This window comes from Prionailurus bengalensis, chromosome E2 (assembly GCF_016509475.1).
Source record: "Prionailurus bengalensis isolate Pbe53 chromosome E2, Fcat_Pben_1.1_paternal_pri, whole genome shotgun sequence".
In the NCBI taxonomy this organism is placed as follows: Eukaryota; Metazoa; Chordata; class Mammalia; order Carnivora; family Felidae; genus Prionailurus; species Prionailurus bengalensis.
The window spans coordinates 51,734,966-52,023,323 of NC_057352.1; the positions used below are offsets into that span (position 1 = coordinate 51,734,966).

Consider the following 288,358-nt stretch of genomic DNA (forward strand, 5'->3'; position numbering starts at 1 on the left):
ATACTTTTGGTGGCGTAAAGACACAGGCTGTACTCGACATGGAGAAAAACCAGGATCAAGAGTGTGACTTGCAGATGAAAGAGAACACAAAGTGGTGAAATCAAATGGAATGAAGAAACACAGAGGAGGTTTGTCAACTTTTTACTTATTATATTATGTTAATGCATAAACTTAATGACACAATGCATGAACACTGTGTGCGTACACCTTTGTGAGTTGTAACAAAATGTACACATCTGTTTCACTAAGATGTAAGTCAAGAAGCAGAAAAAAACAAGTGCCCAAGCACTGATCCAAAATCATGCACTTGGTGAGTTTTGAGGGTTTGGAGGGAATTGACGGGAAGAAAGAATGGAGTGTTTGGCATGACTGGTGTGCCTGGGAATCTTACAGCGTTAGGGAGCCTGGATGGCCTGGGCGGTTTGTTGAGCCTACGGAGTAAGACGGCTCATCAGTTGGGTGAGGTGAGTGAAATGCAGGAGGCTCTTGTTTATGTGATTCTAGTCACAGTGACCAAATAGGAAGGGCAGGCCGGAGCCGGTCAAGGTCAAGTGAATGAACTCAATGTTTTCAGGCAAATATGCCCCATGGGACAGGACAGGAATTCAGGAAAGCAGCAACTCACATTAGTTTTACAATCTGTCTACAGAGTTCAATGTCCAGCAGTGTCAGGTCCCCTCTGCTCTCCGTTACTAGAGTCCACCCCGATTAGACAAGAGAAGTGAATGGGGGCATGTGAGAAAAAGAAATGGGGCTGTAGTGAAGCCACAGAGGAGAGAGATGGGGTAGTGAGGTAGAACGGAACAAGGAGAGAAGGAGTGGAGGACAGAGGTACAGAGAATAGTGATAGGATCAGAAAGGAGTGAGAGGCCAGGAAACAAGGTGAAGGAGCTCGCAACAGTGACATTCGCTGCAGGTGCAGCCCTGGGGACTGCTCATGAGATAGTTTAATCCTACCTTTAGGAAGCTTTGGTTTTGCTCAGAAAAGGACCTCCCCCCCCCCCCAGAACCCCATATGACAAATATTAAAGTTCAGTTCTCTGCTATGCAGGCAACTTTGAGGGAAAGCATGATACAACATTAGAGCCTACACAGTGTGTCCAGATACCTCCATGAAAGGACATTCCATGGTTCACAGGGATCCATCCCAGAGGCTCAGAACACCCAAGGGTAATGAATCCACAAGCCCAGTGTTCTGGGGGCAGCTCAGAAGGCAGGACGTCTGATGTGAGGGATTCCGTGTTACCAGACACACGGATGGGAAGCAACCATAGGGATTCGTGAAGGACAAAGCAATTGGCATGAGTCAACTATCCCACACGAGGATGGCTCTGCTGGGGAATCCCGCCTCATTGGTGCCCCCACACAGACTCACTGACCTGTGTGTGTTCGTGGAAGTGCGTATCGTCAGCTGACCTTGCCAACACCACCACCGCCATGACATCAGTACAGTAAGGATGAAACTCAGACACTAGAGGCTTGTAACAAGTTTCTATGAGGAACATTGCCAAAGAGAAAGGAGCTAGACCTCAGACTACCCTAGGATCGAATCCAGGAAATGTTCATCCTGATTGTGAATCCACAGAGCAGAACATTTATCACTTCCGTCCCTCGCAGCTTTCTATTTAAAACAGGAATAATTTTGACTTCCAAGATGGTTATGAGCAATTACATAATTATTAAATTATTAAAACATATAGAGGGCATGGAGCAGTGCCCAGCACATAATGCATGTGGCTCTAGTGTTATTTTTGTTCATGTACTTAAGCTAATTACTATGATTCTTATATGTGAGGAACAAAATGGCAGCAGTTGTTGACATTACATTATAAAAAAGGTTACATTTCATTCACATCTCTCAAAAACATGTAGAGTATGGCTTATCTAAACCTGTTTATAGGAGCATCTTCATGTTTGCAGAAGAACTAATAGCAATAAAAAAAAGAACTAATAGCAATTATATAGGTAAGGTAATTACAATGTCAATGAAAGCATCACATTTATGCTTATTTCAACTGGTGATGGTAGAGCACAAGATTATCGTGGTACCAACTATTGCTGTAAAGATAGCATGACGCAAATAAACAGTGAAGGATGGCATCACCACTTTGGTGAGGAAACAAGGTGCTGTCCTAACAATGACATCTCTGTCACACAGGTGTCACACAGGCCCATGCCCTGGCAGGTGATCTGTGGAGGTCACACGCAGGGCAAAGCCAATGTCCCAACCCAGCCCTCCTGTCAGGGCTGGGCAGATGCTCAGTGGATGGTCTGCCCCAGCCTGTCCCCTAACCAGTGCACATCCAGGAATAGTCATGAGATCGCACTTGGGTTAGTGATTGTGTCTCTTCACCCCACCTCTCCCCAACCCAAGGATGGCACATGGTAGCCTCACCCTTGATCAGACCATGCCTTCTTGTGGGTGAGGAATCTAGATTTAGCCTTAAAATGTTCTATTCGAGGGGGACTCTGCCTTCTTCTGAGCCATCTACCCTGCACCAGCAGCCTCCACGTCTCATCACTACACAGGAGATCAGTCTCCTCACTTCTCTCCTGCAAAAGGAAGTCACAGGCATGTCAGGGAAAAACTACCATATACCTGACACACATTTGGCCTAGCCCCACCCCTCAGTCCGTGTCCACTTAGACACACTTAGTGTCTGTTAAGTGACAGACTCTTATTATCAGCTCAGGTCATGATCTCACGATTTCGTGAACTTGAACCCCATGTTGACCTCTGCACTGGCAGCATGGAGCCTGCTTGGGATTCTCTCTCTCTCTCTCTCTCTCTCTCTCTTTCTCTCTTTCTGCCCTTCTCCCACTCACAATGTCTCTGTCTCTCCCAAAATAAATAAATAAACTTAAAAAAAAGAGCAGAGATCATGTTTTTCCTAAAATTTTTCCTGTTTAATTTTATTTATATTCTTAGCCTGATTTATAGGAAAATTAGATGCAAAATGAAGATAACTGAATCCTCTATGAGCATTTGATGTGCATGAAGGCCATTTTCAGTTCTTGTGTCCTCATCTGCTTTACGTGCCCCTGCTGACATCACCACTACCCAAGTATCAATATAATATTGACAGAACATGGAAGTATATTCAAGATCCCTCAAAAATTTTCCTTTAATCACTCTGTGGAAAACAATGTTGAAATGAATAAAACTAGCCTCAAATTACCTTAATCAAATCCAAGACATGTTTCTTCCAGGTTATGACGTCTTGGAACAGGACACTTATCTCTGATCCTGAAAATATAGAGTTAAAATTAAAACATGGAAAGCACATGGAGAAGAAGTATGTGGCACACATTAATGACTCAATATACGTTGCTGGTTTTGTTTTTGTAAATCTTCAAAATAATTATGTATTAGCTCCTCTTACCGCTGTGACAAGGCACAACAGTCTTTGCAGTTTAGCGCAACACAAATGGGGGCACCTGGGTGGCTTAGTAGGTTGAGTGTCCAACTCTTGATTTTGGCTCAGGTCATGATCCCAGGGTTGTGGGATTGAGCCCCGCGTCAAGCTCTGCGCTGAGCGCGGAACCTACTTACGATTCTCTCTCTCTCCCTCTTCCCTTCTCCCCTGCTCTCTTTACCTAAAATAAAAAATAAAATAAAACAACACGAATGTATTATCTTATAGTTTTGTAGGTCAGAAGTCCAAAACAGGTCTAACCAGGCTAACACCAAGGTATTAACGGTGTTGCTTTCCCTCTGGAGATCCTAGGGAAGAATCTGTTTCCTTGTTTTTTGAGGATTCTATAGGACACTGTCATTTCTTGGCTTTTGGATCTCTTCATCTTCAAAGCAAGGAACATAGCATCTCTCTGATGTCCTTCTTTCATTGTTAAATCTCATTTTGAGTACAGCCAGGATAGGTTCTATTTTTAGGACTCATATTTTAAGATTGGACCAATCTGTGTAGTCCAGAAAACCTCTTCCTTCTATAGATCCTCAAACGTAATCACATGTGCAAAGTCCCTTCTGCCACGTAAGATGACACTGACCGGATTCAGGAGAAAAAGTAGAAGTTGTTAGGGGTTATTGTTCTTCTTACTTTCATCACGCTGTATTAGGAATAAAATTGCAGCAGTAATTAACATTGCTTTACAAATGAAATTCTGACTCATTAAAAAAGAAAACCCTCCAAAGTATGAATTGTCTAACCCTGCTTTGCTAGAAAATCTTTATTTTAAAGCACTATGAATTTAAATTATATAAATAAAAAAGAATGAGGTGGGAAGAGCAATTGAATGAAGGTATAGATAGAATCTGTCAACATGATGAGATTTTGACATTCCTTGTAATTTACTGATATTTGAACTTCCTTGAGTTTATTGATGCATCATCCAGAGAAAGAATTGTGTACACATCTACTTATTGCAACAAACCACCTCTCATTCACTGCAGCACCCAGACCAAGAGAAAGTCATGAAGGTACTTGAAATGCTTCAGTGACTCATGGGCTGCAGGAAGGACTAAGCACTCCTTGGGAATGTCATGGTCTTAGACCTTCGGATGTGCATGAGATGGCATGATGTGGGAGAATTGGAAGATGCGTTCAGCCTTGACACCAGGAGGTGCAAGTGCTGGTCTCTTCCAGGTGTAGGGGGCACAGCAAGCCATCAGGAAGGATGGGGTGCACAGCGCCATTACATTACGATGTGAACCAAAGTCATATAAGAGCCATAACAATATGGGGAGTGAAGGAACCTCAGCAAAGTTAACCCCCAACCCTCTTTCCCTGAGTCCGACTCCTTTCGGAATAGAGAAATGGGGTGAGTCCAGCGCACAGTGGCTGGGCCAACAGCCAACAGAGAAGGAGCATTGTTCAGGTTAAGGGAGTAAGAAACATGGAGAGGAAACAGACAATAAGGAAGTCAAAACCAGCACTGGGGCCTGGCGACAGAAACTGTGGAGAGGTTACTCAAACTAGGGTTACATCCTTCGCCACCTTCTTGCACAACCTTCTGTCTGGTCTTTGTTGACCTCTCTGCGAGAAATCATATCATACCAGGTCGGGTGTAATTTATTACCACCCAAATCACCATGCAGGAACAGATGCTACAGCATACAGCAAAAGGGGTCAGTGCAGTGTGTCCAGATGTCCACTGACAGGCACACACTGTTTGGAGGTCGTAAGTGGTCAGTCCCAGAGGCTCAGACGTCCTGATTCAGGTACCAAAGGAGCCCAGGGCTGCCAGAGCTGTGAATACAGCTACCAGGGGGTGATTCAGTAGGTGAAATGCCTGCAGCGACGGGCACTGTGGTGACTTGATGCCTGCAGGGACCCAGGATGCAGGAGTCTGTTCTGTGAGATAATATGACAAGAAACCTGGCAGCGGTCAGCACACCCCCAGAGAGGAAATCTCTGTAGGAAAGCCAAACTCATTGATCTTATAATACAGAATCACTGACTTAGCTAATTTGAAGAGATAGTTTGTCCCTCGGCCCTTTTGATCATCTATGAGGAGAAAGCGTGTGGGGGAACAGAAAAGAAACTAAAGAACTTTAGTGGAGCAGGCAAAAGAGCCCTGATACTTCACCAGGACTGGTTGGGTGCCGGAGCCCCTCCTGTGTCCCTCAGCCACAGCGGTCGAGGGGGTGTGGGGGACTTAAGGATGGGAAAGTGTCCTTGGGGTTCTATTCCTCTTGTCAAACACCTGCAGGTGCGTTTTTCACCCATTCTCTGACATCAGTATTTATCTGTATACTGGCACCAGCAGAGTATCGCTGTAACATGGCCAAACATGGAATCGAGAGACTTGCAACAACTTTCTGTTTAATCATCCAGGGTAGAACAATGTAGACATGAATGGAGCCAGGCGTGAAACTACCCTATGACGAAACCTAGGCTATGTTCCTTCCTAGGTGTCTTTCCTCAGGACAGGACATTCATCCCCTCTGTCCCTCAGATTCTTTAATGCAATAGGAGAATAACTTTGTCATCCAACATCACCGGGAATACAGTGTTAAGTAACTTAAAGCACACAGAACACACAGGGCTGTGCTGGGTACATGTTAATCCCTCAGTGCCTGTTGCTATTATGATTATTGTTACGAATTGCCTCATATTATTATGTGCTAGTTTACTCTTGCTACGTATACAACATAATACCACAACCTTAGCCACACAAATAACACGGATTTAATATCGTACATTTCTGTATGTCAGAGCCTCAACCAGGCTCAAATCAACATATGAGCAATGCTGCCTTCTCTTCTGGAGGCTCTTCTGGAGTATCTGTGCTTTGTGACATTTCAGAGGCTGACAGCATTCCTTGGCTCTTGGCCTCCTGTGTTCATTTTCAAAGCCAACCGTGTAGAATCTCTTTGACTCATTCCATTTCCATAACTATTTAGGATTCAATTTGGGAAATGTTCTCCACTTTTAAGGACTCATATCATTACACTGAGCCACTGGATAACCCAGGGTAAATCTCAATTCAAATACCTTCACCTAATCATGACTGCAAAGCCCCATTTACCATGTTAGGCCATATATTCACAGATTCAAGGGATTGAGATGTGGGCACTTTTAGAGAGCCATTATTTTGAATGCTCAATGTTACTAATACTAATATTTGTTAGGAATATAATTGCAGTGATAAATAACAAGCCTTTACAAATGAGGTTCTACCCCCATTTAAGCTGAAAGAAGCAAAGAAAGAGAGAAAGAAAGAAAGAAAGAAAGAAAGAAAGAAAGAAAGAAAGAAAGAAGAAAAAAGGAAGGAAGGAAGGAAGGAAGGAAAAAGAAAAAGAAGAAAGGAGGAAAGGAAGAAAGGAAGGAAGAAGGAAAGGAAAGAAGGAAGGAGGGAAGAAGAAAGGCAGGAAGAACTGGGGTGCTTTCTGGAGGAGGAGAGCCTATGAACCCAACCAGGCCTTCCCCTCAAGGCTGGGCAGACACTCAGTGGATGGTCTTCCCCAGGCTCTCAGTGCACCTCCACAAATAGTCATGAGATCGCACACAAGTCAGTAATTGTGTCTGTTCACCCCACCTCACCCCAGCCCTGGGATGGCCACACAGCAGGCTCACCCTGGGTCAGGCCATGCTCTATTGTGGAAAAGGAGTCTGGATTTAGTCTTTAAAGGGGTACCTCTTCTGCTTCCTTCTGAGCCATCTGCCCTACACTAGCAGTCTTGTATTCCTTGTTTCAAAACAGGAGATCAACCTTTCCAACCCACGACTAGGACCAGACAGATAGGGGAATGTCACAGGCATGATGGGAAAAAATCACAATTCTTGTACCAACACTTGGCCTGCCCATGCCCTTCGGGCATGTGTATCCTCTGTGGAGACAGAGTCCTCAACCTTGGACTGGGCCCACCACAAGTCCAGAGTCCTCTTCTTGGAGCCACAGGGATTTTGACATTTGTAACCAAAACTACTATAACATTGTATGCTAACTATACTTCAGTCAAGAAAAAAGAGAGAGAGAGAGAGAGAGAGAGAGAGAGAGAGAGAGAGAGAGAGAGAGAAAAACATTAAGCAGTGTTCATGCCTTTCCTGTTGTGGTCTTAGCTCGGAGTTGTCTGTATCTCACACCCTCTTTAGGTCCACAGTCTTATTGCCCCTAGTGAGGAGAGATGGTGTGATTTCAAGCAAAAAGGAACAGACACAGGGATATGGTTCTTAGATGAAGGAGAGACTGAAGGAGGTTACAAAAAGGAATTGAGTGAAGTTACAGAGGGTGTTTCTGGACAGGTGAGGGCTTTTTTTTTTTTTTTTAAATCCAGATGTTGGTAAAGTTTAATGATATACAAACTATATTAAGAAATGTGTTTGTGCGACAGGGGTACATATGTGTGAGTTTTTTTGTTAAGTTTATATTCACTCCTATAGGACATGGTACCATCAACGGGTAGCATCTTGCTACCAGAGCAAGAGAAAGTCCATGGAGAACACCTCAAAAACAACAGTACTTGATGGTGCTAGGAAGGTGGCATGGTTTGTAAAGGATGTTGACATCCGTAGTCTGGTAGAATTGTGGGAACTAGCATGTGTGCTGGGGAGGGTTGCTTGTTTGAAGAGATTGGTGGCTCTGAGTAATTTGTCAGTTCATATTTTGGGAAAGTTTGGATACGTTGATTTAAGGAAGGCAGGAAATTGAAAGTGACTGTGGGTTTGAGGATTTTGATGGACTTGGAGATTTGGCATTGGGGACATGTGGAATTAGGGGGATGGGACAAGTATCTGGAGACTTTTGAATAAATTCGCCATTTGGGGCTTGCAAAATTTGGTGGATTGGTTCAGGGCTTCATAAACTTGAAGTTATGAGATTGGTGGTTTGGGGGAGGTAAGTAGACATGGGGATTTGAGCTTCATGGAAAATTTGGGACTTGAGGAGCTTGAAAAATTTGGAAATATTGAGGCCTTGAGGGAGGACAAAGGTTTGGAGAGTTTGATGGGTTTGAGCACGTGGGTATATTCCGGCAGTATGGTGTGTTTAGGAAGTTTGCAGGGTTGGGGAGGCTGAGTGGCATAAGGATATTGGTGGGTTTGGGGCAGTTGATGGGCATGGGGCACTGTTGAGCTTGAGGAGGTTGATGAGCATGAAACATCAGTGAATTTGGGGAATCTGAGGTTTGGTGTGTTTGGTTTTAGAGGCTAGAGTTTTTGGAAGATTGCTGATTTGTGGAAGGTGGCAGCTTCAGGGATGTGGGTAGACTCATGGATGGTGGGTTGTGTGGCATGATTAGGTGCTTTGGACATTTTCTTGGCTTGGAAGAGTGGGAGTTCTGGGAACACTGGTGGGTGTGGTGAAGGTGGGGTTTGGGAGAGGTTAACAGATTTGGGGAGGAATAGTGTTTGGGGAGGTTTTTGAAATTGGCAACATTGAATGTTTTGTGGAGGTTGATGACTTAAGGTGTGCTTAAGGGCTTGGTTAAACGAGATTTGAGTATTTCAGAAATGTGAAGAAATTGGTTGCCTTGTGCAGGATGGTAGGCTTGGGAATGGGGTTAGACCTCTGTTGGGTGAAAGAGAGTGGAGTGCAGAAGGCTATGAATTTGTGATTCCATTTACATTGATTAGTTCCAAAGGGTAGGCTAATCTTGTTCAAGTTTTGCACTTGATGGCTGCAGGACAGGGGGTGTTCAATTCAAAACTATGTATCTAGGAAAGCATCCAACCCTTTCCCCATGGAAGAGTGTGGTAAATGTAGCTAAGATCATCATACCTCTGTTCCTTATTTATATTCCCAACCCCGTTTGGAGAAAATAATAAGATCAGGGGAATCAAAGACAAGAAGAGTGGCAAGATAGAGAAAGAAGAGGCAAAGAACTGGGGGCAGGGAGAAAGGGCTGAAGAGACAGAGCAGAGAACAGCAAGACATGGCAGGGAACAAAAAGTAGGAGCAGGGAGCAGTGGTACAAATCAGAGAAGAGAGCATGGAACAAGGTGAGGGTGCATAGACAAGAGAGAAGAAGCTGGGAACAGAAGAGGGATAGGAAATAGGGAAATGAAAACCATAAATGTTCCTGCACTGCAGGTACAGCTGAGGGAGCCAATCACAGCACAGATACACTACAAGTTGCCTTGTTTTTGCACATAGTTATGTTCTTGTTCCACTCCAATTTCCACTGTATATATTCAAATTCAATTTCCCAGCACTCAGGAAGTCTAGAATCGTGGGAGAGTTATCACAATGTATCCAGAGAGGTACAGGTAGGTTCCTGGTGTGGTTTATGCATTGTCGGTTCCAGAGGCTCAAGACAACCTGGGACAAGTTTAGAAGTAGGAATGGTTGTACAGCCCTGGGAACAATGTGCTAGTGACCTCACGGAAAAAAATAAAAAAATCCTTAGAAAGGCACTCTTTCCAGGACTTGTGGGTAGAGCCCAGTACGGAAATGTTTGTGCAGAAGATGAGAGGGCACCTTGAGATTGAGTTTAAGATTGATCAACTCACCCGAAATGCAGAATTTCTCACTGGGGATGCACACTTTGGATGTAAGCACAATTATTCATTCTCCTTAGCAGCCATATAAATAAACTCAAATACCCTTCGGTTGCCTTAATCCTCTGCAATGAATTGAAAAGTTTTTGTGTGAGCCCAGGATACTTACTATGGTCTCCAAGATTCACTGGACTCCAGAACTTACCCCATCTACTCTTGCCGGAGCTGTTTTTTAATGCCTTGTATTTTGGAGGGAATCTGGGTGTGGGAAGAGTTGATCTGTTTACCTGGGGAGGTTGATTCAGCCAACATGACAAAGAGCTTAGAATTAAGCACACCACGCAGAGAGAAAGGAAGTCGCAATTCAGGGAACCCCTGTCGGGAAGGCAGGGAAGAGTTTACTCTTCAATCTCCTGAAGACAAAGTGATCAGAGATCAAGTCTATTTCTCCTATGATTCCCCAGTGTAGATGGAGATCAGGAGCTCACTCCGCGGTTCCTCAAGGGCTTTGCCCCACCGCTCCAGCCCAGGTTAAGAACAAATCCAGTCCAGGCAATCTTTCTAAACCAGGTGTACACCCTCTAGGGGGCGGGTCCCCAGAGGCGAAGGCGTTTCGCCTCCCCTAGCCCAGCCAATGGTGGCACGCAGAGGCCGGAGGGGCATTTTCCTCAACCAACCAGTGCTCCGCGGCCTTTCAAAGCCACGCCCCCATGCCCCTGCCTTAGGCGGATACTCCTAAACCTGCAGCTCAGCCCACCGTTGTTTCGGAAATGAGGTCTGCCTGACCTTTTGTGAGTCTGGGCAAGCTCTGGGCAGCCTGCATGTGGCCTTCGTAAGCTCACTCCCCCCTCGTCATGAGCACGTCCACGGTTCGCGCTTCCCTATTTCCAGAGTCCGCCGAGCCCTTTGCCCGGCTGACTGCAGACGGACCCACGAATACTTCCTACTTCTGAGAAGCCCGCCTCTCGCCTTAGCAGCCAAGTCCCATAGGTTGGCCAGGCTGCGCACAGCGCTCCGATTGGAAGGGGGGGGGGGCTGTCCGTCAATCATTTCCTCAATGCACAGACTACTCCACTCCACCTTCATCCCCTCGCTTTCTCGGGTGGATAAGGGAGCGTGAAGTTGCCTCTGTTCTGGCGGAGCACCACTATTGGTCGGGCACCAGTATCCATCATGACTGAGGCTGCCAAAGTCCTCGAATGAAGAGGGACATCGGCTTGAGCCTACGATTGGGCCCGGGGATATGTCAGTCAAGATGGGCGGGTGTAATCTCAAGCCAGTGCACAGTACTGGTAGAGATAGGCGGCCAGAATACCGGCGGAAGCGCTGAAGGAGAGCCGGTTTCTCTTGATTGGGCCATGAGGGAGGCAGTGCCGCCCTCCGACTCCGGATTGGCTGAACGTGAGCCGCGCCCCCCTCACGCCGGCAGCCTTCTGTAGGAGAAGCGGGCCCGGCTCGCCCGTGTCAGCCGGGCCAGCCAGTGCGGTTATAGGCGGCTCACCGGGTCCCTAACCGGAGAGACGTAAATCTGGGAGGGGCGCGCGTCATCTCAACGGTGCGGGGACACCAGTAGGCGGCGGGAGAGAGGGCTGCGGCGCAGCGGAGAGCGAATAAGGCGCCTCAACCGGAATCGTCTTGGGAGCGACGTCGCACCCGGAAGTGTGGCAAGACGGACGCCGCACCCGGAAGTGTGATGCTACGGCGGCTTGAGAAGTGATGGTACCCGGCCAATTGAGATACGGGGTTAAAACAGGTGTGTATGTATCTTTATTTTCTAAGGCCCAGTGGGACCTCCCTTTTCGGAAAATGTTGGAGGGTGCGCGTATTTGGCATGTTTTTGACTGTTTCATCCTGTTGAAATCCGACGGGAAATGAGCACTAGGAATGTGTCCGAGGGGGCCAGGCTCAGTAGAGGCTTTTAAGAACTTTCTTTTGCCGCCTGTCACCTTCAATTCTTCTACCCCACAGGGATGTGCAGATGGAGGCTGGATGTGACACTACTGCCCCACCCCCTGGGGACGTGGAGGACTTGGAGGACACTCGGTTTCCCAGTGAGGTGGCAGGAGACGGTGGAGGGCTTCGCGAAGACCCACCGGATCCTGGAGACGGGGACCAGGAGGAAACAGGTATGCCTTCCCCTCGTTCGGGTCTTGGAAGGAATCCCTACGGAGTGTCTTTGTTGAGGGAGGTCAATGGAGGACCAGCGAAGAGTCTTTTGGGACTCAGGAAAGTAGCTTAAACCATAGCAGGATCAGTAGGAGGTCATTGTGGACACACGGTGTAATTTAAATCATGGAGGAATGACAAGGAAATCCGTGGGTATCAGGGGATGTTCCCTGGGGCCTTGGTGTGAGTTCAGGTCTTTGATGAATCAACAAGAGATTGGGGTCACAGAGGGGCATGGGGATTTAGGATGTTTAGGTCAATGAATGACCAAAAGAAAGTTAATACAGTCGAAGGGGAACTATTTAGAAGTCAGTGTCTTTGGTGGCTAAGGTGTTATGTAAGTCCTTGCGGTGGGAAAGGGGATCAGTAGTGACCAGTGGGCACTCAGTGTTTTCATCATTGAGGAATCAATGGTGAGTTGTTGGGGGCAGTCTTTAAGGAACCAGAAATTAGTGGATGTTAATGGTGATCATCGGTAGGGAGGCCGTGGACATCAATGAGTTTATTTGGAGACTGAGATGACCTATAGGAGAGTCTTTGAAGACCCAGCTGGATGTGTAAAGGTATTTGGTGGAGACACAACGGGAGTCTTTGGGGAATCGATGTTCACTGACCACTTTGGAATGAGTGGATGTTAGTGGCATCATCAGGAAGGATGAGTGGACATCACTGAGAATAAATGGTGGTGGTAGGGGGTAGTGTCTTTGAGAACTTGGGAATTACTGTCAATTAATGGCAGGTACTGGGAGGAGGTAATTGGTAACTGGGTACATGGGGGATCAGTGAATGTCAACCAGAGAATGAGGGAATATGTGGTCACTGGGATTTTATGGGAAAATTGTTGAGACATACTTACCAATGGATAATAATGGTTGTCATTGAGGGATGAATGGATATTGACTGGAATAAAAGAGAGGAGTGTCAAGGGAGTCAGTAGGGGGCAGTGAAGTCCTGGGTTTTATTGGTGATTATTAATGATGGTCATGAAGAAAGTCATTATTATTGTCCTGTGTGTTAGTGTATATTATAGTGGGTATTGTGAGGAAGGGAGTAGCTATCCGTGAAAATAAAGGGAGGTCAGGGAAATCAGAGGAGGTCACTGAAGTCCCGGGTGTTAGTGGAGATTAATAGTAGTCACTGGAGTGAAGGGAGAATAGAATAACAGGGTCAGAAGAGTCAGTGGAGGTCATATGAAGTCTCAGATGTTAGTAGAGGTCGATGGTGGTCATGGTGGAGATGAAGTGCCCATGGAGTAAAATATTTAAATTGTGTGACAGGGCAGTCATTGGAGGAATTAGTGATATTGTGGGGTCACTGGGATGTTAGTGAACAGCAGTGGGAGTAAATAGTGGATTAAGGAAGGCTTAAAGATCTGGGTGTTAGTGGATATTCATGGCCGTCATTGGGAGAGTTAGTGGTTATCATCAAAAATATACATGGGTGAGCAGAAGAGTCAGTGAGGTCATTAGGGATCAGTGAACATTGATGAGAATAAATAAGAGGTTAGGGAGGAGTGGGGCAGGGCGAAGGATTTAAATGAGAGAATATAGAGATATTAGTAGATGTCCTGGTGGCCAATGAGGGGTGAGTAGGTACTAGGAGAATAAATGAGGGGTCAGAGGTTTTAGTGGGGAATCACTGAAGATGGAAATATTAATAATGGTCATTCAGAGGCACTGGGGTGCTTTGAAGACTTGGAAATGGCAGTTATTGAAAGAATAGACAGTCTCTAGGGACATAGTTCAATAATGACAATGAGAGATTGGATTGTTGGGGTTTTAGAGAGATCTCTTGGGTATCATTGAGAGGCAGAGGAGACACCTGGAGGTCTGTGTCAGCAGCAAGGGTCACTGGGGAGCCGGTGGAGATGTGGTAAATCCTTGGGTACCTGGATTTAGTGGGAGTCCACAGCCAGATGACCCACCAGGAGTTCTCTTTCAGAATCCGAGACAAAGGACCAGCCACCCAGCCTGCTGTCACCACTGCCCCAGTCAGGGGCCCCATCATGCACCTGTGGGCTCTGGGATCCCGCAGTCTCTGAGAATAGTCCCACAGGTGGCCCTGAGAGTGGCTCTGGGGTCCAGGGCGGGGACCCCAGTGACGAGGACTGGCGCAGCAAGCGGAAACACGTGTTTGTGCTGAGCGAGGCAGGCAAGCCCATCTACTCGAGGTACGGCAGTGTGGAGGCACTGTCCACGACCATGGGCGTGATGACAGCCCTCGTGTCCTTCGTGCAGAGTGCAGGAGATGCCATCCGTGCCATCTACGCCGGTGAGCAAAGGAGGAGGTAGACCGGGGGATGGTGACTGGGAATCTGGCTGGCTGGCCCACCAGCTGCCTGGGGGACTAGCCCACCAGCCAGGGGTGAGTCCATGTGTGTGTGTGTGGATGGCTGGCCAGGCGTCTGTCTGTTGTCCGTCTGTTTGGCCAGTTGGGTTCTGAGTGATTAACTCGCCCGGGTCTAAGTCACTGGCTGGATAAACTTCCTTATTTATCTGAAAGCGTGACCTCGGGGGCTCTGTGGCTGAGTTGGGTGTCTTGCTGGGCTCTGTGTCAGTCCTTGCTCTGTGTCATCCATGCTGTGTGTCTCACCTGATTCCTTGACCCATCGTGTCTCTGCGAATACCCACACTCCCCCCAGTTGTCCTTATCCCAGCCCAAGTGTACCATGGGGTGACCGCGTGAGCTTGGGCCAGCAGTGTGTGTGTTCAGGCAAAGAGCAGAAGAGCCCCGCCCGATCCCCTCCGGTCGCCGCTGACCCATCTCTCCCCCCCCCCCCCCCCCCCCCCCTTCCCTCCCGTAGAGGACCACAAGCTGGTGTTCCTACAGCAGGGCCCACTGCTGCTGGTGGCCGTGTCAAGGACTCCGCAGTCGGCAGCCCAGCTGCGGGGGGAGCTGCTGGCTGTGCATGCACAGATAGTGAGCACGCTGACACGCGCAAGCGTCGCCCGCATCTTCGCGCGCAAGCAGAACTACGACCTCCGCCGCCTGCTGGCCGGTTCAGAGCGCACGCTTGACCGGCTTCTGGACAGTGTGGAACGCGACCCCGGTGCCCTGCTCCTGGGCGCGGTGCGCTGCGTGCCCCTGGCGCGCCCACTGCGGGAAGCACTGGGCGCGCTGCTGCGCCGCTGCACCGCACCCGGCCTGGCGCTGTCTGTGCTGGCGATCGGAGGGCGACTGGTGACGGCAGCTCAGGAGCGGACCGTACTGGCCGAGTGCCGCCTGGACCCGGCCGACCTCCAGTTGCTGCTCGACTGGGTGGGGGCGCCGGCCTTTGCGGCAGGAGAGGCATGGGCGCCAGTGTGCCTGCCCCGCTTCAACCCCGATGGCTTCTTCTACGCCTACGTGGCTCGCCTGGATGCCATGCCTGTCTGCCTGCTGTTGCTGGGCACCGACCCTGAGGCCTTCCATGACATGGCCACCTGCCGGCGCCTGGTGGAAGAGGGCATGCACACCCTCGGGGCCACGCGTGCCCTCCGGGAGGCTGCCAGCTTCTCTAGTGCCCCAGCAAGCAGTGCCCCTGCCTACAGTGTGCAGGCTGTGGGGGCACCCGGCCTCCGCCACTTCCTCTATAAGCCGCTGGATATCCCCGACCATCACCGCCAGCTGCCTCAGTTTACCAGGTAGGCCCTGACCCTATGGGCGGTTGGCTGGGCAGGCAGGCTTATTTGACTAAAAGATTCTTCTGCTGGACATGAGGCGGGAGAGAGCCGGGCATCCTCTGGAAAGGTGGGATCGAATGGGTGTCCGTGTAATGAGGGAGGCTCAAGGAATCCCTTACTCTAATCCAGTGCTCAAGGAATCAATCCCTCGTTTGCTGGGGAAGCTGGGTCTCCAGCCCCTGAGAAACCCCAAGTCCGATGGGGGAGGCTCGGCTGCCTCATTTCATTGAACCCCTAGACTGAGGGGAGACGGGCGAGCCAAGGAGGCCTCTGACTGACCTTGGCCTTACCTCCCGCGGTCCCCGCAGCCCTGAGCTGGAGGCCCCGTACGGCAGGGAAGAGGAACGGCAGCGCCTGTCGGACCTGTACCACCGCCTGCACGCGCGCCTTCACAGCTCCTCCAGACCCCTGCGCCTCATTTACCACGTGGCCGAGAGGGAGACGCTGCTGGCCTGGGTGAGTCGGCTAGGGGTCAGAAAGGGTTCGTTCCCGACCTCACGCCTCCTTTTCCCCCACCGGATCCCCTCCGACCGTAACAGCCTCCATGGAGCACGCTGTGCCCTGGCCTGCATCACTGTTCCTGACGCTACATGTGTGTCTTTGAAACCCAGGAGGATCGCGGGGTCTCCAGCCCTCCAGTAGCCCCATCTGTTCTCTGTTCCCCTGTAAATAACCTGTACAGTGTCTTCCACTCTGAAGAGGTCACATTAACAGCCATCAGTGTGCCTCCTGCTTCCCGGTTAGCCCTGCCTGTGTGTGCACAGTGCACCTGTCACTCTGAGTCCCCAGCGCTCTTGAACATGACAGAGTTGGTCCCAGGCTGTGCCTTCTACCCCGGGCTGTTCTCTCCTCGGGTCTCCGGGGCTCCTCGCCTCCCCTCCCGTGGGTTTATTAAGGGTCAGCTATTCAGGGAGTTTGGTCAAGGTGACCCCATTGGAAATAGCACCTTCCCCCAGGCTCTGCCATTTAGTACGCATATATTAAATAACTTCTTGTATGTCTGTTGTGTATCAGGCATTGTTCTCACCTCAGAATTTTATTTTACTTTTACATTTTTTTCACTTTGATTTTTAAGCAATTTCAGACTTAGAAGCCGCAAAACTGTACAAATAATTACCATAAATAGGTCTTTCGCCTAGTTTCCCCAGATGTTAACCACAGGCGCTTATTAAAATCAGGAAATTAGCATCACTACAACATCATCTCATCCACAGACCTCATTTAGATGTCACCAGTTGTCCCACTAACGCCCTTTTACAGCTCCAGAATCCAGCGTAGGATCATAGGCTGGGTTTACTTATTGTCTCGTTTAAACCCTCCGTAGTCTTTTTTGTTTTGCATGTCGTTGGCACGTCTCAAGGGTACCAGCTAATTTGTTTGTAGAGTGTCCCTCAGCTTGGGTTTTTCTGATATTTTATCCTGCGTTTTGGGCAAAAATATCCCCCGAGTAAGTGATGTGTCCTTCTCTGCATCCTGTCAGGAGGTCCACAATATCAGTTTGTCCCACTGTTGATGCTAACTTAGATCACTTGGTTAAGGTGACATCTCCCAGATTTCTCCACTATAGTGTTTTGCCTCCTTCATAACCGGCAAATATCTTGTGGTGATGATGTCAGACTTGTTGTTTTTTTTTTTTAATTTTTTTTTTTCAACGTTTATTTATTTTTGGGACAGAGAAAGACAGAGCATGAACGGGGGAGGGGCAGAGAGAGAGGGAGACACAGAATCGGAAACAGGCTCCAGGCCCTGAGCCATCAGCCCAGAGCCCGATGCGGGGCTCGAACTGCCGGACCGCGAGACCGTGACCTGGTGAAGTCGGACGCTCAACCGACTGCGCCACCCAGGCGCCCCAGACTTGTTTTTTTTATCATACTTTCGTCCACCAATTTTAATATCCATTAATGATTCTTGCCTGCAAGAGTTACTACTTTGGTGTTTACCAGGTGGTGAGTTTTGAACTCCATCATCCCTTCTACATTTATTGGTTGAGATTCTACTACTGTATGGAAGAACTTCTCCTCCCCCTCTTTATTTGTTGAATTTTTAATTTTCTATCAATATGGTCTCAGGGATTTTTCTTTAATTCATTGTGGGCTCAAAGACTTTTCTGTCACTTATTTTGGTGCCCAAACGGTCTCTGATTTAGCCAGGCTGGCCCCTGTGTCTGATACGTCTCCATCACTGTTGAAGCAGTCTCATTTTCTGACACAAGATGTTCCAGGCTCATCATGTACTTTCTCTGTGCCCGTCCTGGAATGAGCCATTTGTCTAACGAGCCCTTGTGCCTTTTCGTAGAGAATGGCATTTCAAAACCAAGATACGGTAGGCCCAGGATTTTAAATTGGCTTGTCAGGAGATGACTCACTTAAGAAACGGCATCTAAGGGGGAGGTGGCAGGCCATGTGGGTTTCTAGAGGGAGAATGTCGGGCTTGTCTACAACAGCTGCTCCGTAAGTGTTAAGCTTGTTAAGTTGTTAAGTGTTAAGTGTTGTTGTTGTTATACTCGGTGCACAGATGAGCAAACTGATATCCAGGAAGTACACACACACATACACACACACACACACAGCCAGCATTACCCAATTGAAGCCACTAGATCCAGCTGATTCCTTGGCCCAACTGAAAACCCCTGGCCCGCCCTGATATTAGCTTACCTGTTTTAGCCCAGTGACCAGGTAGCACCAGGTGGGAGCCCTCACCAAGTGTGTTTTCCAAACAGGAGACAGGCATGGGGCTAGGGTGGGGCAGACAGGACAGGGCATGACCAGCTCTGGCTCGACTGACTCTTGTCCCCTCTCAAACCTGCAGGTGACTTCCAAATTTGAACTCTATACCTGCCTCAGCCCCCTGGTGACAAAGGCTGGTGCCATCTTGGTAGTGACCAAACTCCTGCGCTGGGTGAAGAAAGAGGAGGACCGGCTCTTCATTCGTTACCCACCCAAGTACTCCACACCCCCAGCAGCCCCAGCTGCCTCTACAGACCAACCTTCCCATAATGGCTTGTTCACTGGACCTTGAGAGGCTGCTAGATTGAGCAGCGCTGGGAACCACCACCTTTAGCTTTTGCCTTCTGTCTCCACCCTGGAAATGGGGCACAGGAGGGGCAGGGGAGAGGCTGCTTCCCCCTGCACCTCCACCTCTGGGGCAAATCCTTAGGCCTCCCTCTGCCTCCCTCTCCCTCTGCCTCACCTCCTCCACCTGGATGATGTGCCAGCCTCTGTTAGGGGCTGTCTCCTCCCCCACACCCCCTGTCCTGCATCAAGAGTCGGCCTCCTTGATGGGCTCTCAGCCCTGAGTGTCCAGGGCTGGCCAGGGTCCCCATGGGGGGGCCCTCAGGGGCTCTGGAATTGGGAATGCGGTGCCAGCCTGTGGCTGGAACCAGCGTGGGGATATTTTAAAGAAAAAAAAAACCTGTACATAAAAGGCCTAAAACCGGTTCCCACGAGGACATTCCTTTGCCCTTCACCTACTTCGTCTTTACCCTGTCAAAAGTGGCCCCCATCAATGCAGTTGCTGCTGCTAGTAGTGAGAAGGTGGCCTCCAGGGCCTACCTGTCTCTGTAACCCAGGCAGAGCACCTGACTTCGCACATGGCTGAGATCCAGACTTTTTACGCAGGAGGTGCCCTCGGCTTCCAAGGCTCCTTGTACTCCTCTATGAAAAGGAGGAAACGTCGCGTAGGCTGTCAGGTGAGGATTTGTAAACGAAAGGGGACTCGACCTCTTGTGTACCACCGCACAGCGCACATGGATATGTCCCAGACTCACAACCTGCACAGCAACCTAGAGAGGGAAGGCCCTCCCTAGAGTTCGTATGTGTGTGCACAGCACTCATTCCTCAACCGAACCAAGACCCAGTCGTGCTCCTGTTTTGCCTCCCCCGGAGTTGGCGGGCCTCAGGGTAGACGCATGCGCGCTGTCAATCAGGGGCACCGGTCCGCGCTTGGCTACAGCTGAAGCCTCATTGCTCCTCCGCCCGGGTCAACTGGCGAGCGGACACGCACTACACGCATGCGCGCCGCAGAGCCCGCAGCCCTCGCATAGGTGGGTTTTTTTTGTTTTTGTGTTTTAACCAATCGTCATCCGAGGCGCACGCGAGCGCAGCCTCCCGCGCGTAGGAAAATGGCGGGGAAGTTAGAGCCTTTGGCAATGGAGCCGCCGGAAGTTGTGGAGGAGACCGGGGAGGCGGAAGGTAGGGAGGGCGAGCAGGCGTCTCCGCAGTCGGGTCCGAAGGGAGGGAGGCTCTGTCCCGTAACAATAACGAAATATTAGTAGCGGTACTAAAAACGTGAACACTTAAGCTTTTTATAAAAAACCCTTCATCAAAGGGGAGACAACTAACTATTCTCAATCGAGATTAACTCCTGTCAACTTCGTTGGGTATGTCGACTTAAATGTTTGGAAGAAACAACAGCCTGTGTATTTCGGTATGCATCCCTTCACACAAAACACGGAAGTGGATGTTGTCACAAAAATCACCCTGCTGCCGCCACACCGAAGAAAATCCCCAGTAATTCCCCAGTGTCCTTTCACACCCAGCCCACGCCACGTTTCGCGTGGACTCTTGGGTCTTAATGGAGAATGGCCTCTCCCACGGACAGCTTTTCTCCACTGCATTTTGTCAGTAATGACACCCCACACCCTAGTGAGAGGGGAAAAATTGCCCTAGAGATCATTAGAAATCACAGTGTAGCCAGAAGAAGAAAATCTCCCAAGACGGTGAGCTGCCGCTCTCCCCCTAACATTTTTTCGTTACAGACATTTTCGGAATGTACACAACTACAGCAAATAACATGGTGAAGGCCCATGTACCCATCACTCTGGTTTCAAATGTCGACCCTCTGCTCTCCTCTGATCTATCCCTGTCCCCCTTCCTGCACAGTCTTTAAACCGTTATATTAATAACATGTTGGATTGCATCTTTCCAGATCTATCTATGCAGGCATCGTCAATAGTTACGATTGTTATTTCTCCAGCACCTAAAACAAGGCCTGCTTGGTATATAGTAGGTACTCAGTAATTTTTTTTTTTTTGTATTGTATGGATAACTAATAACTTTACCAGGAAGAGCTCTCTTAAATAAGGACTACATGTGGAGGGCCAGCTTTAAGCAAAGAACAGACAGAAATGAGAAAGCTGCAAATAGATCTCATGTATTGAGCAGTTACTATAGCACTTATGATAGTAACAACTGTGCTGAAAACTATTTTAGTTTCAAGCTTTCAAATTAGTCACAATTGAAGTTATGATTAACTTCACCAGCAGCAGAGAAAATCGAAAAGCATATCAAGTTATCATTTTCTAGCCCATTGAAAATGGCTTTAAAAAGAGAGGCTTTAAATCTAGTATTGATTACTCTGTGGGGAAACAGCCTGTCTCTTGCCTCACTCAGAGAACTGACCACTAAAGACTTTGCTAGAAGCAGTTTGGAAGAATATGTTTAGCATCTAAAATGCTATTCCGTATCTTTAGTCACCGTGCTCAGTAATCAGAGAGTATGCAGATGTGTGGACCACAAAGGATCACTGGAGTGTTGCGGATGGAAGTAAAACACAAGGAGCAATCAGGGAAATGGCTGGATTTAGATCTGTCCATGCATATCGTGGAATGCTTGTGTGGCGGACATTATTTTAAGCAGTAGGGGGAAAAATCCAATCTCATTTAAGATCCTTAACAATGGCTTTTAAAAGCGTAAGATCATGGTTTGTTGACACAGAAGGAGCTCCAGAGGTGATCATAGTTTTATGAGAGGAAAGCAAATTGGGATTTAAAAAAACCAGAGGGCCTTGTCAACTAGAGCCCTATGTATGTCGCACAGAACAGCGTCTGAAGCTAAAGGCCTAACGACCCTCAACAAGGGACGTAGGTTTTTAGGAGTGCACAAAGGTGGAGGTATTTTGTGATGTTTTTTTTCTCTTTTATTTTTCTTTCAGGAAAATGTATTCTATAATTTTAAAATATAAGAGAAATAGGGGGATTTTTGAATGGCATCGGAGGATCATATACTGACCTTGAGCACTGTTAACATCCCAGTTTTGATGGTTATACTGTGGTTACCTGGTAGAGTCCCCTTGGGTATAGGAAATATACACTGGAATAGTAAGGAATAATGGGCCATGGTGCCTGCAATTTGTGTTACAGAAATGCTCACAACTGGGAAATGTGATACCAAGGCAGATAAGAGCACTGGGGCCTTTTTCTACCACTTTTATGTACATCTGAATTTATTTCAAAATAAAATGTTAAAAGGGACTCCTGCTGTACAGGCTGTTTTATAATATACACTCCTAAAAATGTTTATCAGGACGTTAGTCTGATTATTTAAAAGATTTGCTGATAACTCACGATGACTAGGACTAGAAATAAGGTGGGGAGGAAAAATACAGACAGAGCTTTGGCAGAAATGGTTACAAAAGCCGGCTGTAAAAGGCACGGAGACAATCAAGAAATCACGTTATCTGGGCACTGGATGGTATTACATGATGACTGTTACTCTTGTTGGTGTGGTTAAAGGTTTGGAGTCATCTAGTGAAAATCCCTTAAGTAGCTGAGACTCTTCATGAAATATCCAGGGATGAAATGTCAGGAAGCATAGGGCCTTCTTGAAAATACCTCAGCACAGGAAAAACGTAGCTGAAGCAAATACAGATGAATATTAATAGCTGTCAGATCTCAGCAACCCAAAAATCAAAAAGTTCATTATGGTGTCCTCTCTACTTTTGTGTGCGTTTGGAAATCTTCGTGTGGAACACTAAAAAGAAAGCAAATAATTAGAAGTACTTCCCCCTTGTTAATAAAGTAGCTTTAATTTTTGTTTCACTTCCAAATATTGAATATTATAAAAATTTAAGAATCTCAAGCAGAGACATACCCACCTAGTATTACTGATTATATCAGAGAAAGGCAGTAAGATTTAGGGCTAAGGCGAGAAGGAAAAGTGTCATTTTAACTTCACCAATTTCTGTAGTGTCTGAATGTTTTGGGGGGTAAGAAAGTAAAAATTAAAGCAATACATGAAATACATTTTACTAAAAGGTCTGAGTGTGTTCAAAGGCAGTAGTTACCTCTGGGAAGGGGAGTAACTTGATGAAGGGGCTCTTCATGAGAGGAAACTTTTACTTTTGGTCCAGGTTTTTCTACATTAGCTTATTAAGTGCTGAAAACTTCAAAAGCAAAATTAAATTAATGCATGCTAATTTGTAAAGGATTTCAGACAAGACAGAAGGATGTACAGAAGGTGAACATATCACCCCAAACATTTTTTAAATTTTTATTTACTTTTTTTAAATGTTTGGTTATTTTTGGCAGAGAGAGACGGAGCATGAGCAGGGGAGGGGCAGAGAGAGAGGGAGACACAGAATGCGAGGCAGGCTCCAGGCTCTGAGCTGCAGCACAGAGCCCGACGCGGGGCTCAAACTCACAGACCGCGAGATCATGTCCTGAGCTGAAGTCGGATGCTCAACCGACTGAGTCACCCAGGTACCCCAACCACCAAATATTTTAACAAAATGTAATAAACCTAGGTTAAGAAAGAAGCCCTGATTTAAAACATGATTTCTAATGGCTACAAAAGATTTCATCCTACGAATGTGCTGTAGTTAACTAAGATATCTTTAGGTTGCTTCAGTTTTTTAAGATTAGAAACAATGAACAATTTTCCCACCATCGTTTATTTTCTTAAGATAGATTCCTAGATAATGGAATTTCTGATCTGGAGGATTTGACTAATTTTTTTAATATTTACTACTAAAAAGCTTGAAATGTAAGACTGGTTTTGCCTATCATTTTGGCAAAAATTAAAAAGTTTGAAAACGTATTTGGCTGCTAAGATTACGGGGAAGGAGTCTTTTGTGGACCTGCTTGAAACAAGTGGAGAGCAATTTCATAATACACACCAAATTTAGTAACACACATGCCCTTTAATCCAGCTGGTAGCCTAGTAGGAATTTATCCAGTAAATATATTCCCATACCTGCACAAAAAAGAATGTATGGGGATGGTTTTCTGGTTGAATTGTGCCCCTCCCCCAAATTTATGTCTACCAGAACCTAAAAATGTGACCTTATTTGGAAATAGGGTCTTTGTAGATATAACTAGTTAAGATAAAGTCATACTAGATAGTAGAAGAGGGAAATTTGCACATACAGAAATACACGAATGCCAGGTGAAGACAGACACACACAAAGAAGGAAGACCCCAAGGGAAGACCCATTTTGTGGTGCTTCGTTATGCCAGCCCAAGAAAACCAATACAGAGGGTCACTGTGGAATTGTTTATAACAACAAAAAGGGAAACATCCTGAATACCCATCAGTAAGGGGGCTTCTCTTAAATCATGGTATATCCATTCAGTGAATCACTATGAAGCCACTAAGAAGAATAAAAAAGATCACCAGTATACCTTGTCAAATGAAAAATACAAGGCGTGGACCATTCATGAGGCAACACTACTTGTATAGAAAGAGTGGGCTTGTGCTCGTATATGAATTGAATTATCTCCAACTACACAACAAAGAGCTTGTAACACCAGTGGTCTCTCTGAAGGGGAAGTGAGAAGCTTAGGGTCTTAGGAGAAGGGAGTTTTCCCTGTATGTTACTGTGAGTAAGTATCTCTTCCTTTATCGTGTGGCTATCGTATGTGTTTTGTGAGCGGCCTTTCATTTTCTCTGCCCAGTGTTCCTCAGAGAGGAGTGGGTCACTGGGATTTGACCTTTTATCATTGATTTCGAGAGTTGAAGATGTTGAAATTTTTCCTGTGGCTTTTTTGTTGTTGTTGTTATAACTTTATTTTATTTTTTTTAAGTTTACTTATTTATTTTGAAAGAAAGCACGAACAGGGAACAAGCAGAGAGAGAGAAGGAGAGAGAGACTCTTTATCAGGCCCCACGCTGTCAGCGCACAGCCAATGCAGGGCTCAGTCTCACAAACCGTGAGGTCGTGACCTGAGCCGAAATCCAGAGTTGGACGCTTAATTTACTAAGCCACCCAGGTGCCCCTGTTATAATTTTAAAAGTGACACAGGCTGGTGTTAAATACATATAGAAGTATAAATGGTGAAAATTGTTTTTGAGTCAAGATCCAAATACATTGGATACAATTGGATACAATTAAAATTCCAATGAATGATACTTGTGTCAAGTCTCTTAAGATCAATAGAGTTTCCCCTCTCCCTCTTTTTTTTTTTTTTTCTTCTTTGCTGTATATTTGTTGAAGAAACCAAATTGTCCTCTGGAGTTTTCCAGCATCTGGATGACACTGATTGCACCCCCATGGTATCATTTAACATGTTTCCCTGCCCCTTTTATTTCTTCCGAATTAGTATTTAGGTATAGAAACCTGGTAAGATTCCTGTTGTTTTGTTTTGTTTTGTTTTGGCAAGTATCCTTCATAAGTGGTGTTGTGATCTTCCACGAGGAGGCTCATAATACCTGGTTGTCTTCTTTTGATGCTAGTCATTGATGACCATATCCTGGACCTACTGATTCTTTAAAAAAATTTTTCCTTACTTTAAAATTTTTTCATATTATAATACAGGTAGTCAGATGTTAGAGGAGTATATTTATTTATTGTTGAGAGAGAGAGAGAGATCAGGGGTGGTGCAGAGAAAGAGAGAGAGAGAGACAGAGGATCTGAAGCAGGCTCTGAGCTGTCAGTACAGAGCCCGACTCAGGGCTTGAACTCATGAACCATGAGATCATGACCTGAGCTGAAGTCGGGCACTTAACTGACTGAGGCACCCCAGACCCAATGATTCTTTAAGAATTTGCAGCTTGTGGCCTATAATGATTTAAAAAAAAAATTATCTGAAATCTTTCTGTCCTACTGCATCAGTTTGAACTTCATACTGATTCTAAACAGCAGCAGCAATAGGGGCGCCTGGGTGGCGCAGTCGGTTAAGCGTCCGACTTCAGCCAGGTCACGATCTCGCGGTCCGGGAGTTCGAGCCCCGCATCGGTCTCTGGGCTGATGGCTCAGAGCCTGGAGCCTGTTTCCAATTCTGTGTCTCCCTCTCTCTCTGCCCCTCGCCCATTCATGCTCTGTCTCTCTCTGTCCCAAAAATAAATAAACGTTGAAAAAAAAATTAAAAAAAAAAATAAACAGCAGCAGCAACAAAAATGCACCCCCTCCTTCTCTCACCCCCGCCTTTCATTTCATTAAGGAGATGCCCGTGGTGTCCTTTGACCTCTTGGGAGTAGCTGAACATGAGGAGTCCTGATTCATCCAGCACACATCGTAAACCTCAGGGACAAGGGACGGGCTCTTGCAGGAGCCTGCTCTGTCTGGAAGCCCCTCAGCCTGCCCTCGGTTCCAGGTCAAGGGTGTCTCCGCCTTCCTTCGTCCCTTCCCAGAAGGCCTGGGCCTTCCCTCCCCCCTGAAATTGTGGTTTTCATCTCCACAGGGCAGACCAAGCCTTTGAAGGTGCCTGAAGACTTGCTGGCAATGGTGAAAAAGCTGCACAAAGGTCACGCATGTCTTTGTGTCTGAGGCTCAGCCTGGGGTTTTGAGGCAGGCAGATGCGGTTCAAACCCAGACCCCTCACTCAACTCACAACCTTGGGAAATTATCCCACTGCACATTCTCCCTCTTGCACAACTTAATTCTTTGAACTAAACATATAGCTTCAAAATTCAAGAAGTATAAGAGGATGGAAAAGCCTCCTCTCTTACACACATGAACGCACACACAAACACCAGCCACCCGTGTCCCTGACCCAAGGGCTCGCAGCAACTATTTTTAAATTCTTAGGTATCTTTCCAGAGATTAAACAAAATACATTCATGGGTGTGTATTCTTTGTCCTCCCTTTTAATACACGATGGCAAATGGCAATGCAAATGACTGTACCTTGCTTCCATTGTTGAGGGGGCCCAGGAGCCAACCTACATCTGGGCTGGGGCAGGGTACTGGCCACATTTGAGGTTTGACCCCCACCCCAGCCCATCTGCAACTTAAATACTGTGATCCATTGGTCTGTTTGGTCTGTTCCAAATAAAAGAGAATCACTTCTGCCTCCTGCCCTCACACTGTCCCCCCAACCCCCATGGCCACCTGCAGAAGTGCATCGGGGCTGCTGCCTAGGCTAAAATTAGGTAGAGAACTTACGGGACTGGAAATGCAGGGTGTTGGTAACCTTCTCCAGTAAAGCGAAGACCCTCAGGAATTTGTTATTGTAATCAGCACCTTGGAGAGCATCCAGGCTCCTGAAAGTCTCAGAGGATGGATTTGGTGGCCTGGGAAAATCAAGGGCTTGAGTTTATTAACTCCAGAACTCCAGATTCTCAGGGGTTGGTAGTGAGACCCGGCAAGGGGTGGGAAGCTTTTGCCCCAATTCTGTGCAGCTGACTGAAGTCAGAGAGGGCTGAGGAGGAAGTCTTTTCCATACAGACCCCTGAAATTGGGACTGAGAAGTTAGAGATGGTTCCGTAAAGAGAGAATGATCTCCCTGTCACGGGAGCACCTTAAAGGTGCTATCCACAGAGGAAAGCATTTTTCTCATTTCTCAAATGTGGCCAAGACCACAGTCAGATGGACAGAAGTGACTGCCAGGCTTTCAACAGGGTGGAGCAGGTGGGAGATCTCCACACTCCCACCACACTCAGAATTACATCCAGAAGCCTCCAGCATGCCCCAGGAGGCCCTGAGTGATCTGCCATCCCACCTGCCCCACCTTGCCTCCTGGTGCTTTTGACTTGCTCGCTAGACTCACACCAGCCACACCAGGCCCTCAGCCATTACTTGGGCATCTGCCTCACTCGCTCCCACTGCTGGGGCTTTGCCCTTGTCCCTCCGCCTGGCATGGTTCCCTCTTCCATGCTCCCCACGCCATGGAGTGGGCAGGGCTCCCTTCCCTCACCTCTATATCAAGAAGCACCCTCTACCCTTTCCCTCTTCAACCCCTTCCTTCACTTTGTTCCATCCACTGCAGTTACTGTTGCCCACATTGATAGCCTGTATCTCCGTTCAATGTCCATTTTTTCCCATGCAGGATGCACACCCTGCAAGGGCCTCTCACAGAACCCAACGTGTAGCAGGCTCTCAATAAATGCGTTTTGATTGCTAGTAGCAGAGACACTGTGCCAACAACCCACCCACCTCCATCTGCCTTAGACAGCCAGGCGTCTATCTTCTCTGGCTCAGTCTTCCTTTCGTTCTGCAGAGGGAAGTCTGGAGCCACAGATTGAAGACCTGATTAACCGGATTAATGAGCTTCAGCAAGGTAAACGCCAGGACCTAGGCTTCCTAGCTGGCCAGGAAGAACCTCGACTTGGAGTGCCTCCACCTCCTCAGCTCTAAAATCCAGGCACCTCTGGCTTCTTAAAGATGAGTGTACAGAGTCTCAGTGTGCAAGAGAATAGCAGAGGTAGAGGCTGCGCTCACACAGTGTCTTCTCTTTTTTGGCCTAGCAAAGAAGAAATCCAGTGAGGAAATGGTAGAGGCCCAAGCTCTCTGGGAGAGCCTGCACAGGGAACTGGACTCCTGTAAGTGGCACTAAGAGAGGGACCCAGACATCTTAGGAGCACTGCTGATGTTCTCTGCATGCCTCAAGGTCTTTGCATGGATGTTCCCTCCACCTGCATTGCTCTTACCCCTATAATCCAGATTGCCTTTTGTTGTCTCATCACCTTTCTGCTGTCAGCGCAAACTTCATTCTAACAGGTCGACCTCAATGCCCCATCGGAATATGGAATGGCACCTTCTGTCTGTCACCATCACTTTCCTGCTTGACTTGTTTCTTCACAGCCTTTATTTCCACTTGACATAACAGATTTATTTCTAGTCATCTATCCCATTGGCCTAAACCCTGTGCATTCTGCAGTCTTCGCTCCTTTGGCATTTGCAGAGAATGTGGACACTGAGGGGGAGAAACTGGATCAGGATGCCCCCCCCCAGTAGGAGATGGGTGCGGGTGGCAAGAAGATACCGCCCCCCCCGCCCTGGCACTGTACCTTACCTTCGGTAACCTTGGTATGCCTTGTGCGCGAAGTGGCAGTGGGGGCATGGGGTGTGGCCCCTGGGGGCTCAAAGTGTCACTGTGTTTTCCAGTGAATGGAGAGAAAGTTCACCTAGAGGAGGTCTTGAGCAAAAAGCAAGGTATTTATCAGCTCTCTGTCTTCATTGTTCTACCCCATTCTACCCACAAAAGCCCACCGTTCCCAGAATAGCTAGAGGAATCCCACTGACACGCGAGTCAGGGTGCTTCCCTCTCTGCTCACATCTGTCCCTTGGCGGCCACCTGACTCGAAGTAAACACTCAGGGCCTCTGAGTGCCCTCCGATGTGTGATATGATGTGGGGCCCATGACGTCCTCCCATCCCTGATTCCCCAAGAGCTCACACAGGGCTCCCTTGGTTCCTCTCCCCACAGAGGCACTGGGGATCCTCCAGCTGCACTGCCAGAGGAAGGAAAGTGGAGCTCAGAGGTAAGAGGTCCTGCCCAACTCTTCCCTACTTTGTTCCCAACCTGAAGGAGGATGGGGAAAGAGCTAGGGAATATATACCTTGGACACACACTTCTCATTTTTCCTTTCTGTAGAGTAGCTAGACTTGAGACTCTCTCTCATCTTTGATATCAGATAATAGTGTTGAGATTAACTCACTCATTTAAACGTTCATTGCTAGTTTCTTTATTAAATAAATTTCACCCACTGGTGTTATTCTGAATCTTCTCTTGGTTACCAGCTCTCCCACCATCCATTCAATTGTTTATCTGCCCATTTAGGCCCCCCAGTCATCCATTCACCCACCCACCCATCCATTCATCTACGCATCTATGCAATCCTTTTCAAGCCAGCCAGCCAGCCAGCCAACCATTATGTCTTCCATCCAATCACCCATTCACCCTCACTCCATCTTTCCAATCACCCATTCATCTAGCTGTTTATTTCTTCCCCCAACCATCCATCCAGCCATCTATCCATCCTTCTAGCAATTCCTCCTTTATTTCTCTGTCCAGCCACCATCCCTCCACACTTCATTTGTCCAGCCAGCTATCCTCTCTTCCGCCAGTCACCTGCCCATCCAGTTATTGTCCATCCGACCATCTCTCTATCCACCTCCATCCTTTGAACCTTTCCTTTCTTGTGACCAGATGTCTCACACCCTGGCGGACCATGATTTTAACAGTGTAGAAAAACCCAGTGATAAAGTGGATGTATGCTTAACCACACCACACGTATCAGTTTATGTTCGTTTTTCTACCTGATCCTCACAATGACAGGGACAGGAGTTAAGGACTACTGTCACCTTCCCACCATTACCACCATTTTACATATGAGGAAACTGAGACCCAGACTGGTCGAGTAGCTTGTCCAGGGTCCCAGTAGAATAGCAGATCCAGAATTCAGGTCAGGACTTTACAATCTATTAAGCCAAACTACTGTACCCCTCACAGAAGTTTCTTGGGAAGGCATGGTTTGATGAGGGACAGGATGAACAGGGTGATCATCTCAGAGGCCCATAATGCTGCCCACTGTGTCACAGAAGAAAGGAGAATGATGAAGGTTATGAACAGACCACCCCACCCCCCAACCTTGCTGAAGGAAATGGAGGCTTATTTAGAGACTATGACTAAGAGCTGTCTTTCTCCTTCTAGGAAGAACGTGTTGCAGGAGTGCACAGAGCAAATTTCTGTCCATAACTGTCAGGTTACAGAGAGTTGCAGGCAGAGGAAGCTGGGGTAACCCCACATCTACAGCCTGATGTGGCAATGGCTGGGCATGGGAGTGGGGCTTGCATCAGGGAGAGTTTGTTGGAAGAGGAGCTGTTGGAAACAAGGCTTGGAGAAGAAAGCCCATAAAGGGGCTCCTAGTAGAGGGAGCACCAGGCAGAGATCCAAGGGTCCCCCAGAGGAATCCCCAGACTGGGCCAGGCTGGGTGTCAGTCTCAGTGTCAGTCTAGCATGTGCTCTCTCATTCCTGGGTCTTGGCCCCTAGGGTTCAGGTTGAAGAACAGCTGGAGAATTTGATGAGCCAGCACAAGGACCTCTGGGAATTGCACGTGAGCCATCCTCATTGTCTCCAACCAAAGCCCTTCCTCTCCTGGCTTCTGTGTCCCTACAGACTGGCTCGGTGCCCACCCACTGCTCAGCCCCAACTCCATGGGACAGTCCTTGTCTCCATTCTTCCTCTTACCCACCTAGTCAGCCCTTCAGCTTTTACCTTAAATCCAGTCACCTCTTACCATCCCCCATTGCCACGTCTAGCATCTATGTCCCGGCCTGTTGCAGTAGCCTTTGCCGAGCATTCTGCTTACTTTCTGCTCACCTAGAGTTCGCTCCCCTTGCAGTGGCAAATGGGAACCCTGAAAAGGCCATGGTTTGACCATCCCTTCATTCAATTAATGTTGCTGGATGCATCCAGCAACATTCCAAGCAGGAGGAGACAGTGAGAAGCCAAAGGGGTCAAGGATTTGTTGTCCCCAGGATGGTTGGGGGGTGTGAGGGGGGCATACTCAGACTCCAAACAAAAAAATAAGTAGATAGATCATGTAATGTCAGTGGGGAAGGCGTCTCTAAGCAGGTGACATCTGAATGCAGACATAAAGTAAGGGAGGAAAACATTCAGGTGTCGTGGTGCAAATGCTCCTGGAAGAAGGAAAGGCAATGCAAAGGCCCTGAGGCTGACGCGCATCTTGGGTATTTGAAGAAGAGCAAAGGGTGGGGTGGGGGGGGGGGGAGAGTGAGAAGAGATTTGAGAGGTGCACGGGGATATAGGGAGCTTTTGGAGAAGAAATGTGTCTCACCACCACCAACCACAGCAGGAACTGCACATGGAGTTAAATCGAATGAATGAATGAATGAATGACCTAATTCCGGTAAGGACTTGCTGAGAGGACAGACAGACGGACAGGTCCCCTCTCTCGCAGATGTTGAAGCAGCGATTGACCTGGGAGATACGTGCCCTGCAGAGCAGCCAGGAGCAGCTGCTCACTGAAGGTTGTACTCCGAGCAGGGGGCGGGGCGAGGGGCGGGGCCGAGCCCGCCGGAGCTCCCGGCCCCGCCCGTGACCCCCAGCCCACCCACAGAGAAACTGGCCCGGGACAAGCTGCGGGAGGTGGAGCGGAGGCTGCGCTCGCCACCCGAGGTCGGGGGCGCCCGGATGGTGAACGACGGGTGAGAGGGCAGGGGCCCTGGGGTGAAGGGGAAGGAACCAGGAGGAGGGGAATGGGCTAACTTTCCCCCCTCGCTCCGGCACAGCCTCCAGCCGACCGCGGGGCGGGCTGGCGGGACTTCTGGGGCGCCGCGCTCCTTGCACCCCCGCCGCTCGCGCCTCGGCTGCTCTGCGTCTGCGGTCTCTGTCGGGATCTCGGTGGCTTCCTCCCCTTGCCGCCCCACTCTCGTTCTCTTCTTCCTCTCTCCGCCCCCCCCTGCTCTCCAGGCAGCCGGCGGAGGTGGAGATACTCGAGGGGCAGGAGACTGCCCCAAACCGTTGCCCCCCAAAGGACGCGGCCTGCAAAGGAGAGGTAGGGAGCCCGGCGAAGGCGGCGAGGGGGCAGAGACGGCGGGGCTGCCCTCGGAGTCCCTGGGAGTCAGCGTCCGTGGGGAGCAGGGCGTCCCGGCGGAGGACGTGAGGGACAGGGTAAAGGCAGCCGCCCGCCCGCGTGCCCGGAAGCCAGCGCCCTCGGGAGCCGGGGCCCGCAGCCTGACTCGTGGCTCCCGCAGGCCGGCCCCGAGCGCCCCAGCGCCCGCAGCGAGGACCTGGAGCGGCCCCCAGACCCATAGGACCCGCCCCGCCCCCTCCCCCCACGCCCCTCCTTCGAAGGCGACCGGAAATAAAGGTGCGGATTTCGGACCGTCCTCCACGTCCAGCTTCAGTCTGTTCTCCAATTCCGAACTGTTTCACCAACAGGGGCTAAAGGGAACGTGTTAAACACCCATATAAGGTCCTGTATGTCTCCTAGTAAATCCCAGCCTCCCAACAGCCCCTGCATCCCCCACAGACGTCACTGACTTTGGGCCCCTTCCCTGCCCCCCTCACCCGGGCAGTTCCAGCCAGCTGCTGCTGCACCCTCTCCAAGTACTTTTTCATCTCAGGACCTTTGCCCTGCTGTGTCCTCACGGGGGAGGGGGGGGGGGGCTTTCCCCAGGTCTCTACAACAGCAAGTCAGTTAAGTATGTCAGCTCCCTTGGAGGCTGACGTGGGGGACCCTGTTCCGAAAGGTGTCTTGTTGGGGCGCCTGGGTGGCTCAGTGGGTTGGGCATCTGACTCTTGGATTTTGGTTGGGTCATGATCCCAGGGTGGTGGGATCGAGGCCCTGGTGCGACTCTGTTCTGAGTGTGGATCCTGCTTAAGATTCTCTCTCTTCCTCTGCCCTCAGCCCCTTCCCCCTTTCAAAAAAAAATAAAATGAATTAAAAAAAATTAAAATTCAAAAGGTGTCTTGTGCCAGGGTCCTGTCATTTACCAAACATGTATTCATAAAATGCACGTGCTGGTTGCTGTGTGCCAGGCACTATTGGAGGCCCTGGTTTTAAATCAGAACAGGGGCTTGTAATCTATTAAGTGCTTACTAAACGGTTCACATCAACTTACTGTTATTCCCAGGCTACAGATGAGGAACACCAAGGTGTGTATATCTCTTAGAACAGGGATTTTTATGCAATAAATACTCAATACATTGTACCTACTGTTTATTATTCTCGTTACTATTCTTATCATTACCAATCTGGAGATGAAGAAAATTGAGTCAGTGAATGTAAACAGTAAGCCCATAATAAATATTCAGTCTCGCCATTGTTATTATAGCACAGATGAGGCCACAGAAAGCTTTAATCCCTGTTCCATGGCTTCTACCAGGCCCAGCTGACGACTGGCCTGCCCCTGATCACCTGCCCCACTGCCCACCGTGTAGATTACAAAATGCCCAGGCTTCAGGAACGCACTTTACGCAATTGCCATGCCATCAGAACTGTTGAATGGCTGTTGAGGAGCAGGACAATCACATGTTCTTAAGCTTTTACCCTACGCCTTATTTATTAACTCTGAAGGGGGGGGGGGTGTACCTTTACAGTGGGGAGATCAGACGGCGAGACCACCTGAACCAGGGGCTGAGTGTCGCATGACCAGCTGGGGGGCCACTTGACCATATCTTCCTGGTGCGACATGTGGCAGGTACCCATCAGCACGCATGTGAGGATCTTGATGAAAATGCTTAACTTAAATTGAATCAGTTGGAAACTACGGTGAGGGTTCTGTAGTACAGCTCCCGTGCACATCAGGAACAGGTCCGTGTCGTGAAGAATTGGAGAAGCTCTTATGTATCAGTTTCCTGTCACTGCGGTAATAAATTGCCACAAACCTGGTGGCTAAACCAAGTGTATTACAAATGTGTTACCTCAGAGTTCTGGAGGCCAGAAGTCCCAGTTCTGGAGGAACTGGGTGTCGTCAGCGTTCTGCTCCTTCTGGATGCTCTTAGATCTATTCCTTACCTTTTCCAGCTTCTCCAGCTGCCTTAAATATTTGCCTCCTTCCTTCCAATCCCTGCTTCAATCTGCACATCTCCTTCTCTGACTTTGACCCTCCTGCCTCCCTCTCAAGGACCCCTTCTGATGACATTAGGTAATCGGGGAAAATCCCCCAACCCAAGGCGCCTAACTAAACCACACCTGCAAAGTCCCTCCAGCCACATTAGGTCACATACTCCCAGGTTGTGTGGATTAGGATATGGACATCTTTGGGGGCCATTATTCTGTGCTGCCACCCTGGAGGACTGTTCTCGAGTGGGAGAGACCAAAGAGACCAAAGGCAATTCATGAAACTTGACTGGGCCCTGCATCAAGGCTGGGAGAAAACAGCTGCAAAAGACACGGTGGGGTCCTTGGGGGGAATTTAAGAACAGAGTGAAATTTGGATGGCAGGGCGAATTAGTGTGGATTTCTAGCAGAGGCACTGGCAGGGGGTTGGTTGGAGAGTGTCCTTATCTTGGCAGGAGGCCGTCGGAAGTAGGTTTTAAGTTTCCTAATGTCTGCCACCAGTGCTCCAATGGTTTGGCAGAGCGGAAGTGGGTCCGTGTGTGGATTCAGAGACGGGGAGGATAGAGTGGGTGCAGAAAGAGACTAGTAATCGGCCGGTGGGGGGGGGGGGTTGTATGATTCTTTTTCAAGACTTGAAACCCCTTATCATAAACCTAATAATAAGCGGAAACTTGGGGTTCCGTTTCCATAGCCCCTTCCTGTCTCCTAAATGTCCCAGTGGGAAGCCCCTGAGATGGCGGACTTTACATTTGGGATGAGCACGGGTAACACCAGACTCGAGAACCTGTCCTCGACCCGCACACCTCTTCATTCCAACTCTTGACTTTCTCCAGAGGTGACCGTGCTGGTTCGTGATGTTCTCGTTAGGTCCCAGCTCGACTCTGCCTTCTTAATGAAATTTCTTTATTGGTATTCAGATCCTCAGAAATAAGAAGTGCATCTCAGGCTCTCAGGCTCTCCCAATTGCCATTGCTCGTCGGGAGATGTTCTGACTCTCTCCTCGGCCAGGGATTTCTGGAATTACAAGGGAGAATGAAGCCTGGCCCGGCCTACAGCAGCCTCCAGAAGGAAATGAGGCTCTACCCTGGTGGCCTTTCCTGGTCTATAACAAATCTGTGTCCTTTGGCTTTTGATCTGCTAGTTGTTCTCCAGGCTAAACTGACCTCCCTCTCCCCACCCAGCTCCTCTGTCCGCAGGGCTGGTATTCAGTTCCCTGAATTTATTCCCAGAACTTTGCTTTTTGGTCTTTCAGGCTCACATGTGAACGGATCCCAGGGTGGGGAGCTCAGCTTTGCCAAAGGCTGAAGAGCAAGCCCCTGGGGAACTGAGCTAGAAAGGAGCCAACCTTGAAAAGCAGGGGGAGGAGCCAGAGGGACTCCTGGGGTTCACACACGGGGAAAGGGAGGGGCAGGCGACCTCAGCAGCATCTTGGGGGGACATTCAGCCATCTGTCCAGGTGACAGACCAGCTCCCGGGACCCTTAGCAACCCAGCCCCGCCTCACTCTTGCTGTGTGACTTCACCAAGTCACTTAGCTTCACTTCACCTCAGTGTCCTCATCTGGAAAGCACAGGCTTGTGAGGGTTAAAGAAATATCTAGAATGCCCCCAAGACAAGACCTGGCCCAGGACAGCACTGGGTTGGACATAGATAGCTGCCATCATTACCACAAAGAATTTTCGTATTCGCATTTGGTCACTACGTCAGCGATCACAGCGGATCCCCATCAACACCACTGGTTGGTCGCTTAACTACAACCAGGATAGAGCTGGGATTCAAGCCCAGGTCTTCCTACCTCGAGTCAAGAATTCTCCCTGTTCCACATGCCACACAGCACACTCCATTCTTCCCCCTTCCATCCAGGTTTGTCTGGCTTTTCTTTCTTTCTTTCTTTCTTTCTTTCTTTCTTTCTTTCTTTCTTTCTTTCTTTCTTTCTTTCTTTCTGCTTCATCTTTTAAAAAAAATTCAAGTGAATAAAATTTGAAGATCTTATTGGCTTTATTCAATGATTCCTGAATGGGGCGGCATCCAATCTAGCAGATAGCAAGTTGCCCTGAGATGCTGTACAAAGTCAAAGGCTTCTAGGCAGAAGGGAGCAGGAACGAGGAAGTTCTAGGGCAAAAATGCTGGTGGGTTATTGCAGACGCACCTTCCTTTAGGAGATGGCAGGGGTCTATCCGGAGGGTGATCTCATTAGTTCTGACTTGTGGCTGTCTTTCTGGTGAGTGTGCAATAAGCTCGTACTGATTACTACGTCAGATATTTCTTTTTTCTTTATTTAAAACAAATTTTTTAAATATTTATTTATTTTTGAGAGAGACAGCAACAGGATGTGACTGGGTTAGGGGCAGAGAGAGAGGGAGAAACAGAATCCAAAGCAGGCCCCAGGCCCTGAGCTATCGGCACAGAGCCCGAAGCGGGGCTTGAACCCATGAGCTGTGAGATCATGACCTGAGCTGAACTCTGATGCTGAACCCACTAAGCCACCCAGGCACCCCTCGATTTCTTGATTTTACTTCTCTCTCTTTTTAATGGACTTTTGACACCAGCTTCTGCCAGTTTTCCCAGGATCCCATCTGCAGGCGCTGGAATGAGTGGGGGTGTCCCCGGGGCTCTCATCCTTGTTATCAAAACCTGTAAAGGAGGAAAAATAATTCTCCCTCTTCCCTTTTGGTGAGTGGCCGAGACCCTTCTTTTTCTACAGTGCCTCGTAAACGGATACGCTCATCTAGGCTAAAAGTTCTCCACTATGGCCACTCTAGCCCAAGGTGATCTCTGATACATTTAACCTGCTTGTTTTCAGCCTTAAAACAAAATTATATTCACCTGCAGACTCACACTGGCTCAGAGTCGGAAGCTGTTAGCTTTTTAAGTCAGACCTGGCTCAATCCCTGGCCCGTTCCGGTTCCGGCTGCGGTCTGGAAAAAGAGGTGCTCCCATAGTCTGAAAGCTCCGAACACGAAGTCCGTGGAGCCAGGACCTGGGATGTGAGAGGGACGAGCCCCCACCTCCAGACGCCCCGGAGCAGGGAGCTCCAGGGAGCCCGCAGGTAGGATCTCGCCAGGTCGCTCTGGCCCCTGGGGGATGGCAGGGTCTCCTTTGGCTCCTTCTCTGACACCAGAAGGGTTGAAAGGTAAACTGAGGCCCATTAAAGAGTTTAAGAGTTTATCTGCACAAAAATGGATTCGAATCCGGCAGCATTCAGTTCAGTGGATAGAAAGGCGCTCCGAGGAGCGGGAACAGTGAAGGAGCCTACAGGCAGCCTGGAGTGCGAGCAAAGAAGTTTTCTAGGCAGAAAAGCAGGCTGGTTATTGCAGAGTTCTTTTCCTTTAGGGAATAGCGGGTGGGCGGGGCGTCCAGCAGGTAGGTCACGCGTGGAGGGCTGATCCGGTGATTGATGGACCGGTTTAAGTCTACTTCTGAGAGATCCCAAAGTGTAACTAAGTGAAGTGTCAGTTTTGTGACCCGGGGCTTGGCATAGTGATTCCATTTGGGGCCTGTTGTCTTGTTTGTAACAAAGGGTGGGGGCATTATCCTTGTTAAAAAGACGGGGTGCAGGCGACATGCTGGCGTTTGAAGGGCCAGATGCAGTTTTCTTTATAAATTGTCACACGCGTGTGGGTTCCAGGTGCTTCTGCGGACCTTGTGAGAAATCCCACTTGCTGGTTACTGCTTTCCGTCTGCACCAGAAATAAGTTCTTGTTAACCATCAGTGCTTAAAATACTGCTTTCATTGAGGAAGGAGCTCACATCAAATGGAGCTCTTCCCTCTTGAAAGAAGCCTCAGAAACTGGAGCGTCCCTGGGCGCATAAACCCGCTTGGGTCCGCTAGGAGCTCGTGTTCCTTCTCTTTGCCTCAGTTCCTTAGGAAATCTGAGTACCTTTTGAGTGGACACTGTGGGCACCGGACGCACGTGGTAAAGACATGCCAAACTTGTCATTGTTATCTTTTAGCCTCTGGCCAAAAAAGAGTGTGGAGGAACTGACAAAAGCTTCCACTCCTGTCCTGTTGTTAGACTCGAGACGGTTTTGCTTTTGTGTACAGGCTTCTGAGTGCGTCAGGGAAAGAAAGGGATGGAAGGAAAGGAAGAAGGAGGGAGACAGCGAAGAGGAGGGAGAGGAAAAGGGGGGGGCAGGCCAGGGAGGTAAATGGAAGGAGAGGAGAGAAGGAATAATGGAAAATCTTGCATTCGGGAAAGTGAAGTGGAACTTGCTAGACGACGAAGGGGTTCGTGGGTTACCCCTGTTGTGGAGCCCCATCCTATGGCTGGGCCGGATGCCCTCTTCAGGACGCCTCTGAAGAAGTGCAAAACCAAAGCAGGGTCAGAGATGGACCTCCATCCCGGGTTGTGAACTAGGAATTGGAAGGAACTCTGTTAGCAAAGATTCAGGTATGTGAATTGGGACTCAGTAGAGGTCAGTAACACTGGACTTGAGAGCATTTTTGACCATGATAGACTTTATATAGTAATAAGGTGCTTTTTACGTGTAAGATCTCATTATATTCTCAAAATAATGATGTAAATAAAATAAGTAGATGTGGCTGAAGCTGTGAGGTTCCCCTTGTGGAAGGAAGAACTCTGGGATCGCCCTCCATGATCCACGACCATGTGTAATTCACCCTCTTGACTGGGGGGAATCCTACATAGGTGACAGGCTGTCACTTTGTCATGAGTATGCCTTATGACACAGCTGACTTCAAGAAAGGGCGACAGTCCTCAGCGGGGCTGACCTGTTCAGGGGAGCCCTTAAAAGGCACTGGGTGCGGGGCAGCTGGGTGGCTCAGTCGGTGAAGCGTCTGACTTCAGATGGTGGCTCAGGTCATGATCACATTCCTGAGCCTGAGCCTTCATTGGGCTCTCTGCTGTCAGCACAGAGCTTGTATCAGATCCTCTGTCCCCCTTTCTCTCTCTCTCATTTCTCTTTTCCTCTCTCTCTCTCCAAATAAATACACTAAAAAACCAAAAACAAACAAAGAAGAAACCCAGAGAGAGACTGGCTCCTTCCTGGTGAAAGAGATTCAAACCATGGGAGGGATTGGACACAGGGGATCTTCGCCCTTGCTGGCTTTGAAGCTAGAGGGGGCCGCGTGACAAGGAATGAGGCCGCTTCTGTAAGCCCAGGAGGCCATCCAGCTGACAGCCAGCAAGGACACTTTTCAATTCATTTGCATTATTAATATTTTTCCATCAGGTTCGGGAACATTTTTTGTAAAGGGCCTGCTGGTACATATTTCAGATTTTGCAGCCACACACAGTACGTGTTGCTGTCACATATTTTCTCTCTGCCTTCCTTTTAGATTTTAAAACATAAAAAAATGCTTCGTTTAAGGACTGAACCCAAACAGGTGTGAGCTGGTTTGCCAACTGCTGGTCTGGATAATCAACAAAACAATAAATTAAGGCCTGAATTGCAGGCTTTGCCAATTTCTGTAGTGTAAATAGACAGGCCGTGATGGATTTCAAGCTACCAACGTCAAGTTTCTTGGATTCAGAAAAAGATCGGCGGTAGCGTATGGTCATGTAATATTTGCATGCATCAACACTGGTAAATAACCACCTGTAAGAGCATAGATAGTAAAATACGCTTAACGTAATCGGGAAGGGTTGAGTTTTGAGTATCTGTTGCCCTTGTTTTTCGTATAAATTGTTGTGCGTTTCTGTAATTGAACTTTCATAAAGGTTGTGTGTGCCCACTCCTGGACACGCTGAGGGGTTAAGAGCTGGCTTTGGGCTGGGACCCGTCATCCCAGCACAGCACTGCTTGCGCCCTTCTGATGGGGTCGGGGGTGGCGGGGGGTGTTCCTCATGATTCCCTCCTGGGAGCTGACTGTGGGCCCCTCCACCCTGCGGACGTGACTGTGTCACAGGCGAGGGGAACAGTAAGAACAGAGGGGTCCTTCGAGCCCAGGACCCAAGAGGGGTCGCCTCTTGTGACCTCCTGTGAGGCAGAGGGGAAGTGAGCTGCTCACTTGCTCAGGCTGCTCCTCCCCTTGGGGTTTTGTTACAACTCTTGGCTCTATATTCTAATGCGGTTTGGGAATTGCCTTGTTTGAGTGAGGAACCCAGTCCTCAGAGAGGAAATCGCCTTGCCGGCGTCACAGGAAAAGTCCCATGCTTAGCATTTTAATCCACACCTTGAACGCCACCGTGATGCCTGTTAACGTCCCGTTGCAAATCAAATCCCTCCGCCAGTCATCGGTAGCGGCAGCCAGCTCAGGCGTGTAAAGAGGCCCCTGGCTGCCGTCGCCTGGCTAGTGCTCTGGGCTCCGGCAGTGTTTCCCTGGGCCGCACAGGATGTAGTTGGAGAAGGTGACCTGTGAAGCGGGAGAACTGGGCCTCCCTGGGCATTTGCGGAGTGGGAGGGACAGAGGTGGCCACAGGGCCTTGTCGTACCTGACACTTTGTTGAACACAAGAAGGGAGTTCATTGCTGTGCTGCATGCCACAGGGGTCACAGAAATACAGGAGGAAAAGTCACCTGGTATCCAAATATGTGCATTTCCCCCAGCTTCAATGTCCCCCTATCCATATGCGTCAGGACCGCCTTGGATGATTCCAGTCTTACAAGACCACACGTGCCCAGGACCTGATTCATTCCTGACTCAGAAAATGACACGTAGACGCACTTTGTGATCATTTTCCAGTTGAGATTTTCTAAGTTCTTGTAACACACAGAGATATAATTAAAATATCGCGATCCATATTATGCAGTAAAACCGTTGAACATCGTGGTAGCTCATTTAACGTGGCTTTTCCTTGAACAAGCGCTCTTTCCTTGTTGGGTGTAGAAATATGTTTATAGGTCAAAGGCACTAGTGATCTTTGCTCTCAAAATGACTACTTTCGGGCATTAGAAATGTCTTAGGTTCTCTGTTTTGTCTTAGTCCTGGTCAGCCTAACTGCAAGCCAGGCAGAGGGACTTAATTTTCACTGCTGCTTCTCTGTACCAACACCAGCTGGAGGCCAGTTATTAAATATTATGACGTAATTTTGCTCCCTGTGTTGGGAGGTCAGGGAGCCATATTCCAGGAACACAAATTCTGGGGAACTGCAGCTTGCTATTTCCAGTGTCTCCGAGTTACTTATTTTTTTCAGGATGTTTTATGGTGCTGACCCTTCATTTGTCAGAGTCTTCCCGTGTTAAACGTGTGAGGGTCACATGTCTCTTGGCCTCATTGTGTCTTGGGCTTTGACCACTTGCTAATGGGCCATACCATGGGCAAAGTCCATACCATGGCTAGTCCATACCATGGGCAAACCATGGCCACCGTGACCTCATCTAATCGCAGCATGGACTAGCTCCTCTCTCCCCCGAGGTGGCATCCGGACGGACTCCTGTGTCACCACTGGGTGGGAGACACGGGAGCTCCGGCAGGCAGCTCTGACTTGATAGATCCCCGGAGGCTGTGTTTCCTCCCCCCACCTCTGGGCGAGAATGAAGTGCTGCCATATGGCTTAACTGAGTGTGCCGTATGGCTTCACCAGTAAACGCTGAAATGCTCAGATGACGAGCTGGAGAGGAGAAGGTGTTAACTACTGGTGGGGCCAATCTTGACCAATGAAAGAGGGAGACGATAGGAAGCTGGAAACACACGCTCTGGCTTTGTCCTCTGACACCCTGGTCTGAAGTCGGGATTTGCTGCGTGCAGCCCACCAATGTCCTGTGTACCGAGTGACCAGCTCTTTGTCTTTGGGAAGCAGCAGGCTCCCGGGTAACGCATTACTTGTGTCGGGAAAGAATTCCTGAGTTTTCCAGGTCAACATGGCACCAGCTGAAAATAAGAATTCAACCCTTCTGTAATGACATCGCAACTGCTAGCATATTGGCATCTACGATAGGCTGGAATCCACATAGAATAGTAGAAATAAAAACACAAGCAAGTGTTACAAGAGATCATCTAATAAAATGAATCACGTGTGTTACCTAACGCCTCAGAGGACTCCAGCTGCCCCATCCAGGTACTTAGACAGTTGGATTCGGAGTACAGAGTAGATGTTGAGAAACAGGACTAATGATTGCATAGGCCCAAGTAACTGAAACGAACCGGCCCCTGAGAACAGGACTGGCCGAATCTGTGGTTCTGGGCGCGGAACAGCCACGCGGGAACCCCCTGGTCGTGCGGGGCCCATCGCTTCTGGCTTCCAGGTGGAAGTAAGTGCGGGCCACCCGGACCGGAACAGGCTGAAGCCGCTGTTCCCAGTGGACCCATAGCAAGGGAGTCAGTCACCGTCATTCGCCTTGGGCAGGGACTCCAAGGTAGATGGGAGGAGAAGAGCTTTCTGGTGCACAAAACCCAAGGCTGCGGGTGGCCCTGGCTGGAGGCTGTAACCGGGGCTGACCCCAGGGGGCGCATCTGTGTGGTTGGGTGGGGTTGCGTTCTCCTGGGGCCGCGGGGAAGGCTTTGTCCGTGGGCCCTAAGTTGGAAGTGAGGGCCGAAATGAGGAAGAGGGTCGGTTATTCCAGTCCTGACTCTCTGGGGACAGTCGCTAAAGGAGTTGCTGTCTGGCTTCCTGGCCTGGGTCAGGAGGATCGTGAGGACTGTCGGATGGCTTCCTGCAAGCGGTGGCGCCTGCGGGGGGTCCCGTCTCCCCGTGTGTTCTGGCTCTTGTCCGCTTGTACCTTCAGTCTCTCAGCCCCGAGCACCGTGAAGTACATAGTCAAGAAACAAATGCTATTGTGTGTAAGTGCTATAGAAATGAACCGATTCTAAGTACTAAATCAGGGTTATAATCTAGTCTTCACTATTATTTGTTTGGAGAATTATGTTCTAGATTTTTGTTAAACATGAGTTCCAGGGAAAGGTCATCTTGATACGATTTTAAATAAAAAGGGAGGGCTGGGTGTGGTTGGAGAGGGGAGGTAAAAAGGTGAGAAGGTCGCCAGGATAATCCACCTGTCATAGTAGAATGGCTACATGATTCACAAGACAAAGGACAAGCTCAATCTGAGAAAGGGAACATTGAAGACCTGACCCATAGTTGCTCTGCCTTGAAGGCATTTAAAAACGTCAAATAAGGTACTGTTATCCTTCTCTAGCCTAGCCTTGGGAACGTTTCTGTGCGTGGTGTTGCTCGATAAGGGTCGGAAGGTTAGAGATAGTTGGAACCATGTAAGTCCCTTTGGGGCTTTGGTTTGATAAAAAGGCAGTGAATGGTGTTCCAGTTCAGGTCATCTGCTCAGTGTGGACAAACAGGATTTTGGCCTCCATGAGTTTGCAATTCAGTTATTGTGAAAAAGGAAGAGTATTTGAATAAGAATATTAAGAAGATAAATTGAGGTCAGGAGAATTTAGAAAGAGACCCTCTACCGCTAATAAAACCAGCCATGACATTAGCTAGTTTGTTTGCACTTGCACATTGAAGTGGTTATTCTAAACGCTAAAATGATGCTGGTACCTCACAGATTCCCGATACGTTCCAGAACAATTGACATTTATCAAGAGACATTAGAATCAAGGGCTTTTTGGCTTCATGGGGAAAATGATTTTCATTAGGAAATAAAAATTCTTCTCTATAAGAGGTGGTGTACCAGCTTCCTAGGGCACTGTACCAAAATAGCCCAAACTGGGTCGTGTAAAGCAACAGTAATGTATTCATTCACAGTTCTGGGGGCTAGAAGTTCAAAATCAAGGTGTTGACAAGGTTAGGTGTTCTGGGGGCTCTGAGGGAGAAACCTTCTCATACGTTTCTTGTTTCCTTTGGTGGTTATAGCAAATCTTTGGTATATCTTGGTTTGTGGACATCTCACTCCAGTCTCTGTCACCACCTTCACATTGCCTCCTTTACTGTGCTTCTGTGTATCCTTTTCTGCCTCTTCTGAAGATATTCTTACTGCCTAGAACCCATCCTAATCCAGTATGTTCTTATTTTGATTCCTAACTAATGAATTCTCCAAAGACCCTCTGTCTAAAAAAAGTTACGTTCAGATACTCTGAGTAGACATGAATTTGTGGCACAGAGTATGGAACACACTACAGATGTATCCTCTGAATTATCTTAGAAGAAGAGCCGAACTAGCACAGCAAGTTTTATAGTTTGAAATCTGGCCCCTGGCCTCACTGGAAATAGGACCTTAATAAATCAAACTTGCAAACTCTTATGTCCAGTTTTATTCATCTGTAAAATACGAATAAAACTTATCAAAAAATGCGATCACGAGCTTTGAGTGAAATACTCACCATAAAAGTTGGTTGCTTGGTTTTGCTGTTTGTTCTCACTGGCTCGATATCTTCCACTTTCAAATTAGTTTGTAGTTTTAGAGCACGAGATTTTTAAAAATTTAAGCCTATGTTCAGATCTATAGGGCTTGTGTAAGCATTGTTGGGGATCATTGAGGCAGACGATCATTTATTTTTACTAGAAATACTGTAAAGAAATAGGAATCAGCCCGTTTCCCAATTCTGCAAAAACCTTGGTGATTTTAAGTCTATATTCAAAAGCTTGTTTAGGGACACTGAAGTATTCTCATCCATTCTCCTCGGAGATACAAAAACATGTACATTCTAGAGTTCCAAGTTCAAAAAAAGTTTTTAATTTATTTATTTTGAGAGAGACAGGCAGCTTGAGTGGGGGAGGGGCAGAGAGAGTGGGAGAGAGAGAATCCCAAGCAAGCTCTGTGCGGCCACCACAGAGTCTGATGGGGAGTTTGAACTCACAAACCGTGAGATCTTTACCTGAATTGCAACAAAGAGTCGGACACTTAACTGACTGAGCCACCCAGGTACCCTCGACAATTTTTTAAAAGTCTCTTTGCTTATTTTGGGAGAGAGCGAGTGATCTGGGGCAGGGCGGAGAGAAGGGGAGAGAGAAGCCCAAGCAGCCTCTGCATTGTCAGCGCAGAGCCTGATGTGTGGATCGATCCCATAACTGTGAGGTCATGACCTGAGCCAAAATCGAACGTTGGATGCTTAACTGAATGAGCCCCCCAGGTGCCCCTAAGTTTAACAGTTTTAGGTCATAATTTATGCTGCTTTAAGATTATCCACAGTTAATTATATCCCATAAAAATACTGGCAAAACAACGGCTTGGCCATGACAGAAACAAACTTGGGAAAAAGGCTTCTGTAAAGTAAGGCAAACAGAAAGAATGTTCATTCCCAAGATGGCAGCTTCCCCTTTTTCTGAGATTGTAAAGTTTATATGTACCGATGTATTGGCACCTGATTAAGGATGTGAATACACGATAATGGCTGTATGTGCACATGCAGGCGAAGGTTCATCACAAACAGATCTCAGAAAACCAGGGCAAGCGGAGTTTCTTGCTAGGCACATAATAAAGGAGAGTGGGAAGGCAGAAGAACAATGAGAGGACAGAAAAATGCACCACTTAGCCTGGTCCAATCACTCTTGCTCTGTAGCTCTGTGACTTTGACACTATTTGCGGTTATTTACAGCCTTTTCCATGGGGTTTAATGAAACCCAGAAACATCTCCACCTTCTGTAGTGCGGTTGTCTATTGGGATAGATGTTCAGCTGGCAGCTTCATGCTCTTACTTTGTTAAAAGAGACATTTTAATGCTCTTTCCATTTCAATTTCTGGAAATTGCTCTATTTCAGTGTGGTGGCTCTCTTCTATCCTAGACTCGATGATGGCACGTTCTTGCCCTGCGTGTCCACTGAAGGTAAATGTGATGGGTCCCATCCTGAGGACGGCTTTGACTTCATTTCCTAAAATGTCCTTTAGATAGGCTGATTGTTTGGGTGAATGATAACACAAAAACTCTGTAAAAATGAATTAAAATGTTAGCTCGGGAAAAGGAAAATTTTGTAAGAGATTAGTAGCAAAACTTTGGGTTCAATTGATGAGATGTTCCTTCGCTCATTGATTCAAGAGTATTTTTTCTTTTAGAGCAAGTGAGAGAGAGCAAGCAGGGTAGAGGGGCAGAGGGAGAGAGAATCTTAAGTGTGGAGCCTGACATGGGGCGTGATCTCACAACCCTGGGATCATGACCTGAGCCAAACTCAAGAGTCGAATGCTCAGAGGACTAAGCCACCCAGGTGCCCCTATTCAGTAGTGTTTCTGAATGTCCTCTATGTACCAACACTGTATAATGCTTGGTTATAACTTGATTAAAAAACAAAGAAAAGCCACTGTCCTAGGAGATGAGTTCAATGTAGGATTCAATCAATAAACAAGCGAACAAGTAAAATTTCAAATTTTATACTAAATTACAGTATTTGAATGCTATTATAGAGTATAATTTACTTGGGCTCCTAGTCAAAAAGTGTACTTATGGAAAGTCCCTCAAGGAGTTTGTATTTAAACCAAAACTCAGTGACAACCGGTCTGCCATGTGAAAAATGAACAGTGTCATTCTAGGGAAAAGAAGTGCCATGAGGAAAAGACTGGAGATGGTCAAAGCTTTCACATATTTGAGAAATGAAAAGGGAGACAGGGTACTGAGAGGGAGGCAGAATTGAAATCAGGGAAGGTGTAGTTGGTATTATTTAGGTGTTTTAAATCACAGGAAGGTGTTTGAAATAGACACCAAAGATGGGCCACTATGGTAGTAATTCCTTCTTTACTGATTGGTATTATTTCTGTTATTCAATTGAAGTTATTGAGTAAAATACATTTATTCTGGGTACACTCATAGACACCCACTTCAGTGATGAAGACAGGCCATCTCAGACCACCCGATGGAGAAGAACAGACTTTGTGATGGGGCCAGTGTGCTGAAGGGAAGGACAGAGACTTTGAAAAGACACAGACTGAGGTTAAGTGGTGGAAGCCGATTTAGATCTTAATTCATGTTTAATCTTTAACATGATTCTGTTGAACTTCAGTGGATTAGAAAATAAATCCTGGAATTGCTGATGTATGCTGATGCAACGCAGCCCAATAAGCCATGGGATAAGGTGTCGTGTCAAGCGGGATTCAGGAATTGACAATGCCATGGAGATGGCATGGTTTTCCAGTTTCGATCTTGTACTTTCAAAAGAAGACGGAAATGGGTAGAAGCTTAAAATCTTGTGACGTGCATATACTGTAACCATGTATGCATCAAGAATGTTAAAATTCAGTGCTGTACCAATAATGTCCCCAATTTATAGAGCATTGGCTTCACTGGAGAGTTTGGGGGAAGGGCGTGCAGGCAATATGGTCAATATGGTGGATAGAATTATCCTTGAACGCCTAGTTCTATACTTAGTTTTTCTGCTTTCAGCCTCAATGTATTTGTCCCTTTACCAATTATCCTTTCATGTCTTCCTGGGCCCTTCCGTGTTTTTGAGTCCTTCAGACAAAGGAAGTGCTGTGTAATATACCCTCTCTCACGTGGTAACGCACTCTTTTATATAATTGCTGAAATGCCTACCGTGCTGGACATACAGGAAAGGAGATGCTGTCCTTCCTCGCAAAATACTGAAACTGGATTAGTAGGAAGAAATACTTAGATGAATGACTACAATGTAGGAAAAAAGTTAGGGTTGGTGCAGGATACATTTAAAACACTCGAGGGTGGAATTGCGAAGAGAGAGTAACATCGGGTTGGAAGGGGAGGTCGAACACCTTTATGGAGGCAGCAGCATTTGAACGGATACCTGAGGAACAGACATTATTTTACAGGCCGGGAAAGGAGGTCGAGGTGCGGAACGTGGTGAGGGGCCGTGAGGCGTGCATGCGCTAATCTTGGGGAGGGTGGAATGATTGCCTCCAAATGATGGTTTGGACGGAAGCCAGTATTACCTGGCTTGTTCATGCCCTTTATTCGTCCTGTTGGCACCAAATGACTTTGGTGGTCATCAGAAATAAAGCCTACCTAGTAAGATAAAGATACCTATTCTGATACGTTCATGTCTGTGTTACTGTCGGATTCAGGATCCTAGTGATTCACACCTTTTTGCAGTTCACTCCCACCTTACACCAAGGTTGGCCTCCGGGACCAATATAATGCAGACGAGAGGATGGGATGTCACTTCTGAGATTAAGTCATAAACAACTGCTGCTTCTGTTTTGGTGGTGTACTTGCTTTCTCTTGGATTGCGCGCTCAGGGAAGAAAAGGTCAGCCGCCATGTCATGAATAGCTCTATGGAGGGGACATACTCAGTGAGGAGCTGAGGCCTCCAGCCAGTAGTCACATGAGTGGCCTTAGAAGAAGATTGTAAAACCCCAGGGAGGCCTTCGGATGACCAAAGTCTAGGCTGCCATCTTGATGGCAACCCCACGGAAGATGCTGAGTCAGAATGACCCAGCTACCCTCCTCTTGGATTCTGGATCTTCAGCAAGTGTTGGTATTTTCTGTTTTCAGTTGCTGAGTTTTGGCGTTACTTTGTTAAGCATCAATAGATAACCAATACAATTCCCGATGCCTAGAATGATGTCTGGTATATATAAATGATTTTCAGTAAAGGTTTAAAAGACTTAATGGAGTGTTCACTAACTTTTTATACTAAGGACTATTTAAAAAAAATTTTAGATCTAAATCTATAAGCCTCTACCTAGAAATGAGATTATGCCTGAAGATTTTTAAAAATAATGACTTGCCATCATTGAATGCACTATTTACTTGTCTACTCCCCAAATTAGTCCCTGAATTTCAAATATCACTGTTGGCTGCAGGCTAAGATTGAATTTGGTCAGGTGGCTCCATCCCACACGAAAGGCTAGGATTCTCCTTTGTCTATCACCTATGGTTTTTATGTTACTCTTCGGAAGCCAATTAGAAAAAAAAATGTTGCATGAAAGTTTTGATTCTTAAATACAAGATATAATTGTGGATAAAGCTCCTGTAAGATCCATGTGCAGGGTTTTGTGTGGACCTGGTTTTCACCTCCTTTGGGGGAACTACCAAGGGGCATCATGGCTGGATCATCTAGGAAGAACCTGTTGAGTTTTGTAAGCTGTTGCCACAGCCCTCACCCGGAGCCAGTGATGGATGAGAGTTCCTGTTTCTCCACACGCTGACAAGATTCAGTGTTCTGGATTGTTGCCATTCTAACAGGTGTGAAGTTGTATCTCATTGTTTGGCCTTTCCCTGATGACCTGAGAGAGAGAGAGAGAGAGAGAGAGAGAGAGAGAGAGAGAGAGAGAGATGATAGGGTTTTTTCCGTATGCTTATTTCCCATCTGTATACCTTCTTTGGTGAGGTGTCTGTTAAGGTCTTTGGCCCATTTTTTAATCGCGTTGAGCTTTTTCAGTGTTTATTTATTTTGGGGACAGAGAGAGACAGAGCATGAACGGGGGAGGGGCAGAGAGAGAGGGAGACACAGAATCGGAAACAGGCTCCAGGCTCTGAGCCATCAGCCCAGAACCTGACGCGGGGCTCGAACTCACGGACCGCGAGATCGTGATCTGGCTGAAGTCGGACGCTTAACCGACTGCGCCACCCAGGCGCCCCTAATCGCGTTGAGCTTTAAGAGTTCTTTGCATATACTGGCTAACAGTCCTTTATCCGATGTGTCTTTGGCAAATATGTTCTTCTGGTCTCTGGCTGGTCTTCTCATTATGTGGACATTGTCTGTCCCAGAGCAGAAGTTTCTCATTTTAGTGAAGCCTAGCTTCTCAGTCATTTCTCTCGATACTTTAATTTTAGGTAATTGAGATAATGGACACATACGTGTTTTTACAGGTTATCCCTGTGACTTAGTGTAGCCGACGAACCCTACCGTGATCCCCAAGGCGTCCCCATCCCTGACGTTCGTGCCTTTGTGCGGCACCCTCTGGAGCGTCGGCAGGACCCGTGCTGTGCTTCTGACCAACAGAGCGAACACAACGGGATGTCACTGCTGTGATTATCTTAGGTTGTAGAAGACTCTGTCCAGGCAGACTGGAGCTAGGGCCTCCCCTGGTGAACCGGATGGAAAAAAGTGGCCATGTCTGAGAAGGCCCTGAGGTGAGGACCTGTAGGAGGCTTCTAGGAGCTGTGGGCAGCCCCCGGGACCCTCAGGCCTACCGCCCACGAAGAGCCAGGCACTCCCACGGCTGCGAGGGGTTGCCTCTGAGCACAACCCGAATGAGCCACTGAGCGTGCGCAAGCAGCTTCTTCCCAGGGAGGCCTCCGGGTGAGAACGCAGGCCAGCAGGTGCCTCGTTTGCAGCTTCGTGAGACCATGGGCAGAGGACCAGCTTAGCTGTGGCGGGACTCCTGACCCGTGGCCACGGGGGGGGGGGGGGGGGGGGCGGAAATAAATATGTCCTGGTTTAAGCAGCTAAGGTTGTGTTCATGGAGCACAAGCGAGGGCAAACTCACTGTCTGTGTTCTAAGGTTTGCAGTCCTGTTCCTAACCTTATTAAACCCACTTGTGTCTTCGATAACAACAAATATACATTAACTATTTCAAAATAGATTAAGGTTACTTAAAAATAATGACAATGGCAAATCAAAACAAATCTTTTTATTTTTAAGGGCCTATTTCCCCCTGGATGTTTCTTTGTTTTTTGTTTTTTGTTTTTTTTTTTTCAGGTAAATGATATAATGATAATTTACATAATACGTGGTAATGTGATAGAAATTGGGGAGATGCTATGAAGTGGTAGTAAGGGCTTCTGAGAATGATTCTTTTTTTTTAAAAAAAAGAAGTTAGTTAACATATAGTGTAATAATGATTTCAGGAGTAGAAGTTAGTGATTCAACACTTAGATATAACACCCAGTGCTCATCCCAACAAGTGCCCTCCTTAATGCCCATCACCCCTTTAGCCCATCCCCCCACCCAACACCCTGCCAGCAACCCTTAATTTGTTCTTTGTATTTAAGAGTCTTTTATGGTTTGTCTCCGTCTCTGTTCTTACATTATTTTTGCTTCCCTTCCCTTAGTGTCATTTGTTTTGTTTCTTAAATTCCAAATAGGAGTGAAATCATATGATATTTGTCTTTCTCTGATTTATTTAGCTTAGCATAATATACTCTAGTTCCATCCATGTGGTTGAAAATGGCAATATTTCATTCTTTTTGATCACCAAGTAAAATCCATTTTGTGTATGTGTGTGTATATATGTGTGTGTGTGTATGTGTATATATATATATATACACATAAATATGTATTTGTGTGTATATGTATATACATATATATGTGTATATATATATGTGTGTATATGTGTATATATATATATATATATATATATACATATACACACAATGGATTTTATACACACACACACATACCCCACATCTTCTTTATTCATCAGTCAATGAACATTTGGGCTCTTCACATAGTTTGGCTGTTGTTGATAGCGCTGCTGTAAACATTGGGGTGCATGCGGCCCTTCAAAACACCATTCCTGTATCCTTTGGATAAATATCTAATAGTGCAATTGCTGGGTCAGAGGGTAGTTCTTTTTTTAATTTTTTGAGGAACCTCCATACTATTTCCCAGAGCGGCTGCACCAGTTGGCATCCCCACCAGCAGTGCAAAAGGGTTCCTCTTTCTCTGCATCCTTGTTGACATCTGTCGTTGCTTGAGTTGTTCATTTTAGCCATTCTGACAGGTGTGAGGTGGTATCTCATTGTCGTTTTGATTTGTATTTCCCTGATGGTGAGTGTTGTTGAGCATCTTTTCATGTGTGTGTTGGCCGTCTGGATGACTTCTTTAAAAAAGTGTCTATTCACGTCTTTTGCCCATTTCTTCACTGGGGTATTTGCGTTTTGGGTGTTGAGTTTAAGCTTTTTATAGATTTTTGGATACTAATCCTTTATCTGATAGGTCATTTGCAAGTATCTTCTCCCATTCCGTCAGTTGCCTTTTAGTTTTGTTGGTTGTTTCCTTAGCCCTGTTGAAGCTTTTTATCTTGATGAGGACCCAATAGTTCATTTTACTTTTGTTTCCCTTGCCTCTGGAGACACGCCAAGTAGGAAGTTGCTGCAACTGAGGTCAGAAAGTTTGTTGCCTGTTTTATCTTCTAGGATTTTGATGGCTCCTGTCTTACATTTAGGTCTTTTATCCATTTTGAGTTTATTTTTGTGTATGATGTAAGGAAGTGGTCCAGGTTCATTCTTCTGCATGTCGCTGTCCAGTTTTCCCAGCACCACTTGCTGAAGAGACTATCTTTATTCCATTGGCTATTCTTTCCTGCTTTGTCAAAGATCAGTTGGACATACATTTCTGGGTCCATTTCTGGGTTCTCTATTCTATTCTATCCCTGGATGTTTCCAGTACTGCTCTGTGAGGAAGGAGATGCATTGATGAAATTTTCCTTTCCTGACACTAAATGGGGATCCCTCTAGAACACATAGGCACCTGTTGGATTATTTATATATGTAGGAAAATGAAAGGGAAATGGGAAGACAGGACCATTTACTGTTGGCCCCTCATGCATTTTATTGCAAACAGATGTGGTCAGTGCATGGCGATAACTCGCCTCTGGGGTGAATGACTGGGATCCCTTTCCAGGGTAGAGTCGCTGGCTTCCGTTGTGCAGAAAGGACTGCCTGCTACCAGTTTATCAGTCTTCCTCCTACCTCAGCTCCAGGCTCCACGTACGGGTGTGTGCAGAATGGCTGCCCTTCCCAGAATCCATTCAGTGTGGTTTCCACTGTTAGGGGAACCTCATATTTTTTTCAGTCCCTATATGTCATCCAAGGACTTGTCATGGCAAAAGTAAACCAGAAACAACCTCAGATGCTAGAATCCACATACTCTGCTTTTGTGAAACATCCAACATAATCTCATCTTGAATGGAAAAACTCTTCTCATCTGTACTGATCTCTCTAGTAATATTTTCCATGTTATTACGTTCTGTGTATATAGTTCCCTGCCCTGTGACACAGCAGTATCCCTGAGGGCAGTAGTACATTTCCTTTTGTGTTCCCGGCCTAGAGTCTGGCTTGTTCTGCTTCGCACCAGTTTTCAGTTGCTGCTGACAGGTGCTCACCTTGTCCATCATTGTTTCAATCGGTTCCCCTAATAACCTTGTATTTTAGATAACACTGTTATCTGCAATCTACACGTGAGGGAATGGAGGCTTAACAGATTCAATGTTTGAAGCACTTGACATGGAAAAGGCAGGTGGAAAAATATTTTGTAAATATAAAGAAAAAGCAAATGAAAGGTAAATTAATTTTAAAAGGAAATATATTGAGGAAAAAGAATATAACCCAGGAGAATTTTGAGGGGAAAATATTTGTTGAACAACACGTTTTGAGGGCTCTGATCTAGGCTCTGACAAGACTGAGGATATATTCATCTTGACCTGATTATGGAGGAAACACACTGCTTTCTGGGCGCCCCATCGTGAAGGAAGTGTGGCCCCAGGGCTCAGAGCTGGGGGACCTCCCAGAAGGGAGCGGCCATTTTACCCTGAGCTGGGTTTCATGCACAGTTTTGTAGATGAGAATAGTAATGGTATTATGTATTTTGAATGGGCAGAGGGAAGGAAACAGTTCTTGTAAAGCAGGAAAACGTTGGGACCAGTAGTGGGAAAGTAAGAAAGTATATTTGGGGCAAATTTGAAAATAAGTACAATAGTGAAATCAGAAGAGAGGGCAAAAAAATCACTGTGCGTTTCTCTGCTTGAAGGTCAACACCATGACCCTCATCTCCCCCAGTCTGAAACCAGCCCCCTTTTCCACACGAGATGTGTTCATTTGCTTCAGTTGTTAAGACAACTAAAACAGCTGAGCTAAAAACACAGTTCCCAGCTGAATTAGATAAAATCTCCGAAGTTGTACGCATTTTTGTGAATTATTTTATTTTAGCTGGGTGTGTGCATGGGCCACATGAGCCCTAAATGTCTGTGCCTTGAGGGCAGGATCCATGTACAGTTTGTTTGCATTTCACAGGCTGCCCGCTGGGCACAGACCACTAAAGGCAGCAGGACCTTGGTAAGTATGTGTAGAATAGTCCTGGGGCTGGGGTGGGGGAGAGGAATTACATGGAAACCGTTGGATCAAAGGTTACTTCCTGAGGGGAGAAGGAAGATGAGTGTTGAGAGCCCAGTTGGGACCCAGACACAAGAAGTCTCGGTTGTACGCATTTTATCACATACTCAGGAGCACCCATTGAAAGGTTCCTTGAGCAGTAGACTGGTCAGGAGCAGAGCCACTCTGAACAATGTAATGGAGCAGGAAGCTGAGGTTGGAAAGATGATGTTGAATCTCCTAGAACAGTTCAGAAGGAGGCAGCAGGGGCCTGACCCAGGCAGTAGGCAGAGGAGACAGAGATGATGGGTCTAAAGACCACGGGAATGCCAGTTCAATTCTAATTCTTTCTTTGAGCGGATCTAAAATCTGAAAATCAGGAGAGTGATTTCATTATTTTTATTCTCAAAAAGGAACATCCTGTTTGGTGGGACAGGGGTTGAGTTGTAGTATTTTGGTATAACGCCACTGATGCTGTGTAGCGTTTCATAGCACCTGCTGGATACACATACGTGCATACAGGGGTGCTCAAGTTCTCACCTGACTACCTGGGTTCAAATCCATGCCTCCCCACCTGTGTGCCCCTCCCCAGTCTCACTGATTCAAATGCATGTGAGGTTAGTAGCTGTGTGAGTACAGCAGGGCCACTGTGGGGATTAAGGACCTGACCCCCAGTAAGAGCTCATGCTCACTAACTAGAACCCATCCTGTTATAACGGCATGTATTTACAAAATTCTGATCACATTCAGTGAACAAACCAAGGGGCACATTGCCTCACTTAATATGTTCTGTCTATATGTATTGTGTTCTTAAATATTGGCCTTGTAATTATCTTTACAATGGGGTCTATTAAACTCGTTTTCTTAGGAACAAATTGGTATGCATTGCCTACTTTTTTCAGTGAACAAACTAAAAGATTCACTTTCTAACTTTATTTGGAAGAAGAGGAAAATTTCCACACAATGGGACTATAAATTTAAGTGAAAGAATACCCTTAGGTATTTACAATAGGTAGCAGACTGTGTTCTTAGTCTTTCTGAAGGTGTGAAATTGTAGTTAATTGCTTTGTTCTCAATTTTAAAGAGCAAAGAGTTCATAAATAATAAGCCTGAGTGGCAGTTTGCAAAGGCTCTAAAACCTCTCAATGTGTTTCTTCATTGCCCAAGACGTAATTCTTCTGAGTGTTGATTATTCCCATGAATTTTAAAATATTTTTTAAATGCTCTGCAGAGAATAAACAGATGAAAATTATCTCTGAATTCCTTTTAAATAGAACTGAAGTATCATGAGAAACATACAGCCTTTGGTTTCCTGTGATCCACACATCCCTTATCTAGTTATAATATTTCTTACAAATAAAACCTAGGGTCCTACAGTGAAATGTAAATAAGGAGTCACTGCTTCCTAACTGCATAATGATGAGAGATTTTTTTTTTTTATTTGGGTCACCTGTTCTATGTATATGCATGGAGAGAGAGAGTCTATTTTCTTCATGTCTAGCAGCTATTTGGTCTTGGAAAATATCCATCATTAAGTGACTGTATTATCTACTCAATCTTAAATGCTTCTGGATTACAAATTTCACCAAACATTTAAAAATACTTCCATGTATGTTTAGAACTCTACTGTCCTTGAGATACAATACGTATGCCTCACATTTGGCCTGTTGTCACCAAAACCCACCACAAAGAGTGTCATGAAAACCAAACCCATCATCAGGGGGTAGGGGGACGCCTGAGTGGCTCAGTCAGTTGAGCATCTGATTTCCTCTCAGGGAATGATCTCACAGCTGGTGAGTTCGAGTCCCGCGTTGGGCTCTGGGTGACAGGTCAGAGCCTGGAGCCTGCTTCAGATTCTGTGTCCTCCTCTCTCTCTGCCCCTCCCCCGCTCAGGTTCCTTCTCTCTATCAAAAATAAATAAACATAAAAAAAAAAATAAAAAACCCACACCTATCGGAGGTAAATACAAGTCTTTGGGACACCCTAGCACCATGAGATTGAGATTTTCAAGGCACTCCCTTTACCTGGACATGTTATATCACTTTTTAGTCATTAAAAAATTTTTTTAATGTTTTTATTTATTTTTGAGACAGAGAGTATGAGCAAAGGAGGGGAAGAGATGGAGGGAGACACAGAATCTGAAGTAGGCTCCAGGCCCCGAGTTGTCAGTGCAGAGCCCGACGCGGGGCTCGAACTCACGGACTGTGACATCATGACCTCAGCTGAGGTGGGACGCTTAACCGACTGAGCCACCCAGGCGCCCCTTTAGTTGTTATTGAATAAGCATTAAAGTAGAGTGGGATGCATATGCCAGGCAGTCCATGGAAGAACAAAGAAAGCCACCCTTTTGTAAGGCCAAACACATACAGCCCATTGATAAGCAGTAACTGTCTCCCGAATGGCAGAATTCATAGCGCCCTTTGTCTCGCATAAGCCATCCTAAACTCATTTGGCAATTGGAGTGACTAGCTGTGGTAGCTAATGGGCTTTATCCAAAGGACGATGAGATGGCAGGAGGGAGTTTCGGAGGTAGGCACCTATGCAAGGTAGACTCCTCTCTTCCCACAGACCCTGGGAGATGGCGGTGCTGTCTTCCAGGATGGGTACATTCCAAAGACATGGCTGGCTCAGTGGGTAGAGCAAGCCTCTTGGTCTCGGGCTTGTGAGTTCAAGCCCCAGGTTGGGTGTAGAGATAACTTAAGAAAACAGAGCTTGTTCCCAGGTTCTTCAGAAAGAGTCTCATGGGTCACAGAGGTGGTAAGAGGCTTATGTAGCTTTTTTTGAAAGATTTATATAAATTTCAAAGACAGAAAGAGCTGACAAGTTTTCTGAAGTAAATGTTCTAAGAAAAGGCAGGCAGGTGAAATCTCTTCCCTTATTTTCAACAGGGAGCATTAAGCCTCTTATTTTAATTCCTATTTTCCCCAAACAGCCTTAGATGTCCATTCAGCTTTCTCGACCTCCTTTTCCTCCATGTAGAAAGAGGGGGGTGGGGATCCATATCTGTGTTTACAAATGACTTGCCTACCAGACTTGAGAACCACTGAACTGTCAGAAGGAGAAACTTCCAAATTCTTCCACGTTTTCACATCCATTCTCATGGTACAATAAACACACACACACACACACACCCACCCCTAGTCTTAGAAGGCAGAACATTTCAGGTTCAAGCTTGAAATCTTCACAAACGTGACCTAGGGCTTATTATTTTCCTCTTTAATCTCCAACTACCTGGCCTGTAAATGGAAATAGATATGATGGTGTCAATGGAGTTATTTTAAAGACAAAATAAGGGGTCGATTTCCCTCCCTTATTAAGGGGGTCACTATTTTATAATATGTAGTCTGTGCATTTGTGGGAATGATAAGCATATCTACCTATTCACCCTGAATCCCAGCTTTGAAAGCTAAATAAATCTGTCAACTAGTTTTTGTTTCACATGTTTATTTTTTTAAATCTTTTTATGTTTATTTATCTTTGAGAGACAGAGAAGGAGCAGGGGAAGGGCAGAGAGAGAGGGAGACACAGAATCTGAAGGAGGCTCCAGGCTCTGGGCTGTCAGCAGAGAACCCGATGGGGGGCTGGAACTCACAAATTGTGAGATCGTGACCTGAGCCGAAGTCAGTTCCTTAACTGACTGAGCCACCCAGGTGCCCATCAAATGTTTGTTTATTTTTGAGAAAGAGAGCGAGCGAGCAAGGGAGGGGCAGAGAAAGGGGGCAGACATCTGAAGCAGGCTCCATATTGACAGCCCAGAACCTGATGTGGGGCTCGAACTAACAAACTGTGATAGCATGACCTGAGCCGAAGTCGGATGTTCAACTGACTGAGGCACCCAGGTGCCCCAAAATGCAATACTCTTTATCAATGGCTTAGGGCAGTGTTTCACCAAAGTGTGGGACTCATATTACTCATGATGTCTATGATCCTGATGGCCCATTGAATCACATGGAAACACACAGTGGTGATGTTATTCTCCTTTCAAAAATGGTTAAATGTGTTTAAAAAGAAACACTTTTGGGACGCCTGGGTGGCTCAGTCGGTTAAACGTCCGACTTCGGCTCAGGTCACAATCTCGCGGTCCGTGAGTTCGAGCCCCGCGTCGGGCTCTGTGCTAACAGCTCAGAGCCTGGAGCCTGTTTCAGATTCTGTGTCTCCCTCTCTCTGACCCTCCCCCGTTCATGCTTTGTCTCTCTCTGTCTCAAAAATAAATAAACGCTAAAAAAAATAAAAATAAAAAAATAAAAAGAAACACTTTTACTTTGATTTAAAATGCCTCAAATACATCCCTAAAACTTCTAATGCCACCCTCCCCCCCTTTCAGTAACACCTTAGGTCAGCAACTACATTTTTCCTTTTTATTGAAAGATTTTTTTTTCATGTTTACTTATTTTGAGAGAGGGAGAGACAGAGGGAGAGAGAATCCTAAGTAGGCTCCACACTGTCAGCACAGAGCCTGACATGGGGCTCACTCCCACAAACTGTGAAATCATGACCAGAGCCTAAATCAAGAGTTGGGCACTCAACTGATTGAGCCACTCAGGCGCCCCCGGCAACTATATTTTTCTAGAACTTCACATACTTGATTAACTTTCCCTCTATTTATTTTTGTGTTTGCCTCCTAAAGAAGTCAGGGCTAGATTTTCATACGATAATAAGAAAGTTTTTTTTTTAAGTAAAAAATGAATGGGTTTATTTAAAGAAACCTGTAAAATGAAATGAGTGGGTTCCACACAGTTCTGACCAATCAGGGTATGGGCATCGAAAGCAGTAAATCCTTCTCATGCTTCCAAAATGGTAAGCAGAAGCCACAGCCTTAAACTTTCCCAGCCGGGCGGTGGGGGGGATAGGGGGCGGAGAGAAGGGGAGGGGCACATGGCAACCTTGCAAACCCTGCCTTGGCATAATTGTGAATGATTTCTGTGTTGCTGAAGGAACAGGGGCAGAATAGAAAATTCAGCGGAGGTTCCTGTGAAAGAAATCCGGATGACATTGTGCGAGAATCTTTATTATCCATTGACACCCTGCTTTTGTATCTTTAAACACACTGATACGACTCTAGTGTTCAGGGCAGGGAGATCATGGTTCTGTTGTTTTCGCCTGGCTCATGCCGTTTCTTAAAAGTCAAGTAAACTCCATTTGAGGTGGAATTAACAAAATGAAGCCCATCCAGTGAGGAAAGTACGATCAAGATTTTGAGATCTATGTCGTAAGAGCGGAGGCTGAAGAAGCTAAGAATAATTTTTCTGATGACACAGAGCTGGCTACTGACATCCCCTTTGTGTGTGTGAGCGTCTTTTGTGGGATAAAGAAACCAGCAAGATTTGCTGGTAAATACTGTGGTCCAAAGGTAAAGTCAGCCACTTGGGGTAGTGAGAGCTCTGTCAGCAGAGGTAATCAAACAGGTCAGGCAGCAGTGGACAAGTGTGCAGTCACAGCTGTGTGCAATGGTTGGGGCATTAAGGTAAGAGGCCTGGTTGGGGTGTGGCCTGTGTGGGTGGAAGTTAGAAAGGAGTTAAAATGTGAAAAATAACCTGCTCAGCTACAGCCTGTTTACCAGTACTGAGGATCCTCTGTTTCGGAGTATGAACAACTTTTAAAACTTTCTGGTATAGTTGCTTAATTCTCATTGTCACTTCCAACGACAGAATCGTCACATTACATGATGTCAGTGCAGCAGAAGCATGAGTCTTAAAGAGAACCTGCAAAGACCAGAAAGAAAACTAGGGGTAACTGGTGAATTTGCACAGTGCAAAGGCAGGTCTGTGGAGGGGACGATGGGCCCAGAGTATGTTTGGAGGTAATCCTGGGCTATGCTAACGGCCAGCTGGCTTTTCCGTTGTGTTTTCTTGTCTTCTGAAAGTCTTGGGGTTCAGGTGGGAAAGGCCCGGCTTCTGGCCTGGAACAGTCAAGTCTGACTTGATATGTGTGTGTCTAACCAGAAGATGGCAGCATCTGCCCAGAGATGCGCCAACCCTCCACTGCTACCAGCTGGCAAGGTGGGGTGTATTTAAGGGACACAAGAGGGCTCCAGCTCTCACCACTGGTGGCGGAGCTGGCTGGTTTGGAGGGTCTCCAGGTCTCCATGTTTCCCCCTACAACTCCTTCTCCCCTACAACTTCCACCCAACCACACACACCCCTATACCTATTCATAAACAGGATTCTGTGGCTGCCTACGTGACTGTCACACAGACACACACAGACACACACACGATTCCCAAGCTGAGACAGGGCCAATGAGCTACTAAATCCCAAGGTGCCATTTCTTCTTTGCCAAAATCTAACAGAGTAGGTAATCACAAGAAGTGTTCCACATTAAATACATGTTTCATTGGTGGGATTTTTTTAGACTCCAAGGTCACCCAGGGTACCAGTTGGACGGAGGTTGTATCCAGTAGGTAACAACAGCAAATAAAGAATCAAGACTGTGTACTTCTATGTGCCCAGTGCAATGATCATGGATGTTATCTATCATAAGAAATTCTAAAAAATGTATATACTTCTTTAATAATGAATATATAGGGGCGCCTGGGTGGCGCAGTCGGTTAAGCGTCCGACTTCAGCCAGGTCACGATCTCGCGGCCCGTGAGTTCGAGCCCCGCGTCGGGCTCTGGGCTGATGGCTCAGAGCCTGGAGCCTGTTTCCGATTCTGTGTCTCCCTCTCTCTCTGCCCCTCCCCCGTTCATGCTCTGTCTCTCTCTGTCCCAAAAATAAATAAACGTTGAAAAAAAAAATAATGAATATATAAATTATATATATAGCATAATACATTTCTAGCTTCATGGTGCGAGAGAAGTAACTTTAACCCCCATTACTTGGTTCTCCCGGTCACTTCTGTCACTTCTTCATTGTCCTAAACCACCTAGTGGTAGATAAGAGATTTAATCCTGAATTTACCTGATTCCAAACACTCTCTCCTTTGTCCTCTGTGTCTCCTACAACATGAGGACAACAAGAAATACTCATTCCTCTGAAAGGAATTTACTGCCAATTGCAATTATTTTTCCTTTTCCAAATAGAATACAGGTGAATTAAACAAAAACTCTTGCCAAGTGCTACATAGAAACTTTTCTACCAAAGGCAAGTTCCAAGTTCAATGGAATGGAACGTGGAATTCTGGCTTGATGTGGCTCTACAGGGGCATTGCATAAAACACAATTTTCTGTAATCACAATAGCACTGGAAGAGCCCAATAACCATTTGACTTTGAAAACACAGCTAAATGAAAATTGCTGTGCTTGTTTTCTAGAACGTTAATAAATAAGATCAAGTGTACACTCTCAGGTCCAGGTGAGACGGAATGAATGTGATACAGATGCCTGTTGTATACAGGGGCCGTGCATCCATCTGGTAAAGCCACATTAGAGTAAAGTGGCATCAGCCTTGGAGTCACGTTCTAAGTCGTGAATGTGATCATTTCCCTCTATTCCACCTTGGCCAGACTGCTCCTGCTGACGCCAACATTTTGGCCAGAGGAAAATGGTCAGGACAAGAGAGACTGGATGGTCAGGCACTAACTACTCCAGGCCAGACGTCCCCTGGGCCCTCAGCTCTTTCTAACACTGTTGGCTGGAGAAGAAGTGATTTAAGGAGAGCAGAGAGCCTGTATTGAAATATGCAGGGGATGTTTGGGGAGCCCTTGGAGATCAGATACAGGCCCGAGAACAGAAAGTAGACACAGAGGGTGTCTCCTTTAAGGAAAAACATGGCGGCACGTATCACCATCCCACAGTGGCCTGGGTGACCTGGCAAGGGCCAGTAAACACTTGGTGTAGTGATGAGATAGACAAGCGGAAGGAAGAAGATCCTTTCCGTGTCTGGAAGTATAAACCACAGCTCTCCCAGAGCCTTCAATCTGATGGCTCTGATGCCTCGTTGAGCCTTCAATCTGATGTGGAAAACGGCATTAACCGCCATGGGGGTGACCTGTATTATAATAGGGAAAGAACGAGGTGCTAAGGACCCCATCAGAGAAGCCCCTAATCCCTTCTCAGGGGAGTCAGAGAACAATTCTTAGAGAAAGGCAGTCTAATTCGAGACTTGAATATGGGAGTCCCTTGGATTGAGAATGTGGGAAAAAGAAAATTTTCCCCTGGAAATAATCCACTTTTCCAACACAAAGTTGCCCATGGCTTCCTATACATACATGGAAACGTTTCTGCTTCCCAAACACTAAGAAAAGGGTCTCGTATCCATTATCTATTGCTGGCTAACAAACCATCTCAAAATGTTGTGTCTTAAAACCATGACCATTTATTTGCTCCCGATTCTGCAGTTTGGCCTGGGCTCAGTCAGGTGGTGTTGTCCTGGTTTGTCTAGAATCAGTCACAGGCCTGCTGTCACCCGTTAGCTCAACTGGGGAGATAGTCCAGATGGCCTGGTTTCTGGCAGACTGCAGTGGGAAGGACAGCCTTCTTTACATGGTCAGCATTTCACAGGCCAGCATTTCAGGAGATGAAAGGAAGACCTTTCAAGGCACCCTGGAGGACTAGATTGTAGAACTCACCTAGCATCACTTTTCCCCGCATCCTAGTAGTCAAAGCAAATTTGAAACTAAAGAATGAGGAAATGGGGTGTCTGGCTGTCTCACTTGGCTAAGTGTCTGACTCTTGGTTTCAACTGAGGTCATGATGCGGTTCATGAGTTTGAGCCCCGCATCGGGTTTTGCACAGATGTGTGGAGCCTACGTGGGATTCTCTCTCTTCCTTTCTCTACTCCTCCCCTGCTCATGCTCGCACGCTCTCTCTCTCTCAAAATAAATACACTTTAAAAAATTATAAAAAAGAATGAGGAAAAGATACCTAGTTTTGACAGGAGGAACCACAAAAGATGGTGGCTGTGAGCTTCAGTCTATGGCAATCATGCTGAGAAATCCCGAAGTACAGTCAATGAAAGGGGACTCCAGAGAGTTGAAGCTTGAGCTTAAGGATAAATAAAATTTGGGAAGGAGAGCAGAGGAGGACAAAGCACAGCAGGGAGAGAGGTTGGTGAGCACAGATGGACTGTTCAGAGGAGTTTACAGGGTTTCGTATCAAAGGAGCAGGGAAGCAATTGCGGGGAAAGACCCAGCAAGAGAAGAACGTTCTCACATCAGGTGCAATGCCCCACAATGCACTGGTTTGCCTGCATAAGATTATGAAGGGCCTTGTATGATCAACGCAGGAGTCCAGCAAGAGAACATTTCCATCAAAAGATTTAGATGAGTTCTGTTTGTATATAGCTTAAATGTCATTTCACAGACGCTGCATGAAGTAGCCTCAGAATTTTTTTGTTCCCGTGGATTTGGTCAGAGCCCCGCTTGTACTTGGTGTATCCCCTTGTTTGGTCACCTTGGTGAGTCCTGCTTCCTGGTTTTGGTCCTGTTACCTCACCAGGACAAGAGGAGATATGCTGTTTTCTTAGCTGGCGGCAAAAAAAGCCCCCACCTGGCTACAGTGTGGACACCGATGCCAGTGACTCTGAGGACCATTATGAAGGCATGTGAACTTGAGCACCTGAGGGCAGAAGCCATCTGAGCCAACACACGTCTATTGCCAGTTGGATTGCCACAGGATGTTTTTCTTTCCTGTGGATTTATCTTCAGTTGGTAAGGAAAAGACATTTTATCGCTCAATGGCCGGTGGGAGGAAGAAATGAACAGCAATCAGCTTTTGGCAAAGGCAAGAAAGAGGTGATTTAGATCACCAAAGGTCGTATGACGCCCGAGTGACCTAAGCCACTGGAGAAGGATAGCAAACCGTGTTGTTTCCTGGCACTTTGGGCTATTCTGTGGGCAGGACCAAAGCGTGATGTAAAATTAGAATGCCAACTCTCTTTTGAGCAAATCCTTCTGTCATTTTGAGGCACTCTGGCAACCTCCTAGCCTTTATGTTCTTGGAAAGCGTTTTGAAAATCAAGTGGAGGCACATTCTCAAAGCAATTGCAAGTATCACGAGCGTCTTCCGCCTCTGTAAGCACACCTCTTTGTTGCTGGAAGCCCAAAGGAGCATCTGTAGAAATGCAGAGGAAGCCTCCAGTAATTCTTAATAGTTCTCAATTCGAATTTACGTTGTTTGGCCAACCTTAATGCTGGCAAAAAGTACTCCTTTGTTTTGCTTTGGGGAGAAGCAGAGTCTCTTAGAGGTGGCAGGAATAAAGACCTGTTGATTCAGCGCATTTTGTGTTTGATGAGCTAGATTCTGTAAAATGACACGCCCCTGAACCTCAGGTTGTCTGTGTTTTGCTAAGATAGGAAGGACTCCCTCGGGGACAGACAGGCCTGGGGCTAATGATGCTGTTGGGTAAATTCATCACTAAGTCTTTTTCACTAACAAAGACATATTACCTCATATGGTTTACAGGGCCCTAAAAAATTAGGTGAGTGAATCTAACGTCCAGCCAACACATGAACACAGAGTCGGCATGTGGCAGCCTGCCAGAGAGACGACTTCTTGTTGGTTTGCATAGACCAAGACAAGGATAAGTGACCATCACTAAGCATCTAGTTGATGAAGTCTCTCACATACTGTAATCTTTGCTGGAGTCCTTGAGAAGGGGGCATCGTCTATACTTAATTTGCAAACAAGAAAATTGTGGTCCAGATAACATAAGCATCATGGAATCAGAAAAGGTTGGGTTCTAGAGAAATGCAGCTCTTAGCTCCTCTTATGACCTGTGTGACATTTAGCAGATTTTCAATCTCTTTGAGACTCGTAGCTCATCTTTATAAATGGGGGGGGGGGGGAATAATACCTCTCTCATAGGCTTGTGACAATAGAGGAGAATTCATTCACTCTTCCACAATATACGCACCTCCAAGTTGCTTATCAAGTGGTTACTCAGCATTGGACCCTGGAGTCAGACCACTTGAGTTCAAACTCTAGCTCTGTTACCTGCCAAAGGTCATAAACTGAAGAACTAGGTTAACTTTTCTGTGCCACATTTCCTTATTTATAAAACGTGGACAGTAACGATAGTTGCCCCGGTGGTTTGTTGTGAAGCTTAAAGATGTTAGTGGTAGGTAAAGCCAATGACACTGACAGAAGTCATGATTCTCCTAGGTGATTTGCCCAGCATCAAACGGCATGCAGGGTCCAGAGCTAGAGTCCAATCCCAGGTCCAGCCTAAAGTTTTAAGGTTTTCATTGTGAGCCAGGAAGACGGAAGTGAGGGCAGGGATGGGAAACCGTCTGAAATCCCAAGAGATGGAATTTTTACAATGGTACGAAAGACTTGAGCAACTTTGAACAGACAGTGGAAGTGTGGGAGGGCTTGGGTAATGCTTTCCTTGTGGCCAGGATGGGATCTCTCAGGCTGTGATCAGGGAGGCTCAGAGCCCTGCTGCATTGCTGGACCTCCAGAATGTCCCTAGTCTGTGCATAAACTGTTGGTCAGGAGACTGAGTTCCCCACCTGTTGTATCTGGGTGTGATCTTCAGCTCCAGTTTAAGAGCAGAATCTCTGCCATGGTCATGGGGCACCACCATATTCCTTTATTATTCTATGGCTGCTGCTTTTTGGGAAAGTATCTGGGAGTAGTTGTTTATATCCAGAGTGGCTTATCCTGTATCATTCATGCAGTCATTCATTTGTTTTCCGTGTGCTACTACTTCCAAGGCCAAATAGCTAGTGTATTAAGTTTCTATTTTCTTATCTGTACAACTGGTAATAAGACTATCTGTCCCAGGTCTGGGTGTCTTAATTGGTGAAGTATCTGACTCTTGGTTTCAGCTCAGGTCATGATCTCCCAGTCGTGGCACTGAGCCCCGCGTTGGGCTCTGTGATGCACACCGAGCCTGCTTGGGATTCTCTCTCTCTCTCCCTCTCTCTCTGCCCCTCCCTGCTCAAGCACTCTGTCTCAAAAATAAACATTTTAAAAAAGGAGAGTAGGAGAGGACCTATCCCTTAGGGTTTTGATCAAGATCATACAACATAATGCAGGCAAGATACTTGGCTATTTTGGTTAGTCATCACCTTAATACTTACAACTCTATTGGAAACACACTGGGGTAGAGCAACAAGAAAGGAATTTGTGGGGGTTTTTTTTTGGCTATTGTCTGAAGGTCTAGTTTTGAGTCCTGGTTCTGCCACCGTGACTAGTGTGACCTCAGGACAGTCACTTTTTCTCTGAGACTCTTTTGTACTCATGTAAAACAAGGATGTTGTAAATGGTCAACACTTAAAGGTTTTTTTTCAAGAAACATTAGTTTGGTGAAATTGTCCTTACAATGAAAAGGAATGTTCAGTGGACATAGAAGTCTGGGGAAGTTTCTATCTTGCATTCCTCTCCTGGAACACCTCCGTGCACGTGACCATAGTAAGGACCCTGCAGTAAAGGAATCCTGTGGTAAAGAACCCTGTTGGTTGTGGGCTCAAGTTGCCGAAGCCGTTTGACCACAGTACTTTGTCCCTCTATCAAAACAAATCCCCTTCCCGTGGATTATTCTTTTGGTCATGCTGAACTAGGTGATCTCCTAAGAGCCTTCTCAATTTTGGCAATCTTTTCTCCCTACCAACATCATCTACGTTCCGTGTTTCTATAGTTGCGACATCAGGTACAAGTGGAAATGCTTTCCTGTTGATGGGGACCACCTCTGTCAATCCCAAACCACTTGGTACAGGCAAGTGACAGGTCTATGTTTACACAGAGCCATGTGGGTAAAATACACACCCGTCAGTGCATGCACAAAGGAAACCACAATATACACCATCTAAAAATGCATTTCACAACATTCTTACTGCTGCCCAAACTGGCTTTTAGGTTTTTTCCACTGTTTCCTGGGTAGCCTGTTCTTTCGGAATTGGGTCCCATTTTTCTCACCCAAATGGAAAGGAAATCTTGAGACCAGAAGCCTTTCATGGCCTTCTGAGTAGCTGAGCCAAATCAGAGCAATGATCTGGAAACCAGAAAGTTTGGATTCTAATTCTGCCTGTGCCATGAACTTGACCCTTGGTTTGGAGCAAGTCACTTGTCTAATCGAATCCTGCATTTCCCCAGCTAGAAGGTGGGGGGCATTGAGCTAGGCTGGTCTCTGTGTTCTCTCCCAGTATACGATGTGGTTTCTTTTAGATAGATGGCATCCAAAGGCTGCTTTCGATCCAGCCGCTCCCTAGGTTGTGTCTGTAGCTTCTGTAGTAGCCGCCTGATTCCGCATGGTTTCTATTAGTCTCTCTGCACCGAAAAGCAATGGTGGGGATGGGAACAGCTCAAGAACATCTGGCTCTTTCAAAAGAGGCTGCATTTCACACCCCATGTGCTGATACCCACACCATCGTCCCTCTTAGTCTTTGGGAAGATGTTCTTTCTGTCTCTTGGGACAGTGTGTATCCACTGGGCCAGTGGCCTGGATTGTAAGGATTTGGGTGATTTTCTTTCTTTCTTTTTTTTATATTCTAACAAAAGAAGTATCATCAACACAAACCCTAATTTCAGTTATGTGAAGGATTTTACTTAAATCCGCAAAAGCAATGAGAACCAGACCCAGGCTTGGAAGGAGGGCCAGACACAATGGCTTAGATGGAGGCAAGGGGATCAGCTTCAGTGTTGAGGTTAAAGACTGTTCTTTCTTTTGTGGCTCTGTCAGGCCTTTAACATCACTTAAGCATAATTGATTTGGGGGAATTGAATGCTGTGAATGTGTACATTGGCTTCTATTTCCCCAAAGTCATGCTTTAAAGGAGCTCAGATTCCCCGAACTGTTGAGGGCAGAGATCCTGTCCACGGACAAAGCCGCAAGTGTTGGTTCTGAGGTTGTTAACTGCACCCCTCTCCTTGCTCTGTAGGCAATCTGCTGAGTAAGACCTCCTCGGGGCTTGGGCAGATCACCTCAGTAACTCCGTGGGAGGGGAGCCTTCCTATACTTTTAGGTAGAGGAGCACCAGACACCTGAGCTCTGTCTACTGGGGGAGCTAGGTGACTTTACAACTCTGTAACCTCGGGCCAGGCATTTAAGCCCTGTGGGCCACACTTGGCTTCCTTTTCTGTCCAGCAGGGCAGAGAATCTCTGCCCTGAGCCCTTCATGGAGTGGCTCTGTTGGAGCTCCTCTGCCCCCTTCCCCAGTTTGCTGTATAATATCTGTGGACCATCTTGACTTTATCTCCCTCTACCGTGTTCTCTGGTGTCTCTCAGACTCTGCAAGGGCTTCTGCCTCTTCTGGCAACAACCTGCATCTTTTGCTTGGTGAACATGTGTTCGTTTCTTCCAGACTCAAATCACGTGTTTCCTTCCCAAGTGCTTGAGATTCCAGGCTAGACATCCCCGCTCTGTGCTCCTCTCTGGCACGTGTCATGGTACTTAGGAAACCCAAAGTCCCCACCATCAAAGAGGCTCACAGACTTGTGACAGATGTGTCACACTCTTCCACAATTGTATGTTTCTAGCATCCCATCCCCACTCACGGTGGTTAATGCTATTCTATACATACCACGTTTGGTGACTGAAAGTGAGGAGTGTGTCTTATATTTACACACCAGTGGTCCCATTGATGTCAGCTGAGTGAAGGGAAAAAAAATCTTGCCGATGGTCTACTTACAAGGCATGATTCTGTATGTGTTCCACCTTATTGAACTTCTTCAAATTCTCATGATGTGTACAGTAGCAATAGAATTCGAAAGAGGTAAAAATTGGCTCTCAGAGTTCGATAACTTACTCTGTCAGTTATAGCCTTTGGGGATCAGACACTCAGATGGATTTAGTAGTCCAAGCGGGTCATTCTGTGGGAGGGAATGGGCTGGGAGGTTGAAAGCTCAAAGAGGGAGAAGGCAGAATTCAGCAGGGAAATCCTTTAGACTACAGGGTGGATCTGATGTCTGTCAAAGAAATGGAGGTGGGGTGGGGACACAGGATGTGGCATGGAGAGCTGCAGACCATGAGGCGGATTTGATCAAGTATCGGTCAATTCAACCGGGTGCTCCAGAGCAGAGATTGCCCGTTAGAGATGTCCCCCGCTGAGCAGAAATGGTCATCCTCCAGTGTCCCCACCTCATGCAGAGTTGAGGTGAATGATGAAGGTGCTGAAGCTGGACAGTCTCAGCTAACTGGACACCTTGCTGCATTGAATCTAGATGTTCCGACACCGTCATGATTTGAAAGTGGGTCAGCCGGACTTTCGAGTCCAGTTTTTCTACACTATACTTCTGAAACTTATGGGGCCTCCTGTTATCCTGAAATAGAGTTTCAGAGATCAATGGATGACCTACATCAGCACAATACTAACATGGGTATGACATGCGAGTTTCAGCTCCGGTGTAACACAGGATACAAGGTGGCCTTCTTGTTCACATTGCTGCTTCCATTACTCTGTTTTCTCTGTCTTGAAATTGTGTTTTGGCAGGACCTACAGAGATCACATAATACACTAAATGATGAAGTTCTTAAAACCCCAGATGATTGAACCTACTGATTAAGCAACTGTGTGTACATCCAAATCACTTAACAGGGCTCTGATGGTCGCCAAGTGTTGTAACCCTGGCCCAGGGAGGCAAGGGATTTATACAAGCTGGGCTGCTTCTCATGCTTCCTCTACCAGAGCTTAATCTGAGCCAAATCTTGATTAACTATTACCTCATCTTCATCATAGACATCCTGGGACTGCAGATTTCAGACCACCTCCATCCATGGCTTGAGAGACATCAGAGTGGGATGGCATGGGATCTATTGTAGCCCCAACTCTCTGGAGTATTCAGAAAACTACACATCAATACAAAGCCTCTTCTTTCAGTCCATTGCTTTGAAATAGCTGCAAATTGAGATGTCAGGTAGAGAGATTGCGATGTATTCCGTTTTCCTTCAAATGATTCTATTGCTTAATTTGGTAAGGTCAGGTCTAGAAATGGCGGTAAGGGTAAAGCCTCTGTTGCTCTACTTCTCAGACCCCAACCTAGAGTTACTAAGTATTTCTGAGGTTATTACTTTATTACTGCTCTATGAGAGAGCATTTTACTGCTCCGTGTCTCAAGAGAATGAGCAAACTAGTGGCAGACAGTAGAATCTTGAATCCTATCCAGTCTGCACTGATCTTAAAAGTTCTAGTCTCAAGGTCACTAGTTCTTCAGTGGGAGATACAAGCCTAAAACCCAGTCCAGGAATCTGTTAGAATTATAGGGAGTCATACAGCTTTTCAAATAAACATATTGGTGACTGGCTCAACTGGTGGTGAGCTCCCTATTCCTGGAGATATTTGGGCGGAGGCAGCAAGGTCATCTGTCAAGTAGGCTGTGGGTGAGAGTCTTGAAGAGGGAAGTAGGTGGGAATCCATAAATTCTCTTGACTCTGAAAATCATTCTCTAATTAAGGTAGACACAGATAATCCAACGCAAAAAATTCCCTATCATTCACACTTCATATCATATGTGCCAACACCTTCCTTCAGCTCGTGCTCTCATGTCTAGGTGTGTATTTTCTAACTCACACATTCAATCGAAGCACTACATTGCTAAAATCAACAACAGTCTACTCTAATAGTTCGCTGTGGTCCACTCTGACTATGAAACTTTTCCAACTGGATCTTCCCCTTTCCGTTTGGACCCCATCCTTTATCATTCTCGTTCTTATCTCCGAGCATGACATAAACTTGGATGCCACCTCTATCAGCAATCTATTGCAGTGTAACAAACTGTCCCCAAACATGGTGGCTTACAGCAATAAAAATTTATTGTCTCACAGGAATTCAGAAGTGGTTAGCTGTCTGGTTGTGGCTTGGGGTGTCTCATGAGGTTGCAGGCAAGATGTCAGGCAGGTCTCTGTCATCTGAACACTTGGCTAGAGGATCTGCTTGTAGGATGGCTCTCACATGGCTCTGATTGGCATCAGGAACCCTCAGTTCCTCTTCCAGGGGCTTCTTTATGGGCTGTTTGAGCATCGTTACAACATAGAGACTGACTTCTCAACAGTGTAAAATCCAAGATGGCACGATGGAGAACCCATAGTGTCTTTTACGGCCTTGCCTTGGAAATCACACAGTTGTTCTGGCCATATTTTATGGGTTACACAAGTTGGCTTTTTTTCATGATGAGAGGGAACTATACAAGGGCATGAGTCCCAGGAGGCAGAGGTGATTGGGGACTTTCTTGGAGGCTTGCTGTTGCACTCATAACTCTGAACATGCTGTCCCTTTTGCCTCAGCTGCCCTCACCTCTTTTCTACCTGGTCCTCTCCTGTCCATCCATCTAGGACCTCCTCAAATGACATTGCCTTTGTGGAGCATTCTCTGAATCCATTAAACAGAACTAATAATTTTCTGCTTTTCCACAGCAATCTGAACATACTTCTATGTTATCTCTTATAAAGAAGATGCATTTTACTGTAAAGTACAATTTTATCTCTCTACAAAGAGACATACAAGAGAAAGGGCCATATCTTATCTGGCGTTTCTAATATTGAGTTAAATTTTGGCAAATAACAGGTACTTAAGGGATCGGTCAGTGAGTTAATATCATTTCCCTCATCAACCCAAATGTAATTTTAGGGGCCACAATCAATGCTAATGGAGTAAAGTACAAAATAGAATACAAGATAAAAAGGCCACGTGTTATATTTTATTTAAACACCAAAGCTAAGTGAACTTTTCATAGGAAACAACTTTCTGTAGGAGAAGACTGAGATAAAATGGAAATTACAGCTATCTGAGCAGGAAAAAGCCTTAAAAGTTATGTTGCCCAAATTTCTCCTTTTGGAAATGGGAAAGATTGAGGTTCAATTTTAACACATACTTTTTCATGGAAGAAACTAGAAGAGAATTAGATCATTTGAATAGATTTGGTTTTTATCCTTCTATATCTTTCATAATCCAAAATGTCTAATGTCATTCCCCATAAATTTCTCTGGAAGAAAAGCCATATAGGTTTAATTAATTGAATGAGTCAAAAGGGACAGGGAAGGCAGATATAATTCCACAACATTAAGAGAAGGCTCAGGCATCTGGTGCCAGATATAGGTAGAGGAGAGCTCTTTAATAAAAGAAAGGAAAAAATTTGGAGGAGACCCCACTTACCTCTGCTCAGGGCTCCAGTATTCTCTACTCTTAATACAGAATGCTAACTTTTTTTAAAATTTTTTTTTTACATTTATTTATTTTTGAGAGACAGAGAGCTTGAGCAGGGGAGGGGCAGAGAGGGAGGGAGACACAGAATCCAAAGCAGGCTCCAGGCTGCGAGCTGTCAGCACAGAGTCTGATGCGGGGCTCAAACCCACCGACTGTGAGATCATGACCTGAGCTGAAGTCGGACACTCAACTGACTGAGCCACTCAGGTGCCCCAAGAACCCTAATTTTTAGAGTGGGGTGGTTTTTCTGGGAGAAGGGAAAATAGATGGAGTGGTGCAGGCCTTGCTAAGTAATTATTGAAAGTAAGTTCATATTCAACAATAAAACTGACTTCCTTTTAGGAGTAGGAAATCAAGGGAATTGAGAAGAGGGAACACTGATTTTTTTCAAATTTGGTTTTCAATTTAAGCTTTATCCCCCCCCCCCCCCCCCCCCGTGCTTAGTAGATCAGGGCTCATTTATGCTCTTGTTCCATTTCCTTTGTGACATTCACCATCCAAAAGGTACAAGTAGTTCTCATTCAAGAGTTAAGCCAGTATCCGTGTGAGTTTTCAGATGTTCTTGGGTGAGGAGGAGGGAAAGAAGGTCTTTGTGGAACCAGAGAAGTCAAGTGTCCCCTAGCATCAAGCCCACCAATATAGCAACATAGCAGCAGTGACCTATATATAAAAGGTTTTGATTTGCGTTTTCCATCAACAAGTTCCCCGAGGACCATCTCCCCCGTCTTCATTGTGTCCCATGTCACTGCAGCAACTAACACTCGGCCCAGATGTTTTTCATCTTTGCTTGTTGAACCCACCCAGTGCAGATAGATAAATTGCTTTAGAAACTGTAGTTTCAGGCAGCTTACACAATAGGCTGAAGTCATTCTTAGATTTTCAGTGAGAATGGAAACCATCGTAAAATTGGGGAAGATGCAAGGGCTTGGAAGAACCCTGAAATGACTCATCTACAATGCTGTTGGAATTAAATCATCAGTTCCCAGCCCTGCTGAATATAAGAATAACATGGGGGAGAACTTACAGCTCTATCCCAAATCAGTGGAATCAGAAACTCTGGAGATGAGGCATTGGCATAAAATATTTTACATTCTCTCTGGGTCATTATAATGTACATTTAGGGTTGAGAATCACAAGATCTAATGATGGCCTGGGCTCAAGGAGGGAATCAGAATACATCAAGTTCGTCCAGAGGATTAATGTAGAGCTTTAATGTAGAGCAAAGTCTAAAGCCCAGGTTTTCTGGTTTACAATGTGGTCTTCTTTCCAATGTACTTAGTAAGTAATGCACTTAGTAATGTCTACTTCATCAATTCTGGGCGTAGAGACAGTAAATCTTAAGATCTCTTTCATTAAGGATTGAACCTCAGGCATCCAAGAGGGAACCAGAATATTGGGTTCCATTAGTCGTTGTTGAGAACGGGGCTGAATTTACTATTTTCGAGGGGCAGTGGAGCTTGTAGAAAGCAAGTCAGGTAAAACCGGGTTCTAGTATAAGCTTTGCTGTAGATTAGCCATGTGACTTAGGTTGAGCGCATTCAGTCTATGGCTGTGGTTCTCTATCTTGGCTGTGTGCCAGAATCATCTCTGTGAGCCTAAAAGAGACTAAAACTCTGACTCCACTCCCAAGTATTTCGTTACTTGAAACAGACCTGCGTTCTAAACCCTGTACTGTCAGGTTTTACCGTGTGACCTTAAGTGAATTATTTCCCTTTATGGAATCTCACTTCCCTTATGCTTCAAGGGAGGAAATGATAACAAGGGGTTTGATGCAAGAACTTAGGAGAGAGTGCATACAAAGCACCTTAGCATGCCATGGGGCCTCAGTAAATAGCCCGTTTTTGTCTGTAGAGCAGTAGATGCTTTGGAAAGTAATTGAACTAGCTGCTGATCATTTGGCTAGTGCATTTGAAGGCAGTAAAACCAACATCTGAATGATCTGGGGTGATAAGATTATCTAGATCACTGCTAAATCTCCTTGCCACTTCATACTGGGGATACTGAGACACCTAACTCCCAAACATAATCTTCCAAAACGCAGTCCTTTATAGGGCAATTCTGAAAGACTCTTTGTCCTTGCACACAATACCCAGAGTGTGCCTTCCAGATAGACAATATGGTAAAGCAGCATGTTAATCTTCCCCCAAATCCTATCTCACGTCTTCCGGACCTTGCAGGAGGGAGATGGGTGGAAACAATTAATCCATTGAGAATCGCAGGCTGACCTCCAATTCAGACCCCTACCTGGGTGACGAAATTTGGATGCGGAACAAGTGATTTGGCCCCAGCCAAAGGTTGTTTCCTGCTCCCTGACTGAGGCTGGCTGCAGTTCAGTTATGAACTCTGCTAGCAAGAGTGCCCCTGGAAAAGACGTTAAAAGTGCCCACCCAGTCAGGATGTAATTAATCGTTACACAGGAACCAACTTCCTCCCACTTGGGGAAAAGGCGTTTGGCTGCTGGCCATTCCCAGGCTGCCAGCTCTCAGTCCTTGCAGGACAGCAGCTGTGCACCTGTGCCAGAGGGCTGGCAGCTGAGGGTCAGGTGGTGTAGGGCCTCAAGAAATCTCAGCCCTCAAGGAATTTGCTTCCCAAGTCACTTCCTGAAAACTTCACAATCCTAGAACTCATCTCATACCCTTTAAGTCTCCTTTGCCCTCACAAGGACATCTGGTTTCTTCACCATTCCGTGTTCTTTTCTTGATGGTCATTTTTACACTTCCTATTTGTTGGGTATCACTGTGTGCCAGATACTCCTATGTAGGGCACAACACCTTGCTGACCATCCAGACGATTCTAGTTCCTGTAATTCCTCGTGACGCGGTTGATCACTAGTGAACGAGTGACACACCGGTTCAGAGTCTGCATGGGGTTGAGCGAAGGAATAAATTTCCAGGCACTTGTGGTTTTCTGTGCTTGCAGGAAAAGTGGGTGCTGGCAGTGAGCGTGTGACCTTGGCAGAAGATACGCAGGTGCTGGTTTTGGGAGTAGAATCACCCCACAGATAGGTGTGCAAGAAAATGACTAAGGGTTCCCTGTGCGAATGGATCGGACACGATACGGCTTCTGCTACGATCATACACCGTTTCTGCTTAACCCTTATCATGGTTGTAACTTTCTTTATCTGTGAGGTGACTCAATTAATTCAGATGAACACAGGGGAAATACCTTGCACATCGCAGATATGCATTAATGTCAGCCATCATGACGTCCTGATGGTCTCTTCTCCATTCTTCTGGTTCCTATTGCTAGTTTCTGGGAACTGTAGTATCTTACTACGTCGTTGTTACTGGTTTTCCAAGTAAGCCCTAGGAAAATTTTATGGAAATGAACAAAACACTTAAACTTCATCAGATGATTCTTAAAACAGATTTTTAAAAAATCTCTTTCGTAGAATCCACGAGATATGAAAGAAAACTGTGTCCAAAATACCTTCCTCTAGGTCTGCCTCTTTTTTTAACGTGTGGGGTACAAAGAAGGAAGTAGTATCAAATTAGTTTTTCCTTTCCTCCACCCTCTCCAGGCCCAACCTTAAGGTGGATACATTTTCCCCTTGGGATGGAGTTGCTACGAATGCAGATGAAGCTGCCCCCACCCATACTACTAAAGAGTAGTTGGAATGTTTAAGGGACAGTGCCATTTAGTGGGACCTGATTTTCCCGTTTTCTGCAGCTAGAATCCAGAACTTCAGAAGGGTTTCCAGCAGAAACAGTTGTGCTCCTGACAAGGTCCTTATCCTTCAATGACGTCACAATGAAAACGAAGGGTTTGCTTCCAATCTGGTTTATTTCCTCATAGGATCCAGTCAGGGGCAGGAGGATTTAATTAGCATTGTTTCAACTGTTCCACTGTCCTTTCTTCCTTCCTTCCTTCCTTCCTTCCTTCCTTCCTTCCTTCCTTCCTTCCCTTTCTTTTTCTTTCTTTTCTTTTCTCTTTTCTTTTCTTTTCTTTTCTTTTCTTTTCTTTTCTTTTCTTTTCTTTTCTTTTCTTTCTATATAATTTAGTGTCAAATTGGTTTCCATACAACACCCAGGGCTCATCCCAACAGGTGCCCTCCTTCATGCCCATCACCTACTTTCCCCTCTCCCCTACCCCCCATCAGCCGTCATTTTGTTCTATTTAAGAGTCTCTTATGATTTACCTCTCTCTCTCTCTCTCTTTTTCCCCCTTCCCCTCCCCCATGGTCTTCTGTTAAGTTTCTCAAGTTCCACATATGAGTGAAAACATATGGTATCTGTCTTTCTCTGCCTGACTTATTTCACTTAGCATAATACCCTCCAGTTCCATCCACGTTGCTGCAAATGGCCAGATTTCATTCTTTCTCATTGCCAAGTAGTATTCCATTGTAGGTATAAACCACATCATCTTTATCCATTCATCAGTTGATGGACATTTAGGCTCTTTGAATAATTTGACTATTGTTCAAAGTGCTGCTATAGACATTGGGGTACATGTGCCCCTATGCATCAGTACTCCTATATCCCTTGGGTAAATTCCTAGCAGTGCTATTGCTGGCCTCTGCTACAAAGCTGTAATCGTCAAGACAGTACATTTCTTTTTTTAATGTTTTATTTATTTTTTAGAGAAAGAGCACGAGCAGGGGAGAGGCAGAGAGAAGGGGGACAGAGGGTCTGATGTGGGCTTGCACTTGCTGTGAGGGGCATGTGGGGCTCAAACCCACAAACTGCGAGATCATGACCTGAGCTGAAGTCAGATGCTCAACCAACTGAGCCACCCAGTTGCCCTTCCTAACTGAACAAACAGAGTAAATCAAACTGCTCTTTTAACTAGGCATATATGGCCCTTTAAAACATATTGACTGATGCTATCATTTGGGTCAAAAAACGTACACTCTAAACACTGATACTGTGAATGTTTCTCCATTTCAAAAGAGTAGAGGGAGCCAATTTAGAAAACTTGTAAAACAAATGCTAGCATTAAGACGGTCTTTTTCATCTCAGTCATCAAATACAAAAACGAACTGGAGAAACAATCTCCTGTAGTGTTCTTTTTCAGGCTCCACAGAATTCTCTTTCGTAGAGGTTTTCAATTGTTTTGAAAATGCTACTTAATTTTCTGAATTTCTTACTAGACTATAGTTTGAAGAGGCAGAGTGTGTCTGTCATGTTTCTCTGTGCATCATCCATTCGAGAAATTCTAAGTAATAGTGATACCATACGAAACAAGACCAAAAAAGGAAACTCCCCTGCCTTTAGGGACTTTACATGCTGACTGCATCGTCAGTACCAAGGACAATGGCTGAAAATGACCATTCTCTGGTTATTTGTTGAGTGAAATAGCAAATGGATGAACAAAGTTGCCCCTACTGTAATAAAAAGTTCTTTGGGGCTCTGTGTTGCACCAAGTCAGTATCCCCAGTGAGGTGTGAACAGTACAAGAAGGATTGATGCCCTGCAGAAAAGCTCCTGTGTGACCGTTAGTGTGAGCGTAGACAATCATCATTTTAAGCATGTTCTTTTGTTGTTGTTATTGAAGTGTAGCTGACATATTAGTTTCAGGTGTACAATATCGTGATTCAACATGTATATACATTAGGAAATGATCACCACTATAAATCTAGTTTCCGTCTTTCACCATACAAAATTGTTACAATATTATTACCTACATTTCCTGTACATCACATCCCTGTGGCTTAGTTATTTTAGAATGAAAATTTGTAACTTTCCCCTATTTTACTCATCCCACGACCTCCTTCCCCTCTGGCAGCCACCGGAGGGTTCTGTGTCTCTATGAGTCTGTTTCTGTTTTATTTTGTTGAGTTGTTTTGGTTTTTAGATTCCATATTTAAGTGAAATCATATGATACTTGTCTTCCTCTGTCTGATCTATTTGACTTAGCATAATACCCTTTAGGGCCACCCATGTTGTTCCAAATGTTGTCCATCATTCTTTTTTGTAGCTGAGTAATATTCCATTGTGTGTGTGTGTGTATGTATATATATATACACACACACAATATGTAATATATACATGATTTATAATATACATATTATATAATATACACAATATATAATATACATATTATGTATATATGTACACACACACACACACATACCACACTTCTTTGTCCATGCATCTTTCAGCTGACACTTAGATAGCTGCCACATCTTGGCTATTGTAAATAATGCTTCAGTGAACATGGGGTGCATGTATATTTTTTTTTTAATTTTTTTTAACCTTTATTTATTTTTGTGACAGAGAGAGACAGAGCATGAAAGGGGGAGGGGCAGAGAGAGAGGGAGACACAGAATCGGAAGCAGGCTCCGGGCTCTGAGCCATCAGCCCAGAGCCCGACGCGGGGCTCGAACTAATGGACCGCGAGATCGTGACCCGAGCTGAAGTCGGTCGCTCAACCAACTGAGCCACCCAAGCGCCCCTGTATCTTTTTTTTTAAATCTTCATTCACTTTTGAGAGAGAGACAGAGCATGAGTGGGGGAGAGGCACAGAGAGAGGGGAGACACAGAATCCGAAGCAGGCTCCAAGCTCTGAGCTGTCAGCACAAAGCCCAATGCGGGGCTCGAACCCAAGGACCATGAGATGGTGACCTGAGCTGAAGTTGGACGTTCAACCAACTGGGCCACCCAGGCGCCCCGCAGTGCATATGTCTTTTTGCATTCATGTTTTCACTTACTTTGGATAAATACCTGGAAGGGGAATTGCTGGATCATATTATAGTTCTATATTAAATCTTTTGAGGAACCTCCATACTGTTTTCCATAGAGGCTGCACCAATTTACATTGCTACCAATGGTGAATGAGGGTTCCCTTTTCCATGTCCTTGCCAACACTTGCTATGTCTTACCTTTTTGATATTAGCCATTCTGCCAGGTGTGAGATGATTTCTCACGATGGTTTTAATTTGTGTTTTCCTGATGTTTAGTGATATTGAGCATCTTTTCATGTGTCTGTTGGCCATCTGCGTGTCTTCTTTGGAGAAATGTCTTTTCAACTCTTCTGCCCGTTTTGTAATCAGATTATTTGTATTTTTGATATTGACTTGTATGAGTTATTTCTGTACTTTGGAATTTAACTCCTTATCAGTTATAGCGTTTACAAATATCTTCTCCCATTCAGTGGGTTGCCTTTTTGTTTTGTTGATGGTTTCCTTCACTGTGCAAAAACTTTCGTTTTTAGGAAGCTTGAGATTTAGTGATTTTTTTTTTTTTTTTTTTAAATTTTTTTTTTCAACGTTTTTATTTATTTTGGGGACAGAGAGAGACAGAGCGTGAACGGGGGAGGGGCAGAGAGAGAGGGAGACACAGAATCGGAAGCAGGCTCCAGGCTCCGAGCCATCAGCCCGGAGCCCGACGCGGGGCTCGAACTCACGGACCGTGAGATCGTGACCTGGCTGAAGTCGGACGCTTAACCGACTGCGCCACCCAGGCGCCCCGAGATTTAGTGATTTTTTATTGAAACTGAGAAACTTGAAACAAACATTAAAATCCTAACACACAGTGCAAAAACTTTGTAATTTGACAGAGTTCTATTTGTTTACTTTTGCTTCTGCTGCCCTTGCCTGAGGAGACAGATCCAAAAAAACACTGCTAAGACCAATGTCAAAGAGCTTACTGCCTGTGCTCTCTTCTAGAAGTTTTATGGTTTCTGGTCTGACATTTAAGTCTTTAACCCATTTTGAGTTTATTTTTGTGCATGATGTAAGAAAGTGGTCCATTTTCATTCTTTTGCATGTAGCTGTTGAGTTTTCTCAACATCATTTATTGATGAGACTGTCTTTTCCCCATTGTGTGTTCCTGCCTGCTTTGTTGAGGAATAATTGAGTACATAAGCATGGGTTTATTCTGGGGTATTTTCTTAGCTTTTGATGCAAATGGCAATGGGATTGTTTTCTTAATTTTTCTTCCTGATAGCTCACTAGAGTATATAGAAATGCAACAGATTTATGCATATTAATTTTGTATTCTGCAGTTTTCTGAATTCATTTATTCTAATAGTTTTTTTGTGGAGTCTTTCAGGTTTTCTATAGATAGCATCATGTCAGTCGCAAATAGTGACAGTTTTACTTCTTTTCCAATTTGGATGACTTTTATTTCCTTCTCTTGTCTAATTGCTGGGGCTAGGGTGAGAGTGGGCGTCCTTGTCTTCTTCCTGACCTTAGAGGAAAGCTTTCAGCTTTTTACCATTGAGTGTGATGTTAGCTGTGGCTTTTGTTGTGTTGAGGTATGTACCTCTGTACCCATTTTACTGAGAGATTTAGTCATAAGTAGATGTTGAATTTTATTAAATTTTTTTTCTGTATTTACTGAGATGATCAAATGATTTTTGCTCCTTTTGTTGTTGTTGTAAATGTGGTATATCATGTTGACTGATCGGCGGATGTTGAGCGATCCTTGTATCCCTGGAATAAATCCCACTTGATCATGGTACAGGATTCTCTTTCTTACCGAATTTGGTTTGCTTATATTTTGTTGAGGATTTTGCATCGATGTTCACCAAGAATAGTGGTTTTCAATTTTCTTTTTTAGTGGTGTCGTTGTCTGGTTTTTGGCCTTACAGAATGTTTGAAAACATTCCGTCCTCTCCAATTCCTTGGAAATGTTTGAGAAGGATAGGGGCCAGCTTATCTTTAAGTGTTTGATAGAATTCACCTGTGAAGCTATCTGATCTTGGACTCGTGTGTGTTGGGAGCTTTTAAATTATTGATTTGGTTTTGTTATTAATAATTGGTCGTTCATATTTTGTTACTTCTTGATTCAGATGTGGAAAATTGTGTTTCAAGGAATTTATCCATTTCTTCTAGGTTGTCCTATATGTTGGCATGTAATTGTTCTTTGTAGTGTCTTAGGATCCTCATACTTGTACGGTATGTGTTGCAACTTCTCTTTCATTTCCGATTTTATTTATTTGGGCCCTCCTTTTTCCCAATGAGTCTGGTTAAAGGTGTATCAGTTTTGTTAATCTTTTCAAAGAAACAGTGCTTAGTTTCATGGATTTTTTTTGCCTTTATTTCATTTATTTCCTCCCTTCTACTAACGTTGGGCTTTGTTTATTCTTCTTTTTCTAGTTCCTTTAGGTATAAGGCTAGGTTATGTGAGATTTTTCTTGTTTCCTGAGGTGGACCTGTATCACTATAAACTTTGCTCTTAGAACTGTTTTTGCTGTGCCTTTTAGATTATGGACTGTCGTATTTCCATTTTTATTTGTCTCAAGGTATATTTTGATTTCCTATTTGACTTTTTATCGACCCATTGGTTGTTTAGTAGTATGTTGTCTAGCCTCCATGTGATCGTGTTTTTTCTAGTTTTTTTTTCTTCTAATTGATTTCTAGTTTTGTATAATTTCTAGTGGTTGGAAAAGATGCTTCTTATGATTTCAATCTTCTTAAGTTTTTTGAGACTTCTTAAATTTTTGTGGCCTAAGAGGTGACCTATCCTAGAGAATGTTTCATGAATACTTGAAAAGAGTGTGTATTCTGTGTTTTTGACAGAATGTTATGCATATATCTATTAACTCCATCTGGTCTAATGTGCCATTTTAGGCCAAGGCTTTATTGATTTTCATATCCATTGATAAGTGGGCTGGTAAAGTCCCCTACTATTATTGTAATGCTGTCAATTTCTCCCTTTATTTATGTTAACATTTGCTTTATGTATTTAGGTGCTCCGTGTTGGATGTATAGAGATCTAAAGACTTCTATCCTCTTCTTGGATCAATTCCTTTATCAGCATATAATTGTGTTCCTTGTTTCTTACTATAGTTTTCGTTTTAAAGTCTGTTTTGTCGAATACAAGTATTGCTACCCTAGTTACCTTTCCATTTCCATTTGCATGGAATGTCTGTTTGCATTTCTTCACTTTCAGTCTGTTGGTGTCTTTGCATCTGAAGTCAGTTTCTTCTAGGCGGCCTATAATATTACCCATTCAACCATGTCTTTTGGTTGGAGCATATAGTCCATTTACACTGAAAGTAATTATTAACAGATGGGTACCTACTGCCATTTCACTGATTTCTGTTTGTTTTGGTAGTGCTTCTCTGCATTCTTCTTCGCTTGCTCTCTGTGATTTGGTCACTAAGTGTTCTTATTCCCTTCTTTTTATTCTTTGTATGCTTATTACAGGTATTTGGTTTGTGGTTACCGTAAGGTTGGTGCAGAACCTCCTATGTATATAACAGTCTCTATTAAGTTGATGGTCGCTGAAGTTCAAATGCATTCTAAAAGCGCTACATTTTTGGGTACTCCCCTAGGTTTTGTTTTTGTTGTCATATTTTACATCTTATTATTTTGGGTATCCTTTGACTAATTACTGTAGGTCTAGATGATTTTACTACTCTTGTCCTTTTAACCTTCATACCAGCTATAAAGGTGATTGGTCCACTACTATATGCTTGCTTTTACCCGTGAGATTTTTGGTTTTTTTTCATAATTGTTGCTAGTGATGGCTGTTTCTTTTCAGTTTAAAGAAGGGCCTTTAACATTTCTTGTCAGGCCAGTTTGGTGATGATGAACTCCTGGAGCATTTGCTTGCCTGGGAAATTCCTTATCTCTTCTTTGATTCTGACTGATAACCTTGCTGGTAGAGAATTCTTGGTTGTAAGTTTCTTTACTTTTGAATATATTGTGGTCCTCCCTCCTGGCTTGTAAATTTCCTGCTGAACAGTCAGCTGATAGCCTTATGGGGGTTCCCTTGCATGTATCTAGTGTTTGTCTTGTGCTGCTTTTAAGATTCTCTATCTTCAACTGTTGACACTTGGGTCATAATATGTCTTGTGAGTCTCTTTGTGTCATTTTACTTGGGACGCTCTGTGGTTCCTGGACTTGGGTGTCTGTTTCCTTTGCCAGGTTAAGGATGTTTTCAGACATTACTTTTTCAAATAAGTTTTCTGTCCCTTACTCTCTGCTCGTTCTGGAACCCCTCTAATGTGAACGTTAGCTTGCCTGATGTTGTCCCAGAGCTCCTTAAACTATACTCCTTAATTGTTTTTTCTATCCTGATTGGGTGTTATCTCCTATCTTATTCTCAAGATCGCTGATCCATTCTTCAGCATCATCCAATTTGCTGTTATTCCCTCTATGTATTTTTCACGTCAGTTATAATATTCTTCAGCTCTTAATGGCTTTTTTTTTTTCACATTTTGCATCTCTGTTGAAGTTCTCACTGTTTTCACCCATTCTCCTCCCAAGTTCAGTGAGCATCTTGATGGCCTTTACTTGCAATTCTTTATTAGGTAGATTGCCTGTCTCCCTTTCATACGGTTCTTTTTCTGAGGTTCTCTCTTGTTCTTTCATTTGGAACACAGTCCTCTGTCTCCTCACTTTGCCTGCCTCTCTGTGTTTTTTTCTATGTACTTAGTAGATGAGTTACGTCTCCTGATCTTGAAGAAGGTGTCCCATGGTTCCCAGTAGCACAATTTCCCCCTTGTCACTTGAGCCAGCTGTGCTCCCTATGTGTGTTCATGTACCTCCCTGTTGTGGTTGGCTCATGATTGGTGCAGACTCACTGCTATGTGGGATTGTTCCCCAGGGTGGATGTCTGTGAGGCCTGGACTTCTCTGAGCATGCTGGTAAGCAAGCCTGGTCAACTGGGGTGGGGGAACATCAGTGCTGGCTGAGGCTACCCACTTGGTGGGAGCCACCCAAGGTAGGCCAGTTGGGTAGGGCACAGGGTGCTAGCACAACAGATGGAAAGAGACAGAAATGGGCCCAGCTGGGTAGAAGGGGAATGAAGAAAAAATGGTACCCACCAGCACTTCTGTCCCTGGTGAACATTCCAACGGATCCTTCTGGTACGTGCCCTAAAATTAGTGATGTTTCTTCATGCATAACCCAGGTGCTTTTCAAACTGCTGCCTCTGCCCTAGGACTGGGTGAGATTGTGGAGATGCCCTTTAAGGGCGGTGTCCCTTCTGGCTCTCCCTGACATTAGCCCTGCTGGTTCTCAAAGTAGATGTGATGGGGGCTCATCTTCCCTGTGTGGGTTCGCGGGGCTTGGGAGACCGACTTGGGGCTCAGACCCCTCAGTTCCTCACGGAGGGCCTCTGCGGTTGTGATAGCCCTCCTATTTGTGGGTTGCTGTGCCAAGGGGTGTGTGTCCTGATTAGACCAGGTCTCTGCCCTCCCTATCTTTCTATGATCCTACTCCACTGTCTTCATACCACCTTGCTTATTTTTTAATTTAAAGTGCTTTATGGAGATAGAATTCACATGCCATAAAATATACCCATTTGAAGTGTCCAATCTGGGGGCACCTGGGTGGATCGGTTGGCCAAGCATCTTACTCTTGATTTCAGCTCAGGTCGTGATCTCACGACTCTTGGGATCAAGCCCCGTGTTGAGCTCTGTGCTGAGAGTGTGGAGCCTGCTTGGGATTCTCTCTCTCCTCTCTCTCTGCCCCTCTCCACACCCCCCCCTTTAAGAAATAAATAAACATAAACAATTTAAAAAAATAAAGTGTCCAATCCGGTGGTTTTTAGTATATTTACAGAGTTTGTGACCTTCAACATCATTCTTTTTTAAATTTTTTTTCTTTGAGACAGAGACAGAGCATCAACAGGGGAGGGGCAGAGAGAGAGGGAGACACAGAATCCAAATCAGGCTCCAGGCCCTGAGCTGTCAGCACAGAGCCTGACATGGGGCTCGAACTCACAGACAGTGAGATCATGACCTGAGCTGAAGTCGGACGCTTAACCAACTGAGCCACCCAGGCGCCCCCAACATCATTCTTAATTCATAGTTCAAGGCAAAGTAATGGCTCAGACTATTGGAGAGGGAAGGAGTCAGATATTTGTAACAACTCTTACTTTTAGGAGGTCACCTTTGTCCTACATAGAGGAAATATGACAATATTTGTTACGCTTCTCTTGGTTCTGAAGTACGTATTTCTTTGGGGGGAGGGGAATGTAAGTTTATAGCACATGAAGTCAGCAATGTTTCTTATCAGGTTTCTATTTGAAACTTACTACTCATTGAAATTGTCCTTAAATGCAATAAAAGCATTTGCCTGTCAAAAAAAAAAAAAATCAGTATTTTACAACACAGTGGAAAGTGTACTTGCATGAAAATTACTATAACTGACTTTACACCTAGACTTAGCATTAACTCACTGCATAATTTTAGGAAAGGCCCTCAAATATTTGGTTCTCCATGTCTACCTCTGTGAGAGAGAGAGAGAGAGAGAGAGAGAGAGAGAGAGAGAAATACTGAAATCTTCTTCTAGTTCTTAATTTCTTTTTTTTCAATGTTTATTTGGAGGGAGCAAGAATGAGAGTGAGCAAGCAGGGGAGGGGGCAGAGAGAAAGGGGGAGATACAATCCCCAGCAGGCTCCACACTGTCCATGCAGAGCCCGATGCGAGGCTCCATCTCATGAACTGTGAGATCATGACCTGAGCCAAAACCAAGAGTCGGACACTCAACTGACTGAGCCTCCCTGGCGCCCTCCTTAATTCCTATACAATAATTTGCAAGTGGGCCACTCTCTACTTAATGCTCTAATTTGGGGACTTTATTATTTTTGAAGGGGGAAAAAAAGTCTGCAGTCTGCATGATCCTGATTGACGCATGTGATAGGATCATATCCTTTGTGGCACGAACACAGCCTAAAAACACACATTATCAAATAGTGACTGGGGTTGAGGGTAAAAGCGAGGAGTTAAGAAAAAAAACAATCTTAGGACTGTATGACCTTGGGCCGTTGCCTAATTGTATGGATGAGCATCCCATGTTTTCAAACACCAGTCCGTCCCCAGGGGTCAGGAACGAATCTATTTCGTGTGTTCGGATCTCATGGCAGAGTTGGTGCGCAATCAATGCTTCCTGAAAAAGGGAATATATTTTGGATAGCAAAACCGTGCAAAAGAAAATGTTAGTGTAGGCAAGCCAGACTCCACCAGGGTGAGGGTCACGGTGTCAGAGAGGCCTTTGGCAGGAAAAGAGATACTCCCCTCTAAGAAAACGTGAAGCGTTTGCCCCCTCAGCAGACCTATCTGCGAGTAATAAAAACCCTAGACAATGTGGGCATCCTAACAAGGGAAGAAGCTTGCTGGGTACAGTGACAATTATGCCTCTATTGGTTTAGGACTCTGCAGACATATAAAGAGACAGTTCATTTTAAGGACCTGGAGCCAGTATGGAAAAAAGAAAGCAACAAGCCTGCACCTTAACGAGTCACTAAGAAAAATCAGAGGCCCATGTGCAACAGCACAGTTTGAGGGACCATGGTATTACCTTGTTTATGCTTCAGTGTGGCTGAAGGCATTGCTGTAGCATCCCTTCCTGACATTTCCAAGGGCTTTGTCTTTTTCTCCTGTTGGACCCAAGCCGAAGTCACCATTTCCATTGGCTGGAGTCAGCCACAGCATCTCTGGCAATTTGTAAGCAAGTGACAGCCGGCCTTGATTCATCAAAGTGATGAATCCACCTCTTGGCACACAGTGACCCGGCGGGAAATAGGATGGAAGTCTTCTTTCTGCCTAGACTCTGGATCTCATGAGCACTATTCCTCACGCACTGAGGGTTTCTCTGTGCACGTGCACACGAGGCCCTGGGAGTCATTTGCCACAAGGCACTTTCGAATGGGGATTTCATTGGCTTCTCTGTTGTCTCTGTTGGTTAAAAAACACAGTAACTAGTTCTTGCATGTGAGTGCTTGCCCGAGAGAAATGGACGATTCCCCTCAACACCGCGGTTCCGGCCGCTCTGGGCTACCAAACCCTGCTCTGGGCTACCCTCATTGGTTGGGAATAAGAAACCTAGACAGGGAGTCCTGAGTGGCTCAGTCAGCTGAGCGTCCGACTTCGGCTCAGGTCACCATCTCAGGGCTCCTGAATTGAGCCCCGCGTCAGGCTCTGTGCTGACAGCTCAGGGCCTGGAGCCTGCTTTGGATTCTGTAGCTCTCTCTCTTTCTCAAAGAAACATTAAAAAATAATACTACTAAAAAGAAACTGAGACAAAGATGACCAGGGAACTGGTCCTTGCCTGTGAGTCCCCTTCTTGACCCACAATTTCCAGGCCCAAGAGTTTCCCAGGTGAAATACACAGAAGGTGAGAGCAGGCAAACCCCCTTTCTTATTGGCCGAGATCAGTTCAGGCCACCGCGGAGCTGCACCAGAGGGCATTGTAGTGAGGGAACTCTTGTGCCCAAGGAAGACAGACCCAAGGAACTTTCTTTATTTGCCCTCGACCACTGGCTCCAAAACTAGCTTTTCCTTGGAGAAACCCGACTGCCTTGTAAAATATAAATTCCCAGGCCCTGCTCCTCCAATTAATAACATTTCTGGAATGGGGTCTGGGAATGTATCAAATATCCTTAAGTGATTGTCATGTGGTTAATTATTTAGAAACTATTGTCCTCAGACTTAATCTATATCCAACCTGGCTTTTAAAAGGGATGGGGCTGGGGAGAGAAAACGCTCTTTCCAAGAAAGGGGAGACACTCAGCCTCGTGGTATATGGAACAGAGGACTGTGCTAAAATACAGTGGGGCCGGCTTGGCCTTCTGACAAGACGGGGCTGCTCGGTCCTTCCTGTGCTCCAGCCACATAAAAAGAAGAGAGAGGAGGGAGTCAGTCAGCGGGAGAGACATGTCTGGGCCTCGTCTCCAGCAGGAACAGCCTCTGGCCCTGGTTCACCTTCAAAGACCGTTTCTCAAGGGCTCGGTTAACTTTTATTTATCACCGTGAAAGTAGCACTCTGTACCGCACAGTTTAGAAAGTCTGTTCGCCATAGAATGGAGGGCCACGGAGTGCCAAGTGTTCATCCTGAGTGGTCCGGCACGCGGTATCGGCATCATGGCGCCACCCTAGGTCATGTCAGGTGATGTCCTAACCTGAATGGGATAGAGGCAGCCGCCACGGGGAGGCCAAGGCAATGCAGGGAAGGAGGAAAGAGGGGTGGAAAGCAACAGGAGGACTGGGGAGACATGGCCTAGAGGGTTTCCTTTTCCTAGACACTAGTGCCTCTTTTTCAGCCCAGTTAGGATGCGAGGAACCATCTTTGAACCTCCAAGTCCGTTAAAACAACCAGCAGTTAGGTAAACACTTCTTGTTATTAAATGACCTGATTATGAACTCAACTGTGTCCCACACTAAAGACAGTTTAGGAAAACGATTTAGCTTGCAGGTACGGCTTTGTAGCGTTCGGACAGGATGGTGGTTATGTGCAGAGGGGAGGCAGTTTGCCATTCCTTGGCCTAAATAACTGAACACAGAAAGATGCATTCTGGATACTGCATCTGGCAACGGCTTCTCTACACACACAAATCTGAACAAAAGTCACTTACATCGTGATTCTCCGTGTCTATCAGGAAAAGGGACGATTAAATAGGTACAGTTTTCCTTTGCCATGCACAAATGTCAATGAGGATTAAAGATAAAAATCCTCTTAGTGACAGAAAATTCCAGCTTTATCTTCAGCTTGGTGATGCTAACCTGAATGTTGCCGAGGAACTCTGAACAGTTCCCCTGTTCTCGCTGAGGATTTTTTTTTTTTTTCCAGATAGGAAATTTTTTTCCAGATCTAAACCAATTACAGTGACTATCTTTAACTGAAATGAGCAATTTAAGTGTTTGTTTTTTATGGAGCTTACTCTTCTGGCTACCTTGGATGAAATATGTGATCTCTGAATCCCAGAGTCCTTGTCTGCAAAGGGAAAAAAATAGTTATCTTCCTAGAGTGTTGTGAGGATGAAAAGAGATAACACACATGTATAAAGTCCCTGGAGTCCTCTAAAAACTAAATATATGGTTGCTTTCATTAATCTTTTATTACCAAAAGGTACAAGAATACCTTATTTTTGAGAGAGAGCCAGAGAGCCAGAGATCGATCAGGGGAAGGGCAGAGAGAGAGGGAGACACAGAATCGGAAGCAGGGTCCCGGCTCTGAGCTGCCAGCACAGAGCCCGAAGGGGGGCTTGAACTCACAAACTATGAGATCATGATCTGAGCCGAGGTGGAATGCTTCATCAACCGAGCCGCCCACGCGCCCCTCTCTTTTGCTATTTTCACATGCCATCTATTCTCTTTTTCATTCTTAACCATTGGCAGATAGCAATAATTCATGTTAAAATCCTCTTAAAGATCTGCATGCCTAAGTGATTCACATACATACACATATATTCACATACAAATATATATGTGTATATGTATAGATACAGAAAATCACATATGTAGGGAAAATATTATATATTCAGGTCAACTGGATGGACTGTGCCCAGATTTTTTTCCTTCCTTCCCCTCCTTTTTTTTTTTTTGCAAAAAGAAAGGCTTCACCAGAATGCTATTCAAATGCAAAAAACAAAGGAGAGAGAAAACCAACTATACTTATGGTAGGTTTACCTAGCTAACTTGGATGGTTTCCACAAACATTGAAACAGCATTAGAGCAGGAAAACAATAACTGAGTATCTCCATAAAATGGTAAATCTTGGGGCGCCTGGGTGGCTCAGTCGGTTAAGCGACCGACTTCGGCTCAGGTCATGATCTCCTGCTCTGTGAGTTCCAGCCCGCGTCGGGCTCTGTGCTGACAGCTCAGAGCCTGGAGCTTGCTTCAGATCCTGTGTCTCCCTCTCTCTCTGGCCCTCCCCCGTTCATGCTCTGTCTCTCTCTCTCTCAAAAATAAATAAACGTTAAAAAAAATTTTTAAAAAAAATTGGTAAATCTTCCTCTCTTTCCCTCTGGCATTTGGTGGTTTCTAATTTTCTTATACACAAGCAAGAAGAACCAATTAATGAGTGTCTTACCTTTCATTGCAAAGCCACTCTCTGAAATTCCTAATCAACACTTACACAGTTAAATCATCTTGGAAGTAACTTGACTTCAAATTTATTCAAGAACTTAACAAATCTCAAAGATAAACAGAACACTTTATTATAAAACTTATAAAATAATTAAATATTACACATATATTTTGACTTTTCTCTATAACCCATTGTTTTATTCATCATTTTTCCTCAGAATTAATATCACTTAGAGAAGCAAGTGAGAACACATAAGAATAGGCTATTAATAAATTAATTTTTCCATAAAATAATAAAATGATCATTATATAAAGAAATGAATAATTTGCAATTTTTCAGAGGGCAAGGGGGTGGGGATGTGGAACTATATTTTTTTGATGATAAAATGGCTGCTACTCTAGGCCAAGCCAAGTGGTTTGAGAGACTATTCAATAATTATTTCTCTGAGATTCATGAAGGCATGATTTTAATTAGAATGGGAACGAAGGATGTTCTAAATTTAACAAACCACTGTCTAGTTGGTGGTGCTGAGCTGGCAAACCCTGTTTGAATTGAGACTTGAGAAAGCAGTAAAATTGGGTTCCATTCATCAAAGAAACTGAGGAATAGCGTGGAATTATATAAATATGCCCTTTTTAACCACATCTCAAAAAATTACAGAAGGACTCCCATCTTGTAAGTCACTTTGGTTTTGGCAAAATAGTGTGGTATTTTCCAACTGAGAACAATTTTAAGCTCATTAATGCCTATCAACAGCTGGCTTCCGATGACTGAAAATATCATCTGTAAGATTATAAAATATTCGTATTTATTGAAGGGTCTTGGCTTATGATTTATTAATATTAACATGGCAAGAAGACAGATGGGTTTTCTATTGCCACTCTTTTCTTGTTGTTAACTAAATCTTAGGGAAATTTTAAACATGACAGTTAGGAGAAAAACCACAAGTGGTCTTTAATTTTCCAAGCAGCCCTGATGATATGTAGGGAACATTATAAATGATCGTCTAACACTGTGATTTTGCTACTTAGCTCCTCCTCGCTTTTTACCAGAAATGAACACCTCACCAATTCTGATTCCCAAAGAGCAGACTTGAGGCTCCGTGTCCTTGTTCAGCTAGCACCAAGAGTTACGAGGTTCATAGAATGTGTGGGACGTCAACGTTGGCCTTTGATGTAAGTTTTGTGGGTTTTTTTTTTTCAGATCGTACTTTCAATTCAACGGAGATCTTCTTTAATAGTCCAAGTTGCCCTGTTTTCAGAATATTCCTCGGAACACTTTTCAAGTTGTAAATTTTAGTCTTGGAGACTCTCTATAAGCAGGATATACTTTGAACAAAATAATAAAAACAACACACGCACACTGAATAAACATAACGTGAAGCTTGTTGGTCCAGCAGCAAGCACAGTTATGAGCACCATTTGGCTTCCTGTGTAACCGAGTTCGGGCTGGCCACAGCGTCCATCCAACTGTGAGCTCCGAATAACGGTTAAGCAAGGTGTTCCATCCGTATTTGATTGCTCCAAGGCTCAGTCTTGGATCTAAGTCTTCAAGAACCGTTTCGAAACAGATGTCCTTGCCATGGAACACTCGAAAGTTCAAGAACGGTGGGAAGGGGGGGGGTGTCTCTCCCAGAGTTGACCAGATTCTTCGTCAAAATTAAAAGGTGACATATCTCAATGTGACTCATCACCTCTTTCCTGTAACAGTGCAAATCAAAAACGCTCTTTTGTCATTTCTCTTGGAAGTCAGATGGGTCCTCGCTTCCCATCTTCAAGTGCTTCGGAGTACTGTGTGCTTTGGTGACTTGGAGAAGGAGCCTGTCTGTTCTTGAGAGCCAGCTCCCCGGGGGCTGCTGTAGCCATGCAGGAGTGGTCTGCAGGGTTCAGCTTTCGAGCTCCGGAGGTGAGAGGTGAGACCCTGGCCCTGCGGTGTTAGGGAGGGCATCAAGGTCAGCTCTTCCTCGTGCAGGATTTGCAGCACTGATGACCGTGAAATTTGTGGTTGCAGATGCCATGTTGAGGAACGAGGTGACACCAGCTGAAGAAATCTACACAGGATGGATCTTCTGGAGTGAGGAAAAAAAAAAATTTAACACCATCAAAGAGAGCTTAGCCTTTTTTCTAAGGTGAGGGCCCGCATGCTTTTTGTCTCTGAATGGTTCTGCTCGTTATATACTGGGATTTGGCTGGGAGGGTGGGAGAAGCGGGATTAAGACATCAAAAGGGGCTGTGACCATTAGCTAAATGTTAAGGTGGGGGGGATGGGTGTTTAAAAAAAAGCCACGCCCTTTCCAGCCAGAGATTCATGGGTGATCCTTCCCAGTAGCCTGGGAGCTACACGTTGCATCCCTAGAACAGTGTGTTAGGGGTTGGGCTGCGATTTGGTCTAATACACTGGGGGTCAGCACACCTGGATTTGAGGCCCAGCTGCAACACTCTGTTGATTTAAACAAATCCCACAGTCAAATTGCAGTTAAGTGAACTGAAGTCAACACCAATCCTTTCTGACGTCTGTTGTTAACCCGTGTGATTACGGGCTGGACGGAGCACACTGGGCATCGGGGATTCCCAACCAGGAGGGCCGTGTCCATTTTAGGGTCAGGGCCTCGCTGTTGTACTGGATTCTCAAGGAGTTTTGACTTGAAAAAAGTATTTATGGTCTACCCTAAATACTTTTCCTTCATGGTTCGAAGTGTTTTCCCCTTCCTCCATGCCAGGCTTGAGAGACACCTGGCCCCAAGCCCCACACTGCCCATAGGTACCCATCCACGTCCCTTCCACATTCCTCCTGCAACGGCTCTGCTCTGGGCCCTGGGACATGGCACGCAATGCTCTCCGTTCTCCTGTTTCTTTTTCCCATTGCTCCTGATTTGTATCCTGTCTCCCTGTGATTCAGCACTGCATACACCTCCTTCCCCATGCCTTCATTCCTCTGCCTAAAATGCACCCACTGGACCCCCATCCCTTAGTCTCCCCACTGATCCTTTGAAAATGTATGTCGGTTCATACTGGGTCTCAGCCCTAAACTCTCCCTTTGGCCCCTCTGTCCACCCGGAATGAAAGGTTTAGTCCTTACGATGGCTGACAACTGGTCTCTCCACTAACACTTGACCTCCTCTTCCTCCTCTCTTCCCTCCCTGACACGGGCCACCTGGCTCATGGCCCATCATGCCAGGAAAAATGCGGTTTCTCCCAGGATCCCAAGTCTCTGCTCAAAGGTCACTGACAGTAGGGCCTTCCCAGAGTCCCTCTTACAAGCAGCAAGCTCTGTGGCCTCCCAGAGAGCCCTCCCCACTCCTTACCTTGCTTTATTTTTCTACAGTGATCTATGAGCACTCATCATATCCTGTGCCTCCCTATTATCTGGCTCCTCTCTAGAATGTAAAATCCTTGAGAGCAGAGATTTTGCCTACTGTTTTCATTACTTTATTCCCAAGGCTTAGTGCCTGTCACAGAGTAGCTGCTCAAGAAGTATTTGTTGAACACATTCGTTTTTACAGCTGAAACAACCAGTTCAAAGTCTCAACTTGGCTATAAAGGAGAAGTAGCAGTGATTTTTTTTTTTTTTCCTTTTCAATAACTCCTGGATATATCTTGAAGCTAGAGTCTAGAGAATTTTCTGGCAGGATGGTAAAGGTACGAGAGAAGAAAGAAGAATCAAGAATGGTGATAAGCTTTTTGCCCTGAGCGTCTAGAAGAATGGTCATAGGTACTGACATGGGGCCACCAGGGGTGGGGGAGGGGTGCCGCTGGTAGGAGAAGGGTGTGGCGTCTGTTACCTGAGGGATCCAAGCCAGACATGAGATGAAGACCCATCCAAACTCTGTTTGCCTATATGTACACATATAGATGTAGCTACATCCATTATTTTAAATATATACTTGTACAGTATCTTATACCCCAATCAATTAGCATGGAGCCCATTCACTCAGAATGCACATCTGAGTCAGCTTCTGTTTCAGTTGCAGAGACACGGCATCAGGACCAAAACAGGCCACTAACACCACGGTCCTAACTGCACGGTTTATGGACCCCTCTTGGGAGAAGAATGGGATTTCAGCAGGCTTCTGCAGCTAGTGCTATAAGCTCAAGGTATGTCCGGAAGCAGAAGTGGGGCGTATCACTGTGCCGTCGATATGAGCCCTGTGTTTCATTACGGTTGGGATACTGATCACTAATCACTGGTTATCGGAGCTGTTAATCAGTCAGGTATTTTATTTATGCTGAGGATGGCCTTGGTGCCCTCTTTCTTTGCCTCCCATCCTTCATGCCAACAACTGACAAATATTATAAGCTCAATCTTCAGAATCTTCCTGGCACCCCACCACTCCCACGAGTGCCACTGCTCCAGTGGGAACTTCTCCCGAACAAGAGTAGACAAGTCCTCCTTCGGCCCTGGGCCCTGTGCTCTTTCTTCTCTGGGTAACTGCGGGTGATCCTCCCACAAGTCAGATCCCACTGCTACTGGGCTTGAAGTTCAGTATCAGCTTCCACCTCAGTTGGAGTTAAATCTCAAGTCCTTCCAATGACTGACAAGGCTTCCAGGACAAGCTTCAGCTAATCACCTCACTCCTGTCTGCTTTCTACATCCTACTCCAGGTGTCTTGCTGTCCCTGATCAGATTCACACATTGCTGCCTCAGGGCCTTTGCATGCGCTCTCCCCTCTGACAGGAACACTATCCTTCTAGATACACACCTAGCTCACCTGCCTTTAGGTCCCTGTTCAAATATCGCATCATCCAGGTGGCCTTGCGTGCCAAGCCCATCTGAACGGGTTTTCCCTCCTCCTCCTCACCCCAGTCATTCTTGTGCTCCATACTCTGCTTAAGTTTTATTTTCTACTTTACCATCTGACATTGTATACTTACTGGTTTGTTGTCTGTTTCCAGAGAGGAGAGTGGAAGCTTTGCCCATTCTGTTCATCATTCTATCTACAATCAGACACCAGAACAGTTCCTGGTTCACAGTAAATGTGAAAAACTCTCCACAATATCTTAAGGTAGCAGCATTTCTCCATTTTATAAATAGCTCAGAAAGTTTAAAACCTTGCCCATGGGTGTGCATGGCCCATCATGGGAGTCTCAGAGGAGGTTCAAAGTATTACCATTTCTTTCCTTGGTCACCATGGATTTACTTACTGCCCACTAATTTTTTTTTTCCTTTTTAAAAATTTTAATATTAGTTAGTAAACATACAGTACAATATTGGTTTTAGTAGTAGAAGTCAGTGATTCATCACTTAGCTACAAGGCCCAGTGCCCTCCTTAAAGCCCATCCCCTCCCACCTCCCTCCACCCTCCCATAGTCTGTTCCCTATCGTGAAACATCTCTCGTCGTTGGTTTCCCTCTCTTCTCTTCCCACCCTCTTCGCATATGTTCATCTGTTGTGTTTCTTAAATTCCACATGTGAGTGAAATCATATGGTATTTCTTTCTCTCGTTGACTTACTTCGTTGGAAATTCACTACCAGAAGACACACTCAAATTCCACCCATGGTCACCCTGCCAGTGACTTAAGAAGGAAGATGAACCGGGCAGTACTTTGGGCATGGCACTCTCCCTGGGGGAGGCGGGAGGTGGCCTCCAACTTTGTAAAACCATAGGCCACAACCGTGGCCAAGAAGAAACACCTAGGCTTGTGTCTTTCATACCTGCCTTCTTACTTGACTCCTCTTGCCTAGAGAAACCTGATTTAGTCCAGAGGCAAGGAGAGAGGTCCTTCTAATAAACCTTTTTCATACCGTCATCTGTCACGGCCCCCATCCCTGCAACCCATGAAGAACCGACCTCCATCATAACACTGGTAAACACTCCACTTAGATTTCTTGTTGCAGCTTCCTCCTCCTCTGAGACACTGACTCTTTGTAGCTTAAGAACAGGATGTTGCCTTGTTCTTTTGTCCCTAGAAGAATGCTAGGGATATAGAGCAGGTGCTTAGTGACCCAGCTTTGAGTGAAGTAGAGAACCTCACCGTGCTTGATGCACAATCTTTTTTTTAACACACATTGAGCACCAATGGTGGGCCGGGCACGGTGCCGGACGAGTAAGATAATGACACCAAGGGCCTCCCCACTCATCTTGGACCTAACATATGTCTTGGCTCTCCTCCCCTTGAACTCCTGCCCAGGAGAGAACTGCTGAGCAATGTGCATGATGGACCATTGTCCTTTATTCTCTCTCTGAGTACGTAAGGGGCCTGCACTTCTGATTCTGTCCACGTGTGGGTTTGTCTGGGGCCATCTGACTAACGGGGGAGAAAGGAGCAATCACCGATGGGGAAGAAAGGAGGAGACAGTCTGCAAGAACAGGACTACTTGTTCAAAAGGTGTGTTTCTTTCCCCCGTTAACCTGTCTGCTTGGAAAACCTGCGGGTTTGTAGAATTCCAGCAATGCCCTGGAGGTGACAGGGCTCTGAGCAGCTACTATCTTGCTAGTTTTCTCTCTGGTTGCAAGCCTCAGATAAGGAGAGCGTACAGAGGAGGGAAAATTGATGCCCAGGGCCTGGAGCGAAGGGTCTTAGAGATAAAATGCAAAGGGATAGGGACAGGGGAGGATCTGAGTGACAGTTCTGAATCTGATTCACCACAAATTGGGAAGCACGGAGTAAGAAGTGAAGCAGTCTTGAGAAAGCTGCGATCGGATGAAAAGCAAACTCAGCAGGCCCGTGGTGGAAAATAATTCTTTAGCACAAAGAAATCTGATTAGGGGGGAGGAACTATTCCCTGGTGTTAGATTTCTTCAAAATGAGTTGGGCTACTGAAAAAGAAGCACAGTTCACCCAGATCGTTCAATTTCCCGTTTTTCCACCAGCACACCTGCACTTCATTTAAATGGACGGTAACAAAGGAAACATCTAAGGTGGGTCCCAGGAGGAAGAATGTTCACGGAACGTCACCCGTGTCCCCAGTTCCTGTTCACGCTTGCATTCCCACTGGTTGGTACAGTCGCTGGTGCGTGGTGGTTACTTTTTCGTTTGCTTGTTCAACTAAAACAGTTTTTAAAAACGGACCTGTGGGCGCCTGGGTGGCTCCGTGGGTTAAGCATCCTACTTCAGCTCAGGTCATGACCACACGGTTTGTGAGTGTGAGCCGCGCACCTGGCTCTGCCCTGACAGCTCGGAGCCTGCCTTGGATTCTCTCTCCCGTCCCTGACGTGTGCGCACACTCTCTCGAAAATAACTTTAAAAGAAAATGGACTTGCAAGATGACTGTTTCCCCCTTTCAAAGTAAGAATAGCTAAAACGCCTTAGCACAGAATTAGATTTTCCCTGCGCATGCATGCAAATAAGCATTTGGGGCAGGAACTGCCCCAGATTTGTGCCTCGTATGCCTCTGAGCAGCACTGTTCACAGATTGTGATGTGAATGGCGCCCCCCAGAGTTGTTCTAGGAATAAGCGGCACAAGCACGTACGATGGAGTTTTGGAAAACTCTCTGACGATTTGGTAAAAGTGACTGGAGTACAGGGCTTGTTACCTCTCTTTGCAGGAGCTGGACAGAAGTTTGTGTTACAGGCTCGTAGCACGGGAGGTTTCTGACGGAGCAGACAACTGGAGGAAGGCCGGCCCTGCTGGATGCAGTGGACCGAGCGGGTCTGGACGCCCCCTCCACAGGTCACCGTGCACTGCACAAGAAGGAAAGAGGAAGGAGTCAGCAACACTTGGCTGGAGGGTGTCCTTTCTGAGGTCAGTGATGTCAAATAGAAGGGATCTCCATGCTTCATGCCATGTCCAGGGGGCCTGCTGGCAAAATGGGAGCTGGCCAGAGACCCGTATGTGTGCTCAAGTTCACGGTTGTTGTAACACACAGGAGCTAGGTGATCTGATTGGAATGCTGCCTATCTCGCCCCAGAGAATGTGTCTTCAGTTAAGTGACTCATAAAGAAGAGAGCTTCCAGAAATACGGAAGCTGCCGTAAGAATGCAGAAACCTAGGCAACTCATCATGGTATTTAAATAATTCCAGATAATCTCTGCAGATGCAGTATTGGGGGAGAGATAGTTCAGAATTAGGACAGCAAGGAAATAATACTTCATCCAAGGAAGCTTTGGAACCATGCCCTCGGTAGCCAGCCAAATTCTGAATTGGCACAGTGGGTGGGTGTTTCCCAGAAGTCAGTGATTTTGCTTTTCAATTAAAAAAAAAATAGATGGCTAACGAGGACTATCAACTTTTTTTAGTTCTTCCAGACACATAGGGAAAGATATTTTATAACATAATATCAGGGAAAAACAAGACAGCCCTTTTACCCTGATTATTTTTTGTTTTGCTTTTAAAAATTCACTACATTCTTTTTCTTATTTTGCAGATAGGTGAAGTCTTCATTCTGGACAAGCATCATTATATGAACTGGTATTTGGAAGGAAAAAAACGTGGGAGTGGAAAGACTGAGTTTTGGATTTTAGCACCAAATTCAAATATAGCTATAGGATTATCACATCATCTAAACCAGAAGTTGGTAAACTTTTTCTGTAGAGGTCAAGATAGTCAATATGTTCACCTTCGTGGGCCATGTGGTCTTTGTTGCAACTACTCAGCCTTTGTAGCATGAAAGCAGCCATGCGCAATATGTAAACACAAACAAGCATGACTGTGTTCTGATAAAACTTTATTTATAAAGAGTTGGTAATTGTTTGCTGATCTTTTGTCTAAATAATCTTAAGAGAATCAAATTCCCAATCTCTTGAGTAAATGGTGATAAAAACTTGAAAAAGAAGTCCATAGCAATATATAAAGTGCTTAGCATGGTGTCTAGCCTACTAGAGATACACGATCATGCTACTTTCTTTTTCTCCATGGTTTAGTTCTCAGATCCTTTCCCATACACATAGGTAGACCCACACATTACATATACGTATGTATGTGTGTATGTGTACTTACAAAGACATGTGGATGCATGTGTATATACAGACACACACATACATCATTATACCTAAGTGTGTATGTATGTCTACTTAGAGACACAGATCTGTAGATGTACATTTCCCCCCACCCAACCCCCATATTTAATGATGGGGTGGGTGGTACCTCTCAAGCTGGCAAGTTCTTTGAAGGGCTATGTACATGACATCTGTTGGTTGGAAGGTGTAAGGACCCCAACACAGCTTATCTCTAAGCCTTCGCTTCCCACACCAATCCCAGCCAATCAGAACCAAACCACTGTAACCAAAGTTTCATCTAAGTCTTCTGAGATAAAGGTGCCTCTAACATCTAATGGGCTTAAGAGCTGGGTGTCCTTGCCTGAATTGCCTAACTCTGAGCTTTCCCTGCCTCTTCTACAACCTAGGGACAGAAATCACCATGAACAAGGCTGTTTGACAAATGGTAGCCATTATCACATTATTAGAAACATGACCTAAAAACCAAAGAAGTCAAGACGCTGAGCACTGTTTCTAAAATACAGAAGATTTGGGACACCTGGGTGGCTCATTAGGTTATGCGTCCAACTCTTGATTTTGGCCCAGGTCATGATCTCATGGTTCATGAGTTTGATCCCTGCATCAGGCTCTGCGCTGACAGCACAGAGACTTCTTGGGATTCCCTCCCTCTCTCTCTCTCTCTCAAAATAAAATACAGAAGACTTTAGTGAGGCAGCAGCAATAGTGAACATTTAGCACCATGGGACAAGCCCAGTATAAATATTTTATATTAGGTACTCACGAAAAACATTAGCTCTGCAAGATATTGTCATCCTGATTTTCTAGATGTGAAAGCCAGAGCTCACAGATTATGGAAGCGGCCCAGGACCACACAGGTGGTGGAGCTGGCCAAAGATCACAAACCATTTTGCCTCCAGAACTTGAGTTTCTGTTCTTTCCCTTTGGACAGGTCCCTAATAGCAACGGTCGGTGGGCTCCCTCCTTTCTGGGAATCTCACTTAAATATACATCTCCTTAACCTGGGTGCGCTTACCTGCTGCCAAGGCGATGAATACCATCCAGCTGCCACACTGAACTCAGGACGGGCTGGACAAGCCCCCCGCTGGCAGGTTTCTTCCAGGTCGAGAATTGGTTTCTTAATATGGCGGCACCTTCGCTCCGGGAAAGTGATCAGCTTTCCCTGGAAGGCCTTCTCACTGCATTTCATCTCCCTCTTCCTCACGCCCAAACCACAGGTCATCGAACACTAGAAGCCAGGACAAAAAGGCATTAAGTATGTGGAGCTCCACGGTCAAGTCTGCCAAGCAGAGGAGCCACCCATGTGACATTCTGGGATGGGATTATGGCAGGTCAACCACACACACTCAAGGATCCTAAAGATAAAGCCACCCCATCCCTCATACTAAAGAATGTGGGCTAACTGTCCCAAAGTCTCAAAGCTCATCACCATGGGACCCATATGGATGTCGGATTGACTCCTAGAGAAAGACCAGATGGGCAGAGGATGGGCACAGGGGCTCTCTGTAGTGTTCATGTGGATGTCCACATGTGGGGTGTGTCATCTATGGGTCCAGGTCTACCTCAGGCCTCTCTGAAGACGTGGAGTTGGTGACAAGGAGGCGGGGCACAGAGATGAGGGTTCGAGAAGGCTGAGTGGGAAGAACCACCAGGTACCAAATCACTCGTCCTGTACTTGACCCTGCCTCTCACTTGACTGCGCTCCAGCCTGAAGCGGTGTTACAGGAAAAAGAGAAGGATGAGGGCTGATGAAGGATGAGAAGCCTTGTTTCAAGTATGTGAAATGGCATTGTGGGATAACACAGGGAGCCTTGATGAAAGGAAGCGGTAAGGATCGGTGTCCTTACAACTTGGTGTAACTATCCTAAGCAACGAAGGACACTGAACTTCACACAACAGCTCCGTGAGGGAGGGGCGACAGTTGGCCTCACTGTGTGGACGCTGAAGCCAGGCTCTGCCATGTTGAGTGGCTGGCCCGGGGTCACCCCCGGAGCAAATACTGAGGGCTGCGTGCCAATGGGGGACATCTGATTTACCCCTGCATTGAGCTATTAGGCGATACTGTCTCTTAACGAAAATGGATGGGAAGAAGAGTGGAGGCACTGCTATGTGTGTGACTATTTACATGGAACAAAAGGGCACCAATGGGCTGGACCCCCTGCCTCTACTGTACCCCACCATCCCCACTATTGACCTTATCTCATCCTCGGCCTCTGTCTTCCTCACCCAGTCTCCTCCACAGCAGAGACCTTGACCCCATCAGGTACTGACAGAGACTTCAGGCTTGGCGTCTTTCCTCATGTTGCCTATGTCTGCGCGTGCACCCGAGTTTCCCCAGCCAAAACCCAGGAGACTTCTATCTTCACAGGTCTACCTCCCCTCCACCCACAGATGCCTGAAGGTGGCAATGGCCTCCATTGGAACGCTCGAAGATTCTGCTTCTCTCCACCCCTGGAATGCTCTGATCCTGTGTCCCGATTACAGCAACCTCCCCACGAGCGCCTTGCCTGCCCCTTGGGTGGCCTGCCTTGCATCACGTTGTTGTACTTCATTCAAAGTTCTAAGTGGCCCCGACACTGGGGTCCTGATGAAGCTTTCAGCTTCCACCCCACCTTCATCCTGTCATACCGGCTGTGTTATCTCCTCTCACCTCTCCCTCCTTTGGGGCGTGCCCTCCATTGGGAACAACCTTCCCCCAACCCCACCCTTGCCCAATTCTTGCTCATCCTTCAGACTCATGCTCCCTGGAAAGTCTCTTCTGACAAGGACTCCTCTTGGCGGAAGGGCCGGTGGGCCCCCAAGCTCTGCCAGTGGAATTACAGACCCCCCCCCACTACAGCACTTTGCATACCCTATCTGTGGTGCCATAAACGCCCGGACACAGGCCTGTTCCATGCGGTGTGTGCTTTGTCAGGATTTGCCGAAGAGTCAGAGGGAAGAATGGATAATGAGTAGGCACCTGTGGTATGTGTGTGGAACAGGAAGAAGGTTTAATCATCTGGGTGCTGGTGGGTGAGCTGAATATATATATAAAAAAAAAACAAACCCAGAAAATAAAGAGACACCTGGGTGGCTCAGTTGGTTGAGCGTGTGATTCTTGACTTTGGCTCAGGTCATGACCTCAGGGTCATGGGACTGAGCCTCACATCAGGCTCCAAACTGAGTACTATCTCAACTCCTACCTCACTCCAGGAAGAGACAACCCACTGCAGCCGGTTGTTTTTGGGGCATCGTCCTAAGACACAGCCCTCCTGTGACTCTGGCCTCGGGGCGCTGGAGCACAGGTTCTCTGGGAGATCCTCTGCCGTCGGGGGGCTTTTGCACAGGATTTCGCGTTTCCTCACCCCTCGCCCGCAGGTCTTGGAACACTAGAGGTGGAAAAACAAAGCTTATTTGCATGCTGGTTGCAAATGATTTTCTTCCAGGTGAATGCGGAGAACCTACTAGTGAAGTATTTGCAAACCTATTTTGAAGCTTTAGAACCAAATGCCCAGTGAAGGCCCTTGCAGCCAGCAGGAGGGATCTTTCCTCCGTGCAGAGGCCTTACATGCAGGTTGGCAATCGTTGTCAACATTCTCAATGCCCAGTAGCTGCTGGTCGCCCGGGTCCGGAGACGAGGTGTTCTCTTCACAGCACACGTGGCCACTTGGAGAATGGTATGTGGCCTGTTCTTTGGTAGAACCGTGGTCCTGTCTGGCACAAGGCAGAATTGGTCTGGGCACCTGGCTACGGAGGATTATTGTGCTTCTGCTGAGAAGCATCATAGATATATGCGTACACATCTAATAGCAACCGACTGTGACATTGACAAAAATGGATTGGGGATGTCCACCTCTTCGTGTTCGTACTCATCGGCTGCCTCTAGGCAGGGCTCGGTGCTAACTATTGGGGAATAAACAAATAGGCACTCGGCAAATGTCTGCAAATGAATCTGCCTTTCTTGACCTTCCTAAGAACCCTGTGACATAGAAAAGGTGGGGAATAGTCTCCTCGCTTTCAGATGAGTACTTAAAAAACTTCCAAGGTCACTTAGAAGGTGTTGGCTCCAGGTCGGGTCTGCCCTCAAGGGACATGTCCCCTCCCCAGCCTTCTTTTCTGCTCAGAAGAGCCATATGAGATGCGCCTCTCTTGCCTTGGCTCTTTGTCAATATGTAAACATCTGGGCACAATTCCAAGCCTGCTCAGAGGATCAACATGACTTCTGGCTCTTCACATTCTTCAGGGAGACGGATGGTGATGGTACTCTCATCATCTGCAAACTACAGCAGCAGGACACATCCATTCCATGCCTCCCACGTGATAGATGCATCTTCCTCTTTGTCGCACGACCTTCTACCAACCCTCTGCGATCACCGCTGTGGTCCCGTTCTCCAGCAGGGCGGTCTGAGACTCAGAAAGCCTTCGAGAACCTGACTAAGATAATCAAACAGCTGCCAGGAAGCGGAGAGGGGGCAGGCAGACAAACGTGTCTGGTGTCAGACAGGGCTTTGCACCACTAAACAAGTCCTCCTTCATTCATGTTCAACATTTCTAAATGGTTGGTCCTTATCCAACAGAATTCTTACGTCTTCAGTTGTTGTTTTTGTTTTTGTTTTTGTTTTTTAGAATGGGTTTCCAGAGACCCAGTCTCTAAGAGGAGGACAGGGTGCAGTAATAAATTCAGAAGAACTCCTTCCAAATTAGTCATGAAGATGTTCTCAACACGTGTGCTCTTAGCAAACAACCAACCAAGCAAACAAACCTAAGGAAATAAAATGCTCTCTCAAAATATTTCTATGTCAAATGTGGGGCAAATTCTGAACTAAAGCTCCTTTTGGGGATGTCCCATTTGGAACTGTTGGTTCCCCATTTCTTGTCCCCGTGCCCACCAGACACATTTGGCTAAAACAGCCCTTGAATTTTCCTCTTGTAAACTGTACCTCCTTATCTGCAAAGAATGAGACCAGACATAATACCGTATCCTATTTAGACTTGCCTTCTGCTATCAGTCAATACATTCCTTCATTTTAATGCATATCTACACATGCTCAAAGATATTCTTTCCCACCACTAGCTCCTTACTCCCTTAACAGATAGAGTTGTAACATTTTTAAAAATCCCATGTTCTATAATTACAAAAAGTCTCAGTCTGAACTCTGGGGGGGATTTGTGAGTACACTGCCATACTTTATCAGAAATCAATACTCCAGGATAATGCACTGAAGGAAAGCATGGTAGAAATGTGGTCCTAGACTTCTACCTGGCTTCATTGTTCAGGCAACGAAAGCACTGCATCTTCTTGATTATTCCATAAAATTGGCTTGACATCCGTGGTTTAGCAGAGACTGGGCTGCTGTCCCCTACAGTGTGGGATGTTTATCTCTATCAAGTAGATGCCGGTAGCATCATTCTCCCAAGTTGGGACAGTCAAAGATGCTTCCAGACGCTGTGCCTGAGGGGACCTTTGGCAAACTGAGCCCCCACTGAGCACTTCTGACTTGTGAATGGCCGGTGGCTCTATGCCTCAGCTGATTTCATGATTTTCTACCTTTCACTGAGAGTTTGTGACAATAGGACATTTTATGCCTGATTCCCCTCTGTATCCCTCTAACCCCGCGACTCTTCCCCACCAAGCAAGAGTTGAATATCCTTCCTACGCCACCTTCTTTGTATCTGCATTTTCCATGTGCTTTGGAGAAATCAGTAGCCATTTCGTCTGCCAATCCACGGACACTCCAATCCTTTCCAGCTGTGCTCTACAGCCTAGCCTGAGCGCCCCCAGTACTCTACTCTCTAGACTTCTAAGTAAGACCTTAAGATGTTGTGCATGGGTTCCTAATCTACAGGATGCAATCACAAAAAACACAAATGAGAATGCCTCATCACGCTAACTCAGTGTGATGCCCAGGAAAGCATAAAAGCTGAGTGCCTCCTGGGGGAGCCAACACCCCTGTTTTTGCCACTTTCTTTGTCCACAGGAAACAAGACTCATGACTCCAACTCGTGCCCACTTACCTGAGACCAGGGTCCAAGGCTCCATTCTGGAGGGCAGGCATGACTGTTGCAGACTCGCACCTGAGTGGGCGTGCTCACTGGGCAGAGAGAATGTAACACTGCTTCCTCCTTCTGGAACGGCTTCTTCTGGACACACTGGATCTTCCTGCTCTGCTGGCCCCCTGCACATGACCTGCTGCACACGCTCCATTCGCCTGGCTTCCAGCTTGCAGTGAAAAACGACATGACTTCCAATGAAGCTAAGATTTTGGACCATCCTTTTCAAAGCAGTTACCGCCTAAGATTTAACCACCTGATAAAAGTCTTCCATCAATTTTAGAACCCATAAGTGCAGTTCAGAATAATTCTTCTTCCACAGGTTTTGAAGCCTATGCTAGTGTGGCCCAGGGATAGGGAGTCACATGAAATCACAACACGCTTTTGGGCAAAAACACATTCCTGCCCTTGGCAAGGGGAGAGACGTGTACCCTTTGGAGACCCGAGCAATTCATTCATTCAGCCAAGTCTACTGGGGTCTTCCCTTTGTGCCAAGGACTCTCCTAAGCATCAGGCTTGGAAAAATGAACGAGGCAATATTGTTTCCATTAAGGAGCCTACAACACAGTGATGAGGTGGACATGTGAACAAAGATAGTACTATGTGACACTCGCCACAAGAGAAATTAATACAAAGTACAGCAGTTAAACTAAGGGAAGAGTGATTAACGAGAGGGGGAAGGGGTGGGACGGGAGAGGGAAGGAGGGTTGCGGGAGGGGAGGGGGGAGGTGTGCACAAGCATCACACATGCGTGCAGGAGACAGGGGCACATTCAGAGGTAGCCATTTCTAAGTACGCACCTCCCCCAACTAACTTTTCTGGCTACTCTTAAACTTTATGAATGCTTGAGAGACATAACCTTGTGTTCTTTATTGAAAGACTGCTGTGGGGGCGCCTGGGTGGGTCAGTTGGTTAAGCATCTGACTCTTGATCTCGGCTCAGGTCATGATCTCACAGTTGGTCAGTTCGAGCCCCGCGTCGGGCTCTGTGGTGACAGCTGGGAGCTCGCTTGAGATTCTCTCTCTTTTTCGTTCTCTATGCCCCTCTCCCGTGTGCTCTCTCTCTCTCAAAATAGATAAAAATAGACTTAAAAAAAAAAAAAGAAAGATTGCCAGATCACTTTTATCACAGCTGAGACTTGGTGTGAATTTGAAGGGTGATGCACTGAAACTAGTAACCTTTCCGATCACTGCATTCGACTAATTGATATTCTAGGATTTGAAGGCCTGGCATAAAAAAGATCCGCGAGATAAGATCTTACACATTTCAGTCACAGGAGTGCTGTCTAAAACTGATGTGGGCTTACCAGTGTTCTAAATTTCATTTCCAGAAACAAACCATCACTGAGGTCAAATAACGTTTCTGTTTTGCCTTTGCCTTTCCGCCACGTTTACTAGTCCTACAATGTTCTCCTCTGGTTTCTCCCACCAGCCTGATGCGTGAAATTAAAAATCTTCCCTTCAGTCCAGAGAATTTAGCACATGAGTTCTAGATGACACGTGTTCTAAAACACTGCATCATCCCTATTAGCTTAGTTAAAGAAAGAGAATCCAGAATAAAACAATTCCTCATTTGTAGAATTATTCGCATCTTGTAGGACGTAAAGAAAACACGCCTATTAGGAAATTATTAGTTTCAGCATTCTCCTATAAAGATGGGATTTTCGTCTACCCGATTCATGCGGCAAATATGGTGAGTCTGTAAAAGTATGGAAAGAGCACAACACAGGTGGACTTTCCTCATGACCTTCATGGTTATGCACACGTGGGCCCTAGGCTCCCTCTCCATCTGTCCTCAGTCTCTCTGAACTCTACGTCAAAGCCCAGCTTCTAACGCTGTCCATTTTCCCCTGGCTGCGTTTTCTATTCATAAGACCTCACAGCCCGTATCTCGCTGCATCTCAATTACTGCCTTACACTCCCACTTCTTGCGTTACATTATGGGTTCCCTGATGGGAGGAGCTACAATTTCTCAAGATCCAGCCTGGCCTCCAGTCAGTGCCTATGACATGGTTGTTATGTGGGAAAAAAACAGAGTTAGACTGGATGAACTCCTCTGTCCTTGTAACTCGAACAGTCTAAGACCTCATTGCCAGTGTATCTCTGGGGAAAAACAGTCACCGAGGGTCCCGTTATTCCAACAGAAAACATAAAGCTATAAATGATACGGTGGAGAAGAAAGGAACAGAGCAGAAGATCCTGCCCATTACATCACTCTAATCCTGCAGAGCCACTGGGAGGGCTGTTCTGCTTTTAAATAGGTAGTAAACTGGTCACTGCAGAGTGGAATTTCTACACGTGGCCATCACGGAAGTTCTAGAAGTCAGGCATGAGCAAGGCTCTCTCCCTTTTCACAGATGTACATATGAATGGGGTCCTTTTTTTGCTTGGCAGAAATAACCAACAATGGGAAGTAGGCTTAAAATCAGAAAACATCAGCAAGCCATTCAAGCAAACTCACACGTCCCACGCACACAAATACACGCACACCATCTAAAGACGACACCTTACTCCACAAGGGTCAATAACACTGTCTGGTAACCATGTCTTATTAGCAAAATGGGAAAAAAAATCCATGGAAGCCCACCAAATTTCTTTCTACTCTTGGTGTTCAGGATACAGCTGGTTCCAGATTCTGTGAGAAAAACTAGGTTGACACATGGACATACGGGATTGGTGAATAGCTGAAGCCCGAAACAATTATGACAAACGTGCTCTTACAAGGGAAAAATATATGTACGTGTATGAAAAGATTGTGCAATATAATTGCATCACCGCAGAGCAAACACTACTTATTAAGATGATCTGAAACATTAGTGAACACAACGCTGCTTTAGAAGAAACTCTGTCAATTCTCTATAAATACATTTGGCAGAAGATAAGTCACACAAAAGACTCCATTCGGCTGGGAAGATTACTTAAAATTAGCGTCCAAACAATAGTGTGGCTAAAATCCATCCAAAAAACAAACCCACCGAGATCCCCATAGAGTTCCATCATCAGAAGTGGATTACCACTTGGCCTCTACTCTTTCTTTTTATTTTGTGACTTGCTACTGTGTAATTTGCATTTGGGGTTTCATGGTCTGCATAGTATTATGATTGTTAAATTCTTGGATGACTATATGAAAGTTAAACACACAACCACATGTAAATTCAACCAATATAGGATTTAGTGTTATTTAAGTATCTGTTTTAGTTCAGAGGGGTCTCTATGTAAAGATTTAAAAAGAAAACTGAAAGACACCTTTAAATCCCAGGGTTAGGTTCGTACAGCCAGAGTTAAAATGCATGTCTAAGGCAAACTTGTGTCTTTCGAGTTACACATTTTCACCTCAAATGTCCTGTTTTCCTCTGTCACTTTTTTGGGCACTCTGTCTCTCCCTGAGTCACTTTTGATCAGAAGGACCGGCAGTGGGTTTCAATTTTCTCATATCAACAATAAGAAAATACAAGTACAAACATAGCCAGAAAGACATTTCCAGATGACTTACTAAGCAGGGCAGGAGAAAGCATTGCATATTTTGGGTTCAGTTGCTGGCTTGGTTCTTGCGTTGCAGAAGGAGGAACTGACTTGAGTGTTTTGATCTCGTAAGCAAATGGCCTTTACACTTATGTAACCTAATAAGACATCAGAAGTTACAACGTGAAAATCACAGATAACCGGTTCGATTTCATTTCTATGTTTAGCTTCTGACTTACCAGGATTCTGATGTTGAACTCAAGGTATGGAATCCAAATACTGCATGACAACACCTCCTTTTGATAAAATCTGCAACTCATTTGAATCCCATTCTCCCCCACCCCCCCACCCCCCAAGATAATAGCTTTCATGTTTTAATAATTTTAATGTGTAGCTTCTTGGGTTTTAAGACTGGTGCGGATTCCCGAACCATGAAGTGATAAATACCACCTTTTGGGGTTTTTGTTTGTTTGTTTTGCTTTGTTTTGTTTTGTTTTGTTTTGTTTTGCTTTAGTGGGACCCGTTGTCTGGCTTGCAGTATCCATCTCAGGACTTCTCATCAGAGGCACATATTTTTTGTGTGAATAATTTTATCTGTCAGCTCTCCAAATACGAAGGCTGCCTCCTCTGTGAATTCGGTTTGTTTCTATTTACATGGTACGTTTCCTTACGATGGCATCCGAGAAACGATGAAAAGTCACTCTTGTGATCATGATTAGGTTAAGGTCGGTCACCAAAACCATATTGGGATTCCCTAAACTTAATTGTTTACTTCCAGAGCATGCATTCATTTGGACTCTCCTTCTCATATGCCTCAGACACATCGCGGTCTGTAAGTTTCGTGAAGGGACTGCTAAATCCAGCCAAGGGGAGAATCCCACAGTGCACTTCTCCAGCATCCTCCCTTTGGATGGACTTGTTCTCCATGAATGGAAAATGGATTGACTCTCTCTCCCTCCCAAGGAACTGTGCTTTCCCGGGAATAGCAGGAAGTTATTGCAAATGATCTCAAAGAGCATTCGGTATGTGAAAAACTGCTCATAATTTAAGTGAAAAAAAGCATAGGGTCAACAGGTATCTACGGCATGGTTTCTGTGCAGTAAAAAAAGTAGACAAAATGATCTTTGTGGCATGTGTCTGAGAACATTAAATGCACGTGTTTTTATGTTTGCATAAGAGAATAATAGAATGACACAGAGCAACGGATTAACGTTGGCATTTGCAGATGAAAGGATTAGGGAAAATTATTTTTCTTCTGCACAGCATAGAGCCTTCAAAGTGTTTATTAATAAAAATTTATTACTTCTTTGGGTATTTCTCCATTTTTTTCTTTTTTCCTCAAGTATAACTAACGTACAGCAGTGTATTAGCTTCAGGTGCACAACATGAGGATTCGACAATCCTATACATTACCTGGTGCTCATCAGGATAGGTGTACTCTTAATCCCCTTTATTTCTCTAAAAATGTATTCCCTTTTACTCATTTAATCTATTAAAAATAAGTATTTCCTCATGTTTTGTTAATTAGCACGAGCACCTGAAGAGGCCTTACAGACATAAGAATTTCTTCATTTTCTGTATTTCGGCTCTGTGTCTGGTTCCAAGATGCCCCACTGTGCTTAGGGCAATAGGACACAGTAGGGAGACCCACTGTATCAGATGCTCTGATAATGAGAAAAATGAATGACCAACACTGATGCTTTGGCTTCACGGATCTCTTTATGGACTTCCATTCTTCTTCTCGAAGGGGCACGTGTGACAAAGACTGACTGACGCACAGATATGTGGTATCTTTGGATCTAGATAAAATGCTTGCTTTCGGCTCCCTGAGAGGATGGCTGTGCTTTTCCCTCCCTTAGGAGGCCGATTTCTCGGATTTAACAAACTTCCCTCCCGAGAGAGACTTTGCTGGCCTCCCCCTGGAGGGAATGGAATGACACAATGCCTGTGTTTCAGGCGGATGCCTTGCAGTTGCCTTATGTATGTTCTTGCTGGTTTTGAGCCTGCCTTCCGCAAGCCTCAGTGGGAGGTTCTTACCAACAGAGAAGTCAGGGTAGGGAGAAACTAAATTAAATACAAATAAATAGATATAAAATGCAAATACAAATACAAATACAAATAAATATATACTTTGTAAATCTCCCCCCCCCCCCACCATAGATTTCAGATATATAACTGTTGAGTCCTGGTTATGAAGAACTTGAGTTGTGTGAGCCTTGGTTCCCTTCTACCTGGGAAAATCCTCAAACAGTACAATAACGTTTGCTTTTTTACAGGGATGGCTCCCATAGAAAGCGATTCTTCTGTTGCTTATTTACATCGTACATGTAAGATGTGTGAGATCAAAGAACCTGCTTTGAGAAAAGACTTGGAAGGCAGAATCAGGAAATCGGCTACCTCCACCGCAGGTCGCAGAGCACTGAGACTGCACCGTACTCCAGGCATGACTGTGCCTTTTTGAGGCCGGATGAGTTCCATTCATGACCTTGGGAAGTGCATACTTCCAAGCTATCCCCGGATTTTTGCCTTGCATCAGGACCTGGACAGTGTAAGATACAAACCAGAGATCAAGAGACAGGTCAGACCCCGAAATTCCAGAAATCTCACCGAACACTTTAAAGGTATTTGTATGACATTTTGACCTTAAAGTTGGCTCATATCATTGCTCCCAAGTATGTTTTATGTCGATTTTAAAGTCTTCCCTTGATATTTTAAAATGAGTGTGTCCATATCATCAAAGCTGGGATTTAGAGAGATGCTAAATGGAGAAACATGACTTGACCTTTGCTCTAAGCCCACAACCCTCAACTCTAGGTATATCCATTAACAAAGCAAAAGAAAAATATTCTAATATATCGAAGGAAATAAGGTTCTATTATGAGGTCTCAACTTTCCCATTAAACTTGAAACCTAGGTAGAAACACATGTTGGTGCCTCACAGGTAATGGTTACAACTGAATCTATGTATATATGTTTTTACGATTCCTCCTGGGCCAAAACTTCTCCTTTGTGCCAGGAGAAGCTGGACACAAGGGAGACACTCTAAAAACCATAGAATACCCCACTTAGAGTTGCCGATCATCAACTTAGAATCCAAGCAAGATTACAATAGGATTTCCAAAGAAAATCTATTCAAAGAGAATGTGGCTCTTGGCCACACTGACTATGTACCAGAATAAATAGATAATACAAAAACAAAACAAAACAAAACCAGGAGCAGAAGGAGGGGTTGCTAATATGTATACTGGAATGGATTTAATCTCAAAAGGACAAGGACCTAGGATACATGAAAAGATGTTCAACATCACCGATCATCAGGGAAATGCAAACCTAAATGACAATGAGTTATCACCTCACACCTGTGGATGGCTAAAGTCAACAACCCAAGAAACAACAGGTGTTGGCGAGGATATGGAGAGAGGGGAACCTTCTTGTACTATTGGTGGGAACGCAAACTGGTGTGGCTACTGTGGAAAACAGTATGGCAGTTCCTCAAAAAATTAACAACGGAACTACCTGATGATCCAGCAATCGCACCATTAGATATTTAGTCAAAGAATACAAAAATACTACTCCAAAGGCATACGTGCACCCTAACATTTATAGTGCTTACAGTAGCCAAATTATGGAAATAGTCCAAGTGTCTACCGATTGACAAATGAACACAGAAGAAGTGGTATTTACACATAGAATGGACTATTACTCAGCCATAGAAAAGAATGAAATTTTGCCATTTGCAATGACATGGATGGAGCCAGAGTCTTACGCTAAGTGACAGAAGTCAAAGAAAGACAAATACATTATGATTTCACTCATATGTGGAATTTAAGAAACAAAACAGATGAGCAAAGGGGGAAAAAAAGAGAGGGGAAAACCAAGAATCAGACTCTTAACTACAGAGAACAAATTGATGGTTACCAGAAGGGAAGGGGTGGGGGAATGGGGAAAATAGGTGGTGGGGATTAAGGAGGGCATTTGTTGTGATGGGCACCAGGTAACGTACCAAGTGTTGAGTCACTATATTGTACGCCTGAAACGAATAGTACACTTTATGTTATCTAACTGCAATTTGAATAAAAACTTATCTAACTGCAATTTGAATAAAAACTTTAAAAACAAAAAAAAAAGGACAAGGACTTAGGATAAATCTGACCCTAAAAGGTCTGACTACTTTGAGAGCAATCATTTACTGGCACTTTCCACACGTCAGGCCTTTGGCTGGGCATTTTCTATGCATCATCTCAAAACATGCCTATGATAACTCTCTAACGTAGCTGCTTATTTTTTCATAGGAAAAAACAAGAAAGAACGTGTGCTAGATCACACAGGTGACTAGGGAATGAGCTTAAAATACATGTAGGACCACCAATGTGCCTAAATATTGCAATCTATCACCTCGTTGTTAGTGTAGGCAAACAATATTTGCCCCCCTTCCTGATGTTCTCTCTTCTTAATACTGCTTTTTCCCCCTTCTTTTAATCTCAAACATGAGTATAAATAGCTGCTTCTCTCCCCCCCCCCCCCCCCCCCCCCCCCCCCCCCCCCCCCCCCCCCCCCCCCCCCCCCCCCCCCCCCCCCCCCCCCCCCCCCCCCCCCCCGCCATGAGTCTTGTGGAAAATTCTTTACCGCTAGGACCGGGCATTCATGCCCAAAAGGCAAAGCAGATTTCCAGTTAAAAATAGGAAGCCCTGGCTCTCTCTCTGTCTGGTGGGATCCCACTTGAATTAGAGTTGGGTGGATGGCAGCTGTTCAGGGACCTCCATTACACCAGACCACGGCTCGGGATGCTACGCCATGGTTTCCACTTTGCTATTAGTTTAAATGTCTCCAGGAGTATCACGGCTTACTCTGAAGATTCCACGGTGTGAACATCATTTGTTGTACAGCAAAATGAATCGTGGTGCCTCCCAGAAACAACCAAAATGCTAACAAACGGGTCTTTGTTCCCCTAGCTCCATCCCAAACAAAACAAAACAAAACACAACAGGTAATACCATTAAAATGGACCGATATTCTCATTAGTTTTTCATGAGTCACCAAGGAAAACCTCAAAATCAAGGTCCTAGAAGCCTTACTTCTGAAGAACCCTCTAGTCTTTTTCTTCTTTTCAGAGCTGTGTCATACAGCCATTCTTGGAATCATGTGTTTAATTATAACACTTAAGACATTTTGTATGAATAGTACATAGTATGCTTTCCTCATTTGAGATTTTCACTGTGTTTCTGTTCTGTTCACGTGATATTACATAAACAAACAATTTAGAGTTTGGTTCCCGATCAAACTAGAATTTTGGGAGAAGTGTTACATTTAGAAAATAAGGTTGATGCTCATTGATACTTAACTCAATTTCTCCTTCAATTAAAGTGGTATCTTACATGTAATACTTTGGGTTTCTATTTTCTTGGTGCCATATCTCTTTATGTGAAATCTCTTTGTCCAGAGATTTCATAGGGAGAAAGTAATACAGTGCACCTGTACATGTGTGGCAGTAAAATACAGGCAAGCTATGTAAGAACTGTAGTGAGCTATGGCGCTCACGAGGCAGGATGATTTTATAATACGTGGGGCTGTATCACACACAGGTGTAAGGGGGACATACTCAGGTCTTATGCATGACAGAGAAGGAAATCCACTCATTTCCACTTCCTAACACCACCCCATTCTCCCCATTCAAACTAGATCCTGACTTCTGCTACCATAGGGCGAAGACGACCGCAGTGGAAATGCAAAGAAAATTCAAAATACATATGTATAATTCTTGCCTTTTGAGTTTCAAAGACTTCTGGTGACTTAAGAATGGTTTAACACACTTTCAATGGGCATTGAAAATATATTCTACTTTCACTTTTTAGACAGACTCTAGATCCTAAGCCATACATGGCTTGTGGTTTCACGTAAAACATTTTTAAATGTTGCTGTGAACGGCAGGATGTGTTTAAGAAAATGAAAAAAAATTAACCACATCCAAGTGTCATTACTATTAAACAAGGAAAACCAACCAAGATGTCAAGTTTCCCTCAGCCTCCAGTAATGCTACCCATAGAGACTTATCAACATTGCCAACAAGAAGAAAATCAATGCTACCAAGAAGAGAATTTACACAATCTCCCTGTCAAACCTGTTTCTGCATCTGTACTCACACCTTCCATCTCTCCTCCTCTTACTCTACTCTACCCTAGCCTACCTCCTATCTTGGTCCCAATTCTCCACTATGCTCTGGGTTCCATCTGCCCTCATCTACTAAAAGTGCCCCCTTCTCTTGAGCCTTACTGAAATTTCCCTACTAGATCATTCCCATCAGCATCCAAGCATGCTATTTTCTCTCTCCTAAAAATGATCTCATCTCCACATCTCTCTCCAGCTCAGGTCCCATTTCACTGATTCCCTTTATAGCAAAAATCCCTCAGTGAGTCCTTTCTCATTCCCCCATGATCTTTCTGGACCAGGCGGCCCTCCTCAGCACATCACTGAAACCGCTCTTTCAAGGGCACCCTGCCACATCCAATAGTCGATGGGCCTCCTCTTACTCAATCACCAGCACGAGACACAGTGGATCACTTCCTCCTTGCGTCACCACCAGAAACCCATTCTCTCAGTTCTTTTCCTGCCTCGCAGACCTTCACTCCTAGTCTCCTTGGCTGAATCCTCATCTCCTAACTCTTCATTATCAAAGTGACCTCCGACCTCTTGACCTCTTGTTTATCAAGGCTCACTCCATGGGTGATTTCATCCTGTGCTCTGATTTTAAGTACAATCGACATGCTGACCACTCCCAGATTCGTAACTCCTCACCATACTTTCCAACGCAACATTCTGCAACGATGCTAGTGTAGTATGATCCTCTCATATGGTGGTCACAAGCCACCTGTGGCTATTGAGTACTGGCATACTCCTGTGACTAAATAAACCTTTACATGTGGCTTAAATCCAAACCTAGATAACCATGTGTGGATAGTGGTTGCCCTACTGGACAGCAGAGCTGGATATGAAAGCCATCCTCTGATGTCCATATTCACACATTCAGCTGCCTCCGGAGCATCTCTACTCGAATGTTTACAAGGCATATCAACATACAACATTGAACTCATGATTTGCTTCCCTGTACTCCACTCTTCTCAACCCTACGAAATGGCGACCAGTCCTTCCAATTGTTCAGGCCAAAATAAGAAGTTAAAAGCACCCCAACCTCCTCTCTTTTTCTCACACCTGCATCTAATCAATCAGGAAGTGGTGTTATTCTTATGTTCAGTGGACCTCCTATCTGACCATGTCTCACTTTGTCTATCACTACTGTTGCTTCCCAGGTCCAAGCTACCATCATCATCTCTTCTGATTTCCATGGCCATGGCACTCTAGTGATACAGAGAAGCCATATTCTCCAGTAGAGGAGATAAGGCTGCACTGTTTTATTATTATAAAAATAATTTTCTGACAGTGACTTAAGGGATTAAAAACAAAGTGTCTTAGGCCCTGCAAAGGAAAATTAAATGCTGCTGTGAAAATTGGGATGGGGAGCAGATCACATGACTACCTAAAGAAGCTTTGCAGCTGTCATTTAATTAATAGAGTATCTTGGGGATGATTTCACCAAAGAAGCCACAAAACAACAAAGAGAAGTTATGTTTTCTTTGAAGATTTCTATTCCTCCCAAAGAGGCCCACTTTTATATTGAGTTTCCCACATGCCTTCCCTCAACTTAAAATTATGTAAGGATCCTATGAAGAGTAAGATTCTTCTTAAAAACTTTTTGAAGTTTTCGTTTAAGTTCCAGTTAGCTAACATACAGTATAATATTTGTCTCAAGTGTACAATATAGTGACTCAACACTTCCGTACATCACCCAGTGCTCATCACAGCAAGTGCACTCCTTAATCCCCATCACCTTGTTCAACCCATTCCCCTACCCACCTCCACTCTGGTAACCATCCGTTTATTCTCTGTAGTTAAGAGTTTGTTTCTTGGTTTGTCTCTTTTTCCCCCCTTTGCTCATTTGTTTTGTTTCTTAAATTCCACATGAGTGCAATCGTAATGTATTTGTTTCTCTGAGTTCTTTCACTAAGCTTAATACTTTCTAGCTCCATCCATGTCATTGAGAATGGCAAGATTTCACTCTTTTGATGGCTGAGTAATATTCCGTTGTATATATTTACCACCTCTTCTTGATCCATTCATCAGCCAATGGACACTCGGGCTGTTCCATAATTTGGCTATTGTAGATAATGCTGCTATAAACGTCAGGGTGCATGGAACACTCTGAATTAGGGTTTTTGTATTCTCTGGGTAAACAGTAGTACAATTGCTGGATCATCAGGTAGTTCTATTATTACCTCTTTGAGGTACCTCCATACTGTTTTCCACAGTGGCTGCATCGATTTGCATTGGCACCAACTGTGCAACAGGGTTAGCTTTTCTCTGCATCCTCACCAACCCCCGTTGTTTCTTGGGTGGTTGATTTTAGCCCTTTGGACAGGCGTGAGGTGATATCTCATTGTAGTTTTGATTTGTATTTTCCTGATGATGAGTGCGTTGAGCATCTTTCCACACGCCGGTTGACCATCTGGATGGTCATTTTCTTCAGAAAATGTCTATTCACGTCTTCTGTCCATTTTTTAAATTGGATTATTTGGTTTTGAAGGGTTGAGTTTTATAAGGTCCTTGTATATTTTAGATACTAACCCTTTATTGGATACGCATACCTTTAGTTTTGCTGATTATTTCCTTTGCTGTGCAGATGTTTTTCATCTTGAGGTAGTCCCACTAGTTTATTTTTGCTTTTGCTCTCCTTGCTTCAGGAGACGTATCTAGAAAGAAATTGCTACGGGTGATGTCAAAGAAGTTACTGCCTGTGTTCTCCTCTAGGATTTGTATGTTTTCAGGTCTCACATTTTGGTCTTTCATCAATTTTGAATTTATTTTTGTGTATGGTATAAGAAGTGGTCCAGTTTCATTCTTCTGCATGTCGCTGTCTGGTTTTCCCAGCACCATTTATTGAAGAGATTTTTCCCATGAGATATTCTTCCTGCTTTGTCAAAAATTAATTGACTATGTAACTGTGAGTTCATTTCTGGGCTTTCTATTCTGTTCCAGTGAGCTATGTGTCTTTTTTTTTTTAATGTTTATTTATTTATTTTTGAGAGAGAGCAAATGAGCAGGGAGGGGCAGAGAGAGAGAGAGAGAGAGAGAGAGAGAGAGAGACAACAGAGAGACAGAGAATCTGAAGCAGGGTCCGAGCTGTCAGCGCAGAACCCAATGTGGGGTTTGAACTCACAAACCGTGGTATCATGACCCGAGCCGAAGTTGGATGCTTAACTGACTGAGCCACCCAGGTGTCCATCTATATGTCTATTTTTGTGCCAGTACCATACTGTTTGATTGCTACAGCTTTGTAATATAGCTTGAAGTCCAGAATTGTGATGCTTCCAGCTTTTGGCTTCTTTTTCAGGATTGCTATGGTTATTCAGGGTCTTTTGTGGTTCCATACAAATTTTAGGATTGTCTGTTCTGGCTCTGTGAAAAAATGCTGTTGGTATTTTGATAGGGATTACATTAAGTGTGTAGGTTGCTTTGGGTAGTATTGACGTTTTAAGAAAATTTGTTCTTCCTATCCACGAGCACAGAATGTTTTTCCATTCCTTTGTGTCATCTTGTATTTCTTTCCTCGGTGTCTTATACTTTTCAGAGTACAGGCCTTTTACCTCTTTGGTTTATTCCTTATTATTTTTGGTCCAATTATAAATGGAACCGATTCCTTAATTTCTCTTCTCTGCCGCTTCCTTATTGGTGTATAGAAAAGCAACAGATTTTTGTACACTGATTCTGTATCAGTTCTAGCAGTTTTTGGCTGGAATCTTTAGGGTTTGCCGACTATGGTATCATGTTATCTGCAAATAGTGAAAATGTCACTTCTTTCTTGCTGACCCGGATGCCTTTTTTTTAATGTTCGTTTTTGAGAGCGGGAGAGAGAGCGTGTGCATGTGAACACACATGGGGGAGGGACAGAGCGAGTGAGAGAGAGAGAATCCAAGCAGGCTCCATGCTTACATCAATGTGGGGCTCAATCCCATGAACCATGAGATCATGGCCTGAGCCAAAATCAAGAGTCGGACTTAACTGACTGAGCCCCCCCAGGTGCCCCGATCTGGATGCCTTTTATTTCTTTTTGTTGTGTGATTGCTGCAGCTAGGACTCCCAGGACTCTGTTGAGAAAAAGTGATCAAAGTGGACATTCCTGTCTTGTTCTTGACACTAGCAGGAAAGTTCTCAGTTCTTTTCCCTCTTGAGGATGATGTTAGCTAGGAGTTTTCCCCATCTGGCCTTTAGTATTTTGAGGTATGTTTCCTCTAAACCTACTTTGTTGAGGGCTGTAGTATGAATGGATGTGGTACTTTGTCACATGCTTTTTCTGTGTCTATTGACATGATCATATGGTTCTTCCTTTTTTCTTACTGCTATGTGTCACATTGATTGATTTGCAAATATTGAACCACCCTGGCATCCTGGGAATAAATCCCACTTGATCGTGGGGAGTGATATTCTAAACATACTAATGGATTCGGTCAGCCAGTATTTCACTGAGGATTTTTGCATATACCTATCAGAGATTTGGCCTGTAGTTGTCTTTTTTGTGTGTGGAGTCTTTATCTGGTTTTGGTACCAAGGTAATGCCGACTTCACAGAACCAATTTGGAAATTTTCCTTCCCTTTCTACTTTTTTGGAATAGATTGAGAAGAGTAAGTATTAACTTGAAGAGTAAAATTCTTGAGCTAAAAGTAAAAACAGCAGCAGCAAACAGATTTGACCCCAAGAAGGCAACTAATCCATTTCCTGTTATCAAAGTAATACGAAGTTTCCTTATCCAGCCAAAACAAGAAGAAAAATAACTTACACAACTTACTTTAAGTATTCACAAGATTATAGGAATATATCCGTATAATATATGGCATATAGGAGGTATCACTTACATTTTGTTTGTTCAATGTACTAATGCATTCAGTGAATGCATAAATAAATAAAAGATTCTCAACTTGAAAAAATAAAATGACTTTAGGCTTGACTGTAATGTCGATGTAGCTGGAAATTCACACACAGAGTCATATGTGCAACGACGTAGGCTAAAAGACAATATTTGTAGAAACCAGCCGAAAGCTGACCTAAGAGTTTAACATCAGCTCATAAAGGCCTCTGAAAGACAGTGACTATTTAAACAGAAAGACACCAAGGCCAGGTATATGAAAGACGAGTATTTGCCAATTGGAACATATTATTTGCTTCTCAATAAAGTGTTCTCTGCCCTTTTCTTTACCCTGTATTGAGGAGAAAAGTAATCAAGAGCAGGATGTGCAGGAATCTTCTTCTCACTGTTTGATGTCAGCAAAGAGTCCCGTGGAAAGAGGCTGTCTGCCTACCTAACAGAATCTCTTTGGCCCTGCTCGGATCCCGTTCTCAAAAAGACAGGACTTGGTAAAAAAAAAAAAAAAATCAACCCTCCCCTAAAGAATGGCTACGTAAATACATAAATTGTGGGGCCCAGCGCAAAATGAAAATGCAAGGCCCCTCGCTTAGAAAAATTATTAAGAATTTCAAGGTGGTGATAGGAGAGCACTGAACCGAACACAGAGCCCTTCCGAGCACAAGGCAGCGGGGACTTGGCAGGTCCCACATCCACGAGGACAGCTTTGCCCGTGACCTTAAGGCTGTCACCTGCATCAGTTTTAAGACACAATTTTAGCTCTTCCAAATTCTAAACGACCCTGTGGTCTAACAATGACGTCACCCGCCCCTCCTACATAGAGACTATGGCCTCTGTTCAGGTGCGCCAGCACGGAAGCACTCAGTGTGACCCTGCCCATCCCCTTGACCACAGGCCGCCCGCCTGTCCCCCCTGACCCCCATGCCCAGAACCTGGAGAGCAGGAACGTGATGTGACAACCACACAGCTGAGACTCTAACTGCCCCTGTGAAGGCTCAGGAACGCGTCTGGGACGAGGCGTGACTTGAAATTGGTCATTCCCGCCACGCACGTCTATGTTAAGCCATCCTCAGTGACCTTGTCAAAAGCGGTCGCTGACTGTTCGCGGCACCGGTGGAGAATGCAAAAGCCCTCCCGGTCACGGGGATGCCCCTGCCCCCTGCACAAGATCACGATACTGCTGTTTCCGAGCTGCCCCGCACCGCCTGTCAGGCTGTACGGCAAGCTGTTAAATGCACAAATTTAGAAAGACCGCCAGTGATTCAGTCTACTTAACTGGACTTCGTCCAGAGAATTTTCCAGCCAACTGGCACTGGGTCTCTAATTTACAGCTGGCAAGCAACCTCCCTAACTGCTTCCAGGTCCTCAGAACTGTTTAATGTCTACCTTTAACACACGAACCACCTGACTTCAGACACAACATTCAGCAGCTTTGACCGCAGGGTGCGGAGTTATAAAATTTACAGCTTCTTAAGTTGGAAAACCACAGACAGGCTGGACTCTACCAACTGCCCTCTGCAGGAGGGGGGTTCGGTTTCTGCCTCAGGCACACAAAGTTAAAACAAAGGACACATTGAGTAATCTTGGGTAAGCAGTTTTCTTTTCTTTTTTTTTTTTTCTGTTTTTGCTCCCACTTTTTTTAATGTTAAAATGATAAATGCCTTTAACCCGTTTTGCATTTTTTGTAATTGAAGGCTTTTTTTTTTCTACATTAAAGCTAACAAAAAAGTCTGATTTCTCCCATGTAAATCAGAGTTATGGATAGGCTTTAAAGACTGGCTTTTTAATTAATGCAAGCTAGAAAGCTAGTTTCTTGTCCTCCAAACGTGTCTGATTGCTTTAAAAACAAGAACAGGGATGCTTATGATAGTTATTGTTGCCAAAGTATCGCACGTGTATATCTACAGTTGATCACAATATCACCAGGAAGCTGAGGGCTAGTCTTACCCTGGCACTATGAATAAATAAACCAATTACAGGGTCTCTAGCTACTTAAGTAGCAACCCTGGACTCAAGTCTCTGATACTGTCTGACTCCAAAACCTGACATCTTATCTCTTACAACACTGTCTCTCAAACTCTGGAACACAATGTCTAGGACCTTACTATGAATTCTAAAAACTGGGGCGCCTGGGTGGCTCAGTGAGTTAAGTGTTCGACTGCAGCTCAGGTCATCAACTCACAGTTCTTGAGTTCGAGCCCCACGTCGGGCTCTGTGCTGACAGCTCGGAGCCTGAAGCCTGCTTCAGATTCTGTGTCTTCCTCTCTCTCTGTCCCTCCCTTGCTCACGCACTGTCTCTCTCTCTCAATAATAAACAGACATTAAAAAATAATCACAAAATTCTAAAAACTGTAGGAGCCGTGGGTAATACTTATCACGGGTATTCAACAGGATGCCACAGCATTTACGTTGCGCTTGGGGTTCGAACCCGGAACTTGGATTTCTTGAGTGCGCCAATGTCTGGTTTAAGCATACGTGATTCTTAATCTCTTCAGTCCACTTTCCCCTGTGTTTATTTAGATGTCTCACTGAACCCGCTGTTTTAGCAACTGAAATACAACATGCTGTGTAGACTGGCCCTTCCGGAGAAGCCACGACTCGCACCACACGTTATACGTGGAGTGGCGGCTCTGAGAAGGGACAGCTTGTGTGGTGTGGATTGATGTGTTCGCGAGGTCCTGTGATTGCTGGAAGAACTTGGGATGTCCCAACTCAGCCCGTTGGCTGTCTTTGTCTTCCCGTTTGCTTCGAAGCTGGAAGAACACAACCAGGTATGGTCACTGCTATTATGTGACTTGCCTCCAACAAGAGGCAGTAAGGCACAGACCCTGATGGGGACTGAGAAAAGCATCTATGAGGCAGCTTCAAAGGTGTGGGCGGACCCTCAGAGCCTCGACTACACTTCTAATTCAACCTGCCAGCATTCCTCGGAGTTTAATGAAGAGAAAGAAATAGTGTTCTCCAACCTGTCACACAAGTATTTGCCATGAATTAACGGGAGGTCCACACTTCAAATGGCAAACGGCAAACATCTAGACAAATGATGTGGCATCACAAAAGGACCTCTGAATCGTCCTCTGGAGTCTGAGGTTGGTATCATCTGTTCCGAATTAATTCTCCATTCCGCCTTTGCCTCGTTTGTGTTTTGTGTCTTCACTCAGTCCGTGCTACTTGGCTAATCTCCTCTCCCCGACCCTGGTTTTATCTCGAGGCACATCTTTACTCAGGCTGGCCCCGTTCCCGTGGGGAGAATTCAGATGGCGGGGTCACAAGAAAGGAGCTGGATGCGAAGGGAAGAGCCTGCCGGTGGGGCTCACAGGCCATCGTGTCACTGATCAATGTGCTCGCCCACCTGGTCCCCGCCACCCTGTCATCTCCTCTTGCCAAAGCGTGGAGGAAGTTGTTGATTATAGTAATTTTCTTTGGATGTCTATTTCTGCCTTGAAACTGGCCTGGGGTTAACCTGTTTCTCACTTCCTGTCATTCCAAAGGCTGCTGCTGTGGTCAGCGGTCAGACTCTCCCCCGGTTACGCTATTAAATGCAACAGGCTTCCCAAGAGTTAAACGCCCCCTCGTGCCACTTCACATGGAAGAAGTCCTCAACATAAAAGAGAGCTTTTAAGGCCTTTTACAAAAGGAATGAATGCTGTAAAAACAAAGGTGATCATCTTTCAGTCTTCGAGTAGCAACGCGTGTGACCACGTCATCCCGAGTCGCTGTTTATCAGACCGAGAGGAAGTTACTTTATAATGAAACACTCCTGATGAATTTCCGCACCTTCCCTCTGACCACATGGCACCTTGATAGAGAAGAGGACTTGGTGGTTGTTGGGGGGAGGGGGGAGGGGGGAGGGGAGAGAGACAGAGACACAGGGAGCTGGAGAAAGAGACAAGGAGGGAGACAGGAAGTAGAAAAGCAAGAAGGAAGTAGAGGAGGAAGGGGGAGAGGGGAAGGACAGGAGGAGGGAGCAAAAAAAATCTCACCTTCAGTCATTTCTAAAGAATGTGTCGTCTGTAAGGGGACATCTCATGAAAAAATAACTTTCTGTGTTTAATGTTGTTTTTTTTTTTTTAAGTAGACTTCACACCCAGTGCAAAGCCCACTGTGGGGCTTGAACTCACGACCCTGAGATCATGACCTGCACTGAGATCAAGAGTCGGAGGCTTAACCGCCTGAGGCACCCAGGCACCCTTGTTTTTAATTCTCATTTGCCAAGGCCTCTTAAAACTGGATGCTGAACCGGCCTTTTGCACAGTTGCTTAAACAAAGAACAAAGTCAGTGTGGGGCACCTGGGTGGTTCAGTCGGCCAAGCGTCTGACTTGGGCAAAGGTCATGATCCCACGGTCTGTGAGTTCGAGCCTCATGTCAGGTTCTGTGCTGACAGCTCGGAGCCTGGAGCCTGCTTCGGATTCTGTGTCTCCCTCTCTCTCTGCCCCTCCCCCACTTGTTCTCTCTCTCTCTCTCTCTCTCTCTCTCTCTCAAAAGTAAACATTAAAAAAAAAAAGAACAAAGTCAGTGACCTTAAATTACCTATATCCCAATCTCAACATGGAAAAACATGAAGTTTTCAGCTTTACTCAAGAAGCTTGACATGGGTCTGTGTAATTCAGATTAAATGACTATTTTTCAATAAAGGCTGTGTAAATTTCAACTCTGATGTTCAGCTTTCACATTTCTGCCACTTCAAAATGTAATTCCTTATACCACACACACACACACACACACACACACACACACACACAATCTAGCTGTGTGGGGTACAGAAGTAACACATATTTAGCTTTCCTCGTGTTCTCAAAGCCAATCAAATCAACATAATGCAGTGAGGTCCATACATAGTATCCTCAAGACTTAAAAAATAAACTGACTTTTCAATCCTTCAAATGACTAACGAGCACACTAGTTCAATGAGAAATTCTTTGGACTTTATGCCAGACTTATGTTGTGGGGAAAAAGCTGACTAACAGAAATATGTGGAAATTATCTAGTTTATAATAACCGTCTCTGTAGTGATCTCAGAAAGCATCTGATTGCCAAATCAATATTGATTTCTTTCTGTGCTGGGGTGTGTGCGTGTGCGTATGAGTAGTTTTTCCCTGGGCTGTGCAGAAACATAATACAGGCTCATGAAAGTTAGCTCCTTTTCTTCAAGTCATTTACATGGATATGTATGCATGCGCTTCAAAATAAAAACTTGATTGATGGGCTTAAATAATGCCTTAAAAATTTAAGACCGAAGACAATCCTATAAATCCTTGATTACCCTTCGGAATTTCCCCTGGCCACCGAGGAAATCAATGGGGCCGGCACTGGTTAAATTGACATCCACCTGTTGCCAATGTTGAAACATGTAGACTCAAGGTTCCAAGGAGAGCGAAGGCTAGTAACAGAGACCGCGTTCTAAAATCGGGTGACTTGGTGATAGAAGTGAAGGTCTGTTTTCCATTTAGTTTAAACTGAGCTTCCCTATGAAGACATTCTAGAAGGTTTTGACATGTAAAAATAACCAGACGCAGAAGACACTTTTATTTGGTGTCAGGCCGTGCGCTTAGTTCTTGAGGTTAACTGACAGCAGTCAATTATTTCCAGGACTGCCTTACCCTTGCCTTGCGCTATGCAACGCCCAGAAATGGGTGAAAAGATCTGGCAAATCCACCCCCCTGGCAGGGCAGGCAAGTCGCTCCCCTCCCAAGTGAAGCTCAGTCTGCTGCGAACCGGGCAGCAACGTCTTAGGTGCGACCGTTCCTCCAGGAGAGGCAAGCATTTACAAAAGCATATTGATCCCTCAAATGCAACTTAGGAGATCCGATTTCAATACTTTAAATGCTATTCGCTGTACTTAACTTTCAGCCGTACGGTTTTAAGGCTGTTCCTAAGAGATGATGAGACCTGGTGGTTTTTAAAATGTGTACTGCAGAAGTTTAGGCCTCTTCAGAGAACTCTGGATCACAGACCGTGGTTTGGGGCCGAAGGGCTGAAATGGGGGAGGAGAAGTCTGGCCTCACAGCCTGTCACTCCGGACTTTGCTCAGAGAAGCTCTCCTTTCACTTGTAACGCTGTGATGACTAGGATGACGACGATTTGCGTCTATAGCTGACCCAGGCTGTTACATTAATTTCAAGTGTACAACATAGTGACCCAACACGTTTCTCGTTTGTTTCATTTGTCACCTCCGTGCAGGACTTCTCAGCTTCGAAAGTAGGTTCTTGTTTGTACACGAATGAATACATTTTATCACCGGATGTCATTTACTCAAGAGACAGTTTTTTGAGCAGCGACCAGGTCCCAGGTATTGTGCCGGTGTGGGAGGCTACAAAAAGTAGGCAAGTCATGTTTCTGCTACCCTGAGGTCTGAGCTGCTAGAAGAGCCTTCGGGAAAGTGCTGCAGGACACAGGGGAAAAGATAGCCTGGGGAAATCTTTAGGACCCACAACAGTTGAAGTGACTCATGCCAAGTGACACAGGCAAGGCGGAGCCAACTATTTAGATGTTCCCTGTTCTAAACCATGCTGCTTCGAAGAAGAATGGTGACCACATACGAAACTCACTCTTGACAGACTGTGCGTTTTACACACACGCTTTACAGACTATATGTTTTAGCCACATAATTTATGTCTTTGCCATTTATGTATGTCCAGTGCCTCATACAGGACTAAGCACAGAATGGGCAACCAATGAATGTTTGCTTAATTTTGTCCTTATCAGACATGGAAAAGAACAGACATGGAAATGAACAGAGGAAAAGTGCTTTGAAAGCAGTTATCCAGATCAATACCAACACAGTGGTCGAATACAGGAACGAGCTAAGATATTGGGAGGATCGGATGAATACACATGAAGGAGAGAAACATTATCCCCCTGAAAGGGCGGGCCTACGCTGGCCGACTCCATCTTGTTCTGTGTTCTCCACCTTGAGTGACTATGTCCCCAACATGACCCCTTTACCGGGAAAATTGCAGAAACCTCAGATCGCGCCTCCTCCCCTTGAGTAACCTCCCGCTCACCCATTCAAACTTCCTGATCAAAACACGCCCATCGACCTGCGTAACAGGACTCTGACCCTTCCCCAGCCAATCGGCCGAGGCCACGACCCTTCCCCAGCCAATCGGCTGAGGCCACAGCCATTACCTCACCAACTGCCCCTAGACCCCTATAAAACCTTTGTGCTTTTGAAACTCGCTCGCTCTCCCCGGTATCTCACCACTGCGTCGGTGCAGGTAGGGGATTGAGCTCGAGCTGGCTCGAATAAAGGCTCTTTTGCTTTTGCATCGGACTTGGCTCCCTAGTGGTCTTTGGGGATCACGAATTCTGGGCATAACACCCCCAGTGCCATCACCGTGTGTTTTGACAAAGATGCTCTTCTCCTGAATTTTACCCTACAACAAGAACTTAGTGAACGTTTAGGAATTTTAAAAGGCCGGGAGAGAAAGTGCTTTCTTTCACAGACTTAGACTTGTAAGATGGATGGAACGGCATTTCTCATTTTGGAAGTTCCCACCCTTTGATTCCAGCATCCCATAGGATTGCTAAAACACATTCAACATTTTTATATTGGAATGAACACATTTTTGGCTCCCAAAGTATTCATTTTGGTTCAATCCATAGTTGTATGGAAAGGCACGTGAACTTTACTTAACTTCCTTTAAAGACTATAGCCGTGGATTACTTGGATACTGATACATGGTGTCATTTTGGGAAATGTATGTTATTGCTTATTGTGATTTAAATTTCAAAAAATCACTGTGTTCTCCTGATCTTGGAAAGGTAGGAGCATGGGATAAATACTGCGCAGAAATTTGATGATGCCCTCCCGAGGACATATTAAAATTATATATTTAAATATAATTAAATTTATAATTTAAAGTGAACTTTAAATATTAAAATCATTAACCCCAATTCTTTGAAAAGATAAAACAGACATAATACTAGGTGACTAGACTTTTTTTTTTTTTTTAGCTCCTAACATAGTTGTAACTCTTTTTATAAATTTTTTTTTTCAACGTTTATTTATTTTTGGGACAGAGAGAGACAGAGCATGAACGGGGGAGGGGCAGAGAGAGAGAGGGAGACACAGAATCGGAAACAGGCTCCAGGCTCTGAGCCATCAGCCCAGAGCCCGACGCGGGGCTCGAACTTACGGACCGCGAGATCGTGACCTGAGCTGAAGTCGGACGCTTAACCGACTGCGCCACCCAGGCGCCCCCATAGTTGTACTCTTGAATGAAACCCTAACTCCTCTAAAATACAAGCAAGGCACATCCAATTAATCATACGAATTTCCCGCTCCATGGTCTCCAGACAGGTCGCATTCCTAAGATGTTAATTTAAGCTTTCATTCAACCTCTAAGCAGAATGAGTCCATAAAGCAAGACTCTACAACAACAGCTAAGCAAATGCGATCTTAACGCATTGTGGCAAAATCGCACCCTTGTCTTAACAGAGATATTATCACAGCTCTTGCTCTATTTATATTGTAGTAGGGAATTATTTAAAAAATACTCTACATGTCCAGTTGAACCTGGGGAAGACTTTATGTTTTTCTAATTTTGTTTAGATCTCGCCAATAGTTCTCCTTACATTTTTACCTATTTTCTTTAAAAAAAATTTTTTTTTTAACGTTTATTTATTTTTGAGACAGAGACACAGAGCATGAACAGGGGAGGGGCAGAGAGAGAGGGAGACACAGAATCGGAAACAGGCTCCAGGCTCTGAGCTGTCACCACAGAGCCCGACGTGGGGCTCGAACTCACGGACCGCGAGATAGTGACCTGAGCCGAAGTCGGACGCTTAACCAACCGAGCCACCCAGGCGCCCCTCATTTTTACCTATTTTCAAGGAGGTGTCTGTGTGTGCAAAGAGACCGACGAGGGACCAAATTTGCAGAACGCCATCACCAATTAAGGCCCTTCTTGCATTTCTCAAAGCTAACTCCTACCCATCAGGGGACATTTAGGACCTGCTGGATACCCCCCAAACATTTAGTTTTAGGCAGGGCTACAAAATATGGATGGAGGAGAGAAGGAATCAGGTTTAACTGAAGACAAAGCGTAAACGCAAATAGCAGCTCCAGGCTGGTCTCACATTCAGTGACAATGAGTCAATTATCTGGTTAATTCGATCAACGCAGACAGCGCCAGGGGGGGTATTTCAGGTTCCAGAGATGAAAGAAAGAAGGATCTCTGTCATTCTGCTTTGCTCTTCCCATCATTTCTGGCCTTATTCTTTGTTGTGGTCTTTCTGCAAATAATCTCTGTGTAATGGCAAACCTTGAGTCGCAGGCGGGATCGTGCCAACCTACTAGAAAAGCTTTGCGTTCATGAACAAAAACCGGAGAGAGCAACGACGACAACAAACGGGTGCCTGTCACGAGGCAGTAAAAAACCTAGTTCTCACCCGGAATGATGTGCACTTTGTTCCGATCGCCCGCGGCAGGAGCCATGAGAAGCATCCCGCCCGCTTCTGGACTCGGGTTGTTTTGTGGCCATAGAACTTGGTTTGCGTACGTATGCTCAGAGATGGATCAAAGGCCTCTTGGCAACACTAATGAAGCATCGTTGCTCTCAAACTCCTACCTTGCAAGCTAAATATACGTGTCTAAAGAAAAGAGAACTTTCCCGAAGAGACGGAAAAGAGGTTTCCCGCTCAGATGCTTGATGGAAAAGAAACAGAACACAGAACATCGAACCCAAACGAACAAACAAAAGGTTTGCAACAAGACCCAAAAATCTTGAATCAGAATTCCATTCTTATGCGGTAGGGTTAATGAAAGGGTCCTTTCGGGGATTGGATCCACTGCTGAGCTCCCAACCACCCCAACTTTAGTCCAACGTGATGTGGACTTCGTGCTCTCGTGTCTGAAATCCAAGAGCTGAGAGGGTTGGAAGACGCTTTCCTAACTACAGCTTTTCTCCAAGCAGGTGATGCGAGATCTCTGAGGGACCTCCCACCACACAGACAGAGGTGACAGGACCTAGTATTTCAAGTGACAAGATAATAGGAATTTTAGTGAATTAACAATCATGGTCACCATCTAGAACCACGGTGCAAACTCAAGCATCTACTGGGGCTATAAGTTCCCTGCTCTTGAGAGATGTCCAAGTCTCTATTTTTAATGTTTCTTTCTTTCTTTGAGAGAGAGAGAGAGAGAGAGAGAGAGAGATGGAAAGAGGCAGAGAGAGAGAGACAAAGAATCCCAAGCAGGTTCTGTGCTGTTAGTGCAGAGCGGGACACAGGCCTTGAACCCACAGAACCATGAGATCATGATCTGAGCTGAAATAAAGAGTCAGAGCTTAAGTGACTGAGCCACCCAGGTGCCCCCAAATCTCTCGAAGAGATTTCTTATAATCTTTAAGAAATGATTTTTATCCATCCACTGTTTTTCTCTTACCTCTAAGGAAATGACAGCCTACCAAAGTAAGGTGGGTTGCTCAGATTAAAACCTTCTTGGCAGGGGCGCCTGGGTGGCTCAGTCGGTGAAGTGTCTGACTTCCGCTTAGGTCATGATCTTACGGTTTGTGAGTTCCAGCCCCGCGTCAGGCTCTGTGCTGACAGCTCGGAGCTTGAAGTCTGCTTTGGATTCAGCATCTCCCTCTCTCTCTCTGCCCCTCCCCTCAACTCTCTCTCTCTCTCTCTCTCTCTCTCTCTCTCTCTCTCTCTCAAAAATAAACACACCACAAAACTAGCTATAAAAAAACTTTCTTGGCATTCAGGCAAGTGTTCTTTCCACTAGATCATTACCACCTCCTAGGCCAGTGGACCTATGTGGTGAATAGGGGCAAGAGGCTTATCCAAACGGCAGATACAGACAACATGGGATTATCTCAAGGGCATTCCTCCTCTACTCCCTAACGTTCATGGCGGTCAAGTGCAGGGCTGAGAAGCTGGCACCTCAATGTGAAAACCGGCGCCCTGTCTTGGAGACCCATCAGATTCCCACCCTCTTTGCCAAAATACGAGCTGCTGTCTGTTCCTCTTGGCACTCTGCGAGTTGGCTCACGAGGAAACAGATCTGCACGAGAAAGGGCATTCCTCGAGCTAGCTCAGAGTGGGCCATCACTACCAACACAGCGAGAGGCACCGAGAAGTGAACAAACAGAAGGGGCTTACTTCAAAGACCAGCGTCTCGTTGGTAGGTCCTGGCGCATACAGACGTTCCGGGTGGTTGAAGGCCCGCTGGTACTCAAACACGGTCCCAGCGAAGGTGAACTCCCCAGGCCAGTCGATGCTCCAGCCCCCCGTGAGGTAATACTTTTGACCGAGGCTTCTGACTGCCAGGTAACCAGCGGAGGGCTGTAGCTCCTGGACCTCGATGCTTCGGGCCCCCGCTGGCACGGTGACTACAGGATAATATTCTAAACGGGAAGAACAGAACAATGCTGTTTTCCACGTTGCACACTGCAGCAACGGGGCCAAGATGCTCAGAGATGTGGTGATGTCCACTCTTCTAGAGCGGGGCGGGGGCACCACGAGCGCACATTCGTTCCCGCTCTACGAAGTGCAAACCATCAGTGATGTCACTTTCTCAGGGGAAGGAACACCAGAGAGCAAGTGTATGTTCCTTCCCCAAGCACCTGTGTGTGGACAGCAGGGACGCTCTTCTCCTTTCCAGAACAACCAAGGCCACCAAATCCAAGAACGCTTTCTATTTTCCATCTACCTGGGAGAAGGCAGTGATGTTCGGGACAGAGCACTCTGCGTTTCATTTTACTCAAGATTCGTTTGGAGAAGTGCTTCGGGTATTCATGTAATGTTGTGAGTGCGGCTCAGGGGTCACATCCTGAATCAGAAGCTTCAAAAGGAGTCTTTTGTGTAACAAAGGCAGGGAGAACGTGGGACGGACCGCCAGGTAGAAAGGCATCTGTGTGACACGCCTCTGAGTCGGACGTGTTGGCCAAACCCCTCGCCCGGAGAAACCACCCATCCTCTGCTGTCCTTGCAACGTGTCTGAGACATCGTCCTCGGTATGTCAGGCGAGCTGGTGCATGGCTCGACCATACCCAGCTTGACTCAAACGTGCTTAGCAGCAAAGCCACGGCCACGAAACAGCAGGCGTCTCTTACCATTTGCCTTGTGCTGGTTGAGGTACAGGCCTTTATAAAACTTGCAAGTTGAATTATCCCCTTTGCAAACACCACACGCATCCAAAACTGCGTTCGAGCCCAGTTCATGGTCGCATCCCACTGGCTGTGACAAAAATAAATAAACAGATAAAAGTGCGAAAATCAAGGATCAGAAAAGCCCGTGGGTAAGAATAAGCAAGACGTATGTACATGGGTCCCTGTTTTTCTCTCTTAAGAAAATCAGAAAGCGAGTACAGTTTTAGGGTTAAAAGCAGAGTCTCAAGTTTGACCGGGGGTTCCGATCCTTCCTCTGCCTTGACCAGAGGTAGGACTAGGGAAGTTCTAGAACTCATCTAAAGCTTGCTGAGTCTCTTCATTTGGAAAACTGGAATAAAAAGTCACTGGCAAGTGAGCTCTGCTGCTGAAACATAACAATGCTGGGTCACCTGCATGACCCCCACCCCTCCCCACTCAATCCCCCCAAAGAACACACACACACACACACACACACACACACACACACACACACAGGCTCGCGATGGAATTAAAAGGCAGACTAACTGGCCGTAAATACGAGTACTGTTTCATAACACATCTGTAGGGCTCTAACCACATAACAAACATACTTAGCAAACATGCTGGGCAAGTTTACTATTATCTATATTCTTATTTAATTGTTGCGGCTACTGGGTGTAGCAAGGTATGTCATCATCTCCATTGCATACACGTGGGGACGGAGTGAAGAGGAAGGAACTAAGAATGTCCGATGGGGTCTCACAGAGAGTAAGTGGGGACATTGGAGACAGTCCTGAATTCCAATTTGCCAACAGAGCCCTTGTCCCTACGCCGCCTTTTCTCCAGACACAGAATCTCTTGTACCACTTCTCACGGTACACGTTTGGTATGAGGAAACACAAGCGTGACCACACGTCCCAAAGTAGAAATGTTCGCTTACTTCACAGATCCCATCAATACAAACGTCGTGTTTGTTTGGGGAGCAAGGAGTTCCGTCTTTCACCTTGCCAGACATTGCGAAAAAAAATTCAAAGTTCTCAGCCTTGCAGTACAGTTTACATCGATCTGCCTCTAGAAGCAAAGACAGCAGGACAGGACGTGATCAGGAGGAAATCACCGGAAAATGACATGATGATCAAAAAGGGTACATTACATTTATTTAGAAAGCGACCGTGACTGAAATGGTCAATGTTACGATTTTGTATGTGGGTATGGGTGGGCACGCACGAATGCACGTATATGTGGCTTTTAAAAACCTGAATCCCATTTACAGTTCATGTAAAACTGCTTTCACACACAACCATTTTATTTTTCTAATCCTTGGTAAGAGCCACAGTGCACATGATGGTCGGTTAGCAAATATCTCAGGCTTTCCAGGACTTAGGGTCCACTATGGACGATATAAAAATGGAGGAGTGTTTCTGTGTTCCAATAAAACTTTATTTAAAAAAAAGAAAACAGGGGCGCCTGGGTGGCGCAGTCGGTTAAGCGTCCGACTTCAGCCAGGTCATGATCTCGCGGTCCGTGAGTTCGAGCCCCGCGTTGGGCTCTGGGCTGATGGCTCGGAGCCTGGAGCCTGTTTCCGATTCTGTGTCTCCCTCTCTCTCTGCCCCTCCCCCGTTCATGCTCTGTCTCTCTCTGTCCCAAAAATAAATAAATGTTGGGAAAAAAAAATTAAAAAAAAAGAAAACAGGTCAGATTTGTCCCTCAGGCCATTGTTTGCTGACCTTGACTTAAGACATGGATTACTTTAGTTATTTATTGAGAAAAAAGTTTAGGCACTTTGGGGAACAACAACAACAAAAAAGACATATGGTTCATGTTTATAAAACATACAGAGAATAACCATGTCATAAAAATGAGGAGGAAACAAACTGAACCTAAAGGCCAAAAAATGTAACTTTTATTGACTCTAAAGTGCCTGGGAAGTTTCTGGTATCACAGGCAAGAAGAAAAAAAATTTTACTGTGTTTCTACAGAGCTCTTGCTATCGGAAAGGAATTATGCCAATTTCCCAAATACAAATCGTTCTTCTTGGCCAGCACGGCCAGATGACATTTCTCACAGGAGACTGCGTGGGCGACAGCACACGAAAGCCCTGACGACAGCTGCACAACAAACGTGTAAACAGTTTTCAAATAGCTGTGCATCACAGAACCTCTCAGGAACAAAGTCCAAACTTCGATGCAAAAGAAGTTAGATTAATGTGATCCAAGTATGCAGATGTGTGGGTGGGCTAACAGTCTCTCCTTTACCTAGAAGTTTCTTTTTTAATTTTAAGGTTTTTTTTTTTAATGTATTTTGAGAGAGAGAGAGACACACACACACAGACAGACAGAGGGACAGCATGCGAGCACACGCAAGTGGGGGAGGGGCAGAGCCAGAGGGGGAGAGAGAATCCCAAGCAGGCTCCATTCTGTCAGCGCAGAGCCCAATGAGGGGTTCGATCTCAGGGAGCGTGAGATCATGACGAGAGGCAAAACCAAGAGTTGGATGCTTAAGTGAGCCACCCAGATGCCCCTAGAAATTTCTTTTAATAGCCTGATTAAATACCTCCTAATTTTTGCACATGAGATTGTGGAAGACATATCTATACCCTTTCTTTTCTCCATCATGCCTAGGAATTGACAAGCTCTAGAAAGTTCTGTTTTTCCCCGCACAAGCTCCTGGGCAAGTCTGTGAACTAGTCTACTGGAAACAAAGCAGGAAAAAAGTCTCGCTACCGGAAGACAAAGACTGCCTGCATTTATTTAGAATCTTCCCTTGTTTTTCCCAAACTGCTGAATTGTCACAAGACCTTTAAATCAGGGTCGGTCTTTCCTGATTCTACGTACACATGAGAAGGAGAAGAAGCAGAGACCCCAGGCTGGGTCCCTGCTTAAGTCAACGTTGTCCCCCCGCATCTAGCAGAATGGCTCCTGTGCCATAAATGCTCAGTAAACATCTGTGAGTGAGTGAATAAAATGGCAGGCTCCTTACTTAGTAAGGCTGTGATTAAATGAGTGAAAAGCTTTGAAACCAAAAAATATTTTACAGGTGGGGTGTCTGGGTGGCTCAGTCGGTTAAGTGTCCAACTTCAGCTCAGGGCATGATCTCACGGTCTGTGAGTTAGAACCCCACATCAGGCTCTGTGCTGACAGCTCAGAGCCTGTATTTGGGAAACTGGCATAATTCCTTTCTGATAACAAGCTCTGTAGAAACACAGTAAATTTTTTTCTTCTTGCCTGTGATACCAGAAACTTCCCAGGCACTTTAGAGTCAATAAAAGTTACGTTGTGTGTTAAAGCAGTTTTACATGAACTGTAAATGGGATTCAGGTTTTTAAAAGCCACGTACACGTGCATTCATGCATGTACACCCATGTGTTCGGATTCTGTGTTTCCCTCTCTCACTGCCCCTCCCCTGTTCGCACTCTGTCTCTCTCTCAAAAATAAAATAAAAACATAAAAGAAATTTAAAAATTATTTTACAGGTTATATTTATTTGCTTGGGGCACCTGGGTGGCTCAGTCAGTTAAGCTCCCGACTCCTGATTTCAACTCAGGTCATGATCTCACAGTTCGTGAGTTCAAGCCCCACATCAGGCTCCATGCTTTCAGTGTGGAGCCTGCTTGGGATTCTCTCTCTCTCAAAATAAATAAATGTAAAAAAATAATTAGCTGGTTAACTTTCTCCTCATGTACTCGACACAGAACCTATTTAAAGGGTGATAACAAAACACGTTCCATAAACACTGAATTTGAACGAAAGGCGCATTGTGGGAACGATCAAGGAATACCCAAGAAGACAAAGCAAAGAACAGAAGGGCAAGTGAAAGGAAGGACAAGAGAGTCTGGGGGAAAGAGCCATACGTGAGAAACAGGGAACCACGGGAGTATACAACCAAGAGAAAATAAATCTTCAAAGGCTGGATTGGAGAGCACCTTAATGTATTCTACCTAACTGTCCCCGGGAACCTGTGTGCAGAGCCCCTCCTAGATAATAACTCAGTCCCTCGTAGGATGCCTCCAGTGAAGGAGAGCCTACTACTCATGAAGGGGAGATACATCCATTACGGACAGTTGGGATTTATGTCTTCGCTCATTCATTCTGGAAGTTACAAGCATGTGGCAAGGGCTATTCTCAGATGCTGGAGATACAAGCATGCTCAAAATGGACCAAGGCTTCATCCCACGGGATGTAAATTCTTGTGGGGAGAAAGATAATGAAAAAGTGATTACATAATATAAGCTCATGCACAAATAAGAGCTATGAAGAATCCAGCAGGTTAAGGATTCAGAGGATGACAAGAAGGAAGGATATTCTGGGCAGGCTGTCCAGAGAGGCCTCCCGGGGGAGGTACTACGTCTAGGAAGTTCTTAGCTCTTGAATTAAGTCTATCCTCTGAAGCGATTTCAAATAAATCTAAATCCCCTTCTAGTTATTATCTCTGAATTTTTGTAGGTAACTAGTTACTTTTTTCTTGCCCTTGGCAAGCTTCCAAATTATTCCACTGGAGAATTCTTTGTCAAATGAATGTATTCCCAGCTTTATCACTGAAGGCCAAGAGAAAATGAAATGGCCCTTAGACAAGCTAACTTTGCAGGCACACATTTCTTCCAGAAAACACGAAAAGAGGCGTACCATTGAGTGTAACTTTCAAAAACTGTTTAAAACTCATTAATAAAGGTTGTACACATCGCTTAGTGCAGTTCAAAACCCTGGACACCGCCATAAATGCGGAGTTTCTATTTTTAAAAAAAAACGTGTACGGATTGCTCGTTGCTTCCTCCCAAGGCACAGATTTCGGAATCTTCACGTCCCTCTCCACCTGGGCTTTTGGACAAACAGTCATGACCCAGGACCAGGTCGGCACTCCTGCAATGGTTGAACCGGTGCTGAGCCAAGTGCCACTACCCTCTCCTTTGATTTGCTACGTGTTGTGTGTTGTCTTTGACTCTGCTCCCTTCTCTACTGTAACCGGTAACACAGGTTCATCTCGAGCCTTTGCTCAGCTACATCCCTCCAGTTTATTTCCCACCAACTGTCACTGAATTCACTGTGTCCCCATTCTGCACGTGTGCACTGGGGACAGTTATCCTTTCTCAAGGGAGTTCACAGTGATCCTTTCTCAAGGGAGGATGGCGGGGTTTTGATAGAGCAAGTGAATGGAAATAAGAGAATGCAAATAACCAGAAGGGTGACAGCTTCGTCTGCGGAGGCAAGACGTTAAATTTGTATGTAAGGCATTAGATTTGTGGGACTAAAATAAATGTTTCGATACTGAGGTACAATAAAAACAATTTAATATAAAAAAGTAAAATATAAGCCATAACTTTAAGTAATAAGTACTGAGAACCCAGAAGAGAGGCAATTTTAAATTCATGGCTCTGTGTGTGTGTGTGTGTGTGTGTGCGCGCGCATGTGTGTTTATACCCTGCAAATAGGCCTTCCCAAGCGTGCAATCATCTGACATGTCAGTTGCTGAATATGGTGTCTCTATGGGGCATATATGATTTCACGAGTTTTTGGTCTGGACAATTCAGACCAATTTCAATTAACATCCCTGGGAGACTTCATTGCTGACATGCCAAAGGTAAGTTTAGAAACCTAAGTACATTCCAAATACACGAACCCTTTGGCTGCAGATGTGGGGGGACCAGGGGTGTCTTGTGAAGAAAAAAGTAGGGAAAAATAAACAAAACTCATGGACGTGAATGGAAAGCTGGGCCAGGACGGGTCTGGGGGATGATGTCAACACTGACACTCTTTTGTACCGGCACCAATTTCTCCTGTGTGTTCATTCACATTACTGTCCACAGAGAGACATCTTGGTTGGAGGTTCGTAGAGACCGAATTACCTTCCACTTTTGTGTAGGGTTTCCACTGGTAGAACCATCCACGGAAAGGTTTGCTGTTATATTCTGCACATTGCTGGGCTCGGAAATCCAAGCTATTTTCACTGCAAGGGTTAATATTGCACAGCTGATATACACGGCTAGAACCTGGACAGAACTTGCCACCATACTGAGGCCTAAAAATAAAATTAAAGAGCTTTAGTACTAGAGCTCACTATTAGTCACAAGCAATAATAGAGGAGAGACAAGCAAGACGAACACTGTCACAAGCTATGCAGTGCACACAGTCCATTACGAGAACGGAAATAACGTTGTACACAACACACCGTGTCCCTTCTTGTATCCATGGTGGGCATGACCCATCAGTCAAAGATTTCCCTTTCTTTACTTTCTTTCCTAAGTATAGGCCTTGGGTAGGCATCCACTGCTCAGCAACGAGCTCCAGATTAGATAAAACTTATGTGGCATCTCTGATCCAAGTTTTACCTTCTGGCAATTTCCTTAAAGAGTTGATGAAGGCATCTTCTCGACACTGATCGTATCGCCGTCGTTAGGGACACTCGTAAATGCACCCAACACGTTCTTATGAATGTGGATATGTGTCCGTGTGCCACACTCACGGACACACGCACCCCACATGGGTATCAAGACTCTTCCGACGTGGACCCGACCTACTCTCCAGCTCGCCTCCCATTTCTGAACACACTCAGCTTTCTAGAGTGTGCTCTCCACCTGCTGCCACATAGGAGGTGGGAACACGGAAGAGAAAGAACAGAAAGCCCCATTCGCCACGATCTCCAATCCAGCTTTGTCAGTCATTGAGCTCGTATTCTGATTATTTATTGTCCGACGTGTCTATGTTTTATTCCAGTTGATCCTAAACTGTGAACAAAAATTCCCTTGTTTTCATCTGCATAATCACTTTTCAACTTCGTAGGTGGCCTCCTCCTCTCCTGCCAAGCACAATGGGAAATGGATTTCCAGAGAAGGGAATCCCATTAGAACATAAATAATTATGATCTAATGGCAGGCTCTTTAAGATCTCGGTAGGCAGACTGCAAAAACCAGAAGGCAATCTAAAGAAAAAAGGAGCATAAACCAAACTGAAAATTCCCAGTAACGTCTTAACCAGCTCCTTCCAGGCACAAAACAATCGCTCCTTCTCCCTCCTATCTTTTTGCAGCTTTCTCCAAAGGCGAAAACCCAGCTATGGATCATCTCACACAAAAGCTCAACGCAAACATGTAATATGAAAGAAGGCTCCGGGTGAATAAACTTATGTGACTAAAATTCCTTGTCTCTTTAGGAAGCACAAGAACGCTGTAAAACACCCCTGGATTTGCATCAGCATATTTTATCCAATCTTCGTGTAAGTGCATGCTAAGATGGATTAAACAGGAACGGGAAGTGTCACACCGCCAGAGTGAGATTGCTTCGCTATTTCGGAACATTCTGGGGCGACTACTTCAACATTCAGCAGTCACTGTGCTGGATCAAGTCCCCAAAGACTTCTTAAATCATTATCTAAAAAGCACTTAAAAAAAGCCCTTAAAGTGCCATATGATAGCCTTTCTATTCATGGTCACCTTCATAAGGCATATTTAAAACTTTCTTAGTTTAAGACTTTCTGAGATTTCTGGGGCGCCCAGGGTGGCTCGGTCGGTTGAGCGTCCGACTTCGGCTCAGGGCATGATCTCGTGATCCGTGAGTTCAAGCCCCGCGTTGGGCTCTGTGCCCACGGCTCGGAGCCTGGAGCCCGCTTCGGATTCTCGGTCTCCCTCCCTCTCTGCCCCTCCCCCACAGGCACTCTGTCTCTCAAAAAAAGAAAAAACATTAAAATAACTTTTTTATTTCAATTAGAAACGAAAAGACATTCTGAGATTTTTACAAACAACCTTCATTTAGACTACTCAGTTTCAAGGCCGTGAAAGAGGACCAGAAGTGTTACTACTGCAACTCAGAAACCGTAACACAGAAAAGATCTTGAAACTTCTACAGCACCCCCTCTTTTTGTAGATGAAGCGAAAAATGGCTGAGGAGGTTCATAAAACTTGCCGAATGAAGATCACACAGCCAGCAAGAGAGGGAGCGCAGCTGAGCCCCCTCCCTTCCACTCCACCTGCATTTAACTGAGCCAGGCAATAACAGAGGCCGGCATGGAAGAGGAAGACGGTCATGCACGATGCTTAGAAGGCTGGCCTTTTACAATGAGGCAGATCTGGATTTAAATATCCTCTGCCTCTTCCTCGCTCATCTTTTTTTTTTTTAATTTTTTTTTAATGTTTATTTATTTTTGAGACAGAGAGAGACAGAGCATGAACGGGGAAGGGGCAGAGAGAGAGGGAGACACAGAATCGGAAGCAGGCTCCAGGCTCCGAGCCATCAGCCCAGAGCCCGACGCGGGGCTCAAACTCACGGACCGTGAGATCGTGACCTGAGCTGAAGTCGGACGCTCAACCGACTGAGCCACCCAGGCGCCCCTTCCTCCCTCATCTTTAGGCAATTCTGTTTCACCTTGTAACCTGTCACCGGGGGGGGGGGGGGGGGGGGCAGTTGTGATGATTAACGGAGATAATGTTTGTAAAGAATTTAGGGCTGACAAATATGGAAGCAGCCCAAGTAGGCATCGGTAGATGAATGGATAAAAAAGAGGTGGTATATATATATACAATAGAGTACTACTCAGCCATAAAGAAGAATGAAATCTTGCCACATGCAATGACATGGATGGAGCTAGAGAATACTATGCTAAGCGAAATGAGTCAGAGAAAGACAAATACCCTATGATCTCACTTTGTATGTGGAATTTAAGAAACAAAACAATCATGGGGGGCAAAGAGAGAGAAAGCAAACAAAGAATCCGACTCAACTCTAGAGAACAAACTGATAGTTACCGAGGGGGAAGGAGGTGGGAGGATGTGTGAAATGGGGGATAGGGATTAAAAAGTATATTTATCATGAATAAAATAAAATAAAGCGATAAAGAACACAAAGCTCACAAAATAATGAGATACCATCTTCAAACAACAACAAAAAAAGAATACAGGACTGAGTCTAGGGCAGAGTTAGCACAAAAGAATCCTAACTATCTTCAAATGCTTTCTGCTTTTAACGACTGGTAAGGATCTGCACTGTTCCAGCACATCCTCAAATAGAGGTACATTTTTCTGCAGCTATAAACAGGAGCGTTGGGATAAATCAACAGAAAATTCCACCATGACATCCCTTGGTGTACTGAGAATAAAAACAAAAACATAAACGGTCAGGAAGCAAACGTCTGGGAACATGATTTTGTTCTTATGTTAGACCATTATAAAATATACTCATATTTACTTCTGCATAATATATCATGTCCTGACTACAAATGTTTGTAATATTGGCTGGGTGATCAGTGGGGTCAGGAGGGGAGCTCTGTTAATAAAGAGAGCCAGACAGACTGACTCACTCCTGGGTCCCTCCAGACTTACTCAGTAAGAATATAAGATAGAGCAGGGGGCACCTGGGTGGCTCAGTTGGTTGAGTTTCTGACTTCAGCTCAGGTTGTGATCTCACAGTTCCTGAGTCTGAGCTCCACATCAGGCTCACTATTGTCATCACAGAGCCTGTGTCAGATCTTCTGTCCTCCTCTCTCTCTGCCCCTCCCCCACCCCCACGTGTGCACTCTCTCTCAAAAATAAATAAAAACATCAAAAAAAAAAAACCAGAATATACGATAGGGAAAATCCAGAAATCAGTATTTTTTTAAAGCACAGTTGGTGATTCTAATAATCACCTGAGCCTGGAAATCACCGGTTGGAAAATGGGCCAGAGGTTTGATTCAATTATTATTCTAGAACCATGACTCTCTGGTGGCGTATTATTTGTCGTCAAATAGACTTGCAATTTAGCAAAGTTCTATAATACCTCGGCATGTTTAGTTTTCACTACTCTAATTTTTGCTATTTGCTTGAACAGACTTCATAGAAATTCCACTAGGCTCTTGCAGAGCATAATAATTGAAGAGTCAGAGAACCAGAAACAATGTCAGAGGGTTAAAACCGGGGGCTCTTGGTCTGACTCTATCAATACCGGCTTGGTGACCCGGGGAAAGATGGCAGCACTTGTGCCCCCCATCTCCCCTGGTTCCTCATTTGTCAAGCGACTGGATTAGACAGCAGGTCGCAACTCATGTCTCTGTTCTAGTTGGATGGGGAGCAAAGGCCTGGAGAAATGTTTGGAGAAGGTTCCTGAGGCACTGTAGGACCTGGGAGGCAACAGAACTTCTACCTGTTAAAAATGTCCCCCCTGCCACGCCTGGCATAGGAAAAAGAAGAAGAAGAAGGGCCATATGTGTGTGGTACCAGTCATTCCAGGACCAGATAACCTCTAAACACTTTGGAAGCTGACAAGTTGGATAAAGCTGTGAACTGGCCAGGAATAATTCATTTTTATGAAACAAAGTACGTTCTGGGAAAACGATCATTAAGTGAAATAAAAGCTCCCCGCGCTCCTCACAGGAGAAAATGAAATTGCTTAGGCTGAGTGATGGGAACAGACCAAACGCATAATAAACCAAAGCAAAGGAGAAATCAGTAATTCGAAATGGAGGGGCACCCTCACCCCACCCCAGCTTTACTACAACGAAGTGAAATAAGAACAGAGAACAACTAATTCAATTGCCTTGGGACAGCTGCTCATGTGCTTGTCTTATTTGTGACGCAGAATTAAAGTAAACAGTATCCTGAGGAGCCTTCATCTGGTTTAAAATGATAAAACACCACCAAATGGAACTACATGAGGGATTCTTTTATTAGGCATTTCCAAAATTACACTATGATATTTCCATGAACAATGCGCTATTATAATGAGAGTTCTCAATCCCACAGATATGAGAGAGGTTTTAATTTAAACCTCAGGGGTGTTATTCATGCACTTTACCAGCAGAGCTATTAAATTAGGTAATCTATTTCTTTCTTGGGAAAATACCGAGATTGTAAAGTGTTGTGATGTATGAAAACCAGATCCATGAAATAGGCTGAAAAAATGAAAAGCAAGAGAATGATTTTAGGAATTCTATCCAAGATACGGGCTACATTCAAAGTACGAGGAGGGTGGTTTTAATAATCTGGTGTAAGTTGTAAATGCATCACAAGCCTGTCTACCGTCACACCTGGTTACCGGGTCTCGGATAAGCCAGCGAGTTTCAAATGGGGATGGCTTTGCCCCTACAGGACATTGGCCCCCTCTAGTGCCTGGAGACACAGGGTTGTTGGGGAGCGGCAGTCATCCTACTGACATCTGGTGGGTAGAGGCCGGGCCGCTGCCCAACATCCTGCCGTGTGCTGGACAAACCCCATAACAGAGATTTTCCAGCATCAAGCGTCAAGAGTGCCGAAGTTGAAAAATCCTGCATCTGCCTGCTATCCCAAATTGCTACCCAGCAAACCATGGTCAAGGTGTCTTCCGACCCTTTCTTTTATCTTGGAACAAACTGGCCTCTTGATCCAGCGCAGATGGCTAACTCGGATGAGATACCAGGTCTCTTTAAAACTTCCCTTTTGCTCCCTCTCGCTTTCCCCTTTTTACCAAGGAGGAATCCGGAGCAGGGACAGTACGCTGTCTATGGCCACACAGCTGGAAAGACGCAGGGCCAGGAGGAGAACCTAGGGTCCTGGGATTAGGAGCCTGGGTTCTTGACCTTCAAGCTACACCACCACTCAGTGCTGGAAAACGAAATCTGTTTTCCGAGGACCCATCACATTCTTCTCTCTCTACCACATTCTCCAAAATCCAATTTCACCGGTAACGCCTCTCTCCACCCCCTCCCCCTTGCTTTTGAGGACTCACCCTCTGCTACCCTGTGCTCCTGATGACTTTAGGATGAAGGTGGTAAAAGCCACACAGAGCCCGGATCCTTGTGCTGGACGCCCACTGCATGCTCCCCAGTATGTCAGGCATTCTACAGACCCAGTTCTGATCCCCACACCCCCAAAACTTCAGAGGTAGGTAGTATTATCTCCAATTTATACGTAAGCCCAGGTTCAGAGTTCAAGTGAACTCCCCAAAGTCACACAGTTAATAAACGGCAGACCCAGGATTTGCAGTCTGAGCTCTCGCTCTCAAACCCAGGCTCTCTCTACATCACTGTGCCAATCAGGAAATGTACATCTCACACGCATTTCATGTGGGAATTAGAGCAGATAAAACGAACATAAAACCGCCTTCGTTTGCAAAGAATACAGACGGCGGTTCAGAATCCCAGCGAGGGTGCCTGCAGGTGGCCAGGGACCAATCTCAGGCTGTAGCCCTTGTGATTAGTCCTCCTGGTGCTCTGTTTTAAGAAAATTGAATTTGTTGTCAATATCTTAACAATCGGGAAATTTCGCACACATTTTTTTTTTTTTGGACTTCTGGTTTCTCTTGAAAAGTCAGGCAGATCTGTCAACACGTGTTGATGTACATTCCTGCAAGGCAAAAATCAGCATATTTTCCCCAGTTCACCAGTTTGAGACACACACACACACACATTCCGCTGGCCAAGCTTCTCTGGTCTACATCACAGGCATTTGATCGTGTGACCGTGTGGCTCTCATTTAGATTCAGAAAGTAGCTCAGACTATTGAGCTGGGTCTCTGATCGGCGTCGTATTCACGCACAGAGTAACTCCTTGGTTGCTGTTAAGTTCCTGACCGCTTCACCCCTTTCGATGCAAACAGTAAAATCCTAGTTGATTGCTATTAACCAGAGGGAAGAAAACACTTCCCAACAGTATGTAAGCAGAACAAAACAAAAGCAGTACATTCTTGCCTTACAAATACTGATTTTCTGTTGCAGCCTTACTTGGGGTTATTGCAGTGTCTCTCTTGATACTTGACTCCGCCACCACAAGTTCGGGAACACTCGGACCACTTCGACCAGGCGGACCACTGGCCGTGGACGGGCCGGGGCCCGTGATCCCCAAACTTTACGCACTGGCCTTGCCGACACCACTGTGAAAAGAACGTGTGACATGTTTCTTGTCAGAGTCCGCCTGGGAAAGGGCAAGGAGGTGTAGACACCTGTTCGTGAACAGGAAAAACAAGTATGGGGGCCAAAGGGAGAACGCAGGACACCTCGAGAGCGTTTCTTTGCCGGCCACGCTTCACGAACACCCGGTCACTCTGCATTTATTGCATGCGTTTTGAAAGGCTGACATCTAGCGAAGACGGGTCTGTCACCAGCCGGCTGAGTAGTACATGCTTTGTGAGCTGTCGAGGTGACGTGTTCAGATAAGATTCCACCCAAGGGCCAAGGGAGAGCTCGCAGGCACAGTGACAAGGGTGCCTCCCCCCCGACCTTTAGACACAAGGCTGCTTAAAGAACAATGTGGATCATTCACTCAAGGAGAACCAGTTTTTTAGGTCCTAACACAGAATTTATCATTCTGATTACTCATCATAAAAACAGACATTTTTGTTTATCCCCAGCCATCCCTACAGAGCACGTCTTATGAAACAGACTAGCTCTCCGTCCACACACATTGTGCTTTTAGGTAACACCCTTTGACCTTACAGCTGTGTGAAAGGCTCCTACTCCAGACCCTGAACTGATGACTTTGAACTCTCTGAGTGTCTTTTATGAATTAGCTCTGGGTCTTTCATTTGCCAACGCTCTGGTCAAGCCAGGGCGAGAGAGCTGTTTTCTGTGCTAACCTTTCCTTCTATTTTCCTTTGTGATACATTCCAGGCTTTGCCGGTCATCTCTGTCCTTGGGGACTGCTTGAGCCTCTCATAGTGGTTTTATGCCTGTGGTGCTTTTATTATGAGCAAGTTCTGCATGACTTGGTGTAACTGCACACTTTCCTGAAAGCCTCTGCAACGAGATCCAGCGGGTTGAGGTTTGGACCGTGCCAGCTTCTGCCAAAGAGTGAGGGTTGAGTCGCAGAATTATGGGAGAGCTGTTTGACTTTCCAAGTCCTCGCTTTTCCCCTGGGATACATGTGGCTTCTCGGCTGTTTATTGAGTTGCTAGTGCACTGTGCCTGGGTGAAGATACTGCTTCCTTCCTTCGATTCTTGCCGGGTGCGGATTAATTCTTGTGTTTTTAATTTGTCTTTGCCCCGGATCAATTTCACAGTCTGCATGAAATCACAGAACACTGTTGAGAACTTTCAGGGGGAAAGCAGTTGGTTAGTAGAGGATTTTGTCTACTGTAAGCAGGAATCAGAATCTACCCTCCCAGGAATCCCGCGGGGCCGGGACTCTCCCCGGCTGAGCCCAGTGGCTGAGACAAAAAAAAACAACAGCCAACAAGAGAAACAGTTCCAGTTTACGAAGTTGCTTCTAGGTGCCGGAAATGGTATAGGAACGGGGAGAGAAGGACTTCCCGTGCAGGGTCTAACATAATCCTCCCAAGGTGCTACGGAGTTAATAACTATTTCTGGATGAGAGAAATGTAGCAAGGAAATACTAAGGCAGCACCACGGAGACGGAGACTCCACTTAAACTCAGTAACCAAAGCTCCTCAACAGGATACGGATCCTTCGCGCCTCAGAGGCAAACGGTCCACCGATGTATCTTAACCCTGGTTTCTTTTTTTAAGAAATGTGTTTTAAGATCCATTCCAAACCTTCAATTAGTTTAACTTTACTTCACTATTTTTCTGAGTATTGTCTTAGGTTGCTAACGGATTGTTTCCTTCGGCTTGTTCATTCGGTATAGAAATCAGGAATAAATATATGAATGCAACGCACACCGACACACCCTCTTTGGATCTAACTGCAGAGGCTTTTAGGAAAGTGTGCAGTTATGCTAAGTCATGCAGAGGTTGCTCATAATATACACACATATATATATGGACACACACATGCATAATCCACATATACGTATAAAATTCTACACACGTAATTTAGCTATCCATCTATATACATATACTGATATACACTTCTTCTAATTTCAAATTGAACGGCCAGATCTGGGCAGACACCTTTCCTGACAGATCCCAAGCACGAGCCTTTCTTTCCTTCTCCACATGAGTAGATAAAAGTATGTGGCTTTTCATATCCTCACACGTTTACAGAAGATTCATGGTACAAAAGTCACCGAATGACCAGGGACGAGATAGGGAGGGAGAAGGATTGGGTCACGTTCCAGTTATAAAGGAACACGTGAACACGACATGGAATAGTTGCTAATCCGTAGGACACTCGAGATAAAGCGTAAGACATGCTTATGCTTATAAGAGCCCTGGCCTCATGGAGTTCACAGTCTCGCGAAGAGTCAGTTTCATCCCCCAGTGGAGGAAGAGTACCACGTACGTGGATGCAATGGTAACCATACCGGTGTGATGATGGATGGAGCTCATCTAAATGCTTTCTGTGCTGGGGACCCTCAGAGTCGAGGGCATTCCCCCACTATTGAGAACTGCAGTCTGGTCTTCTAAAATAATGATGGGGGTGGGGAGTGGCACTAGGACATCTGTTTTCGAACTTCTGGCTTGAACTGTCTCAGGTTACAGTAACTAAAATCTAACCCTGGAACTAGATCCCTGGTGTATTTATGAAATAAAAACCTTAGGAGCGCTTGGGTGGCTCAGTCGGTTGAGCGTCCGACTTCAGCTCAGGTCACGATCTTACAGTATGTGAGTTCAAGCCCCGGGTCGGGCTCTGGGCTAACAGCTCAGAGCTTGCAGCCTGCTTCGGATCCTGGCGCTCTCTCTCTCTCTCTCTCTCTCTCTCTCTCTGCCTCTCCCCCGCTCATGCTCTCTCTCACTCTCAAAATAAACATTAAAAAAAATTTTTTTAATGTGAAACCCATGCCATTTGACACTTACTTTCCTCATTTCTTATATCCATTTTTTTTCTTGCACATCCCTCTTATGTTTAATGCTGTTGCCTTCATAATCAGAATATACCCACTAATCCTTGAGGTGCAAGTCCTAAATTTTGATGCTTTAAAAAATAAGAATGACTTCAGCACTACTTACATGTTCAATTAATGAATTCACTGCTTTGCCTTACCACACCTAAAACAACTCCATGCATATTTTCAGTGAGAACCCTGATTGGAATTTTCTAAGATGGGTATCTTGGGTGAAAAGTGGCATGTAATGCCGCCATGTTTTAAAGATTCATTTCCTTTAAACTCAAAGAGTTAAAAAAAATGCAAATCTTCTAAAAGATGCTGAGTGACTTAATATCAGAAAGCATTCTCTGAACATTCATTAATTTTCAGGTCCTGTATCTCTACCTTCATGGTCAATCTCTCACTGAATGTCTCTCCCATCCAACTGAGGAACTTCCATTCAAATCCCAGCATCCGTCGTGGTGTACCCACTCACTGTACTTCTTTCTAAGTGCACACCTAATTCTGAGCATCGACAGTAAGTAGGTGCTTAAAGAAGGTATGTTTCAAAAGACGGTCAGAGTTATTGGCTTCTGCACAGGTAGCTCCCCCCACTAGACTGAGTTCTTGAAGACATAAAACTGAATTGTGTTTATCTTTGTAACCCCAGAGCCTCCTGTCTCTGATATCTAGTAGTCAATAAATTATTGCACGAATGAGTTCACTTTAAATGACCGAGTCTTCTATACAGGCTCGTGCTGCCTTGACAGACCCCAAAACAGAGATCAAAGAACCTGGAATATCTCCATGCTCCCCTCTTTCATAGCTTCTTGGTTGCAATCTTTCAAAGGAATGCCCCAAATCTGGACCATTTCCTGCTACGTCAAGTGCACCTGTCCTCCAGACATTAGCGGGGAAGGAGGAAAAAAGCCAGGAACTAATATATGAATGTTCTTCATTCAAAACACAGCAATCTCCCATAATCTCCCATATTGGAGACGATTCTTTAGATTGACGGTATTTGCTGGCTCAAGGATTTCTGGTACACCCTAGACGGAGATGCAGCTTATCCTTTGCTAGGAATCCCTCTAAGTGATGGGACTCCAGTGAGCATGTCAGAAGCCCAACGATAGCTCCTGGGAGGTGAGCAGTAGGGGCCTTGTATCAGGGTAGAGTCCTTCCTTTGCTACTAAACAGGACATCTGCTCCTTGAAGCTCTTCTATACTGAATCAAGTTTAACACAAACAGTATACAATAAAATCCACCAGCTCGCTGAAATAGAAATATTTCATCTAAAAATGGAAACCAAAGGCAAAAAGAAAAAAAAAATCACCCTAAACACTTGAGCCAACTGGGTTATATTAGCACTGAGTTTTTATAATAACTGCTTAAGTAATGCTGATTAATTTAAAGAGTAGTCAGAAAATGTGTGCAGCAGCCAAGGTATTCCATTCTGAAGTTACAGTACAGATAATTTGTACAATGGTTTGTTTCTACATGTTATCATGTTTCCAGAACTAGAGACTAACAAGTATGCAGTTTACCATACTCAAGCCACAAACGGTCCCTTCTGCCGCGGGCATGAACTTGGTCTCACACCTGTGACCCACTCGGTGGCACCAAAGGGACTTGCAAATGTCCTGAAAGAAAAGAAGAAGCTGGTAAGGGTGTCAATACAATAAAAATGCAAATATCCAAAGTCTTTTGTATACGATATCATATTTTGAGGCAGCTGGAATGGGACATTGTCCAGGAAGCGGAGGCAAGTGACGTCGGGAGCGGCCAGGTAACCGGTAAATACGCTGTAGCAAACGTACAAGCAGGAAGTTTCCGCACTGCCGGTGTGGGGGTTTGGTAATGACGGGGAGGTAACGACAGTTCATTTAGGGACCATTTGGCTTGAAACCAAGAGACCTGGTTTGTAATGACAACTACCACCACCATGAGTGACACAAAAGAAGCCCAAACTGGAATCAAGCACATCGGATTCAGATCCTCGCCCCCGAATTTGACGTTCCCGGCCCTAGGGACATGTTACGGAAGGGTCTGAAGTGTGGTTTTCTCAACTGTGGAGATGGTGATCGAAGCACCTCTTTCCTCTGGAGGGTTGTTCTCAAGGGTAAATGATGTAAATGATCATCACCGGCGTCCTTATCTTTATAGTAATTTTCAAGCATTTCAGCAATTTTCACATGAGAGCATCGAATAGCTTAACTCTCATGCTAGACTGTGGCAGGCAGAACACCATCCCCCCAAAATGACCACATCCCCACCACTGGTGCTTGTGACTTTGTGCATTTACGTAGCAAAGGAGAATTAAAGGTGCAGATGCAATCAGGGTTGCAGTTGACCTTGAGGCGGGGAGACTATCTTCGATTTTCCAGATGGGCCCAAGACAACCACAGGGACCCTTGAAGAGGGCAGGGGAAGATAGAAGAGAGTCAGAGGGAGGACAGCGTGAGAAGGGCCTAGGTGGATGTTGCTGCTTGGAAGGCAGAGGATGGGGCCGCTGCGCCAAGGAACGAAGGAGGCCTGTAGAAGCTGGAGAAGGCAAGAAAATGGCTTCTCTTCTAGAGCTTGCAGGAGGGCCACAAGCCTGCCGACACTTGATTTCAGCCCAGCGGCACTTACTTCATGTGTCCACCTCCAGAAACGTAAGAAAATAAACGTGTGTTGCTTTAAGTCATTAAGTTCATGGAAAGTTATTAGAGCGGTCATAGGAAACGAATACTAACACCATTTAGTGGTGCTCACTAAACGAATTCCGCACATAAGCTAATTTAGATGAGGGAACTGAACGAGCTATTGACATTTCAAAGCCGCCAAGTCACACAGCTGGTAAGTGGCAAAGGCCAGACTCCAACTGGCCTGATTCCAGCCAGCGTCCTTGACCACTACTCTGGGCTTGGATTTGCCATTAATGGAGGTTGGAAAGCTCTCAGCTTCTCTGGGCCTCAGTTACCTACCTATGAAATAAGGCAACGGAACCAGATTCCTTCCAGCTCAAACAGCTAAAGTTGCTCTTCAGAATTATGTCATTAATAGAATGTCAAAATCATGAAATGTCAAAATGATTCCATTTCGTTTGCCACATTCTATTTACTGGGATAGAAGTGTGAATGCATACAATTTGGGGGAAAACATGAACCACCAGGGAGGAAACAAAATGATTTTTGCGGTCACTCGGTGTAACCCTGAAGAGTCAATTAACCGGGCACCCAATTCCCCAAGCATTCTAGCTCGTATCGATTTCATGGTTGGAAAATATGGCAAGGACACGCTTAGGCGTTATTTCACACACAAAAAGTTTTCCACAGAACAAGGAAAGAAAATGGAGGGAAACCAGAGATCTGTGCAGGGAGCCTGATCTTGTGGACCAAAAAAATCCTTCCCCCCCCGCAAAAGAGAAGGGAAGGGTGTTCGGGACTCCGCTCGGGAACACCACCAGCAGGAGCCCCACGCAAGTGCCACACATACCACTTTCAAATCTCAAAACAGCTCATAAGACACGATATGTCAATGTTTCCCACAGAAGGGGACCTGGCCACTGACATTAGTAGAAAGCATAAGGCAGTCTGCCAACGAGTGAATCAACTTCATCATCTCCGCGAGCCCTTACATGTGTCACCCCGGCCTGAGGGAACAACTTAATGTGGAAAAAGAGTCCATATCAAAATGGAGAAATAGGAGGTCACCATTGAAACAAAGCCACAGTCCGAGAGGCTTTCAGAATTAAACTGTTTTTGCCCTTACAGCCAGCAGGAAGCCATGACCCACACCCCTAGCCTATGTGGCCACCGCCAAAACGACCTTGGGACAGACCGAAGCAAAGGCGACCCAGATTCCACAGCCCGATGCCAAGCCACAGGGCTAAGAAAAAGGGGCAGCTGGAGAAGACCAGGAAAATAAGGCAAAACACAAAAACACAGGATTCCAGAGTGAAATCAGACGGGCTGCATGAACATGTTATTTCTTTTGTGGTGAAGTACATAAGTCAAACGTAATTATAGCCAACTACATGCTTTGACGACCTTGAGAACCCTCTGAGAAAGCTCCCCTTCAAAGTCAACAGAAATGGGAGTTTGCACTTTTTTGCTTCTCTTCCTTCTTTATTTTCCCCAGCATATTCAACTAACTTTTCCTTATCTGTAATTCCCCAGACTTAAGTCATAATTTAAGGGAGAAAGAATTAACCACAGAGACTCCAAGATCTCATGCTGCCTGGATGTGATTTTTAAGGAGACTCTCAATACTATACTCTGTCCTGTCATCGTTGACCGCGTTGTCCCGTTGTATTCTAAAGATTCCGAAAGATGCCCCTTCAAGCGAAACCTGAGGTGCTAAAAATGTTAGTGGTCTTTGCGAATCAAATTTCATAACGCCCTTAACACATCTGAAACAGAATTCCCCATCTTTCCCCCCAAACCTGAGTCATGTTCAGCCTCTTCCAGCTCATGACATGACCCCTCCAGACTTCTGATTGCTCAAGCCAAAAGCCCTAGAGTCCTCCTTGACTCCTCTTTTTCTCCCAGGTAAGTCAGCCACTCCTGCTTTCTTGAGGAGGGATGAGAAGGGGAGAGAGGCATAATCCTCCACTTTATGGAAATGGGAGTGCTAAAGAAATGTTAGCTTTGATTGCCCTTCTAATTTCAGTAAATGACTCCTGGGTATCTGCCAACATGGTGGGCACATGCTAGGCCCTACAGATACCGTCCATCCACTGAGGCAAGAGACATACCTCATCAGCTATAACATAGTATCACAAGTTTATGATGGTGACATAAAGGGTACAGATGGAGGCCGGGGGAAAGGAATGTTTCAGTCTCCTTGGGGAAAATAGGAGGTAATGCTTGTGCTGGAATCTTTGACAGCAGAAGATGATTAGGTATTTGCCACATGGGTGGCCGTGCAGTGTGCTAGGCGGGGAGGCATATACACAAAGACCTATAGACACGAAAGCAGAAACGGCTTGAAAAAAATACAAGGACATGAAGATAGCTGAACCCCAAGTCCGTGGGGGAAGTTAGTAAAATGCGAAACCTGAGGTAGGAAATTTATTAGATTACAAAGCAGGTACAATTTACTGATTACACTTAGATTTAGATCCTTAGGGAGTTTCTCTTTCTTTTCCATTCTTTCATCCCAATGTCGAGTTCTTTTTCTACACGAAAATTTTTAAAATAAAATTGGAAAATTTAAAAAATTTTCTACATTACATTAGAAGTCTAATGGATGTGTAACACTAAACATATTAGTTTTAGGTGTACAACATAATGATTCGATATTCGTACGTATTACAAAAGATCGCTAATAAGTCCATCTGTCCCCATATATTTTTACAATTTTATTTTCTTGTGATGAGGAAAATTTTCTTTTCTTTTCGTGTGATGAGCAGACAAGATCTGCTCTCGGGCCAACTTTCATATATGCGCTATAATATTCACTATACTCACCATGATGTACACGGAATCTCCAGGACTTACTCTCTAGAACTTTGTACCTTTTGACGACCTTTGAGCATTATGAGGTCCGATTCTTGAAACCAGAAATGCATGCCCATCCTACTATATTTGACATGTCTCTTCTTTCAGAGGAAATGTTCTCTGAGGTGATGAGCCTAAAAATATTCACTAGAATTCATACCTTCCCTATCATTTCTATTCTGCTTCAAACCCGCTCAGTACATCTGTAAATGAATATGAATGGACCTCGTGCTACGTGACAGTGACCGATGGCTGCTGAGATACAGGGTGCAGGTTGCTCATTTCTAACTTAGTAAAATAAGCCACATTGGAAGCACTGACCAGAGTCTCTTCCGGCGCCTGGAGCATTCTGGCAGGCACCTACTCCCTCGCTGTCAGTCAGCGGCTAATATGTGTTTAATAACCAGAGGCGTGTTCCCTCCAGTTGCTGTGGAGGTGACCCTCCCTTATGTCTGTCCAAATAATGTGGACCCACCAGCCCAATCTAACCAACTCATTTTCCTGAACACTTTGAAAGGGAACAGAGATCAAACTTGACGTGAAGACACCGACGGCTGGCAGAAGATGAGACAGGTAAGAAAGACAGCCAGCTCCAGGATCAGACAAGGAAGCCGAGAAAACCCTGATTAGCTGTACCAACAGATGCACCCACACAACCACCAGGGAAGAACTATCCCTATCCTCACCTTACAGATGTGGACAGAAAGGCTGAGGGAGGTTAAGCCATTTGACCCGGGTTCTAGGACACGGTCGAATAAGGTTTTAAACTTTCAGGTCCACCTAACTCCAAAAGCCAGAGGGGGTGTGGGTGTGTGTGTGTGTGTGTGTGTGAAACTGACGACTGCCTAAGTCAGCAGTTCTCAACCCTGAGCAAGCATCAGAATCACATAGAGCCCCTGTTCAGGCATAGGTTGCCAGGTCCTACCCCCACACTTTCTTATGCTTCAGGACTGGAATGACACCTGAGCATTTGCACTTCTAACAAGTTGCAGGGGATGCTGATAATTGCATGCGGTTCCAAAGACACTTGAGAAATTTTTTGAGTGTGCGTGCTTCTAACTCATGCAAAACTGCCTTTCCGGCAGGGCGGGGGGGTACATAAAGATTTTTTTAAAAGGCAGTGAGAAGAATAGGTCTGAAAGGGAAAGCAATGACAGGACCTTGAAGACACCGAAAACAAAATGCCATTACTTCTCCTGAGCTGCCAGATGTGGGTCTGAACTGTTCAGACCAGCAGGACAAACGGGAAATCTGCTTGTATTGGAAGCCCCACCCACTTAGGGGAGGCAGGAAAGATCTGTGATTCTCAGAGGTAATGCCACGGTTCAAGTTACAAGCAGGTATTTGCCCCCTAGGCTGTGGGGGGAAAACATTCAGCATTCTCGAACAGTCTTACCTCCTGCTCTTCCCAAGTTGCTCCCGTCAGCAAATCTCTACCCCCTGGGCATTCCCATCTCTGTGACTTCCTCATTTTTTAAAAAAAAATATTTTTAAATGTTTATTATTTTAAGAAAGAGAGAAACAGAGAGAGAGCAGGGGAGGGGCAGAGAAAGAGGGTGACAGAATTCCCAGCGGGTTCTGCACTGTCAGTGCAGAGCCCGACACAGGGCTCGAACCCACTAACCGTGAGATCACGACCTGAGTCAAAATCCAGAGTCAGACACTTAACTTACTGAGCCCCTCCGCCTTCCTCATTCAATTCAGACTTTTAGTTTGCAGTTTCCATTTCCCTTTGCCCCGGTCCCCGAGGAAGAGCATCCCACTGAGGTGCTGTCTCTCTGAAAACTATGGTATAGCTCCAGAAAAATATCTGTAAATGCAGAATGGCTATTTAAGCGCTGCACACTCTCTGACACAGAACAGGCACCCCACAAATGTTTGCTGAATGTAGGATCTTGAAGGAATGGTAGTCATTTTTAAAACTTCCTTTATGTTTGCCAAGAAAATCAAACTCGTTACCAATTGCGCATTCGCTGCATAGTAAGCGTTTAATAAACGTGTGATTAATGAATGGGGGTAAGCTCGAGAAACCTTTAAGAATGAAGTGAAAGGAGAGTCAGACAAACTTTGTCAACAGGATGAACATCTATCAACTCCTGCCAAACACGTCAACTTAACAGGCAATTAGAGACCGTTATAAATTTATCTATTTATTTTTTAATGTTTATTTATATTTGAAAGAGAAAGAGAGAGCGGGAGAGAGAGAGACAGTGCATAAACAGGGGAGGGCCAGAGAGAGACGGAGACAGAATCCAAAGCAGGTTCCAGGCTCTGAGCTGTCAGCACAGAGCCCGATGTGAGGCTCGAACTCAGAACAGTGAGATCATGACCTGAGCCAACGTCATGACCTCAGACGTTCAATTGACTGAGCCACCTAGGTGCCCCTGCAGTCGTAAATTTATTAATGTGCACAGGATACATCGGCATTTGCCAAAGTAAGCCCCATGGACCATGGAGGATACACCAAAAATATTGTGGACGGTGGGTGGATAAACTTTTCTAACAATTATGCATTTAGAGAGCATTAGAAAAATAAGTAATCTCCTATCAAACCTGTGATTCAGTGGTTACTTTTTGACGACTGGACTTAGAGATTTGGGGGTGAGATGATTTATTAGAAAAGCAACACATGCGTAATAATACAGAGATACACCACCACGAATAAAGGTGATTATTAATCACTGAATGTCGCTGTCAATGACTGAAGCTGAGGAAACACTGATATTAACTCGGGAGAAGGAAGCGTAACATTAGTGTGAATGCTGTGCCTTGTTTAAAAGTTTTGAGGGTTGGGGCACATGGAATACACATTCCCTGAGCTCCATGTTAAAAAAAAAAAAAAAGATAAGTCTCATTTCAAAAGGTCTTTGTGAAGACTGAGGAAAAATAAAAGAAGTCTCAAAGTAGAATGCCATATGTGGAGCAGAGGCTCCGGAGGCAATTGCTGGAAGGGATGGTGGCCAGAGAAGAGGGAGAAGAAAAGAGGAGGGATGGAAAGGGCGGGGGATAGAAAGAGAGCACAGAAAAGGAGCTATAAATCTTTGTCATTTCCCTATTTCCAGATACCTAGGATTTCCATGCTTCTGTTTGTTCTTTCTTCTTTTTAAGAATTTTTTTTAAGTTTATTTATTCGTTTTGAGAGAGAGCAAGTATGGGGAAATAGATTCTACTTACATAAATAAGTTAGAAAAAAGCTTAGGGCAGAAAGCCACCACCACAGGGCAAAAATGCCCGAGATTACCTAGCGAGATACTGTAATGGGATCACGAGTAACTTGTCACATCACCTGCAGGAAATTACTTTCCATCTGGTGCCAATGTACCTTGATCACAAACTCACTGGTCTCCCAGACCCTTTGCTTCTTACACAAGCTAATGATTACCGTCTGATTGTTTTCTCAACATTTCACGTGTGTAAGATCTTGTTTTCTTCACATTCATGATGAAGGTAATATCTCGTGAGCTCAATAACTATGGACATGAAACCCCTGCTTGGGGCTCTTGTCTCCTCCCAGACATTAGCCTCTCTCGTATTCAATTCTGCACCTGCTCTCTTGCTGGACAAGAAAGAACTTGTCATAGTCTGTGACAAGTAAGTGTGAGCATGGGAGGGGCAGAGAGAGAGGGAGAGAGAGAATCAGAAGCAGGCTCCGTGAGCTGTCAGCATGGAGCCCTATGTGGGGCTCGATGGCACGAATCATGAGATCATGACCTGAGCTGAAATCAAGAGGCTGCAGTTTAACCGACTGAGCCACTCAGGTGCCCCTCCATGCTTCTCTTTGGATACTAGGGGAAAAACCTTAAAACTGATTCTACTTTGTATTGATGTTGAGATTGTCAGTGCTAGAGTTCCTGAGCAAGTGTTCCAATGTGTCTCCCATTTCTACATCCTGGACTTTGGGTTTTCCCATCTATGTTTCTCGTCATGTGGAAGGGAAGACCTAACACAGGAAAAAGTTGGCTGTTAACAGTTTTTACATTCCATAGAAGCATATGTATCTATTTTGAGGTGGTGATGATTTTAAATGTATCACATTTAAGGGAAATGAACACAGCAATAAGAAACAGAACGATAAGAGGTAGGTAAACACTATTGTACCCAGATTTACTACTTGTGATAAAACCCTCATCTGCACAGGAGTAATTTTCTTCCCAGGATGCAGTCAGAAGGTATTTAAACCAGGCATGGTCTACAGGGGATAAGCCTGGACAATTCATCGACAGTAAAACTGCCACTTAATTATCATGCCAAGAAGCTGACATTTTAGAGATAACCCAGACTCTAACCCTTGGCCTCGCAAACCAAATGTTTATACTTCTGGTAGGGGCACAGACACATTGCAGAATCTTAACGTGAGGTTGAAATCACAAGCAAACATACCTTCACAAAACCAAGGCTACATAACTTGGCTTTTGCTCCAAATTGCCACTTGCACTGTGTGTCGGCATCATAAATCTGTCCTGGTAGTTTGTCTGGATATTTATACTGTCCTGTTTGCTTGGGCTCGTCCACCAGGCACCCAGCCTGAGGTGTGCTGCAGGAAAAAAAAAAAATCCTTGTTAACTCCTGTGTTTACCTGTGATCTTTCCACAAAAAACAGTACACCTCTCAATGCATTCATGCAAAGAAACATAGAACATGGCTAAACATATAGGTCATACTTAAAGTTAAAATGTTTATTTTTTCCAGGGTTTGAGTCCTGTCCTGTCTAAGATGGAATTTACACAGCTATGGAAGGTTTCACCTGGTAAAGGAATTATAGCTGTCCAAGTGATTTGATTTGGCCTGCTAGATGGCAAAGATGCATATATTTGAAAACTCTCCCCAACAATCTCATTCAACAACATTCAACAAGTTTTTATTGGGTGCCTACTGTGTGGTGAACATTAGGTTAAATGCTAAAGGTACAGAATAAACTAGACAGAGACAGTATCTATTTTTACGGAGTTGAACGTCACGCTGTGTTGTTTTATATATATATATACATATATATATATATATGTATATATATATATAAATAATGGGGCCGTGGTCAAGATGTACTTTACCTCAAATAATCTTTACAAGGTTTTTGTAAGCATCGAGAGAAAGAATTGGGGCACTAAGCAGAACAATTCCCCCAAGTGTGCTCAACTGGGATGTGTTAAAAAAAAAAAAGCAATCTTGATGGCATGGATATTGTTAAAAAAAATACCTTCCCGCCACTCAACTTGAGTGGTTAAACTATGATATCAGTTAAACTGTGATGTCAAACAGCATGGTGGTTCAGTATGACTTTGGAGACACACAGATGGGAATCCAAGTCAACCATGAGACCGAAGAGCAACTGTGACATATGCCATTACTGACGACAATGTGCTTAACCCGGCAGAGTAAGCATTTCGAGTCAGCTGTTATCATCATCATCACCAACATTTAACAATATCATATGAATGACAGAAATTCAATCTGTATTAAGTCGGCCTTGATTAATATTCATTGATTCCACTCTCCCATGAGAGAAAAGATAATTTGAAGCCCCAAATTATAAACTTAAAACTAATAAGAAAATCTTCCACTTGATAAAACTTATCATTGGCAAAAGCCTTGTCAAATTTTTCCCGTTCTTTAGGACGTCGTTTGGCTAGACATCTTTACATTTAATCAGCTTTGCCTGTTGTGTATCACAAATTCCATAAACACTTGCAAATAGTGGGTAATAGTATAGGTTTAAAAAAAGAGTATCAGTATTATCAATTCCCAAAGAAACCTTGTTCGTTTCCCTAACATTTGGTCAAAGGGAAATGGGATTAGAACCTGAGTGTTCTTGTGAGTCAACATAGCATGATGAGATATGTAACAACAACTAGAAGGCTATCCTAATTACAAAGGTCAAATATATATATATATATATATATATATATATATATATATATATATATAAAATAATATATATATTATTGCTGAACAAAATTAAAGGAAACTTCAAAGAGTTCTACCTTTGGGTCATGTAATATGAATCACATAGTGATACCTTCCTAACTCCCATTTTACTAATGCCATGTAGGAGTTTTGAATTATCAAAGAGATTTTATATGACTATCGCCTCCTTTGGATGGCTTTTGGACATACAGCTAGCTCATGGCCATTTCAAGCAAAATAGCTAAGCAAGCCAATATTCCACTCATTGTAAAACATGCACACCGCTTTAACATGTGTAATACTATTATGATCAAACTGATCACATTAAAATAATCAGTCACAGTAAAATGTGTATCTAGCAACCTCTGGAGGTCATAAAGGGGAGATAGTTATAAGCATAGATCTTGGAATCAGAGCAGACCTCGGTGTGGGTTTTACGTCCACACCAGCTATAGGATTAACACAATTAGCCTCTCTAGGACTCCATTTCCTTAACTGGAGAATGAGGATCCTAACAGGATTGCTATGAGGACTGAATAAGGCAACATGTGCAGAGCACTTAGCACAGAATTAGACCTTCAATGTATTTTTTCAACAGCAATAATGATGACCATATCACCACCACCACGACCACCATCATCATCATCCCCAGAGTATTTATTTTAAACATCTGTTAAGAGCTGTTTTCTGTCACCACTCCAACCTGGGGAAGACCCCTGGCTTTACTTGGTCTTACCTAAGGAATTTCTTGAGATACTGCCGGCTGCACGAAGACCAGGAAAACACCCCATTGTTTCCTGTCAGTGTGGGAGACATGATATTGCCTTCAGCCTTCCTACAGGGATTGCCTTCCCCATCGTGAATCATGCCGAAGCTGAAACAAATGGAGGAAACAAAAACAACAAGCTTTCTGTGACCCATTTTCCAAATTATAATCAAAAGAAGACGCATTGACATCCAATGAACCCAAGTGAGAGAAAGAATTATCTTTCTTCTGCAAGAAAAATTCAAAATGAGTTACTATGTATCATTGACCTTTGAACAACAGAGGGGTTAAGGGCACTGACCCTCCCCACCTCAACTGAAAATTCCAGTGTAACTTCCACCTGCCCCCAAACTTACCTACTAAGAGCGTACCGCTGACTGGAAGCCTTATCAATAACTTAAGGCCAATTAACGCATGTTTTGAATAGTAGAAGTATTATATACTGTAGTCTTACAATCAAGTAAGAGAAAAGAAAATGTTACTAAAAAAAGTCATAACGAAAATATATTTACAGTACTGTACTGTATTTATTGACAAGAGTCCACATCTAAGTAGACCTGTACGGGTTCAAACCAATGTTAACTGCAGTGCTGTAAAGTTCATGTAGCAAAGTCTAAAGAATGCTAAGGGCTTTGTTCTATTGTGCCTTGGCCACAAAACCAAAGAACGGTATGTCTGCTTTCGTGTAAGGACGAGAAACTTTTGGTCAAGATGTCGAAGCTAAACTAAAATGATGGGAGAATCCAATTCTTTTATTTCCAACACCAAATTGTTTTCTTGCCACCAATTGTAAAACTGTGGTAAGGAAGTTCAGGGTCAGGAGGAGATAGGAGCAGAAACAAATTCAGACCTATGTTTGACATTCCTATTTATTTCCTGCTCTGTACAAAGGGGCCTTGCGCCTACCAGGCATTTTTGCACCTCTGTTCACAGTCAAATGGGTTCATTCATATCTTACGAAGAACGTGGTTGCATACATACATAACAGGTTGGGAAGCCATTCGGTAATGGTACAGGTCAGGATTCAAATTTTCAAGATAATATGCTCATAGGAGACACTAGCACCACAATATTTGAATATAAAGTATAGCCGTGAAGTAGGTAATTTTTGCTTTAATTAAAAAAGATTTGGGGGGGGGCACCTGGGTGGCTCAGTCGGTTGAGCATCAGCTTCGGCTCAGGTCCTGATCTCACAGTCCGTAAGTTCGAGCCCCGCATCGGGCTCTGTGCTGACAGTTCGGAGCCTGGAGCCTGCTTCAGATTCTGTATCTCCCTCTCTCTGACCCTCCCTCGTTCATGCTCTGTGTCTCAAAAATAAATAAACACTTAAAAAAATTTTTTTTAATATTTATTATTTTGAGAGAGAGACCGAGCACAAGTGGAGAAGGGGAAGAGAGAGAAGGAGAACCAGAATTCCAAGCAGGCTCTAGGCTCTGGGCTATCAGTACAGAGCCTGACACGGGGCTGTAACTCACAGACCGAGAGATCATGACCTGAGCCAAAATCAGACGCTTAACCAACTGAGCTACCTAGGTGCCCCTGCTTTTATTTTTAAGTCAGAAATTAATCAATGCTCTGAAAATGAGCATTCAATATAAATGGTGAATATGAGACACACACGCAAACACTCCTAAACTCAAACTCCAAAGAACATGCCCTTTGAAATAGTCATCTTGTAAAGCAGTGTGCTTATTCCAATGTGGATGCTACTGTTCAAGCAACGTTTGAAAATTCTCTGTAGAACTGCACTGGCACCAGATTACATGCCTTGTAAATTCAGCTCACGACTCTTAGGTTTCTCATTGCTCATTTCGAACTCTAGTCTCACAAAAGAAAGATTTACTAACACCAACGAAAAGAATATTAAGTACATGCAGTGACACCGACTACAAGAATATCCGGTGTGTGCATCACAAGTCTTTGAACAATTAACATGCTGTTACAGTCTGGAAATGTACGTATCTCCATGATTATTTCCTTGGCGTAATGAACTAAAGGTATCTTCACTGCAGCAAAACATGGAAGAAATTCCTAAAAGACCAGAGGAGCCGTTAGAGGACTAGTCCATTTATGCACACAATGTAATTCTGTGCAGCCACGAAATGTTGTTTAAAAGAGCCACGTCAACAATGACTGGCCTTTATTGAGTTCTCCTTATGGGCCAGTACAATTCTTTTTGTATTCTTGTATTTTTTTAATGTTTGTTTATTTTTGAGAGAGGGAGAGACAGAGAGCTCAAGCAGGGGAGGGACAAAGAGAAAGACACAAAATCTGAAGCAGGCTCCAGGCTCTGAGCTGTCAGCACAGAGCCTGATGTGGGGCTCAAAGCCACGAACCGCAAGATCATGACCTGAGCTGAAATCACACCTTTAACTGACTGATCCACCCGGGCGCCCGTGGTCCAGTACTAGCCTAAGCTGTACCCTAGATTTATCCTACCTATTCTACCATTCTAGCGGAATGCCAATGAATTGCCCAGCCAGTCCTCATAGAAAGTGGTGAATCAAGGGGTCACTTACTTGTGCCCTGACTCATGAGCAATGGTGAAGGCCAGGCCGAGCCCTGTGTCCTCATTGATGGTACAACTTCGGTACTTACTGCACATTCCACTGATGGGGGCAAACCCTAAAGAGAGAACATTTTCAAATGTTAGTCCAAAGGGACCTTATACAGACACCCGATCATGTCTTATGGCTTCAAAGTGTTCTACACAGTTTTAGTTTGATTAATGTAATTAATTTTAGCTTAAGTGATAAATGTACTTAAATTTTTTTGCAGGAAACTAACTAGAGGCATATGGCTCTCTGTCCTGCCCAGATAGATAAATTCAGTATTCAGCATTTTCCTTCCTTTTAAAAGATATTGTCATCAATGGATCCTCCTCATAACCCTGTGAGGTATGAATATTATCATTTCTGTTTCATATATAGAATAGTAAGCTACTGAACATTTACATGCCTTATCTAAGTTTGTTATTTGGGTCAGAGCAACCACTAAAATCATAGCTAACCCAATACAAAACACCCACTTAACAGTGGCATTAGCATCAAAGCTCAAGGTATATTTTCTAGGACAACATACGTCCTGGTCTTTTTCTGAAGCAGGTAGCACAAAAAGGCCTGAAACAATGTCAACGGATTAAGTGCATTATTCTCCTGTTCTCTATAATGTGAAAAATGCTTCTGTTTTCAGAAACGACTTCTGCCAACAACAGCTAAAAAATCATTCCAGCCAGTGCTTGATTCTATCTGGAACCACACTGTGGTATTAAATGTCTTTCTTCCCAGTTCTGGGTCCTCATAAGCAGTAGAACAGGCTCATGGCTATGTACCCAGTATAGGCTATGTACCCAGTTAGTGTTACGTGCACACTTGTGGGTGAACTGCACCCACCTTGCTGCTATGAGGTCCATGAGATGATGCGAGAAACCCAGCCTATCATCACCATCACCACCATCACAATGATCTAGATGATCATCGATCCATTAAAAATAACTGGGGAGTTCCTACTGTATGCAATGGAATATACTAGAAAATACAGTATAGAATTAGAAGATATAGTCTTTACTCAGTGTCTAGTGCAAATATAGAAAAGATGTGTCCCTTTCTAAAGGATGTGTAACTTTCTAAAGGATGGACTGCTAACTAGGGGCAGAGCTATGTACCATGAAGAACAGTCAAATTCTCTTCAGCTACCCAGTTCTGCAGTCATGATGCTTAGAGAATAAACCACAACTAGGCTAGTTAACCCATTTATCTCAATGGTCATCAATAGAGGTAATAAAGAAAAATACAAAACAAATAAAGGAAATGAGCTCACCATTCTACCCTGACTTCGGTCGAATAGAACAACATTCACCAGATGGTACAGTAAACATAGTCCGCCATTTAAATATTAAGTCTCCTTATTAAGGGTCCTAAGGGCTACCCAGCCAGTAGAAAGTTTCCTTACTGTTTTTGCAGGTATGAGTGAAGCATCCATTCATACCATACCTAGAGTGTCACATGGTTCATTCTTCCAGGAACAAATGTCAAATCCCGTGAGGAGGATGGCATGGTCATGCCTCTTGCCATTCTTTCCAGTGAGGGCGGACTGCCATTGACAGAAACTATTCAGAGACTGGTCTGCATGATGGTTGATCAATAATCCTCCCTATGGGAAACCCACACAAATCAGAGCATGAATGTGTCTCAGAGGCGAGAACGTTGAATCATTCCATTTGTACAGGCAAACACAGAAACATCATGCTTCTGGGGAGAAAGGTCAGTAGAGGAAAATACTTGAGCCAAAGTTGGCGACAGAAGTTAAAAAAAAAAAACAACCCTAAAGCTATTTAGGTAAATTCTCACAACATTTCAAGCCACTACAGAGTTCTAGTAGTATACTTTATGACCAATTCTCTATCTACAAAAAAATCAAATAACCTGACATCAGTTAGGAATCTCTATGTTCATTTCATGCTAATATCACCTTTACACAACTGTTATAGCTTTTTGTAACAGATTATATATATTATATATATATATAGTTAGATTATTATATATATTTTATATGTTAGATTATAACTTATAATCTAATTATAAGTTAATGGTGATAAAGTTCAACGCTCTCTTCAATAGAGCATGAGGAAGGTAGTGACCACAGCTTATTCACGCCTACGTCACAATTTCCAGCAAAGGGCTTGGCACATCATAGATTAAAATCAATCCATCCATCAGTCAATAAAATGAAAGCTCACTGAACGGATGTAGAAACAAATAGTCATAAGATTCTGAGGGGGTAAGACAGGACCTAGCCTTAACATAATTATTTACCAAAATCTGTCCTTACAACTACTGACTTGGGTCAAGTGGAGGGTTTTTAGACTAGGTCTTTAATTATCTGTGAATTAGGATGCCTCTGGCTTCAATGTCCTTGGGCGAAGTATAAGTGGTAGGTTAAAGACACAAGTGTCTCTCAAGAACACACACCCTCCTTTCTACCTTTCTAAAACTCCAAGAGCAATATGACAGGTTGTTAACCTCTGCAGCTCTACACACCTGGACCATTAGATTAATTTTCGTCTTGTCTCCGACTCCTTGCTTTTGTACATTAATTACTGGGGTTACACATGAAGAGGAGAAGCCACAGGGGACTTAAAAAATGGTTTGAGTGGTAATCCCCATCTCAGAAAAATACAGTTTCAGCATCGAAACACTACAAAGCAGTGGGAGCCATGCAATTAACACGTTATTATATGGTCTGGTTTTATAATTTACCCCATACCTGTGTCCTGCACCTCAAGGTAATCAATTCAAGGGCAGCTAAATATTCCTTATTTATTCTCTGTGGTACCTGAGATGGTGCTGGGGAGACGGTAGGTTTACTGTAAGAATTTTCTGGTGACTTATTCTCAGTGTATTTTCTTTTTTTTTTTTTTTAATTTTTTTTTAACGTTTTATTTATTTTTGAGACAGAGAGAGACAGAGCATGAACGGGGGAGGGGCAGAGAGAGAGGGAGACACAGAATCAGAAGCAGGCTCCAGGCTCTGAGCCATCAGCCCAGAGCCCGACACGGGGCTCGAACTCACGGACCGCGAGATCGTGACCTGAGCTGAAGTCGGACGTTTAACCGACTGAGCCACCCAGGCGCCCCTCTCAGTGTATTTTCAAAATATGCTTTGACCTCAACCTGCAATTACCTAGCATGTCCAAGATCCAAAATCCAACTAACCCTTAAAGCTATTATCAAATGCACCTTCCCTGTGAAGCCTACATAATATTTGTATTTTTATATATAATTTAATATTGATATTACACAAGCATATTCAATCATACGTATGTGTCATTGTATGCATACATATATACCATATATATTTACAGATAAGTAATTATTTGGTGATGTTCTAGTTAAGTACACAACCCTGTTTGATTGTACTTTCTTTGAGGGCAGGGTCAGCGTATTTTCCAGCTTGAATTTCTAGTGACTAGTTCGTGGATCAGCACATAGTAGGTATTCAATAAGTATATCCTGAATGGCAGAATGAATTAAGAAATAAGTGAAGTTTGGCACGTACAGGTTCTTGTTCCAGAAGAATGAGGCTCACCACAACAATGTTTATATCACTTCCAATGGTCCCATCTTTAAATAGGCTAGAAACCTGTTGGAACAATTGAAATCAAACAAAAATAAACAAAATCTGAAAATTTCCCAAACTCTGTATCAATCAGACATGTTCGTAAGTATATAGGCTTCAGTTTTACCAAATATATATACACATGAAGCCAATTTCCTCAAAACTAATTTTTTTTCAATATAATAATGTAGCTATATCTGCTATTCAATCACACAAGGACATTCTATGATTTTTAGCCTGATTTGGGAACCAGAATGGCTGGAGTCCTGACAAACTCCCTTACCATGTTCATGACTGTGAGAATGTACGTGGTGACATTTGCCTTGCCATGTTTTTCCACCATTTTCTTGTCTGCTACTACAAGGGTTTCCACATTTAGGCCCTTTTGTGACTTTCCAGCTGATCTTCTGGGTCGCCCTGTACTCCCGTATTCATCAAACCTGAGATAGGTGTCCTCCGTGGGAGGCTTAGGGGCATCTACAATGAACAGAAGAGCATTTGGAAGGGATTATCAGTAGAGAACATCTGCATGAGATAGACAGAAATCTCAACAAGGGGAGGAGAGAGTCTAGGTAACCAACACTTGACTGATCTGATAAATAATGTCTTTGGTGCTTGTCCCGGGGCTTTGCCCTTAGTTTGCGAATAAAGGTTCATTCAGTAGAAGTTGGTGGATGGATGGACTCAATAAGTCAAAAATACTCAATGAGTTAAAAAAAAAAAATACACAACCAAACAATCTACAAATCTAGTTGGTACAGCAGATCAAGAAAAATCAATTTTATCAAAAGAGTCTTTAAAAACAGATAATGCTCATTTTATTTTACTAACAAAACACTGCAGAAGTAGACATTATCCTTTGCATCTGAATTCCTAACACCTCATATACTTTCTAAATAAAATTTAGAAATATATGTCCAACAGGACATTATCCACGTCAAATACCCCTGTCTCATCAATACAAACTTTAAGGGGTCAATAAGGACTCCTTGACCTAATATTGAGTTACTTATTGGGGAAATAGCATAGTCAGAGGTGAAATTTAAAATGATATCAACTAGTTTGTAACAGGTAAAGTGCAGGTACCACCTTTATGGTGGCCATGGCCTTTGAGAAGAGACCTGGAAGTCTCAGGATGTGGGGCAGACATGATCCCTTTAGTTAATGGAGAGTGACAAGTCCAAGGGTTGCTGGGAGGGAACAGGACATTTAAAAATGTAACACTAATACGGAGTTACGTTCATACTTTAACAAGTGGTACCGTCATTATAATGGTCATAATAGCTCTCCACGGAATGAAAAGATCAAATTATTTAGAATTAGATATAAAACCTCAGGTCAGGCACTTTGATAAGTGACCCTGAGTCTCAGTTTCCTCATCAATGAAAAGAACATACTATCCATAATACCAGTCCTAAGCCTGCTCTAAAAATTAGCTTTGATATCTATCAAACACATATCAGTGTCACTACGAATATCACCACTATTAGGAATACCACTATTATTTCAAATCCATGCCAAATAGGTGTTCCCTAAAGAGGATATTTCTGTTAACACCCCAAAGACCAACTAAAATGGTAGAGACACGATATTTCACTGTTGCTCCCCATCAATAGCTCAGGGTTACTAGTTCCTCTTCTCCTTGGGTGGAACCATCCAACTTCTCTATCCAACTCAGTACTCCTCTGCGACTCGTGGCTACTGAGCCTTGGAAATGTGTCTGACGCCACTGGCGAAACTGAATTTTTAATTTGAATTTGAATAAATTTCAGTTTAAATTAAGAAAGCAACACTTGATTCAGTTCTGGAGAAACAAGTATGTTTGGAACAACTTGAATATATAACTCTACTTTTCCAACCTTAAATGTTATGAAATCCAAATACAGATTAAGTATGTCTGAAGAAAACTTATTGTCTAGATTGAAATTGTGCTCCAAGGGTTAAATACTAGATTTCCAAAACATCATGTAAATTACCAGATAATAACTTAATATTGATTACATGTTGAGATATTTTGTAATATATCGGGTTAAATAAGATACATTATTAAAATTCATCCACCAATCTTCAATTTTTTTTTTTTAAACATGGCATTAGGACATTTAAAACTACTTTTGGGGCTGACATTGTATTTCTATTAGACACCGCTTGTCTACAAAATGCAAAAGGTTGTGCCCAGGTCACAAACCATGCCCAAGGGTCGCTGTATCTCACTGTCACATCTCCTGAGGGGCCAATGTTCTCATATCTCGTGAAGCTATGTTTCAAGAGCTCAAAAAGAACAAACACCCAACCACATCATCACTGGAAGACTGGCTACTTTTCTCATGAGCATAGAAACTAAGATGATATGGGAACCCATAACTAAAAAGTAGGAGATGCTAAACAAAAACAAACAAAAGCTTATCAAAATCTTTCCTAGTGGGGCACCTGGGTGGCTCAGTCAATTGAACGTCCAACTCTTGATTTCGGCTCAGGTCATGATCTCACGGCTCATGGGTTCAAGCCCTGCATCAGGCTCCTCACTGGCAGTGCAGAACCTGCTTGGGATCCTCTCTCTCTGTTCTCCGTCTGTCCCTCCCTCACTTAAACTCTCTCTCTCTCTCAAACTCAACTTAAAAAAACAAAAATCTTTCCTAGTTTAATCTAGAAGAATTAAGAACTGATCACCCAGCTTTTGCCTGACACAGATGAATATTGGTCCATCTCTAAGACTAATTTCAGGGGATGCTTAGGGTAGCCCCATTTTAACCTGCAAAATCAACATACCCAATGGCACTCAAGAAAGACTATGGAGGGCCCACATAAGAACAGAGTAAGAAAAAGTTTCCTTACATACATTTCTTGCGTCGTCCACAAAAATGCTGCTTTTGCAACCTTGGGTGGTGATGCTCTCTTTCTTGACTCCGAGATGTGTGGGGCATGTGAGTTGGGGGGTGACCAGGATGATGCCCGCTGGAGCCTAGGTAGCCATGGCAACGCTGGATCTTCTCCTCAGCCGTCCTTTTGTACAGTACGTGAGGATGATGCCCTGCAGGTGCACTGTAGTTATGTTCCTGGGCCAGCAGCTGAGGTAACGGGGAGATGAGGAATTCATTTTTTCGGGTCCTTATTAGACCTGACTAAAAACCAAACACACAGAAAACATTAATGATTCCATGCATCTCTTTTTTTACATGGTGATTTTCAGTAACTTTATTGGCTACTTCCTGTGTGTGGGCACTGTACTAAGCAACTGACATGACTTATCTATTTTATATATACCATTAGCAGTTACAATGTTATTACCCCCATTTTAGAGAGGACAAAGCTGAGGCTGAGGCACTTAAGTAGGAAAGCCAGCACTGGCCTTATAGGGACAGAAAAATAATTTTCCTGTTACTTTTCTAGGTTTGTGGGTCAGACCCCATTGATGAGAGAGCATAAGGCAATCTGAGGGCAAAGCAAACGCTAACAATCCCCTCTTCCCCGACCCTAGGTGGGATATGTGTGATATTCCTCGGACACTCCCAGCTGTCCAAGAATAAAGGAAAGGAAAGAAAACAAATGGTTAAATGATACAGATCACAGTCATGAAGGACATGAGTCTCCATGTGTTTACAAATATCTTAGTAAATTATGAGAGAAAGGCAACCTTATCAGTAGCCTAATCTCCAGAAACCTATAGACTCAGTTTCCTGGAGCCCTAACATCACCCTCCCCTCCATAGTGATGTGGGGAACAAAGGCAAGAAGGAAATGGCAGGTAAATACTCAACATGTCTCCGGAGGCAAGGGAAACAAAAGCAAAAATGAACTATTGGGACCTTATCAAAATAAAAAGCTTCTGCACAACGAAGGAAACAGTCAGCTAAACTAAAAGGCAACCTTCGGAATGGGAGAAGATATTTGCAAACGACATATCAGATAAAGGGTTAGTATCCAAAATCTAGAAAGAACTTATCAAACTCAACACCCACAAAACAAAGAGTCCAGTGAAGAAATGGGCCAAAGACATGAATAGACACTTCTCCAAAGAAGACATCCCGATGGCCAACCGACACATGAAAAAATGCTCAACGTCACGCGTCATCAGGGAAATACAAATCAAAACCACCACGAGATACCACCTCACCCCTGTCAGAATGGCTAACGTGAACAACTCAGGCAACCACAGATGTTGGCGAGGATGCGGAGAGAGAGGATCTCTTTTGCATTATTGGTGGCAATGCAAGCTGGTGCAGCCACTCTGGAAAACAGTATGGAGGTTCCTCAAAAAACTAAAAATAGAACCACCCTATGACCCAGCAATTGCACTAGTAGGCATTTATCCAAGGGATACAGGTGTGCTGTTTCGAAGGGACACTTGCAACCCCATGTTTATAGCAGCACTATCAACAGTAGCCAAAGTATGGAAAGAGCCCAAATGGCAATCGACGGATGAATGGATAAAGAAGATGTATACATGTACAATGGACTATTACTCGGCAATCAAAAAGAATGAGATCTTGCCATTTACAACTATGTGGATGGAACTGGAGGGTATTATGCTAAGTGAAGTTAGTCAGAGAAAGACAACTACCATAGGACTTCACTCATATTAGGACTTTAAGAGACAAAACAGATGAACATAAGGGAAGGGAAACAAAAAGAATATAAAAACAGGGAGGGGGACAAAACAGAAGAGACTCATAAATATGGAGAACAAACAGAGGGTTACAGGAGGGGTTATGGGAGGGGGGATGGGCTAAATGGGGGAAGGGGCACTAAGGAATCTACTCCTGAAATCATTGTTGCACTATAGGCTAACTAATTTGGATGTAAATTTAAAACAACAAAAAAATAAAATAAAAAAAAAAGAATGGCAGGTAAAAAATAATTTCTTTATAACCTGCAGCCCATTGACAAATACTTGAGGCAAATACCGAGTAAAAGGTTTCTCCAGGAACCCCCTACTGTCATAATATTAATGCCTTACTAGAGGAAAAACAACCTTAGCTTGACAATAGCTAGGCCTCCAGTATCTTATTAATCTTCTAAATTTAACATATGAAAATCCCTTTAGGAACTTCCTCTGGACTTGATCTCCTCCAACTGCATAGTATATAATCAGTCACTCCTCACAACCCCAGGGCAGCTCTTTCTGCCCACGGGTCCTGTCCCTGCACTTTAATAAAATGACCTTTTTGCACCAAACTCTCAAGAATTCTTTCTTGGCCACAGGCTCCGGACCCCAGCACCTTTCCAAAACCCCATCACCGTTGCAATAAAAGATTAACAGGAGAAAAACAGACATTTAATAACATGTATACCTTCCGTATATATGGGAGTTACCCAGGAAAAGTGACTAACTCCCCAAAAGGGCCCAAGACACCACTTTGTAAATAGTGTCTCTAGCTAAAGGTACAAGATGTTGAGGGGGTGATGGGGGCGGGAGAAGGGCAGTCATGCGAGGTTACGAGAAGCTCAGAAATAAAAAAAAGATACGGTCGTGATGCAGATTGAAGTCTTGGCCCTCTCCATGGCAAGTTGCTAGAGGTCTGGTCACCCAGACCAATGTTCCTGGTACGGAGAGGGAGACACCCCCACAAATGGAGATTTCCCTTGCAGATGTAAATGTTGCTTACAAAATGGCAACTTCTGCTCAGTTTACAGGGTGTTTCTTATGTCTGTAGTTTCTTCAAACAATCAGCCTAAAATAATCCTTATGCCCAAGAGGCATAGTTTGGGGCACCTGGAGGTCTCTACTCTCAGAGGCAATGCCCTCAGCCACTATTCCAGACTCTTCACTACTAATCTTGACATTTGCGACTCAGGGCCCCGCCCCGTGACATCCTAGAGCCTCTGCCTCTACGAGGTGGGGGACGCGATGCTGCGGCAAACGCTGGGCAGAGGGGGCAGTTTGATAGCAGCTCCGCCCTCAAGGGGCCCACATCAAGCGCCGGAAAAACCGAGACCTTCCATCATGGCTCCACAAGCGCTAAGTAACAGGCTGGCATGGGTGACGGAGGAGCGAGGGTGCTCATGGTCATCCCCATGGAGGGGCCTGGGGCTGCGTGATCCAGAGACAAATCTGCTAAAATGGAGAGGAAAGAGTCAACGAGGATTTCAGCCACCTCCGCTTTGACCTCAGTCTGTCCTTTCTAATCGATGAAACTCTTTCCAGCTTATCTCTTCGCTCAGGCAACAGACCCAGCGGGCAAAGGATCTTGTGGGGACTGAAACGCCCTCCTCAAGCAACAGGGACTGCCCTGACCCCGTGTGACTGACTCCAAGACCAGGATCGATTTGACCTTCACTGCCCACCTGCAGGTACCCACTGACCTTTGGCCCACATTTTCCTTATATAGGCTGGAAGTATTTTCAGCACTTTGGAGCCAGTCTTTCAGACATGAGTCTCCTGTCTTCCTGGTGTTAGGCTCATTGAAATAAACCCCTTTCTTATTTCCTCTCTGCCTCGGGATTTTGCCAGTGTGAGTGACCAGACCCGGTCGGTTTGGGAGCCCTGGAGCCAACCACCGTTTTGCTTTCCAAGTTCACGGCACAAAGCGTGTCTCTTGGCACCAGGTATTTTAGCCGGAACGTACCCGGGCCTTCCCTTCCGCACCGCCACCCTCTCTCTTCCTGCGTTTGGTTCAGAAGTTCCTGGACACCCAGAGCCAGGTAGAGCAAGAGTGGTCTGCAGTTTCAGCCTGCCCAGGAGCTTGTTTGAGATGCCAACTCAGGAGGCCCCCCCAGTGGCTCAGCTGGTTAAGCATCTGAGTCTTGATCCGGGCTCAGGTCATGATCTCACAGTTTGTGAGATCAAGCCCCGCAGCAGGCTCTGTGCTGACAGTGCTGTACCTGCTTGGGATTCTCTCCGTGTCCCTCTCTCTCTCTCTCTCTTTCTCTCTCTCTGCCCCTACCCTGCGTGCTCGCTCTCTCCAAATAAATAAGCTTAAAAAACAAAAGGAGAGACGTGACTCAGGTCTTGCCCCAGATCTGCTGCATCAGAGTCAGCATTTTATTTAGATCCCCAGGTGATCTGTAGGTCTGTGAACCTTTGAGAAGCCTTGACACCGGCCAGCAATTCTTGAACTCTGCTCAACGTCGGAAACACCTAGGGATCCGAAAGGTACGTGCAGACTCCCTCACTCCCAGGCAGGATCTCGTATCATCAAAAACCAACTCTCTGCCCTTGTGACCCATGCATCAGAACTTTTGTCTTTAACCTCTCTGATGACTATCCCAATGCACCAAAGACTTTGTGAACCAGTCCTCCTAGACCTTAGCTTCTTCATGAGCAGAATGGGGAGACTCCTTCCCAGCCCGATACCTTACAAGGCGACCTAGAATCGCCATTGCAGAAATCCATCATACGTGCTCGACTGCAGCCATCTTGATGACTGAGGATGATGGATGAGGCATGACTGAATCAACACACACTAAGTGCCAGGCAAGTGCCAGCCACACGACTGTGCAAGAGATACACAAACACAGCATGTGGTTTGCTGGGGAAACAGACGCCTAAAAATTCAAGGATGGTACCAAGTGCGAAGGGGGAGTCGGGGTGAGAGCAGATTACTATGGGAGCACAGAGGCGTGTGTGGAGGGGTGGCACCAGATGGGCTGTGCCCGGGGCCTAATGTCAGCCCGATGTTAGGGTTCAGCTTCCCATTCCTAAAAGAAGTCCCAGAACCTGTGGCTTGGTCCTGAGTTTCCTCCCCCTGCAGAAGGGTGTTGCCTTCTGAAAGACTGTCTTATGGACTGTAGCCGCACTGACTTATTATCTGGAACTGGGACACGGACAGATGCCTTCCTTGGCTCAGTCAACTCACACTGAGCACCGAATTAGCAGCCATGTTCTAGGCACTGGCATAAAGAACAGAGGCACACAGAAAGGCAGCAGAATAGTTCACATTCATGTTCTCGTGGAGATGCAGGGAGAAGAGAAATCGACTGGCAAGATAAAAATTCAGATAAGTAAAATCCCACAATCCAGGAATCCTGTCCGTCATTAAGTTCAGGCTGGATCTCAGAGTGACCTGCCCTTCCCCACCCAGTCCAGGGTCATGCTGGTAGGTTCTTCCGTCGCTCATCTGGATACTTTCTGTTGAGTCTCCCCAAGCCACCTGCCTCCTCTCCAATATGGTCCCCTGGCATCAGCAAGAGCCCTTGTCCAATGTAATCAACTCATTCCATACACTCAGGTATTGATCTCAAATCCAAATCTCGTTTCTGGGTCCACAGGCCCCGCATACCCTGCCCCGTATGGAGCAGGGCAGCTCTCCGTCCCTTCTCACCTTTCCCAACAGGGCATTTATTTCACTTTTTGAGGCTACAGTGTTCTTTTACTTGAAGGGGAACAGAATTAGCCCCATACATGCCTCTTGGGCACAAGGATTATCTAGAGCTGGTTATTTTTACCCATCAGCCCACCTAGGAGAAGCTCTGAAAGCCAAGAAGTTACCCTTCGGTCAGAGACGTTTGCATTTATAAAGGAAATCCGGACTGCAAACTCTTCTCAATGGAGAAGGTGGGGACTTCAATCTGCATAACAACTGAGCCTTTGCTGACTGCCCGAGGCCTGCAGAGGCCCCATAACTGCCCCCCTCAACATCTTCTTTTGTCTTTAGCTGGCCTTGATATTTAAGGTGGTGTCTTGGGCCCTCCCCACACACACCTGCACATACTTTTTCTTTGACCTCTCATCTCCTGCTCCCAAAGACCTGCTTGGCTGGTGCTTATGTCCCCTTCCCCTCAAAGAAATCACACCCATGGCCCTGTTCCTCTCCCACTTCCAAATTCTCAGAGGCCACAGTTCCTTTGCTCCTGCCTACCTACAAGGATGGAAACAAACATAATGCCCCCCTCTCCCCAACACTGTGCACTAAAAGTTGCAGGTACGCTCTGGGACAGCAGAAGCCACACCCACCAGCATCCCTGCTGTGAGTCACACGCTATCAGCCAATCAACACTTGTTTATTAGACGAGGAATGTCTGTGGCCTAAGCGAAGGCAAGGAACTCAGACCCGGGGCCACGCTGAGGATTCGCCAGCACCCCTTCCCCCTGTAGCCGAGGACACCAGACGTGGGAAGTGACCCGGGAGCAAGTCAGTCACTGCAAGGCTTTATTGAAACCCTGTGAGGAAATCTCAGCTGGAAGCAAAGGCAGAATTGGGTCCCTCCGAGGTAGACCTTGGCCTCCCAGGGCCCCCACGCCTTCCGTGCACAGGAAGACAAAAGCCACCATTTACAGTGCCCCGTAGATAGAGTGAACAGTTAAAGGTGGGGGGAGGGGTGATTTACCCACAAAAGCCCGCCTGCCTTACTAACTTCCTAACCTGGTTAAACTAATATCAAAGCGACTTAAGCCACTTAAGTGCCCTAACTGGGCTAACCGGTTTGGAGGCCTTTTCTCTCTTCTCCCCATTTCCTGAGCACCTTAGGCAAACCCAACGCACAGCGAAAACTCCTGCACTGGGAAAGCATTTAAAAAAAAAAGGAAAACCGAATTGTCAACCATTATCTGGACCAACACACTGGGGCCACACAGTCCTCTTATTTCTCAGTTCAGAGTGGCAAGGACAAAAATCTAGAATAATTCTTCAACACACAGCAAGAATTTCACAGCGCTGGATATGAAGGAAGAAACGTTTTCTTTTTGGCGTTTAATCTGATGGAAAACACTGGAGTCTGACCAAATAAGTACATTTTAAGGTTTAAAAATACAGACCCAGCACCTCCAAAAGGAGCCCTCCGTTGAGGTGTGGAATGTGGGAAGCAATCTTGACTTACTGCAACGTTCTGGTTCCAACAGTGATGAGGGAGATGCCCTCAGGTGGCTTCCGGTTAAATGGAGGAGGGAGGGATCAAACAAGAACACCAACGGGTATGAAATATTCCTTTGTGCCAAGCACTAGGGGGGAAAAGGGGGTTCTGTGAGAGAAAATAAGGGCAAGGGCAAAGGGTGAGGAGCGGGGGGGGGGGGGGAGGTCATAGGAGGCCTTGCTGAGGACAGGCATTTTCATGAGACTAGATCCCTTTCCTGGCAGGGGAAGTCTGGGTGGATCTGAGGAGGAAGAAGCCGGGAAGGGACAGGAGGGAGCAGAGACCCAGTGGGCTACCAGAAGGATGGAGCCCGAGGACGTGCTTAGGCGTCCCCTAAGCTCAGCTCCAGAAGGACAGGAAAGGCCTCACATCCCTGGGGAGGCGGATGTGCTAACACTGACAGCTGCCCCCAGCTACCCACCCAAGGGGACTCCTCTCCCTCAGAGGACAGAGGAAGCCAGAGATAAAGAACCAGCTGCGCCCCCTTCTGGACTGGATACTGTTCCCACATTAAGCGTCAACCTTTTCCAGTTTCAAAGACCTAGAAACCCTGTCACATAACTTAGCTGTTCAATTTAACAATTCAGTGGCTACGGACCAAGAGCCAATATCCTACGCAGATCACAGTTTCCCACTTTACACTTCGAAAAAGGAGATACTGTAAGATAATGTTAGCAGTTGTTTCCTGTCTCATTTTTTAGGTTAATTTTTTTATTTAGAGGGGAAGAGGAGAGAGGGAGGGGCAGAGAGAGGGAGGGGCAGAGAGAGAGGGAGAGAGGGAATCCCAAGCAGGCTCCGTGCTGTCAGCACAGAGCCTGATGCAGGGCTCCAACTCACGAGCCGTGAGATCATGACCTGAGCTGAGATCAAGAAACAGACGCTTAACCACTTAACCAACCGAGCCACCCAGGCACCCCTATTTCCTATTTTGGATTTCAATGGCCAAATAATACATAAAGGACACATGCAGGGTATAAATCATACGTCAAGAAATTGCCTTTTACAACACCCCTCCCTCTAGGTCCTGTTTTTAAATTCTATCAAAGGCTTTAAACTTAACAGAAAAAGGGAGACTGCAGATTCCAGAAAGGACAAGGTCCTTGTCCTAAGTGACTCGTACCCCCGCACTTATACCTAAGAGTCAAAAACTGATTCAATGGATTAGTGATGTGACACAATATAGCTTAAAGAAAGGCCTTAAAGTAGTAATAAAAAGACAACCTCCATGGGCAGTACCAAAATTCTCGTTCTCTTTTTAGGAAAGACCAATAGAATAACAAAGGACCCCCCAGGAGGCTGGCTGGACAAACTACTGGCAAAGATAAATATATTTGTGGTTACCAAAAATCAATTTAATTTTCACTTTTTAATTTTTAACCCATCGCTCACCTTGGCAACAACAAAAGAATATTGTAACCTCAGTCAAGACATCACATTCTTGTTTTTAAGAAATTATTTTGTCCAAACGAGAGCACCAAAGAATAAATAACCGATTGGTTGCCCAACATGCATGAGGATCCCCCAAAGAGGAAACCCTGCAGCTCAGAGTAAGCAAAAAGCTTGAGGAAGCATAGCAAATATGAAACAGGAGTCCATCGTCCAGGGGTTGGAGGAGGAGAGAAAGCAAGCATCAGAGAAGCGAGGGACTAGGCAATAAGGAAACGCTGAGAAAGCTTAATGGGGGAAAACTACTGGCATGAGAATATCTTGGAATTTTGTGAAGAAGTGACAAAAATTAAGATAAAATGGAATGGCACAGAGACCATGTAGGAGGGAAATGCTCAACGTAAAAATGAAATAGACCAGAGGTAAACTTGAAGTTCTATTGCTTGCTAAATGGGCATAAGCACTCTGAACTTCTGGTTGCTTTCCCCCCACACCCCCCCCCCCCAATCTGTAAAATAGGAATAAACGTACCTCTGACTTGGGATTTTTCTCACTGATCAAATAAGTGAATATTTACCAGGCACTGTGCTAAATTGTCAACCGCTCCATAAACAGTAACATAAAACATAGAGCCGTCGTGACTTTCAAAAAAGAAATCAGAGGCTTGAGATGACAGAAAAATTGTTTACCCGGGTTCTCGATGAGAGTACGTGGGACTATCTGGACCAACGATCAGGCTGAGGAGACAAAATCTGACATTCTTACGGCAAAAGAATACTGACACTGATAACATCCTCTGTGCTCTACAAAGCACACAATTCCAAGAAAACAAAGCAGAACTTTTTGCCATCTGCATCTACACAGGCTGAGATGGTTTAACAGACAACTCAGACAGGCCCCCACATGTGGACGCACCTTTTGAAAAAAGAATGTATATTCAGGATTCCCTATTATGGTCGGAGGGAGCGGGAAATCTCTTACATTTGGGGAGAAAAAACCCAAAAATATACATGTCAACAAGAATCTGGCATTTCCCATCTTTCTTTTTTTTTTTGACAGCAACATCACCATCAACTAGATTCACAACACAAATATGATTTAGAAGGGGATTTAGGTTTTCCCGATTCACGCACACAGTAATCGCCCTCCAAAAAAACCGTAAAGCCAGCTCACAATGCACATTTAATCAGATACTATCAATATCCCCCAACTGCTCACAGCCTGGGGAGAGAGGAGACCATGAAGCTACAGTTTTTTCGATTCTGTGGCAGTTAAGTGAGAGACTGGTTTATCCTTTCTTACTCCTGAAGAAGTTGACAGACCTCTCAGATACGGACACAAATCAGATCTAGTCCCTGATTTGTAAAATGGGAATAATAATATCACTTCCCTGAGAGGATTTTTAGAGGATTAGAGGAACTAATACTTCTGAAGTGCTAAGAACAGCTTTGGCACAGAGAGACACGTAGTACATGTTTATTATTATCATTATTCCATGTGGTTATTTGAGGGAACAAAGCAGAGAAGTCATGTCGTTTTCGAACAGAGTATAGTTATCCTAATTTTGCCCTTCAATTGGGCCTGAAGTTCTGAGGAGGCGTAAGTATTCTGTTTATCGAGACAATAATGGGAGGACTACACAAGGCTTTAAGACTGGCAAAGAGACATATTAATGGCGTTTTTGCAAATGTGACTGAAGATATTTAAAGACAGGAGAAATCATGGATTTTTTTCACCTCGGAGAGTTGCTTAACTCAAAGGTTCTACGTTTTAGTTTTGACTTGTTTGTTGGTTTCTTTCGATGGGGACGGGAAAGACAGAGGGCAGGTGGAGAGAAAATCACCGGGCTGCTCCTCGTCAATGACCCCTTTGGCCCCACTAGAACTTTTTGTCACCTGCATCTACACAGGCAGAGGTGGTTTAACAGACAACTCGAACTTCTGGTTGCTTCTCATCTACACGTTTACAGGTTAAAATGTTGAAACCCAGCGTCGGTCCACTGTGAACACCCCATCTCTTATCCAGCGGCCCTCTATTAAAAAAAGGCAGCTACATGGGGAAAAGGATGCTTTGATTAGCCCCAAGAATAAATGGAATGTCCCTACTGGGAGGAAAAAAAAAAAAAAGCAAAGTTGCCTTTCTGGAGAATACGGCAGAATGCACCAGGACCACAGATTACTGTTCCCAAGTTACATGCTGGCCACATTCAGCGAACACCTGAGCGGATCACTCCAGATGTGCCCTGAGCCCCCTGCCTCTGGTACACACGGGTGCATCACTGAGCAAAGACCAGTTCTCCCGGTGATGCCTGACCTCCGCCAGGCAGGGGAAGTCTCCATGTCCTGTCCGTCTCTATGGCTTTCTGAGTCGTAATGCTAAGGATGAATTAGCAAGAAGAGCTAAAAAAAAAAAATCTTTCTGCAGAAAGTCTTCAGATCTCCTGGCTTTTTTTTTCCCCCTCTTTCCTGGCTTGGGGTGTCTTGACTACTTCTTCAAACACTCCAGGAAGTAGAGCCCAGGAGACTTTTCTTTCGGGAGGAGACCTCCTCACTGCTAGCAATTCAGGGAAGGATTCCTCCAATACAGAATGGGTACCTGTGCCTCAGAAAGAGCCCTTGCTCATCAGCCAGCGGGCCTTACGTACAAAAACTACGGTCCCGGGGGGTGTCAGTTTCCTCAACCTGGGTTCAGATCACTAAATATCACTTAAAACTTCACTGCCCCCATCGGGGGGACCTTTGACATCCCTAAACTGACGTATTTAAGAGCACAACCGGAAAGGCGAAGCTATCACACCTCACAAAGTCGATAGAATCCTATTTCAATTGCTACTTTTGGAAGCAGCCTCCAAGAGAACCGACTCAGTCATAGCCAGAGGGGGGAAAAAACCTCAAAAATCAAAGATTACAACAATTAGAACGACTCAACATCAGGTCCACACTTTACCCAGTCCACATCGTCCACTTCCAATTCCCCGCCCCCCCCCCCCCCCGCACCGCACGCCTTCTGTTTCCTCCCCTATGTGTAGATCTTTCTGAACATCCTTTTCCTCCTCTGAGATTTCTCCCTCCCTCCCCCCACCCCCGCCAGCGTCCACACTCCCAAAACTAACATCATAGCAAAAAAAAAAAAAAAAAAAAAAAGAACTAGCCTTTGCTTTCCCTTACACTAGACAAATTTGGCTCCAAAACAATATTAACTAACATGGCTTTGACCACGTGCAATGGTTTAAGCTACTGACACAAAGATGAATCGACTCTTTCCTCCGAGTACTTCCTATAACCGTCTGTACTGGTATAGAGGATGCCATTCTCGCGGCTCTTCAGAGAGGTTAATAACATACTGATGAAATCTATTCATGTGGCTAATTAAAAATATGCCTGTTGAAATAAACACTTAATGACTTCAACAGCCCAAATCTCATGAGACCAGAGTGCAGGGATTCACAGTGCAACACTGGGTTGGGATGTATAAGCCCATTTGGTTTCCATTTATGCCTGTGTCCATTCTCATAAGGGTAGAGACCTCCAAAAAGCTTGTCTTTTTTTTTTTAATGTATTAATGCCAAAATGGTTGACACGTTTACCCTATTGTATGTATGTTAGTATTAATTTCAAAAAAAATACACAAATGCCCATAAACGCACACAATTTTTATAAGCAGCCTTAGAAAGAATCTATGTTTCAACATTTAATAATTCATCCAAGTGGTTAATAATGATCAGCAGAGGTTGGGGAATGTCTCCTTCTCCTCCTCTCCCCTTTCCTTTATTGTCCCACCTAGAGGAATAGTTCGTTGCTTCCTATGTACCAGACAGTCTACAAGGCATCCTATCTGCAAAATCCCACCTGTCGCACAGCTCAGTTTGAAGGGTACTTCCATTAACTTCTCTGTATCTCGGGGCTGGCTGACCACACAGCCTCTGCTCACTCTTAACCACACATCCAGTTAGAATTCAGGAAAAGTTCTAGAAACGCTGTACTGTTCAACTGAAATTTCCTAAGAGTACAACTCAAATGTTTTCACAAAAATAAACGAATGCATAAATGAATGAACATACCTATGTGAGGTGACGTGTTAACTAACCCGAAGAGGGGGATGGATGGTGTATGTGTATCAAATCACATCATATGCTTTAAATATTTTACAACTGAATTTGTCTAGTATATCTCCATAAAGCTGGAAAAAAAAACCCACAAAAAACAAGGGTTTCGGAGAGGTTATGACTTTTGTGGGGAGTACGATAGCAGCCCATGCCACTTACTCTGAAGGTGGGACTCTTGACAACTAAATACTTCTGAGATGGCTTAAGGTAGGTCCTAACCTCCCGTCAAGATGGATCCAAAGGACATGGAGAAATACCCATAAATTCAGCTCTCCAGAAATGAAGGCTGGGGTCAAATGGCACTAAAATCAGAGTCATCCTTTTGACTTCCCCTCTCCATTTTCACACCGAAGTGGGGGGTGTTCGACAGTGTCACTGAGAAAGCTTCTCCGTGGATCTAGAGGGAACTGGCTCAATTGTCCTCTGGAATGTAGCCTTATTGGACATCACTGATCTCGTTCAAGACTTCCTTCTGCAAAACTCTTGTTTCTTCCCTTCTAGTTTACTGCAAGTGCTTTGACGGCAGGCCTGGGACACTCTGCTTTGCAACCACTACGGCAGGTCCTGCCTGTCATCTTTGGGAAGGACATACACAGAATAATAAGAAAGGGAAACCATGTCTTCCCAGCTCCTCAGAAAGCTAAAACATGCCCTGACAATAAGAACAGATATCAAAGCTGCATGACCCTTACAAGCAGTATGGTCATGAAGACCTTCTCATCTAGGGAAGACTAAGGAGGGAGCCATTTGACAGTCTTGTGTCACATAATCCTCTGTGCTCCAGCCTTTTCTTGAGAATCAGATAGTTTCAAAGGAAGCTTAAGAAAGGATGTCATTTGGAAAACACATGACTACCATAATGGCTGTTGGTTAATTGTGAGGGACCAAGCGGAGATAGCTAGCAGGTCTGGATTTAATAGAAACCAGACTCTCCACCAACTTCACATGGGACCATGCCCCCAGCCTCTCCCCCTGGATCATTCCAGTCTTTGGTGCTATGTCGGCTAATAAACAGTCTTCCTTCTTCAAATGTCATGTCAGCATCCTGTGGAGGGAGGGGCACGCTACATGTCTGAGAAGAAATAGTCATAACTCATAACCATCGAAGTCATGTTTTTTAATGTCAGTTTCAGAGGTTAAACTTGGGCTTCCAACCTCCAATTCTCATTTTCTCTAACGATGTCTTACCAAATGAGGCATTATGTGGTTAACAATGTTGACAAATGTCAGCACACGCTTGATCTCTTGAGCTCCCAACGCTGTCCTGCCCTGTCTTCTCATTCCAGTTTGGTCATGTAGTGCCACAGGTCCAGAATAAAGCGGGGGCCTCCTCTCTTGTCTCTCTGTTGGCAAGCACTACCCTCTCTCACTCCAAAGTCATTTTTCTAAAGCATCACTTAAAACAGGTCACATTTGGGGTGCCTGGGTGGCTCAGTCGGTTAAGCGGCCGACTTCGGCTCAGGTCATGATCTCGTGGTCTGTGAGTTCGAGCCCCGCGTCGGGCTCTGTGCTGACAGCTCAGAGCCTGGAGCCTGTTTCAGATTCTGTGTCTCCCTCTCTCTCTGCCCCTCCCCTGCTCATGCTCTCTTTCTCTCAAAAATAAATAAACGTGAAAAAAAATTAAAAATTAAAAAAAAAAAAGAAGGCAACATGCTTAGTACTAAAAGAGACATAAAAATAGGTAAGATATTGATGCTTACATTTAAGGATGTTTCTCCTTTGGGAGACAAACATATAACCAATTAATCAGATAGATTATGTCCCTCTCCTGATTCATCATTATGATTTATTTACATGCTTCTCTTGTAAGCTTCTTTACCATCTTGCACGTTACTACAGCACTTACCAAAGAGAGGTATATGCTCTTGGAACTTAGCTGGCATTGGCATGACACTCAACTCATGCTGAAGGAACAAAGAATATACAAAATTCCACGGGAATGCAAAGTCAGACCACCTCTGAGAATGATATCAAACTCTTGTACATTGAGAAGTGGCTGAGGGTTTTGAAGAGAAAGCCAGAAGAACCCATCTATGTTAAAGAAAACTGGCAAGGGGCACCTGGGTGGCTCAGTCAGTTAAGCGTCCAACTTCGGCTCAGGTCATGATCTCACAGTCTGAGTTCAAACCCCAGGTTGAGCTCTGTGCTGACAGCTCAGAGCCTGCTTCAGATTCTGTGTCTCTCTCCCCCTCTGCTCCTCCCCCACTTGTAATCTGTCTCTCTCTCTCAAAAATAAACATTAAAAAATACTTAAAAAAAGAAAAAGAAAACTGGCTAGACCCAAGTTGTAGGGATTCTGCCTTCCCTAACAGTGGAGGGATATGCTCATTTGACACTCTGTATAGGCTGCCTGCCATTTTTGTGAAACAGGCCAAAAATTTAGACTATAGAAAATTATAAAATTACACGTTAAGTAACATCCAGTTTATCAACTCATGATACCATCATTGCTTCAGATTGCTTTCTCAAAGAGCCTAAGCATTCCAGATACAGGCATTGCGGTACTGAAATCTAAACTGTCAATACCAAATCAGTTCAGATTGGTATTTTCACAGGAGTATCGCTATCAAAACTCTAACTCCTTGCTAGCTGAAAAGCAATCATCAGGAGATTATCGACACTCCCTGCTATTTATATTCTCACCATGCACACTTCCTGGGCTTCTGAGTTTAGAGAGTAGGGAATCTAGGTAGCGGATGTCTAATACACATTTGCCAAAAGGAGTGATGGTCCTAGAAGAAACAACTGGCACGTTTCCTGTGACTCAGCCAGAGTGGCACAGAGTCTGCCTCGATTTGCGAGATGGCGCAACTCGTTTGCGGGGGGGGGATTACGTGACGCTCCTCCATTCCCAAGGCTGCTGCCCACGGATGCACGGCATCAGGAAGACAGATGTTTTTCCTTGTTTCTGTAGTGGTGATGGGTTATGTCAAAGTCTCCACCCCACTTTGCCCCGCCTTCTTTGGAAATGACAGCACTCATTTGTTTCAAAGGTAGCTGGAGCTGGAAGCCAAGCCAGTAACCAGCTGTCAGAGATGTGATGAGGTACGCCACGTGGGGCCCACTCATTGGGTAGCTGCAGAGAGGGGCTGGGCGGCTGACTGGGCTTCCCAAGCTCTCGCAGGGGTGGTGGGGAAGAGCCAGAGATGAACACTGTGTTGGAAACGGCTGGTCCCAATTTTCTTCAGTTATTTACCTTCTCCCGCCCCTCCTTCACCCCCTGCCTTAAGGTAAAACCAAGGAAAATAATCATAGGATTCTGGGATGTTAGCATTTGTGTACTTCATCCCCTCTGATATTACAGAGAAAGAAAACGGGTTCCACGGAGAACAAAGGAATTGCCCAAAGCCAACCTTCTAGAATACAGACTACAAACTGGTGTCCACAGGCCCAGGCTGGCCCTCTGTAGGTTTGTCCCCCCGCTTTATTGAGATGTAATTGACAAATGAAAACTATATACACTTAAGCTGTACAGTGTGATGTTTTGAGAGACGTACACAGTGCGAAATGGTTACCAGAATCAAGCTAATTAACATATCCATCGCCTCGCAAGGTTACCATATATTATGTACCTGTGCTCAACACTGTAAGATCTTCTCGTAGCAAATTTCAAGTATTCAATACAGTATTTTGAACTACAGTCACCATGCTATACATTAGATCTTCGGAATTTATTCGTCTTGCCTAACTGATATTTTGAACCCTTTGACCAACATCTCTCCATTGCCCCCACCCTAGGTCCATGGCAATCCCTATTCTACTCTCTGATTCTAAGGGTCGACTTTTTTTAGGTTCCACGTACAGGCAGTATTTGTCTCTCTCTGCTTGGCTTATCCCACTTAGCACAAGGTTCACCCAGTTCATCCGTGTTGTTACAAATGACAGGATTCCTTCCTTCTTTATGGCTGAATACTACTCCATTGTATGTGTCTACCACATTTTCTTTATCTGCTCATCCCGATAGGCACTTAGGTTGGTCTCCTCCCTTGGCTATTGTGAATGATGCTCTAGTGAACGTGAGGAGGCAGAACCCTCGCTGAGACCCTAATTTCATTTCCTTTAGATATATATCCAGAACTGGAATTGCTGGATCATATGGTAGTTCGATTTTTGTTTGAGAAACCCACATACTGTTTTCCGTAACAACCACATATTCCCACCAACAGCGTACGAGGGTTCCCTTTTCTCCATGTCTTTGCAACACCTGTTATCTTGTCTTTGTTGATCATGGCCATTCTAACAGGTGTGAGGTGACATCTCATTGTAGTTTTGATTCACATTTTCTTGCTAATTAGCAATGTTTAATATGTTTTCACATGCCTGTTGGCCATCTGCACGTCCACTCAGGTCCTTTGCCCATTTTTAAGATCAGGATATTTGTTTTCTGGCTGAGTTGCCCGAATCCCTGATATATTTAGGATATTAACCACTTATCAGATAATACAGTTTGCAAACTGTTTTCCATTCCGTAAGTTGTCTCTTCACTTTGTTTATTGTCTCCTTTGTTGTGCAGAAGCCTTCCAGTTTGATGCAATCCTATTGGTCTATTTTTGCTTTTGTTGTGTGTACTTTTTGGGTCACATCCAAAGACTCATTGCCCAGAGCAATGTCAAGATGCATTTTCCCTATATTCTCTTCTAGTAGTTGTTAAAAAAGAGACAAGAGTCCCCAAATAGAGTCACTTATGCTACATGCCCCTGTCACCATACTTAACTTAATTATGGTTTTGGCCTCTTTCAGGAATGCAATCTTAAACCAGTCAATCAGAAACTACCCGGTCAGCACTACGACATAATTTGCCTGAAAGACCCCTGGTTTTTCCCCTAAAGGACGGTGGCCTCACCACAACCAATCTACTTTTGTTTTTTTGCCAATATAATTTTCTTGTCCCACTCCCTTCTGCCTATAAAAATCTTCCCTGTTGTACAGCTATTCCTGGAGTTCTTTTCTATCCGTTACATGGGTTGCTGCTTACTTCACAAATCGTGGAACAAAGCCAACCCGATCTTTAAAATTTACTCAGTTGAATTTTTGTTTTCTGACATAGTTTTACATTTTCCAGTCTTCGGCTTAAGCCTTTAATTCATTTAGCTGCACCGTTGTAAAGGTATTTTCACGCATGGATAGTTGTTCAAACTGATGTTTCTATGAGGGGTCGAGCACTGGCAACTTCTCCACCTTCCTGCGGACGGAACTCTCCGCTCAGTAGGTTTGTTTTTCAACCCTGTGTTAATTTCATTTCATCCCATTTTTTGAGAGAAGTCAGAAATTCTATTTTGTACAGAACAGCTTTTGGACGGCAGCTAAGAAGTGGTCGCCCCCACCCCTCCCCATTGTCCCAAGTTGCTCATTCCCTGACTAGTCTGGTGCCTGTGGACATTTGGCTTTGAGGCCTCTGCCTTAATTCAGCCCTATATTTGATGTACTGCTTATGTAAGACTCATGTCTCATTATCCAAGGCATTTCTTTTTCCTTTTTTTCTATCTGCCAGATTACCCAGCACAATGCCAACTCCACATATGTGCCACACACAAATGTAGCTATTAAGGAAAAGGAATCTAGTTATGAATGGAGAGACTACAGTGAGCAAAGGGAAAAAGAAGTGGGATTTTGTGTCCGGACTCAGATTCAAGTTCTGAGTCCACACGTTAAAATCTCCGCAACTTTTCATTTATCTGCATTCCCCCCCTTAGCCTCAATTTCCTGCATTGTAAAATGAGAATAAGAGAATTCTTTTTTTTTTTTTTTTATAGCATCGCTTGGGATTTATCAGGAAATGCCTGAAAAGCACACTGCTTGGTGACAGAGCTTCACTAAGAGATCAATGAGTGGTCACTGCATGAGGCAGGGAGATGAACACAGCTTTCTTGGAAGGCTGGAGAAGAAGCCTAGTTTATTTACCTCGTCAAGTCTGTGAGTTTGCAAACACTTGGTGTCTTCATGCAGAAACAAGCTACGGAAGCCTGCCATGGGTAAACATTTCTGTTCTGTGAACCAAACTGCCCTTCTGTAGCATCCAGATTACTACTCCAAACAGATGTCACAGATGGAGAAGGGGAGCCTGGGGGCAAAAATAGCAAATGACCTTTTGCGTTAAATTAAACTAATACTCTCCATCCAGATTCGGCTTCAGAAAGACACAAATAAGACAGGATGTTAGACAAACACATATGCTGTTAACTCGTTAACATATAACTGAGGGATTAATTGAGCGTGTGCAGCGATTTCCAAGTTTTGCTTGATGCTCTCATAGATTTCCTTGGCTCATCCGACAGTCATGCAAATTCTCTTCCTGTTACAAGCTAGTGTGGCAGGAAGATGAGAAGGAGCTTTCTTGCCAAGTGTAGGGTCACTTCCATCTGATATCAACAGTTACGTATTGGTCTGTCATGGGTCGTGGATCAGTTTACAGATTTGTTCAAATGTCAGATGGCTCGGGCCACCCTTGTCCTGGGATAAGTTGTATTTTCAATAAGCCATGTACGTGTAGGCTTCCAGATCACTGTTAAAAACGGACAGGTAGTTCTTGGGAGCAATTTCCAAGGCAATATTCGAGAGCAGGCACAGGAAGGCAGCTCTGTCACAAGCCAGCCACTCATGCCACATACCCATTCTTTCGTTTTATCGTCAAGTGTTGTACGTGCAGTGAATTGTGCCTGCCCTCATGTCTCTCCTTTGATCAGAGATTACAGACTGCATATCTGGTTTCCCAGGATCATATCGAGAAAATCAGCAGCAAGATGCTGAGTTCTTTAACTTCTGCCCAAAACAAAGGGTTCCATTTGATTCTCCAAGCATAGCTAAGATAACATGTGAACTGAGATGACAGTCACTATCTTACCTTTATCCAGCAATGACCAAGACTATACGTAAAATGGTACGTCTTCTATCTAGTTGTTGACGTATTTGACGACCTCGACCCTCATCTGGGTGGTGTGGCTTCAGCTACCCAGCTTGAGTGAGAAAGATGGTACGTGCTCTTGAGTCCCTCTGGCTTTCTCTCTATTACTCCCTCTCCCCACCCCCACTCTTTAATACTTCATAAGCAGGCTGGCTTTCCTGTTGTTATTTAAACTTGTCAAACCTGTTTCTGACTTTCTCCAGGAGGAATACTGTAAACCCCACGCTCTCTATAAGGCTGGATTTACTTTCTCAGAAAACTCTTCCCTGCCCATTTAATCAAAAACACCTCTCCAGAGGTCATGATGGTGGGCAACCCCGTGGTCATGCCATCGACTGGAACCCAATGTTTGCATTCAAATTCTGGCTCCACTACTTGTAAGACTTGTGACCTTGGCTGAGCTATTTGACCCTTTGGGCCTCAGTTTTCCTGAGAAGAAATGAAGGTTTCGGCTTGCTTGGAGCATTAGCGACATTAATATACGTAAACCACCTAGAAGAGCGTCTGACACATAGTGAGTGCCTGGCTGGCCTATTTCATTTGCGGTTTCATTGCCTCCAAGTATCAGGTGTCTCAATTGACTGGTTATCTTTTTCACTAGTATGTGGGGTAGTAGAGAGAAGGGACCCTGTATGTTCTTGTCCCAATTTTTATCCCTAGCTTCCTGGCACTGAGAGTGGTGTCTGAGGCATGACGGATTCTGACCAAGTATCTGTTGACTGAATGAACGATGTCCAAGCGACGCTCTGGTGACAAGACTGCAGCCATTAATGATGGGCAGCAGTCAACTAAGAAGTCATTAGTTAGAGAACTGGGGACGCCATTCAATAATGAGTAAAAGCAAGAGGGCCCCAAACCTTGCATTATCTAATTCCATAAAATGCATATAAGATTACAGCCTATGTGAGGGGTTTGGGTTTATTTTGGTTGTTTCTGTTTTGGAGGAGGGGGAAGGGTGAGGGCAGGTTAGGAAAACTCCCCACATCACAGCACATGACTGTCAGATTAATTCATCCAACAAATATTTAATACTTATAAGGGGCTAGGCATGGACCTAGGAACAAAACCGCCCTGGCCCCTGCCTCAGGGTGTTCACCTTCTGACCAAGGAGACCAAGTGTTAAACAGACGTCACAAGACAGCCTCTTTCCGCCCCGCTCCATATGCCTACCCGCCCCCCGACCCCCCAGGAGATGGGGAGATCACTGAAGGGGCACCTAAGATTTCTTCAAAGAAGGGGTATGGAAGCTGGGTCTTTAATGAGGCTAGTGTCAGCCAGGTGAACCGGGCAGGGGAGGGAGAATAACCAGCTGAGGAGCTAGCAAGGCAGGTGGGGTGGGGTGGGGAGGGATATCCAGGTGAGGGAGCAAAGTTGAAGGGTGCAACAGCCTGCAGCTATTTGATTGGTCAAGCATAGAATGGTTAAGTGCACCAGCATGTATATGCTTTGGGGGGTGGAAAGAGGCAGATTTTTTTTAAAGCCCTAAGTGGAAAAAAGATAATGTGAAACCTGTATGCAATGATGAACAAAAACAACATTATTAGTAAAAACTTAACAACCAGCTGACATTGAAACAGCCAGAATTTCACAACGTGAGATAAAACCCCAAAAGCCATTCTGTTCATTAAAGCTGGCGACTTTGGACTTTATCCTGAGAAAATTGGAGAGTCATTCAGGGATCTTAATCCCGAGGAGAGCTAGTGTAGGTGAAATGCATAAGATGGATCGAAAGGAAGACAAGACCCCATCAGAGGCTTTGCTTGGGTTTCTGGAAGAGAAAATGGCAACAGAAACCAAGCAATGAAAGCAAAGAGGGAGTAAACACATGTTTAAAAATTAAGGTTGTAGACTTATAAGGGTTTAATTACTGAGAGTGGGTAGGTGAAGAAGGTACTCAGATCCCTTTTGGGGACAACTGGGTAGACCAAAGGCGAAGAATCACTCAACCCTGCTGACTTCCTGTAGACAGCCCCTTGAACCCGTCAAATGTATACTGTCCAATACAATAGCCACCAGCTATGTGTGGCTACTTACATTTACATTTAACTCATTTAAATGAAATAAAACCAAAAGCACAGCTTCTGAGTCACACTAGCCACATTTCAAGTGCTCGCCAACCACCTGTGGCTAGCAGCTACCGTAGTGGACAGTGTAGAAAGTTCTATTGGACACACCGTGTCACTATCCTACCATCAGTTTCATCCAATAAATTGTCACTGATCTTATACATTTAGACTGTGTTTTCCTTTTAAGTCTAAAAGGTGTCAGGCTACTTGTACATACAGAAACCTCCATCTACCTACAGGTATAAATTAAATGCCACTGTACACGTGCATTTGGAAGAGAAATGTGGTAAGATGAGAAACCAACCTTACACAATTTCTCAGTCCTAGAGAAGTGTAAAAGAGGTTTGCGGCAAACAAGTTGGAACCTGGCAAGGTCAAGCAACAATTATTTGGGTGTTCCTGATAAAGCATTAACAGCCATGGGGAGAGGAGGGGTCAACAATAAGGATCTATCGATCTCCCTTTTAATCCCTGTAAAGGGCTTTATGAACAATTACAATCTGCTAGAGTTAGAAATAATGGGAATTATAATACCCAAAAACAATAGCAAAAACTACAATGACAATTTGGTTCCAAAATTGAACAGAAGGATGGGGCGCCTCGGTGGCTCAGTCAGTTAAGCATCCAACTCTTGGTTTCAGCTGAGGTCATGATCTCGCAGTTTCCTGAGTCTGAACCCCGCCATGGGGACTGCTGTGGCAGTGTGGAGCCTGCTGGGGATTCTCTCTCCCCCTATCTCTGCCCGCCCCCCGACTCGTGCTGTCTCTGTCTCTCTCAAAATGAATGAATAAACTTAAATTCAAACTGAACAGAAGGGAAAGCTAGTGTTTTCTTCATGCACAGTGAAGGCAAGGGGGACTCAGGGGTTCCTTTCCAATCAACAAATGCTCTACTTTCGGACTTTTGAAAGGGCCTCACAAAGGGGTAAGGTGGCCTGGTGGATTTGACAGAGGCACCCCAACTTTGAGAAATGTAATTCACACTGCTATTAATAAAATATGTTCCACTGACCGCCTATGTTCATAGACACTTTAATATCAGACAGCCCCTCTCACTTACGTGACAGTCACACAGAAATTGAACAAAGGTGATGCAAAGCATTTTAATCGAATTGTTGACCGCATACAATGTGCCAGTCACAACCAGTAATGTTGGTATCCGCCTATGGCTGGTGAGGATATGGATAACGTTCCCTCATCGGTAGGGCTTCATGAGAATCCTCTGGTCTAAGTAGATCTGAGGAAGGACACAGGGAGCCATAGCACCAGAGGAGACAGAAGGAAGGCTCATGAAATTTACCTTTGGGCAAACCAGAAACCATACTATGTCTTCTTCCCGACTCAATCAACAGTTAGTAAATGGGGTTTGAGATGGGATTGGAAGGTGAGTAGGAAGGGGGGGGAGCCGAAGTCCTCTGAAATCCCTCTAAAGCCCACAGGGCCTGGCCCTTGCCTACCTCCAAGCCCTCACCAAGGAGCCACTCCTCCAGCCGCCCACCCAGTGCGGCTCCACCGCGTGGCCTCGCTGGTTTCTCAGGCCAGACATGCTTCCTCCTCCTACAGAACATGTGCACAAGCCATTCCCTTCTCCTAGTTAAGAGGAGAAGCCCCTTAACTCTCTTGCCCCTACCTCTCTGTTTGATCACTGTTTTCTTTAGGGCTATCTCCTCTCAATCCCCCTCCACCAAGCATGCCTTCACTGTACCACAGGTCTTTCATGTGAAGCATTTACTGATGTATGTGTGTGTGTGCGCACACGCGCACTCTCTCTCTCTAGCGCTCTCTCTCTCTCTCTCTCTCTCTTAGAGAGTGAGTGAGGGGCAGACAGAGAGAAAGAGAATCTTAACCAGGCTCTATGCTCAGTGCAGAACCAGACCGGACGCTCAATCCCATGACCCCGGGATCATGACCTGAGCTGAAGTCAACAGTCAGACACTCAAATGACTGAGCCACCCAGGAGCCCCAGGAATATCCCTTTTAAAAAGCCCATCATTCCATCTCTAGCACCTACCAAAGGCTCTGACATTGAGTACGAGTTAAATAAATAATAATAAAAGGATGGGATGGACAAGGACAAACAAGAGTATGGAGAAATCTGGATAAGGGAAAGCTTTTTGGGGGTGTCTGGGTGGCTCAGTCGTCTGACTTTAGCTCAGGTCATGATTTCACGGCTCGTGAGTTCAAGCCCCACATTGGGCTCCGCACTGACAGCTCAGAGTCCAGAGCCTGCTTCTGAATTCTGTGTCTCCCCAACTCTCTCTCAAATAAACACTAAAAAAAAAAAATTTTTTTTGTTTTGAGAAAGGAAAAGCCTTTGGGCATATTTGGACTTATTCTAGAAAAACGTGATAGACAGGATTACTGTTCGTGTCCCTACCACTGCTACTACAAGGAGTGTTACTACAAGCTCCAGGGTTAGTAGTGGTTCTCTTTGACATTCAGGAAACACTTACGGCTATGAACCAGGCAGGGCGCCAGGCTGTCTCACTGACCTGATAGCACTCCGGGGTAAGAAAAATTCCATTAATATTTTGTAGATGAGGAAACCAAGCCTCAGAAAAAGTTAAGCCACTTGCCCACGGCCACCCAGCTGGTCTGGGAGAGCCAGAATTTCTAGCGGTCACCTGAGAACCAAACTCAAGCCCTAGACCACACCGGTCTATAACTCTCTACCATATTCCACCCAAGTCTCCTAGAGCATCAAAGAATTTTTAATCTCTAGACATTCCCATTGAGTAAATAAAGCTATTGCCGCTTCACAGTGATGGAAGCCAAGAGGTTAATCGACTTACTGGGTTTGCTACAAAGGGAAATCTGAAATATCAGCATAAAAAAAAAAAAAATCAATATGGCTTCAAACTGCTGCAAATTAAAAACAGATCGCAGCCTTTTTACCAAAATATGACTACATTTCAGCATAAAGTCATTTAAAAATAACTGTTTCCAGACACCATATGGGGTATGTACCAGTTTCACATGATTAGTATAATTTTTGAAGGAAGTTGTTATCAGAACCACAAAGTTGAAAAACTATTTTCAACCAAACCGCAGGAAATAGTCGAAGGTAAAAACCTTAATGAGAAAACAAACGTTGAGGGGAAGACAACAGATCAGAAGCAAACCTGCAAAGAGCCAGCTCTAAATTCCGGCACACGGGAGGGATCTCGATTCCCAGAGAGCGCGTGAGAAAAGAGGATAGGTTTATTTCGTGAGCCAAAGTCACAGGGCAGGTGAACTCCCAAAACAGTATGGCTTTCACAGAGTTGCCCACTGAAGGCTATCCCAGCTTTGTCCACTAAACACATGACAATCTGCATGGCATTTTAAGACACTCTTATTATCCTAGATCTAATACTATTGATTCCACAGGAAGAGAAAATAGTCTCAGAACCTGTTTCGCAGAGTGGAAAGAAGACAAATCAACCATGGGAAAGGGAGGAAACTTGGTGCATTTAGTTATCTCTGTGTAGTGAAAGAGAAATGGGCAGGATCCTCATTTTCCCAATTATCTTAAAAGTAGAAAAGTTCCCAGGAAATTCTGGTACTTAAGGGAGAGGTGGCCACACACTGGTAACACAGAGATGTACTTTGTTTTGTCTACAGAGGGTTTTTTATTTTTTTTAAAGTTTATTTATTTTGAGAGACAGTGTGTGTGTGAAAGCGTGCAAGCAGGGGAGGGGCAGTGAGAGAGGGAGAGACAAAATCCCAAGCAGGCTCCAGGCTGTCAGTACAGAGCCCGATGCGGGGCTCGATCCCATGAACGGTGAGATCATGACCTGAGCCGAAATCAGAGGAGTCAGATGCTTAACCGACTGAGCCACCCAGACCCCCCCCAACAGAGAGCTTCTTACAAAAGCGTTGAATAAGTCGCCTACGTTAAACATGGGAAGATCTCACATCCGAGATGCGCGGCTTGTCTAACGGAGAGAAGCCCCTATTCCTGTTTGCCACAAGTTCTTCTGTGCCCTCGTATGCACACGATCCATCAGATGGCTTCTTTGCATATCCTACCTGTTGCCAGGATTTGCATTTGCGACACCAGGTTTAATGAACAATGACAGTGAGAACCTGGACAAAGCAGTCAAAATAGCAGGAAACCCGTGGGTGGTGTACCACGTATTCCAAGGAAAGGGAGGGTCCATCATCAAAACTGTCAAATATTTTGCAAAGGTCAGATAACCTAAGGGCTGAGAGCAATATACCAGTTTCGGCAACGCGGAGCATGTGAGAACTAACTTTGGTCACAACAATTTGAAGGCATTTCTCTCAGCTTGGTTTCTCAGCCTCTGCTCTTTGGGGCAAGTCTGTTGGTGGGGTCCTTCCCGGGCACTGTGGCATGATTAGCAGCAACCCTGGTCTCAGCCCCCTACGTGCCTGCGGCATCCCCCTCCTCCCCGAGATGGGATGACCAAAAATGTCCCCAGACGTTGCCAAACGTCCCCTGGGGGGGCGGGGGGGGGGCAAAATCGTCCAGTAGCTCTTAGACCTGCTGTTCTAGGTCGAAAACTGATGGGGATGGGTCCACAAGTAGACATTCAAAAACTGAAGAGAGGGAGCACTGAGAATCTGCATCTAGAAGTTTGGGTTTGGTGAGGGGTAAAGTCCTAGAGTGCCTGCTGCAGGAAGATGCTATAAACAAGCCCATCTGTTTATGTATATATGGAAACAGAGGCGACATAAGCCTGGAGAGGGGCCACCCGCACTCTGACCTGCCAGCAGCTGTCCAGGGCCAGAAACCACCGGTCTAGGTGGGAAAGTGCCTTCTATTCTACACCCACCTTCATTCCATGTGGGTCTGCTGTCACCTGCCGGGAGCTCAGGGGGCCGCCCCTCTGCTTGGGTTTAGTGATAAGCCCATCTCTGTCCCGCCCATGAAAATCAGCCCCACACACTCGGCTGGATCTCATGCTAAAGGTCTGTCTTTAGTCTGAGATTATTAAACTGGGGGAAGAGTGGCACCTGCTCGTGGCCATCCTTGCCGCCACTTAGGGAGGCGGGGGGAAGAATCCAACACCCAAGAGATGGAGAGAGGCCAGGTCCTGAGGACCTTCTCGTTTAGCACCTGAACCCAGCAGAGGCCAGGCCAGATTTTCCTGTTCCACTGAAATCAGGTGAGTCAGCTTTTCACTCTTGAAACACAAGCTTCGGGAAGCCAGAGGGGGTCTTAAGTCTTTATAGGTTTCCTTTCCCAAAAGAAGATGAAACTAAGGGATGTCTGTTGTTTTCTCTAATTCTCGGGAGGAGCCTCCTTGCTGGTGTTGGGATGCTGGGAAGTTGCTTAATCTCTCTGAGCTTCAGTTGTTTCAATTACGAAATGGGGGAGATGTTGCCACATACATCATGGAGTTGTCTTGGGCTGTGTTAATGTTGTCCACCCAAAGTATAGTGCCTGGGTTATACCAAGTGCTACGTACATGATACGTAACCATAATTACTATTCAGTAAGTCACCGTGACTTAATCACCATGGCCCCCCGCCCCACCAATTACCACTGGAATCAGCCTGAATAATACTGTCACTTACACAAACTAATTAAAGATAACCGTGCTATCTACAATCTAGAATCCTACGTGCATCGATCTCTAAGAAGAGAGCGGCTTATGTGAACATGTGGCCAGCCTATCTGTCTTTAAAATGAGCAAAAGGACTTTCTGTTACCAAGAAGTATATGGTGGACCTGGTCAGAGAGAGGGAATTGATGCCCACGGAGCTCTCAAATAAGCTGATAAAATCTAAAATGGGGACCTCTGATCCTGCACAGTGGAAAACCCACCGTCTGATTCGGGTCCTCATGGAAAATCTCTATGATGCTTCGCACCACCCCCTGCAGCCCCAACTGCAGTGAGCCGTTCAAGGTGGGCTCAGACTTACATCCATCTGGCCACATCCCACCTCAAGCCAGCACCGTGTCTCTGCCCACCTGCCCTTTGGCCGCTTTCTACGTCAGAGCCCATTTGGCCTCCAGCATTGAGAATGGAGTGAATCAAGACCCCCAGGGCAGCCCTCAACTAATAGAGGATGGGACTCCATGAAAGTCACCCTTCCAGGAGGCATTCCTATACTTCTCAAAAGATCTCTGTAGAACTATGCTCCCAGAAGAATCTTCTCGAAAGTACCCAATAACCATGGTTTTTCCTTCCTTATCACATTCTCCTTGTATCTCTCACTTCCGCTTCCTGCGATTACCTCCTACCTGCACCTAAATCCTTGTGTCAGTTTCTGCTTTGAGAAAAACCAAATTAAGACAGAGCCAAGGCCCAATAATCCACGATAACAGCAAACATGTTTACTGCATGCCAGATGCCATTTCCAGAGCTTTCCTTAAATCAATTCCTTCATCTTTGGAAGCGGGTGGTATTACTGACCCCACTTCCACCTGCACTTTAGAGGTGTGCAAATCGAGACACAGAACATTTGAGAAAATTGCCACCAAATGGTGGTTCCGATCTGGCTCCAGAGCCTTAATCACTGTCTTCAGCAGACACTAGAACTCAAAATCCCTGCCTTCTTCTAGAACAGTTGAAAACACACAGGTGTAGAAGAACTTCACTTATATGGGGTGGTATTCAATTTCCTAAATCTCCTGTTACGCCACAAAATATGACCCACCATTTGATTCCCACCCAAAGAAAGGCCTACTCCCCTGGGAGATGCCCGGTCCCCCACCCCTGATCACTCTTGTCCACTTCCTGGAGACAGCGCCAGGCACCGGAAGTATTCATTATCCTAAGAGATTGGGGGCACCTTCCTAAACACAGACTCTGACACGGAGGGGGCTCTTCCAGGTTCCTGCAGATCCCTGTGTGGGTCCTGGAGCATTTGAGCATGGGGAGCGAGAACTAAACCCACGTTTGAGTGCTGGCTGAATTACTACTGGGCCTTTAAACTCTGAGAGCACATTTGAAGTCCCAGATTGAAGCAGGATATAAACAACTTAAAAAAAATCACCTTGAGGGGTGCCTGGGTGGCTCAGTCAGTTGCACATCTGACTTTGACTCAGGTCATGATCTCACGGTTCGTGAGTTTGAGCCGCGCATCGTCAGGCTCTGTGCTGACAGCTCAGAGCCTGGAGCCCGCTTCAGACTCTGTGTCTCCCTCTCTCTCTGCCCCTCCCCCACTCACATTCTGTCTCTGTCTCTCTCAAAAATAAATAAACATTAAAAAAAAATCAACTCTAAGAGAAGAGTTTATGTGCTTTCTTATCTTCTTTGATAAACGAACCTGCATTTGATCAACATGGATCATCAATCTAAAGACTAGCAATAGAAAATATGTTTTTAGAAAACAAAGAAAGTCGGGCTGGATTAACACGGCTGTCCCCCCTCAAAATGAAGGTTTGACCTTCTGGCTCTTATTCTTAAAAAATTATCCGAACTCTCTGCAGTGTTAAGAGATGCCTGGCTCAACACCAACAACTCCAGCCATGGTTGAATGCCGTGAATTCATTTACTTCTTCATATGGCTTGTTCACGGAAAACATGCCTACGATACCACAAAAACACAATGTTCGTCAAGTACACAAGAAGCAACTGCTGGGCTAGAATCACACGGCAATACATTATTAATAACTATTGTTTTTAGCATCACCACCACTATACATTATAACAGACGTTATAATTTTTATGTTAACTGCTTCCAATGTGCCAAGCACGGTTTAAACCTCTATGGGCATCACCCCAATTTCATTTGCAAAAGAACTATGAGATGGGTAATAACGTCAACTTTATAGTTAAGATAAGTGATCCACAAGGAGGCTCAGTAACTTGCCCAATATCACATAGATGGTAAGAGGAAAGCACGGTAATTTGTCATTAAGAAGGTGCTGGTGTCATTAAGAGGTACAGTAACACATGTGAGTCCCTGGGTAAGATGTGACATTATGGTCAATAATGATGGTGGGGATTCATTGAGCATGCTTTCTCTGAGTCTCTTCATTTTGTCCATGTGATGATACTTGCATGTAGGGAGTATGTTATCCCTATTTAGAAACTAAGGTTTTCTTTTTTTGATGTTTACTTATGTATTTTGAGAGAGGGAGAAGGAGGGAGAGAAAGGGGGAGAAGGAGGGAGGGAGGGGGGAGGGAGAGGGGGAGGGGGAGGGGAAGAGAGAGAGAGAGAGGAGAGAGGGAGAGGGAGGGAGACAGTGAGGAAGAGGAGGAGGGAGAGAGGGAGGGAGGAGGAAGAGGAGAAGGGGAGAGAGAGAGAGGAGGGGGAGGGGGAGAGAGAGGGAGAGAGGGAGAGAGGGAGAAAGAGAGAGAGGGAGAGAGGGAGAGAGGGAGAAAGAGAGAGAGGGAGAGAGGGAGAGAGGGAGAGAGGGAGAGAGGGAGAGAGAATGCACACATGCAAGCCAGGGAGGGTAAGAGAGAGGGAGAAATAGAATCCAAAGCAGTCTCCACACTGTAGTGCAGAGCCTGACTCGAGGCTTGAGGTCGTGAAATATGATCATGACCCGAGCCAAAATCAAAAGTTGGATGCTTAACCAACTGAGCCACCCAGGTGCCCCTAGATATTAAGGTTTAAGCCAATTTCCCAGTGTCGTGATGCTATTACATGGCAGACGCAGGAGTTGAACTTAAGATTGTCTATGCTCAGAGCCTGTGCTTTCAACCCACTACCTCGCATGACGGTAGGGCTTACGAGGCTGGGAAACGGAGGGTGGGAGGTCCCAGGGACCTATATGGTTGGAAGTCAGTAACAGCTCCCTTGTTTCTGGATATACAGGTTCCCCTGTTGCAATACAGCCTGTTGCTATCTGAGTCAGTCTCTGAACAATGCCTAAACGCTCTTCATGCCTGCAACCACTATATAGACCGTGTTTTCTCCTGTATGTTCATACCTATCATCAAGTTTAATTGATAAATGAGGCATACTGAGAGATGAGCAATAATAATGAAAGAACAATTATGAAAATATACTGTAAGGACAGCGGTGTGAATGCGGTCTCTCTCAAAAAATCTTCTTGCACTGGACCAGCCCTTCTCATGATGATGGGGATGATGATAAAAAGCCTACGTGACGAGACGATACACTGTAGGCAGTGACGTGGTGCTAGGCTACTGCTGACCTTCTGACATTATGTCAGAAAGAACCACCCGCCTCTGGACCAAGGTTGACTGGGTAACTGAAACTCCCAACAAGTGGGGAAAAGTGTATTGTGCCTCCTTGCAGGGGGAGGAGGAGGAGGAGGAGGAGGAGGAGGAGGAGAAGTAAAGGAGGAAAGAGCTGTGAATGACTGACTGGATTTCGCATCACTGCCACGATGATCATAAAACTCCATGAGACAACGCATGTATGTCTGCGGCCAAAGAGAAGGAGGCACTTCTCAGACAAGAAAATAGATTTGGGGGATAACTTCTTAGAGCCACCAAAAAACCAGGTTTCAGAGGAAATGGATTTTGAGTGTCAGCCTCACCTCCTTCCCAACTATATTAATCCTATAAACTCGGGGCTTCTCTGTAAGTTAATAACCTAACCAACGGCAGTAAACTATCATAAGAAAAAATAAAATCATAGAGAAGTCACTGTCAACCCCATGGCTAAATCTTGTTTAAAAAATCCACGTGGAAAATGAGAGTAAACCTGTTTTGACTCTCAAATATTTGGTAGGTGGGTTAATAATGCTAGAGTTTTTTGTTTCTTCTGTTTGTGTCACGAAGGGCTAGACATTCTCAAAGCCCAGTCGAGGTCATCCTGCTGATGTGCTTTTCTAAAGTATTTCTTAGATGGTCCACTCTGTGATCCTTTGCATCTAGTGTGACTGATTCCCTGCCAGCTTCTGAAACTACAAACATTATGATCTGGTCTCTTTCTTCAAGGAGTCACTGATCTCGTGGGGGTGATGGTCAAGAACACAGATAAGTGCAACACTGCACGATGACAAAGATAAGCCCAGGGAGCACAGAGCAGGAGCCCTTCCACTCAGTGTGGGACCGTCAGAGGAGATTTCTCAATGAAAAGGATATTTGAACAAAGTCTTAATGAAAGAACAAGGCCTGAGCCTCAGAAAAATGTTTGTAGCACTGCTGTTAATTACCTCAGCCATTGGTGAGGAAAAAATCCCAAGTGATTTTGGGCAGGGTCAGCTCTGACCAAAAGTGACACTGAAATCCAGACAAGAGCAATGCAAGAGACTTCATTTGAGGCTTCATCGTGAAGCAACATTTGGCCACCCCTGTGCTGGGACTGGGGGAGAAAAATCTAGACACGTCAGTGTGTAAGAGCTATGTTCAGATAAGCAGTCTTTGGTCAAATGCATCCAAAATTGTTGAACCGTGAATGAAAAACCCAACTAAAAAAAAAAATAAATAGAATTCTTTTAAATATCTCCAGCACCTGTCCCACCCACCGGGGAGAACAACTTGTGTTCAATTTAGAGTCCGGTGCAGCCCAGATTTCACTCGTCAATAGAGCAGATTTAATGGTTAGCGAGCAGATTGACTGTAGTCAGGCTTCAACTCCATCTAATGTTGAAGAATTCTGCTTAGGGACTGAGCTCTTTCAGAGTGATTTTAAGTAGTACTTTCCATCAACACAAAACCAGTATTCTACAAAGATTCTTCCTCTGCCCCCATAGATGAGAGATTTTGAGTGGTGTACCCCCTGTATTTATCCACCAGGGTTGTGACACAGACTCGGCGGGGGGGGGGGGGGGGGGGCGGCGCTTAAACAACAGAAATTTATTTTCTCACAGTTCTGGAAGCTGGAGGGAGGTCTGAGATCATGGGCTCAATGAATTCCGTTCCCGTTGGGAGTGCTCTTCCTGGCTTGCATGGTGCCCGCCACAAAACAGGTGTGCAATAGAAGTTTGTGTTAGCTGTTCCCATCATTCCCAAATTTTACTTTTTTCTCTTTTCTAGGGTCCTCGATAACTCAATTGTATAATAATAAAGACGTTAATCAAGACTATCTTGCAGCAGACCATTCTTTCCACGGAGCACAACTAGATAAACTTTGCAAGATTTCTACGTACGAGCCACCCCCCCCCCCCCCCCAAAAAAATCTGCCATCCAGGACCAAAAGGGTTGAGATCCAAGAGTGAAGGGAAACACAATTAGGTGACCTGAGCATTTGACATCATTGTCCCCTCTGGGCGTTCAGTGAAGAGGCTAAACAGCCTAATTTAAAGCAATTGCAAAAAGACAGAAACCTCAGGGTGATGATGATGATGATGATGATGACGACAACGATGATGATGATTCAAGAAACTAGGAAAGAAGGAAACTTGTGTTTGGGGCTACCAAATTATCTAAAACTAAGAGGGCCAACATCTCACAGTAATAGAAGCACAAGGAAGTGAAGCCAACAGTCTGAAATGCTGATCTCTTTGAGGAATCTGTGACTTCATCAATGGTGCCGATCCAGAAAAGCCACGCAGAAAGAGACACCCCCAAATCTGGAGGAGCCAAACCGAGGTCTTGGCAGTTTCAGGGAGGGATAAAAAGAAAACTGACCAAGGAAGAAGAAAAACTGGTGAATGCCTCCGATCTGCTCTTGACACACCTGGAGCAGAAGATCCTAGAAGTAAAGGAAAAGCAGAAGTAGACCAGACTTTCCAAAGACTGACGTTTAGCCTTAAAACAGCTCATGGGATTCAACTGGTCTGCCTGGTAGATTCTATTCTCACCTAACTGCCTCAAGAAGCTGAAGGCTCATGTAGAATCTAATTTTTCATACATAATGTTCATCATGGGGGATAATGCACATGTCGGTGGTGTTGGCCACAGAGTTTAACTGTGGGTAACATGTTCAGGAAAATAAGTAACAAGTGCGAAAATTCATTAGAAATTGAGGAAGAGAGAAGGTGCACTAGAAAACCCAAATTTATTTTAAAATTCAAATTTTTGAATGGAAGTTATAATAACTGAAGTTAGGAATTCAGAGGGATTTAACAAAAGTTCAGATACAGCTAAAGGGAGAATTGATAACTTGGATAAACAAGGAAGTAGAAAAATGTATATAATATACATGCTATTGGTGATTTGAAAATGTGTGTGTAATGCCGATGCAATTGGGAGTCTCACAAGACGAGGTGAGACAGTGTAAGACATGAAATCTGAAAAGATAATGGCCAAGAGCTATTGGCTTGAATATCCGCATATCCAAGAAGCATTCCAAGCTCCAAGAAGTTTAAATAAAAAAGAAAAACATATCTAGACACATCATAGTATTAGTGTTAAAAACCAAAAAGGTGTTAAAAATTTCTTTAAAGATAGAGAGGGAATTTTAAAAAAATGTTTATTTACTTACTTTTTTAAGGGGGGGGGGCAGGGAGAGAGAGAGAGAGAGAGAGAAAATATCAATGAATATATCTTAAGCAGGCTCCACACTCTCAGGGCTGAGCCCCACGCAGAGCTCAGTCCCAGGAACCATGAGATCAGGACCTGAGCTGAAATCAGGAGTCAGTCACCCAACCAACGAAGCCACCCTGGCGCCCCGCAGAGGAAGTTTTTTTTAAAAGATAATTACCTTAAAAGGAACAACAACAAGAATGACAATGGACCGCTTGACAAAAACAATGGAAGCCAGGAGGCAAGAATTATCTTTAAGGAGAAAAGGCCAACCTGGAATTCTAGACCCAGGGAAGAAGAAGAAAAATTAAAGATAATGTCCAGGCAAATGAACACTGAGACAAGTATTTGTCACTATCAGATATATATGGAAATAAACATTAATGAGATTTCTGCAGGCAGAATATGGAAGAAAGGATGCACACTCCCCCTCCCACATACATATTCACTCCCAGATGAAAGAATGTAAAGAGAATGAAAAACAAAAAAAGGGAAAACGGGTAAATCTAAATAATTATTAATTCTACAAACAACAGTGACATCTTGGATTTAAAAATTAAAATACATGGCAATAATCAAACAAGGTGAGAGTAGATGAATGTCAAATGTTTCACATTTGCTGCATTGTAACAGAAGTGGTAACGGTACTCATTTATGCTACACTCCAACAAATCGAAGATGCACGTTGAAATCTTTAGGATAACCGCTAAAAGAATATTTAAAATAATTCACAGCTAACCTGCCAAAAGAGGGAAAATAGAACAGTCGTGATAATGATGATTCACTCAAAAGAATGCAAGAAAGGAGAAAAAAACGCAACAGAGAAGGTAGGACCATTTGGAAACAAATAGGTAGTAAATTTAACACCAAAACGTACAAGTAATCATATTAAGACTATATGAATAAAATATAGTAAAACCTTGCATTGTGAACAACTTGTTCTGCGATTATCCTGCAAGACGAGCAAATATTTCTGATACATTTTAACTTGATAAACGAGTGATGTCTTGCAATATGAGTGACATGTGATGCCGAACGTCACATGATCACAACTGAGCAAATGGTCCCCCACCCCCCTGACCCCCCCCCCCCCGGCAGGATTGTGGGTGATCATCTCCCATGCTCAGATGCTCAGTCTCAGGCCGTGGTGTCTGGCAGAAATCGGTGATGTTTCAGACGTTGGAAGGTGCCCACCACTGGCAGTAGTGGGTTTTTCGTCACTTCAAAGCATTTATGGACAGTTCTTTGCTTTTCCATACAAGAGTAAGCTTAGGAATGCTTTGCTTCATTCTAGGTCAGGCTGCCTACAGATATAGACCCTTTCCTCTGCTGTCTTATTGCCAGTTACATTAAATATGGTGTGAATAGAGTATTGTAGTCAACATCCATGTGAGAGTATACCATGGCCCCCACGCAGAAAAAGGTTCCATTGAGCCAGTAGATAGCAGCTATTCCATTAGTGAGAGTGAAAGTCGTCCTACACAATAACCACCCTCTCTCTCGTCTCCCTCACACCAGCCACAAAGATTTTCAAAGGTAAGTGTAGGTTAATTTGTTTATTTTTATGTGTTGTATTTTCTTTATTATTTTATATTACAGTACTGTGATCATTTTTATATGAATATTTTTGGGTTGTGGAATGAAGCATCTGAGGTTCCATTATTTCTTATGGGGAAATGCGCTTTGATATACAAATGCTTTGGATTACAAGCATGTGTCCAGAACAAATTATGCTCGCAAACCAAGGTTTTACTGTACTCTGTTTAAAATGGAAAGAATCTTAGAATGAATTTTCAAAACTCCACTATGTGTTATTTATAAATGACTCCTCTTTTTTTAATTTATATATATATATTTATATATATTTATATAGATATATTATTTCTTTTTTTAGAGAGAGAGCGCGCGTGCACGCACACATGTGCGCACGCAGGGGAGAGGGGCAGCAGGAAGACAATCTTAAGCAGGATCCACACTCAGCGTGGAGCCCAACATAGGGCTCGAACCCACAACCCTGGGATGGAGCATGACCTAAGCCAAAATCAAGAGTCAGGACAATCAACTAACTGAGCTACCCAGACACCTCATAAATGACTCCTGTTAAAAGGACAAAAAAGTTCAAAGTGCAAAGACAGAACAAAGTTACACCAGGAAAACATCAACCAAGATGAAATGGTTACTGTCAAAGCAGACTTAAAGGCAAAAAGCATTACAAGAGATAAAGCAAGATACTGCATATTTTAAGTGGGGTAAATGACCAGGAAGAGATCCTGAAACTGACAAAAAACATAGACAACTTTACAATGATCATGACAGACTTTAACATATATGTCTCAAAAGCTGATGGACCAAGCAGACAGAAAAACCATTAAGGACAAAAATGGTCTGAACGGCTCAATGAATATACTTGACAAAACTGACGTGTAAAACACCATACACACAAGGACTCGATGCTTATTTGTCTCGAGGACATATGGAGTATTTATCTTTACCCTAAAAATGACCACATCCTATGCCGTGAACCAAGACTGAACAAATTTCAAAGGATTGAAAAGCGGATGGATGTTCTCTCACTACCATGAAATTAAGCAGAAAACCCAAAATCAACAAGATAACCCCAAATGACTGCAAGTTAATCAAATCACTCTAAATAATCCTTGAGTTAAAAAAGATATCCAAAGGGAAATTATGAAATTTTCTTCATAAATGGCAATAAAAATTTCACACAGTAAAACTTGTGATATGCGGCTAAAGTAATGCTTCTAGGGAAATGTTTAGACTTAAAAGCATATATATTAAAAAAGACAAAAGACTGAAAAGCAATGAGCTAAGACTCTATAAAAAATAAAGGAACAGTAAGTTAAACCCCAGGGAAGTGGTAAGAAAAAAAACATTTTTCAATTTGTTTTATGAAGCCAGCCTAAGTTCAATACCCCGACTTGATAAGGCTGTAACAAGAGAATAAAGTTACAGACAAATTTTTCCTCACAAACACACTTGAGTAAACCTAAACAACTATTTGCAAATCAACCTCCACAATAACTAACACTGACAGCATATCATGGGCGAATAAGGTTTATCCTAGAAAGGCAAGGTTGGCTTAACACTAGAAAAAAATCAACCAACACATTTAACAAGAAAAAAAGTAGAAAAATCATATGCCCTCCATAGATGCTGAATATTTTTTAAATTTTTCTTAATGTTTATTTAGAGAGAGAAAGAGAGAGATAGAGACAGAGACAGAGTGTGAGCGGGGAAGGGTCAGCGAGAGGGAGACACAGAATCCGAAGCAGGCTCCAGGCTCTGAGCTGTCAGCACAGAGCCTGACATGGGGCCTAACCCACAAACCGGAGATCATGACCTGAGCCGAAGTTGGATGTCCAACCAACTGAGCCACCCAGGCACTCCAGATGCTGAATATTTTTAAATAAAATTTATTAGCAAACTACAAATAAAAGGGAATGTTATCAATCTGATGAAGGGTATCTACAAAGAAACCTACAGTTAACATAGTTCTTAATGGTAAGAGAATAAAATACTGCCACCCCCCCCCCCCCCAAGGGCTGTGTCAGGATAGAAACAAAGAGGTTTAATAATATCATCTGTATTCATTACCATACTTAAGGTCCTTGATTTGGGAAGAGTCCCCCCACCCCCAAATTTGTGAAGATTTGGTCGGAGGCGGGGCAGGGAATTGTCACTTCACAGAAGACATGATCATATGTAGAGGCATCCAAAGAATTTATAAGTAAATTTGAAAAATTGGTAAGTGAAGAATTTCTAGATAAAAGTCTATATATAAAAAATAAGTTTCATTTCTCCATATTGGTAGCAAAAATTTAGAAAATAAGGACATTACATTTTAAGCAGCATCAAAAACATCAGTCAAGAAAAATCATCTAACAAAGGATGAACAAGATCTCTATAATGAAAACTACAAATCATTGAAAGAATTTAAAGGCTTACACATAAGATATTCCAAATTCATGCATCAAAAAATACTATCGTAGGGGCGCCTGGGTGGCTCAGTGGGTTGAGCATCCGACTCTTGATTTCAGCTAAGGTCATGATCTCCTGGTTCATGGGATCAAGCCCCATGTGAGGCTCTGTGCTCACGGCGTGAAGCCTGCTTGGGATTCTCTCTTTCTGCCCCTCACCCACTCACTCTCCCTTCACTCTCTCCAAATAAATTTAAAAAAATACTACTGTAAAAATTAGCCTGTAAATTCAATGAATTCCAAGTAAACACCCCACCAGCGTTTTTGTAGGAATTGGCAAACGGACCCCAAAATGCATTTGGAAACATAAACCCAATACAGCCAAGATTATCTTGAAATACAAAGACAAAAGGTTTTTACCACTTGCTGTCAAGACCTATGGCAAAGCTACAGTAATTAATAAAGTGTGGTATTAGAAAAAAAGACAATGTCAAAAATGGAATAAAATAGAGAAATCAGGAACAGTCCAACACATATACTGTCACTTGATTCATGATAAAGATAACATTGCAATGCAGTGTGCTTAAAAGGATCATCTTTGAAATAAATGGGGCTGTATCTGCTGGATACATTCCATTCTCCTCACACCATCCACAAAACTACATTCCAGGTAGACTGAAGGCCACAAATGAAGGTACCTAAGTCAATCAAGTTCCTAGAATTTTATACTGGAAAACACCTTTATGATCTTGGGTATAGGAAAGGGTGGTGATACGGGATGCCAAAGACTGATGATGAGCTGGGAGTGCCCATTAAACATGTGGCAAATCGCTCAATCTCTTTAGTCATCAGAGGAACGCAAAAATCTCAATAAGGTACTCCGGACACTTCGTTCAAATGAAGGTAAAAAGACCAAGTATTGGCAAAAATGAGGAACAAGTAAAATCAGTTGTGAGAAAGTAAACTGGGAGAGCCACTTGGACAGCAAATTGGTAGAACTGCACGTGCTTCACGACCCGGAAATTCCACTTCTAGAAACCCTACCGAAATGAGTACATCTTTGAGCCATAAGACCTGCAAAAGAATCCTCACTGCAGCATTATTTGGAACTGCCCAAAGCGGGGAACAGCCCAATTAGCCAAAGGCCCATCAACAGGAGAAATGGATAAATCAAGTGTAGCCCTTTACGCAGGGGGAGCGTTAGAGCCATAAAGACGAATAAACTACAGCGATGTTCAAACATGCTGTTGAACAGAAGAAGCTAGTCAACGAAGAGCCTTCTGTGGATGGCACTGATGCAAAGTTCAGAAACAGGCAGAAGTGATCTGGAGTGATGGAAACCATGATAATGGTTATGTTCGGGGAGTGAGGCATTGAGAGCAGGCCTTTTGGGGCGCAGGTGATATTCTGTAGGCAGTTACATGAATGTGGCCACGTTGTACAAATTAACTGAGCTCTCTACTCATTATTTCTGCGTCTTTCTACACTTACACTATTTTTGATTTAAAAAAAAAAAAAAGCACAACTTGCAACATTCTTTAAGGGAGAGAGGTGGTAGGCAAGATTTCAGAAGCACCCGTGTGAACGGAGGGGCCACACTGTCGTGGAAAACTCTACACCAAAGCTACATTGTCTGCAGCCCCGTCCTGCTGAAGCGGACACGGAGGAAAGCAGAGATAAGAAACTACATTAGAGTCAAAAGTAGCATTTGACGGGGGACTGGCTTATTCCGCAGAGGGTAACAAAAAACTGTGCACCTAAGCTGATACGACACAGGATAAATAGTCCCGCAGACATTCCGCTCCCAGTAGCTGACTCAACAGCCCAGGCTGACAGATTTACAATGGAGAACTGAATCCTCAGATCAAAACCCGTGTGCTCTGTGTGGAGCTTGATGACCTACAGTAATACACTGAAACCCTTAAATCAACAGGTTTATGGCATTTATGGCGAAGCACTCTGACAGGTCTGCTTCGTCAAACAAGCCTTGTCTTGAATCCGGGCTCGGCTAAAAGCTGGGCTATCAAAGCCAAGCATTTGCTAACATGAGAGGGAAAATGCTCCATTTCTGTTCAAATATTTAATGGAAATCTTTCTTGGGCTTTTGGGGGAAAGAAAAAAAATGGCACACATGCATAGAGATGTACATAATCTTTAAGACCTATCAAGGCTAGAAAAGATTTATTTATTCAAGGACTCCACAGCTCCTGCCGACGTCACCACATTACAATTCGCCACGTCTGTCTGGGTCGTACGGTCACACAATACAATTTTCTGGAGGGACAAGAAAGTCTGTCTATCACATATTAAACCTGGCTGCCCTACGATAGGGTCTCCTCTAAACCTTCCAGCTAAAAGCCATGTCCCAAAAATTCGCACACACGCTTTATGACCCGGTTTAGTAAACACACACAGACGCACCCACACTGCAAAGTTTCCCAAGATGCTCTTTCTAGAAAACAACCTGGTATTGTCTAGAGGACTGTATTTTATGCTCCTCTGTATTTTCCTTCCTACTGACGTTCATCATAACGGACGAAATGGATTCATGACCCATGAATCAGTTGAACCCAAAGTTTGAAAAAGACATAGAAGGAAGCAGAATTTTTTTTTTCAAATGTGGGAGTCAGGCTTTTATTTTATTTTTTTATTTCACAGATTCTCAAAACCGGATGAACGTGAGAATTATTCAAAGTCCAGACCCCCCTGAGAGTCTTAGTGAGGCTCACGAACCTGACCTTCTCTAGCAGGCATTCCAAACAATGCCTCTGCAGGTAGACTGACGACAGCAGTTTGACAAATGCTTCTCTAAAGCCATTGTTTTCAGATGAGGAAACTGAGGCCTAGATATGTACAAGGTCACAGAGTAGCTAATAAGAGCCTTGGGACTAGAACCAAGGCTCCAGGGTCCCAGAGCATCTCGGCAGGTAGCCAAGGACCATTCCCCTTATTTTAACCTCTGTGGAGAAAAGTAAATAATAAAACTGAGCATGAGGAGGGAAAAAGACTAAAAGTGTCAGAGGTCCCGTTGCAGAAATGAGCTGGAACCCAACCCAGGACTGAGCGCAGGTAGCTGACAATACCTTCCTTCCGATCAATAGGGCGACACAACGTGCTCGGCGGAGCGAATCTTTCCAAAACCTGCCTTTTTATCCTCAAAACTCAGAGGGTGGCCAGAAACAGAATACTCTGGCCCTTGGGACGCTCCCTGTTTAGCCGGCGGTTTTAGAAGACCCTTGCATCATTTCGAACTGGTTCACTTATCCCAGCTGAAACCCGGATTTCCCTGCAAAGTGCCGACGAAGCACAAATACATACTGCCTCCGTGTATCAGGGGAGGAGCTGAAGAGAGTGTACGGGCAGCAATGATTGTGACAGTAGGTGCCCCTTGAGTATTTGGGGCTCCTAGAGCATGCTGGCTGTTCCCACCCACCCCAGGGCGTTCCCATTCACTGCCTTTCCTCCCGGTGTACTCTTCCCCAGCAAAGCCACACCACTGCTCCTTTCCATCCTCGGGCCTTTGCCCGACTGTCAGTTCATCAGGGAGACCTTTCCTGACCACTCAACAGGGAACAGTAAATGCCCCCGCCCCAGTCTTCCCTCCCCGGCCAGCACTCCTTAGCCCCCCTCACCCCCAGTAGAACTGTAGAGCACTGTGGCCTTCTGACATACGTGTTCATTCATTTGTGTGTACGTTGACTGCCTCTCCAAGGCATTGTGACACGGGTTTTGCACGAAGGGTGTAAGACTCACCACCACCGTAAGAGGCAGGTGACCTTATCCATAGGTTACGGATGAGGAAAATGAGAAACGCACAGAGTTTAAGGTCGCTCACGGTTTCTCCGCTCCCCAGCACGAGTGCCGTGGTTTGGTGGAATCTGTGTGATGTAAACGCCCTTTTCCAGAGCTGCATCTCAAACAGTGCCTCTGCAGGTACTGCTAGATGCTTCCTGGATCCTTCCTGGTTGGCACTCCGTACATAAGTGAGGGAATTAACTTGAAGAAGTAATATTACTTCATTATGTGAATGTATACTGGGGAGATGCCTCTTTGTATGTATATAGGTTTCTCTCTATCGATTTCAAGAGAGCGTCAACGAGTGAGTGCCAGGTGCCGTGACAGATATGCTCAAAATACAGTGATGAGGGAAAAAAAAGACTTAAGACAGGGTTCATGCCCTCATGACACTTGTCACCCAGCACAGGAGATAGGCATTGTTGAAATAAACACATTACTAAGTGTGAAAGTATGACCAGAGCACGTTATGAAGAAGAAAAGGGACAAAACTGTGTCAGAGGAGGGCAAAAAAAAAAGACTCTGTGACGCCCAATTTTGGGTGCCAGCTCGACCGGGCTCAAATATTTGCTTAAACATTATTCTGGGTATGTCTTTATGAGAGTTTCTGGTTGAGATCAACATTGAATCGGTAGACTGGATAAAGCAGGTTTCCCTCCCCAGTGTGGGTGGGCATCACCCAATCACTGCAGGCCTTGAGCAGAACAAAAAGGCGGAGGGTGGGGTGCCTGGGTGGCTCGGTCGGTTAAGCTTCCAACTTCGGCTCAGGTCACGATCTCACGGTTTGTGAGCTCAAGCCCCGTGTCAGGCTCCGTGCTGACAGCTCGGAGCCTGGAGCCTGCTCCGGATTCTGAGTCTCCCTCTCTGCCCCTCCTCTGCTCACACGCTGTCCCTCTCAAAAATAAACATTAAAACAAAATTTTCTTTGAAAAGGCAGAGGGAATGAGAACCGCTCCCTGCCTTATGGTCTTTGAACTGGGACGCTGGTCTTTTCCTGCCCTCAGATTCACACTGGCACTACACCTTTAGCTCTCTTGGCTCTCCAGCTTGCCAACTCCACATCTTGGCACTTCTCAGCTTCTCATAATATGTGAGTCAATCCCATATATATATATATATATATATATATATATATATACCATATATATATATATATACACACACACATATATATTAATATATACACACATATATTATATATGTATATTTATATATACGTATATATGTATATGTATAATTATATTAATATATATTATATATACATATATATATTTATATATATAAATTTATTTATGTGTGGGAATAAATGGAATAAATACATACACACATACGTATATATGTTATTGTATACATAATATATACTATATTAGAACATTACATCATTATAAACTATATATCAATATCTAACATGATATAGGCAGATCTTAATATTACATGCGTAGAGTATCTATAATACACACACACTTGTTTCCGTTTCTCCAGAGAACCCTAACACAGCCCACGCACGTTCAGTCTACCACCAAGACACGAAAGCGGAAGTGGACGTACCTGTAAAGCACCTGCGACCATTTCCCTGGACTGAGAAGGTCTCCTTCCTTTCCGTTAGAATACAAGCCCATCTGCTCCTCATTTCAAGGATTCCTGAGAAAACTGTCCTCTACTTTTCTGGCTTGAGGAAGACAGGGCTCAGCAAGAGACCCGATCATGGGAACCATGGTCAAGCAGCTCTACGTGGCCGGCAGGGAAGAAGCCCCCAGGGCAGGGTATGGAGACGCACATCCATCGGTTGATTTCTCCTGCCGCTGTGCACAGCCACCAGCAAGGAAAATTTGCTCAGATATCACCATTTGAGTAAAAATATAAAGAGATAACTAAATTTTCTGATACATTAAATGTGATCCTAAGTCAGATACAATGTATTTTTTAAGTTTTTGTACTGTGAGAGAGAGAGAGAGAGAGACACACATGTGGGAGGGCAGAGAGAGAGGAAGAAAGGGAAAGAGAGTTAGAGAGACAGAAAGAGAGAGAGAGAGACCCAAGCAGGCTCCATGCTGTCAACGCAGAGTCCGATGGGGGGCTTGAACTCACAAACCGTGAGATCATGACCTGAGCGGACACCAAGAGTTGCACAAATGAGCCACCCAGGCACCCCAGATACAATGTATTTTTGACTGTTCACTGATCTGGGTTATTTTCTGCCACCGAACCCCTTCATCAGAGAGGGAAATTTGTAATCACGTGACATTACCTCTTAACGTCCCAACCGTGGAATTTTTTAAAACTGTATTTCGCTCTGGTTTCTCCATACATTAATTAGCATAACTACAAAGGTTATTATGAAAACCAGAAAAACGAGACCTAATAAAGAGGCTTCCACTTAAAAAGAAAACAACAAAAAAAGTTACTAAACTAGCAAGTTTTGATCAAATACAATTAGAAGAAAATCCAGGTGTAAATTGTGCAATCTTTCAAACCATAATATCCTTCAGTTATCTTCGAAAGAAACATCTCACCCAATTTTAAGTCTGATTTCCACTATCACAACTGCACAACCGTGTGTGGAACCATATGACGGTAAAGTGGCTCCAAACCCACAAGTCAACCTGTCCACACCAGAGAATATTCGAAACAAACCTGAAGATCCTCCGCAAGTACTGCTTGGAAGATAAGCAATTTTAGCAAGTGAAATAAAGAGGGAGTCTTTCTTTCCTACCCACTCACCTTCCCCGTGAAAGTCCTAGAACTGGAACTTCCAGATAGGAGAGGGCTAGACCTAACCCTCCAAGACGGGCTCTGCTCCCAAACGCTTGCAACGTGGCCGGTCTGAACCAAACGTGTGCAAATGGGAAAAGGTACACGGGATGTTGAAGACGTGTGTGTGAAATGAGATCGAACTGTCTCCATTTTTTTCATCGGTGATCTTTTGAAGAGACATTTGCAAGAGGTTAGATTAAACAAAATATACCGACTCAAGTTTCACCGGGTTCTTTTTGCTTTCTTTAAACAGGACTACCAGAACGTTTTCAATGCCGTCTGCCGGTTTGTGTTACGTTCTACTGGACGGCACTGTGCTGGGGCAAAGAGGAGATGGAACTCTGTGCATCATGAAAAAGAAACAGAGGATTTCATGGGGGAAAAAATAACACTTCTGTTGTCATAATTTAAAAATAAAAACCACTGCACACTAAAATTAGACTCATTGAAATAAAGCTCTTCAAAGACGCAAATGAACTGCACATGAATGTTGAGCAATGTCATCCATCCGTAAGCATTCCTGCTTTACAACTTTGCCCCATGTGTCATCATCCAAAGAAATCAATTCAAAGTGGTTATGGCATGTGAGGTCATCCCCGAAGCCAACCATGGAGAGTAGTCTCTCCCCAACTGCTCACTGACAGGCATATAACGTGCTCATTCGTATTTGCTGCTTTAAAGCCATCTGCGGTTATTGTTGGCAGACATGGAGAGGTGTGTAATAACAAGACAACTGACAGACAGAGGAGTGAATCAGCAAGACAGTTAATGCATCCAAGATGCGCCAGCGGGAAAAAATACCAACAAGGGTAGATGTAGTCATACGCTGCTCTACACCCATTAAAAGTCGATTCACACAGTGTGGGCGAGGAGTCACCCCATCGGTCTCCCGGCCGGTGCGTGCTGGAGGCCCTTGTTACATTCTGCCTGCCTGCTTCCTCTGGGAGGCTGGGGGTTCTTTGTAGAAAGGGTCCTATCACAGTTAGGACTTTATTTCGAAGTGACAGAAACTAACGTTAAGCTAGAGCAACAAGAAAGGGGGATATGTTTCACGCGAGTGAAAAGCCCCAAGTACTTCAATGTCAGGCATCAAGACCGCGATGACCCTATTCTCAGGTGACACAAAGGTTGCCAGCAACTCCAGACTTACAGCCCATCCTCTCTGCTACCCCTAGGTGTCCCAGACTTTTATTTCATTGGTTCTGATCCTGTTACATATGAATCCCTACCTATCACTGTAGTCAAGGATATGTGATATGCTGACTGGTCACCCTGAAAACATGTCACCTCTGGCCAAATTCCAAGGACTTGAGGCAGAGGTGGCAAAGCTAGGTCCCCAAAGAAAACTGCAATGTCTTTGCCAAAAGACTGGGGAAGCAGATGCTGGGCAGACAAAAAATTATCGGTGGCCACTGCTATCTCGGAATCCCCATATCTGACCTGCACATAAAAGATACCCACTGATGAGTTTTTCCGGTGAATGAAGGCATGCATGAACGCTTCAGAAAAATCCAATTCAGGATGCATCCCAAACACAGAAATGATGTCTGTTATTTCGAAATTACCAGGATGCTAATGACATACATTCATGTAACAAATGTTGATTGAGCGCCTACTATTTACCAGGGTCTGCTCTTGCCAGTGGAGACACAGATGTCAACAGCAGAGATGAAGTCTGGCCCTCATGAAGCAGCTATTCAAGCAGGGAAGGCAGCACGTGCAAGATAATAAAGTGATTATTAGACGAATGATAAGTAGTATGAAGAATGATAAAGCAAGATAAGGGGATGAGGGAGTGACAGGTGCAGGGAAGAACTTTCTGCAATGATGATATTTACACAAGGAAATGAAATACACAGGAGGTGAAGGAAGGGGGTAGGTGAATATTTGAGGGAAGAGCATTCAAACAGCAAAGTCAATGGAACAGGGGCATCCGGGGATATGCTGAAAGGCAATGGAGGCCAGAAGAGCTGGGGTGGCAGGTACGATGGTAAAAAAGATCGGACATCGGGCGAAAGGAGCCCAATCACATAGCACCTTGCAGGCCATGGCAAGAAATTTGGGTGACACACTATGAGTAATGGAAAGCCTTTAGCTGCTAGAAAAAAAGAAGGTGAATGAATCTGGCAACTGTGAGAAGCATAGATTACAGGGACACAAGAGACGTAAGAGAACCACCAGACTGGAAGCTGCTACAAGAATCCAGATGACAGAGCACAGCGGCTCGGATCACAATGGTGGCAGGAGAGGGGATAACAAGTGGTCAGCATCGGTTATATTTTCGAAATACCCAATTCAATTGACCTGGGAGCAGTGAAATTTACACGGACAAGTGTATAAAAGTACGTGCTATTTACAATAGCCTCATTTACACTGCTCACACTGAAAATTAGTCGCTCAACACTTATTTGTGTTCTCGTGGTGCTTTAAATGATACCTTAACTATAATATTAATTCTGTTGCACCGTCCTTAAGTGTTTATCTTCCTGTCTCCATTACTCCCCACCTTCACAGTGGAGTATCTAAGAATTTAGGGACCATATTATCATTTTTGTACTTTCACAGTCCGTCATAGCACTGAAGCACAGAGGAAGCTGGAAATTAACGCTCTGAGTTAGAAGGATGGGTGGGTGGAGGGGTGGATGGGTGTTGAGAGGGGGTGGATGGTAGGTAGGAGGAAGGAACAGAGGGAAAAGAAAGGAGAAATGTCAAGCAATTAGCCAGGAATACAAGCCCCCAAATGACCTTGAATTTGTCTACCTGGTACATTTAGAAAGAAGTTAGGGGTTTCGAGGATGTTGCTATTATGGAGGTACGAGCTACCGGGGTACCGTGTACTTTTATATGACGGAAGGAAGCGATGGCAGAGATGGGTTACATAACCAGGTCAGCTGATGAGTCCATGCATATGGAAAAATTAGCTGCCTTATCTTGCATTCCAGTGAAAACAGAGTTCCTTGCCTCATCAAGTATGGTGAAGAATTTACACGTTTACTTGTAAACGCATAAATTGCCCAACTACATTCAGTAGATAGAAAAACCCAATACACCTTGACAAGATTCTCAGGCTTGAGCACACATTAATAAAACACAGAGAACATTCCCCATCTCATTCCCAGAGCTGCCCATTGCCCCCACTGCTGCAGATCAACAGGATACAGGGGACATTCAACTTTTATGGAAGGTTGGCAGCACACCCAGAAATGGAATCCACATTTCTCACCTATAGGCTCCCTCCCTTGTAAGATAGGCTCCCTCCCTCCTAAGAACGCAAGGGTAAATTTTATTAGGAATATATGTTTCTGCAAAGATCCACTTAATTTCAGCAGTCTGGATTGGCATGCTGTGAAATTCAAAAGCAAATACACATCTTTAAAAAGATTTGCAGATGATTTTTTGCTGCCTTCCAATCTACCCCCAGTCCCCACGCACCATTCATACACAGTCTCCCCAAATACGTTCCTCAAAAGGAAAAATCATTATTGAATCATCACTGTTACTGAAATCATTATTCCTAAAGACTCTGAAATCAACAGTGAGTATCCTCTGGAAAAAAAAAAAAAACACCTTACATAAATGCGTTCTATTAAAGCCGCCAGCTTGTGATTGTGTGCTATGAGGGATTCTCGACTGGGGACAATTATACCCCGGGGACACTTGGCCATATCTGGAAACATTTTGATATAGCTGTGGGGTGCCAATGGCATCTGCCAGCTAATGGCCTGAGATGCTAAGCATCCTTGAACACACAGGCCAGTGCCCACAAGCATCTGCCCATATCCGTAGTGCCCCATTGAGAAACAGTATAAAATTCCCTGAGCAATTTTACAATTTTTTAACGTTTATTTTTGAGAGAGAGAGAGACAGACAGACAGACAGAAAGACAGACACAGGGCACAAGCAGGGGAGGGACAGAGACAGAGGGAGACACTGAATCTGAAACAGGCTCCAGGCTCTGAGCTGTCCTCACAGAGCCCGACACGGGGCTCAAACTCACGAACCGTGAGATCCTGGCCTGAGCAGAAGTTGGATGCTTAACCGACCGAGCCACCCAGGCGCCCCACATTTCCTCAGCAATTTTAAATAGGGACTATCTATGGAAACTCACTGCTTCTCCTTGAACCCATGGTCTGACGTGCCCCATGAGGTAGCATGAGCAGTTGATGGATGATATGAGAGGGCCATGATTCTGGAAACAGAGGGGACTTACTCCGGACCCACCTGTCGCAGAGTGAGCAGTGTAGAAATTTTCTGTTAGGTTTTTATGGCTGCATAACCAAATTGCCACATATTTAGCAGCTTAAAAGTAACACCTATTAGCTCACAGCTCTACAAGTCAGAAGTCTGAGCACAGAGCGACTAGGTTCTGTGCTCTGGGTTTCCCAAGGCCAAAATCAGGGTGTCCCCCAGGGCTGCATTCCTCGCTGGAGGCTCTGGGAAAGAATCCACTTCTAAGCTCATTGAGGTTGTTGGCAGAATTCGGTTCCCTCCTGTTGTACGACGGAGGTCCCCGATCCTTGCTGGCAGCCGGCTAGAGGCCATTCTCAGCTCCTTGGGGCCACCTGCACTCTTCACCACACGGACCTCTCCATCTCCAAAGCCAGCAACGGAGACTCTGTCCCGTGTCAAATCCCTGGAGCCAGGAACTTCTTTGACTTTTCCTGATTCCGCGTGATCATATGATTATCAGGTCAAACCTACCTGCAAAATCTCCCCATCTTAAAGTCAACTGATTTGAAAGGACCTCTGCAAAATCTCTTCCCAGCAGTACTGAAATTAGCAGCTGAATGAATAATTGGGAGACGTGTGTGTGCGCGTGCGCGCACAGCAGGGGTTGCGGAGCTCGGGGCCACAGTTTGTACATGGTATCATCTTGTCACTTCCTTCTCAAAGCAGCCTTTGCACAGGGTTTTTTCCATCTCTACTTTACAGATAAGGAAACCAGATTCTCGGGGAGTTGAGCATTTCCCAAAGCTGAGGGAAGGATACATGGGAAATCTCTGTACTATTTTTGCAACTTCTTGTGAGTCTAAAAGTATTTCAAAATAAAAGGTCTTCAAAAAGAATAATTTTGCCAAGATCACATAACTAGTAAGTAAAAACGATGGGCTTCTGAGATCTCATGCACTGGAACATGCCAGCCTTCTTAAACTATTGCACGAGGCATTTCTAAGGTCATAGAGCCTCTGAAGCCCCTGGTATTTATCTGGCCCAGGGGTTCTCAGTAGTGACGGTGCATAAGAACCAACGGGGGAGCCATTAAAAAATGCTCATGCCTGGGCCCCACCCCTAGATATTCAATTTCAACTGGTCTGGGGTAGGATCTGGGCATCTGTGTTTTTTTAAGGCTCTCTAGGCTAAGAATCACTGACCTAGATGTGATTTAATCATAAATGACATTGTTACATATGCCGGATTAAACAGAAACTAGTATTTGCTTTACACACAAAAAGAATCCTTTTGAAAGCATGAAATTCATCTGGCTTCAATGCAGCCTACTGGAAAACAATGATTGCAAAATACTGAGATAAGACTAAGACACAGGAAAATACAAGATATGCATGCATGCATGTGTGTGTGTGTGTGTGTGTGTGTATTATGTAAAGTACATATAAAGAGCAAGAGTGCATTTAAGTAGTATTTTCTACTTAGTTTCTGTCACTTTGAAATAAAGTCCTAACTTTATCTGGACTCTCTGTGCTGCACAAAACAGACCTACACTCAACAACCGACGTTGGAGAATAACTGTGTTCGCTGTTCATCCACAGAGAAATTAATCTGGGGTAACTCTTCCTCTGCCCCCCGGAGGTGGCAAAGAACAATATGAAAGGGACGCGAAGGATGGTCAAGTCACAGAAGGAGCCGACACTGAAAAAGCAGGCTGCTGTAGGAGAGCTCAGGAAATCACTGGAGAGATAATCTCTTCTTACTAGCTTATGGCAGTCCCTTTCAAGTGCCGTCTCTCAACTAAGGGTAGCCGACTTCCAGTAAATTAGCGGTGTGCGTTATATAATTTATATTAGAAAGCACGCCCCCTTGACTTGTAGCGGTAATAAGGGCAGATAAAATATTCCAGAGCTCAGCGGCATGAATAAGCAATCAAAAGAATTCAGCCACGAATGAAATCCTTAGATCCATCAAAGGCATCCCTTCAGGAGAGGTGAGCATGCCGTCCGGATAGCACGCTCTCACCAGACTTGTATTAGGGTATTTGAGGGTACTCTGCCCTGTAATTGGATAGAGAAACCGTGGGAACAGGCTTCCACAGAAACGACTTGATGTAACTGAAAGGGCACTCCTGGGTTTGTGGACAGAGATGGGTAGGAAGCCCGGGCAAATAGTATGGGTCATGAAAGCTTTAATGGGCAGTGCTCACTGGGCCGGTTTATATTTGGACTTCACGAATTCATGGGTACCACCTTCTCTTAAACGGTCTATCGTTGATGGTGGGAAACCGTGCAATTTTACCAGCACATATGCTCCACTGGAGAGAACCACTCACCTGAGTGACTTTCTTGGGCTCAACGAAGACAAAGGTGAAACGAGTTCTCAGTAACTATGCGTGATTTACAACCAACCAGAGCCAGTAATAGCCAGTGACGTTGGGTGGCTAGGATCAATCTCAGCAAGGAAATTGCTGGCCATAGCTAACGTCTAGTGTGTGTGTGATGCCTCAGCTTTTCACAAAGGCGGTCTCTCGGTGTCTCTCTCTCTCGGGAAATCTAGAATCGCATGCAACTAAGAAGACTCATCCATATGCATGCCCTTTTCAGCAACAGCAAAAGACGAAACAAACCTATTGACCAGAAGGGAATAATATGCAGTAGTTGAAAGAATAAGATAGATGTATGTGTACCAATACAGAAGGAACTCCCAGATATATGTTATTCCCAAGCACTCCCCCTTCCCATCACAAAAATGCTTCAGGAAAAGTGTTGGCTAATACAGCTTATGGACATTTTAACTGTGCACATGAGCGCACGCGTGCGCGCACACACACACGCACACACCCCCCACCAGACGTAATACACTCTAGTTTCAAAAGGAGATTCAAACCCATACCTGCAATCCTTGGCTTGCTGTGCATCACCCCTCACTTCCTTTTAGGCATTAACTCACATATCATGATGTGAGTGAAGACAAAATTTGGTCTTGTTTGGAAACACAGAGGAATGGAGCACGGCCCCGAGGCTACCGGAGAGATGAGAGAGGGAATCAAGTCCAGAGCCCCACACACGTGCTCTCACACAGCACATAGGTTCCAACTGTGGTGTCACCGCTGAGTAAGGCACCTGAGACACCAGGCACCCAAGGAAACGTTGGACTCCTCTCCAGAACTCAGGAGGCACAAAAAGAGCAGAGTCAGAAGAAAGACAACAGTGATGACGTCACTGGGTACCTCGGGTCCCGCCTTGCTCAAGGCTAGCCATCCTAGGACAAGGACGAGGGTGGGAAGGACGAACATGAGTGATCTCTGAGCCAAAAAAAATGTGTTTTTTAGGCTTAACCTAGCTCGAGGTGGAGCTATTCTACCCGCCAGGGAAGCTTCCCAGGACACACAAACCAGAATGTTCTACGTTTGGAGCCACACTAGCCACCCTGCCTGCCCTCTTAGCATACACATCGGCTGGTGCCAGTTAGAGCATGGACAGTCACACTTACATGCCGCGAGGCATCCATAAAGCAAAAACAATTGTCCCAAAGATGTTCCAGCCGTCCCGTCTCCCCTGAGAAGATTCTTCGCGGACACACTCAGGACGCTAATTCAGTCAGCAGTGCCCGTTGGGTGGGACCATCTGTGAAGGTTTTTCTTGCCTTTACTCAAATGGACACCTCGGCTCTACCCAGGATCCACAGAAATCTCAGAGGTGGGGCCTAAAAATATGATGCTGGGGTTTTTTGTTTGTTTGTTTTTAGGTGCCTCAGTCCTTTTGTAGTGCGTGGGGGCCTGGGGGGGGGGTATGCTACTTTAGCCCTTGAACACCCCTACGCTCTCTGGCGGTTAAATCTTATGAAGGCCTCAGTCTGTGTCTTAGCTGAATCCTCCTCTCTCCACGGCCCCAGTTTTAATAACGAAAGGAAGTGCTCAATAAATACAAACTATTATTACCGTGGCTACAAGTTTCCTGCCTGCGGGTGGTAAAGAGGACTGGCATTAGCCAACGTTGGAAACACCTTTACGGAAGGAGGTCCGCAATCATGGCAATTATTACTCTCTCCTTACCACTACCAACACCATTACTAGGTGCTAGGTGCTGTTTTAAGCATTGCACCATTCCGTATTTTCCTTCCAAGTCAGCATCCATAAGCCCCATTCTCCTCATCTCACCGATGAGGAAATGAAGCGTGGAGAGGTCCGTGATTTGACCCGAGTTACGTGGTTACTGAAGGCCAGAGCTGGGACTTCCAAGTCTGAGCTCAAAGCCGGTACACCACGCTCTCTACCATGCATGCCTCCATCCAGACCTTCACATGTGGGCTGATCTTTCCCCGTTATTCTTTACCTTTGTCTTGCTTCCCTCCTTCATGGTGGATCACGTAGTGGTTACTTGCTCCGATAAAATCTCCAAATATCCTCTGCAGGGTGTTGCCACCACCCGGGGCCCTCTTCCCCTTTGGACAGGCTTGAGGAGGCCCCAGGACCAGCGTGCCATTGTCATTCCCTTCCCAGACCCCCTCCTAGTCCAAAGCCAAGGGTAATGAAGGACGGGGCGCCCAGCATGTGCCAGGCTAAGTGCTCATCATGTGTCGCCACAGTCCCCCGGAAAGCGACAGAGTTACATCCACGTTACAGATGAGAAAAAACAGGTGCAGAGGCACGCAGAAAGCCCAGCACTCACAATCCTGGAGGCTGGGGGTTACATTCCTCTGGCGGCCACCCTGTCACAGCCAGAGAGCCCGGGGGGAAGAGTCAGCCCTCCACCCTCCCATGTGAGCACCCCTCAAGGCAGCCTCGGGACCCTGCTCTTTGGCAAGAACCTTGGCCCTGTTTTCAGAAAAAAAGAAATTAGCTGGCATTTTGCTACAAGTATTGCTTGGAGCAAATCATGGCTGAAGAGTGGCCAGAAAGAAAGAAAGAAAGAAAGAAAAACATCTTTTTACCCTTGATGAATCAATAACCTAAGAAAACATCTCTGATTTGGATCAGCCTGTATCCAAACACTTGTGAATACAGCCCAGTCTAATCCTTAATTTCACATGATCCTCTCAAGTGATTGAGAAGTTCCAAGGGGGTGTATGTAATTCAGCAAACCCCTGCTTAGCTCACAAGTCGCCACAAAGCAAGACAGCGGAGTTTCTTTCTGCACGTCTGGACTAAAGTCATTTAACTTCAGCCCTTTTATGAACGGAAACCAGCTTTCTAAAGACTGTAGGGAAGGCAGTGGCCAGCAAGAGACAACTCAATGGCTGAGCCTTCTGAGTCATAAAATGACTCTGAAAAGGGGAGATCAAAGCTGTCCTACCGCCTACGGAAACACAACCGCTTCCAAAGCTCCTTGCAGGGACCCCGGGCTCTCTGGAGAGCAGTCTAGAGGCCACCGCTAACAAAGGCATGAGGACACCGGGGCAGCCAGCCACGGAGGAGAAACACCACTTACGGTTTAATTGTTGGGGACAAGGAGAGAAGAAACGAAAGAAAGCGAGGGACAAGAACTAGGCGGTGTGTCAGGACTTGAGGCCGGAGGGATCTCCTGCGCACTTTCCGCTGAGCCCCTGATGCAGTGCTGAGCCTGGGTCCTGACTCGAGACAAGGGAAGACAGCGGCTGAGCAGTCCTCCGCTCTTCGCCAGCTGGGTGCTCGCTCACTGTTATTCATCAAAGGTAGAGCACCAAGTACACTTAGTACAGATCTGGGGAGGGGAGCAATACGGCAGAAGTTCCCACAAGCCTTGTCACTTGATCCTCACACGGTGAACGGAGCTTGGTGCTCGAGTGTGTCAAGCAAGGGGTGTATTTCCCCAACGGGAACACATGGAAATTAGGTTTATCAGGCACCCGCAAAGTGCAAGTAATCTTAGAGCTAGAAATCGCTCTTTTAGGGTGAACCACAGAAATCTGGACAAGTTATTGATGAAAGTACGCCTTCAAGAGAGGGGAGCAGCCCAATTAGTATTAGAATTCCACCTCTGGGAGCTTCGCAAGCCGCAATCCACATTAGCATATTAAAAGGTATGGACCCTATTACAGAAAAGACTTCTAATTGCATTTAAACCTAAGGTTTCCTAACTCTATGGGAATATATGGCCACTTATATGGTCATGAAATCCTTTTATTCCGGGAACATCTCCCCCCCCCCCCCCCCCCGGTTAGAAATCAATATGTAATACATCTTTTTTGGGAATCATCGCTTCGATTTTCTTGTTAGTACCAGACTGTCAGTTAGGAAAATTCTAGGCTTAAACAAATGTCCTTAAAGTAGGGCATTTCTAAGTTGCTAATATGCTAATGTGCACAGTAGATCTCCCAGAGGTGGCTTTTAGTACTATTTGACTATGCTTCCCCCATTTTTAAAACCCTACGCCGTGAACTTCTTCTATAAACTAGAACATAGCATCCATCGTGCTTGTGACTTTATCCGCTGTACCCTGACAGGTGCCTGACAGAAGCTAATCAAAACTTGTTGAATAAAAGGATAATCTTTCAATGTGTCTTTTCAGTCTGTTCTTAAAACACGACATTTCCACTAACTTTTAGAAATGGGATCGGTCTGTCAAACCAAAAGCAATTATTTTTTTTCCCAACAGCAGTTATTAAAACAATTTGCCTATTTGTTCAACGTCTTGATCCAATGGTTCTCTGCTGTTAATATGCATTAGGAGTCACTTGGAGAATTAGAAAAACACACATTCCTGAGCTTAGCCTCTCTGACCTTCTGTTGTGGGTAAAGAAATTCAAATTTTCAACACCTCCGGCAAAGTTAATGCAGCTGATCACACTCTGAAAACCACTGTCCTGATTTAAAAAAAAAAAAAAAGGAGCTCTAAGGCAAAACATTTTTGAGCAGAAAGGCCTTTTGGATCTCCCAGCATGGAGGCAGAAAGGTACAAGTATGTTCTACCAACCCAGAAGACAAAAATTAAGAAATACAGGTGAAAGTCACAAAAAGGTAGGTGGTAGTTCAACACCAAGAAGCGAATGCTAACAACAGCATGGGCTTCCTGGACGTAATGACCTTCCCATGGCTGTGTTAGTGGAAGAGAGGCTAGATACGGTAGGAGGAATGTACATGGCAAATGGTGATTGAGTTCATCTGCACCCCCAAGATTCTGGGACAAAGGCTGCAAACCCAAGACACCCTCACAGAGTGCGAGGCAGTCAGATGTAGGGGGCAGTGAGGAGTTGGAGTAGGCAAGTTCCTGTCTAAATGCACTCAAAACCCCCAAAAATAATAATCATGCCGGGACACCGCGGGAGGCAGGATTCACCCAGGGAAGTTTGCAACTTCTGTTCTGTCCCTTGTTCTAAGTAAATAATGGCCTGCTCAACTCCTGAGTAAAGCGAGCCCTGTCAGTCGTGGGGAGGGGAGTGCATTTTAAGCAAATAATCGAAGGACAGTTTAATTCTGAATTATTGAGGGAAATTCCCTGCCAGAGACATCCTCGCTGGAATATGCACGTACACATGTATATACATAGGCATTTATTTCATGATTATAACCTTCCTACCCTTTCTCATTCTCTCCTGGGGCTTCCCTGGCGACCAAGATAACAGGTTAGTTCTTCCATGGGTACTTCGTTATGGAAAGGTGACCTATTGTCCTGAGACACACTGCATGCACTCCAGGAAGTTGCTGTAACCTCCAAAGGCATTCTGAGGCCAGTCATCCAGCTCCATGGGGGTAGAAACCCTGATGCAGAGCCTTCCAGTGGAAGAGACTCTACCTATCAGTCTCATTCGGCTCCTGTCAGCTTCTACATCAAGGCAAGAAGAGTTGCTCGTCTCCTTTAGCATGTTAACCCTGCCGAGTCTCTCTAAAAAGGCATGGAGAGGTTTGCCCCTCTCATGAACTCTTCCATTATTCACTGCTTGGAAGCCATCAGAGTAGCTGCTAATGAACTTTAGCAAGGGTATAACCCTTTGTTTGGCCAAAGAAGGAGGGCAAGGTCTATGTGTTCTAAGGGGCTGGAAGGATGAAGAAAGTCTTCCTCCTGCCACGATTATTCCTCCCCATCACCCTCTCTCCCTGTTTCTAGTGAAGTGTCCCCTCACCGTGGTGCCTCAGATGATCTCACCGTCTTCACTACTGCCGTTTGATAGTGCTTCATAAGCAGGTCAATGCCTTGTTAGAGAATCGTAGCCATCGTAACAGAGAGGTCACACCAGCAGAGCAGTGTTTTTGCTCAGAATTCTGGTTTCTATTGACAGAGAAAGGGGAAAAACACCACAGCATAGGCTGGAAGCATTAATACCATCTGTCTGCAGGATAGAGACGGATCACAAAAGAGGACATACAGATGGCCGGTGAGCAGAAGAAACGGTACTCGACTGCAATCACCACCAGGACACCACAAACTAAACCCGTCATGGGGAACCACGTCACGCCCATCACTTCGGTAGCTAAAATGGAAACCAGAGACAACAGTAAGTGTCGACGAGGATGTGGAGTGACTGGAGCTCCCAGACCCGCTGATGGCAGGTGCCAAGTGGCACAGCCACACCCAACAACGCGTTGTTAGGTATACTTCCGACAGGGGTCCACACGCTCACCACGAGGCACAGACAAGAATGTTCAGCGGTACTCCAGAATAGCCCAAACCGGAACACTTAGACGCCCACCGACCTCTAAATGGAAACCTGGTGAAATATTCACGCGGACGAATACTGTATAATTTGCCTTACGTAACATATTAAAATGGGCAAAAGTAAGCTAAGTTAGAAGTTAGGACAGTGGTTACCTCTGGGGGTGGGGGTGGGGTAGGAACCGGGGAGCAGACACAGGGGGATCGTCTGGGACACTGGGAATGTCTTGTTTCATTGGTGGCGGGTACATGGGTGCGAACTGTGTGAAAGTTCATTAGGCTGTGCTCTATGATTTTTGCCTTTTTCTGCATGTTCGTTTTGCACGTTTCTGTACACACATTATACTTCAACACGGGGCTTCAAAAATTAACTCAGAGTGGCGTCCAGTTTCTCAGTTGTGGTTTTTTCCCCCTTTCATGTTTCTTTCTTGTTGTTTTTTTCTCATCAAGTTTGGGGGGTATGTGTTTGTGTTTCGTAGTCGTTTGGCAGGGTCACGGAGAGGTGGGGATCGGCTTGATTCTCACCCTACCCCATACCAAGCGGGCCCCGCCAGGGTCAACAAATCGGCTAATCAGAGTCAGATGCCTAGAGATGGCAGTGGTCTGAGAAGTTATTTTACATGATGCAGGAGAGGAAACTGAGACCTAGAAAAGTTATTTAACTGATTACATGCAGCTGGCTTCTGGAGTAGGGGAGACAGAATCCAAATGTCATGATTCCAACCCGCATTGGCCTTAGACACAGGCGCATGTGGCCGTCAATTCTCTCACATCCATCACAACGATGGAAATTTTTCACTTGCCTCATTCCCGCTTGTTAAGCGATCATTTGCTCCCGGTGACTCTCCTCCCCAGGAGAAATCAACTGACATCTATTGATAGGAGGCAACCGATCAGATTTCCTGTCATTCACAGAGGGGGGAACCCCAAGAGAGGTACTTGAGGTGGCTAAGCGTTGCCGGAACTAGAACCGCCAGGGAGCGATTATTCCCTGCCAGGAACCGCTTCGCATCGTCCATGTAAGAAGTCGCCTAATCCCCACAGCTCTGTGCTGTAAACCCTCTTGTTATTTCCACTCTAGAGCTGAAGACACGAAGGCATATGGAGGTTCATAACTTGCACCTCCACGGTGTTATGTGGAATGGGATAGTTTAAGCCACTACAGTGAGGTGCCTCCACTCCCGAAGGCATCAGGATACAGGAGCAGACAGGAGACGGGGGAAATACGGGACAATGCCCGGAAAAGAGCAGAAGACCCATCACCATCAAGCCCAACACCACCACCACCACCACCACCAACAAAACGCCAAATCTATTTGTGGGTGTGCGTAGCCACGTCATTAGTGAGTCATGGTGGTCATTTGCATGGATCAAGCTTAGCTGGGAACTGTCAAATCTTTGCCTCGCTCGATACTGCAAAATTATACCAAAGAACATCAAAACTCTAGCTGTGATGAAAGGTGATAGCTGCATTTCAGGCCACGCTATGAAAACGAAGCTGAATAATAAAGTTTCGACTGGCGCAGAACGTGGGAGTTTTCATTCACCGGCACCTACACCTCCCGCCCCGCTCCTTGCTCGGTGTCCTGATTTACCGTGCACGTTACGAACGACATCGCCACTTGGGCTTTCCCACACTTCTTCTGGCCATGCCAGGGCATGGCCAATGATGTGTCCGAACACACACACACACTCGTATGTCCGTGCCAGACGCTTCTCAACGGCAGTGCGAACCCAGAACCGCATTTGCTGCCTCGTAGATTTGACCGAATGCTGAGGCAAGTATCGTTTTACACCAACAGCCTTGGCCTGGAGCTCAGCTGTCGAGGATCGCACAGAGAGGAAATGACGCTCGTCCCCAATACTTGTTAAGTGCTCTGCCTCCCTGGATGCCACACTCAGTCCCGCCAGTCCTCAAACACACCACACCACACCACAGTCTAAAAGGATGTCTTGTGCGAGCAGGACATGAACAGCTTAGTTCAAAGAAAACAAAGGGCCTCCCTTCTACAGTGAAGGTTGGGCTTAACGGGGCTGCTGAACACAATTTTGCATTGAAATACAGTTTTCCCGTCTCAAAGCAGTGTAGAAGCATGCAGCTTGTGAGATTTATATAATGCCTGGGTCTCTTAAGACTTTACAAAGCGAATGGCATCCATCAAATTAATTTCCTCAGGGATCGTCTCAAACACAGAGAATAAAGAGCCCCAGACCATTAAACATCAAAAGAATGTTCTAAATGGTAATTAAAGTTCTATTCTATTTTCTTTTTCTGGGAGCAGATTAGATTAATTGAGAATATTAGAAGTATCAAAGCTGACAGTGTGAATGTGTCGAGCTGGCTGGAAGAACACTTAATATTGCAGACATCTGTTCATTCGAGTTCCACAAAACACAAGAAAGGGGGAGTCGACCCAGCGTGCAGGGTGCTTACCAAGCCGGCACACGTAGACACAGCGACGGAGGAGAAGCTGTCATTTCTGATAAATCCCTGATAGAAGCATCGCTGCACTGCGGGTTCCGGAGTCTCCAAAGCACCATCAGTTCCAAGTACCTGGACAATAAAGTGACTGCTCAAAATCGCCGAGGGCTTCAGTTCTAAATGTAGTTCCTGTCCAAATGCTGAAAATCGGTAATGCGGGGAGCTGCCGGCACTCCCCGCCGATCGCTTTTTCCTGCCGTTGTGCAAAATGTCGTGTGAAATATACGACCCGCCTGAGTCCACTTCCACCGGCGTGACAAAGACGTAATCTGCAACGGGAAAGTTTTAGCTGTCAGCACCCGGTACCCACAGTGCCAAAGGCTCCCTTTCCAACAGGCTGGCGGGGAGCAAAGGACAGCTCAAAGGTATCTTTGTTTCCACTGCCCTGCACCTCACTTAACGGGAACTCAGAGCCGCTCCCGAAGAGGGGAACTCTGTGGCTTTTGCAAGGAGCTCTGTGACAGGGATGCCTACCAAACCGAGAAGTCAAGCACGATCTTCACGAATGCCAAGAATGTTTGCGAGAAAATGCCACAACCCTCTCTCATGGTCTGGAGACAGAGAGAGATGAACTGGAGTCTGGGAGCTGCAGAACCATCCGTACATAAAAAGTGATCTTTTGGACACAAAATAAATACAGAACCGCAGAAGTAAAGAAATGCATCAATTTTTTTTTTCCGAGGAGATTAATATCTTCGGGCTTAAACTGAACTGGGAGCATAGGGGGAGGCAGAGTTTAAATTTCAAATGATAACTCCCAGTGCTGAGTAACTTGAGATGCTATCTCAGATAACGAGCGAATACTGGCAGTTTCAGATTTCCGAGAGCAACGACATGTGATAATAAAACCCCAGCGCTTGTATTGCTCTGAACGTTTTACTCTGAGCTTTTCCAGGGACAATCCCATTTCACTGTAAGCATAAAATACAGTGGATGCATTCAAAAATGTCTCAAAATTGTCAGAACTTTCCTATTGAGTCTGATGTTCAAAATTGCTCAGACATGTTGGTGAGGGAGGGAGTATCAGTCAGGGGAACACCTGGAAGGCACGTTTAAAAATACTTTCCCCATTGCTCTCTAGAGCAGCACTAATTGCTGCTTGCAAAAAACCAAAAAAAAACCAAAAAACAAAAAAACCCAAAAACCAACCAACTATTTGCTGCTGGAAAACCGAAGCCAGCACACCGTTTTCTATCACAGAATGCTGAGACCAAGAACTACCATCACAAAAGGATTTGGGACAGACCTTCTGCGTGTTCGAAGACACTCTGCGTTTCCACTTTCTAGGCACAGAATGGGAAACTAATTTGGAAAGTGTTTAGAACGATTCCGAATAACTAAGAGGCATGTTTGAGTCACTTGGGTCCCTGGTTACTGGAGGAGGAAAAGAGAGAGGAACTTCCCTTTTCCCAAGAGAGTCAACAACCAAATAAGAAAAGTTCAGGAATGAACAGAAGGCTGGTAGGTAAGAGGGATCCATGAGCGATATGCTAATTGAGCCTCCGTTTGGAAAAATAAAATCCCAACATGACGATAATTTTCAACTGTGTTCTTCTGTGTATGAACCACCTGTGACTCTGATTGCTTGAGCCACTACCCTTCTGTCAGTCTTCTTTACATCCTGCCTCTCCCATTTTCTCGACTCCTCTGACTAGAAATACTATCTCTGACATGCTTATTAAAAAATAACTGGGAAATAAGTTTTCCTCCTCTCTTACCCTTAAAAAACTGAGTTGTTTTTTTTTTTACACTACTGCTGTCTTAAAACTCTGTTACATTGCTTTACAGGAATGTGACTCTTGATTAAATGCAACTTTTTCTTATTAAAAAACCACCTCCTTTCTCCACCGTGCTAAAACCCAAGTGTGGAAACTGGGCCAGCGCATGCGCTAGTCTCTGCAGGAAGATGTTTCTGACCTCCTTCCCCAAACCCACCTGAAACTCTGCCTGCTCTTAGCTAGGAGGCCATGGGTAGCCTTATCCAGCCAGCCCTCTAGGCCATCAGCCCACAAATCCCCCTGCCCCAGAGGGAGCCTCCAGCTTTCTGACCTCTAATCGAACAATGAGGGGTTGTTTTAGAAACTCCAGTCAGCCTCTCTGGTTGGACAAACGGTGAATTTCTCAGGAGTTAATTCCTGGCTCTGTCCCCTCCCCTCATCTCACCCACATTTTCCCCAGCCTTCACGCGAGCACTCTGCCATTTCCCCTCTCCCCAATACGCCTGGCTCTCCCACAGCAGGAGAGGACCCTGCAAGGCTAAAACTCCTAGAATCCGGGTTGGACATCAGGTTGTGCTAGGCACGTGGATGAGCTGTTCTCCTGTAGCTGGTGGAAACAATGGCAACCATCAGGAAGTTAATACATGACAGAAGGGAAGGGTGTTCTCTGGAGGTTTTTGGCTGGGAACCTCGGAAGAGAGAAAGCCCCCAGAGACCTCCAGCTTACCTGCTCTCCTCCTTCTAAAAGCAGTCTTGGGGCATCCGTGACCCGAGGGCAGGAAAAAGGAGAGGAGGAAGGGAAGAGAAGGAACACAAGTGGAGAGGAAAACGAGGAGGGCAGACGGGGAAGGGGAGGTCTCGCATTTCTTCACTCTCCCCCCCCCCCCCCCAAGCATTAGTTCCCACAGGCTTTCCCAGAAAAGGAAGGAAATAAGGAAGGTGCCTTCTATCAACCAGAATGTCCCCTTCCTAATTTCTCACCGCAGGATGTTTTTTAAACAAGCCGTCTGTGCGACTTCCAGCTCAAGACACTGATTCTTTTGATAAGTTCAGAGTCCTTGCCACATCACCCCCCCCCCCCCCCCCGCCCGCCCCGCCAAACAGGAACCCTTTCCAGGACGGGCACACACCTGCCAGGTCGGGGCGGGGAGGGGAGGGGGGGACGTGGAACGCGCCTTCCCACTTTCCCCTCTTTCGGGGAAGGGGGGGGTGGGGAAGAAGGGACAAGTGCCCGGGAAGGCCCTTTCTCGGGGTGGGGAGCAAATACGAACCGACGTTTAAGCCGCCGCCGCCGCCGCCGCCGTCACTGGCTAGGGCTGCGGCGACCGACGCACAGCAGAGGCAGCACAGCTGGAGCGCCTGCAAGAGAAAAGGTGACACCGCGCGTGAGGGGCGCGGCGGGGCTGGCGCCGGGCGCCCCCCGCCCCCCCCGCTATCGGCGCGCCCCTCGGCGGGCACCTGCCTTGGCCACGCGCCCCAGCCCCGCCGGAGCCCGCGGCGGGCCCGAGCGGGCGGCGGGCAGGGCGCACACGAGCAGGAGGGCGCACTCCATGGTCAGGTGCGGGCGCGGCGGCTGCGGGCGGCCGGACGCGGCGGGCGGAGCGCACTGGCGGCGCGCATTCTCCCCGCCGGCCCGGAGCGCGGCGCTCCAGGTGCGGCGCCAGGTGGGAGCCGCCGCCGCTCACCTCGCGGGCCGCGCGCGCCGGGGCCTCCCCTCCTCCGGCCGCCCGCGCAGCCCTCCCTTCTGCCGGCGCCGGCCCGCGGAGCTGCCGCCCGCCGCTCCCGGGAGGGGTGGGGGGGGGCGCACGGGGCGGGGGTGGGGGCTCCCCGGGGCGGGCGCGCGCCTCGGAGCGCAGACGGCCGGGGGACGCTGTCCGTGCCTGCCCGCCCGCTCGCCCGCCAGTCGGTGCGTCCGTCTGTCTGTGCGAGCGTCTGAGGCTCCCGGGGAAAGCAGCGCCAGCTGGCTCCCCCGGCGCGCCGAACCGAGCGCCCGCCTCTCCACCGCACGGTGATTGGCGACCAGCGGCTCCCGGGCCCGTCCGAGCCCCCGGGCTGGTGCAAGGGCGTGGGATCCCCGGCTCCCGCTCGGAGGGAGGAGGCGGAGGGGGAGGGCCCTGGGGGAGTGGCGGGGGGAGGGAGGGGGGAGCGCCCTGGGTCCGGCTCGGAAAACGTAATTTCGGCGCACGGAGGGCCGAGCTGGGAGGGGGCAGGCCCAGGTAAGCGGCGCGACTCCCCTCGCTGCCTGTGCAGACTTCTCTTGGACAAGTCTTCCGGCGACACAGCCGAGGTATTTCGCGCTCTGAACGCCTCCCGACCGCCAGGTGCTTTGTCTCCATTTACCTCAAGGCCCTGCTTGGCAAGGGGGGAATCATTAACCCCTTGACAAAGAAGAGGCAACTGGGCTCGGCTGGGCTCCCGGGAGCCCACCCGAGGGACCGGGGAGCTGGCAAACGTGGAGGAGCCGGGGGGCCGGGACCCTGAGCCTCGTCGCTGCCTACGCGGCGCACGGCAGGCTGGCGGTGGGCCACCGCTTCTCATCCTTCTCATCCTTCTCATCTTTCTCCCTTCTCCCAGGGACCTTGCCTCCAGCTCCTTCAGACGGAATCCCGGCCCCCAGCACCACGACCCGCAGAACTCGGCCGGAACAAGCGGTACCTGCCGTCGCGGTGAACGTGCGTCTCGTTTGCCGCGCGCCCGTTCTTGACTCAATACATTCGTTTGATCTTGGGATCCCTCCTGCTGGCGGTGATGAAAGAAATATGTTCTCACAGGCCAGTGGGAAAGACGGCGATTGGGTTCCTCGACGGCGCTAGAACCCAAATGGTCGCAAATACTATCATGGAGCAGAATAGGTGCCTACATGAGAAAGAATGCCAGCAGAATCTAATTTAGCTGGAGTGGGGTTAAGAGTGTGTGTCTGCGCGTCACGTGTCTCTTTGGAGTTGGCATTCCAAGGAAGACCAAAGGGAGTGGGTTGATTTTCCCAGGGAAGAGAGGAATAAGGTCTTGTGTGCCAGGAGAGGGAGCACAAGGTAAGTGGAGGTCTTCCAGGGTGAAAAGGGCCAAAGAGTTACAGGCCAGAGGGAGAGGCGGAAAGCTAATGGCCACATCAATAGGACCTGGTGGGGTGGGGAGAGGAAGCGTGAAGGAACCTGTTAGATTTCAGATGTGAGAGACAGAGAGTGGAGAGGATAACATTATCTCCTAAAAAGTCTCAGGGGCCCCTGGGTGTCCCAGTTGGGTAAGCTTCGAACTTCGGCTGGGGTCACGATAGCACAGTTCCGGAGTTCGAGCCCCACGTTGGGCTCCTCACTGATGCCGCAGAGCCTGCTTGGGATCCTCTCCCTTTTCCTCTCTCTCCCTCTCTCTGCCCCTCCTCTGCTCGTTCGTGCTCTCTCTCTCTCTCTCTCTCTGTCTCAAAATAAATAAACTTTAAAAAAAAAGTCTCAGATTTTGTGTGGATATGGATTGGAGGGGCTGAGGCAGGGGGGCAGGCAAACTTGCTAGAATTAAGGTAAATAACTCGGGCCTCTTGGACCAGGATGGTAGCAGGAGAGGCGGATGTGGATCCTGCTCCGACCCTAAGAGTGCCGAAGTGGCTAAGATGAGGTCCACATCACAGCTTACATGGAGTGAGAGCTCAACACGCCTGGTCGGTTTCACTAGTCTCAGCAGAGAGGAGGTGGGTGGGGGCTGCAGATCCAGAGCACTTCTGCTAGGGAAGGCCCTGAAGAAAGGCCACACGGGGAGGAAATCCAGATGGAACAAACCGCGTGACCTGTTTAAGCTCTTGTAGCCTCGATCTTATAATCAGCGGAATAGGAATACACACAATGCATCAGAAGGGTATCTCCAGGATTGACTCTGTTTTTCTAAGCACTTTATACATGGGCTCTAAAAGGGAGAACAGAGGATACACTGTACTTCTGTTCCTTCATACATCCAATGTCAAATTTGAATGTGCATGACAGTCACCTGTGATGCTGTCTTCCTATGCAGATTCCCAGGCCATGTGCCATGGAAATTCTGAGCCAGGAGATTTGATGTAGGGCTCACATATGCATCTGTGGCAAGCATCTGTGGCAAGCACATGACTTAAGCACTTTAGTAAGAAACGAACTGCACACCAAGGGTGTGGAGGTCTCCTCTTGAACCTGATATAAATGGCTCATCCCTCTTCTCCCGTACCCTAGTAAACCTTTGCCCTGGGTAAATCCCAGCCCTCCACGGTTTGATACAGAAACCAAGACCCATTTCTCACATACTCATAGCTCGGGAGATCATAATGTCCAGTCCCATCCATTTGCAGATGACTGGATCCAATTTCTTCTGCAGGGCCAATATATAAACACTGCAAAGCCATATATACCTTCTGAGAGGATTTTATGCACTCAATATTCCAAGAACTAGCCCTGCAATATGTACAAATCGCCTCTAGATGGTGACAGAGAGTCAGGACCACAAGGTCCAGCCCTTGGGCTGTGAATTGCAAAGTAGCACCCATCTCTGTTATTTGGAAACACCAATCTTGGCTGATTTTAAAAGTACGAATCTAAGACACAGTAATGAATATCTGAAGTTCAAGGGCGCCTGGGTGGCTCAGTCAGGTGAGCCCCGGACTCTGGATGTCCGCTCAGGTGAGGATCTCAGTCTTTTGAGTTCAAGCCCTGCATCAGTATCAGCACCGACAGTGCAGAGCCTGCTTGGGCTTCTCCCTCTCTCCCTGTCTCTCTGTTGCTCCCCCACTTGTGCTCTCTTCCTGTTTCTCAATAAATACATACACTTAAAAAATAATAAACTTCATTGGAATCTGTCTCAGTCTGTTCGGGCTGCTCTAAGAGAATACCACAGCAGCGGTGACATATCAACAACAAGCATTTCTCTCTCGCAGTTCTGGAGGCCGGGAAGCCCGAGACCCAGGTGCCCGCAGATCTGGTGTCTGGCAAGAGCCTGCTTCCTGGTTCATAGAGCGCCTTCTTTTGGCTGTGTCCTCATATGTTGGAAACCACCGGGGAGCCCTCTTCCATCCCTTTTTATAAGGGTACTGACCCAGGCATCATGGGCTAATCGTCTCTCAAAGACCCCATCTTGGGTGTTAGATTTCATCCCATGAATGAGCGGGGACACAAACATTCAGTTCATCACGTAAACTAAAGGGGGGAAAGGGGAAAAAACCTGTTGTGTCGTATTTTGTCAGACTTAGCCCAGAGCCTGGCATACCACGGACATTCAATAAATATTTGTAAGAAGAAAGAGAGGGAGGGAGGGAGGAAGGACATGGTGGGAAAGCTTGAGATGGGAAGATTACATGGTTTCACTCTTTTTTTTAATGTTTACTTATTTATTTTGAGAGAGAGAGAGAGAGAGAACGTGAGCAGGGGGAGAGAGAGAGAGAGAGAGAGAGAGAGAGAGAATCCCAAGCAGGCTCCTTGTGCTATCAGCACAGAGCCCAACACAGGGCCCGAACTCAAGAAATGTGAGTGAGATCACGACCCAAGCCAAAACCAAGAGTTGGCGCTTGACCGACTGAGCCACTCAGACGCCCCCACATGGTTTCGCGCCTACCTATTTAAATACTTCCCCTCTTTTTTCCTTCTTTAATATCAATGATACAATTCTAGGCACTGGTTTTTCTTCTTTCTACATTGCCATAAGTGGAACATTTCTTCAAAAGGATGTGCCATCAGTCATGTGCCTCCTCCTGGCCAGCGTGAGAAAAAAGGGCAATCCCTGCCATTTTGCCCACTTTTGCCTTGGCCTCGGCTTTATGAAGCTCCGAGTGTCTCTTTCATGGAAAGTGAGAACATTCGGCTCTTCTCCCACCACTGTTGATTGTTTGTGCCATAACTCACCCCTTATTTTCTCCCCCTCTTTCCGTGCGGAGAGCCTAAGGACACTGCCCCTCCTCTGGCATTTGAAAGCTGCATTGCGTATTTCATCAGGTTTTACTGAACAGATTCCTGACAGCTTCCCGGAGAGCGTATTTTCATGTCCGAAGAGAAAGACATCTAAAGCCATGCCTCCAAAGCCAGAACAGGGTAAAACAGAAACAGAAAACAAGGTTTAACTTATTTCAACACGGTAGCCAAAAGGAAAGGCAAAGAGATGGAAATCGATTTACCTCCTCAAAACCCCAAGGGAAGGGCTTCCTTCCGGCCAAAGTTCTTGGCACAGTACTCAGAAATCGTGGGGGAGGAGGGAGGAGGTGGAAGATGACAGAATGGCAGGTACAAACTTTGTCCACGTTCTTTAGAGATAACCGCCCAGAAAGGCAAGGTGAGCACCACACACAGAGTGAATTCCAACCGGTGCCATGTAGCCAGATTCGTTTGCTATTTGTCAGTGACCATGCAGGAAGCAGAGCCTCTTAGCTTAGCAGCTAGCTTTGGAAATAGATTGTCATCCAACACCATTTAGGAATTGTCAACGTTCTCCCATCTTGCGTTTTATTGCAGTCTCTCATTGCACTTCTTAGGACACGGACCTCGATGTCTTTGCTTCACAACCTGCGTGTGTGTCGTAACTTACCTGTGTGGTGAGACTCCTCCCTCCTCCTCTCCACTTGCCTCTGTTGATTCTGCTCTGGAGGATGCTGCTCCCCTGTTCTATTTTTAGTACTTTCCCAAGACCTACTATTAAAAGTGGTTTGTTTGCCCGAAGCCCAGGAGGCCGTATTGGAGCTAGACCTACTTATTTCCACAACCCGACTCAAGGCCAAGTTCTGAGCTCTGTGCCCAGTGGAAGGGTGGAATAGGGAGACTTTGCAAAAGCTCTGGAAAATATCAGGCTGCCTAAGAAAGGGAAATAACTCTTGTCTAGGTGACATATTCTCTCCTCATTCCCCCGCCACCAGGATCTCAGCACACGCAGGCTCAGACATCTGCCCCTGGTGGTTCCCTAGCTCACGTCTATAAGGCCAGCCAGGCCTCACTGAGCCTGGGCGGGCCAGGATTGGCAAGCACTACTACTAACCAAAATCACCTGGGGGAATTGTAGAACCACACTCGTGGGCATCCCCATGAATATTCCAGTAAAGTGGGTCTGGGATGAGGCCCAGACATTTGTCTCTTAACCAACGCCTGGTTGTTTCTTTTTTTTTTTTTTTCCAAACGTTTATTTATTTTTTGGGGGGACAGAGAGAGACAGAGCATGAACGGGGGAGGGGCAGAGAGAGAGGGAGACACAGAAACGGAAACAGGCTCCAGGCTCCGAGCCATCAGCCCAGAGCCTGACGCGGGGCTCGAACTCACGGACCGCGAGATCGTGACCTGGCTGAAGTCGGACGCTTAACCGACTGCGCCACCCAGGCGCCCCTGGTTGTTTCTGACGTAACTAAAGATATCACAAACTGGTAGCTATGTTCCACCATCCCTACACCTTCACTTAAATGCCAGCACTGCTTCTGAGTCCCCAAGATTTAAAGCTTCGGGGATGCCTTCAAGTCATTCCTTACTCATGAAGGAATCAAAGTATAATAGAAATAATAAAGGGCCCGCGTGAGATTGAATCCTTGCTGTCGTGATGAGTGGTAAGTATTTGTTGCTTGTTTGATTAGATTTGTGGGTGGGAGAGGATAATTTGCCTTCGACACATTTCCATCTCCCTCTTTCTGGTTTAATCCGTGATTTAGACCTGCCCAAACTTGTAAGAGCACTTTTTGGGGGGCCAAAAATTACGGGTGGGATCTGGACTGAAGCGTGACCTATCAGAATCATCCACTGGTGTTTATCTACACGATTTGGGAGAATGAACCCATCTTTCAGCTGAGGTTGTCACAATGTATGACTAAAACCTGGATTTGTCGGCAGTCAGCCCCCTGAGCTCGAAAATGAAACCCACCAAGGAGGAGAGAGGGAAATAAACAGGCTCCAGCTGGTGCCCATGATTCTCGTAGGCTCTCCGTGAATCTTTGGAATCACTACCATTTAAGCTGAGAGAGCTCCTTCCGACTTTATTTCCCCCTTTAACTTGGTCTTCTAACACTTGGAACAAGAGCAATCCTCGTACTTTTGCTATGTGACCTTGAACACAAAGTCCTAATGTGTTCACTGTTATTCACACAGAGAAAATAATCGTTCACCTATTTTTATTTTCATAAGGGTCAAAAGGAGCAACACATATAAAATGTCTGGAGGCCCCTGGGTGGCTCAGTCACTTGAGCATCCGACTCTTGGTTTCAGGTCACATCATATCTCCCGGTTTGTGAGTTCGAGCCTTGCGTTGGGCTCTGTGCTGACAGTGTGGAGCCTGCTTGGGATTCTCTCTCTCTCCCTCTGTCTCTGCCCCTCCCCTGCTCATTCTCTATCTCTCTCAAATTAAATAAACTTTAAAAGATAATAAAATAAAAACAGTCTGATGCAGAATCCAGAACCACGGGGGCTCAATAAATGGCAGCTCTTCTCCCCTTTTTTGAACTTCCTTTGGACCCTCTTCCTGTGGCCATGCGACTGGGCCTGTGAACTCTTGCTTAGAGATGGTGTCGTTTAAACGTTCCCTCATCGGGGTGCCTGGGTGGCGCAGTCGGTTAAGCGTCTGACTTCGGCCAGGTCACGATCTCGCGGTCCGTGAGTTCGAGCCCCGAGTCGGGCTCTGGGCTGACGGCTCAGAGCCTGGAGCCTGTTTCCGATTCTGTGTCTCCCTCTCTCTCTGCCCCTCCCCCGTTCATGCTCTGTCTCTCTCTGTCCCAAAAATAAATAAAAACGTTCCAAAAAAAAGAAAATTTAAACGTTCCCTCATCCAATTTCCAGACTGAACCCCCAATATTTCTCATCTGATTCCACGGCCGTAGCTCCTAGAGGCAGTGCCTGGGTGTGCATTACAAGATGATGCTCCCTTGTACAGCCACGGTGGAAAACAGTATGAAGTTTCCCTCACAAAAATGAAAACTAGAGCTACCATATGATCCAGCAATTCCACTGCTGGGTTACACCACTGAAGAAGGCAAAAACAGTAAGTCAAAAAGATATATACACCCCCATTTCCATTGCAGCATTATTTACAATGGCCATGATATGGGAACAGCCTAAGTATCCATTGACAGATGAATAAAGAAGTGTATATATACACAATGGAACACCGCTCAGCCATAGAAAAGAATGCGATCTTGCCATTTGTGACCAGGATGGCCCTACAGGGTATTATACAGGATATAACGTCTGGTTATGAAATAAAGCGGGCAGAAAGCCAAATACCACAACATTTCACTTATGCATGGAATCTAAAAATTTCACAAAACAAGGCCCAGAGCCATAGGAACGGGGAACAGGTTGGTGGTTGCCACAGGGCCGGGGAGCAAAATGGGTGATAAGGGCGAAGAGATGCGAACGTCCAGTGATGAGGCTATGATGTACAGCATGGGGCCTATACCAAAAATATTGTATTCACCTTGTGAGATGGCAGAGGGTAACTCGACTTACTGTGTTGATCCTTTTGCAATGTATACAAATGTTGGATCACTAGGTCATACACCTGAAGCTAATGTAATATTGTATGTCAGCTATACCTCAATAAATAAAAAAAAGGAAAAGAAAAGAAAAGAAAAGAAGAGAAAAGAAAATAGTGCTCTCTTCCCCACAGGCAGGCGCGGAGAAGGGGCCAAAAGTTGGAAGATAAGCAAATTAGGACAAGAACAGCCCCTCTGGGCTACAGACACCTTTTGGGGACAGGATTTAGAAGCCTAGGACCTACTGGATCTCACTTCGAGTCAGCCTCAGGCAGGACGCAACCATTCACAGAGCCCAGCTGGGGGTGCGTTCTCAGGTTTTTTCTCACCGGGATTCGAGAATTGAGTGGAAGCAAAGATTCATCCCAGCTACCACTATGTACTGCTCCTACTTCTAAATCACCAGTTTTATCATTTCTTCCATTTACCCAGCATCCTTCCCACGTGTCGCGCTTTCTCAGGGAGCTCTTCAAAAGGCTGAGCTCTGCGGGGGCGCCTGGGTGGCTCAGTCCCACTTGAGCGTCCCACTTCCGCGCAGGTCATGATCTCACAGTCTGTGGGCTTGAGCCCCGTGTCGGGCTCTGTGCTGACAGCTCAGAGCCTGGAGCCTGCTTTGGATTCTGTGTCTCCCTCTCATTCCGCCCCTCCCCCACTCAAGCTCTGTCTGTCTGTCTGTCTCTCTCTCTCCTTCGAAAATAAATAAACATAAAAAAAAAATGTAAAAGGCCACACTCTGCAGTTTCATACCATTAGTCACTTACCCCTCACTTCTGCCCCAAGTCCCCTGAAATGGTCCCCACCACGGCCAGACTCCAAAGGATAATTTCAAAATTGTGAAATGAGACTAAAGCGATTCAAAAATAAGTGGAAGGGGCGCCTGGGTGGCTCAGTCGGTTAAGCATCTGACTTCGGCTCAGGCCCTGATCTCACAGTTCCTGAGTTCGTGCCCCGAATCAGGCTCCGTGCTTTCAATGCTAAGCCTGTTTCAGACCCTCTGTCCCTCCCCTCTCTCTACCTCTCCCCTGCTTACACTCTCTGTCTCTCAAAAATAAATAAACATTGGGGCGCCTGGGTGGCGCAGTCGGTTAAGCGTCCGACTTCAGCCAGGTCACGATCTCGCGGTCCGTGAGTTCGAGCCCCGCGTCGGGCTCTGGGCTGATGGCTCAGAGCCTGGAGCCTGCTTCTGATTCTGTGTCTCCCTCTCTCTCTGCCCCTCCCCCGTTCATGCTCTGTCTCTCTCTGTCCCAAAAATAAATAAACATTGAAAAAAAAAATTTAAAAAAAAATAAAAAAAAAAAACATTAAAAAAATAAATAAAAATAAGTAGAAATATAAAGACCCCCACACTATTAACCCAGATCCTTTAACCCAGAACTATTAAAAAATATTCCAGAGAGGCTTTGGCTTTAACTTCTTTAAATAGTTACAGCGTTTGAAACCAATGATCAGTGCTTCTTTCTCAGAAAGCACTCACCTCCTAAGTTCCAGGTCATTACTGTGGCCTGTTGTGGGTTTTCCCCCTTAATTTGTACTAATCAATGATTTCCCTTCCCCTTTTGTTCCTTAAATATTGGTGCCCCCCAGAATATGCATCCTTGTCTCTTACCTTTTCCAAGAAGATCATCTCCTCCCCTCATGCGCTCAGATCCTATCTGAATCGTGGGGGACTCCCTGAGCTGTAATTCCAACCTGAGTCGCAATCCAAAGCTCCAGAGTCCCATTTCTAATCACTTACAGGGCATTTTTAATCGGATGCATCAGAGTCACCTTAAACTCAACAAGGCACTGAGCAAAAGCCATCAGCTATCCTCCAGCTGCGGCCATCTGCCCTGAAGCCCAAACTGGGAGGTTTGGGAGCGTCCAGGATGTGGGAAGGAAGGGGGCTCAGCTGTTACCAAAACTGCTTTAGAAATGCCACAGGCTCAGTCCTCATTGCAAATGCCTTAATTTAGGCCCTTGGCATTCGGCACCCTTTCAGACTAGAAAATGGGGCGTCTCATCCAGGGCAGACCTCCCCTGGCTGGGGGCAGAGGGGCTCCTTAGCTCCATGAGACACGTACAATAGAGGCCGTGACCTCCACCCCAGCCACTGCTGCCTCCCCAGGAGCCTGGAGCGGAGTGCACCCGGCCATCTCTGTTTCTAGTATGGAGAACTGGCTGGGACAGACACTCTTGGAAAGACGTTGAATGGAGCCCTCGGTTGCCCAGAAGGAAACCGATCCAGACGGCTGAGGCAGGCACTTTCTATCGCGTCCTCAGCCAGCCCTGCCCCGGGGAAACTCACTTCCACGGTCTCCTGTGAGGCTCGGGCTCCATAACCCAAGGGGTCGCACACCCGCCTGTGAACGAGCTCCAGCTGTTTTCTCCCCCTCCCTCATTCCCAGCGTGGCCCGTTTTTATTTCCTCCCTCCCCCAGAATGCACAGTGGTCTTTTCCTCCTTCCCTGTGTTCTTCTGCTCACATAAGTCTAAGTGTCTGGATGCTCACCCTGATGGTTAAAGCCATGCAGTTCCTCACCTCGGCTGTTGTGCTCAGCCTGGGGGCCAAGCCCCCGCCCCCCAATCCCGAGATTCTGAGTCAATGGGTCTGAAAGGTACTGGGAGCACGGTCAGGGCTTCTGACTCCAGGTGAATCTGACTCCAGGGCCAGTCTCCTAGGGATGGAGGGAGGGGTGAGAGGGATCATCCTAATCATCAGGTTAAGTGCTAGATAGATCAAGCCCTTGATAAGCAGTAGCCTCATTAACATTCTCTCTCTCTCTCTTTATCCCACTACCCTGGGGAGGGGCTGAGCAAGAATAATCTTTATTCCCAGGATGCTGGCTGCGTTATCCTGGGAAGCACAGCCAGGAAGAAGCCTGCAGATGCCATAGTCACATCCAAATTAAACATTTCCAATTTTAGGCGTGCAAAGAGGTCACAGCTCCCTTGACTTACCCGCATCATCCAAAACACCACCATGATCTGGCCTTCTAGACACCCTGCCTACCCCAGTTACACAATCCCCATCCCGCTGGGAGTGCTGTATGGAGCCTGCACCCCATTACACAGGCAATTTGTTTCCAGAAGCTGCATAGCGACTTGGCCCCACCATGCTTGAGGCTGGCGTTTCCACTAGACTGCAAGGCACAATTTCAAGAGGCAGATCATTTAAAACCAATTATTGGAACTCAACCGGCTTTTGCAATGAATTAATTTAAGGAATCCAAGGTGCCAGGGGGATTATAGGAGAAGGGATGAGAGGGGGGTATTTCTTATTTTTCAAGCAGTCTGGGATCTATTTAGAGAGGTTCCAAACATCAGGGGTTGTGTTCAGACTGCAACCTAATACTTTATGTTGCTCTCTTTCTGTAGAGTTCTTGTATCCCCCATGATTGGACCGAGTCTCCCTGAAAAGCTAACATTAAACTGGGGCGTAATAACAGCCTCGGGACATCAGAGCCCGCTCGCTCCTGCCCTGCAATACTGGACGTTTTTATGTGCATTACATTAAGAGCTTCCAACTCTCCGGACAAAGGGGGGAAGCGCCTCCGTGGTGGGTGGCCCCAATTAAACCCTGTGCCCAGTGAATTTCCGCCGAGGCTCACTGGAAGGCGTCCAGGGCTGATTAGAAAGCAAGTGCCTCAAATGGCCCAGTGCTGCCATAATGAAAAGCCCTGGAAAACTGCTAAATGACACGGAGGAAAATCATTACAATTGAAACTCCCCCCCACGCCGTGCTCCCCCCGCCCCGTGCTCCCTCATGCCTAAAAAAAAAAAAAAAAGAAAGAAAGAAAGAAAAAAAAAAACATTTCTTCAGAATTGCCTAAATATTGCTTTGTTCAATGAGCTCACTGTACAGTAAATGAAAGATCTCTCACAAACACACACAGCTTTGAACACACTGCTTTAATTATAAAACACTTTCTTGGTTTGAAAGCACATAAAGAGAGTACAGACAAAAACAAAACAAAAACAGCCCCCCCCCCCGCCCCCTGCCTGAAAAAAAAAAGCAGATAAATTGCCACAGACACTATGGAACTGGCGGAGTAGGTCTACTTTGGAGGGATTGAAGAAATTACTTAATTTAAAAATAGTAATAAGGACCAGCACAAGCTCTTTTTGAAAGTCTTGAAAAACAAAGAAAAATGTAACGAAAGGATTGGAATAATTCATTATACGCCCCTCAAAGATGACCACAGATAACATAGGATCTTCCTGCCGTGAGCACCATTTTACATAGTTGGGATCGTGTTGGATATCCTTGCGTGCACTGCTTTGTTAGACTAGTATTATATACGGAATATGTTGCAGATATGAAGATTCCCTGCATTGTGAATGCCTGGGACATAGTCCATCAAAGGAGTATAACATAACGCCCTTGGCAAAAATTTAGAATCCCTTTTGTTGTGAGACAGCTGAGCCATAACAAATCATGGCAGCAATAAGGACATCTGTACCATTGCCCCTATAATGGGCAAGGGAGGTAGAGACTAATAACTCTTGAAGTTACTCTGGACCAAATGCTATGCCAGGGAACGTGCTGTAGGGCAGCTCATTCCATCCTCCAGTAGCATGTGAGGGGGGGTTATTACTAATTTCCCCTAACAAATGAGAAAACTGAGTTCACTGATAGGTGAGGGCACCAGCCAAGGTCACAGAGCCAGAGGAACAGAGCCAGGATGAAGACCCAGGCCTGTTGGATTCTCCTTTTTACTCTTCATCCACATGCAGACACAAAGAAGTGTGGTTGAAAGAACAGGAGTTTGGAGCCCAAGTGTTATTTGTCTCAAACCGTGCAAAAGAGAAGTGCCCAATGAATACATGTTACATCAATACCTTTTATTTATGGATACCATCACTCAGAAACCTAGGGATTGCAGCCACAAACATGAGATTCACAAGGTGGTATCTTTCCCTAAGAGCTGCAATTTATAATTCAATTTTGCATATGAAAGATATCATAGGATTAATTAATAATGTAGAATTAGGAAAAGAGAGGCGCCAGGCATCCACATATCTCAGAAAGTTCCACTGTAGCAGAGAGAGACCCCAGTTCGGTTGAGAAATGAATAATTGTGACAACAACAATGATGAAAGTTACCCTGCTAATTGATTGCTTACTTGGTAGTCGGCCAAGCACCATGAACACTGAAAGAAAATAAGCATCAAAGTACTCTGCAAAATAGTTTCCTAAACTGGAAAATGAAAGTAAGACTGTCCGATGCACAAAGAAGTTAGGTAATTGCCAGCCGACATGATTTGGGTAAGTGGCAATGGTAGAAACACATGTGAGGCCCATGTCACCATCCTTTACTAGGGAGCATGATGCGTTGGGTGGGGGTAGGGTACAACCCATCCCCAACCATGCCAGCAGTAGCTTCAGGTTTCTAGGGAGTCTTGTGTGGGAAAAGAAAGCCGTACTCCTGGAGTCCACCAGAAGATGTCTGTGTAGCCATCCCTGAAGGCTTGCCTAGATCAGCCCTCAGCTGGGAATGGGCAGTGTTTGGAATTCAGACTTAACACCAAAAAGGACCCTCGCAACTCACATGGGCTACCCAGTGTGTCAGAATAGTCACCCAGGAAAGTCACAGGCCCGACCCAACATGGCCCTCATATTTTTAAATTATAGGGGAAAGGAGTTGAGGGAAGCAAAAAACCAAGGCATGCTGGACGGAGGAGGAAATTGAGAAGAATAAAAACTTCGAGAACAACAACCGAAGACAATGACTATCGTACAGATGTAATATGAAAACAAACAATCCATTTAACAGATGTGAAGGGAGGGAATAGTGTGTGGAAAGGTAGCATGGGACATCAAAAATTGGTATGTATTAAATTTGTATAGCTATTTAACTCCTTTGACCCTTACAGAGATCGGTGATATAAATAGCAATTGATAAGCTCCAAGCTAGAGCATAGACTACAGTCTTCTTGAACTTTTTTAAAAAAAATGTCTATTTATTTATTTTGAGGGTGGGGGGAAAGAGAAAGAGAGAGAGAGAGAGAGATTGGGGGATGGGCAGAGAGAGAATCCCAAGCAGGCTCTGTGCTGTCAGCACAGAGCCCAATGCGGGGCTCCATCTCATGAACTGCAAGATCATGACCTGAGCCGAGACCAGGAGTTGGATGCTTAACCAACTGAGCCACCCAGAGGCTCCTCTTTTTGAGCCTGTCAAACTCTGATCTTTATATAAGCCAAATGATGACTGAATTCACCCTGTCCCTTAAAATGTGAACACAATGGGCATGGTCCCCAGATCCCTTGTACTATTGGACCACTAGCAGTCTTGCCAGAATTTGAGGGATTTCCTAGACAGGTGCTTTCTCAACGTGTCTCCTGGCTCTCACCTAACTCTCAGTGTCACCAACTCTCACCTCGTCCACTCTCCTCTTTCTCCTGCATCACACAAAGAGCACCGTGCCTTGTTTCACCCAAACCCCTCAAGAGAGGCAAACTAAAAGTTTGGGGACTCAAATACTTTCATTTTTTGTTGTGGGGCAATACTGTCTTAGTCCAGAGAAACAGAGCCAATAGGATCTTTGTAGAATAGAAACATAGCTCTTAGGAGGGATTGGTTCATCCAATTATGGAGGCTGAGAAGTCCACGATGTGCCATCTGCAAGCCGGAGGCCAGTGCCGTGGTTGCAGTCCAAGCCTGAAGATACGAGAACCAGGGGAGCCCATTGGTATCGTTCTGGTCTGAATCCAAAGGCCCGAGAACCAGAGCGCTGAAGTCCAAGTGCAAGAGAAGGTGGACGTCCCAGCCCAAGCACAGAGAACGAATTCACCTTTCCTCTGACTTTTGGGGCTTTTGATTCTATGCAAGCCCTCAAAGGATTAGATGATACCCACAGGCATTGATGGTGACCTTCGGTACTCAGACTGCCCATTCAAATGCTAATCTCTTCCAGAAACACCTTCACAGACACACCCAGAAATAATATTTTACGTGTCACCTGGGTATCCCTTAGCCTGGTCAAGCTGACACATAAAATTAACCGTCACCAGTATACATAACATAAAATGTACCATTTTAACCATTTCAAAGTGTACAATTTGGTGGCATTAAGTGCATTCCCAACATCGTGCAACCATCACCACCATCAAATGGGTTTACGACAGAGACTAAACTGATTTCAGGCGGTATCAGATATCCCCTTCTTACAAGTCATTTGGCCACCCACCATGTGGCTGGAGATCCGCATAAGCCCAAAGGCTCTCCCTTCCTCTCTTTTCCCCTTGCTTTTTATGCAGAAGAATCTAGTCTCCACCCCCTGTCCAGATCCAGGCCCGTCTTAGCATATCAAATAAGTCACTGACGTGCTCTGCAGAAATAACAGGTTGTTCTTCCCTTTGTCCCCTGGCAGTAGAGCAGAGCAACTAACAGCAGCACTGGTGTTCGAGACCCCTTTGCGCCCACCCCATCTCCCTCCACAAGAGAAAAGAAGCTAAAAGAGTGATTTCCTCAGGCTATAGAGAGCATCATGTCCCTCAGAAGGCAGATATATTAATCTTCAGTTTAGGTGTATTACAAAAAAGTGTTGTTGCTGTTGTTGTTATTAGAAATAAAATTGCTGGTTATTTTACCAGCAAAAATGGGTTTACTTGGGAATTGCATAGAAAGGCATCCCCAGACGACTAGGCCAAGCTATAGGAAAGTCCACAGCACAAAGGGCAGCACCGCTCTTTTATAGAGGAAAGAGGGGGCAGGGGAACGGCTGTTGTAAAAGAAAAGGCCATTGGAGTAAATTGGGAGTTTGAACTATGGTGGCTTTTCATTGGCTGCCTTGTACCTGTCTCTCATTGGCTGGGCTGTTGCCAGGGGAGGAGCAAAGCCTTTCTTCCTCCGGCTGGATGGTAGCCACCTGCAAGGACCCTCCCCTCCTCCTGTTGGGTCTGCAATTGGGTGCTGGGCCGGGGAGCTCCCCCTACCGGCCTCCTAGCCCCATTCTAAATGAGGTTTCCTTCTATTAATTTCCACATTGTCAATATCTAAAATATAAAAGCTGGGATATATACTCTCAACGATGGAGATAAAAACCAAGCCAGAAATCCTCATGAGTTCAGACTGACCTAATGGGTCCATTTATAAAGGTCAATCCAATAGACCATAATTGGTAGGAACCTGCGCTCGGATTTCTCTACGGGAAGCGAACTATCCCCAAATCCTCCAAAATGGGTCAATGACGGCTCTGTGCTCTTCAAACAGTGTGTTATTCTGTCAGAGGACGTATAAAATTAAACCCCAAACTAAAATAAAGTGGAACAGCCTCCCTACTGGACTTTAAGCCTCTGAGATTTAGGGGCTGTGCTAATTCTGTTTTATCTGGTGGTTCTCGACTGGGGGCAATCTCTATACCAAAGGGACATTTGGCAGCGCCTGGGGACATTTTGGGGGACAAAAGCGGGATGGGGTTGCTACTAGCATTTAGTGTGCAGAAGCCAAGGGCGTGGCCAGACACCATACGCTGCACAGAACAGACCCCCTACAACAAAGAGTTATCCTGTCCCAATTGGCAACAGTGCTGAGGTTGAGAAGCCTTATCTTAAAGGATATTCATTTAGCAAATATCCACTAAGCGCTATGTATCACACCTTGTGTTAAGGGTTGGCACAGCCACGTGCTTTGTGCGAAGGGCTGGAACTATTTTTGTAATAATAATGATCAATACCCGATGAGCATTAAAGGGTGCGGGGTCCTATGCTAACTCTTCACGCATACAATATTATCTTCTATAATCTGCACAATATCTCTGTAACATCACCATCTCAAATGACAGAGTGGAAGCCCAGAGAGGCTGAGTAAGATTCTTTTTTTTTTTTTTTAATGTTTATTTTTGAGAGAGAGACAGTGCGTGAGCAGGAGAGGGGTAGAGAGAGAGGGAGACACAGAATCCAAAGCAGGCTCCAGGCTCTGAGCTGTCAGCACAGAGCCTGACATGGGGCCCGAACCCACAAACCGTGAGACCGTGACCCGGGCCTAAGTCAGACGTTTAACCAACTGAGCCACCCAGGCGCCCCATGGCTGAGTAAGATTCTTAAGGCAACACAGCATCTGCGTTATGTTTCCTGATTCATAACAATTGCTCACAATTGCCTATCAGATAAAAAGCAATTGGGAATCATAGTATATGCATCATAGGGCTGTTAGGCTATTTACGTTATTTCATTTTTTTTTTTTTTTGTATTTAATGACTCCACAAATAGAGTAGGCTTTTAGTTCTTAGGCTAGAACCTTAAGAATGAACTTTGCTGTGGTAGGTGGTTTTTAAAGATCCTAGATTGTCACGTGAGGTGGGAGAGGAGAAGTCTTAAAGGGGTCACGAATGTAGGGGATCTCGAATGCCAAATTATTCTCCAGGGATGATGAACCTTTGTTGAAGATCCTCTACAGGAGAATGAGTGTGTGTGTGTGTGTGTGTGTGTGCGTGTTGGGAGAGGGGAACCTAACAGATGGCAGAAAACAGAGAGAATTCTGGTAGATGATGTGGATAATGAGGGCGTGGACCAAGGGACAAAGGAAACCTCTCCATTGCTCAGAACCTCAATCTACCCCTTTCAGTAAAAGTTCCTGTTTCCTCACCCAGGTGAAGAATACCCTTGCCTTCGCATTTTACCAGGATCCTCTAAAAGGAGAAAATGTGAAAGAATCTCAGGGGTAATGTTTGGGGGGGGGGCGGGGAATGGCAGGAGCCAGAAAGTCAGAGAAACCCATCAGTCCGTGACGCGGACTTCACGTCACTGCAAGTGAAGGAGAGAGAGAATGATGCGTTGGATGGAAGCATCTTAGACTTCCGTGCCATATTAGGAAGGTTCTAGAAGCCCACTGCAGTGGCCTCAAGCCAGAGCCACCAGCAGAGGAGTTCCCCGTGTTTCCCAGCAGGAGGCCTGCCTTCGTATGGCTGCTGCACCCATTCATTGGCTGGACGCAGTCCACCGGAAGTGTGGCCATGGGGCACGTGCAGCCGTGGGAGCCGGGGCTCGGCAGCTGGCCCCTGGGTCACTAACCTGGTGTAGCTGAACGCTGGTGAGGCGTGCTCATGACCGTCCCACTCGGTACTTGCAAAGGCTTAACAAAACAAGCACAAATCCTCTGCCTTCAACTCAACCGGACACGCATGTACTCAAATGAGTTGCCCTTGGGCCAACAGGGTGTCACTAGCCGGCCCTCCGAATTGCACTTGAGCATCACTGTGTGGAGCCAGTGAGCTGACCTGCTTGCAGGACAGGTGATAAATGCCCTTCCCTATGTACAGTTGATCTTCTGCCACTCCGCCCCACCTCCCCCCCAGAGAGTCCTATTATTTCGTTCTGTTTCTTATTAAAACCTGTATCTTAGCTTTGACGGGCGGGCCCTCCCGTTTCTTTCTGCAGCCACTAGGCCCAGGATAATAAGCTATAATAAAGACAGTAATCATGTGTAAACAATACCTCTCTGAGGTGAGCTCCGAGAACCGAAGGTGGCCCAGTTGTCATCCCCCTCCTGACGGTCCGGCCCATCCTCCCCACGGTGGCACCGAGGATGTGATGGGCGAGCCTGAGCGGCTGGACCCGGGCCAGCCAGCTGGGAGTCCTTTGGTGGGACCTGAAATACTAATCAAGCAGGGCAGATGGAGGTGAGGGGCTTTCAGGATCTTACCTGAGTGCTCCGTAGGTGGCCGCAGGGCACTTGACTCAGATCCAAGAGAGGCACCTGGCTTCAAGCTGGCGTGGAGCCAGTTTCAGAGGGTAAGTTTGCTGTGAACGACGGTGTCTGGGCTCAATTCATGCTTTATTGTTGTGTGTCTCTTTATAGCTAATTCCTCAGTGAAAGATGTTTGAAACCTAAGCCTCCCTCCCCTCCCTCCGTGCTTTCGTTTCAGTTGCAGGCACTTGTCCCTGTTGAGAATCACGAGAGTCCTGCTAGTGAATAAAATCCTTGCTGGAAACTGAGTCCCCGAGCCATGCCAGGCACAGTTGTAGAAATATGGGAGCTTCTCCCAAGGCTAGAAACAACTTGGGAGGAGCAAAGCTGACCCTTTCCTGTAGCATCCAAGGCTATGCCTCGTGCAGTAAATGAAGAAGGAACGATTTCTCAAAAATGGAAGAAGTGTCTTCAAAAATGTATATGGTCTCGTACTGTGGTTCTGGAAGTCTGGTCTCACCAGGAAGCTCATTAGAAATGCAGAGTTTTGACACACCCACGCCTACTGAATCAGAAATGCTGGGGGTGGGAGCCAGCACGCTTTATAAGTTCTCCAGGTGATCGTGATCCTCACCAATGTTTGAGAATCCCTGCTTTAGAGACGGAGATTGTTTCTTGCCCAATAACTAGAACACAAGATAGTTTGTTTAATCATGTCGTAATCCCGTCGTGCCTCCTCACGATGTACTTATTCAAATATGTACCGAACCACTAAGATGTTCTAGCTCTATGCTAGGCATAGGCGGGCATAAGGGTAAATACAGAGACGTGGTCCTTGTTCTCCTGAGCTTATCTTCTAGTAAAAAGAATGGATATTCATCAAACACACACACACACATGCACACAGGTAACTGTACGGGCACCAATTATTTAAAGTGCTTTGAACAAAATTTACAGACCTAATCCAGTACGGGAAATTGAGAAATGCTTTGGCGAGGAAGAGAAATAAAGCTGAGAAATAAAGGCAGCATAGACAGTATGGTGGTAAACTTCAGAGAAGAGATGACTTTTCAGGCCATCAGCCATACGTCAAGGTCTTGCAAGACGCTGAAGGTGGCTGGTTTAAGGACCTGATGGAGAATCAGGGTGGCCCAAGCGCAGAGATCAAAGGGCAAACAGTCACCAGACAGGTTGCGCAAAATAGCATTGGAACCGTGTTAGACTGTTGGTCTGTTACCAGATCCATGCCATCCACTGAAATATGTGAAGACAGGGATGGAGCGAAATCTGCTCTTTTTGGGGGGAATAGCATTTGGAGCAATCCCACTCTGGCTGATGTGCAGAGAACGGATGGGAGAATGGATTAGGAAATACAAGTGGGAGGGCAATGCAGTTGTCCAGGCCAGAGATGAGGTAGGGGGACCAGGGTGGTGGAAGTGGAGATCTAGAAACATGGAACGGGGAGGTGTCGGCAAGATCCATCACAAGTCCTGAGGTGAGGGAGACAAAGGTGTCCAGAATGAGCGCGGTTTCTGGCTTGCATGGCGAGAGGAAATGAGGATCCCTTTCAAGGAAGCAGCATCTCTGAAAAGCATCAGATTTGGGACAGGGTTGGGGGGGGGAGTCGGGAGTGAGACAAAAGAATTAAGTTTTTAAAATGTTGAGTCTTAACTGTCCTTGAGACTTACAGTTGTCAGCCTGGAGTCGGATCTGAGGGAAAAGATTTGGGTTGGAAATCTCAAAATGCGAGGTGACGCCCACATTGAGGTCTCAGGGTTGAAGCACACCAGTGAAAGAGTCTAGAGTGAGAAATAGGTCTCAGGATCCCTCTTAGAGTGACTCCACTCTGTGGGACTCAACACCTGGGGCTCAGTAAAAGCTTGTATAATAACACGAAGGAGGAAGGAGGAGGAAAAAGGTAAAAAAAAAAAAAAAAAAAAAAAAAAGAACAGCAGAGCCTGCACCGGAATAAAGCTCTAGCTCTTCCATCAAAACAAGTTACTCGTTCCTTCCAAGCTGGTTAAATGTGAAGAGAAGTGTGTTCCTCCATCTGTGAAATGGGGGGAAAGCGGTCTGTGCCTCACACATATATTTTGAGTATTGTAACGACGTAACATTTTGCCCATCAAATGCTCAACAAACCTTAGTGATTGTTGCCCTGTGCAAGGCACAGGAAAGACTCTTAATATTATTTATGGAATTATTGCATGAATAAATCCTTGACTAGATAATGTTCTCAATCTTTCTCATAGGATTATTTTTTTTTTTGAGCTCCAGTTTGAGAAAAGCTGGAAGGGGGGGTCCAAGGAAGGGAGCGTGTTTGAGTTTTGCCTTCCATCCAGTAAACTTGGGCATTCACTTTAAGCCTCTATCTTTATTGGAAAAACTGGAAAAGACTGAGGCATGATTTCATCCTAGAAAAAAAAAATTTTTTTAAAGGCAGATTAGACTATCTTTGTTATGTTGCTTTCTCTAAGGACATGTTACCTTATATTACACGTATCGGGATGGATTAGGCCAATTACTTCATCCGACCTTTCTCACCATACATACTTATCATATTTTTTTATGTTTATTTTTGAAAGAGACAGACAGACAGACAGAGCATGAGTGGGGTAGGGGCAGAGAGAAAGGAAAGAGAATTGGAAACAGGCTCCAGGCCCTGAGCTGTCAGCACCAAGCCCAATGAAGGGCTCGAACCCACAAACCGTGAGATCATGACCTGAGCTGCAGTTGGACGCCTAACCAACTTAGCCACCCAGGAACCCCTACACTTATCACTTTTAAAAATGTATATTACTAAAACACGTGCATTACTTTGGAAGATCTCATTTCTTTCAGAGCTATAATCTGTAACACACTTTTACGATGAAATTAAAAGGCAATCTTCAGGAGTTGTAAGAGACTCCAAAATGGCGGGACAAAGGGGTGTGTTTCTAGAGGTGATCTGAGACAGGTTTTTTAAAAACCAAACAAAACAAAAATCCAGGGTTGAGACAGGAAGGCAAATGTATTAAATGATTAATGACATTATGACCTCTTTGGATAGAAATGAGTATATTCCTGGGGTCAACTGAAGGAATTTCACTTTCTCTTGGCTTAGCCTTCTGAGAACAGTGGAATAGTATGCCATGATGCCATGTCCTGAGATGTGACGTGAGGATTATTAACTCCAAACATGTCCCCAGCCAACAACCGCAAGTTGGCTCTACCTTGGAGGAAGTCTTGGAACCAGGAATATCTCCAGAAATCTCATCAATTTCAAGGGGACAATCCTGATGAACGATATAACCTGGCAAGGACTCGAAAAGCTTCACTCCTGTGATTTCAGGCACCATCCCTCTGAAACACACTCCTCTTCACCTTTGAACTAAGCTGTCGTGGAATTCACAGCATCTTGGAAACTCAATGATAATGAGAAGAATCCCCAATAACTAGAATTTAGGGGGTACTTCCTGTGTGCTGAGAACCATCCTAAGCATTTACGTGCATCGGCCATTGACTCCTCTCAATCCCACAGGGAAGGTACTGTTGTTCTCCCCACATTACAGAACAAGAAACGGAGGCACAAAGAGATCAAATAATTTACCCAAGGCCCCTTGACTAGTGAATGAAGGAGCTGGGATTAAGATAAAGGCTTATCGGGCTCTAGACTAAACTCCCAAGTTAAGAGGAACCAGGAAGCAGTATTGTATATGTCTCCCTCTCCCTCCCTCCAGCCAATAAATAATAACTTCCCCCTTGCTGAAAAAATTCAAGGAAGATTATATAGTCATATAGATAGATACAAAAATTGGGTAAATTTGAAGGAAAATAAAGCAGGAGGTATCATGATCACCATTGTTAAGGAATACGGAAATGACATCAGCAGAAAAACTAAAAATGGTAGGAATTTTGGAAACTGAGTCCAGTAGCTTCTTTGCTGCCTCCTATTTGTTTTACCTTTTTCGGTTTTTTTCTTTTTGGCCAAATCTGTGTACCACCCGAACTCTTCACTACCGTTTATGTAACTTGATTCTCTTCACAAACTTTACAACGGTTTTATCAAATGTGACTATATTAATTGTTTAAAACATCAAGCTGTATAAAAAAAAAAACTGAATTCTCTACGCCCCCGCGCCCCCCGCCCCCGGAAGCTTCTGGAGTGCCCGCAAAGGAATGCACTCCCCAAGTAGGAGACTCCTGTTAGAATCCAGGGGAAGGCAGGAGAGCAGACAAAAGAAAGCAAAACAATGGCCTGGAGACGTGGTGGCTCCAGACCTCTCATCTCCAACCTCTTTTTTCAACTTCCCGGAGGAATCCCCAAAGGGCACGTCTCGGTTGCCTGGGAAACTCTGGTCTGCAGAACCTGACCACGTGTTATCCTGTGACATATGGAAGCGCCTGCTAGCCACACCAAGGACCTGTCATAGACACATTACCCGAAGCCTGGACATTTTGTGTACAATGAGCTCTGAATTTAAACTGCAAAAAGTTACCCGGCAGGAAGAGAAGGTATCACGGAACAAAATGCCAAATGTTCTAAATGCGACCGTGGATTTAAGAATCTATAACACTGCAGTCTCATGTATACAGGCAAAAAAAAAAAAAAAAAAAAAAAAAGCAGCAAAGCCCAAATATTTAGTTACAACAAAAGGAAACATCTCGTCAGTTCTGCTCCAGGGTCTTCTCTGTGGTCCAATTAATCAAATAAGAATGGATCCAAAACTGGTAGCCACTTGCCAAGCCTACAAAAAGAAAAAAAAAAAAAAAGTCTGATTCTGATTATTATATAAACAGCTCCCAAAAAAGGAAGCGTTATGAGGAAAGACAAACATTTTCTTCCCCTGAATTGCAGCGTCTTGAATTCCTCCCATGAGTTGGTGGCAGGAAAAGACTGAACTGGCTAAAAATTGAGGTTGTATCAAATCGTATTTTATTCCAAATAAGAGATATCAAAATGTCTAAGTGGCCTCTTAAACATGTAAGGGTTATTGCTCTGCCTTACGCTTTAAAGAAGAGAATTGCGACACATTCTTGGGTGATACGGGTTGGGTTATCTATTTCTTTACAGGATCCTATAAATTAGTTTTCTCCTCAATGTGAAAGCTTCAAAGCAAACACTAATGAATTCAATTTTTATTTCACCATCTTTTTCAGGATTCTTTGTGCCACAAGCCAGAAGTCTGGGTTAAGCAACCACAAGGCCGCCTTCGTGGGGATAAGAATCAACAGACCTAGAGCAGAGTTCTAACCCTAATGGCCGCTTACTATCAGGAGGAGAATTTTCCGTTTTTCCTCTCTGATCCCTACAGTCATCACAGGTAGAGGGGTGACACTCCCATGACTGCTGAGCATATAAAGGAAATCGTGAGGTGGGGCCTCTTTGTGGTTGGAGAGAAAAAGAAAATCCAGAAGGGTCACCCATCAAGTTCCCAAACAAGCTCTCCTCTGGGGAATGCGGAGGTGTGGGGATGTGTGTTGGGATGAGGCTTGATACATGGCATGATGGAGGATTCCCAGTTTGAATTGTACATACTTCCAAGCCACGTGAATGTGTTAAAAATGGACACGCCTCATGTATAAATGTCAATGATTAAACAAACATTGAAGAATTAAACTGGCAAGAAGACCAACGGTGCCCGTGGAAGGGGTTCTTGGTTCTTGATTTGTATCCTGAATCAAGTGATACCAACTGGAATCCAACAGGTACGTCCTTCCCCACGACGGCTGACTGGGTCCTGAGGTAAGAGGGCAGGTGGGTGGGGGAGGGGGCCTGGGAAAGACAGCACCTCAGATATTGTGGCCCGTCCCCGCCTCAAGTTGCCACACGGAGCAGCTTGATATCCTTGCTTGAAGAATTTAAGAACAGAAAAGAGAAAGAAAATGTTAAGTCTCTCTGTTTGTCATAACTATAATCAGTTGTATTACTATCAATCATTAACATTTATTAAGAGTTTGCTGTGACCTAGGAACGGTGCTTAGGATTTTTTTATTTTATTTATTTATTTTGAGGGAGGGAGAGAGAGAGAGAATGAGCATGAATCGGGGGGAGGAGCAGAGACAGAGAGGAAGATGGACAGAACCCCAAGCAGGCTCCAAACCATCAGTGCGGAGCCTGACACGGGGCTCGAACTCACAGACCTCAGGATCATGACCTGAGCCAGAATCAAGAGTCGGACGCTTAACTGACTGAGCCACCCAGGTGCCCCAAGGATTTCTTTTAAATGAATGTCTCATTCGTTGTTCACACGAGTGTTTGAAGAAGGCATTTTTATTACCTCCGTTTGCAGGTGGGAAAAATGATAGTGGAAAGGTGAGGCCAATGGTCACTGGGCCAGTAAATTGCAGAGCTGGAAACTAAATTGCAGCAATCTGGAAAGATGCATGGGATTCAGGAACTCAAAAGTACTGAAGCAGAGAGGTTGGCAAATTGGTCCTTTCTCAGGACCAAGGGTTGAAGTTCTCGTGGGCTTGACTTATAGACTCATAGAATTTTTAGCGTTGGAAGGGATGGTCCAGGTCTTTGAGCTCAACCACTTTATCAGAAAGAGATAAGGAATCCTTTCCACATGTCCATAGATGACCTTCTATTCTTTGCTTAAATAGCTCCAGTAAAAGGAAATTTAAGATTCATATGGACAGATCTTTGCACTGTTGGATAAAACTACTCACTAAACTCATAAAAACTCCTCATTAACTTAAGCAGAAGCTGGTTGCTCTAAGAAATTACACCAAATGCTTTAGTTCTTGTATCTGGAAACCCATATAATTAAGTCTCATTCCTATTCTATATGCAAATGTTTGAAATATATGAAGAAAATGCACGTGTTCTCTATAAAATTGGATGGCTTCCTTGGAGAAGAAAGTAGTATAGGTTTAGGCAACTTAAAGTTCTGGACTCAAATCTCACTTTGGCCCTTTGCTAGTTATTAATCTTTGGGCAACTTCATCAAATTCTGAGTCTTAATCTCCTCATCAATTGATGAATACAGTGTCCAGGCCATAGGGCTCTTGAGGAGTAAAACAGAAAGTTCCCAGCATAGCACAGTACCAGGCACAGAATAAGAATCTAGCACCCGCTGGCTTTCTTTCCCCTTTCATTCTTTTGTTGACCTTCCTCTGATTTCTCTAAATCTTTTTTAAAAAAATTTTAAATGTTTTTTTTTTTGTTTTGAAGGAGAGAGAGAGCATAAACAGGGGAGGAGAAGTGAGAGAGGGAGACACAGGATCCAAAGTGGGCTCCAGGCTCTGAGCTGTCAGCACAGAGCCCGATGTGGGGCTCAAACCCACGAGCTGTGAGATCATGACCTGAGCCGAAGTTGGACGCTCAACTGACTGAGCCACCTAGGTGCCCCTAAATCTGTTTTTAACAAACCTCCTGAAATGTGAGGCTCCCAGCTACACACAATACTGTAGATGTGCTTGATACAAAGGAAGGTGGGCCTGTCAGACCCCATGCCATAAACACTGACTTTTTATTTTAATGTCCTTATCATTCCAAAGATCCTTATTTGCCTTAGAAATGGATGAAACAACAACAACAAAAATCACACCTCTTTTCCCTGATCTCTAACCAAGTCTCACGTCTCTCATGGTAAGCGTACTAATTTTACCATTAGTCGGAAAAGTAAGACTTCCTTTTCTCCCTGTTGCTTTCATTGTGTACTTGGGTCTGTCGTCTACACAATTAGCAATCCCTTCCCACGTTGTGGGAGCTGAAGATATGGTAAGCATACTTTCAACCCAAGTGGCTGATAAACAGTGACAAACAGGACAGACCCGGAGAGTGATCCCCATGTCACTCTGCGGCAGACCTCCCACCAAGTTGACAAGAAGTCATTAATCAAGCTCCTCAGTCATGTATGATTGTGTTCAGAAGCCCTATAATCTAGTTCCCATGTCATAACCCTGCATACACGACTATCAGGGAAACTTTATCAAATGCTTCTCTAAAAGCAGGATGCAATTGTCCCCCTGCTCCTCCAGCCTCAAGGTAAAGCCATCAACATCGTATGTGGAGTTATTCTGGCAAAGAAATACAAACTGCATTCGTTTCAACACGCATTTGTAAATGCTCATCAATTTAATAATCGGCACCAGCCTCTTTAGACAAGATTGCTTCTCTTTAAAAAGGTTAAGTCACTTCTTTGGTTTTCAGAAGTGACTTAACTTGTCCCCATTTTAGAACATCTGGGTATTTCTAATCTAACGGCACCCTCCCGATTCTCTAATAAAATTCAATATTTAGAGGAAATGACGCTAATGAATCTTCAGACCGCAGAATTGTTTTTGCAAGCCCCAAAGGAAGATATCTGCTTTTATGCGTGTGAGCACTATCTCCTTTCCTAGCTAGGAAAGTTTCCGCTTTTCGAAAATTTATTTGATCTTCTCTTTGTTATTAGAAGACAGAGTGATGGAGTTTCATTTCGGACCAGCAAGAGAGGAATGGACGTCACATGAACAATACCTTATTTATTTGTTTATTTTATCAAACAAATCTGAGCGCGCCTTCCTTCTGTTGATTCTAGTTTATTTACCTTTTGAAATGAGAAAATTGGTGTACAAAGCTTTAGGAGAAATCTTTACCTAGCCACAAGTTTCTTGCACTTCAGCTCAATAACTAAAAGAAACCAGTTTTTGTCACGTTTTCCCTATTTGCAATCACTGATACGCTTTTACATTCCCACTTTAAAACTAGTATCAAAATAGACCCTCGTTTGTGCTGTACCAGTGGTAACGTTTAAGCAAAGAGTGATGTATCAGCTGCACAGACGATCCTGTAGATCTCAAAACATTGAGAGTCCAACAACTAGGTAACTTTCGCAATTTTTGTAAATGTGAAAAAAAAATCTTGTCTAGACAGATGGTCCCTGACTTTACAATGAGTCAGCTTATGATTTTTTTTTTTTTCACTTTACGGTGGTGTGAAAGTGATAGGCATTCAGGAGAAACTGTACTTTGAATTTTGAATTTGGATCACGTTCCCAAGCCAGGAACCTGTGGTCTGATGCTGCTCATGACGCTGGACGGCAGCCTCAGCCCCCCATCGGCCAGGCAACCGTGAGTGTGAACAACCGAAACACTGACAACCATCTGTACCCATAAAGCCATTCTGGTTTTCGCTGCACTGCAGTATTCGGTAAATTACATGAGCTATTCAACACTTTAGTATAAAACAGGTTTTGGGCGAGATGATTTTGCCCAACTGTAGGCTAACGCAAGTGTTCTGAGCCCATTCAAGATAGGCTAGGCTAACCCATGAGGTTCAGTGGGTTAAATGTATTAAATGCACCTTCAACTTACGATATTTCCAGTGCGGGCTTTATCAGGATATAACCTCATTGTAAGTGGAGAAAGATTTGTACTAGTAAAGAATTGCCTTTTAGCTATTGGAATTATTTCTTTGATATTAACTCCCATGAGACAGAAAATTGAGTCATAATGAATATTTTTGTTCCTCTTCATGGATATTACCATTTGGGCTTCTAATAATTTACAGGGCTACCACTCATGCACAAATATGTTGTTTAAAACTGCAACTTCATTATATGTACTGTTGATTTTTCAAGAATTCTGTTCTAGTAGAGAGTCTTCTCTTTGGTATTGTCCCATCAAGCCTTCCATTTGGGGCTGTAGGTATTCGGACAGTCTACAAATCGTGATATCGATAGGATTTCCCCAGTGGTAAAAAGAAATGTGCTTGACTCGGTTTTATCCCTCTCCTTTGGAAAGAGTGCAATTAGATTTTTCTTACGTGACAGCGTTGCATCATCTTTTTTTCTAGAATATCCACCAGCGCTGGCCCCTCTAATGTTAACGTTATTACAGCTATGCAGAAACCAACAATGGCAGCTCTCAACCTGGCAAAAGTACGTGCAAACCGTTTTCAAAATTCACTGAATTGGTCTTCCCTAACAAAATTATTGAGAATACATTTCTTGCAGGCACGCTAGGTGCCGTGATACAGGCAAAGGGGAGTCAAACATGACGCTTATATTCAGAAACATGCAATTGAGGAAGGATAAGAAAGAAAGAAAAGAAAGCACAGATATTGGGGGCAGAATATGCAAAATGCCCTGCGTGTACGAGATGCTATGAGCAAAGGTTGGAGAAATGAATTTGGGATTTAAAATTCCCTGCTTGGGGCAGGAAGGGGAGCTGGAGCTCCTGGTGATGAACACTTATCAGAACCCAAAGGAAACGTTTTCTCTGCTGCTTAAGTTAGAAAACAGGGCCAAACAAGGCTGATTCCTAAGGAATCAGACCGAAACTCTTCTCCCTAGAGAAGGGTCTTCTCCCATAGTGTGTTTTCTAAAGCAGAGATTGTGCTGAGCGACGCAACTCTTTGGGGTCTGAGCTGTGGGAGAATGCAGTGTTTGGGGCGTGTTTGCTTTTGGGTGGTGCTTTCCCAAGGAGGAGAGTTTGGTCTGGGGTCCAAAAGGACTCTGAGAATGGAGCTGGTTCACAAGCCTGTACAAGTGGGACGTGACTTGTACACCGAGCCACCACTGTGTTTTGTGAGCCGACAGTAGGGTCCATGAAAGACAACTTGTTTTTTCGATGTTTCTCAGGCGAGTCCACCCAAGACCAAGCATCTGAATCTTCTTGTTGGCCCTGGAAGCCCAGAAATCCCACCGTGGCCAGCCCCAGGTCTGGAGAATGGAATGTAAGCACCGCATCCCTCCCCAGGACAGCTGATCTGGGTGTCTGCCACTGTACCCAGCAAGAAAGGTTGTTTATTGATCTCGCATAATTCTGGGAACCTGCATTCTAGGGAGCTTGTCAATATACTGATCAAATTAATATGTCCTTTGATTACCCCCTCATGGCTGCCAAAGAATCCACAAATTTGATAGATAGATAGATAAATCACATCCCCCCCCCCCCCAACCCTTTACCTTTTCTTCCACTAGAGATAAGATACTGAGTCATTCAATTTGGCTAGTTAACCTTGACGTGCATAATCCAATTTGCATCCAAAGGACGTTGACAGACCTGGGTGCCAATCTTGTCTCTGCCAAGTGCACTGGCTTTAAGTGGGTCGTTTCCCACTTGAATTTTCTCCCAGATCTTTAAATAACTGGTCCTTTCTAATCAGTCAGGTGCCAGCTGAAATATCAAGTCCTCAGGGAGGGCTTCCCTGATCACTGCATTGATCTCTCCCCTACTCACTATTCCATCTATTCTATTCTGGCATTTCATTTTCTACATTTTAAGTTTATTCCATTTTTCACCATAGAACTTGTTCCTATCAAATATTACCTCATTTATTTGTTTATTTCCTGTCTCCTTTCACAAGAAATTAGGCTTCATGTGGGCAGGAGCATTTTCTGTCCTACTTATCTAGTGCCTGGCACATTGTTGGCCATAGGGTAAGCAGTCAGTGAATATTTATGGAAGACAAATTAAATGAATGGGAGCTGGCAATGGTTATTGGATACGACACTGTTATGGGATGAACTGTGTCTCCCTGAAATCATATGTTAATGCCCTAACCCTAGGAGCTCAAAATGTGACTGTATTTGGAGATAACACCTTTAAAAAGATAATTATGGGCACCAGAGTGGCTCAGTCGGTTGGACATCTGGCTTCAGCTTAGGTCATGATATCACGGCTTGTGGGTTCAAGCCCTGTGTCGGGCTCTGTGTCGACAGCTCAGAGCCTAGAGCTTGCTTCGGATTCTGTCTGTCTGTCTGTCTGTCTCTCTCTGCCCCTTCCCTGCTCATGCTCTGTCTCTCTCTGTCTCTCAAAAATAAATAAACATTAAAAAAAATTTAAAAAGATAATTAAAGCTCCATGAGGTCATACAGGTGAGCCCCAATTCAGTATGGCCGGTGTCCTTATAAGAAGAAGAAATTTGGACACATGAAGGTACACCAGGAATGAGAAGACACCATGGGAAGGGGCAGCAAGATTGAGGTCATCTGTAAGCCAAAGACAGAGGTCTCAGAGGAAACTAAAGTAATTCTGATATGGTGAAAGGAAAAAAAAAAAACAGAGTATTTTGTGATGGCAGCCCTCAGACATCGGATTTGGCAACCGAAAACTTGGTGCAACCAAGGACATGATCAGGACAGTAAAAAAGATAACCCTACAAAATGGGGAGAAACATTTGCTTATCATGCAATAAAGGTTTAATATCCAGAACATATTTTTAAAAACTCCTACAACTTGACACCAAAAAAGACTAACAACTCGATTTTTAAAATGGTCAAAATCCTTGGACAGACATTTCTCTAACCAAGACACACGGATGGCCAATGAGCGCATAGGTAGACAGCCCACGTAGTCGTCAGGAAAATACAAGTCAAAACTACAGTGAGATATCGCTTCATATCCATTACGAGGGCTAGAGTCAAAAACCTGGAAAAATAACAAGTGTTGGGGAGGGTGTAGAGAAATGGGAACGCGCATACCTTGTAGACAGGAAGGGAAATGGTGTAGCCACCACGGGAAGCAGTACGTACGTTCCTCAAAAAGCTAAAGAGAACCAAGGTCCAGCAATTCCACTACTTGGGGTATGCTGAAAAGACTTGGAAACAGATTCAGATGCTTATATGCACAATGTTCCCTGCAGCATTACTCACAATAGCCAAAGGTGAGAACAATACAAGATCCATGAACAGACTCGTGGGTCAATGGAAGTCGTCTATCCACACAAGGGAATATCAGGCGGCCATAGGAAGGAGCGGAGTATTGACGCATGCTACGATGTGGATAAATCTGGAAATATCACACCAAGTGAAATAAGGCAGACACAAAAGGACACATATTGTATGATCCGCTACTATGGAATATCTAGGATAGGCAACTTCAAAGAGACGGAAAGCAGACCTGGAGATCATCAGGGGTTAGGGAAGGGAGAATGGGGAGTTACTGCTTACGGGTCTCAGGGTTCCTGTTTGGGCTGACAAGTTTTAGAAATAGATTGTGGTCATGGTAGCTCAGCACTGTGAATTGTAGTTAAGGCCACTGAATTGTACCCTTGAAAATGGTTAAAATGGCAAATGTTACATTTACCACAGAGAGGAATATACTGAATAAATGATTTATGACACCACTGTTGATCTTCTTCTAGATTAGATTTCTACTGTCAATAGTTGATATAACTGATGCTGTATCTAAGAAGCTTTTTTATGGGGGCGGGTGTGCACCTGGCTGGCTCAGTCAGTTAAACATCCAATTTCAGCTCATCATCTCACGGTTCATGAGTTCGAGCCCCTCGTCGGGCTCTGTGCTGACAGCTGAGAGCCTGGAGCCGGCTTCAGATTCTGTGTTTCCCTCTCTCTCTCTCTCTGCCTTCCCCCCACTTGTACTCTGTCTCTCTCTGTCTCAAAAATAAACATTAAAAAATTTTTTTTAAAGAAGCTAAAAAAAAAGCTTTTGTTTCCACTTGGATTTTATTTCTAATATGAGTTTGGAGGTATATCATTATGATTTTGTAAGTTGGGGGCTTCTGACCCTGCATATATTTTCCCTTGAAAGCAAGCTTCAAAACTGTCTTTGGGGAGCCTTCTCTAAAGCCACAGACGACCTTCAGCTCCCAGTGCAAGGCTCCATTACAACCTGCTTTTTCTCCATAATGCCCATTATCCCCGGGATCCCTGTTACAGGGTGTGGCACAGAGTAGGCACTCAATAAAATCCTATTAACAGGTGAAAGCAGTAAATGTAGCCAGAGCACCCTAACTCTTCCAGGGCAATTTAACTTCATACATAACCTCAAACTCCCTTGTCAAAGTGGCAACTTAGAGTATGCTTTTTTTTCGGTCTTTGGTAGGCATTTTCCAACAAACATATATTTTAACCTCCAAATCTTCAAAGTAGCACGCATTTCTTCTTTGAGTTGCTATGGGTAAGAAAAAGCCCGGGGTAACGTATTCACAGTTCCTTTAAGGAACCTTAGGGAACTCTTTTGCTGCAATTATATCTAGTCTTAGTATTGTGTGTGTGTGTGTGTGTGTGTATTTAAGTCTCTACCTTTACATTTTACTGCTGTGCTAGTATTTTGACTCACGTGGAACTTTGTGTGGACAGGAACAGCCTGACTTCAGGAGCCACGTCCAAATATAAACTTTACCAGTTCTCAAGAAGCTTGACTTTTCAACGGGGTTGGAGGGGTGGGGGTTGGACAACGCCTGGTGCTTTCTGCTGAGGCTTCTATTCTGTCACTCTCCAGTCAGTACTGGACAGGGCCAGCGTGGTTTAAAAATAGTTTATTTTTATGGAAGGCCCGTATAAAGCTTGCACCAAAGCAAGCAAGCAGTGATTAAAGCACAGGGTCCTGCCCTATTTCAAGGAAAACTCTTTAAGAGCCAGGACTGATTTCAGCCTACCAAGGATTCGACTGTTTCCTCGGGCTCTGGTTAGGCATGAGAGAATCCACCTTCCCGATCGCCGGGAGCAGAAAATGCGAAGCAGGCATTTTCAGAAGTGCGTGAACAAAAACAACGATGAAATCTCCGGGGCTGAACATTATTGAAAAGGGACGCACTTTCTCACTTGCTGATTACATCAGGAGGAAGTGTTCTGGCTCAGAAGGAGGAGGTCTTTACTACTCCTCTATTAAAAAGAGAGATTAGCAAGCATTAAGGAGAGAAAGAGCCTGGGGGCTAGGATCTTTGGCTGGGCAACAGTATCTAATTAGAAGGTAATGGGGGGGGGGGGAATACAATGAAAAGAATGCAATGTTTTAAAATTCTTATAATGGCAAGTGATGGAAGGATTCCTTTTTAAGGATTTCTATTTGAAAAAAACACACAAAAAACGTGAGTTGGCTTAAAGACAAATATTAAGGAAGTGTGAGGGCACAGGGTGCCCTGAATAGGTGCCCAGGGATTCTGATGTTTCTCTACAATCTACTTTTTGCCCCTTCGCTTGCAACCTGATGGTAGAGAATAAGCATGAGGAATTTTTAACCTCCTGAAAATTCCACATGCTATACGACAATGGTCTCTTGGATATTCCCTTCATTTTTAGAGTCATAGCTCGTTTTAATTAGATAACCTCTAAGGTTTCTTCAGGCTCTAACTGCTTACTCTTTAGATCAGACTCTTGGGGTACAGACAGGTAATGGAATTTGCCCAGATTCACAGGGCTGGGAAGTGACAGGGCCAACACGAGGACTCATGGCTCCCCGTTTGCCATCTGCCGAGCGAAGCTGCTCAAGTGGGCTTGGGGACAATAGTACCGTCTTCTCGGTTCCAAATGTACTTGCTTCCTGCAAACTCTAGCCTGTAGGTACTGGCCAAATGGGACAAGAGGAGCCTCAGCTTGCCAACTCCAAGGCAGAGACCATCTGGTGTGTGAGAAAGAAAGACGTGTGATGATGACCTCAGGGATGGGAAGACACCAGCCCCAAAGCCACTGGAGACCCTGTAGTTCCGTTCTTCCAAAGAGCTTAATGATGGTCTCTTCCTTCCTATGACATGGGAGTCGAGCCTGTGTTTATTGTTCCCACAGCCCAGACCCAGGGTGGGCCTTTCTGTGATTTGCTTCCCAGCCCCACCCTGTCTAAATATGCCGCCCCTACCGAGTTCTCTTCTGTCAGCCCAGGGAAACGTCTCCCAACCCTACTGCTGATAAAAGCCAAAAGCCATTGTAGAAAATGCCAGAGGTCTCCATGTCATCTTGAGTATTCGATTTGGTCCCACCGATAGTTGAAAGCCCACTTACTTTTTAACAACAACAAAAAGAGTTTCAAAGGAAAATCACTTCCCGGCTTCACTTGTCCGCACTGAGTGACATACATCCCCTTGACTTCGCAGATGGTGTATTCATTCAAAGACTGAAAAATCGCGAAGTTTGTGCCGGCCCCGGTGGTTTTCCCTGGGACTTTTCTTTTTCTCACTTGTTTTGCCATCAGGGCAACTGGGAATTCTACGACATCACGCGCTTTGGCGCCGTTGAAGGACAAGCACACCGATTTCTTGGTTGAGCAGGAACCGCATCTGAATTATGCTCGGACAACACCTAAGATGGGATAGAGGGGGCGCCTGGGTGGCGCAGTCGGTTAAGCGTCCGACTTCAGCCAGGTCACGATCTCGCGGTCCGGGAGTTCGAGCCCCGCGTCAGGCTCTGGGCTGATGGCTCAGAGCCTGGAGCTTGTTTCCGATTCTGTGTCTCCCTCTCTCTCTGCCCCTCCCCCGTTCATGCTCTGTCTCTCTCTGTCTCAAAAATAAATAAACGTTGAAAAAAAAAAAATTAAAAAAAAAAAAAAAAAAAAAAAAAAAAAAGATGGGATAGAGCATCTTTCCGGGAACTTACGTTAAGGATATTCCCTCGTGCGCCAGAATTCACTGTCAGCTCCCTTGACCAGCACTCGCGGAAATGGAGCAAACAGCAAATGAGGAGTCACTCGGGTCAAGAAGTGTGAGGACACAGCTTTACAAGATGGGAGCGATCCTGTCCCTCTGAAACACAGCTTCCACCAGCTCCTTCATCCTGCAGGGAGGAACCCGGACGAAAATGCCTGATACAGAAGGAAAATTCGTCGTGTGCTGTCAGAGGCCGGTCAAAGGTCATCTCCTGGCATCACTGGGTAGTCAGGCAGAGGCTGCTGATGCACAGACACAAGGGCAAGACAGCACAGCCGTCAAGATCATGGCTGGTAGGTCAGGCTGCCTCCCTTTGAGAATCCCGCCTGCAACACTAACCAGGTCCAAAGTCGAAGGACTCACACTCTTCAAGCCTCCGTTCCCTCATCTTCCAAAGGGAGACGATAGCAAGATCTTCCTCATCGGTTGTGTAAGAATGACATGAAACCCAGAATGTGCCCAGCACTAACTTTTTATTGCTTCAACATGCATACGCCAATGATAATAAAAAATTGTTAGTAGCGGTTGTGCAGGGGGCAACCTTTGCTCACCCCAAGGTAAAGAAACAGGTCCCAGTCTCACTCTCCTGCCTGGTATATTTGAAATAGAAAGAGTAGAAGTTTCATCCCTGCCTCCCTACAATTCAGGATCGTGTATTGGGTACATTGCTTCCCACCCCCCGCCCCTGTATTTACGAGGACTCATTTAGTGGTAACTAACAGAAACCCAACCCAAACAAATGTAAGTATAAAATAAGATATATCAGAGCAAGCAACTGGGAGATCCACACGCTGGCTTCGAACCCAATGGGATGTGAAGACTATGGATGACTAAACCCTGATGACCTCCTTTTTTCTGACATATTACCCTCTCCCCACCCCTCCACCTAGCCCCACTGTGTTCCATTCTTGCCTGTTTCTCTTATGTGTTGTCTTATTCTCCCCTACTGCACACAAGTTCTTTGCATGGTTTGGTAGATGGCTCCCAGATAGCTCTGACTCATGCCTTCCGATTCTGTAGGCCACAAGACAAAACTCCTTTTCTTTCAGTCCTGGATGGACAAAGTCCTGGGGGAGAACTTGGAGTGACCCAGCCCGGGGCATGGAACTAAAGGCTGGGCCAGTTGCCACGGCTGGAGACACTGGGGTTCTGACGATTGGCTGAGTCTGCGTTACATGCCCAACCACGTCTCTGCCGACCCACACTGAATGCAGAGCAGCAGATCCACAGAAGAAAGGGGGTGTTGAAAGAAAATCGTAACTGCACACTTTCACTCAGAGTATGAAATTCTCTGTGTTGAAGAATTTATTCTCCCTAATTCTCATTGGGGGCACATGCCAGAATCTGAGGAAAAGAAACGAAGCATATTAATTTTTCATCTTTATTTTCTCAATTTTATTGTTGTTAATAACCCAAGATGTGTATCCTCCCCAACCAAGGGTTCATTTGTTTGCTTGTTTTCAGCGTGGAAACCTGCTGAGCTAGAAGATCCTTTGCTATGAGAAAGAGAAAGGTGGCTGATAACCCGTGTGGTCCCTGTATCTGTACCACATGTTCCCGTTTCACCTCGAATGAATTCACACCCAAAAGAAACAGGAAACTGGTCTGCAGTTCTCTGAGTATTCTGTGGTCCTATTTTCAAGCCCTCTCTTCCCACTCTCCCTCCCACCCAAGAGCATTTCAAGTGAAGGGAATACACAGCACAGGAAAGAATATAAGCCACTATTTTTAAGAGACAAACTTGGCGGCCCCTGGGTGGCTCAGCCACCAAGCATCTGACTTCAGCTCAGGTCGCGATCTCACGGTTGGTGAGTTTGAGTCCCGCATCGGGTGAGCTCGAGCCCTGCTTTGGGTGAGCCCTGCTTCTCTCTCTCTTTCTCTCTCTCTCTGCCCCTCGCTCACTTACTCCCTCTCCCTCTCTCTCTCAAAAAAGAGAGAGAGAGACTTGGGATGAAATCTGGGCTTTTCCACTTACACACTTACAAGTGTGAGCTTGGACAAGTTATGGTACCTGCCTGAGCCCCACCTTCCTCCCCTGGAAAATGAGGATAGGTTAGCTATTTCAAAGCCTCATTGATGAGATTCAGTAGGGTATCGGGAAGACTATCTTCTGCTTCCAGACAAGATAAGTTAACAAACCAACCCCCTAAAACAAACCAACAGACAAAAAGAGACAAAACACAGGGAAAACAATGGTTTCCAGTGCAGCATGCAGCAAAAGACGGTGATCCCCGAGAGACAGAGGAAAACGAAGCTGGTGCTAGGACTGCCCCGGTGGCTCCCATGAAAAGGCTTGCAGCCTGTGGCATGCCCGGTGGACTCTGTGAGTTGAATCGTTGAGCTAAGTCTCCAGGGAGACCGAGGCAGGCCAAGGCATCTATGACCCGGGTATGCAGGGCAGACTTTTGGAGAGGGAAGAGCTGCACATGGAGAGAACCCCAAGGATCAGCAAGATGGTCCTCCCGGGATACAGAGCAGAGTAGTGATCGGCACATGCGTTTGAGGAAACTACCCAAAATGAGGGAAAGAATCATCCGAAAGGATTAAAAGGAACGTTGTCTGGTACTCTTACAGGACCAGGGATAATGCCGTGTACCCCAGCGGGGGCTCTTGTTTTGTGGGCACTGGGGAGGGTATTCAGGAAGGTCTTGCTTCAGTCATAGGGAATAATTACCTCTCAGATGAGCGCTGCCCCCAGACCTGTCTCACAAATCATACACGCGAAGACCCAAAACTTTGATCAAGCTGCTTGCCAAGAAACTTCACTGCAGATCAGAAAAATCTCAAAACACATTTTGGGACTTGCAAAAATATCCATCACCCGGCAAAGTGAAATTCACAACGGCTAGCGTCCAAACATCACCAGTCATGCAGTGAAACCAGAAAATACGACCCAAATTGAGAAAAGTGAGTAAGCTGAAATCCACCCCAGAACTGACACAGATGTTAAAATTAACAGACAGGACATTAGAACAATTATAACTGTATTCCAGATGTCCAAAAGTCGAGCTTTAACTGAAGATGGCTTTGACTTAAAAAGACATAAAATATATTTAAAAAAAAAAAGAGAGAGAGATCCACTTTGAATTTCTAGAGATGACATATATAGTGTGTAAGATGGAAAATACCCTCGAAGAGACTGATTGCAGGTGAGACAATGCAGAAGAAAAGATTAGTGAACTTGCAGCTATAGCAATAGAAACTACTCAAAATAAAACTCAGAGAGAAAAACAAAGAAAAAAAGAAAAGAGTATCAGTGAACCAAAGGACAATTTCAAGCAGGCTAATATATGTGTAAGTGAATTCTGTGAAGAAGAGAATGGGTGTGGAATAGGTGTGGGCAGAGAGAACATTTGAAGAAATAGCGGCCAACCCCCCCTCAAATTTAATAAAAGCTATACACCTATGGATCCAAGAGACTCAATGTCCTTCTAACACGAGAGACACGAAGAAGTATATCACAACTAAAACGTGCTCAAAATCGTCAAAAATCGTAATTGAAACAGGTTTAAAACCAGCGATGAATAGCCAATCTTAAAGGAGCCAGAGAAAGAGACAAGTTAGGTACAAAAAAGCTAACATAAAGATGAGAGCAGCTTTCTTACTGGAAACAATGGAGACGCAGTCTTAGAGCAACACGTAGTCTGTGCTTGCTGCCTTCCTGTGCACCATCTTCAAAGGACTGACCCCGTTCACAAGGGGGCTTCTGGTTCCCCAGTCCATGGGGATAGTATAAAAGGAAAAAACTACCGACTTGGAAAATGCACACACTACCTCTGTTCACACCCCCCTAGCCAAGGACTTAATCCCAGAGCCAAACCTGGCAGCAGGGATGTCTATAGGCACAGCCTCTGCCCTCAGGCAGGAGAAAAACAGAACATGTATCCATAGTGCGAGGTGATCGCCAGGATTGGCCGCACTGCCCTATTCCCATTTATACTTTATCCAGCGGCCTCTTCATTTGGCCAATTAGCAAATGTATGGCTATCTCACAAGACTTCAGGCTCTGTGAGGCTAGAAACCAAGTCAGTTTGATATATTCCTGCCCGAGACCTGGTATCGTTTATGTTGTTGTTGTTGTTGTTGTTGTTTTATTGCTCTTTTTTTCTTTTTTTAATACTCTTTCTCTACCTTTTTTAAAAAAATTTTTTTTAACGTTTATTTATTTTTGAGACAGAGAGAGACAGAGGATGAACAGGGGAGGGGCAGAGAGAGAGGGAGACACAGAATCCGAAACAGGCTCCAGGCTCTGAGCAGTCAGCACAGCCCGACGCGGGGCTCGAACTCTCAGACCGCGAGATCGTGACCTGGCTGAAGTCGGACGCTTAACCGACCGAGCCACCCAGGCGCCCCCCTCTCTACCTTTTTTTAACAGGTTTATTGAGATATAATTCACACACCATACAATTTGCCCATTTAACATGTACAAGTCAATACATTTCGGTATCTTTGCAGGACTTTGCAACGATCACCATTGCCTAATTTTAGAATTTCTGGCCACCCAGATGAAACCTCACACCCATCAGCACTCATTTTTCTTCGCACTGTTTTAACCCTAAACAACAAGTAATCTACTTTCTGTGGATTCAGTGCCTGAAACAGCAACAAATCTCCGTTCCTAGAGCCTTCCATGTGGTGGGCTCTCCGTAAACACACACCGGACAGAGTTAACATCTTTTTGTTGTCAGCATACATACTCAAGTGAAAGACCCCCGCCAAGGATATTTCAAAATACATATTGCTACTTGGTGACCTTTATCACACTCTCCTGGTGCCCAGAATAAGGGAATCATATCACACCATCTGGCAGCTGGTAATGATCGCATTTTGCCTCCACCACAGACATCTGGGAAGGGAACCCAGGTCCCATTTTACAGATGAGAACACCCAAGTCTGGCTCCCCTTGCGCCAGCTGGCTGATTTTGAGACTTGTTAACCCATTTGCTCAACATGGACCTGAGTCCTCAGCTTTAGCCAAACAAACAAACAAACAAAAAAGCAAAGTCCCCAAGCCTGAGAAAACGTTGTTTTAGCAGGACTCACTGGGGTGTGCGACCTAGTATATAAACAATATTTGTTTTCAAACTGAACCATTCAAACTGTCTGATCTGCCCGCCAGCCACCTTCCTATCAGGCAGGCGGACGCCTGTGCCATCATTTTCCCCAAAGTGACATAAATATCCACACCAACACTCAGGAAAACTGGACATCTCCGCAGACAAGAATTTTTCTGCTCCTTAAACTGTTTCCCAGCTTGCTCTCGAGCTGGCAAGATGCCTCTCTGTTCAATCACTTGATATTCTGACTCTTCTGAGAGTAAACTCTGCAAACAACCAGCAGCCCAGGCGCCCTCTCTCACTGTGTGGGCTCTGGGCACATGGAAACGTGAGGACCTACAGGGCCCTGGTTTCTCACAAAAGGTCCTCACACTTTGGATCCCTTTGCCTTATTTTCATATAGCCACTTAAGGTACCGAAACGGAAACAAAAATTGTTTGAAGTATCTATTTCAGAGCTCCTGGTCCTGGCCCCCAGCCACCAAGTTGCCAAACATTGCCATCTGCACCGTCTCTCCTCTCCTCTCCTCTCCTCTCCTCTCCTCTCCTCTCCTCTCCTCTCCTCTCCTCTCCTTTCCAACTGGTCCTTCTGAAAGGAAACAGTGGTCTTTCTTTCCAGGCACCTTGTGGAAAGGATGGATGACACAAAGCGAGGCTGGTGAGGGCGGGAGCGGCCTCCAGATTGGGCTCCAGCTGAGTGGCAGGATGGTGACAGTGTCTGGGAGGAGGGCCCTGCCCACCCGCTCCTGTAGACTTTGATGTTTCAAAGGCCTGTGGAAGGCAGCCAGGGAAATTGAGATACACTCACCCAGTAATTGATTATTCAGCTGTATCTCGGAAAGACACAGCCTGGCGGGGGCTGACGGCTATTGTTTCCTTTTTGTCGCTTTGGGGGGGTCGGGAGCCAAGGAAATGTGGGGCAAAGATGTAGCCTTCGGGGATGGAGGTAGGAAGTCATCCAGCCTTGGAGGCCCATCGTTCAGGTATCTGCAAGCCTCCCTTCCTCTAATCCGGTCTGAGATGGGCAGTGGTGTGAGGGCCAACCTGATAAGAAGGGAAAGACTGAGCCATTGGCGAATGGGTGGAGAAGAAGGAAAAATGCGTGCAGACATTATGGACAAATGGAATTTTTGTGGGCTTAATGATTTTTCAATTCTATGTGGGGTGGATCCGATGGATGTACCGGAGTTCAGGGTGTGCACAAGTTTTGTAAGATATTAACCCTGATCCACCATGTTTTCATTCCGTGACAGGTCGATTTTCACTTATTTTAAAATATACTACTGAAAGAACTTATGAAATATTATACCACTGTTCCCCTCGATGAAATTTGCTTGCTATCTTTTGACAGATGTACAAACGTCCATGATAACTTTTGAGTGATAACTCCATTGGTCGTGTTTCACGAGCATAATGGGCGAACATTTCTAGGCTGGAAGAGAAAAGTTAGAGGCTGTCTAAGATGGTGATTTTAACGTGGTGTCTAATGAGTCTTGTGGGGAGGGGAAAAACGGAGAAGGGAGACATCAGACTTTTCCCAGGTGAAAATTCATGCACACCCTTAAAAATATTTTAAAATCACCTCGGTGCTTAGATTTAACGTTGTTCAGACAATTTCATCGGTTTTGGAATTCCAAGGGATTGAGCTGCTGACGCTCATTAAAAGGGGAGCAATGTTGACCTAGTAACAACCTCTCGCTTACGGACAGATAAACTGATCCCAGATTGACTTCCAGAAGGCAACACGGGTAGTTGACGTGGCAAGATCAAGACTTGGAACCCACTACTATGCTGCAAAACTCAACCCCCCTCTGGCGACACTCCTGGATTTGGTGGCTAGAAATACCCATCTTGGTGTCTGTCCCCATGACCTCTCTGCTAAAAAGAGGAAAACGAGGATCCTCTGAGTGGCAGTTGGGCTACAAGATAGGGTTCAATACGTGTTAACAGTCGGAGCTAATCATAATGCTAAACATTTTATATTTATCATCTCCTTTATTTTTAAAAAATGTTGATGTTTACTATTTATTTTGAGAGAGACAGACAAACAGACAGACAGAGCATGAGCGGGGAAGGGACAGAGAAAGAGAGGGAGACACAGAATCTGAAGCAGGCTCCAGGCTCTGAGCCTGCCGAGGGGCTCGAACTCATGAACCGTGAGATCGTGACCTGAGCTGAAGTCTGATGCTCAGCCAGCGGAGCCATCCAGGTGCCCCTTTATCATCTCCTTTAAACCTCATAACAATACTACAAGTTGGGTACTGCAATTACCCCCATTTTGCAGGTGAGAAAACTGGGGGAGAGAGAAGCAGTATTTTGTACAAGGTCACACAGCACGTGGTGACTGTGTATTAGTACTCATGACAACTGAATGCAGAACCTATACTCCTAATGGCTGGAATACGTGAATGTCTAATATCACGGTAGTTTGGGCTCTCAAATAACGCAGGCTCCAGCTTTAGTAGAGTTTGGGTAGAATTTGACCATTATTCCATCTCGGTGTCTGAGGATAGCATGGATTGCCTCCGTATATAAAGAGCTGCACATCACAGAGGGGAACCAAACAGGTAGAGAATGTCCACAGCGAGAAGATGCTTCTGATCTAGGGTGAAGCCATTGACCTTAGGTCTTTTCCAATACTGAGCGTCTAGATGCTCGTGACTTGCCTCGGAGCTTTTCACCCACCAGTCTTGGCTTTCCCTCTTGTATCTCTCAGATTGTGCTGTGTGTCCGGCATCGTTGCCACAAGCATTTTTGTTGCGTTAACTAATTGGCCAGAAGACAGTTTTGTCGTAAAAGACGGAGTCGTGAAAAGAAAAAGAGGGACATTCATTAAAAAGGACATAATGCAACGTGAGAAATGAAGACCACCATGAAGGACTATTGCAAAATGCAAACTATTTGAATACATTCAAAATGTGTAGTGCATATTCACGGCAGTCCTGTGCAAATGACTGCTTTTATTTTGTGGACTCTACCTAAGCATTTATCTTCAAAGTCTTTCATTCACGCTATGCTTTTTTTTTTTTCTTGTGGATTCATCTTCTCATTGGCATTCCACTTTTTCTGTCTCGCTAAAATTTCTTCCTTCACCAAGAGAGGTATCAGTTTACAAATACAAAGCTGCACATTCGTAACTGAGCTTTGCACTGTGTGGTGGAAACCTCTATGCTATTGTTGGTTCTTGGCACAGTGTCACCGGTCTGTTGATAGATGTTCCAAAGTTCCGCAAGAAATGTGGATTCAACATTGCACCACTGTGTGGACCATTATGAGGGCTGAGATGCATATAACATAAAAATGAAAGTACTGTGTTAATGCAGAAATTAAACCAAACTGGGGCACCTGGCGGCTCAGCCGGTGAAGCGTCTGACTCTTGCTTTCAGCTCAGGTCATGATCTCGTGGCTTGTGAGTTCGAGCCCCGCCTTGGGCTCTGTGCTGTTAGCATGGAGCCTGCTTGGGATTCTCTCTCTTCCTCTCTCTCTCTCTCTCTCTCTGGCTCTCCCCTGAATGCTCTCTTTCCCTTTCAAAATAAAAATAAATACACTTAAATATTTTTTTAAAAATCTTAAAAAAAGAGAAATTAAACCAAACTGTCAACTGGTTATCTTTTTAAAAATCTTTTACAGCAAAATTCCCTTCAGCCAGTTGGTGATGAGGCAGAGATACTTACGGCAAAACTGCCTAGAGCCATTGTGGCGTCTATTGGTGTCACCAAGGTGCATATGGTCCTGACTGCACTGCTAAGTTGCCTTCAAGGCCATGTGAATTCTGGAGGGAAGGACTTCTGAGAGTGCAAGGATGCCTTTTCTCAGCCCCGTGAATCAGGCAAAAAACAGCATTGGAAGAGCAAGACTTTCGCTTGAGTCCTAGCTGATAGAACAACATGACCCAGGATTGCTGGAGGAGGATGACACCATATAAAAGCAATGAATCGTTGCTTGGAAGCTGCTCGCCACACAGAAAACTAGCAGCATGGGGGAGGCCCAGATTATTGGAACAGGAAAGGACTTGGTTATCAAGTAAAAGGCACCTTCATTTTGACATATGACAAAAACAGAGAGAACAAGCAAATTGCTCTGTGTGGCACAGCAGGTTGGGGGTACTAGAACTTTGGGACACCTCTGAGATCTTCTTGAAGTTTCCTTCCTTCCATCCATCCATCCATCCATCCAACAAACTTCTATTCAAGGTCTTCTTTGCTGTTGTCTATACAAGATGATGGAGGTTGAAAGAGGAAGACGCCCCATTCCCCAATTTGGGAGCTTATGATGTAGCAGGGAGAGAAACATGTACCCAATAGGTACAGTAATTTGGTAAGAACTGTAACAAAGATAAATAGATCTTACAGAAACAGAAGAAGGTGGTTGACTTCCAGGAAAGATATCCTGGAAGGAGTTATATTTGAACGCAACTTTGTGGCATGCGTAACAGTGTGTCAGGCAAGAGAGTGGATAATCTAAAAAAAAAAAAATGGCACAGATATGTGAGCAGCCATGGGGAGATGAGGCAGAGAGCCTTCACCTCATACGGATGCTAAAAACAGAGGTGGAAAAAGCTTTAAAAAGTAGAAACAATGGCCACCTCAGAAAAATATTTGGGATGTTAAGGATGGATTCTTACCAGAGGAATCCATGGCAATGTGGCCAGTCTGGAACAACGGTCTTAAAACAACCTAAACGATCTGAGGACCTGTCTATCTAACTTGCCCTATCTTGTTTCACATCAGTGTGATCTTCTAAGATGGTTGTTGGCATCAGGAAGATGGAGGAAGACCAGGGAAGCATAGCATTTTCTCAACCATATTCTTCTGTGGAGGCAGCTTATGGTTATGGTCAAAGCCATCTATAATTTAGTGACACCGTAATCTGAGAGAGACAAGTGGGGAAGCCAAGACTAATGTCTCAAAAAGCCAAGAGGCAAGCTATAGAAAGCAAGTCTCATGAGCCATAGTTGCTGGTTCCATAGGTGTGCAATATCAGTTACTCCACCTGACCATCCAAGAGTCCTTTTGGCTAGGCCCACCCTTCTATGTATAAAAGGCTCATTTCAAGGGGGTCCAAGGATCGCCATGAGTGAAAGCTATGTTCCATGTGGTTTGGGTGGTAACAGAATGGATGTCTCACCGCCCACTCTGAGAAGGCCCATAATCCTCAAGGAACTGACAAAGCCAAACGGTCTCTCCATCAAAGCTGTGGAATGGTGTCAATAAAGCCAAAATGAGGAGTTCACAGTTCCAGAAGGGGGTCACATGTCTTTTTGAGGAGAGAGTGACTGGCTTTTCCTTCTCTTCAGCATGTCTCTGCCTAGACATGCTTCATTTTTTTTTTTCCCAAAGATTTGCTTCAGGTCAGCCGGAGAGAGGAGTTTTGCTTAACTCAAGATTTGGCACAGACAGCTGGAGTGGAATAAAATTGGAAAGATCCAAAATGTGGGGTCTGGAATGACCAGTCGAAGTTATTCAACTTTTTTTTCCACATAAAGTCAGTGACTACTCAAAATGTATTAGGAAGTCTGCACCGCCTAAATTATTTGACACATATAAGGAGCTACGCTGCTCCCATTTTAAATACGTATACACTGTGTTGGTTAACTTGATGTGTCGACTTGGCTGGGCCATGGTGCCTAGATATTTGGTCCAGCATTTTTCTGGATGTTTCTGTGAAGGTGTTTATGGGATGAGATTGACCATTTATACTGGTGGACTTTGAATAAAGCAGATTACTCCCACAATGTGGGTGGGCTTCATCCAATCAGTTGAAAGCCTTAACAGAACAAAGACTAACCTCTCCCAGGAAGAAGAAATTTTGCCTGCTGGCTGCTTTTGAACTAGAGATACGACTCTTTCTGGGTCTTCAGGCTGCTGGTCTACCCTAGATTTGGGATGTACCAAGCCTTCACAACTGCAATGAGCCAATTCCTTAAAATAAATCTCTCTTCAATCAGTTGAGCAATAGATAGATAGGTAGACACACACACACACACACACAGACACACACACACACACACACACACATCTGGGTGGTTCTGTTTCTCTGGAGAACCCTGACTAATACACACACACACACACACACACACACACAGTTATACTAAGGACCTAGTATCTTTCAGGCAATATGCCAGGTTATTTATATCCATTTAATCCTCATAAGTAATTTACACTTAGCTACTATTATCTCCATTTTGCAGATGAGAGAACTGAGGCTCAGAAAGATTAGGTAACTTGATTAAAGTCCCACAGCTTTTAAGAGACAGGGCTGGAACTTGAACTCAAGTCCATGTGACCATGAGATTGGACTCCGTTCCTGAAGTGATGACAAGTAACGAGGCAAAATGAAACAAATTAAGTGGCAGAACATGTGAAGGGGAGAAGACCCACAAGTGTGGAATCACCTCCCAATAACCATCACCAGCGAGATCATCTGCAATTGGAAGAGACAGGACTGCCCTTGGCAAAGGTGAGCTCAATCCAGATCGCTCTCGCTCTGTGTCTCTGCCCATTCCCCGTACTGCTGTGATGGGTTTGTGCTGTTTCTGGACGTGCCCTGGAAATTCGTGGCAGCCCAAAAGGACGGCAATTAGGTTTCTCATTAGCCTCCCTCGCGACGTCATCACTGACTATTTTTCTCTGCTGAAATATTTTAGAAAATTATCCCAGACAGATTTCTGGAAGGCACAGGACTTGGACATTTTTTAAATGAAGGACATTCCACTGAGAGCAAGCCTAAATATTGACTCATCTGAGGAAGTATGTTCTTGGGGTAAGACTGATGGGGACTGGAAGCTGAATCCCAGCTCTGTGATTTTAATCTGGGTGGACATGATATGGGGCAGTTGCCCAAGTTTCTCCTCAAGTCCCCAATGTCTGGCTTAGTTAAGGATGGAAGAGGACTATTAGCCTCCACTTCCTGTCCCTGGCCATACTCTTAACTTTCCCTCAGGGTACTGTGCTACCAACATGACTGGGAAGACTTCACCCAGCTTTGACTGGGAGCTAATCTTGACTGTTCCTCTGCTTTGAAATAATCAACTCAGAGGCCCCAGGAGGAAGCCATGAGGGCACCTTTGTACCTAGAGACAAAATTCAATTCTTTCAGCATTTGCATGACCCTCCCCCCATTCTCCACTAGCATAGGTAATCAATCCAGTGTTGACCAAACGATGGTCCCTCTTGCTCTCCATAGTGTGAACATTTATTTCCAGCATCCCCCAGATTTCCCACTGATGCGTTTGATCCCATACGTGTCTCAGTGTTCTCCAGCTTTGATTCTGTTTTGTTTTTATTTCTCCCTTCCTATAGTCTTTAACTAGTCCCTGATGGCACACGTATGTGATTTCATATCACGAGAATGGTGTGGCCATAGCAATGAGGCATTAGGGTGTTTCATAAATCAACCACAGTTTGGAGAAACGATGACAAGTGTGATTTATAGGCTATTTCAGCTCTGATTTCCATATAGCTTTTCTCTGATTCACAATTATTCCTTGGAGGAGCAGAAAGTAAAAGAAAGTACAGTGTGGGTGGTAGGTTCCCTCCCCAGAAACTCACGATAGTCATCATATCCATATAGGAAAGCAGATATTTATGCTTTCCAATGGATGAATATTCTCCATGGCAACTGGGAAACTGTCGGAACTGGAAGAAGTGAGTCAACTAAAGTTCGTTTTCTCTTGACCTGGATAAAGCGAGACTAATTTTACATATTGGTCAAGAGAATGAGAAAATTGCCAATAATTCATGGCATAGTAAACCCCTAGCACGTAACTTAACTACATCAACATATAAATTGCATATGTAAATGCTGATGATCAAATTTGGATACATTAAGTGGAAGCAGAAAATGTCATTGATTTTACCAAAAGGCACTTTTTTATTTTTTTTACACACATATGGCTTTTGGCCTATTGGCCTAAGCTAGAGTGGATATGTAGCTTATCTACCAAATGAGGACCTTTTTAAAAGTGAAGAGGGGTGTTTCTAATTATTCCGGTCAACAGAGGCAGTCTCTGGCAAACTGGAGCCCACTGTGAGCCTCATCACAGGTCATGTGATCACTGTGTCCACTTCCACATCACTAGATCCTTAAAGAACAGGGATCAAGATGCCATGGTTGTCTCTATTAAGAGCATGTTTTATACCTGCTACGGATGAAGACTATGTTTGCATTGAATGAATGATGCACTGATGTTGGAAATAAATTCACCCAGATACCTGGCCTAGGTAAGAACTCAACAGATTATACTAATAAGAATATTTTAAATATAAATATGAATATAATCTACCATGGTTTAGATGACCAGCATTTTTTGCAGATGCTCAAAATCCATGGGTTTGGGGGACACTTTAAGATTTTTTTTATTATTTTTGGGGTACCTGGGTGGCTCAGTCGGTTAAGCATCTGACTCTTGGTTTTGGCTCAGGTCATGATCTCACAGTTCTTGAGTTGGAGCCCCGTGTCAGGCAATGTGGAGCCGGCTTAGGATTCTCTCTCCCTCTCTCTCTGGACCTCCTCTGCTCATGCTCTCTCTCTCCCAAAATAAATAAATAAGCTTAAAAAAATTTTTTAAGATTGTTTTTATTTTTTTTCTCACTGTATCCCTTTTCGTGTTTTTTCAAATGCAATCTTAAAAAAAATTTTTTTTTTAATGTTTATTTACTTTTGAGAGACGGAGACAGAATGTGAGCAGGAGAGGGGCAGAGAGGGAGGTAGACACAGAATCCACAGCAGGCTCCAGGCTCTGAGCTGTCAGCACAGAGCCTGATGCAGGGTTTGAACTCACAGACCACAAGATCATGACCTGAGCCGAAGTCAGACACTTAATTGACTGACTACCCAGGTGCCCCTCAAATGCAATCTTATGGAGAACCCCAGTATATAAAACAGATAGAAGCAGGTATGTATGGTTTGGAGAATTGCCTCTCAGCATTTACAGTACTCCTAAAGCTTAGCTTCAGATCCAAATACTTCACTTGAGCAAAACTCAATCTCTACAAGTCCAGATAAACCCTGATTAAAATGTGAACATATCAATTAAACACGACTTGGAGGAAGAATCCCAATATTTTAGGCAAGTTCAGAAGGGCATTAAAGGAGGATCAAGAAGAAATATTTGGCATTCACTGGGTTTTTCAGTTTTCTTTAAAGTTCAATGCATACGACACCGCAAGTTGAGTCCTGAGCGATTCCTTCAGCTGAACTTTAGGAAAAGAACAGAACAGAAAACAAAACAAAAAAAAAGACCACAGTCGTGTGCAGCATTTATCTTCCGATTCTTTTAGACCCAAGAAAACATTTAGTGGGCAACAGCTTTTCTGAATGAGCGCTATGATTTTTCTTAGATTTGTCCTTCTGTCTGGCCAAGTCCGTGCTTTGTGAAAGTTGGAGCTAAGATGTGGACTCACAGACTCATTCTAGGAGAGACCTCTTACCCAAGTCTCACAAAGCCAGACTAGTCTGCAGTGGGGCAATACTAACATCACAGCAGGGCTGCACCCAGGAACTTGCCAGGCCCACTGCTCCAGGAAGCAGTTGGCCAATGGCTTCTTCTGCTTCTGCTTCTGCTTCTGCTTCTGCTTCTGCTTCTTCTGCTTCTTCTGCTTCTGCTTTTTCTTCTTCTTTTTTTAAGTTGCATTTATTTATTTTGAGAGAGACAGAGACAGCATGAGTGGGGGAGGGGTAGAGAGAGAGGGAGAGAAAGAATCCCAAGCAGGCTCCACACCATCAGCACAGAGCCTGATGTGACTCAAACTCACGAAACCATGAGATCATGACCTGAGCTGAGACTGAAAGTAAGATGCTTAACCAACTGATCCACCCCAGCGTCCCAGCCAATGGCTTCTTATCCATCCCACATACTCCTTTCTGTTTCAGTGGATCTTGGAACATCACTATTGCTACATAACAAATTACCAAAAATTTAGAGGCTTAAAGCAACATGCGTTTACTATCTCACAGTTTCTATGAATCAGGAATCCAGGCACAGCTTAGCTGGACCCTCTACTTCAAGGTCTCTCACAAGACTGCAATCAAGGTGCCAACCAGGGCTGAGTGCTCATCTAAAAAGTTCAGCTGGAGAAGGACTGGCTTTCAAGCTCATATGGTTGTTGGCAGAATTTAGTTTTGAAAAACTGTTGGACTGATGACTTTAGTTTCCATCTGGCTGTTGGCAAGAGATCATCCTCAGGATCTTGCCCTATGGCCTCACGATTAGGGCAACTTGCAACATGGCAGCTTGTTTCATCAGAGCAGGAAAGCAAGTCCCAGAAAGAAAATGCAAGACGGAAATCACAATCTTTTATAAGAGAACCTGAACTTGGGAGTGAATATGACCACCTTTGCTGTATCATATTGGTTCGAAGCAAGTCACAGATCCTGCCCACATTCAATAGGCGAGTATTACACAGGAATAAAAATGTGAGCACCAGGAGGTAGGGATCGCTGGGGACCACCTATACGTCCACCTGCCACAATCAGAGTTTGCTGTCAGGGAGGTACTGGAAGCAGAGGCAAAACCAGACATCAACGTCAATGAATTCCCCAACAAGGTATTCAACCCTGTATCTCTAAACTACTCTTCGGCCTCCTCACATGCTGTTCCTCTTACATAAGCCTTTTCTGTCTTCTGCAAAGACACCAAGTCTACCAAGCCTTAGGCCCTTGGTGCCTACCCTTCTCACTACCTAGAAAGCTCTTCTCAGCTGTACTCAGGCCCCTTGTTGAAATGTCACCTCTTCTCAAAGGCCTAATCTCAATACCTTCGAATACTTAGTTATTAAGCTCCTACCATGTGTTAGGCATATTATGGGATTCCTCCCACCAGAGAAAGAAAGAAAGAAAGAAAGAAAGAAAGAAAGAAAGAAAGAAAGAGAAAACCAGAATCTTTGACCTCAAGGAATTCTCTATTTAGTGAAAGGGACAAATAAAAATAACTAGCACTCAGCACAAAGAAAAATAACTGTTGCAATTTGCTGTGGAGAAGTAAGGACAGAAATAGTAAACTAGGAGCTATGACTTGGTTGGGAGAAACCCACCAATTGGCTCATAATTGGAAGCCAAACTCAGCATGGCACAAGAACTTTTCACAACTGGTACTTTTTCATCCCTCTTTCTTCTCGCCATATAACGCAGTCACAAAGAGAAAAAAAAGACAGATGTGGTGTCCACTCTGTGCTTGTCCACACTCCCTTCATGTGTTACTCCCTCTGCTGAAATTGGTCCTTCTTGCCATTGAACTTGTATGCATCATTACAAGAGTCAAATCAAATGCCACCCACGTCCTAGTCTGCTTGGACTATGAAAGCAAACTACCAGACTGGGTGGCCTACCCAACAAACATTTACTTCTCACAGTTCTAGATGTTTGAAGTCCAAGGTCAAGGTGGCAGCAGATTTGGTTCTTGGTGAAGGTCCTCCTCCTGGCTCGCAGATGGCCACCTTCTCATTGTGTCCTCATATGGTGGTGAGAGAAAGCCCTGGTGTCTCTTCCTCTTCTTAGAAGGGCACTAACATTTTCCTGAGGGCCTCAGCCTCATGACTTCATGTACACCTAATTACCTCCAAAGGCCCCATCTCCTCATACCATCACATTGGGGTTGGGCTTCAACATTCGAATTTTGGGGAGACACAGTCTATAACAATGTCTTTTAAGAAGCCTTCCCCAAATGCCTAGAAACTTAAGCAGATACATGCACTATGTTTCTGTAACTTTTTTACTTAACTTGGAGAGTGTGCACGGAATGTCTTATCAGCATGAATGGGACTCTCTTTTTAAGTCACGAGCACCTTGGTGGCGAACTGTGGGTCATCAATGCTGTCTCCTCAGTGGGTACGGGGCAAGGTGGTCACCCAGCTGTGGTCAGTAAACACTTGGGAAGAGCATAGAAGGGAGCAGGGAGGTTCTTGTCTAATACTCGGGCTACTTCTTACTCACCTCACTCTTTGCTTTCAGCTCACGTGAACGCCAACTCAACTTTGGGCTCCCTGAATCTCAGCAGGAATGTTTGCAGTACCCGGACATCCTATGGTTGGCGAGAAGTTCCAACGTGTCCACCCAGAAATTAGAAACCCAAACACCCCTGACTCTTCACAGTGTTTAGTATGTTATGGTTTTTGAACCACAGTCTGAATTGAACACATCTGTCTTCAAAAGAACTTAAATTCCAACATGAAAGTCAGGAAGGAAAATAGTGTCCTCACATTTAGAAGGCGGGTTCCCGAAGTGTGAATTTTTCTGTCTAGTTAGGATTGCTTCCTTAAGGTTGGGACACCCAGGCTGATGCTTTTGTACTCTATCATTGTGTTCTTAAAGGAACTGCCTCACTGCCAAGGTTTTCTGTGATCTTTAAAGTGCAAGTTACATCACGATCATTTTTATATGCAATGTCCAATATATTTCCGTGTAAGGAAGATATGCCTTCCCTAAAGCTTTAAAGTAAAATTTAGTATGTTTTAAAAAAGACTCTCTATATGATTATTTCTGTGCTTTTAATCTAGCCTCTAGTATTGACAGTGATAACAAAAATAGGGGTAACGATAATTACCATGTTGAGCATTGACCATGTGCCAGGAACTCTGGTACGTGCTTTGTGTACAGAGGTTTGTGGGATCTTTTTGCAATTTTACTTGCTAAAACCATCCGAGGTGGATATAACATACTTCACAAATGAGAAAATTCAGGCTCAAAGAAGTGCCTGGGGGCATATAGAGAAGATGTAAATTTTAGGGAGATCCAGGAAGAGGTCCTCATAGCTAACTGGTGGTTGGAAACCACCCTCTGTTTTTCTACCCCATTTTGTCTCCTGACATCTAATCCTTGGGGATAAAGTCTTTTGCTTCCAAAGAGAAATGAAATAAGCACACCTGAGGCTGCAGAACCAGTGCCTTAAAATCACGCTAAGATACAGATGACCAATAATGAAGTCTTTTTTGAGGACAGACTGCAGTAGAAAGAGGTGGGAGGAAGGACAGACTATGGGAGGGACACTGAATGAGGACCCTGGATGATTGAAGAGGAAGGCAGAAATCATCTCTTCCCCCATGAGCAAATGACCCGGATAATTAAGGTTTGTGGCACTGAAGGTAAGGGCGGATTGGCAACTGTGACATTGTCCTAGACTCTGGTCCCATTATTTGTTCCTTCACTCCTTCAACAAGTATTGTTGCATCCATCCACCGTATAGGATTAGATAAGATGCCTTTGACAAATACCCCTCAGCACCTCATGGGGAAGTTTTTAAGAAATGCTTCAATAAGTCACCAACAACCCATTCTACTGTTACACATGGGTTTAAAAATCTGTTCAATAGGGGTGCCCGGGTGGCTCAGTTGGTTGAGCGTCCAACTTCAGCGCAGGTCATGATCTCACAGCTCATGAGTTCAAGCCCCTTGTCCCGCTCTGTGCTGACAGCTCGGAGCCTGGAGCCTGCTTCAGATTCTGTGTCTCCCTCTCTCTCTCTGCCCCTCCCCTGCTCACACTCTGTCTCCATGTCTCAAAAATAAGTAAACAATAAAAAAAAATCTGTTGGGGCACCTGGGTGGCTCAGCCGGTTGGGTGTCCAGCTTCGGCTCAGGTCATGATTTCACAGTTCATGAGTTCAAGCCCCAAGTCGGGCTCAAAGCCTGGGGCCTGCTTCAGAGTCTGTGTCTCCCTCTCTCTCTGCCCCTCCCCCATTCACGTTCTGTCTCTGGCGCTCAAAAAATAAATAAATGTTAAAAAAATTTTTTTTAAAAATCTGTTCAATAAAGAAGGAACTTACAAATAGTTGTTTCAAATTTTTCAGGGCCTTGGGGTAAACCCCTGCAGGCATCTCCAACCCTCACACCCCCTCTTTTTATGTAGCTGAGGCCACGCGAGCCCACCCCTGGCTCTGGGACCACCCTAAAGCCATTGATAAAAGAATTTAAGGAGGCTTCAGTTCAATACATGGTGATCTGACTCTACTGGAAGACCCAGCGCAGAAAGCGAGGTTTCCATGCTGCCCTATCCCAGCACCCACTGCCCCACACTGTTCTGATAAGGGCATGAGCCCCCACCCAGAGGACTGTTGACAGGCACTTAGTTTCCATTCCCCGTTTTTGCACTGGTTCCACCTGCTTGTCATGCTTGCCAGAAGGCCCAGTGCCTGCTGGCATTTCTGGGTATTGCTCGTTCTTGTGAGAACACATGGTGATGTGGGATCTATCATCACATCCCCTGCTTGCTTTTAAAAACAAATTATATATATATTATATATACATAAGTTATATATACTTATATATAACTTATATATCTAACTTTATATATATATTATATGTATAACTTATATATATTATTATAAATATATATTATATATGTATATATAATATATATTATTATAAATATATATATTATACATGTATATATAATATATATATTTAGGCCTCTAACTCTTGATCTCAACTCAGATCTTGACCTTCAGGTCATGAGTTGAAGCCCCACATTGGGCTTTGCACTGGGCATGAAGCCTACTTTAAAAAAAGAAGAAAGCTTAATTTTTGTTCAAAGGGAAAAATGCAAAGCAGTTCTGAGCCCAGAGTACTTAACTATATATATATATATAGTTATTATATGTATATATATTTAAGTTAGTATAGTGTAAGTCAAGTTAGTATACTATATATATATGTATAAATATATATATACATATATATGTATAAATATATATACATATATATGTATATATATATATACATATATATGTATAAATATATATACATACATATATATGTATAAATATATATATATTTATATATAAATAAAAGTCTCTGAATGAGACTTCTAACACTAAAATATTAATGGCCAATGAATATTTGTTAGTACTGACCTGAAACCCACATAACAAATATTCCACATGTGGCAGGAAAGTGAATGCCACGAGTACTGGGTTTTTTCTAGAAGATGGAAACTAAGGCACACAAAACTTTGGACCGTAGAGATTCTCTCATCAGGAAACAAACAAACAAACAAACAAACCCAGAATATACAGATATTCATTTTCAATGCCACAGTTTCAATCAGTAACATTTAGGTCATCTGAAAGGGAATGTCCAATATAGACATAGAAAGATACATAAATAGATAGATGGGTAGATAGATAGAGGGATGATGGACAGATGGATGGATGGATGGATGGATGAACTATGAATGGGTGGGTGGATGGATGGGTTAATGGACGGATGAATGGATGGTACATGGATGGGTTGATGGATGGATGGATAGTTAAGTAATGATTAGTTTTGTTTGAACCGTTGGTTTCCTTCTCCATCACCACCAGTACTCTGAAGTCATCTTAAAAGGGGATCTGACACGACATACCAGCTAAATGTCGGAAGAGAGATTTCAGTGGGAGGAGCTATGTCATTCTCTCCAGGTGGTCACCAACCCGTAGGGTAATATGGAAACTGGAAGAAAGATGCTGTTCCCATGGGACAGATGCACTCCTCACTCGGATGCGGGTGGAATCAGGACCCTGGCCGTAGTAGCCCTCTCACTCCTCTTGACTCTGGAGCCTTCAAGGAGTCTAGGGTCTAGTTTGCTTTCTCTGCCTAAGAAATCAAAAGCAAGCGAAACTCCTAGAGCAGAAGCAGGGCTACTAGGAGGAGTTCAGCCACCTATGCCCTGAGGGCTGAGCATGAGGAGTATGTCTGACTGCCTCCCCCCTACCCCACCTACCCCTCCAGAGGCTAGCCAAGGCCCATTTGGAGTGAAGAGGGACAGAGTCACTGGAAAGGGAGGAGGAGGGCCACGACGGTGAGTTATAGCTTGCCTACACACTCAGAGAGGCAGCTAAGGGAAAAAATCGGAGAGGCAGGCCTTGGGGAGGTGAAAATGATACAGAAAGTAGGCCAGGGAGGGCAGGGTGGGAATGTGGAGGGTGTCTTACATTAGATTAATAGCGGTGAAATGGAAAACATACAGGGACACACACAAGTCATGGGATAGGAGCTCCAGATAAAAGTAAAAAAACAAAAAAACAAAAAAAACTGTCTTACTTCAGGTTGAGAAGTTGGCCTGCTCACGAGCCTCCCACCAAGATGATACATGAGCTTTCTTTGGAAGGAACCCAGAGGAAAGCTTGGGGCAGGAAAGCTCCTGTTTGTGCAACTTTGCTCAAAATACGTCACTGATGCTCAGGCCAGCCTCCACCCTGGTACCCTTTTTGCAGACCCATTAGCACAATCACATGCCGATTCTAATTATATATAAAGGCAGGATTCTTGTGCCAAACTTTTTCACCCTGTAAGGTACGCCCTCTTATCCCCATTTCACAGATGGGAAGATTAAGGCTCCAGGATAAGTCACTTACTCGCTCAAGGTTTCCTAATGAATCAGAAGCACATCAAGATTTTAATACCAGCAAGCCCAGCCGTACCAAGTTCCAGAGACTCTGTTCTTTCCATCATAGAGTCTCCCTAAACTAAAAGCAGGAGGGGGCTAAGAACAAGGGAGGAGAGCAGAGTGGCAAGGGGTAGTCTCCAAATGACTACTAGTGCTTCATAATTTTAACACAAAATGGCAACAGATAGAACTATTAGAAGACAATTTTGAGTCAGTCCTACACATTCAGGAGCAGAGACATTGACTGCTTTTGTTACATACTCTCTTTTTTAAGTGTTTATTTGTTTTGGGCGGGGGGGGAGGGGGGAGAGAGCGCATAAGCAGAGGAGGGGCAGAGAGAGAGGGGAACAAAGGATCTGAAGCGGGCTCCGTGCTGACAGCATGGAGCCCAATGCAGGGCTCGAACTCATGAACCATGAGATCATGACCTGAGCTGAAGTCGAACTCTCAACTGACAGGGCCACCCAGGTGCCCCTAGGTACCACGTTTCCAAGGCTGTGTAGCAAACAGCCTTGGAAAACAGAGGTAGTGTCTTCCTCTGGAGCAGTGGGCAGACCTGCTTACCGTCCCGCATAAAGATTCAGGTTCCCTAAGTTCAGAGTTCCTCTTCTGTGACACTCCCTACAACTTGCAATGTGGTGCCTGGCCCTCTTTGCACCACCCTGTGCGAGCCAGGGGAAGGAAGCTGGCACAAACCTGAAGCTTCCTGCTGGTTTCTGGGCCAGGAGTAATAAAGTTCTTTAGTGGTGACCCATGAGTCTCAAGTCTCCAGCCAACATCCACGAATTCTTGGCAGGCTAACTTGTTAACCTGCAAGTAGGGTAGCATCTCAGGTGCCACAACCCTGGACGCTTCCCGGGGAAGCGGGAAATGGACAGAGAAATCCAAAGGCATAGCCACCCATCTACTATCACCAAAACAAGGTGGGGAGGCTCTCGTGTGGCACATCAGAAAGAGTTCAGGTACTTTGTGCATCCTCAGGCAATGCAACCTAGAAGCATCTGGGCTATCAACAAGCCACCGTCCCGGGTTCCAGTCCCTGAACGAACACCAACTGCCTCCAATACAATGGGGGCGCCCGAGGAAGTGCTTAAGACTGACCCACACTCCTAAGAGCTTGAGGCACATGATTTCATTGAAACTTGGCAGTAACTGTACGAACTAGGAATTACAGCTCTCGGGAAGGTAACCACCTCCCCCAGATCACCAGCTGGCGCCCAAATCTACAGGCAACCATGCCTGCCATTAGCATCCTAGAAGCCTCTTTCTCCCACCAGCGAATTCATCCCTATCTCTGAAATATATACTGTTTTTCAATTCCTTAAAACATGCTTGAGACCAAGAACTATGTGCTAGTAATAAGAGGCAATTGCCATGCAGGGTGGAGAAAAAAAAAAAAAACCACCTCTGTTTAGTTAATGAGGAACACTTGTTCAAGCAAAGAAGCTCTCTGGGGCAAATGAAAGTATTTTTTTCCCCTTAATTATCTGAAGTCCATGTTAGGGTAATCGAACCCCCCCCCCCCCCCAGAGGATGCCATCTGCATAACCCCATTCCGTGTTTCCCCCTTTTCCCAACTGCAGGACATACGAGGAC

General features: G+C 45.2%; 3 protein-coding genes across 5 annotated transcripts; 2 read left to right on the forward strand and 1 right to left on the reverse strand.

The window, feature by feature from the left end:
* The first annotated feature begins 11,309 nt into the window (after positions 1 to 11,309).
* MON1B (MON1 homolog B, secretory trafficking associated) lies at positions 11,310 to 21,977 on the forward strand. Its single transcript, XM_043599721.1, has 6 exons — positions 11,310 to 11,652; positions 11,868 to 12,025; positions 14,007 to 14,336; positions 14,869 to 15,688; positions 16,036 to 16,183; positions 18,536 to 21,977. Exons 2-6 carry the CDS (start codon positions 11,878 to 11,880, stop codon positions 18,743 to 18,745), a joined length of 1,656 nt encoding a protein of 551 aa, XP_043455656.1. The 5' UTR covers positions 11,310 to 11,652; positions 11,868 to 11,877; the 3' UTR covers positions 18,746 to 21,977.
* On the forward strand, positions 19,810 to 33,099 carry SYCE1L (synaptonemal complex central element protein 1 like). Of its 3 annotated transcripts, none has more exons than XM_043599722.1 (11): positions 19,810 to 19,917; positions 26,124 to 26,186; positions 27,881 to 27,940; positions 28,128 to 28,202; positions 28,768 to 28,815; positions 29,089 to 29,143; positions 30,656 to 30,719; positions 31,587 to 31,656; positions 31,746 to 31,833; positions 32,103 to 32,183; positions 32,383 to 33,099. In XM_043599722.1, the coding sequence occupies exons 1-11, from the start codon at positions 19,848 to 19,850 to the stop codon at positions 32,588 to 32,590; spliced, it is 882 nt and encodes a 293-aa protein (XP_043455657.1). In that variant the 5' UTR covers positions 19,810 to 19,847; the 3' UTR covers positions 32,591 to 33,099. The 3 variants fall into 3 exon arrangements, with proteins under 3 accessions (XP_043455657.1, XP_043455660.1, XP_043455658.1); XM_043599725.1 differs by having other exon boundaries at positions 32,099 to 32,183; positions 32,383 to 32,517; XM_043599723.1 differs by lacking the exons at positions 19,810 to 19,917; positions 26,124 to 26,186; positions 27,881 to 27,940; ... (1 more) ...; positions 28,768 to 28,815; positions 29,089 to 29,143 and adding an exon at positions 29,158 to 30,399.
* A 56,671-nt stretch (positions 33,100 to 89,770) lies between these two features.
* On the reverse strand, positions 89,771 to 231,341 carry ADAMTS18 (ADAM metallopeptidase with thrombospondin type 1 motif 18). Its single transcript, XM_043599387.1, has 23 exons — positions 230,468 to 231,341; positions 230,277 to 230,408; positions 227,240 to 227,556; positions 167,886 to 168,168; positions 165,330 to 165,523; positions 164,987 to 165,070; positions 162,923 to 163,082; positions 161,450 to 161,555; positions 158,901 to 159,038; positions 156,644 to 156,797; positions 148,325 to 148,420; positions 143,800 to 143,948; positions 136,984 to 137,156; positions 132,085 to 132,215; positions 131,130 to 131,253; positions 130,177 to 130,421; positions 110,497 to 110,638; positions 108,131 to 108,257; positions 104,603 to 104,807; positions 101,791 to 101,976; positions 99,624 to 99,836; positions 97,189 to 97,336; positions 89,771 to 91,781 (listed from the first exon to the last, which is right to left on the reverse strand). The coding sequence occupies exons 1-23, from the start codon at positions 231,339 to 231,341 to the stop codon at positions 91,666 to 91,668; spliced, it is 4,497 nt and encodes a 1,498-aa protein (XP_043455322.1). The 3' UTR covers positions 89,771 to 91,665.
* Positions 231,342 to 288,358: the final 57,017 nt, after the last annotated feature.

Coding starts and splice junctions, on each gene's coding strand:
- SYCE1L (XM_043599722.1), top strand. CDS start 19,848: ATGGCGGGGAAGTTAGAGCCTTTGGCAATGGAGCCGCCGGAAGTTGTG. Junction 31,657..31,745: donor GGAGCAGCTGCTCACTGAAG/GTTGTACTCCGA, acceptor GCCCACCCACAG/AGAAACTGGCCCGGGACAAG. Junction 31,834..32,102: donor GCCCGGATGGTGAACGACGG/GTGAGAGGGCAG, acceptor CTCTCCAGGCAG/CCGGCGGAGGTGGAGATACT.
- ADAMTS18 (XM_043599387.1), bottom strand. CDS start 231,341: ATGGAGACAAAGCACCTGGCGGTCGGGAGGCGTTCAGAGCGCGAAATA. Junction 165,524..167,885: donor TTGTGGACGACGCAAGAAAT/GTATGTAAGGAA, acceptor TGTTCATTGTAG/ATGCCCCTAAGCCTCCCACG. Junction 163,083..164,986: donor TTCTTCTGGAACAAGAACCT/GTACGTGCCAAA, acceptor GGTTTCCCATAG/GGAGGATTATTGATCAACCA.
- MON1B (XM_043599721.1), top strand. CDS start 11,878: ATGGAGGCTGGATGTGACACTACTGCCCCACCCCCTGGGGACGTGGAG. Junction 14,337..14,868: donor CATCCGTGCCATCTACGCCG/GTGAGCAAAGGA, acceptor TCCCTCCCGTAG/AGGACCACAAGCTGGTGTTC. Junction 15,689..16,035: donor CAGCTGCCTCAGTTTACCAG/GTAGGCCCTGAC, acceptor CGGTCCCCGCAG/CCCTGAGCTGGAGGCCCCGT.